Source organism: Indicator indicator, chromosome 14 (assembly GCF_027791375.1).
Source record: "Indicator indicator isolate 239-I01 chromosome 14, UM_Iind_1.1, whole genome shotgun sequence".
NCBI classification, from domain to species: Eukaryota; Metazoa; Chordata; class Aves; order Piciformes; family Indicatoridae; genus Indicator; species Indicator indicator.
This window is the reverse complement of record NC_072023.1, coordinates 3230157-3518514: the sequence shown is the minus strand read 5'-3', so window position 1 is coordinate 3518514 and position 288358 is coordinate 3230157. Positions and strand designations below refer to the sequence as shown.

Here is a 288358-nt window from a genome sequence, read left to right as displayed (position 1 = left end):
TGTCCGAAGATCCTCTCCTCACGATTGCCGTGGTTCATTAAAGCAGGCAATAGCAATGCCAATGCTCAAGGCCTGCTTCTATCCCTGTCTTTTTTTGTGTAGCAAAAGCAAAGGCATTTCAAAGGAATGGTCATTAATAGATCTCCTGATTCATCCTGATTGGCTGTTAGGAGAACCGATACGACAGCCATGGGGACAGACCTGAAGAGCATCGCATGTCCCTAGTCTGTGGCTTTGCCAGAAATCTCAGTTCTCATGACACCTGAGAAGCAAGAAAGAAAATGCAGAAGCTCCTAACATATCAGTATAGGGAAGGAGCTGTCCTTTCCTTCATGTGCTCCAGGTAAATACCTCCACATACAATACCAAGGTCAGGTAGAAAATTACACTGTGAAACTACACGTTACAAAAGTTACTTGATCCTTCCTTCAACCAAAAGCCAAAAGAAGTATCAAAAAAAAAAAATAATCAAAACCCCCGAAAGAAACAAGACAAAGCAAACAAAAAAAAAATCTCCAAAAATCAGAACAAATCTACCTCACCTCACCCCAACAAGCATGATGAACTGCAGATGTATCTTTGAAGCTGTATCCACCACACACCTCTGTCCTCTTTACTTATGATCACTATGTTAATTTGTATTGATCATAATTAATCCTCTGATGGCAAGTCTCACAGCTTTGAACATCAGTACCCATAGGAAAAAAAAAAAAAAAAAGAAAGAATCTCCCAAATTAATCCCCAACCCCTAAAATCTTCAGAAATCATTTTTCTTTTTATTCTCTAGTACACAAAGAACCTTTCAAATTGTATTGCCTTTAGGCTTGGACAGTCAATATCAATTCAAAGTTTTATATCCTATCATTGCATCACAGACAAACATGGGATCTTTCATTCTTTCCTGTGCTCTTCCTGATATTAGATCTAACAGCTCACCAAATTCCAGTCCTGAAATCCTTCCACACTGCATACCTGCAGTTTTGCACTGCCTCTTCAGCAAGCCTTGATTATCAGCTCTCTTCTTGCTCCTAAACTTCATCAAACACTCAACCTAAATAATTCTATTGACTTTTGAGATCGATTTGGGGATTCAATGCATTCCTGGATGAGGGCCCAAGGGACAGAGGGGGAAAGGAGAGGGGTTACAAGGGGATCTGGGAACCACAATAGTCAATACAGCAATAGGGCATCAGAAAGCACCACGAGCAGGAATTCTAAAGCTCTGGGGACCCTTTTTGCACATGTACAAGCAATGTGCTTTAAATAAAAGAAAAGCTGAATGCCAAAATGCCTAGAGGGCCAGACAGGCTCTTTGTGATCTCCTAGACAGAACCAAGACACTGGAAAAAACAGTCAAGTGCCACTGTGGGTCTTGCTGTCAGTTATTAGGCAAAGAAATAATACGACCTGCACAGCAGAAAGGGCCTTGCTTCCAAATGGATAGAGTAGCTCAGAGTATATATAGGTACCCACAGACAAACCATCTCTCAGCTTGTTAACGGAGGGTTATATGTCCTGGCAGGTCTCTGGGGACTGCATTGCACAGACTGAAAACATCTTTGTAGCAGTTTCAAGCTAATAGGCCTTTCTGCTTCCTAATGGCTCCAAATATATCTTTTGTGATACAAGCCTCTGGCTTCTAGCTGGCTGAAGTTTGGTGAGTGACTTATCTCCAAAACATCAGCACAGATTATTTGTACATGCCCAGTTTGGGAAAGCAGTCAATACAGGCTTGCTTAAATCAGAATGGGTCTGGCAAGAAGTTTACATCAAGCTACAGAAGTTCAATACCAAGCTACAGAACAGAAAGCTGGATCCAGTAATCATCTGAACCATTCAACTCCCACTGGCAATTACCAAGGCTAGTTTAGCATACTTGGCATCCTTCATCTCTCATTCAGAAATGACAAAAAGAAGTTAACATTAATCTAAACAACATTACTTCATATTCTCTCAGCAAGCAAGAAGGATAATAATCACAATTAAAAATTAAAAAAAAATTGACCATAATATATAAAAAAAAAAATCCAAAATCCATCCAACCAACCAAAAAAAACCACAGAGAAAAAAACTCCCAAACAAAACCACAATGAAAACAAAAGAACCCACACAAAACCCAACCCAAAACCACTCTACATAGCTCTCTGTGGGAAAGGATTTAGAAAATAAATAAGTAACTCTGCACTTCCACTTATTTTGTCATAAATAGTGGGATCATAGGTACGTCTCTGTTTGCAGTTTAAAAGCCCCAAGAAATTCTTCTCTGCTGGCATTTTGGCTAAAATTGTAGCAGAGTCTCCAGCCTGTCTAATTGCTATGATACCATAAGCAGCCTGCCTCAAAGCACAGAACATATGGCATCCTCAAAGGATTTGATATCATTTTTTTTTTCTTTAAAACGTGCAAGTCATTTGGTCATTGTTACCCCTCTGTGGAATTATTCAAACAGCTGCTACCTTCCCAACTAAGAAGTAAGAAAATCTTTGTCCTTTCGTGGCTGTTAATTTTACTGACACACTTCTGTCATATAATGAGTCAGTAATATGCCTATAATGCATTTTAATGTTGCATATTTGACCGTGGTGTAAACAAGGCTTTGTTGAAGACTGACACCTACGAATGGATGCTCGTCGTGTGGCTTGCAGTTTGCATCCCGAGGAGTGCATTTGGAGTTGCAAGTGGGGCAGATTCAGGCTGTGCCCAGGAAAATTTTCCACAGAGTGAGTGGAAAAGTGGTAGAATGTAAATAAATAAATTGCTATTGGATGTAAAAGGGAAAATAATCACAGAAACATTCAGGCTGGAAGAGACCCTCAGGATCACCAGGTCCAACCATTAACTATACCCTGCAAGGTTCACCCCTAAACCATAGCCCCAGGCACCACATCCAAACCACCATGAAACACATCCAGGCTTGGGCACCCCACCACGTCCCTGGGCAGCACATTCCAATCCCTGATTAGGTTTAAATAATCCCATTGGTCTAATATCTGACATGAAGTTAGTTGTATAAATTAACTCTTCCTCTTTTCAGTTTCCACGCTCTAGCAGGTGCTACCTGGTTGCTTGCTGACCCTGGCTGCATTTCTTCTTATGGCTAAGTACTAACCAGCTACTCCCTGCTTTCCTCCTCTTTCTTTTTCCCTTGTCCAGGGGAGGGGGAGAAGAGGAAGCACTTGGTAACCCCCTGGTTTTATCCAGGGGGTTCTTGTGTTGTGTATAAATTATAAATACATGTAAATATTGCATATTTTGTACATATTGATTACATTTAGAATCATAGAATCAGTCAGGGTTGGAAGGGACCACAAGGATCATCCAGTTCCAACCCCCCCTGCCATGGGCAGGGACACCTCACACTGCATCAGGCTGGCCAGAGCCTCATCCAGCCTGGCTGCAAACACCTCCAGGGATGGGGCCTCAACCACCATCTTTCTAGATTATAGGCTTGCTTGTAAATATAGCTTTTTTTGCTTCCACTGAGCTAGTCTGCCCATTTCATTCTGGGAGATAATTTCAACCCACCACAGCAAGAAATTAATTTAGTATCCAAACCTACCTGAGGAAGGATGCACTGCTGATGTGCACTTCTACAGAACCACAAAGGTGACACCTGGAGCCACTTAGCATGCATAAAAAGCATTGTCTTGAGAAATACTTGATCAAGAGATAGATTCTTTCTTTTAAAACTGTCCTTCACTTACCAAATAATGATTTGCTAAGATGTACTCTGAGCCTGATTGGAAAGCAGATGTGCCTAAGGATACCTTATTCATTCTACATACAGCAGGGTTATGAATTTCATCGTTTTCTGAGTTCTTATCTTCCACGGTTCACGGATCCCATCTCTCCTTGATCATCAGGGTATCTCCCCAAATTGAACCTTTTTTCTTTTCCCTTTCTCCTCTTTCAAACTGACAAATTTTTCATTCTCTATCAGAAGATTAATGAAATAATAACTACAAGGGAGAAAAAGAACACACCACCTAAAGATACAATGATAAATGACTGAAGAACCAAATCTCACAAAGTAAGGAAAAAAACCCCAACAGATAAAGGGAAATGAGAAAGGGAGGTAATTAAATCATGATCATGCACCATAAAGAACCATATATGAGCATCACATTCCCCTACATATGGGAGGGAGGGAAAAAAAAATCCACTTCTTAAATTAAGTCTTAGGGATTATTTTTATAGCCTACAGATTACACTTTTACTGCAGTTTACTAATAAATAATTTATACTATGAGAGAAAAAGTGCATGAAGTCCCTACTGGTACTTCAAAGGCTCATATTAAACCATATTTTCAAAATCTTTATGAATTCTAACACACCCAGATCCAAGAACAACCTCTTCTGAATAAAGGCTTTTATTTTATTATATGTTAAATATCCATAGTACATTGTTGGCCCTGCAAGAGGTGTCAGTAAGCAGGCAATAAATTACTCATGAATATTAACTACATAAGGTACAAAATGATACAATAAAGGAAAAAAAAATATCATAAAGCATCTGATCCACACTATACAGACAGTTGGAATCTTTCCACTAAGGTCAAAGACTTTTAAATAGATCCTAACAGACATAGACCAGCCATGGGTTTGGTTTAATATAATTAATTGCTCACATCCACCCTCTCCAGCTTCAGACGTAAGAGGAGAGGGCAGAGAAAACCCAAGTTAAAAGTGTAACACATTAGAATCTCAACAAACAGAATTGTCAAACATTTCAGAAGAAACAATGACTGGAAGAACTTTTGAGAATTATAATACTCTGGGATCTGTCCTTTCACATTTAGGTCCTACCCAAAACTCAGAAATATAAAACACTAAAAAAAAAAAACCCTAATAAATAACAACAACGACAATAATAATTATTATTATTATACCACCAAAAGTCATTGTGCTCTGGTGCACAATTCTTCCTACACTTTTGTAGTCTCTCTCAGGGAAAAACATCTATAATTTTTTTTTGTTTTGTTTAAATCAAAACTATCTTCTTTTTACCATGGCTTCCTCCCACAAAGTTATTTTTATTAAATACTCCTTTTATTTTCATCAATGCAGGACATCACTAAGAATACCAAAATGTTCTTCATTGGGACCTAAGTTACCTTGAGACCAGGCATGCATTTTTTTTGATGAGACATGAAGTTTCAGGAGTTGTAAGAGCTGACTACATGCACATTCACTATATGCACATTCACATTACATGCATTGTATGGGAAGACTATTCCTGTCTATAAAGCCCATCATCAGCTCCAAAATAAATTACTAGTGAGGTGACACTATCATTCTTATGGCACAGCCAAAAAAAAAAATAAATAAAACCAACCAACCATCCAAATAATTATAATCATTTTACAATTTTCACTGATGGAAGTCAAGAGTTTTCATGGTGCAGAGTGAGAGATTTTTCTTGTCAAATCATTTGGAACATCTGCTTGAAAGAAGCTTTGCTACATGCTTTCCCAAGCATTATTTGCACTTAAGACTGGTAGTGTAGGGAAACCAAAGGCATTTAAACAGTAATACTTGAGGTGGTTTTCCTGCTGATTGGATCATGTAAGTTTAGTTAACTTTTTAAGTTGCCACAGCTGCTGGAATTCAGAGCTGTGGAGCAAACAACGTTTAGCAATTAACTTCAAGGCACTGTGTGAACTGTAAAGCCAAAAAAGAAATCTTACATGTGACACATGGTTACACCTCAAAGCCTGCACAACAATTGAGGGGAAGAAATAAGCAGACGTGTGCATGAACAGCCCTGGCCCCTAAGTGTTCTCTTCTGCTCCAGGAATGGGATCTTGGTTCCTCCTGTCAGAAACCATACTTTTCATTTTCCACCTGCTGTTAAGCAGGGGAAGGAATCCCTACTCAGAAAACACACTTTATGTTTAAGGAAATAAAGCTTTTTTTAAATTTGAAGTCTTTTTACTAATTAACCAGAAAGTCAAAACTAAAAAGCCCTGTGCTCCTCCAGGGGTTGGGACGGGGTGAGAATTGCAAGGCTTCACCACAGTTCAGCAGCCTAATCCCTTGCTACTCCAGTGAGTGATCGGCTTTCATTGCTGATGACACTGTAATGGCCCTTTCACACCTTTGTGAACTTTCTTCATTAAATGCCAGCAACCCGCTAAGCAAATGGATGATCTCCTTCAGTGATTCTTCGAGCAGGGGACAGTCATCTCTTTCAGCAAGGCCAGCTGAAACAGCTGCATCCCCTCCACCATTCTTCTCCCCCTCACACCCCTAAATCTCATTCCCTCTTCTGTATTGCCATCTCAGTTAAAGAAAAACGTCCTTTATTGCTATACCTCCATGCATGATGTTTCATAAGAGAAAGGAACTCTGAAGGACACCTGTTTTGAATCATTACAGATTGATTTCTCAGCCACTCCTGTACTAAGTGAGCACCAAGCAGTTAACATAAGACTGTAGTTCAAGAGAGTTAAATGAACTTAAAATAAATCAACACAACTCCCCTTGAATGTACGAACAATTTCAAAACAGCATTCAGCAAGGAAGATGACAGCAGGCTGGGACTCTTAGCTGGCCATCTACATGGCTGTGAGGTTGCAGCACAGAACATCAGGCTGCTCTGCTCACCCACAGGCTGCAGCGGGTACTCCTCACATGTATGCAAGGCATCACCCACAGCTTCCCAGGTTATGCAGAGAGAACGGGAAAGCTAACACTTCCCTTTCTCACATATGGTGCTAGCATATGCTGAACAGACACCAGAACTGGAGAGCTGCAGACAGGGAAGCAAAATCCTCTGCTTCAATCCATCGAGTGAGCAGGGTCAATTCCAGCAGCTGAATACCAGCACGATGTCAAAATACAGCAGCCTGAGCTCCCAGTGTAAAGTGAGGTGAAGATTTAAGTGGTGATCATCTGGTTGACAGCCTGCCTACTGTTGGAGTAGTTATTGGTAAGATTACACAGTGCTGACAAAACTGGTCTTTTTATTAGAGGAGGGAAATAAAAGGAAAGCTGATGGCAGTTAAGATAAAAACATAACAAAATAAAAATGCTTAAACCTAGATTATAACACTGGAGCATAAGGAAACAAGGGAGTGCTCTGATCCGAATTTCTGAGAAACCAAAAGACAAAATAGAGAGTTACAGACTAGATCAAGAAGCTACAGACTACAAGAAGCAAAACACTTTTCTTTTTTTTTTTTTTTTTTTTTTGGCTTAAAGATTTCAAGTGTTGGCAGCTTCTTTCCCCACCAGGAAGAAGTATTCCATTGCTCACTTAGTGAAATGGCATGTTATTTTTTTACTGGCATGTTACTGAACTCTGGATTTTTTGCTCTGGAGGGTAAAAACTGTTAAAAATCTGCCTAATGCAGTTCAGATTCCTGCCAGTTTTTATTGGCTACTCTCAAAGAAACGCCGTGTTTGCACCCAAAGAATAGATTCTCAATATGCAGGCATAGCACAGCACTCTCAGCTCCAACCCACTGTGTGAGGAGATACTGATTTTCATGTGCTTAAATCACAGCTGTAGGTCTGGCTATCAGCAATCAGAGAAAATCTGGCAGGCAGCAGAGCACTGCAAGTGCTGTGCCAAACCTAAGCACATGATAAATGGGGTTAGCATTGCCCTGGTCCATCTTGACATATCAGCCATCTCAAGGACCTGCTGAGGAGAGACAAGTTTGACTATAATGCTGATCAAATAGCTCATAGTCACAGACAACTCTGCTCCATCCTTCCTTGGCTTCCAGAAATTCAGGATCCCTTCTGGAGCCCAGGTCTCCTCAAGTTAGCTATTCCAGAATGTAGAATCAGGAGAAAGCCATTCATTTCTCCCCTCCCCCTCCCCTTTTCCATAGGTTATTTTTCTACCAGTGCAGTGAACTGAAGTGATTCATCAATGATCAGATGAGCACCGGAGCCAGCAGGGACACAACTCCTGGTAAGAGACCCAGGATGCATGAAAGCCACTCTCAGCAGCAGCAAGCCATTAGATCACTGTGCAATCTCAGCCTGTGTCCAAAGGGTCAGCCATTATGTTGTTAGCTGCAGCCAGAGAGGAGGAGAAATGGCAAAGAAGAAGTAATAGAAGCTTTTTATCCAGCCTTTCACAGCAGTCAGTGAAGTATCAATGCTGGCCATCTTTTGCATAGGCAGGCACAGGAGTGCTTTTTTATAGCTACAGACTAACACTTAAATTTAAAAGCACTACAGAGACATTTTAGTAGAGGGCACTAATTTGACAGCTTCAGAAGCAGCAAGTGGGTTCAGAAGTGGAGAAAGATTTGAGGCTATATTGCTAACTTGACTGAGAAGCTAAAAAAATATTCAAAGGAAGAGCAGTCTGCAAGATGCCAGAAGAGCAATTGATCTAAACTCAAGCTGGAAGTCCCTTCCAGTTGTGCAGAAAACAAAGAGCAATTTTTATCCCAATCCACTGACAGACTCTTCACCCAGAAGAAAGCAGACAGTTTTGAAGCCCTGAGTCAGAGAAACCAGGGGTCCAACCGCTGAGCAGCTTGAAACCCAAAAGGATTAAATGAACTGGCTTCAAAAATCCTAAATTGTGTATTCCAGGCCTCACAAATGCCATGGTCTTTACATCATAAGCAGCGCAGCTTATAAAAAACCACTAGGTTGCTAGCTCACAGCTTTGAGTAAAATAAATAAATAGCTTTTAAAAATAAGAATATCACAATGTAAGATCTCATGGAGTTATAAGTCTTGCCAAAGATCAGCTATTTGGGGGCTTAAATGATAGTTCAAGGGAATATACACTGCTACAGATCTCTGCAGCATGTGCCGCTTTGTCTGTGGTACCACCTCTTGAAGTGTACTTTCTGGATGAATTTGGTAAAACAAGGCACCAAGGGTGGGATTCTGTGTTTAGTGCATCCTAAGGAACCATCATTTCTAAAGGAAAAGACAGTAGTTGTTAAAATGTTTGTCTTGGTAGGGGTTGGGTGGGTTTTTCCTTCAAGAAACTGGAACACAGGGGATTCCACCTCAACATGAAGAACAACTTCTTTAGTGTGAGGGTGACAGAGCACTGGAACAGGCTGCCCGAAGATGTCATGGAGTCTCCTTCTCTGGAGGCTTTCAAGACCTTTCTGGATATGTTCTTGTGCGTCCTGCCCTAGGTAGGTGAATACCACATTCAGCAAAGGGGGTTGGCACTTGATCTTCAGAGGTTCCATCAAACCTCTACCATCCTATGATTCCATGCCAGTGTCAGCTAAAGGAAAAGAAGGACTCCAACAATGACAAAAAGAATTAGAATTCACAGGATGAAGAAAATGGATTGCTCAAAGGTAACTCTTCAAGAGCTGATCTTCACATGGCATTCTCCAGGAAAGAGAGCTAAAACCAAATGAAGGAAGAGAAATGAAATGCACACTTAAACCAGATGGTTGCCTTAAGTAAAAGCATAAACCAGGATGATCCAAATACAGAGCTTTTGTTACCAGAAGTCAAATATTTTGGAAAAAAGAGTATCTTCTTCAGTCAGCTGAATAATAGAAACCTGTGATTAAAGAAGAAACCTTCTTTGACTGCCAAGATAACAGCACTGCCTTGACTCCCATCAGTCTAACTTGCTTTCCCTGATGGGAAAGGGGAATGGCAAAGAATTTATGAAAGCCTCTTGGTACCCCTGGAATTCCCTGGGTTTTCAGGCTGCTTGCTGCATCACAAGGAGACGCAAAGTCTTTGTGAGACTGTAATTAAGATCAAGTGTTGATGACTTTCAAACACTGAGCAAAGTCAAGAAATACCACAGGCCTCATGCTCTGGCAAAAAATCTGTTGAAGCTGAAACAGCTGCACTCCTCTAAGCTTTTATTTTTCAAAGTTAATAAAAAAAAATCCTTCAGCTTTCAGTAGTATTTTAAAATAACAACAATGAGCAGGAAAATGCTAAATTTGAAGTCACTCAAGTGTTTAGTGGAAGGACTAGTAATAAAGCTCTGCAGTCCCAGCCATCTGTAGTTGTGGTCTGACATAACAAAATCCTCCTCCTAAAAATCTCCACCTGCTTCTTCATCCAGCCTCTCATAATTTCTCAGATTTCCATGAGGACACACCAGATTAGGGAGCTAGCCTTGGTGGATGTAAGAAATGGTAAAAGTTTCATTTCACTGCATTGTTTTTCAGCTGGATTCATCCTTTAATTCAGTTCCAACACTAAACACAGAAACACTTCTGCCAAAACAGCTGAATGGTTGACAGTAGGAATGGGCATCAGGGAGCAGAAACATCAATCCAATCCTGCCAGAACGTTTTACAACATCAAACCAGAGTCTTTTCATTAAATTAATTAACCTTTAATTAACAAGTGAATTAAATAACTCCTCATTCAGAGATGGAAGCCATGTTGTCACTAAGATCCCAGGCTCATGGCAAGCTCAGTTCCTAACGTGCTACATCTGCTCTTGAGCAGACACTGTGGGCAAGTGCTAGAAATTTTTAACAAGGTCAGAATCTGTCAGTGTTATGAGGGCTGAGAAACATTCTATGTCTGTATCAAACCCTTCAGAATGTCTGATGGGAAGAAAAATTAAATATATTGGGGGGGGGGGGGGGAAAGCACATCTACATCCTCCTGCTGTAGCTGCACTGGCTGCCAGATCTGGAGCTAAGTGGTTACTGCTAGCTCAGGAGAGACCTGCAGGTGGTTGTGGGGTTGTTTTTAAACCTGCATGACACCAGTCCCTGGGAGCACTGGTCAACAGCTGGCTGAGCATGAGCCAGCAGTGTGCCCAGGTGGCCAAGAAGGCCAATGGCATCCTGAGCTGTATCAGGAATAGCTCCCAGCAGGAGCAGGGAAGTCATTCTGCCCTGTGCTCAGCACTGGTTAGGCAACACCTTGAGTACTGTGTCCAGTTCTGGGCCCCTCAATTTAAGACGTTGAGATGTTCAAACATGTCCAGAGAAGGGCACCAAGGCTGGGGAGGGGTGTGCAGCACAGCCCTATGAGGAGAGGCTGAAGAAGCCTGGATTGTTTAGCCTGGAGAAAAGGAGGCTCAGGGGAGAGGTTATTGCTCTCTACACCTACCTGAAAGGAGGCTGCAACCAGGTCTCTTCTCCCAGACAAACAGGGACAGGAGAGGACACAGTCTCAAGCTGTGTCAGGGGAGGTTTAGGCTGGATGTTAGGAAAAAATTCTTCACAGCAAGAGTGAGTGGCCATTGGAATGTGCTGCCCAGGGAGGTCTTGAAGTCCCTGGAAGTGTTTAAAAACAGATTAGATGCAGCACTTAGTGCCATGGTTTAGTTGATTAGATGGTGTTGGCTAATGGGTTGGGCTTGGTGATCTCAGAGATCCTTTCCAACCTAGTTAATTCTGTGATTCTTTGTCCTCTTGAGCAGGGTATGCCAACTGCAGTCCCAAACAGCTTCAAGTCTGCTTTCTATAGTTAGTCAAGAGGTAGACATATGGGTCAGAAATGTAAACTAATTATTAATACCACCTTTTCTGAGAACAGAAATAGTACACTCAGTGTTAGGCTGAGTAGGTTGCCTCAGGTGAGGGGAAGTGTATATCCATACATTAAGTCTGGATTCTCATTAATATCTTTCCTGTTTATCTTTTACACTATGATTCCTTTTTACTTCTCAGCAATGCTTTGCTTGGGGAACATTACAATACATCACCAAGTACCTTTCAGGCTTGTACAAGTACTCCTAATCCTCAGACTTAACTCTTCATTAAGACAAGTGTCAGCTGTTGCTGGGGGTGGGGGGGAGGCTGGAGTTTTTAAACCAGGCTATCAGAGTGGTGTAAGGAAGGTAGCCAGTTCTCCAATATTCAATTGTACACAAAATCAAGAGTAGGAAACAGCACTCAACAAAAGGATGCAATGCTGATAGATTATGTGTTGATTTACATAAACTTCAGCATATTGGGAAGCATTACAAACCATTTAATCTACCATCAGAGAAGAGAACATTAAGGAATTAAAAAGAGACCAATAATGCCTCATAGACAATTTGGCTTTAGGGACCAGATGTATTATAGCTTCCATATGTCTCAGCCTACTAAATGCATTTTTAATGGCAAGTTCTTGCAGAGCAAAATCTGCACAGTAGCTGGAGTAGTCTGTCAAAATAATTTCATCCAGATTTGCCCTGAACTTTATCTCAATGATGCTTCTGCATGTTCTGGGAGCCCTACAGGGGTCATGGAAGGGACTGAGGCATCAAAGCACTCTATTTCCTAGCACAAACCATAATAAACCTTTTTTGAATATTCCACCCATACGAGGGACACGAAGTATAGACTACAGTTTTTGTGACTCACTATTTTAGACCATACTAACTACACTGAAACTTTCCACAGATACTGATAGATAATTAGTACTGGAGACCAGCTACCCATTTGTGTACCAGAAGATAATTGTCCCTCACACATCAGTTCTCTGCCTTTCAAATACACAACAACCTCTCTTACTTAGTACTGACTCTAAAAGCCCCGGAGATCCCCAGGGGAATCAAAACCAGCAGAGTTCTGTTTCATTGTACAAGCAGAAGGAAGCACAAATGGAAACAAGGCACAGAAAATTCAATACTTGAAAATTACTTTTACAAAGAGGAATGAAGAGCTAAACAAGTTCTACCTGGTGCAGCCCAGCTTGCTATTTGGCACATACTGGTTTTAGGATGTTTCCTCTGGGTTCCCCAGCATCCATTGTTGGTGAGCCAATATATTAAACCACAAGTTTTGTGGGGTAATTATCATTCTTTTAATAAATATTACAACACTTCAAGGATTTAAAGGCCAAACTTTCTAAATAAAAGTCATCTGGATGTATGGAATCTCAACTCTAATTGAAATCTGACAGAATTTATGAGTTGAGAAACACTGCCAAGCAGAACACCTGAATGGGTTATCACCAACCACCTGAGCCAATGTAAAAATCTACACACACAGAGCCATAGCAAGGCAAAGTGCTCCCAAGCACAAATCCAGGCTGGGCAGGGACTGGCTGGAGAGCAGCCCTGAGGAGAGGGACTTGGGGGTGCTGGTGGACGAGAAGCTCAACAGGAGCTGTCAATGTGCACTTGCAGCCCAGAAAGCAAACCAGAGCCTGGGCTGCAGCAAGAGAAGTGTGGCCAGCAGGGCAAGGGAGGTGATTCTCCCCCTCTGGTGAGACCCCACCTGGAGTACTGCATCCAATTCTGGAGCCCCTAGTACAAGACATGCTGGAAGGTGTCCAGAGAAGGGCCACCAGGATGAGCAGAGGGCTGGAGCACCTCTCCTATGAGGAGAGACTGAAAGAGTTGGGGCTGTTCAGTCTGGAGAAGAGAAGGCTCTGAGGTAACCTTCTTGTGGCCTTCCAGTATCTGCAGGGGGCTTCAAGAAAGCTGGGGAGGGACTTTTTAGGATATCAGGTAGTGATAGGAATGGGGGGAAATGGAACAAAGCTGAAAATTGAGAGATTCAAACTGGACATGAGGAAGAAGTTCTTCCCCATGAGAGTGGTGAGAGCCTGGAATGGGTTGTCCAGGGAGGTGGTTGAGGCCCCATCCCTGGAGGTGTTTGCAGCCAGGCTGGATGAGGCTCTGGCCAGCCTGCTGTAGTGTGAGGTGTCCCTGCCCATGGCAGGGGGGTTGGAACTGAATGATCCTTGTGGTCCCTTCCAACCCTGACTGATTCTATGATTATCACAGATATACTACATGCTAATAGTGAAGGCACAACTGGAGCTTGATTTCATACTTGATTCCATCAAGTGATACTTCTACATGCCTAAAAAACGTGGGGTCACAACAGAGGCTGTTGCCACAAGTCATGTCAGAGTGATTTTAAATACAGAGAAAACATTAAGACAGAAGTTTCAATTAACTACTTTTGTTACCAGAAGAACAAAGATTAGGTTAGGATACACAAAGGATTAATTCTGTCATAGCCTGTCAGAGCAAACAGTTCCTTAAAATCATTTCTTTGTAGCCCCTAATATGGTTACCTGCATGGATGAGCTTACAAACGTCAAAGGGAACCTGGGTATGGCTCAAGTCACAGCCTGTAGAGACAGTTTCAGAGAGGGAATATATATTTTTACCTTGTGATGGTCATGGCTTACCAAATAGACCAAATTCCACTACCTGCTTGTGGTGGATTAAACTTACCCCTCAACTCCTTTGGAGACACTACCCCCCAAAATTGCCAGACCAGGTCAGTTTGGGATGGAAACAAATGAAGTTATATTTACAAGCAAACTACAATCTAGAAATATGAAATGCAATGAATATGTACAAAATATACAATATATGTACAACATATAGATATTTACAATTCATAAACAACACAATCTCCTCAGACCCCCCCTGAACCAAGGGACCCATTCACCTCCTTCCCTCCATCAGCCCTGTTACCTCACACAGTAATCAAAACAAAGATCCCCTGGCAAGGCCACAGGAGAGAGAGGAAAGCTGCAAGCAGAAATGACAGAAGAAGAAAAGAAAGAACTCTTTATGCTTCTGCTTTATATTCCCATTAGAAATCCAATGAATTATATAGACCTTATCATTACCTTCCTTTTACATCCAATGGTAATTTATTTTCAGTCTTTGCAGCCAGAGACTAGGCTAACGTTTCCCTTTCCAACTGTAACAATGCTAAAGAAAAAATGCTCTACCTTTTGAATGCTAAAGATGAGTTTTTCCCTCTCCATCATATGCAAGAAAACTCCATTTGAAGTATGTTAAAGAAAGATTTAGCCTCTAATCATTATTTTTCTGCTCTAAGAGTTGTGTAGAGAGCAATCATTGTACTACTGTTAGCAATGGCAAGTTACCAAACAAAAAAAAAAAAAAAGAAAAATCCATATGCATATTTTATACTAAGAAAAAAAAGACCAAACCACAAGCTTCTTCAGACTCACAAGGAGAAATAAAATAGTTCCAGATATGATGTTTAAATCAACTACCAGATTTACAAGATGTTTCACCCAGACTTCCACTGCTAACTACAAGATTTATGGCAAGTGATTTAATGTTGTTAAAAAATGCCTCTTTATTCTGTAGTTTGCTCCATGCTGGAGACATTTCCACCACTTTGGACCTGCAAAGTTCTGTGTTCTGTGCTTGCATAGATCAGATTGAGTGATGGGGATGTCAGTTAGCCAATGATGAGTAAAAAAAATTACATTTATACTGAAGTATAATTTATTTAGTTCCCCTGAGATCAAAATTCAACATTGGATCAATCTTAATCTAAACAGCATAAGGGACATGGTACAAAAATCATGATGAGGGTTTTGGCTGGTGGGGTCTTTTGCTTGGTTTGTTGTAACTTGGGTATTATCCTCCTTTTGTATTGGATTTAAAATAAAAAATTATTATGTATGTTTTATACTAAACAAAAAATATGAAAAACTCCCTGCACGCCCCCTTTGGAGCCAAATAGGTGAAGGCCATGTCTAAAGTGGATATTGCAAGTAGAAAATTTCATGTTAAAGTCTCATTACTCTTCATTTCTGTTCCCTCTGATGAGTCTGTTTCTTGGAATTTACTAAAAGTACAATTTTGATGAAAAAAAAAAATAAACTTCACACCTGACACACTCTTAAAGCATCACATCTGTCAGACAAGTTACTTATTGAAGTGTAATACCAAATGTCTTATCCCAGTAACTAATTGTTGCCTTTCTCACCTCCTCTGTCAGCCCTAGCAGCTTGATTCACTTATTATTAAAACCTCCCCATACATCAGATCTTAAACACTTAAATACACACCTCAAACACTAGGGTCAGTTTTGAGCTCCTTGCTACAAGAAGGACATTGAGGTGCTGAAGTATGTCCAGAAAAGGGCAACTAAACTGCTGAGGAGGCTAGAGAACAAGTCTGGGGGAACTGGGGTTATTTAGAAGAGAAAAGAGGAGGCTGAGAGAAGACCTGATTGTGTTTGACAATAACCTGAAAGGAGGCTGGAGTGAGGTGGGGATTGGTCTCTTCCCCCTAGAAGCAGGTGATAGAAGGAGATGAAATGGCCTCAGGTTGCACCAGGGGTGGTTTAAGTTGGATATTAGGAAAAAATTCTCCTTCTCCTATCTCAGGGCACCATTGAAAAGAGAGTGGCCCCTTCTTCACATCCACCCTTCAAGTCATTTATAAACACCTCACTTATTTCAGTCAGGACATCAGACTTAATGAAGGCTTCTCAGCCTTTTCTCTGATTTCAGATGATATATGTGGTGTTATTTTCAGACTTGTACATTCCTACACACTTCTCTATTTTAAATACTTTCAAAAGAAAAAAAAACAAAGTGGTGAGACTTGCCTTTATTCATAAGGTATCTTTTTTTGTACACAAATTAACTGGAGTGCAGGAAAATTGCTTTCCTGTTGGCATACGTAGGCAGCTCCTCAAAATTTTATTGAGCATCTAACATTTTGTATTGGTATAAATACTGCCATTAAATTACTTTACAATTAATTTTATAGAACAACTTGCACCATTTTGCTTATATACTCTGCAAGTGATCTACTCTTGCCCTCAGCATTTACCCTTCCAACTCTTCCAACCAATTTGAAAAGGAAACAGAACAAACAACAGAAAGGAGCTATATTTTCATGAGTAAATCCTACTTTGTCCTCTCACTTAAAGCAGTGTCTCTGAAGCCAAGTTCTTCAAAGTATGCAAAGCAGAGCAGGGACATTTCACAGAGCTTCCCCAATAAACTGATAATGTGTCTGTTGTTAAAGCACTCAAATGGATTTGGAGAGTTTGGGATAATGCAAGAGGAATTCCAGTTCTGGGCCCTTCAGTTCAACAGGGATCTCAGGGAACTGCTTGAAAGAGTCCAGCACAGAGACACAAAGATACTGAAGGCAATGGAACATCTCCTTGATGAAGAAAGGCTGGTGGAGCTGAAGCTCTTTAGCTTGGAGAACAGGAACCTGAGAGGTGGCCTCACTTATGGTTATAAAGATGTGTAGGGCAGTGTTGGAAGGATGGAGCCAGGCTCTGCTCAGTGATGCCCAATGATAGGGCAAGGGGAAATAGGTGCAAGCTGGAGTAGAGGAGGTTCTACACGAACATAAGGAAAAACTTTGTCACTGTGAGGGTGACAGAGCCCTGGAACAGGCTGCCCAGAGAGGTTGTGGAGATTCCTTCTCCGGAGACATTCAAAACCCACCTGGATGTGTTCCTGTGTGACCTGCCCTGGGTGGGTGTTGGACTGGATGATCTTTCAAGATCCCTTCCAACTCCTAATGTTCTGTGATTCTGTAATTACCACTGAAGTGACTCCCAAGCCATTACATTTTATCAAATGCAGTTTCTTCAATCAGATAGTTCTTGACAGCTGACAAAATGTTAAACTTTAAGAAGACCACCAAGCTTACAACTCCCTCCAGAGAATTTTGATTTTCTTACTACCACCCCTGTAAGGATGGCACTAACATCTCCATGCTGACCATTTTTCTTATTTTCAAGACTATTACTAACAAATAAAGGCATAGGATCTCATGCACTGAGAGTTTCAGAGCGAACAAAATGATCTGGCAAACATTAAAATGCAATTTACCAGATTATCACCACTCTCACACAGTCCCCTGTGTACGTTCCTGCAGAGTAATGACGACTGTCTGAAAGGTAACAGGAGTACAACAGCTTGATAATATTGCAGCAGGATGGCTGTGACAATACTCCTGTGATTGCATTTTGCTTGTCTATTCAGTCAGTCAGGTAGGGTGCTTAAGCAGACTGCTGACATGTGAAAACACTGCTTCTTTCAACATCTTAAGTGAAGCATTCATTCCGCCATCCTCATTGTTATTTTGATGGCTCATAAAACGGTGAAGGGCTAATGGAAGCACCAAGTGAACAGCTCGGCACTCCAAAACAAACAAAAATAAAGGCTCTGAGAGATTTGCCAGTCTTCTCCCGCGTTGTGTTACAGGAGTTGGCAGTACAGCACAATATCCTGTGCCTTACTCCAAGCATCGTGCTAAAATAACAACTCGCTCTGCCTTTCCTCCAGTTTTACTCAGCATACAATAGACTTCTAAAACACAGAACAATCCCTCCTCATAAAATCTTTTTTTAGCAAGACTATGTTCCCTTTCCAAGGGGAAATCAGTTGCAGAGCATCTTCCTCAAGGAAGAAATTTAGCAGGAAGGTTTTCTATTAAAAGTTACACCCTGTGTCCCATGCCAAGGTGCCACACAGCCCTTGCCTTGCCCACACACACCACCAGCCCTATGGGTACAGGCTAGGTCAGAGACCCAGCCCTAGAAGAGGGAAGCCCCCAAGAAATGGCTTCCCTGAGGGCTCCTGCCACAAATAGCAGCTCAGCCCTCATCTTGCTTGTTTGGAGACAGCAAAACCACCCACAGGAAGAGTTGAAAACGACTCATTACCAACCAGCATTGCTCACATTGAATCTAGCAAGCTGTCAGTGATGGGAATTCCTTTGATGACTATCAGCTGAAATAAAATGTTGTCACTTTAATTGGGTGAAGTGACCAAAATAGGTGTTACAGACGGTTTTGCTTGCTTTGGCTGAAAGATTTCCACCAAAACCCTGGGCAAGGATATTTTTCAGACAGCACCAGAGCCTGGACACACATTTCCACTGCCCTGAAGCTGCTGCATGAGAGATGAGGCAGATATTGTTATAAATGGCCACTGGTTTACCAAAGTTGCATTAGGAAGATAAAAATTCTGCACAACCAAATCTAACTTGCAGGTTCTTTGAAAGTGCAGTAGAAAATATTCATTTTAATGCAAAGTTTGGGGTCTGACTTCCTTTAAAATACCATCCTCTGATTTTATAAGATCTACAACCAAACAAATAATGTAACAGATTACCACCTCTCTGACTTAAAGTAGACTGAAAACAGTGACTGGATGCTTTCCAGCAGAAGACCTCCACAACATACTCCATTTCCTGTGGAAAAGTAAAACTTTTTTCTGTCCTATAAAGCACTGGGTGTTTTTTGAGGTAAAATACACAGCCCATGGAAAATTGTTTGCTTTTTTTTTCCCGGTCAAGAAATCCATTGTAGTCCTGACCATATAAACAAAAAAAGAACACCCAGTACACTTAAGCCAGAGACTCAGAAAGAATGAAACTACCAGTTATGAATTCCAATTGCAAAACAGATGAGAATTTACAGCAGTAAAAGAAGGATGACAGAGACTGAGTTTCAGGTTAAGATATGACTAGAAGCATGTGAAAGTAAGCAGGGTAAAAGTAAAAGCAGACCACACAGAAAAAGACAATGTAGAAACATCATAAAAAGCTAATTAGCCTCCCAAACACAGGAAAAACAGGGACTGCAAGAACAGATTGATAATTATAAAATGCATAAAAGAATGTTTGGATTGCAAGAGGATAATGCTGGAGAGATGAAAACTGTTAAAAAACAGCAAGTCAACAAAAAAAGATAGGAAAAAAAACCCCAAACCCAAGATAAAGTAAAAAGAAAACATCTGCAATATGTGACCAACATTTCTGTCTCCAACTGCTCTAGCATTTCTTTCTTCACTTCTAGGTTTACACTTTCTCAAGCCTCCATGTACCACTTACAATCTTTGCTCCAGAAAAGAAAAATAGTGATCATACCATTTTACAATGATTGTGACAGCTGAATTTGGCTTTTTGTCCTAAAAAATAGACACCACCAAACCAGTGGTGTTGATCTCATTCATAACTCCCCACACTAACAAAAAGGTACCAAAGCATGCAGCTTGACACCATTCAGCCAAGCCAGCTGTGGTGGGTTGAAGATTCCCCCTCTCTCAAACATTAACTTTGCCAGACTAGCTCAGTATTTACATTTTTACTACTTTCTGCTCAAGATCTGTGAAAAATGTTAAAGGCATGGTCTAAAATTACCACACCAGTCTAATGATGATGTGCTACCATTGCTCACTGTGCATTCAGCCCTGGCATTTATCTATTCATAGCATGGCAAATTAAGCAGCTTTAAAAGAAACCAAAACAATAAAAATAAAATAAAAAAATTAATGTCACCACTGCCATCCATCCCAAGTTTAGCTCCCTCAAATAGCAAAGTGTACCAGACAAATTAAAATGCTCATTTGGAACGAGACTTGACAGCAGGATAGGAACAGGACTGGCACCCTACCTCAGTGGCAGGTGGTTAAGTTGGATTCATTTAGCTGAGTCATGAAAGCACAGTTGAAAATCTTGGACATTCTCCTTGCCAGATGAAGATCTATCAATGAAACAGTCATAAATAGGAAAAAAAAACAAGAAGAAAATCAGAAGTTTATTAGCTTGCTGTAAAATCTTTCTTAAAAATGCACCCTTCTGGCAGACTCTGAAACACTACTGAGGACCTCGAGGTCCCTTCTGACCTGGCATTCTATGATTCTGTGATTAGTGACTTAGATGCAATAATTTGAAAGCCATTGGACTAAGTGCTAGGTGTATTCCTGATAAGTTTGTCATCATTGAAGTTAACCTGGACTATATCTTACCTCCAGCCTCATTTTCACTACCACCAGCCATCCCACATTAACTTCCCCATCACAATCTGTGTCCTGGAGCAAGCCCAGGGTCACTAACACTCACCTGGAGCTCTTGGCAGATGGCATCTCTGGAAACACTGGACCCTTAAAGGTGACAAATCAGTGCCTCTGCCTTTCAACAGGCATCCAAGAACTTAGTATCCAGCAGGTTACATTCAAAGTCTGTCCAACCTTGCAGTCTCTGCAGGGAAAGGATGAAGCAATTCTATTTAAAGTGGCCAACAGACATCCCATTGGTTATTTTCTCCCCTGGTCAGGAGCAGCTGACAGCAAAATCTCAAAAGCAAGTTTCTCATGGAGCTCCTGTAACATTCTCACACTGAGGGATTGGGGACTTGGCAGACTCTTGCAACAAGCAGTTGTTGTTGGCTTCTTTCATAGATCTGGGCTGCAAATATTCCTCGAGAATCCAGATAACACCAGAGTGCAGTCTGCAGTAGGCTACAGGTATCCACACAGGTGACAAAGAGCAGGCAACAAAAAAAAAATCATATTCTTTCACATGGCAGCCCCTCTAAAAATCAAAACTCTCATGCTTTTCCTATCTGCATCAGGCTGGGCAGACAGAGAGAATGAAAGAATCCAGAGTCCTAGAGAGGCTGTTGACAGATAGTGCCTTTCTGGCAAATGAACCTCTGAAGAACAGTACAAACATTTTGATGCTACCCCAAAATAGCTCAAAGTCTGTCTTCAGAACTATCAATAACAAAAAAGCCTCCAGAACACAAAAGCTGTTGACAAAACCATCAGTGCTGTGCAGCATTTGACAAGGAGTGCAAAAGCCAACCTGGAGCTCAGTAGAAAGAACATGAAATCCACTACTCCAACTGCAGTGATCCAGAGAGCTCTCCCCTTAACCTGTAACCAAGCCTGCTCCTCATCCTCTGGCCTTGTCCATGCACAGGTAGTGAAAAATCAGTTGACACACTACCCAGACAAAATGGTCATCATCACAAGAGTTGGCTATAAAAGCTTTTTAAAAGATTCAGCATTCACTACCATCAATAGTTAGGGAAAACAAAAGCCTAGCATTCTTTCAAGACAAAGCACATTTCCCCCTTGAATGTGAGACTGAAAGAGACATAGAAAGAAATACCACAGTAAGGGAGCACACTTCTTAGGAAACCATTTCTGGTTTGAATCCACATTCATTTCAGAAACATAAAAGAAAAGTTTATTTCATCTTCCTGGTCAATGTGAAAAAGAGAGAGGTGAATAATTGAAACCTTACATTATAACTGTTAACAAAAAAATACTTCCCCCCCTCCACACACACACAATTAATATTAAATAGTGCCAGTTCTTTCTTTGGAGGTCACACTTTTCTCTTTCACATTGAAAAAGTAGAGATAAATTAGGGTGGAAAAAACACGGAAATAAAAAAAAAAAAAAGCTAAATGGAAAAATTTTGGCTATTATCATAAAATGATAAAGAATAGTTTCAAGAAAATGTTGTTAAAGACCACTAGGACATGAAAAATTGCAGCCAATTGTGTACTGAGATCAACTAATCTCTTAAGATTCATAAATTTATTCCACACATTCATTGTCTATTGAATCTATTCCGTTGCTGCATCTTAACTACCATAATAAACATAAGAAATCTAAGCAAATGTGAATAAATGGAAGTAAATGTTCAAGTTTATTGAATATTCAAACTATTTTTAAATTTTTTTATAGAAAGTATTTATGTCCCTTAAAAGATCATCAATAGCAAAGATTTAGGGGTGGAAAAAAACATCTCAAATTGTTCTTTCAGAAATTAAAGCTCTGGGTCATTTGTCTTCCCCACCACCACCCCTCGAGGAGGTCTAACTAGAGGTAAAGCTCCCATTGCTCTGCATGGAAATGGAATATATTGGAAAGCAGATTGAAAATCATTTCTGTGCTACAGGGTGTGGATTATTTCTGGATTGAAGTATTTTATCCCTAGTGGTTTGCTCAGGGAGGTTTCTGACTGCTAGCATTTCTGAAGTTAGGGTTTATTTTGGTTTGCCATTAAGCCAAAGCACAGATTTTGCTTCTGTAGCCTAAACAGCATAGAGTTGAGCTACCAATTGAGCTTCTGTTTGGCTTGCTAGTTGAAAGAAGCTTTGGGAATCTAACTTTTGTGTGTTCTGATGGAGGAGAATAGGGGGAAGGTGTTTGTCATCATTCATGCGACAGACTTCTGCTCTCAAATGACTTCAATTTTGTGTGTCTCCAATACAAATTTCCAATATTATAGTTTACCATTTGGTGTGGATCGCCACACTGAAAGACACAAAGCAGCTGTTTCTGTATAGGAAACAGAATTACAGCCTTCCTAAGAACAAAACCTTTGATCTACTCATGTTCAGCAATGCTGAAATACAATAGGACAAGGGGGAATGGTTTTAAGATGAAGGAGAGTAGGGTTAGACTGGATCTTAGGAAGAAGTTCTTCAGTACAAGGGTGGTGAGAGTCTATGATAGGTTGCCCAGGGAGGTTGTGGATGCCTCCTCCCTGGGAGTGTTCCAGGCCATGCTGACTAAGGCCTTGGGCACCCAAGTCTAGTTGAGAGGCAGCCCTGTCCATGGCAAGATGTTGGAGGTGATGATCTCTAAGGTCCCTTCCAACTTAAGCCATTCTATGATTCTATGTAGACTTTATCCAAACATTAATAACAGACTATTAAAAAACCCCCACAAACCTAATAATATTCTTGAACAAGAACTAAATTTTAAGCCAAGTTGCATGCCACAATTTTCAGCAGCTAAGAAGAAAGCACCACGTGAAACACTTGCTACAAACCTTGGAACATGTATTAACATCCCTAATTTACACATAAGAAAATTATGCACAGATGTTATACCCAGAGAGGAACATGTACTTAACTGAGAATAATCATCCAGAATTAGCATGCTCACCTACAACCAGATATATTGCAGAAGCAGCTCTCAACCCACATCTGTCTAATTACATCAAACAGATATCTTAGGTAACAGGGCTGTTGCTAGGATTCCTAGGGATCTCTCTCTCTCTCAATCAGCTCCTCACTAATTCAAGCCAACAATTTCATTTATGATGCTTTCAGATGCTTTGCCCTGTTTCAGCAGAGGCATTTTTAGCTCACAGAAACGTTTAGAGCAGGCATGTTTGTCTAAACAAAAGGCAGCAGAAATCACAGAATCACACGGTTGGAAAAGACCTTTAGATCAAGCCCAACCATAACCTAACATCTCCCTGTATACAACTGTTGTGCCATGTCCCTAACCTCCTCCTCCAAACATCTCTTCAATATCTCCAGGGATGGTGACTCCACCACTTGCCTGGGCAGTCTGTTCCACTGCCCAATGACCCCTTCAGTAATGAAATTTTTTCCCTGTATCTAATTTAAACCTCTCCTGGTGCAACCTGAGGCCGTTTCTTCTCATTCGATCACTTGTTAGCTGGGAGAAGAGGCCAGCCCCCACCTCTCCACAACCTACTTTCAAATAGTTGTGGAGAGCAATAAGGTATTCCCCTCAGCCTCCTCTTCTCCAGGCTGAACAGCTGTGCCATGACCCATGTTAGCAGAGACATAACACATGGTCAAGGCCAGCCTGGTCGCTGTTCACAAGCCAAGTGAGGAGTTTATTCTCTAGCTAGCACAAAAATAACACAAATGCAACTATACTGGCTAACAAAGGGTCTTCTGCAGCTCTCTAAAGCCACCAACTGCCTATGAATGCTTGCTTTTTTGCATGTGTTGGGAGAAGAGACAGAAATAGCAACATGAGCCACACAAAGTTGGCAGTACCAGCTTACAGAAGAAACCTGGTATTTATAGAAGCCTTCCAGTACCTGAAGATGACCCACAAAAAAGCTGGGGAGAGACTGTTTACAAGGCAATAGGACAAGGGGCAATGGCTTCAAACTAGAGAAGGGTAGATTTAGATTGGACTGTAGGAAGTTCTTTACCATGAGGGTGGTGAAACATTGCAGCAGGTTGCCCAGGCAGGTGCTGGACGTCCCATCGCTGGAGACATTCAAAGTCAGGCTTGATGGGGCTCTGAGCAACCTGAACTAGCTGGGGATATCCCTGCTTACTAAGGGGACAAGATGACCTCTAGAGGTCCCTTCCAACCCAGTGCATCTTGTGCAATCCTATCACTTCAGGCCTTTGCAAACAGTCCTGCTCCAGCCTTCTGCCCCCTTTGAGTACTGGAAGGTGGTGATTAGGTTTCCCCAGAGCCTTCTCTTCTCCAGGCTGAACAACCCCAGCTTCCTCAGCCTGTTCTCATAGTTAGGTACTGTTAAATTCTCCCACAGGTGCACACAGTGAATACCTAACAGTTGCTTTCTCAGTTTAAAATCCAAGCTCAGTATGGAAACTGTATCAGAAGACGACAGTATCTATCAATTTTTCTCCTTGGTACCATATTCTTTCTGCTACCTGCAAACTAATTAACACAATGTAATCACACATTTCCTGTGTAGCAAAGGCACAAGTTTCATGGGAGAAATGAATTTGCATCATGAATTGTTAGGTACTGCTTAATCACAGTTTTTAATGTAGATGAAAGTGGTTTAGGTTGACCTCTGATTCACTACTCCTTGTGTGAAGCAGTAAAAAAAAAAAAAAAAAAAGAATCACACAAGTTATACAAAAACTTGAGGCAATTTAAATTGTTCCTTTAGGTCATTGGAAGTTTGGAGGAGAGTCTTTTGGGTTTTCTTTTGTAGACATTTTCTAAAGTATAATGCTGGTAAATTATAGTTTCAATGATTTAATTTCTTTTTCTCAGAAAGACATACACCATAATAAGATGCAGTTACAAGAATAAACTCGTGGCTAATATCTAGTTACTACATGAAAAAAAAAAATCCATGGACAGCATGAAGTTAAGCAAAAAATGTTTTACTTCAGGCAAGTCAATGCACCTGTGTTTTCATGCTGGTGTTTTGCTTGTGTGTTTAAGAAAACATTAGGTTCCCAGGCAACATGAATTCAGATAGGCCATGAAATACAGTATCCTGACTCCAAAAGTCATTTTTAAACAGAGGCTAACTATAATTAATTGGTTATCACTGAATGCTGAGACTCTGTGCCAAAAAACCAGCACTGCACAAGTTGACAACAAAGCTTACAGCAAAACAACCTGGGAATAAAAAAAACCAATATTCCTCTTCACAGTTCCCTGCTCATAAAAGCATTAACTTTAGAGTACATGTGAAAAGAAGTGAGGACCTCCTGCTGCCTCTCTGATACAGTATTGGTGGCAAATGGGCAATTTCCATATATGTGGCAATTTACTGGTGTTACAACCCATACCCAAATGCCTTGAGGCACTGAAGTGACAGGCAGGAGAGCAGGATCAGCATTAACATATGATTATGAAAGGAACAGCAAGAGAGAAGAAGCAAGAAAACCAACTCAGAGCGAATGCTTCAGTCAAAGTGCCTTTACATCAGTGTTTTTAAAGGTAGGATCTGAACTGTCATGTTCTCAGAGGCACAATGCAATTCACTCTTTTATGAAACACTAAGCCAAGGCAGTAACCCTTCATTTCCCTACAATCACTCTTCCGAGTTTACAAATAGCTGGCTTCATCCAGAATTAAGTCAGCTGGGGCAAAAGTAAATAAACTTGTTATGAAAGAAACTGCCTGTTGTAACAGAAACAACCAAAAAAAGTTTGCAAGACAGGGGGCTGGGCTCAGCCACTACCATGCAAGAGCTGATGAATAATTCAAAACACCCTGTGCTTGCCTTACTGAGGAATACAGCACAGGAAAGAGAGATCAGTTGTCCCCTCTGTTCATTATTTATCATACTGTCATGTCTGGATGCTGTTTACCTTTCTCTTTAAATGCACAACTCCAAGTGATACAAATAAGACACCAAAGGATCTATCCCACTCAAATACACACTCTTGAATTTCAAGAAACACTGTCAAGTTCAAGATCCCTTTGCTTGTGAGCCTAGATTTTTTTTGTATTGACAACTAGCAGTGTTAAAAGCAGCATCTAACATTACTGTAGTAGGTAGGAGAGGAACAGTTAAGACTTTTCAGGTGACTATCTAAACTTTTCAGCTTGCTCACTTCATGTAATTGGTAACTTGACTACAAATAAGTGCATTTTTTTCATTAAAAATCCCTAACCCATTTCTAAAGCTGTTCCCCAAGTCAAAAAGTAATTGAGGGACAAAAAAAAAAAAAAAAACACCAGACAAAAATACAATAAATAAAAAGTAGAAAGGAAAAAAAAAAGATGCAATAGTAACAACTTGTTTCAAGTTACTCTATTTTAAGAGTTTATAGATTTCAAGTTGATTAAACATTTCTTTTGCTCAGAGGCCAAGCAGATTGTTACAAACTGCTAGAATTTTCTTGTCTCTTAAATTATGTATGTTACTTTTATTCTAGTGAAGAGAACAAATGTAGATTCCCTCTGCTTAGAATCACAGAATAGTAGGAGTGGGAATGGACCCCCAGAGATCATCCAGTCCAACCCCCATGCCAAAACAGTATCACCTAGGATGGATCACACAGGAATGCATCCAGATGGGTCTTAAAAGTCTCCAGAGAAGAAGATTTCACAGCCTCTTTGGGCAGCCTGCTCCAGGGCTCTGTCATCATTACTGAGAAAAAGTTTTTTTCTTGTTTGAGGTGGAACTTCTTGTGTTCCAGTTTGCCCCTTGTCATATCACGGGACATGACAAGAGCCTGGCTCCTTCTTCACACTCACCCTTCAGATATTTGTAGACATTAAGATCTCCTCTCAGTCTTCTCTATCCCAGATTAAGCATCTCCAGGTTTCTCAGCCTTTCCTCATAAGACAGAAATTCCTGTTCCTTCATCATCCTCATAGACTCTGTTGGAAACTCTCCAGTATATTCCTGTCCTCTTGAACTGGACACTAATGCAGGTGTGGTCTCACCAGGGCAGAGCAGAGAGGAAAGAGAACCTTCCTCGACCTGCTGACTCACTTATATAGACTCACTTATATGCTTTACTACTCTTTAATGATCACAGAATCACCCAGGTTGGAAAGAACCTTCAAGATCATCAAGCCCAACCTATCACCCAACACCATCTAATCAACTAACCCATGGCACTAAGTGCCTCATTCAGTCTTATTTTAAACTCTTCCAGGGATGGTGACTCCACCACCTCCCCAGGCAGCCCATTCCAATGGCCAATAACTCTTTCTGTGAAGAATTTCTTCCTAACATCCAGCCTAAACCTCCCCTGGCACAGCTCGAGACTGTGTCCTCTCCTTCTGTCACTGGTTGCCTGGGAGAAGAGACCAACCCCCACCTGGCTACAACCACCACTCTCTTCTGAAGTTGTTCAGTCTAAGCTACATAGCTCTCAAACAATGTTTTTTGTGGGACATGTCTGGCTCTGTGCTGTTCAACAGACCCAAACATGCTCCTTGTCACTTTCTGAACAGCTAATACATTTTGCTGGTTAACAAGGGTCTAGAACAGAAACATCTACACACCCAGTGGCTGATGTGTGATACAAAAAGTGAAAGTCTTTCCTCTGAGCTCTCCAAAGCAAATGCCAGGTGGCTTTTGTAGTATGAAGCCTATTGCTTCAGTATGCCAATCCAACTCACACATCTTTCGCAATATTCTTATTCCATCTCTGAAGACTGAGCCTTTTGGATGAAGCTGTGCTAAACAGCCACTTATTCATTAAATTCTTGGTCCATTTGCAAGGGAGACGTGGTTTATGTTCAACATATGCAGCATCCAGCTCTTCAATGTTCCCAAAATTTCCACATATATTTTTCATATGCAAGAGGAGTATCTAAAATGTCTTGGCTCCCTGCCACCCCCCTACTTCCTACCGTGCAGATTTGGGGGAATCAGGTTTTATCCATTAAGACAGAGAAAAAGCAAAAATTTGTGCTCTGAGGAATCTGGCAAATGAGTAGTAAATATTTACCAGCTGCTCAGATCAGCTGGCTGGTTTTGAACTTAATCTAAGTATAATTAAACAAACAAACAAGCTATCAGGATTGTATTTAACAGTCTGGAATGAAAGTCTTTCAAATAGTCTTCTGTTTTAAAGGTATACCAGCATGAATGGGCCATCAGTGAAAAAAAAAAAAAAAAAAATCTTTCTTTCACTGCTAGATAAGTATCAGTTTTTGGTTAACTGATAATTAACACCACCATAGCTTCATAAATCATTGCCAAACATATGATGAGAAGCTCACCTTGAGCTCATAGAGCCCAGAAGGCAAATTGTATCCTAGGCTGCTCAAAGAGAAGTGTGGCCAGAAGGGCAAGAGAGGGCATTCTGCCCCTTGACTCTGCTCTTGTGAGACTCCAGTGAGAGCTGCTGTCCACAACTACCTGAAGGGAGGTTGTAGCCAGGAGGAGGTTGGTCTCTTCTCCCAGGCAACCAGCACCAGAACAAGAGGACACAGTCTCAAGCTGCACCAGGGGAGGTTTAGGCTGGAGGTGAGGAGAAAGTTCTTCACAGAGAGAGTGGTTGGCCATTGGAATGTGCTGCCCAGGGAGGTGGTGGAGTCACCATCCCTGGAGGTGTTCAAGAGGGGATTGGACGTGGCACTTGGTGACATGGTTTAGATAGTCATGAGGTCTTGGGTGGCAGGTTGGACTTGACTGATCCTTGAGCTTTTTTCCAACCTCATTGTTTCTGTGATTCCACCTCAAATAAGGACACAGAGCTTTTGGAGCAAGTCCAGAGGAGGACCACAAAGATGATCCAAGGGATTGAACACCTCCGTTCTGAGGCTAGGTTGAGGGAGATGGGGTTGTTCAGCCTGAAGAAGAGAAAATTCCAGGGAGACCTTAGAGTGGCCTTCCAATACCTGAAGGCATCCTACAGAAACACTGAAGAGGGACTTTTCTTAAGGGTATCGAACAACAGGACAAGGGAGAAAGGTTTGAGGCTGAGGGAACGTAGGTTTAGACTGCATCTTAGAAAGAAATTCTTCAGTATGAGGGTGGTGAGACTCTGGAAAAGGTTGCCAGGCAGGTTCTGTTCAAGGCCAGGTTGGCTGAGGCCTTGAGCAGCTGATGTAATCAAGAGGCATCCCCCTGCCCACAGCAGGGAGGATGGAGTAGGTGATCTCTAAAGTCCCTTCCAACCTAAGCCATTCTATGACACTTATAAGAAAGCCCTCTGAGAAACATTTCACTTTTAAGAAGTTCACTGTTATAACATACAAGTAGTTTGCCAAAGCAAGCTCATTTCCTCCAGAAATGAACATCAATTCTTCATCTAGCAAACATGGAATCATTTATGCTAAAACAATTTGAGAGAGGTAAAAGGCAAAAACCATACCTGCAAATGCAGCAGAAATTCTCAGTGTGTGGTAATATGCAATAGGGATAATACAACTTCCAATTACAATATGAATCTAAGCGCACAGAGGACAAAAGAATGCTAGATTTATCTGGAATGCATGATGCTAGTAAATGCTATATTTAAATAGATGTTTTAGTTGAAGTCTGAGGGAGCCCAAAATAGTTCAAACACCTTACAGCAAAAGTATGAAGTAGTCATCTCTTAGCTAGGGGTATGGCTAGATGCAGCCAGCCAGTGTCACAGTAACAGGGGAAAAGCAAAAAATAAAATCTGATTGGAAACATCAGGACCATTTCTTATTTTAATAAAAGGCCCCCTCTGATCCTTAGTGCCTGCAAACAAACACACACAAAGCATTTTTCTCATTAGAGAAAGGGGGAAAACAGTATCTGAAGTTCTTCCAGAGTAAACTCCACAGTTCTCAGTGAACTCAGTTCCTTGGGAAAATAGATCAAGTTCTCTCTGCTGGTACTGGTGGAAGGGAAAGAAGACAGTCCCATGAGTTTCACAACAAAAGTGCTGCTTCCCACCTGCACTGTACTGAGAGGTGCTCAAAACAAAGCAACCAGGATGACAAGGATGGTACTACTGAGCTTCAGACCAATCTTTTTTGAGAGACACTGTAAATCAAACAGAAAGGATACAGGAAAACACTGATTGCTTTTAGTAGAGGTCAATTTTTGTTGCATTTTGAGAGTCTAGGAAATTCAGTGGCTTGTAAATTTCTAAGCCACATCTTTTGTGAGTTTTCTCACACTGTAACCTGCTGCAGGTTTAAAATCAAGTATTTAAATACTTAGAGCAAGAGAAGCAGTTTTCAGAGCTGCTTGTTAATGCCAGTGCCCATGCAGAGCCAATAAGGCTCTGATCAGGTCTGACACTTCAGTTCAGAGCAAGATGACACAGAAAGTGACTGCTGGGCCATCCCTGTAGCCAGGAATTTCCTGAATGATCCAGCCTCTGGACTGACCCTGAATCCACCTCCACCCTGTCCATAAGTAATATCCTTCAAATTCTTTTTGTACTGGGAGGATATTTTAGTCAAAGGCCTTATTTCTGGAATTTCTCCCAACTCAAAGCTCCAAATCTGATTTTTGTGAGTCAAGGAATCCTGTTAGAATGAGACAAAACAGCTTCTTCCCCACTACCCTGCAGCTGCTGCTGGTATTTTCCATAGACCTTCAGTAAAAACCTCCATCACATGTTTTCAGTGGTGCATCACCTCCTGGCATTGCCTGGAAGCACTGTGAAATCCTTTTCTGCTGAAGGGAGGAGGAATGCAGGACAAAGTAGAGTGCCAAGCTGCAGAAAACGAAAGCATTTTAAAAAAAGATTTAAATCTCTTTAAACTTGAAAGATGCTTGTCAAAAACCTGGAAATATCCTATGATTGGCATGCAGGAGGCATGCATAATGTGTATGCAAAAGATTCAGCACCTTGATTTTTTTATGAAATAAACAAGACTTGTTCCACCCTTTGTGGATGAACCTCCTTTCTGACTCAACTCAAGACTGAACTAGGGAAAACAACACAGCAGTGCTTCATGTAGTCCCACTCACAAGATAAACACAACCTGCCTTAGCAAAGGAAGAACCCATTCACAAGACTTGAGGTTCTCATGCTAGGGCCACCTCAGTTGGTATCTTCACCAAGAATCAAATAATTGAAAAGAAACAAACCTCCATCATCATTAGCAGACAGCTGAACTCCCCCTCAGACCAAATCTCAGCTAGGCTATGCCAGTGCTAAGCAAGTCTGGAAACAGAAATTGGTGCCAGACACTCCATTTCTCTCTCCCCTTATGAAGACAGCCTTGTAGAAAGAGAAACAGCAACCACCACAGCCTGGGAAGAAATAGGACTGTGATTTGGCTTTGGAGTCAAAAGAGTTTGGTTGATTTTTGGTTTAATTTGGGGGGGATGGAGTTTGGTTTGGGGCTTCTTGTTGGTTTGGAGCTTCTTGTTGGTTTGGGCTTTGAGGTTATTTTGTGTTGTTTTGGGATGTTTTTTATTTTTGTGTTCACTTTGTGTGTGTGTATGTTTGCTTGGGATGTGAGGTGTTGATTTTTGTTTGGGTGTTTCATTCCTTTTCTTTTTGTTGTTCAGTTGGTCAGGTTTGCATTTTTGCTGTGGTTTTGGTTTTGTTTGGGTTTGTTTTTTGTTGTCATTGTTGTTATTTTGGGTGTTTTTTTGTTTGTTTGGGTCTTTGTTTGTAACAAAATATCTCAAGTGAAGACAGAACCAGAATATTTGAGCACAAAGAATTATAGCCAGGTATCCCTGAATTTCTCAACAGCAATAAAACAAACAACCCCCCCCGAAACAACAACAATAAAAACCCAAAAAAAATGAAAGAAAAAAAAAACTCAGCAAAGAAACCCCGTACAAAACAGGTCCAGTATAATCTAGACCTGGCAGCATGCAACAGTGCTGCAATGAAAAAATGTTGCTCATCTCAGCTTTTCCAAGCACACATCACAGCTGCCACATGCTCTCATGCTTTCTCATCTTCTGAGTCTTCAAAGAGTGTAATGGAAAAGAAAAACAGAGGCTTCCATTTCCCAGCTGAGTGAACTTGAAGACTTGCAAAGTTTCTGGATAAAATAGAGGTCATTTTTATGAGACAAATACCTGCACCTCTTTTGAGCCACTTAGATTTACTACCAAGGTAGCAAACGTACAACTGAGATCTCGGTGCATCACTTAGAATTAACATGGATCATTCCCACACAACACCTCTAAGTAACCTAACTCCCCCAAATTCATACCAAAGAAAACTTTGAAATTACAGGTGACCTTGTATATTCCATGAATATAGAATCATGGAATGGTTTTGCTTTGGAAGAGACCTTAAAGATCATCTAGTCCCAACCCTCCTGCCATGGGCAGGGACACCTCCCACTAGACCTGGTTACTCAAGACCTCATCCAGCCTGTCCTTGAACACCTCCAGGGAGGGGGCATCCATGACCTCCCTGGGCAACCTGTTCCAGAGTCTCACCACCTTTACTGTGAAGAATATATTATATCAAATTCCCTCATTTTATGTCTGATCTCACTGACAGTAATGAAAGCTAAACATGGCCTCTACTTTCTAAAGAAATTAAACCAACTACAGTAAAACAGAAAACTTGAGTGGGAAGGTTCTGCAAAGACACTTGCCTGAAAAAGCTATCACAGAAGTAAAAAGTGCTGCTGAACAACACAAAACTCAAAATACAGATGAGTATTATCTTTAAAAGAAAAGAAAAACAAAACCAAATCACACATAGAGGATTAAGCCTAATCCCAAAAGAGTGGTGAAAGCTTTATCTAAACTAATCCTAAGTATTTCCTTCTGACACCTCTACATAATAGTTTATGTCCATTAAAGAAAAGTTGAGAGAGTTTATTCCAAATAGGGCTACTGAGGTAGAAACCTCACTCAAAGGTGAAGGTTGAATAAGTGGCAAACACCTACAGATGTGGCAATACACAAACATGAATGCCCTACAGCAGTCAAACAGGCTGGTCCCACCACTTCTCTCTGCCACCTGTGAATTCTAGTTTATTTTAATAAAGACTGCTCTTAATTCTTCCCACCACACTTTCTTCCCTCCCTCTCACCAGTGGGAAAGAAAGAGCAGTGCAGCCAAGAGAAATAGGCTGTTCTGAAGAAGTATTTTGATGACAAATTAGCCTGTGGAGAGAGAGAAATCAAGATCCAAAGAAAAGTGACCTCCCAAAATGTTACCTGTTGAAGAGATTTTCAGGGTGTTGGGTTTTTTTCCCCTGCACCTCCCTTGATTAGGCTCCCAAAGAAATATTACCTCCCATAGACTCAGGGTTTCAGTTTACCCAGTCAGCTCAGATTCCAAAGGTGATGATGTTCGATGCTGGAAATTCAAAACTGTGTTTTGGTAGATGAGATTTCTCAGGCTTTTTGGCCAAGTAATACTGAGGAATAAAAAGTTGAATCAAAAAGAATGTTCCTTGTGAAATCTCATTAACATCTACCTCTGATTCATCAATTAGATGTAGAGCACACAATACTTCTAAATATCTAATATGCTTCTATTTACATTTACTGTTAAGTGGCTAATGAAGAATCCTGGCTTAGTCTTCAGCTTACTAACTGGATGATATTTTCCAATTGTCACTTTTCTACTAGAAGTATTTATTCAATCCTAAGCAGTGCTAATAAACAACATTTGCTGCCACTTTTTTAACCAGAAATGCTACCATCTGTCACCTGGATAACATAGATGCATGCAACTTAGAGACAGAAGAACAGAAAAGGAAACTAATCTAATTTTTTATATTTAAAATCACAACAATATTCATTATTTCTTTTTAAACCAGACCCAACCAAACAAACCCCACAAATAAGTGCTTCTTTGCCTTCTACTTCACTTTTAAAATGTTCTCTGGACTGGTCTTCAAATTTTAAAACACTGACAAGTTCCCTAAGGGGGTTGACCCAAACCCCCCAGCAAGACTTTTGACCCAAAGCCCCCTCAAGAGTTCAGACCATCTATTCAGATGAGTTCAGATCATCTATTTCCAACCCCTCTGCCATGGGCATCTTACATTTGTATCCTACAAATATATTAATATATCAAATGTATAGTAGCACAGACATATTGCATACACAGATGGTTTTAGAAAGAAAAATCTACTTTTAAGATTCAACAGTGAAAACTTTGAAAGTATTTTCTATTGCCCAATCCTCTAGCTTACAAATTGTCAGTAGAACATATTATGAGAATGCCCATTAGATAAATAGAGCAATAAACCACTAAATGCTTTTATACCTAAGCTAGTTGGGGTTTTTTTTGTTTGTTTGCTTGGTTTTTTTCAGTCCCTCAGGACTAGAAAAAGAGAGAAATGTGACATGATTGCTTTGCTGGTCCTTGTTCATAACAAGACACATACCTGCTGTAAAAAAAAAAAAAAAAAACAAACCAAAAAAAAAAAACCAAAAAACCCAACCATTTAATATCCCACATTATCACCCAGTGCTTAAACAGGTTTTTCCTCCAGAAGTATTTCCTGCACATATTAAAGTTGCTGGCTATGAAGTGTCAGCTTTTCCAAAGTTCCCCCTCAAATTCCATCATCACTTTCCTTACCTAAAGTTTCCTAGGCATAAAATTGCATTTAATCCACATCTTCAAAACACAATCAGTAGAACACAGACATCAGGATTTCCCCCCATAATTACATGAAATAATAATATTCTGTACCACTTTCAAGAAAAAAAAAGGTGAAAACTGAGTGGTTAAGAATTAAATGGAATATAAATCGTGCTGCTGAGGTGTGGTTTGCAAATCATTCTTGGGTTTCTTTCAGGTAGTGATATATAGCAGCAGTTTAAACTCCACTTGGAAATACAGACTCATGCATGTTACTCTATTAATAGTGATTAAAAATTAAAAATAAAGGTAACATAGGAAAGGCCTCTTGCCTAGAGACTGACCTTTTCAATCTCACTCCAGCACTTGACTTGGTCTTAATTTATGGCTCAATATTCCTTCCCCAAGAGGACATTAATAACAATAAAAGGAAGCTAACATCCAGGATGGCTGATTTGGAGGTTCAAATCCTTCACTGTAGCAACGAGGTGGTTTTTAAAAAGGCAAAATGCCAGTCATGAGATTCTACCAGACTATTGGTAAACTACTGACAGCAGCACTACAGCAAACCAATCAACAATGCAAACAGCTGACAAAGAAAGAAGAAAAGAAAGGTTTGCACCACTTTGCACTTTACAGGCTTTTGTGGATCAATTGTGCTGCCTAACGACATTTTGTGTTGTGTTACAGGAGAATTCCAGATTTTGGTGCTGGGACAGGTCAACAACAAATCAAATAAACATAAAATCTCAGAAAATATTTTTTTAAAAAATTAAAAATATTCTTTTCAGGCATGCAAGAAGGTAGCATAAAGGCAGCCATAGATCAAACCGGGAATGCTAAAAAGAGCTTTCAAAAAACCAAACATTAAAGAACTCTGGTAATATATTTTTGGGGGTACTATTTTTCCACTTTGCTATTTTTAATTATATTATTTGCATTAAACTTGAAATCCAGTTGGGAGTTAGAAAACTCACAGTTAGGACTACCACATAAAAACTCATTAGATTAAATTACTACCAATCAGGAGTATTTTTCATTTGAAACAGCCCTTAGCGAGCCTCGTTTATAAACAAATAAGAGCCAGCATTATTAATTTATTAATGGACTCAGTGTAGTAGATAATAGCATCATTAATACCAAAGTCACTTCTGCTCATGGAACTAATGAGAGTTCTGGGAAGGGGACAAACAAATGTGACAAATGTTTGGGAGAAAATATGTAAGCATATTTTAAGTGTGCAAATAAGAAGTTTTAAAGTCATAAGTGTGCAAAGGGCAGCTGACAAACTTCTGAAGAGCTAAGGCTGTGCATAGTGGTTGAAAGGGAAAGGTGGAATTCCCCATAAGAACACACAGACATTGGAATCATCTCCCAAAGGAAGCAGTCCTACTTGGGACAGTTTTGAAACTCAGCCTGACAGGACACTGGGCCACCCCTTTTGAACTTCACTGTTGCTTAGGTTGGAGCAGCTGCTCCTTGGGGTTCCTGGCATTCTGGGATTCCATGATCTCAAGTAGCTCTGTACCACAACACTATAACCTGACTGTCATTGACAGTGAGGAGATATACAAAATGTCAGTACTAGGTATTGGTGCTGTTTTGTGTGTGTCAGGACCTTGCTAAGTATCAATAGGTAGGTTTGATTGCCCCGATCATATTTCCCCACCCTGTCCATGGCCAAGGTCCCCATTTCAGCTCAGCCTTGGGACCATCATTTCCTGCCCCAGCAACATCACAGCCCTGCTTCTGGCCTCTCCTCCTGGATAGACCCTGGACCTGGGTCATAGAACTGTGGAGGGAGGAAGAGACCTTTGAGATCATCAAGTCCAACTGTTCACCTTGAGCTACTGCTACACCACTATCACTGAACCATGTTCCTAAGTTCCAAGGCTCCAGCCAGCCTGATCTAGTGACAGGCGTCCCTGCCCATGGCAGGGGGTTTGGAACTGGATGGTCCTTGAGGTCTCTTCCAACCCTGACTGATTCTATGATTCTAAGCACCACATCCACACATATTTTGAAAACCTCCAGGGATGATGGCTCCACCACTTCCCTGAGCAGCCTGTTGCAATGCATGGTAACAGGGAGCATCACTCCCCTGGCCTCTGGCTGTCAATGGAGTCTATCCACAGCAGCCATCTCAGTTAGGTGGGACTGTGAGGGTCACCTCCAACTCCCTATCCCTTAGTGATCAGCCAGCTCTTGCTGGTCCCTGACAATTTTAACTGAAACTGAAGCAAAGCAGCACATTAAAGACAGATGGTGGTGTACTGAAACAAAGGGTTTATGTTTAGAATAAACAGAACTTTCACCTACCTGTGTTGATGCACAGTTAAGTAGCTTAGCTCGGGATGCAGTTTGCTAAGCTATATTGCTAGATTTTCTTCCTTACTTGCAGTACAATCATTTTAGAGGATTTGGCAGAAACTTCACAGACCTTTTAAGCCCATGCTAAACACTGGCTTCAGCACCTCCATTTTAATTCATGGTGGGTTTTTTTTTTTTATATTCATGACAACTATGCTATAGGTACAAATAATTCCTTTAGATGTTGCCTCAGGGTTTGGGGTTTTTTCTTCTCTCAAACTGCATGGGGGGAAAGGGAATGTCCTTCTGTTCTGCTGTCCCTGCCAAACCTATAGCTCCCCAATTCTCAGCTTTCAGAGACAGCAGGAGACACCACAGCAGTATCTCCTGCCAGTACCACACACTCTCTATGTGGCTCCTCAACCACTCACAGAATTACCAGAATAGCTCCTGGACAACACCTTGCTTAGGACCAGCCATCCTTCAGGAGCCTCACTTGGCCCTCTGAGATCCTGGCTGATGGTAATGTACTCACCTAGAAAATATGCTCCAACTGATAGTGAGCCCTGTGTAGCAGGGGTGGAGGACAGGCTCCCCTAGACCTCTTTGATGTGCTACTGTTAATTCACCACTGGTGTTAGGAGAGCACTTGGCAGCTTGAGCCCTGCTTCTCTTGGGCAGACATGAAACAGAAACGTGGAGTTTAAGACCTTGCAGCCTTTCTCTGTGGCAGAAACGAACAAGTGAAAGAAACAGAGGTGTGCAAATAAAAATCCTCTCCACCCAACAGCTTTCCAAGTCACATCTTGTCTCCTGGCTTGAAGTGGCCCATGTCACAGGCAGCACATCAGAGACAACCAGCAGAGAGATGCAGGCTGGGGAGCGAGCGGGTTAGAAGAGATCACAAATTAGACAGTAAGAGGAAACATGAGAGACAAGGAGAAGCCAAGCACTGAAGGGCTAAGAGCACAGGCAAATAGAACAAGTTGTCAATATTGCAAGAGCTTGATAAATTAGGCATTCTCACCTGTTAAAAGTCAATCGACATCCCTCATCTCCAGCCAGTTTAGAGAGGAAAATGTTTCCTCTGCCTCTTGCCCAGGCACATTCTCACTTTTATAGGCAATTTCAGACTCCAGGAACTGTTAATCTTTCTGCTACAAGAAAGCACAGCCCCAGTCCCAGTGACAGAACTCAGCCCATCCACCTTCATCTGCCTCAGCACTCCTGTCCCATTCAAACACCTCCTGGTACCGGTACCATCATCCAGGTCAAGGCACTGATCCATTTTTACTGAAAACACCCAAGGAAACACAGACTTTAAACATTTCAAAACCAACTTCCTCCTTTTAGAGCCAATATATCAAGCTCTTGATTCCAGCATGGAATTGCCTGGTTGGGAAAGACCTTAAGGTCACTGAGTGCAACCATAACCTAACATCTTACTGTTAGAGTTATGCAAAGGTACAGGTAAGGCATAAAAAGCAAAGTGGGGATGTGCATAAAGACAGCAAATGTCTGATGCCACATTTCAGATTAGGAGGTTCCAGAGAAACACAGTGAAAAACATTTTCACTGTGAGAATGCTGGAGCACTGCAATAGATTCCCCAGGGAGGTTGTGGAGTCTCCTTCTCTGGAGACTTTCTGGATGTGTTCCTGTGTGATCTTGCTTTGGCTTGATGATCTTCCAACTCCTAATATTCTGTGATTCTAAGGAAAATTATTCAAGACATGGGATTTTTTTTTTTTTAACTCCCTGTAATGACAGGAGTGGAGAAAGGAGAAATAAAACTGCAAGAACTTTGCTTACTTTATAAAAGTAATTCTAAATTGATTTAACCTAGAAAGTTCAAACCTACTTTGATATGTTGGATTATAATAAGGGCTTGTGTCTCTGATTAGCATTAGGATACTAAAAAAATTGATTAACATTTATATATAAATTATATATATATATATATATGCTGTATAAATTATGACAGTAATTGATTTTTTTCTCCCATCTGCAATTGATCTTAAAGCACATGTGAAAAGCCCACTCCAGAGAAACAGGAAAAATTAGGGTCCCTCACCAAGAACAGGGAAGTCTGAACTAAGCTAGGTCAATCAATTAATGATTTCTCTTCATGTCCATATATGCCTCTCTCGTCATATTTGGAAGAAGATGGGTAAAGAAATGTCAAAAGCAAGAGCAAGCTATACTTGATGAGTAAAAGAGACCTTACAGCAACCTTCCAGTACCTGAAGGGAGCCTACAAGAAAGCTTGGAAAGGACTTTTTACAAGGGCTTGTAATGATGGGGTAAGGAGAAATAGATTTCAGCTGGAAGAGGGTAGGATATCAGCTGGATATTAGGAAGAAATTATGTAAAGGGAGGGTGGTGAGACACTGGAATAGGTTGCCCAGGGAGGTTATGGAGGTGTTCAAGGCCAGGCTGGATGAGACCTTGAGCAACCTGGTCTAGTGGAAGGTGTCCTTGCTCATAGGAATGGGGTTGGAACTGGATGATCTTTAAGGTCCCCTTCCAACCCAAATCATTCTATAAATCTATGTATACTTAACAACTTTTTTTTTTTATGTAAAATGTAAATATGACAAGTTACTAGATAGACAAAGAGTAAGAAAGTAGCAGACATGGATTTTAGAGTAGAATCAAAAGAGATTTTCAATAAAATATGAAGGTTAGTTTTAGTTAAACTGTCCTTTTAATTATTGAAACATCTTTTTCAGTTCCTGAAAAGCCTTCCTAGTTCTGTCATACACATGACAGCTTTAGGAAGCCCACAAGGAATTATACATTCATTGAAGCTCAGTGCCAGCCGCCTTTGCCAGGGAAGGATGTAAAAGAGTGCTTTCATCTCATATACCAGAAGATTAAATTTCAGGTATATTATGGAATTGGAAAAAAGAACCAAAACAATTACCTGAGTTGGTTTTAATGTTTGGTTTTTTTGTTTGGATGGTTTTGGTGAGGTTTTTTTTTTGGTTGGTTGGATTTTTTTCCTCTAGATTAAAGAAAACAAAACCCTTTGAAATAAGCATTCTGTCACTTCAAGTAGAATAACCCTAACAAGGAATTCTCCTCTTAGAGCTGTATCACTTAGACTTAACACAAGGAATTAACAATAAAATTATCAGCAAATCATATGAACCAATTCCTCAACACTCATGAAACATAAACCCATCAGTATGGTTACAAACTGCTGTCTCATGTGGCTTAACTTTGCAACTCCTCAATATTCACCACAACACTAACAAATTAAGACAAGAAGAACACAAACTATGAGAACTCTTCTTCACCAGCACAGATTATGGGGTGAGCTGCTGGTCACCTGTAGTATTGAACATAGATATCAATACAATGAATTAGGTCTCTTTAAGGAGAGGATTTTTTTTCTCCCTCCCCCCAGTTCAACTGTTAGAAAACAAAACAAAATAAAATTCCTTCTATAAAATCCTGCAGAAGCAGCTTTGCTAGAAGTGAAACTACCAGGCTTCCTATCCTCACTTAGGAACTGTGCACTTGATGCAACTGTGAAAATATATCCATGGCTGCAAGCTGCTCTTTTCAGTGAAGTAGAAAATTGTCCAGCTATTTGCAACTATTTGATTAAAAGTGATTCCATACAACACAGTCACCACTAGCACTGAGAGTTAGTGTTCTCCTGATTCCTTTCTGCAAGCTTCAATTACTCCTTTTAACTTCATAGCACAAAGGCAGTCTACAGATAATTTTTTAGGTTACATTATAATGCTTGAGTAGAGCCTGCACACATTTCTTTAAAGTGTCCTTTAAAATGACACTGACAGCTTTAACCTCCAAAGTCTCAAATTTTACCTTTTTTTTTTTTTCCTGTGTCCCTTTCCTTGTAAACTCTGACTTCATTTGCATGTTCCATAAAGTTGCTGCATCCTGTGGAGGGTAAAGCATTTTCTGACAGAGAACAAACACAACCAACTCAGTGAGGGCCACCTGGTGTTTTAAAATATGTAGGGAATCAATAAAAAGTAACTGTCTGGCTTCAGACAGTTTTCAGATGGGAGAAAACGCAAAGCATAAGAACCTGTACTTCATAAAATAGAACTACAAAGCTCTACCATACAACAAGAAGCAGAAATACCTGTTCCCTTGCAGACAAACCCTGTGTTCACAAACTCAGTGGGGGCCTCAAACATCATCCAGAGCTACAAGAGTCTGTAGGAGCTAAAACAGGATTTATTTATATATATACATTTATTTATATATATATCTAAATCTAAAAGGCCCAGATTCAAACACAGCTACAAAAACTTTTGGAGTTGAGCAGTGTCATCAAATACGAAGGGAAGAGTCACAACAAGTCAACTGCGGTTCCAGTTGGATAAAATTCTTCCAGACAGTCTTCTTGTCAAGGCTTTCAGGATTTTAAAAAAATAAATAAATAAATAAATAAAAGGACAAACAATGAGCAACTCAGTAGCAGTTTCTACCCCCTGACACTACCACTGATGGATCTCACAACAGCAGTGTCTATTTTGACACCAAAGAGCAAGAAACTTCCAAATCCATGTTTTTAAGACAGGGCCAAAACTCATTTACTGCAGCCACCCAAAAGTCTCAAAAGCCAATACATTTTCAGTATTCTAATTTGAAGTTTGCTGTTTTCCACCAGTCTTATTTCCCACCTTATGTCTGCTCCTCCTTTAAAATAAAACTAGATTCTGTCACTTAACATGCACAACATTTTCTGTTTTCCTGTCCTATGCAGGACACATTCTCTATTCTAGCTGAAGACCACTCAGCAATATTCCTCTTCCCAGGCACACAAAGCATTGCTTTTCCCCTCACTGTACTGAGGGTCCTGAATCTCCACATCCCATGTTTCTTCCTCCATCCAGTTCATACCATCATCATCCAGTCCTCCAATCCTGTGTGTCAAGGCAGAAGCCAGGCACAGGTTTCCATCCCCTGTGAGAACTTATGTAGACCCAAATCACCTCCTCACAGTGCCAAATCATTCTTCTCTTGCAGACAGAGATAAATTGTAGGAGCTAAAGCTGCAAAACCAAAACTGTGATGGTGATGCTTCTGGGTTGAAAGGTAACCATTCATAGTAGCCACTAACAGGTTTAGGTTCTGCAGATGTAAATAGACAGTGAATCACAGATGGTAGGGGTTGGAAGGCACCTCTGGAGATCAGTCCAACCCCCCTGCCAAGGCAGGGTCACCTAGAGAAGCTCACGCAGGAGCACACCCAGGCAGGGTTTGAATGTCTCCAGAGATGGAGACTTCCATCACCTCTCTGGACAACCTGGGGCTGTTCAGCCTGGAGAAAAAAAGGCTCTGGAGAGATCTCGCAGTCCCTGAAGGAGACCCACAAGATATCCAGGAAAGGACTTTTTACAAGGACTTGTAGTGATAGGATGAGGGGGGATGAAAGACAGCAGATTTAGACTGGCTATTAGAAAGAGTCTTTATGCTGAGGGTGATGAGGTACTGGAAGAGTTGTCCAGGGAGGCTGTGGATGCCTACTCCCTGCTGGTGTTCAAGGCCAGGTTGGATGAAGCCTTGAGCAACCTGGGCTAGTGGGAGGTGTCCCTGCCCATGGCAGGAAGGTTGGAACTGGATGATCTTCCCTTCCAACCCAAACCACTCTATGAATCTATGAACTGATGCAGTGAAAGTCATGTTTCTCCTAATTTCTGCTGTGATTATATGTTAAATTCACTGTGGCTCGTAGTAAAAAAAAAAAAAAAAAAAAAAAAAAAAAAAAAGAGAGAGAGAAGTATGGTAGATGTTTCAAAAGATATTATTCTTTTTCAAATCCTGAGAAATTCAGGAAAACACACGGGGTTATAAATTTGCATCAGCATTTATTTGGGAGAAAAAAAAAAAAACAAACCACAACATATAATTTCCATAACAATGCCTTAATGCTACCTACTTAACTGATGACCAAATCTATCAACACAAAGTTTTAGATAAAAATCAAGCTCCCATTTACAGAATCCACCTACTTCTGAATATTTCTGTGTATATACACATAGCACAAATATTTCATTTTTAAAACTTGACAGGCCAGGAGAGACAAATCAGCAATCCTTCATGAGCCCAGAAGAAAACATCATCCCAGATTTGACAACAGTGTATTTGTGTTTGTGTGGCTGTGCATGCACAACAGCAGAGTAAAATACACAAAGAGAAGTTTCTTACTGGCTTAAATAATAATAATAATAATAATTCATATGACAACTTCATTTCAATAGAGAAAATAAGATAATTGTTTAGAATTATGTGTCTGAAGTCGTAAAAATCCATGACACATTAATGGACAAAATACAGGCAGAAGAGCTGGGAGCTTACAGTAAATGAAGTATATAACACCTCTGACAATTTCTCTATTGACTGTAGCACACACACATATATATACCCATTTACAAAGCCCTAGTGGTTGAATTAAATTAAACCATTTTCCAGCTGCTAAATTGGTCAATTGTAAGAAGCTAGGCTGTCTGATCTATTCTAAAGAAAGACTCATTAAGCAGTAGCCTCCGTTTCTTTTTGTGCAAGACACCGTGAGATGCAGTTAATGATATGAAAAAAGAGTCTGTAGGCTGCAATTAATGATCCATTTGGGTCAGAGGTTCCATTGAGCTTGTATGTTTCCATTTACAGGAGATTTCCATGTGCTGTATGAAAGCCTGTCATATTTCTTGGTCAGTATCTGAAGGATGGGTGTCAGGAGGGAAGGGACAGGCTCTTCTCACTTGCTCCCTGTGATAGAGCAAGGAGCGATGGATGTAAGTTGCAGCACAGGAGGTTCCACCTCAACACAAGGGGGAACCTCTTTACTGTAAGGGTCACAGAGCACTGGAACAGGCTCCCCAGAGAGGCTGTGGAGTCTCCTTCTCTGGAGAATTTCAAGGCCCATCTGGATGCATTCCTCTGTGACCTGAACTAGATTGTATGATCCTGCTCTGGCAGGGGGGTTTGGACTCAATGATCTATTTGGGTCCCTTCCAACCCCTGATATCCTGTGAATATCCTTTCACTCATAGCCCAACTGGATCTTCTGAGACTTCATATCAAATACAATTTGCACATTATGTCCTAATCAAAGACCAACATACCAGAAGTGCTTGAACATCTTAATGTACACCAACAATACATGGCTGTTTGGAAAGTACTCATAAGGAACAGATGTTTCTCAAGTTACTTTGTCTTCTTCATACACAGGATGATTGTAGGACAGCTGTTAGAGATACTGTTTTTGAATAAGGTAACTGCTTCAAGGCAGAGTTGTATTAATCTGATTACATAATAACTAATGAAAAAAAGCCATGATGAGGAGAAAAGGAGCAATTAAGATGGCACAACCAGCCCAGCTGTTAAATGTAAAGCCACAACACAAATGATTTCTAGGTGAAGAACAGGCAGGAAGCAGATACTGAACTTGCATGGGTGGGGATGGGAAGGTAAGGAGAGCCCTACCAGAGCAAGGAACTGGATGGAAAGGAAGGATTGCAACTGTTTTCACTAAGGGCACAACAGGCAATCATTTTCCCATTCATTTCCAAAGCCAGGTGTTCATGAACACTTCTGCTGAGGAAAAGTTTTAGTTTTAAGAAGCCACTAAATCTGCCATATCTAAACACATTGCTCATTATATCTCACATTACTTTTTCACTAGACTCCTTTAACTTGGAGTCTAGCTGTCCTTTCCAGTTTTCTTCAAAGCTGCCTGATGAAGAACCAAAATTCCTTAAAAGCTGAGTTTTTGTATTCATTGATGCTGCCATCAGATGTCACACACACACATGTTCATGATAAAAGTTCAATCCTGATGCCAACATTTCAACCCTAAAGGACTTTTCCTCAATACTGCTAAATATTTTTCTTCATGGAATCCAGAAATCAGTCAAAGCAACAATTGTAAAAAATAACAGAGATGAGTCTGGAAGTAATTTCTTGAAAGCCAGCATCTACTTTGATGGGTAGGTTTCCTATCAGAGTGCTATGAAAAACCTCCTGTAAAACAGGGCTGAGAGAACTCAGTTTACTCAGCCTTGAGAAGAGCAGGCTTAGGGGAGACCTTAGTACCATGTATAAAAGGTGGCACGTCATGACACAGTCAAAGTGGTGGTGTTAGGTCATAGGCTGGACTTGATCTCAGAAGTCTCTTCCAGCCTCAATAATTCTGTGATTTAGTGAAGATGGAGACTCCTTTTTTACAAGGAGCCACATGGAGAAGACAAGAGGTACAAGTTACTCCTAGGGAGATTCTGATTGGACTCCAGAAGAAAATTTGTCACCATGAGAACAGTTAGACATTGGAATCATCTCCCAAGAGAGGTAGTGGATTTCCCTACACTGATCAGTTTTGAGACTCAGCTTGACAGGGTGCTGGGCCAGCTCATTTCAACTCCACTATCACCTGGAAATGTTGGACCAGATGATCCTTGGCATCCCTTCCAACTTGGCATTCTATGATTCTATAGTTCTGTTTTGTTTTTAAAGAGGGTAGAGCTCTGTTATTTTCATTTGTTATTTCTTGCCAAAAACCTGTCCTTTCAAATTTTCAAAGCTTCCTTCCTAACTCCTCAACCCAAACCAGCAGCTTATTCTGCTCCAGAAAAAAAAAAAAATGACTGTGAGGAGCAGTTAATTACTGTATCAGATGAGAAGCAAATGTGCATACTAAGGAGTCTTTACTAAGTAGGTAGTTTTCTTCCCTGAGGATAACTGGTTAAAAATTAAAACAAACCAGACAAAACCAAACAAAACCAAACAAAACCAAACCAAGCCCCACCACTGGCACTAGTGGAGCCTCTTGTTTACCAAGTAGACAGAGCTGAGTCAAAAAGATGGCAACTCTGTTAAATCACAATAGGACATCCTAACTGGAAGGAAAAGTAAGGTGGAAGTTAAATGTTTGCCTTCCATTTTTCCTCATTTTGTTACATGCCAGCTGAAAAAGAAATCCTGGCTGGAATACACTGCCTCATTATCAATTAGGATTGGTATCCTTTTCCTCCACTCTTTTTTTTCCTCTCTACATTATCATTCCCTCAGTTTCTGATAACCACCAAATAATCTAGTTGTTCTTAAAAAAAAATAGCCAGGTCAGTCAACTCACTATGTTTCAAGAAATTGAAGGATTATGGAGTGGGCTCCTGACAAAATTGTTGATTGCCCTCCTATTAAGATTCTCATTTGATATAAATGATCCTAAATTTCATATCTCAACTTGCATTGGATTTCAGTGTACTTACAGTCTGCTTCCTCTGGGAGGCTGTTAGCCATCATTACAAACAACTTCTCAACAGGAACATAACATATCCTAATACTCTGGAGCACTGTATCTGCATGTTGGAGGTACCTCTACTCTAAATTATCCTCCCACTCCATTATTACCTCACCTCCTACTCTGCAATAAAAACAAGATTTGCCTGATTTATAAAGGAAGTAAACATACTGCTTCTGTAGTTTATAACTGCATAAAATGGACTGAATATGGTCCAAAGATATCAACACAAATGCTTGATCTATAATTTAAGCATATGCTATTATTTCAGCTCTACACTTTAATTGGTTTCAAAGGAAAGATAGAGAAACTGTCGTCTTTCTTTTTTTATTTTAAAGGCAGTTGATCCAAGATGGATTCTTGATGTTTTCTAACACATAAAATTACATTTGCAATAGTAAACCAAAGTCTTGGAGGACACAAAATGATTGAAGACTGGCACTACTCCAGCTCAACAGGAATGCATTGTCTTCTAAAGATCTGCATGAATAAAGATCTCTGATACACCCATCACCTTGTATTACTTCTTTTAGTACACATGCAGTAAAAAAATATCACAAATTTCCCCATTCAGTTAGTTCCCTTGCACATTTTGGAAGTTCAGAGAAGTTGTCTCAGAAGAGGAAAAAACCAACCAAACAAAAAAAGCCTACACCAAACCCAAACAATCCACCCAACCCATCCAATGATGCTACACAATGGTCAGTGCATTCCCCCTGATGGAATTGGGAGGTAGAGAGGAAGGGAAACAAACCAAGGAAAAAAAAAAAAAAGAAGAAAATAAAAAAAGCAAAGAGGAAACAGGCAAGGCCAAGAGGAAAGCAAAGAGGAAACAGGCAAGGCCAAGAGGAAAGCAAAGAGGAAACAGGCAAGGCCAAGAGGAAAGCAAAGAGGAAACAGGCAAGGCCAAGAGGAAAGCAAAGAGGAAACAGGCAAGCCCAAAAGGAAAGAGGAAACAAACAACAACTAAAAAAACAACAAAAAGAGGAAACAAATTAAAAAAAAAAAAAGGAAAGCAAAAAGAAATAAACAGGAAAGCAAGCAGTAGCACTGTTGTGCTTTTGGTGGCAGTGCCAGCTCAGGACCATGAGGAGCTCACAGAATTAGCTTCAGGCCAGTGCTTATTTGTAGCCCTTGTCCCAGCTGTTTAAGGCATGTTTTGGTGAAGAATTACACTTCCAGTACAAAGAGTCTCTGGGACTGGGTGCTCAGTGTCTGAGTAATCCTTCCCAAATCATAGCATACTTCGAGTTAGAAGGGAGCCTGTGGAGGTCATCTTGACCAAGTCCTTGCTCAGTCAAGCCGATTCTTATGGTCACTTAGGGCCATGTTCAATCAAGTTTTGAATGTCTCTAAAGAGCCAAAAGAAAGATTTAGACTGTGCATCTGTAGTTTAAGACAATACATGGTGCATGGCAACTGCAGGCTAACTATTTCCACCAATTTTTTTACTATTTTTATTTCTGCTCACTTATTTGAAGAGTCAGAAGCAGCATCAATTTCTGCTTCTTATCACCATTGATGAAGAACCAAAAATCAGAGAGGAAAAACAGGAAATCACCACCTGAGCTCAGGAAAACAACCATGTTAAGGGAAACAACATTCTTGCAACATTTTGCCTCACTTCTCCTTCTGACAATGGCAAGTGTCATAGCTTCACTGGAAAAGCAAACTCCAGGAGAACCATTATTATGGATGCTAAACTCCACCTGGCTTTCAGAGTAAGCCAGACAGATACTTGTCTGCAAAATGGCTCAGCTAGTCAAGCTGGGTGCAGGCACATCTCACCAGTCTAAAGACATCTTAAGACAGGGAATTTGAGGAAGCTGATGGAGTAACTCCTGTGACAGTAGAGGAAAGATGAAGAATAGTGGAATGAGGTTGCTTTGTCTCCTTCTCTCCTGTTTCCTTCCAGCTCCTGCCTACAAAAGCAAGGAGGGGGAAAAAATGAAGTGGCAGCGACAGCGCCAGCATCAATAGCAAGAAAGAGGAATTTAGCACCTGAGAGCAGAAAAACCTCATGTGTCCCACTGATACTGATTACCTTTCTCCTACTGCTGCCCCTAAGAGACAGAAGAAAACATTTGGTTTATTTATAATGCTGTGTATGTTGAAACCACCTTTGTTGACTTGTGCTCAACATATTTATAGCTTATTAAGTAAACGGGGTGGCTCTAACAAAGAGCAAGCCACTGGGACAGATTCCAAAGGAGAAAAATACATAAAAACAGATGCTTACAATCAATTTAGTTTGTTTTCAGAACTACATAGTAACTGCACCGTTATGGCAACCTTGCTTTCATTGATTTATTTCACCTTTAAGAAACATTTCAGGGAGACTAAAGCATTTGACATGTAGTTAATGGGATAAAACAGCCTTCTCACCTGTACTTCAAAGCATCCAATCCCTAGTCTGCATTGCTAGGGACTAAAAGACATCACCACTTAACAGCTTCTCACTGACTTATGTAGTAGAGTACAGCAGGGTGTCCTGAGCAAAATCATGCTAAGAGCTCTTCCAGACACCTCTCCATTCCAAAGGGTACACTTCATTACCACTCTAAAGAAGTACAAGACAAAAAATTTAAGACACTGACTTGGGAAAAAGAAAAAAAGCCAGGAATAATTGATAGATCCTCCCTGCTAGTCACACATACAAACCTGCATTACTTGCAAGTTGGATACCTAAGTAAGACTATTTAAGACATATTTATCATGATTTTTAGGCAGGTTCATATTACTTTGATCAAAATGTGCTCAGACAACATGGCACAGCTCACACCTGCAATAAGCTTTCACATTAGCCTCCCTCCAACCTTCCCTGATGGCATGTTTGCCAATATTACTGGGCCAGTTCAGCACATAAATAAGCAGAGCATGCTTGCAGACTCATGATTCATGAATATATAAGCCTACTCTCCACCCACTACTCTGCCCTTCACTTCCACTGATGTAAAATTCCCATTTATCCATTCATTCTACTCAAAAGCACACAATTGCTCTGCTCCTGAAGATGTTATGTATTGCAACCATTCCTCCTTACCCCTACTCATTTTGTGTCAGATATATCATAACTGGTGAAATGTTAGAACAAAACAATCTTAGGTCATGTATTGGATTACAGCATCACAGAACATCAGAGGTTGGAAGGGACCTCAAGAGATCATCAGGTCCAACCCCCCTGCCAAAAGCAGGATCACTTAGGGTAGTCTGCACAGGAATGCATCCAGGTGGGTTTTGAATGTGTCCAGAGGAGACTCCACAACCTCTCTGGGTAGCCAGCTCCAGGGCTCCACCACCCTCACTGTAAAGAAGTTTCTCCTAGTGTTGAGGTAAAATCTCTTTTCAAGCTTGTACCTGTTGTTCCTTATCTTATTATTGTGCACCACCAAAAAGAGATTTCCCTTCCCTCCACTTGACACCCACCCCTCAGACATTTAGAGACCTTGGATTTGTTAAGGTTTTCTGTTGTTCATGTCCTACACTACTGCTACTTTATACAGTTAAAGAGTTAATAAGAACACCATAACCACAGATTTAGTTCTCCTGACTACTGGCAAAACTCAAAACCAACAAGGACAATCAGAAAATGAAAAGCCAAGAACCAGTGGTCCTTCTAAGGCTCCCCACTTGAAACAAACCAAATAGTGCAAATTTCCTGGTTTGGTCACTCATTTTTCAGTACTGTTTGCTAATATTTGTGGCTGTAGACTGCCACAATGGCCTCTCTCCTTCCTCATCAGTAAACATCTTCAGCCACTATAACAGTCAGCATCTCTATTGTGCTTTGCTTCCTATAACCCAGTATGGCAAAGTAGTTGTCCTCTTCCCTTTATGTTTTGGAAAAGCACAAACAGGCTTGCAAGGTCCATGCAGAAGCTACACCCAGAAGTGATTTAAAGTCCTTAAAGGATTTTCCTGCATCACTTGGAACCACAATCATTGCTTTTCAGTGCAACCCCAGGAAAGCAATGTTCCTCCTCTTGTCTTTTGTATTGAGCTATGAAAGATTTCATGATTAGTAGGAGAGAATATTTTAGAACATCACAAATATTAAAATGTCTCCAGTGCCTGGAGGAAAGCTGAAGACTTGTGCATCCCTTCTACGTGGGTGTCAGCACAGCAAATGGCAGTCAGTGCTCAGATGTTCCACGAAGGAAAACGACCTGAAACATTAAAATGGGCAAATTTCTGGACTCTAATAAATAGCCAGCATCACAAAAGGGCACAGTCCTTTATAAAACAGTCTCTGGGAATACTTTTTCAAAACAACTTTTTACTGAGATAGAGAAAGGGGGGAGGGGGGGAAGAAAAAAAAAAAAAAAAGCCTGCACACTAGGGTAGCTGATATACTTGTGGAATTTATTAAGTTCAGCATAAATGCTAAGACTAAATGAGCTTCTTTAATTTCCATAATGAAATTGTTTTTGTAAAGTTAAAAACACTGTAAATGAGGCCCAAACGGTGTGCTTTAGGAGACTCCCAGGGTGAAACAAATGAGATTTTAGCTTCTCTAATTGGGCATACTGCAAGCTGGGCTTGATGCTGTCCTCAGCACAGGGTGTTTGTTATCCCTAACAAAAAGAGGTCTACAGCTGTCAGCATAATGCCATATAGCTTCTCTGAAGCCAAGCCATCAGGAGGAAGGCTGCTGCTCCCTGACTGGGACCACCCAAAGGGAGAGATCAAGTAGAGCACAGCTCTACCCTTCCCTGATTAAGAAGTTATTCGTAAGGTAATTTGTTTACAGCCATCACAGAGAAGCTTTTGAAGCAAGGATTGAGTATTCCCAGAATCCTCTAAGACAATTTCATTCGATTAAATAATGAATATGGATATTCCCTTATTCTTTCATTCCCACCCACCCCTTTTCCCCTTGCTTATTAGATCTCATTACCTGTCAACCCAGGCCTTCAGAGCCTGCCTATTCAAGCAGGAAAAAGAAAAATGTTAAGAGGAATCATGTGGGGTTTGCATTGCCAAAAATCTGCTGGTTTGCTGCCTTGTGCAACACCACAGAGCTGACCTCCAAGCCTTTAAAGAACTTAAAACTAAAATTTCAATATTATTTTAATTTTTCCCCTACAGGTGCAAGCAACAGGGAAAAAAAAATTTGCAGCAGTTAAAAAAAAAGAAAAAAAGAAAGAAAGAAAATTTCTTTCACAGCAAAACCATGACACATTCAAAGCAAGAATAATAATTCTATAAAGGGAGAGAGCTGAATAATATTCAGGGCTGAAGCAGAGAATGTGACCACACATACTTTAAAAAGCTAAACACAAGGTGTTTAATTCTAATTAGATACACAAAGAAGAGTTCTCTGTAAACTGACTGATGGAGTTTATTACTCCTTTGCTCTACACCTAAGCCATCATTGGAAGATCAAACCATTTAACCAGCACCAGAATATTTTACCAGACTAAAAATGCCAAGCTATAACTTTAAAGCTACTTCCTTCCTTACTATTTTAATTTTACTATCATGATTCTCTTGTTTCATTGTCACTTTCAAAATGTTTATGTATTTTATACCCAGGCTTTCATTACTTCCTTGATTTCTGCTCTGCTTTCATTCCTCAAACACTCAATTGTTAACCTGCTCCAAACAAAAAAATGCTTTGTTTGGGGTTTGTTTGTTTTTTTTGGGGGGGGAATTTGGAGGGATTTTTTATTATATTTTGTGTGTGTGTGTTTGTTTTGGATTGAGTTTTGTTTCATTGGGATTTTTGTTTAAGTTGCTGTTGGTTTGTTTTTTGTTGTGTTCAGTGTTTGGTTTTTTGTTTGGTTGTTTGTTTTTTTTTTCCCTTTCTTTTTGTGTGTGGTTTGTTTGGGTTTTTTTTTTTTTTCCTCTAAAGAAATGCTTTGAAAATCTTGATAGCTATCACACATTCCACAGTTCACCCCTCAGTTTATGTACACGTAGGGAATATATCCTTTATAACAACAGAACAAAACATTATGATGAGCAAAAACCAGAAGTGGATTAAAAATTCAAGAGAGATTAGAAGAAAAAAAAAAAAAAAAAGACAACACCAAAAGATGAAATCACTGGGGGGAAAAAAAATAGCAGCATTGTAAGGTTTGGTTAGGTTGGATAAGGGCTTGAGCCACCTGGTCTAGTGGAAGGTGTCCCCACCTATGGCAGAGGGATTGGAATTAGATGATCTTTAAGATCCCTTTCAACCCAAACCATTCTATTATAGGCAAAATTTTAAACCATTCAAATCAATCAATTTTTTTTTTAATGGTTTTCACCTTTTTCCTCAAGTTTTGGAGTGTGTGAAGGGATGTAAGCAAAAGTGCACAGAAGGAATTAGGAATAAGGTTGACCATCAGCAGTCAGAACGTTGCCAGAATTCTATTAGCCATCAATTTCAAAATGTATCTCAGCAGGTAAGTGTTTAAAAACTCTTATGAAATTATGCTCTTCAACCTATTGCCAAGTCCCTGGGTCCTGCATTACTGTTTTGTAAGGGAATGTAGGGAAATATTAGCAGGAGGAAGGAAATGGTTAAGTTTCTTCATTTTAATTTAAACTTTATCCATTAAAGCCTCCCAGACAACATCTACATTAGGTGAATCGGATCTAAGTAATGAGACATTTTAATTAATTTGAACTTGGAACTCCACTTTGGATCACAGAAACCTTCTTCAAGGATGCTCAGAAGACCAGCATGGGGTAAAAGCAAAATATCACATTACTAGAAGTTCAAAGGAAACAGATCTTGAGAGCCTCCTACAAAGATAAAGACGATTCCAAGGAAGAATAAAGAGCGGGAAATTTATGGCAAGCTTTTGGACAACTGATTTTAAGAGTATTCAGGAGTACCTGTCTTTGTGTCTACTATGTCACAGTAGGCTAGACAGAAATTATAAACTTATTGCAAAGAGTTTATTAGTGTGTGCAGTGGATTAATGCAAGTGTATCCCTTTAGCTTTTGAAAGAGCATAGAAAGTCTGAACAATTCCTCCCTGCATACCTACAGAACATTGTAAAAGAGGTTTTTATGCTGTATATCCCCATTAGTTGAAACAAGGCTCTAGATTATACACAGCCTAAGGGACAAAAATAAAAACCTTAAAAACGTAACTGCCTCCTGGAACAGGCATAAAGTAGATTGTAACTGGCAACTGGCTGTCAGTTTTCAGAAGCAACAATACCAAGTGATGCTGGATTGAAAAGAATTGAAAATATTAACATGCAGAAATATTCATCATCTCACTGTTAATTATTCTAAACCATTTTTTAACTCCTAGACCATTTGCAACTAAATATTTAATTTGGATCTCCCCAATCTAGTTTTCTTTTCCAGTAACTTGTTTTCATTAAAACAATCAGGTAGCTTCTAAAAATTCCCCTTTGTGCTTGCATTAGAAAAAGGGAAAATATTTAAGTGCAAAATTTCTTTGTTGCATGGTTTTCCTTTTACACACTGTGCTACTACAATGCACAAGTTACATTGTCCCATCTATGGGCACATCTCAACCAGATCTGTCCTGACACAAAGCAAATAATAAATCTCCCCCTGCCCTGTAAGGAGTTCTGCTTCCTAATGAATTCACCCATTATTTTAGTCCAGAATATTAAATGCTAAGGAAAAAAAAATATTATAGAAAGCACACAGAAAGCATACATACATATATACAGAGCAACTTGGGAGTTAAACCACATTTTGGTAGCCACATGATTCCACAAATAACGTGTCACCTTTATTTAAGCTGATGGGACCAGCAGTTCTTTTCTATCAACTGGAACAGCTAATTTACTTTCACTGCCCATCCAACAGTACAATGCACCACCTGCTTATTGTGCTTCTCTCTGGCTAGACATGAAAAAACAACAACAGTACACCCACCCCTCCCCACCTACCCCCCCCCCCCCCAAAAAAAAAACAAAACCAAACCAAAACAAACCCAAACCTTTTCCTTACCCCTTCTGTAAGCTAACTTGCTACAGATGTAATCTCAAAGTCTTCAACTCTGAGGCATTCTGTGAGTGGCAATGGGGGGATTTTTACAGCATCACATCTGGGCATGCACATTGTTGATTAATAAGACAAACCCCTTCAAGCACATTGCAACTGATGCAGCAAAGCTGAACTTATTTGAAGCACTGCAGAATTATCTGGGGTTTTCACCTTCTAATTTACAACCAGAAAGATAAAGATTAAGCACTTTTTTTTTTTCATTGCTGTATGGAAGTAGAAGGTTCACATATGGTGCTAGGAGGACAGAAAACACTGTTATAATAGATTCTAATACTCTGGAAATCATTTGCTTTCCAGTTCAGTTCAATATTTTCAACAACTTAATATCTTTGAGGAAGTCTAAGCCACAATGGGATGAGGAATCCCATCTTGTCCTGTTTTCTTTGCTATTTTTGTCCCCCATCTAAGGCAATTTCTATTGCTCTGTAAACATTCACAACCCCACCAAATGCTAGCTCATATTTAGTGCTGGAAAACAGCAAAAGGAGACAGAAACCTGTTATGTTCAGTCTGCTACTTCATTTTGGGTTAAGAGACTACAGTTTTGACAGCAGGGCCATCTGCTGTTAACTTTCCTTCTCATCATAATACCAGTCCAGTCAAAAGCAATTAAGTGTGTTTTGCCATCATAATATGGAGATAATTATGATGAATTACAGTTTTTAAATCAGCCTCAAATTATGCATGTGGTAGACATTTTCCTTGCAGTTACTGAGGTAAAATACATATTCTCCTGCATTTGCAAAATATTTCAGCTATTTTATTGATGAGGGTAGTTCTGTAATGAGATATCTACAAGGAAATTTCTTAGGCACAGAGCCTGACAGTCATTAGAAATCTATTTATATCCCAGCAAGACATTTTGCCAAGCAGATAGAGTCATACCATTCTGCAGTGTCATTACACAAAATCCTTCGAAAATGGTCTGTTTTACTGTGTCACAGCAATCAAAACCAGTCCCAAACACACTAACAAGTAGCCAGAAGAACACTTTAGGGTTTGTTACAACACAGAATTGTTCAAGAATCTCACACAGGCTAAAACACCTGATAAAAGCCATCACTTGAAGAACTACACAGTAAAGCCTCCTTTTTGTCAAGCTCCTGTTGGCATTGCTCAAGCCCTCCCCAGGATTAGCCAGGCATAAATAACTAACAATTCAAAGTGGAGTCAATAAAATTCCTCCTCTGCTGTAACACGGGATTTATCTTGAGCATTTTTTTTTTTTTTTTTGATGAGGAGGTCACACTGTCATACTTCCACTGAAGTTTAACTGAAAAATCACTGTTGTTAATACTTGATATAGATATAATCATTTTTCCTCACAGTATCTCCTGGCTAGGGAATGGATGTCTTGAGAAATAATCAGTCCCTACAATGCACCCACATGCTTTTCATGTCCACACCAGCACTGAGTGATAATCCAGGAACCTTCAAACATCTAATTTTTGCCAGGAATGTGCTACTTGCCATGAAAGCCAGCTCATAAATCCTGACCACTAACAGCAACACCTGAGTCATGGCAGGCCACAGGGGGACGATGAGGAAGAGAAGGTGGCCAAAAAAAATGACACAATAAAGCCAGCAGCAGCAGAATTGAGTCTCAGTTCAGTTGAATGCACTGAGGCAGTGTTTGTCAAGCAATAGCCATGTTACCTATTCCTCATGACAGCCACACCATGTTCAAATACAAACAAGAGAGAGAAAAGTCATCGAGAGGTAACTAGCAATTCATTTGACTTCTAAAACTTGCAAAGACATGAATGGTATGAATTGATATTTTGATTGTTTCCCCCCTCAGACAGCACAGCAGAGCAATATTTCTATGCAGCAGTGATAGAGAAGGAAAACCAGCGGTCAGGCTCTGCTCAAATATCAGCTAGCTTGCTCTTCAGCTGTGCTGCTGTAACCACACAGATTCAGATACAGCAGATATCAACAAAAGGAAAATGCCCCAAAATATTCCTATCTATGTCTTCTGAGCACTTCAAGACTTCTGAGCACTTCAAGACAGGATAGGATAAGATCTCTAAGTAAAAGGAAAGGAGCCTTGATATAATTTTGCTCATAGAATGGATATGTTTTCTCTCCATATCTCTCTGCTAGCTGAGTCACCACTGTTAACAGCTGCCAGTGCATCACCATACTTTCTCTCTCCTTGGTAGGACAGGCAAATTGCTCCACAGAGAGCAGATGCCAGTCAACGTGGCACAAGGAACTGTGCTGAGCATAATTTCTCTTCCCACAACACTAAGCTGTTCTCAAAACGCTTGGTTTCTATCAGACCACTGCTTGGGGTGAGCTGTTGCTTCTAAGACTTGTTTGCTTTCAAGCATAACATTAAGTTGCACTCAATTTCCATAATCAATTAAAAAATATCCACTGTGCTTTGTTATTTCACAACTGCTACAAAATTGAACAAAGCACTCAGCTGAAAAAGCCCCTGTTGAAAAGGCTCATGATGAAAAGGCTCTTGAAAACTTAATGTTTAGTCAATTTGTTTACAAGATTAGCTTTGCAAAGTATCACCAAAAAAACCCCAAACAAACCCAAACAACTACTACTCAACACAGTTCTGTACCAAGGATTTCAGAAGAGGATATTTGGACTGCAAGGCTTCTTGTCTAACACAACAAGACTTCATCATTTTGAGTAGAGAGAGCTGCATGTAGCTCTCTCTGTGGTATACAAACACTGCAGTGTATAAATATACACACATAAAAAGTCTACCCACACCTCCACTGCTGCTTCAAAAGCAAATTTTTGCCCTTGGTTTTTATTCAGAAAATGCTATTTTTTTTTTTTTTTTTTTTTTTTTTTACAAGAACTGTAGCCTTAACTTGACTAACTTGAATTCATGACTTCAACCATTAGTGCAGGTGTCTTCAGAAACATGAAAAATTACAAAAACATTCACTGAAACCTTTATTTTGGAGACAGCAATGCTGATTTCTACCTCCTTAAAAACATCTGTCAAGATCCAGAACAGCTAAACAGAAATGCAAATAAAACTCAGCAAGAAAAGTCCTTTTTAAGCAGAGGAGTTCTTGGCATACTTCTACAGCAAACCTGCTCTTGGAAACAAAATGTAATTGGCACCACAGCTAGGGCTAATAATCAGTTAAAGGGAAATTCACTTAACCAGTACAACATACTTGGAACAGAGCTGGGGAGACTGTCCCTGGGAGGGTGTTTCAGTTTGGAATACTCTCATGCAAGGCTGAAAACACACAGACAATGCTGTAACCAGTTAAACACTAGCCCCAGACTAAAGCTCATGCAACTTTGCTATCTCCATTTGGCAGGCAAAACGTTCATTTTCATGTACTTGGTATTCCAGTTGTGAGCCAAAAGGATGTCAAGTTAGGAAGCCTATGCACAAGCACTTACAAGAGGGAATACAATTTGAGGAGACCATGGCACTTCAGTAATTTCATAGTACAGCATCAGGTGCCAGCATATACAAAGCTAGGATGAAACCCAACCAACCTAACCCAAAACAATCCTTGCACTGCTGTCCTCTAAAATAGGTATATTTAAGAAGCAAGAATATGTATTATTAAATCAGGAAACAGACAAAGGACAACATATGCCAAATATTTTTCATCCTTAATGCCTATATGACCAGTTCTGGCAGCTAAGCAGAGAAGGGACTGGTGAGGGACTTTTTAGGGTATCAGGTACTGATAGGACTAGGGGGAACGGAGCAAAACTAGAAATGGGTAGATTCAGGTTGGATGTTAGGAAGAAATTCTTCCCCATGAGGGTGATGAGACACTGGAACAGGTTGCCCAGGGAGGTGGTGGAAACCTCATCCCTGGAGGTTTTTGCAGCCAGGCTGGGTGTGGCTGTGAGCAACCTGATCTAGTGTCAGGTGTCCCTGCCCATGGCAGGGGGGTTGGAACTGGATGATCCTTGAGGTCCCTTCCAACCCTGACAATTCTATGTGAAAACAAGTTCTGCTGCCTAGGAAGCAGTGCCTCAGTGCTTTGTTACATCAGAACATGAGCCTGCATCTTTGTGAATGCCTCAAGCTTATATCTGATCTTCAGCAACCAGTCAAGGAAGTGATTCTATTTTTTTTTTTAATAAGAAGAAAAGCAGAGGATGTTTGAGTTAACCTCTATTTGGCACTAATCTCCTTTTCAATCCAAATAGTGAGATGCAAACAAAGTAGAAAACGTTAATTCTCTGGGACTAAACTTCAGAGACCAACCTTCAACCACCTTCACTTGCACCACTAGGTTTTAAACTTTTGTCAGATCACCTATTCGTCTCACTTCCATGGCATTCCAAACATTTGCCACAAAGCTCTGCTGCAGGTTATGGTGTTCATTAACGACTGAAATACTGTTATTTTTTATTTTTAAAAAATGCTTAAAAAATATCAATTTCCTGATTTTATTCAGTGTTGAATCATGGATTGTTAGGGATTTGAAGGGACCTTGAAAGACAATCCAGTCCAACCCCCCTGCCAGAGCAGGATCACCTAGAGCAGATCACACAGGAACACATCCAGGCAGGGTTTGAATATCTCCAGAGAGGGAGACTCTACAATCCCCCTAGGCAGCCTGTTCCAGTGTTCTGTATCAAAGCAGCTGTGGTGCAACACTCTGCAAACTCTCAGAAGAAAATACTAGCAGTTAATAACCATATTGACCTCTCTTCTGTAATTACTCCCTCTCTTTTGGTCTGTTAGCCCTCACCTGCCTGCAATCATCTTTCTACTACCAGCCTGGCACCAAAAACTCCTGCAGCACTAGGGGAAGTACAAAGGAGGCTGGAGAAACTCATTCAAAATGGTACAGCATCAACCTTCCCAGCACTGTCAAAGATGCCAGCTAACACAGGGACAGGGATGTCTAAGCACACAGAACAGTGCTGGAGTGGAAGAAACCCTGAGGTGAAAAGAAAAAGACAAACCAACCAACCAAAACAAAAGAAAAAAAGACACAGCACAAACCCCAACAACATAACCCAAACATGCTACATTCACATTTGGTGTACATAAAAAGGAAACCAACTCAGCATCACCTAAATGCCACTAGACTTGTATTGTTATCATCCATTCTCACCCTCTGCTGAGCCAGTTATCTGCATTCCCAGGCAGGCACAAAGACCTTGAAGCCTTCAGTGATATTCTAACAGTGCAGTGAGCACCTCACAGGCAGCAGGCTCCCACCTTTACAGATGGGCATCTGTGATAGCTAAAAACCACACAAAGTGTGCTCACCACACAGCATGCTTTGGCACAAGACCTGTCAATTTTTGCACTGTGTATGCCTGAGTTGCTTTGAGATAGAGCAGGAATCACAGTGCTGTCAGAAGAAATACTGAGAGTGCTTTGTTGTCCTAAATCTATCAACTGTCAGGACTTACACCAAAAAAAAAAACAAAACAAAACAAAAACAAACACCCAAACCAAACCTACCTTAAAACACACCTTGTTCAGTAGATCTTAGCATAGGCAATAGTAAAAGTAGGGTGTCTACCTCATTCTCTTTTCAAACCTGCCCAGGTAACAGATGAAGGAAGAAGATAATTGCCCAGAATCAATTTTGAGGACTACAGATTTAATTATTTTTCTTTTTTTCCCCATAATGCAAATATGTAGAATAAAAAAGTAGAACTAAAAGATTTCTGTGCAGGTCCTCTCACCTGCTTATTTAATGATTGTCTTTAGACACACAGGCATACAATACAGCACCTCAAATATCTTCAAAATGCAGGCTCTGCCTGCAAGTTCTTGCTCTGAAGCTGAATGTCTTTTTGAAGAGGATACCATCATTACTTTTGGATGCCGGTTATGCAGTGTCAGAAAATCCTAAGTCTTTAAAGCAATGCAGGAATGAGCAATAAATTGGCTCAGAACATTGTCCTTCAGCTTCAATTCAACACTAGCTCTGGCTGTGCCCACTTCCAGTACATGCTAATATGCCAGCACAAGAGAAATTTAAATTCTCTCTGCTCCTTTTCCAATCTTTATAACTTTGATTCAGATCCTCAGCAAAAGCAGCAGAAGCAGGAAAAGTCAAAATATTCACCCAGACTATCTGAAAAAGATAAATTTCAAAACGCCTTATTCACGCTTTAAAGTAAAAATCTGCTGACATCTGGTATGGATCAGCTGGCTGAATTGCTTTGATTACTCATCCACAGCCAAGTCTTTGTTTTATTTATTCATTTATGCATTTATTTCATGGTTATAAAAACATGTTTCATAATAAATATGGAGAGTGACAACACAATGCTGATTACCGAATACGATGTTCTCAATCCCTTCAACAGATTCCAGTTTTTAAAAGGAAATGGGTCTGCAAAAATGTCAGTCCTAAGTTTTACCCATAGCCTTTGCTGTCACAACTTGTTTTTGCCTTTCTTGGAGTATGCTAAATTTGTAGGTGTTGACAAAGTATTAAGAACTACGAGAAGGAAGTGTCTGCATAAAGCACTCCTATGAAATTCTGTTATAAAGACTCATTCTCCTCTAGCACAGCCCTGAGCTGCAAATCACAGAAGGCTAAGAGACTCTCCTGGGGAAGCACAAACACAACCAGCATGGATTCACTTTGCTCTAAGCACCTGCTGTAGGCCACCAACAGACTCAGCTTGTCCCATCTCAGAAAGCCAACCAGAGCCTGGGCTGCATCAGGAGAAGTGTGGCCAGCAGGTCAAGGGAGGTGATTCTCCCCCTCTGCTCAGCTCTGCTGAGACCCCACCTGGAGTACTGTGTCCAGTTCTGGAGCCCCTATTACAAGAGGGATCTGGACATGCTGGAAGGTGTCCAGAGAAGGGCCACCAGGATGAGCAGAGGGCTGGAGCACCTCTCCTGTGAGGACAGACTGAAAGAGTTGGGGCTATTCAGTCTGGAGAAGAGAAGGCTCTGAGGTGACCTTCTTGTGGCCTTCCAGTATCTGCAGAGGGCTCCAAGAAAGCTGGGGAGGGACTTTCTAGGCCACCAGGTAGTGATAGGACTAGGGGGAATGGAATAAAGCTGGAAATGGGGAGATTCAGACTGGATGTGAGGAAGAAGTTCTTCCCCATGAGAGTGGTGAGAGCCTGGAATGGGTTGTGCAGGGAGGTGGTTGAGGCTCCATCCCTGGAGGTGTTTGCAGCCAGGCTGGATGAGGCTGTGGCCAGCCTGATGTAGTGTGAGGTGTCCCTGGCTATGGCAGGGGGGTTGGAGCTAGATGATCCTTGTGGTCCCTTCCACCCTGGCTGATTCTATGAGTCTATCTCTGATCTGACCAAATGCAATTTTATCTGAATGAACCAATTGCCCAAAAGAAGCAGAAAGGCAAATAAAAGTCCAACTCTATGACTTTAGCCAACGCAAATCTACAGGCTTGGGGCAGAGTGCCTGAAACCTGCCCAACACAAAACTTCCTAGAGGTGCTGGTTGACAGCAGCTGAGCATGAGCCAGCAGTGTGCTGAGGTGGCCAAGAAGGCCAACAGCATCTCGGTCTGGATCAGGAACAGTGTGGCCAGCAGCAGGGAAGTGATTGTGCCCCTGTGCTGGGCACTGGTGAGGCCACGTCTCAAATCCTGGGTTCAATTTTGGGACCCTCACTGGAAGAGGGACATTGAGGTGGTGGAGCTTGTCCAGAGAAGTACAAAGCTGGTGAAGGGTCTAGAGAACAAGTCTCATGAGGAGCAGTTGAGAGAACTAGGATTGTTTAGTCTGAAGAGGAGGCTGAGGGGAGACTTTATAGCTCTCTACACATCCCTGAAAGGAGGTTGGACTGAGGTGGGGATTGATCTCTTCTCCCTAGTATTAGGTGATAGAACAATAGGGAATGGCCTGAAATTGTACCAGGGGAGATTTAGGTTGCATATTAGGAAAATATTCCTTTATTGGAAGAGTGGTCAGGGATTGGAACAGGCTGCCCAGGGAGGCAGTGAAGTCACCAACCCTGGAGGTGTTCAAGACATGGCACTTCAAGACAAGTTTCAATGGCCATGGTGGTTTTAGGTTGATTGTGGGACTCAATGGTCTTCAGGAAGGTACAAGTCCTCAGTCCAAAAAGAGCCAATTCTGATGCTAGATCCACTTTGAGGCTCTTACTGAGCTTTTAACATCTACAGAGTGCAGGTACCATAACCTAAAAGCCTTTTCCAACATTGAACAGCATAATTCTTATTTTATTTTTCCTGACTGAACTTCCATTGCTGCAGTTTTTTGTTGTTTGCTCTTCTTTTAATAAGTACCTCCAAGAAGTGTCTTGCTCCAACTTCAGTATTATCTCCCCTAGGGCAATTGGAGACAAAGTGGAGTTGCCTCTCAGACTTCTCCTTCAGTCTTCTGTTTTCCATACTGAGCCGATCAAGCCCTCAGCTTTTTATGCTTCAGCTCCCTTTTAATCTTGGTGTTCTGCAAAGCTGCTTTGTAGCCAGGCAGTCCCCAGCATGTAGTGTTGCATGGGGTTGTTCCATCCTAACTGCAAGGATTTGCATTTGCCTTTGCTGAAGGCAAGGTTCCTCTGAGCCCATTTCTTCAGCTTGTTGAAAGCACTCTGAATAGCAGCTCTGTGCTCCACTTGCCTTCAAAAGAGCAGCAAAAGGCAAACTTATTGAGATTGCAGGCCACAGAATTGTACAAGCTATCAGGAAGATGTTAGACAACACTGGCTCCAGCACTGAGCCCTGTGGAATTTCCAGGTCACCAGTAACTGGCAGCCAGCTTAGACTTCCCACCACTGATTCTAATCCTTTGAGTCCAACAGTCAATCTAGTTTGCTACCTACCTTTAGTCTGCCTAATCAGTATCTCAGCAGTCTAGCCCCTATAATACTACTGAATCCTGAAGTCTAGGGTTCTGATCTTGCTGTTCACCTTACTCACTTCCCTCATGATCTTAAATTCCATCATTTAATGGTGTGTAGCCAGAGCTACCACAGTCCTTCACACTTTGCTCATGAGCAACAGATCCAGCATACCACCTTATTTGCTTAATGGGGCCAGCATCTGCATTGAGAAACATCCTCAACATCCCAGAGATTTCCTGGATTGCTTGTGCCACACCATGCTACCCTTCCAGCAGAGGCTGAAAGGTCAAGGTCACTGGCAAGAAATGCTGTTTTCAATCAAGTTTCCCCCAGTTCTCTAAAGAAGGCTTCATAACACATTGCCCTCAGTCAGGCAGTCTGCAGCCAGTGCTGAGACACATTCATGTTGGACTGTTTTGATCCCAGCCACCTTGTTACTCCTCCCAATCTCCCTGCAAATTCAAGCCACTACTCAGTGTGGAGCACAAGCCTTATTCCATCTTAGCAGTCACTACTTCCAAAAGAGCCTGTAGTAAACCACTGCATGCCATGGGTGTGTGCTACCCCATACCACATTCCTGTGCCCCTGCAAAGGCACTGTGATGGTACACAGACTTCTCATTCCTCATTTTTGCTTCCTATGCACTGTATTCCTACATAAGTACTTGAGATGGGCCACCAGGCAAAGTGTGAAGGGCTTGTTTGTAGCTCTGCCACTTCAGTATTTCTCTGGCCCTCATTCCTTCACTTGTCTTTGGGCTTCAGTCTCCATTTCCTGGTAAGTTAAGGTTAAAGCTCTTCTCCTTAAATGAGCAAAAGCAGTCACCCATGAGAGAGAGAGCGCAACAACTCTATCTTCAAGCCAGGCTGCTCACTTCCACTCTCTTACAGTCATAAAGGGTACTTTGGGCAATATGAATCTAGCACACATTGATGCAATGCTGACTTAAAATCATAGAATGCACGGGTTGGAAGGGACCTTTAAAGGTCATCTGGTAGAACCTCCCTGAAGTAAGGAGGGACATCAACCACCAGATCAGGTTGCTCAGAGCCCCATCAAGCCTGACCTTGATTTGAAGCTGCAAACTACCTAAAGGAACAGTTCTCAAAGATAATAGCACCCATGCAGCTTACTCACAGCTTTTCAGACAGCTGTTCAAACTTATATGTGAAGCATTCTTCCCTGAGGATGATCCTCACATTAGGAGGACATCAATTCGTGTTCATACTGTGGCAGAACTGATCAATAAAAATCACAGAACTATGAGCTGTCACAAGATGCATGGCTGCTTTTGGGGTGAATTACTCAAGTCACAGGAAGACAATAACTACAGCTGCCTTGGTTATGCAAAGAGACAAGAAGGCTGTACATTTCCCTTTCACCACGTGCTCTGACAATACTTTTTTTCTACATCTTCATATCCACATGAAAGGCAGAATTTTCTGGAAGAGCTGCTAGATGCAGCAACCTGCTGAGTACTGAGAATGAGCACTGCTCCTAAACAGATTTCTGACTCCAAGCAGGCTCATCTATCTCATTAACAAGAAGTACTATTAGGGGAAAGACAGAAACCTTTGAATTTAATTAAAATTCAAGTACATTTTTTATCTGAATGCAAGTTTTTGTGTACATTGTTACCTACAGAAGGAAGAAGATTATGAAGTTGTATCTACCTGTCCGTTTACAGAGAAACACTCAGCTGGTATTTTGAGAAAATGCCATGGAAATACTCCAGTGGGTAGGAAAAAAGGTACCAACTCTGAAAGTTTGCAAGCTATTGCTTACAGCTTTTCTTTGCATGCCACATCCTACTCCAGAAGTTACCCAGTGGAAAAAAGATGCATCTTGATACCACAACTTCAGAGTGATCTTCAAATATGTTAGGCTGAAAATAAAAAGTTGAGATGTAGAGGAGCATGGAAATCCATGGATGAATCTCAATTCCTGTTTCCATTATCATTTGTGATTAGGAAGCTGCAGCAGTTGAAAATTTTTACTCACACAAACACATTTTTTAAGTAACCTTTTTTTAATCTCTTGGAGGAATACTTCCCAGTTGCCTTAGCTAAGTGGTGATCTTTGTAGTCTGCTTGCATAAACACAAAGCTTAGCCACTGTAGGTTAATCGTGTGCTCAAGTCAGCATCACCAAACCTCTGATCCCATTTCAAAAGAAAAACCAACAAAAACATGTCTTACCAAGAAAATACCCAGGAGGAGAGAGGAGACTCATGAAGCTGTTGGGGAGAGGAGAGCAGGGGAAAGCTTAAAGATTCCTTTTGCTCCAGAAGATAAAGCAGAAAATCAAACATAGAAGAAATAAGCATAGAGATAAGCCAGGATGAGCCTCAATTGTTCATCTAAATGCTGAAATATCTCTCCAGACATCACTGGAAGCATGCTTATTTTTCTTCCCCACAGCCAGGAAGGAGAAGGATCATCTGGGGGAGGTTCACTGCACTTAAGACAGTTAATGAAAGAGTCTTCCCTCATGCTCAGGATAGTACATTCTGTTTTGCACTGTAACTGACAAACACAACAAGATTCAGATAAATAACATCTTAGCTACACATTCTCTGCTCCTACAAAAAAAGAAAAAAGACAATCAAACCAAAATCAGCAATAAAAACTTCAGTGTCATAAGAACCCTCCCCCCAACTTCAGGAGTCAAACCCATCTGAAGAAGCCCATGCAGGTTATGATGGGGGTCAGTCTCTTCTCACATGCATCAAGTGGCAGAAATGACTTCAGGTTTTGTCAAGGAGGTTCAGGTTGGCTATTAGGAAAAAGTTTCTTCACAGAAAGAGCTATCAAACATTGCAACACACTGCCCAGGGAGGTGGTGGAGTCACTATCCCTGGAGGTGTTTGAAAGATATGTAGGTGTGGTGCTGAGTAGTAGTAGCTTAGCAGTAGTGATAAGATTGAGAAATGCAGGTTGAACTTAATGATCTCAAAGGCCTCTTCCAGCCTCAACAGTTCTATGACTGGTCTCTTCTAGAGTCCAGGTATTACATACTGTATTTGGAGATGGAGTTATGAACCAACATTCTAAGGTCACGCTCCACTTACTTTTACTGCTTGTTTGGTGAAACAGTACTGAAAGGGGAGACATTTGTCTTGCTCCTGTTTTGGAACCAATTTTTTCAAATACTTTCTGTGCTATCCAATCTCCCAAGTGAGAAGTTACTAAGGAAACCCTCTGATCACTCCAGCACACCTGGCATGGAACAACTGCAAATTCTAAGAGCCACAGCTACCAAAGATGCCCCATGGCAGCTTCTGGAAGCACAGCTTCTCCAGTCATTCATTTGACAACTTAGGTGCTTCCACATATTATACAGAGGCTGATATGAACCTGGGGTACCTGGCATTCCAGACAGGACACCTTATTTCTGGAAAGCCATCAGTCTTTTAAATGAAAAGTGTTTTGCCTGAAAGTTTCCTTACACAAGAGCTATACCCCACAATGGAGCACTCTCCATTTTCAGAAGCAGCAGGATTCTGAAAGAAAAGCAAACCAACTAACCCAAACAACAACAACAACAACCCAAACAGCATACTGTGCACACCCAAAAACCAAACCAAAGAAAACTCTACACACAAACACCAAGCTGTTTGCACTGCTTAACTCATGTGTGAAGCAGAAGGCAGGGTGGGGAAAGAACTGAAACAGACAAAACTTCATGGAGGCTTGGTCCCTCAAGTCAAGCTCCCAGAAATTTGCTTAACTTCTACTTGCAAACTTTAGAATTCAGAAATATTGGAGGTTTTCCACTGCAGCAAAAGGCAGAGCTTTAAAAAAGCAGCCTACAGGACTTTAATTAGACATTAAGTAAGGTAGCCTTTTCCCAGCTCCATCCCTTAGGATATGTTCAAAGGAAGCTGCAGTTCACACGCTGAAAACAATAACAATTTTCAGCACTTGTAAACAGCAGGCTGGGGAAAGAAAGGAAGAGAGCATTAACTTTCAAGACTTTGCTTTGACAACCTGACAGAATCAGGCAGGCTGGAAAACTCCCCCAAACTCTCTCTGAAATACACCATGAGATTTTAATTTCAACAGTTTTGTGCTCATATCTTTGATCTAGGATGAAAGTGATCCCTCCATATAAGGCTGAATGAGGACTCAGGTATTTCAAATGCTGCATGATGGGCCAGCTGAGGATTAAAGGTCAGGCCAACAGTCTGACATGTAGTAAAACCAGGCAAGAAGCTCAACATGAGCTGTCAGTGAGCACTTGCAGCCCAGAAAGCCAACCAGATCCTGGGCTGCATCAGGAGAAGTGCGGCCAGCAGGTCAAGGGAGGTGATTCTCCCCCTCTGCTCAGCTCTGCTGAGACTCCACCTGGAGTACTGCATCCAGTTCTGGATTACAAGAGGGATCTGGACATGCTGGAAGGTGTCCAGAGAAGGACCACCAGGATGATCAGAGGGCTGGAGCACCTCTCCTATGAGGACAGACTGAGAGAGTTAGGGCTGTTCAGTCTGGAGAAGAGAAGGCTCTGAGGTGACCTTCTTGTGGCCTTCCAGTATCTGAAGGGGGCTACGAGAAAGCTGGGGAGGGACTTTTTAGGCTATCAGTTAGTGACAGGACTGGGGGGAATGGAATAAAGCTGGAAGTGGGGAGATTCAGACTGGACATGAGGAAGAAGTTCTTGCCCATGAGAGTGGTGAGAGCCTGGAATGGGTTGTCCAGGGAGGTGGTTGAGGTCCCATCCCTGGAGGTGTTTGCAGCCAGGCTGGATGAGGCTCTGGCCAGCCTGCTGTAGTGTGAGGTGTCCCTGGCCATGGCAGGGGGGTTGGAACTGGATGAGCCTTGTGGTCCCTTCCAACCCTGACTGATTCTATGATTCAATGCCAAAGAACACTCAGGTCTTCACAAAACACAAATAGCCTTCAGGCTTGCTCCAAAGTTTACTAAAAGTGAGAGAGCATGATCAGTGCAAGTCCTGATCCAGGCTGGATGCTTAAAGAGCAGGTTTTGCTCATGACTATGGCATCAGTTTCCTACATGACCTATTCTTTTGGCTTCACCTACATTTCCCTACTGACAAGGCAGATTTATTCTCCCAGTTTTAAATGATTATCATGGGTCCAATTCCCTATGGGATGTATATCATTTTACTGTAAGCCTCTTGTTATCTGTCCAAAATACTTTTGCCTGCTAGTTTGTCACACAGATGGAAATGAAGCTGAGGTCTCCTCAACAATCATGGCTCCTCAGGGACTATATATGAAATTGTTATTGCTCACATAAAAAATTCCCCCAGCACAGCATATCGATGAAGCCAAGAATGCTCTCTCCCATGATATATTTAGTTGTTGACTTGAAGTTTCCCTTCCACATAAGACCTTTTGGGCTTTTTTTTTTTTTTATTTTTCCAAATCAGAGATAAGCAAGTCCCTGAAAAGTTCTTCTAGTTTTATAGTGGGTTACCCGAGAGTCAAAATATTAACAATAATTAAGGACCACTTATGGTCTTAATTACTAGGTTTTGACTGAGTTTATGACAACCACCATAGCCTTTACCACAGGTGTATTGGAACAACTAAACCTGAACAGTATCTCTGCTTGCATGTCCTGAATCTCTTTTCTACCAATGCTTTTTGCATCATCTCCTACCTGTGGTTTGCATGCTCTGTCTGCAACAAACCTCACTCAGCCACATGCTACAAATATTTCTCAGTATAAAAAATAATTAACAGTACTTCTGGCATCAAGTTGACACTACAGTACTGCTGTGAAGATACTGCTTCAAAACAGGAGGTTAACAACAATCACACAGAGAAAAAGGTGGGGAGCAGGCATAACAAGTGATTAGTGCAAAAATCCCCTCTTTAAAAACTGACTTTTATTTGTTTTTCAGAAAGGATGAACATTCACACAAATGAAGCTTTGGTGCTTACATGGGCAGCTAACTTCCTGTGGCTCCTCAATATTCAGAGAGAGAAAGGCTTCTCCGGGAATAAATTCAGAGCAGAGACCCAGAATAAGCACTTCAGAGAAACAATTTCTTCTAGAAGTGATGAAAACATAAAAGGAGCCCAAGAGTAACTAGCTGACTGAAGCTGGGTGGTTCACACTGCAACACAGAAAAATAGAAAAAAGTCCTTATTATATCATACCATCTCTTCATGCTGGCAGGGTTCAATGAATCAGACATCTGATGTGACTGGATTACTGCCGTGTATTTTTTGAGCTATGTTGCTCTTGCAATTCAAAATGATGGCCACAGGAAATAGATTTCACAGATATCTTGATAAGGTAAACAGAGGTCACCTCCTCCCAGTGTCAAAATGATAACATTTGTCTAGCATTTGGCTTCACTGGCTCTACAATCTAATTAACCTTACAGTTAATCAGCATCATCTGTGGTAGAATAAAAGAGGAGGCTTCATTGGTTTCACTAATTTTGATTTTATTGTGAAGTTGCAAAGCAGTGGTTGCGAAAGTTGAGCACAGAAAGTTCACAGAATCACAGACAACATCCGCTTGGAAGAGACCCCTCCAAGGTCTGGCTTTTAATTGGTCCTAAAGGTCCATAAGGTATGAGAGCACAGAGATGAAGTAATGCCTCATTTGCTTCAGCAAGCAGGCAACAAGCTTGAGAGAAGGATGCATTTTACAGAAAAACATTCATGTCATTGCTGTGTGCCATCTAACAGTTTTTAATCCTTATTCATAGATTCACAGCATGGTTTGGGTTGGAGGGGACCTTAATGATCATCTAATTCCAAACCCCCTGCCATGGGCAGGGACACCTCCCACTGGCCTGGGTTGCTCAAGGCTTCACCCACCCTGGTTTTAAACCTCTCCAGGCAGAAGGCATCCACAGCCTCCCTGGGCAACCTGTTCCAGCATCTCACTACCCTCAGTGTAAAGAATTTCTTTCTAACACCCAGGCTAAATCTGCCCTCCTCAAGCTTTAATCCATTCCCCCTTGCCTTGTTACTACAAGCCCCTTGTGAGAAGTAAAACCATTGCAACTTTTGTCCTCTAATGCAGTGAGGAAAAGGCAGACAAAGGAAGAACGTCAATATAAAAATACCCCAAAACATTTCTTAAGCGCATAGTGATGCAGATGCCAAGAATAGGAGGCTAGTTAAAATAAATAAATATCAGTAATATTTAGCTAGCTAACAACAATAGCTAGCAGTGAGACACTTGGCTGCCTTGCCAGTAACTCAACATAAAAGATTAAAATATGTTTACTGTCATGTAAATGAGCTAAAAAGCTGCTTCCTGAATAACAAAAATATTTGGCTCATGCCATGCTCCAGCAAGTGCCTATAATAGAAGATGCAGCTAACAATAGAGCTAATGGAAAACTGACACCTCATACACTTGATGTGGCACTGCTTTCTGTATGACATACTGCAGAGCAGACTGAGAAAAGGACTCAGCAATTACCTTTCCCAAATGGGTGACATTTTTGACATTTCTCTTCCCTTAAGAAACTTTATGACATAGGGTGGAGTTTTGGTCTAGTTTTTCCCTAGGAGAAAAAAAACAGTCAAGATCATGATAGTAATCTGTAAACAGATGAGTGAGAAGCCCCAGAAGCAATCTCACTTAAAGGCCACGCTGGATATTACTGAGCAGCACTGCTCTATAACGTCTGTGGTTGACTCAGAGATGTTTACTTTGCCTTTTTCTCTTTCCTTTAAAGAAAAACTTTCCCCCAAAACAAGGTGACATTAAGAGCATCTCATAAAGTCATTTAATTCAGCCCCATGCCCTAAGCAGGCTAAATCACTTCCCCTCCAGATGTCCACATAACTTGACCAGCTAAGACTTCCAGCAGCAGAGACCTCAGTGCCCTGCCAAGGTGTTAGATGAGGTTACCTTTGTCCCTCACTTTCACAGAAGTCCTTTCCTAACATAGAAACATAGAATCAACCAGGTTGGAAGAGACCTCCAAGATGATTCAGTCTAACCCATCACCCAGCCCTAAGCAATCAACCAGACCATGGCACTAAGTGCCTCATCCAGGCTTTTCTTGAATATCTCCAGGGACAGCAACTCCACCTCCTCCCTGGGCAGCACATCCCAATGGCAAATCTCTCTGTGAAGAACTTCCTCCTAACATCCAGCCTATACCTTCCCTGGCACAATCTGTCTCCCCTCATTCTGCTGCTGGTTGCTTGGAAGAGCCCAACCCCCACCTGGCTACAACCTCCCTTCAGGTAGTTGTAGACAACACTGAGGTCTCCCCTGAGCCTCCTCTTCTCCAGGCTAGACACCCCCAGGTCCCTCAGCCTCTCCTCATAGGGCTTGTGTTCTAGGCCCATCATGAGCTTCACTGCCCTTCTCTGACCTGAATGTTTCTCACTGCAATTTAGCTGACAGTTCCTCCTAATCTCAAAGGGCCTTGTAACTTCTCTTTTCTCTCCTATCATACTTACCTTCACAGTTCTGTTGTCTCAACTTTCTTGAAATTCATTGCCCCAAACCTGACAACCATTCAGCCAAGACTCTCTGACACAAAACTAATCAAAATGCTGTTCACAATTTGTTTTTTCAAAGCAGCAGAATACTCCTGATTCACACTTACTGTATTATTCAGTACAGTTATTAGAACCCTTTCTTTACTTTTGTCTGAACAACTGCTCTTCCACTTTGGATTTGTGCAGGTAAGCATTCCAAAGTGTAGCACACTGCAATAGTCCTTATTAAATTTCATCCAAATTTTTATAGACTATTGCTCCAGCTTCTTTATCCTAAAATCCTACCCTCCAAAGTTGTTCTTGTTGCCTCCTCCTCACAGCCACCTGAAAATAACCAAGGATTGAGTAAATTCAACTAAATCCTCCAGAAACAGAGTCAACAGCAACAGCAGATGCTCCACACAGACTTGCACAGTTTCCTAACTCCTTGTTGATTCAGCTTGCAGCTGCTTCATCTAGTGGGTATTTCTTTTGCTGGATTCTAAGTGCAGCATGCAAAAAAACTCCAGGTGCTTAAGGCAACAGGCATCTCATCCACAGCTTCTCTGACATCTACAAGACTTGCTACTTTTGAAAAACTAGACTAGTTTGACAAGAGTTGCTCTCCATAAAGACTCCTGTGTTTATTCTTTCAAAGCATTTGCCAAAGATTGTGAGTTCCAGTGCTTTCCCTTGAGTTTGTTACATTGTCTGCAATTCTCCAATTCTCCTCTTGCATTTCCATGCTCTTACTTTTTCCTCATCTCCCTGAAGAAAATTCACCCTCCCTCAATGCTTTCTCAAAAATTACTATTTCATCCATTTCCCTAAATGCTTGTGGAGGACGTTCACCAGGATCAGCCAATATAACAGCAATCTTCCTTTTTCTACCCCTCTGTCATTTGCAATCATCATGCTAGCTACCAGGGAGGACTACCATTAAACCCCCTTTTTTTTTCCCCCCCTTCAGTCATTTTCCACACTCAAATTCAGCTGCAGTCTGAACCCCAGAGCAAGAAACTACAACCAATGTCACTCCTATTAAGGCAATATAAACACCTGAGCCACTGAATCACTTCAAGTTTGTTATAGCATGTAGCTTTGACTACCTAAAGAGGAAACATGGAAAACTATTATTTCTTGCATACCTTGTTTTGCATTCTGAAACTTAAGATGGGCAGTGCTGCTTTTTCTTCTCTCCTCTCCCCCGTGAGCTAGATATGAAGGTATTTTGAAGTTCAGAATGAGAAGCCCTACTTTGAGATCACGATGCTGTTGTCACAACAATTCCTTGACTGATGATCAAGTTCTCCAGAAAAATATAAAAGCCACATTCCCATCCTAACAACCAATAACACAAACTAATTCACTACCAGAATCATTCTTGCTCACCTACCAAATCAGCCCTTAACAACAGAAACCCCAGAAGCCAAAAGTGAAGTCCCTCAGGGGGTCTGCCTTTGGTAAACCACAGGTCATCACCTCCAAGAAAGAACACACACACACAAAAACTGTAGCTGTGGCTGTTTCACCCTGACATACAGCAAGTCCACTTTTCTCTTAGGGCTCCCAGGCCAACAGATTACATTTGGAGTGTGCTGTAAAATGTAAGTGGACAGAAATATTTTCCATTGCAAGTGGAACAGAGCAAAAGTAGTCATTTTGCAAAGAGCATTGAGAAATCCAAAGCTCAAGATAATTCTAGTAGTAAATCTCTCTCAAGAATACAATCATAGAAAGGTTTAGGTTGGAAGGGACCTTTAAGATCATCTAGTTGAAGCAGCCTGCCATGGGCAGGAACATCTCCCACTAGACAAGGTTGATGAAGACGTTGCCCAGCCTGGTCTTGGAGGTCTCATCCAACACCTCCAGGGAGGGAGCATCCACAACCTGTTCCGGTGTCTCACCCCCCTCACTATCAAGAATCTCTTCCTAATATCCAATCTAAACCTCCTTGAAGCCATTCCCTCTCATCCTATCACTACAAACCCTTGTATCAATTGTATTTCAATTGTGAGTCCTGGCAAAAACTAAACCATCTGTCTTCTGGTTTTGCCATTAAAGAAAAATAAATCAAGAAAGCTCTATCAGCTTTTTTTTTTAACCTTGACACTTGCAAGGAGCCAGATTCCAAGGGACCTTACACAAATTACTTTAAACCTGTCCAAAAACAAACAAAAAAAATAATCACAGCCTCAGATTTTACTGTTCCTACTGACTTTTAGAAACATGTACAACTTACACTAGCTGAACTTAATTACAGCTTGGTGCTGTTTCCCTGTACTACATCACACAGCAGATTTTCAGAATAAATTACAACTAATTCTCCTAAGATGCGAAACCAATATATACACAGTGAGGAGAAAAAAAAAAAAAAAAACAACCTGTAAGCAGTGGGAGAGATCAAAGAAACTTTTTTCTACCAGAAAAAAAAAAAGGCACAGATGTGTTTTACAAGTATCTACAAAACCCACACCAACTAAAAGGAGTGAGAGCATGCACATGGCCATGCATACAGAGCCTCCTCTTCTTTAAAGTCATAGAATGGATCTAAAGTCAGTCGGAAAGGATCTTTGAGGTCATCTCCTCCAACCTCCCCACCATGGGCAACTAGACTCAGCTGCCCAAGGCTTCATCCAACCTGGTCTGGAACACACACAAGAAGGACGTATCTACAGCCACCCTGGGCAACCTATTCCAGAGTCTAACCACTCCCCTGCTGAAGAGCTTCTTCCTTAGATCCAGTCTAAACCTACTCTCCCTCAGTTTAAAACCATCCCCTCTTGTCCCATTGCTAGACACCCTTATGAAAAGTCCCTGCTGTGTATGTTTAGAGTATGTCCAAGCTCATCTTTCTGTGAACTTGTACTAGATCACTGTCCCTGCAGAAAATGTGTTGTTTTGAATAAAGAATGTTTTGGTTAGAGAGTAGGAAAGAAGCTTCTGTAGTGGCTGTTTACCCCAGGCTCAGAATATCACAAGTCCATAAAGATGCACATGGTCTAAGTTTAGCTACTTACCTCCATTTCCAGAGATGCTATGATGTACAACTTCAGTGGAATATGGGATGGTCAGTATCATAAGCACTGCTAAAACATGGATCTTCAGGAGCCATACTAACTTTGAATGCCCAGTATTGGCAAGGTTTAGATTTATTAGCTGAAGGACACAGGAGATTCAACAGAAAAATTAATTTCTTTTCGTCTTTCCCTTCCTCTTCTCCCCCAACAGCAGATACTAAATCAAGTTTACATTTGAAGATAGTGATTTTTAAAAGTTCTTTGGGAAGGGAGGAAGTGCTCCCCCTTGTTTTCATTCAAACACTAATATAGAAATAAAAGCACAACAGCTTACACAATAGATGCCAAGCAAGCAATGTCAATAACTTTCAAGGAATTACTAACAGTCAGATCCTTCCCCCCTCCAAGAGCAGGACATATGTGAATTGCTTCTTTAATTCAAGTAGTAATTAATTATATAAGCCTGCTCTGTGCAAACCTTCCAGAAGGATTCTAGCACACATGCCCCATTCTCAAGCACTGCTTTATGCCTGCTCCCAAAAATGAACAAAATTTCATCAGAACTTAACATGGAAAATGCAACTGACAGTAAGCAACATCATTTCACTCTTCATAATCTCTTCATCTCCTTGAATCTCAAAGCTAGGTAAAAGATAAGCCTTTTTTTTTTTTTTTTTTTTTTGCAAATTGCTATCCTTTCAGTCTTTTATTTTGTCACTGCCTCAAAATCACTACTGGGGTTGAAATTTTGGGGGTGTTTCGTGAGGTTTGTTTTTTTTTTTTGTGAGTTTTGGGTTGGGGGTTGTGTGCTTAGTTTGTTTATTTTATTTGTTTGGGGGTTTTGGTTTGGGTTTGTAGGGGATTTTTAGGTTTGTTTTTTGGGGTTTTTTTTGGGGGGGTTGTGTGTGTGGTTTTTTTTGTTTAGTTTTTATTTGGTTACTTGTTTGGTTTGGGTTTGGTTTTTTGGGGGTTGTTTGTTTGGGTTTTTACTCAATCCTTTTTTTACATATATAAAAATGTTTGGCAAAATCCAGTATTATTCACAACATCCCAAACCCATCAATATGAAAATAAAAAAAACCTAAATTACGTGGAGTATTCTATACTATCAGCAAGCCTCTTTCTTCCTGCTATGGAGCCTTTTATTAAAATCCAATAGTAGCACCAGATTAATGCGACAGCCACAAATATACAAACCAAGTTACAACAGAAATAAGCTTTTATTACTTTTCCAAAGACACAGCTAGCTTAAAAGTAACAGAAGGATGATGAAAATCTCTAAGCGGGGGCGGGGGGAAAGAAGGAAATAAGAGTGTTGCTGGAAAATATTTAAATTGTTAAACAGTTAACTGAATTGCAGCGTTAGAGCTACTACAATCCTCCCTACACAAAGTCTTGACTTCAGCTGTGCATTTCCCCATATATAAACCAAGTAGAAGAGAATTTAAATAAAACTTTTCCTTAGCATTTGGGATGTTTCAGTTGCTCTGATGGAGCTAGACAGCAGCACACAGTACCACTGCAGACAATAATCAAGACCAGTACCAAAACATAGAATTAGACAAATATCAAAAATATGTTTGACAATCTGCCTCAAAAAAAAAAAAAAAAAAAGTAGATTTTTATCCTGCTGAAATTCTCTAGGAGTGTTATAACTTAGAGTGTAACTGTTGCTCAGAGCTCCAGCTGGATAGAGGCCTTCTCCAAAAAGTCATTATGTATGAGTCACTCTTTAGTGAACATTAATGATAAAAGTTTCAGTGCCATTAGTGAAGCTGAACGTTGAACTTCTTCTAAACCATTAAACAGATGTTCCAGCCTTTATGCTAGCATGACTTTTGTCTTAATTGCCTCAATTACATCCTACCAGGAGCCTGTTGTTCCTGCAACTCTGCACAGGATTCCAACTGAAACCCAAACTTTTCTCATCTCTTTCCACCTCTGCAGTTCCTTTTGTTGATTCCCTTGTAGAGGGCAACAGCACCTAACAGCTAGGCTGCTAACGAAGAGGAATCTCACACAGAGATGGAGAGACCAGGCTGTAGAATTGATGGCAGCAGAGCAAGAGGGTTTGTGTTTCACAGGTGGGTCTGAGCACCAGGAAATCACAGTGGTGGGATGGGAAGCAGCACATCACAGAAATCACAGAATCAGCCAGATTGGAAGAGACCTCCAAGCTCATCAAGTCCAACCAATCACCCAACCCTATCTAATCAACTGGCCCATGGCACTAAGTGCCTCATCCAGTCTTTTCTTAAAGACCTCCATGGATGCTGCCCTCACCACCTGCCTGGGCGGCCCATTCCAATGGCCAATCTCTCTTTCTTTGAAGCACTTTTTTCCTAAGATCAAGCTTAAACTTCCCCTTGCACAGTTTGAGACTGCGTCCTCTTGTTCTGTCACTGGTTGCCCAGGAGAAGAGACCAACCCCCACCTGGCTACAACTACCCTTCAGGTGTTTGTAGAGCCAGACATCTCCAGCTGAACTATTTACATTTAGTCCCATAACAAACATGACCCTGAGAAGGAACTGCTCAGTGGCATAGGCTAATAGCTTACTAATCACAGAAGGGAAGTAGAGGATTCCCCTCCATTGGGCAGTTTTAAGACTCAGCTTGGCAGCATGCTGGGCTATCTCCTTTGAAAGTTCGACCAAATGATCCTTGGGGCCCCTTCCAACCTGGCATTCCAGGATTCTGTGCAAAGTCACTTGATACGACTCATTTGCTCATGTCATAAGCCTGTGGCACAAAACATCTTTGGAAAGATAGTTTTGTCTAACTGCTTATTAAAGAGAGGCAATTTTTATATTACTATGTTTCTGTTTTCCTTCTGTATCACAAATAATCTAATTTCTCAACAGTTAAGCAGTTTGTTTTAATGTACTCCTGCTGATATAAATAGGAAACAACACAAGCAAAAGGCTATCATCTCTATTAGCTGAAAGATACTTTCAGTAGGTTGCAGTAAATTAAAAATTTCATTACATGCAATTAAGCAACTTCATTAATACCACTGCTATTTCCCTCAGTCTTTCTGCTTAGTATATGCAAAGTATATTGTGATATAAACACAGAATCACTAAGGCTGGAAACAACCTTTAAGGTCAAGTCCAGCTGTAACCAACTACCACAACCACTAACCTATATCCTGAAGCACCACACCTACAGCTTCTTGAACACCTCCAGGGATGGGGACTCCACCACCTCCCTGGGCAGCCTGTTCCAATGCCTGACCACTCTCGCAGCAAAGAGATTTTTCCTAATACCCAATCTAAACCTCCCCTGCCACGACTTAAAATCAACTTACATATGCTTTCCACCTGCTATCCCTACATTACTTGTAGGTAGAAATTAGATGGTTTTCAGAAGCCCATTACTAAGAAACTACACCTAAAAAAACCAGCACCCCACCAATTAAAGTTGCCCATCATAGGGAAGAGTGTAAGAACCACCCTCACAGCTGTGTGAGTAAAACACACAGGAGCATAGACAGGCCATACAGACTCAATACTTACTCATTCTCTTAATAAAGCAGAGTCTATTTGTTTTCTAGTTGCAGATGCTGGACAAGGGCCATAATGGAGGGACTGAAATCTGACATGCTATGTCACAGCACAATGCCACTCCATTCATCTGTGATGAAGTTTTACTTTGCAAAAGAGGGAGTTGTTATGGAACTAGTGAAAAAGTACCCAAAAATGTGTTGCAGAAGGGAAGCAATTTTCAGCCAAGTAATTGGTACACTTGCTTGGTGCATTATGTTTCTCAAAACATGTTACTGTGGGTGGGGATTAGCATCCCTTTTCTTCTAGAGGAAAATAACTTGTCTTCTATAGTGACTGGAGCTGTCACTCCAAGAGCTGACAAATGTTAACAATCTCTGGAGGTGCTCTTTACAGTCACCCAGTATGAATAAATACATCCAGATCAAGGAGCCACTGACCAAAGAAAGGTTATAAATAGAAAGAAAATACCACAGTTTGAATATTCATACAGACCAGAACCATCCAGGCCAGCATAAGTAAAACTGTTTCAAACTAGCTTAGTTATCACAATAACAACTGATATTGAACTTGGCCAGAGAAAGGGCACAGAAGTGATATTAACAAGAAGTTTGCTGTACCTTCCATTTGATAGATGACATCACATAAGAAACAAAACTAGACAATAGTTCCTTTCCAGCCATCCAATCTATTCATCTGTGCAGACAGATTTAGCAGAACACAGATCAGCATTTAGAAATCTGTACAGATCTTGTTTCATTACATTATGGTTTTGAGGTTCATGTCATTCTTCCTGCTGTTTCTTGGAAGTGTTTCCAAATGCTTGTAACCTAGTCTCAGGTGACAGAACAAGAGACAATGACCTCAAGTTGTGCCAGGGGAGGTTTAGATTGGACATTTGGGAAAAAAAAAAAAAAAAAAAAAAAAGTCTTTCCTGAATTAGTGGTCAGCCATTGGAACAGGCTGCCCAGGGAGTTGGAGTCACCATCCCTAGAGGGGTTCAAGAAGCATGTTCACATGATATTTTGTGTCATGGCTTAATGGCCAGGGTGGTGCTAGGTAACAGTTGGACTCAGAGGTCTTCTCCAACTGAGACAATTCTGTGATTCTGTGAAAAAGGAAACGGGAAGCTGCTGTGCATTGTTGCATGTGCAGAAAGCAGGTCCAAAGGCCAAACCCATCTTCTCAAATTAACTAAACCACAATAGCTACCATAGCTTGTTTAAACTGGTGAGAACATCCCAAATCACTCTCTAGCAGTCCAACACTGTAAATGTTTAACATTTTATCAATAGAACTTATCTTTATTTAAGCATTTTGAGCACTGCACTACTATACAGAACATCAGACAATTCTCATTCTTCTTTGCAAGAAACATTCAATCACAAGGTGCTGCACTGAGATTTTGACTCTATTAGAAGGCCTGAGTTCCCCCACCAGATGCAATGTCTGATTTCTTTATTTTCCTTTAGTTACAGTAGATACAGAGGAAGATTGGGTCCCCTCATTCCACAGGTGGAAGGGACTCAAGAAGCTCCCAGTGTAGGAGCTACACTTGCCCCACCTAACAAGAATGTCCTGTGTGTTCTCCCACATTTATCCAATCATCCAAATCCTGCAGAGTCTAAGAAACAGAATTATTGAGCAGGATCAGACTTCTAGCAGAAAGGTGAAGACAAAATTTTCTTCTGCTGATTGGATGAAAATTGGAGAACAACCTAGACCACTTAAGCCTCTGAAGGGCTTAAATGAAAGACTAATTCTCATTTACTTCAGTTCATCACAAAAATCATAGAATGGGGAAAGGAAGGAAGCTGTGATAACTTATCAATGAAAGCTGATTATTTTCCAAAGTAACTCATTAAAGGGTGGATATGTATAGCAGAAAATGAGTAATGTTCAGTATTATAGAGAGAACACATACTCAGCTAAGAACATGAGAAAAATATTGACCCTTTCTCCTGAAGACAGAATGTCACAACCATAGTGCCAAAACTATTGCTTAATTCTTGCATCTTTCAGTAGGATTGGAATTGGTCATTAGCTGAGTGAAGCCTGCACTACATCACAGGCACTGATCTGGTGTAATGCCTGTTCCTAGTGACTTTTTTTTGCTCATATAAAACTTCCTTGTTTGCAAATAGGAGCAGCTGTTTATCATTCTTCACAGTGAGGTGCCAATTTAACTTATACTGGAACAAGGAAGATGCAGGAGTAAGGCAAATTTAAAACTTTTTGATACTGAACAGCAGGTTGCCTGATGTCTTCAGCATTAGCATTTAAGTTCACTGCAGCTCAACTCATTTTGTATCAGAGAAGATTTATATCAAGCAGTGGGAAGGCACATCGTCTTCTGGTTCTGTCTAACAGGATTACCATCAAGAATGGTTTATAATAAGCAACAAATAAAAGTGTAGGTAGGAGAATCTCTCAAAACTTGCAAAGGTTACTCTGGTGCTAGAAATATTTTCTAAGCATCCCACTCTTTGAGGTACTTTGGGAAATGAAGCATTTTCTTTTCTCTTATAATTGATGCATATAGTGTAATGGAAATTTATATAGAATCACAGAATGCTTTTGGTTGGAAAAGACCTCTAAGTTCATCAAGTCCAACAATCAACCTAACACCACCATGGCCATTAAACCATGTCCCCAGGTGCCATGTTCACATGTTTCTTGAACACCTCCATGGATGGTGATTCCACCACCTCCCTGGACAATCCATTTCAGTGCCTGACCACCCTTGCAGCAAAGAAATTTTCCCTAATCTCCAGCCTAAACCTCCCCTAGTACAATTTTAGGCCATTTCCCCTTGTCCTATCACCTGATCCTAGAGAGAAGAGATCAATCCTCACTTCACTCCAGCCTCCTTTCAGGGAGTTGCAGAGAGCAATGAGGTCTCCCCTCAGCTTCTTCTTCTCCAGACTAAACAATGCCAGTTCCTTCAGCTGGTGCACATAAGAATTGTTCTCTAGACTCTTCAGCAGTTTTGTTGCCTTTCTCTGTACACACTCCAGCACCTCAATGTCCTCCCTTCTAGTGAGAGTTCCTTCCAAACCTTAACATTCTGTGATTTTTCTAACTCAGTAACAACAACAACAACAAAAAACCTCACGTAAAGGTATTTCCTCTCAGAATATGACATGATAAATATCAAGTCTCAGGGAACAAAAATATTTCCAGTAGCACTGAAGTATGTGACTAGAGAAGCATACAGAAAAAAAAAGAAATCTCCAAATTCTCTCTTTGTTCAAATCATGGCAGTGAAGTTATCTTTTCAAATGCAGCATGATTTCTCAAAAGCAAGGAAACATCACTGTGTTAAGACAGAACTTCACTGGAAAATGTGTGACACTACCAAGTCAAAAAGAGTCCACATCCTAAAAAATAAAATCCCTCCCTATTGTTCTACTGCATTCCATTCCTGTTACATCAACCCAATATCTGTGACAAATTAACTCTGCCCGGCAGGCCAGGGAATTTCTATTAACAACTTATTACGGAGGGGAAGTGAAAACAGCACAGTCAAGAGCCCTACCCGTCAGACAAAGCAAGCTGTCAGCCTGCTTAACTTCTACAACAAACGTCCTCAGCCCCACATGAGAGGAGAGAAACAGCATTTGGCATTTAAACTCGAGGTGCCAGGATGCATTAAAGCAGAAAATAAGCTTGGATTGATTACTCCGATTTTAAAAGGTCAAGAATTGCTAAGGTTTTGTTGTTTGCTTTTAATGCAGATTTAGGTGATTTACAATGCATTGGGTTTAAACTGTAAATTATAACCCTGCATAATGGGTATTGCCTTAATTAGGTTTTAACTATATGCTAATGGGAAAGTGGAGGGGGTTGTTTCATGCTTTCTCGAGGAGGTCTGCTGATAAAGGCAGCATAACCCATAAAAACACACCACCAGTATAAATAACATTTGTAATTGAGTAAATCCTTTTAATGTGAAGTGCAGAGACTCCACAGACAATGACCATTCTGAATCATTGAAATTTCTTTTGAAAAATGCCATTTTTGCTTCCCTCTTCTGACCCACTGGTGATTTATATCCACCATTCCCCAAATGGACAAGGAAAGAGGAAGAGGGAAGAGATGAAGAGGACTATAGCAAAATAAGCAGACCAGCTCCTAAAGGCTTCAGCTGTGCTGTGTGGTTTGAAGATGCATCACTAAAATCAAAGTCTAGCTTGGTATTAAAATCAAACCAAAGATCTTCTAGAATTACCAATACAAAACACTCACTTTCAACATTTCACTCAGACTTTGCTCATAAACTCAAACGAACCCATAACTGTCTCTTATTTCTTTAACAGATTGTATTGATTATTTTTAAATCCTATTTACCACAGACATGACCAGGGAAAAGATTAAAAAGAAAAAGATGTATCAGTATCATCAGTGGTAAAATAGCTGCAGTGCTATTCTCACTCATGATCTCACCTCTCAAAACCAAACTTTATGAAGAACATGTCTCCTTAAAGAAAATAAACATTTTTCAGATAGCAATGTCAAAATTCAAGCACTGGAAATAGAAGAGGAATAAGCCCAGGGACACCTGATGCATGTACACTGACACACAACCTAGGAGATTAATAACACCTAAATCAGCCTCACCTTTCCCTGTCCAGGTTTGGGGTGTCAGAACCCAAAACCAGAGGAGCATTCAGTCAGAGGAGCAGAGAGGACATCTGCACAGCCAACGGGATGCACACCTCCAGCAACCAGCCCCAATGCAGGAATCAGATTATGTGCAGCCACCACTGAAGAACTGCTTTCATTTGGCAGCTATCACCTATCTCTCTGTCTTGGTAACAGGAAGAAATACAAATATGTGCTTAAATGTGCTGCTGACATCATACACAAGTTAAAGGCTAACCTCACTTCCTTCACATCAATTACTCCAATGGAAAACAGGCCTGGAGACTGTTGTGTTGAACCTGACCTTCACAGCTGCATCACTGTCTGTGACCACTGACCAAAATCACTGCATACAGACTGTGCCTCCTCTTCCCACATCTCTACTTTCCATGCAGAGACATCAAACTTCACCTTTAGAATTCTGATTAATAGAAATAGCATCACCTGGATTAAAATACATTTAAGGAAATTAGTTTAGACTCAACTGTTTCAGGAAGGCTTCATATTAGAGTTTGGATAGCAACTTCTTCACAGGTGGAGCTGTCACTATATGGCATACACAGAGCCTATGAACAATTCCTAGTTTCTCTTCATTCTTCCAAAACAACCACAGAGCAAAGATCTAATGAGAACCAAAAGTAATGCCCATACTTGGCCTTGTTATACATCACTTCAGAAGTTCTCTCTGAAACAAAGTGCAGCTGAAGTTATTCTAGAGGTTATAGAATCACAGAAATGTGTTGATTGGAAAAAAAAAAAAAGTCTAAGATCAATGAGTCCAACCATCAACCTAAGACTACCATGGCCATGAAACCATGTCCCAAACTGCCCTGACCACATGCTTGTTGATCACCACCTCGCTGGGCAGCCTGTTCCAATCCCTGACCACTCTTTCAGTAAAGAAATTTTTCTTAATATCCAACCTAAACTTCCCCTGGAAAAACTTCAGGTTATTTCAGAAGACCAGAAGCAGATCCAGCAAAATGCTCAAGCAATCACAATGTGCTATAAAATTGGAGCAAGAATGCATAAAAAGTCATAACCCAGAGTGCAATGAGATGTGGGAAGCAAAATTAATCTTGATTTGCCAAAACTGTCTACCTGGAGCTGTTAGTCACTTTTACATTCACATAGAATTGTTTTGGCTGGAAGAGATCTTTGAAATGAAGCCCAACCTTCAGCCTGACACCACCATGGCCATTAAACCATGTCCCAGAGTGCCACATCCACAAGTTCCATGAACACCTCCAAGGACAGTGAGTCCATCCCCTCCCTGGGCACCTTCAAAGAGTGCTATAGTGAAAAATATATTCTCCTTGAAGCTACCTAACTTCCACCTTAGCAAAAAGTGACTAAATTTCTGATTTGGCTTTTGTTTCATTGTGGTTTATTTTGCTGTGTGTTTGGTTCCTCTTAAACTTGAAGGCACTTTATTCTAACCTTACATAAGCAAATTGCTCCTTTCCACAGTGTGCTGTCAATGACAATCCTGCATAATAAATTGGTGCTAACACTTCACAATGACATTTTCTGTTGGTGCCTAGAAACACATCTGCAAGGAAGGGTTTATTGAGGACTAGGGTTGTATGCTAAAATAACAATGTTTGTATCCCCTCTCCCTCACAGCTGCTGATGATTACAGGCTCGAGATGAAACATATGCAGAGAGGCTTGTTCTGAAAATACAGCCCTTAAATATTGGCCTTTTATTTTACTGCTTACCTTTTGATCTGGCTCTCGACACCAACAGTTCATAATCAACAAACATTTGCCAAAGCTTTCACGTTTTCATTAAAGACCCAGGTAGAAACAGCTCAGCAGAACAGAAGAAAAGATCTTCAGTCCCATCTTGGGGCTGGCTGTCTCCAAAACCTTCCCTGCCTGCTTCACCCAGCCCTTTTAGGAATCAAAGGACCTTGAAGTCTAAGCACAGGATGGAAATTCATTTTGGAAAGAGGCATTTGTTTAATGCACATGCTTGTCTTTAAACATGACCTCTGCACACTGGTCTTAACAGGAGCCAGGATCAGTTCATTAACACAAAAGAAACTCTGATGCTTTGACAGGATGAAAGGGTAAACAACTGATAGGAATAATTACCAATTTCTTTCTGACTAATTTAACAACATCCTGTTGTTGGATGAACCTCTGAGGGTCACTTCATCTATAATTCCTGCTCAACGCAGGGTCAACTACAGCACATTGTTCAGGGCTGCAGCCAGTCAGGTTTTCAATATCTCCAGGGATGGAGACACTGGGCAGCCTAGTTCAGTGCTCAATCACCCTTAAAGAATGAATTTTTATTGCATTCAAACAATTTCCCTTATTTGTCATCATCTATTGCCTCTCATGCTGTCACTGAACACCACTGAGAAGAGCCTGGCTCCATCTTTTTCACTCCTCCTCCATCAGGTGGTTACACAACTGTGTAAGATCCCTCTGAGTTTCTCTTGCCCAGGCTGAAAACTCAAGTTTTTACACTCCCCTTGTATATCTGTGCTCCAGGCCCTCTCATCATCTTCATTACCCTTTATTGGACTCACTCCAGCAAGTCCATATCTTGTTTTAAGACAGCACTAGATCCAACCCTCCAGCTGACTCCCACCAGGGCCAAGTAGGGGGGAGTAGGACAAGGGTGTAATTTTAACTGGATTCACTGTTGCACACCCATTCCCCACATGACCAAGAAGGAATAACCCATCTAAAAAAAGTGAGAGCAATGCTTTCTCATATTCCTGAACTACAGGGTTTGAATTTATGCTCCAAAATGCCATTTTTAAAGTTCATATTCCTGTGGAAGTAAAACCACTTTTATCACAAGGCATAGATCTGAAAGTTAAATAAATCTTTGAGCTTGTTTCCATGCAACCCATAAAGTATAGTACAAAGTACAAGGCAATCAAAACTGGTCTTCAAGCCTATCATAGATTCAGTCTCAGAATGGTTTGGGTTGCAAGCAGCTGTAAAGGTCATCTAGGTCCAACCCTCCTTCCACAACCCCAGGTTGCTCAAGGTCTTGTCCTACCTGGCCCCTCCAGTGAGGGGGCATCCACAACCTCCCTGGGCAACCTGTTCCAGTGTCTCACCACCCTCACTGTCAAGAATTTCTTTCTAAACACCAGTCTCAATCTCCCCTCTTCCAGCTTCAATCCATCCCCCCTCATGCTAACACTACAAGCCCTTGTAAAAAGTCTCTTCCCAGTTCTCTTTTAGGCCCCTTTCAGGTACTGGAGTTACGGTAATGCCAAAAGCAGTATACCTGAACAAAAATATTTCAACAGTATCACAATAACAAAATGAAATAATAATAAAAGAAGAATCATAATTCATATAAAACTATTATAACCTCCAGCCTTCAGAACTGCCAAACCAAGAACACGAGATTTACCCTTACAGCCATATTAATAGCTAGCCTTGGCCATATGAAATCTTGAGGACTCTGTTTTTATATTTGTGTATGTATATAAATTACATACCCACACACATGATCCTAAAAAGAAAAGACACACTTCATCTTAGATCATGGATCTTGTAAAAACTTCTGAGCAAGCACAAAAGTAAATATAGCTCGAGTTTGAAACTCTTCCTGCAGTGATTCATTTGTTTTTGCCATGTGCAACAGGATCTCTACATTAGGGCAATGAAACTGCCTTCCTCTGCGTGGGCAGGACCTAGAGGGCTGTCAAAGCTACTGAAACCTGAACAGGGACAATAAGTTCAGTTTTTGAACACTAGATGTTTAGACCTAATTTTAAAAAAAAAAAATTAATTTCCTGCCCTTCTGTTGGAAGTTGAATTTCACCTTCCCAAATCACACAGTTCAACTCTTTGTGCCAGAAATTTAGCTAAGACCCTGCATTACAAAACCAATTGACATAAAAAGCATTTTTTAAAGGAGCAGCAAAGTAGTTATCAGATCAAGCTACTCACACCTTAATACAGGTTCAGGCTGCCTTTCAAAACAAAAGAGCTGCTCTTCTAGCTCCACATAACTTTTAATTTGCTAGTGCTTAGCTTTTTTAGAACAGAACTGATAGAATGAAGGCATGAGCACATTCCATTTTTCTATCATGAGAAGTCTTTCTCAAGTAAAGTGATCCCATGACTCAAAATGATGCCCAAACCTTCTCTACTTTCAGAACTGTAATACCATATGAATGGATGTCTAGAATATCCTCAACTTAGCATATACTGGAGTGTCATGCCTTAGCCAGCAGACAATCTGTAATCTAAATATAACCATCTGGTTAACTTCAACTGCGAGCTCACCCTGGCCATGCATTAGGAAAACAATTCTTAGTGGAATACAATTGGTTTACACACAGCATCATACAGACCACAATCCCACTGCCTTTCTGGCTTGGTTTTGGCTGCTGTTGTGCACCAGAAGACTGTTTAGGTACTTACTATGCCCTGTTTAGGTATTTTGCTCCTTTTCTAGTTCTAGTTGTAAAATACTAGTCAGTCATTTTCTATTCATGAAGTTGGACTTTAGAGAACCAAAAGCACACAGAAGCCTTTACGCCTCCTTTCAAAAACCTCCTACAGTCCCAGTGTTAAGTGCTTGTGATTCAGCAGAAGGTTGCATCTATACTAAGGGAAATTTCAAGTTAAAATAAAGATCTACCAAAGGGGTCCAGCCAAAGCAGAAGATATTTTCAGGGCCAGTCCTACCTGTATTTTTTCTTATCTCACATGTTCCTAGTTCTCAGCTCAGTCCCTGGATGGAACTGATCCTCTAGGTCAGTGACAAACTTTCCCAAAAAGTGATTAACTCCTCAACAGTTAATTACTCCAAAACATTCACTCAATGAGCTGTCACTAGCATAAGAATATTATTTTATTGTACACACCACTGATATCCTTCCTTTGTGTTACAGGAGCCTTAGGTACAAATTTAACTTCTCATTGCTTTGCACAAAGCAGCAATGCAAACGATGTCAAATCTCTTTCTGTTCAGGTATAAAACTTGCTGCTAGAGACTAAACACTGAAGTTGGAAGGCACAGCCTTATTAAATATTAATATCCTGCTAGATTTTTATATTCCATTTCAATATATTTGTGGCCAATAACCATCCATTTTCCCCTCACTTGCAGAAGCCGAGCAGGTGTGCAGGTAGCTGGTTACCAAGACAACACACTGGCAAGGGATTAGAGCAGACACTTGTATGTGTATAACTCTGAATAATGCAAACACTGTAAAGTGATACATTTTTCATTATCCCAACATCACATGATGTTTTATGTCATTTACTTTCTTTTTTTCCTTCTCCTTTTTTTGCCTGTTGAACATGCTTGTGTTAAGAACCCGACTCAAACCTCACAAGCAAATGCAATGATAGTTTTCATTATAACAATGAAAATACAGCTCTTCTATGGGCTTGATAGGTAGTTATCCAAACATCTGTTCCATTTCCTGCATCTCACATTTAGAAGAGCTAAGCAGCAAGACACAGACCTTTATAAAACCAAAAGTAAGGTGAAGAAATGTACAACTTCATCTAACATATGGACACTTCATCAAGAAGGCTGAAGGCTGGGTACTTTGAAGAGATACATCTCTGCAGTTTCTCACCTAGTTGCTCTAGAGATCACAGGATCACAGTCTCACAGTATATCAGAGGCTGGAAGGGACCTCAAGAGATCATCAGGTCCAACCCCCCTGCCAGAGCAGCATCACTTAGGGTAGTCTGCACAGGAACGCATCCAGGTGGGTTTGGGAAGTCTCCAGAGAAGGAGACTCCATAACCTCCCTGGGCAGCCTGTTCCAGGGCTCTGTCACCCTCACTGTAAAGAAGTTTCTCCTCATGTTGAGGTGAAATTTTTCTCTGTTCTAGTTTGAACCCATTGTTCCTTGTCTTATCACTGTGAACCACCCAAAAGAGCCTGGCCCCCTCACTTGACACCCACCCCTCAGATATTGATAGACATTGACAGGTAGATTCTAGTCCTTCAGCAAAGTCTTAGATTGTGGTGTTAAACTGTGGAAAGCACTGCAGAACACTTGACACTGCTATCTCCATGAATGATAAATTACAATGTTAGGCAATAACCTGTCAATAAAATTTCAAAGAAAAATCACCACAGGATCACCTAGGACAGGCCACACAAGAATGTATCCAGATAGGCTTTGAAAGCCTCCAGAGAAGGAGACCACAACTTCTCCAGGCAGCCTGCTCCAATACTCTGTCATTCTCACAGGAAAGAGGTTTCTCCTCATGTTGAGGTTGAACTTCCTATGTTCTCATCTGTATCCCTTCCTGCTCATCCTGTCACAGGACACCATTGAAAAGAGCCTGGCCCCTTCTTCTTGGCAGCCAATCCTCAGATATTTGTAGACATTAATAGGATCTCCTCTCAGTCTTCTCTAGGCTACACAGCCCCAGATCTTTCCTTTCCATTCCTTATAAGAGAGATGTTCCAGTCCCTTAATCACCCTCCAGTATATCCTTTCCCTCTGGCCACACTCCTCTTAATGCACCCCAGGATACCATTTGCCTTCTTCACCACAGGACCACATTGCTGTCCCATGAATAAATTACTGTCCACCAGGACTTCAGGGTCCTCCTTCATGGACATGCTTTCCCAGCAAGTCAACCTCTGATCCACTAGAAATCAGATCAACAAACTCCTACAGGATCCAGTTGCAATGTTTTATGCTTCAGCAAACCTCAGTCTCCACTTTATTCGTTATGATCATCGCCAAGGCAAGAAACTCTGCTGTTTCCTCACATGGATGTAAGATGTTGGTATTGTCATTCTGTCACCAGCAACACAAAGAAGAAAGAGCTACAAGTGCATGGTCTGTTAAACAAAGAGTTCTAAAACCAGGAGCAAAAGGTTTAAGTGTTGCTACTTGAAATGTGCAGATTTCCAAATGAGGAAGATGAAATCTGATGGATACACCTATGCTTTTCAGAGGCAAAGATGAAGAGGAAAGGCAAACCCATGTGCTTGTCAGCCCTTTTCCACACCAGAACTTCTTCCTCCTCTTAGCAAACCACTTTCCCTTGCCCAAAACCAAAGCAACATTTCTTCAAACCTCAACAAACATTTTCAAAGATGTTTCAAAACTCTTTTCCAAAGACAAATCTCCTCCAAGCACTGGGATTCATCTGAGATTAATCTCATGTCAAACTTGTCAACGAGCTCAGAGCACACAGAGGCACATGGTGGGAAAATCAGAGCACTTTTATTAACTGAAGCTATCCTTCTTTCAAGTACCTGATCATTAGATAACTCACCTGTCCTGACGCCTCTATAAATCCTGCTAGAAACAAAAATACTTTTGAGAACCCTGAACATCCAGCAGTTAAGGGTAGAGCCTCAACTGCTGACTGCTTAAAATTGGGCTTGGGCTGCTGAAGTTTATGGAGGTGAAGTAAGCACCTGCGTATTTCTCAGACCACTGCAGCTCCCCACCCTCAAAACTCTTCAGGGCCACATAGTGCAATGCTGAACAGCATCCAGGTGTAACACCACTAAGTTTTTTTGCAAAAAACAAACTGAAGAGCACACTTGGAGTTTCAAAGTTAGGTAAAAAGCATCATGACATCACCCATGAGGCATTACAGATTAGAGTGGAGCAAGAGAAAGAAAAGAAAAAAAAAAACGCAGACCTTTGCATTGCTCTTGCAAGGATGTTCAGGAGGAGCAGAACAGAATTTGCTCTCTCAAAACAGGAGCAGTAAGAACACCACTTTGTTTTAGCTCTTATGGATAGGGGGATGGCTTACTGAACTTAAGACCTGGTGACCTTCACAATGTAACCACAATTTCTCCAAGCACATTTGCAGCAGTAAGACTGCAAAAGGCTAAGCAATGGTGACCTCAGTGGCAGCACAGAACAGAGTTTGTGCTTGAGAGGTCACAGGCATCTGAATAATTATCCACTCTGCTCCACACACAACCCCTTTCCCTCCAGCCACTTCAGAGCTTTTGGCTGATGAGATTTTGTGCTTCTTAGCCTTTTTATTTTTTATTATTGTGTTCATGTAGTGATCAATTATATAGATTTTAGGCTGGTGCATTTGCCAAAGCAGTTGTCATTTCGGATATCTCTGCTGTTGTCAAGCTTCGGTCTCTAAGCTTTCTTCATTAAAAACCATATGCTTGTGTTAATATCTACTGCATTTGCCTTCAGGATTTGCTTTGCTGAAGGGGGCTTTCATAGAGGGACTTTTAAAGATGTAACAAACACACCCCTGTTGAATTTTAATTACAATGGAAAGAGATATTCCCTGTGGTACCTGGCAATCCAAACATTACAGAGCAGAGACTACAACTAAGCTTTTTTAAAAGCTGATCAGCTCTCATCTGCAAACACAGCTTTCATTTCAGGATCCATAGGATATCTTACAAAATATTTTGTTTCCTTGAGGTCTATTTAAATGAGAATCTAATTTTACATGATTAATAAGAAACCTAAAGCATTTAGACTAACAGCTTTGAGAGATTCAACATACATAAGTTAGCCATTATCACATGTGAATAACTGCTTGGACAAACTGTACTGGCCTCCAGTAACCAAATCTGGAAGAGAAATAAAATGCCCACACTCAGATACCACTCAGCAGCTTCCCATTCATAAATTAGATCATTTATGTACCAAGGAGACACTTTCAAAGGCAGTTATAGTATCCCACAGTGCCATTTTTCCATGTTTTGGATGGGTTTGATTTTTTTGTTGTTTTTGTTTTGGGGGAGTTTTGTGGGCTGATTGTTGTTGGGTTTGTTGTTTTGTTGGGGTTTTTTTTGTGGCTTGGGCTTTTTTTATTTGATTTTTTTGGTGGATGATTGATTGGTTTTGTTGGGCTTTTGGGGGTTTTGGTTTTTTTGTTTGTTTCTTTTGGTTGGTTGGTTTAGATTGGAGTTTTGGGGTTTTCTGGTTGAGGTTTTTTTTGTTGTTGCTCTTTGGAAAAAAAACAAAAACAAAAAAAAAACTCAAACCACACACACACACATACATACACAAAGTACTGCTGTCATTTGACCTTCTAATTTGCTACCACAGCCTGACACTTCCAAATTGGTAAACACTAAGTTCTGCATCCAGCTGTTGATTCTTCTCTCATTAAAGAGAGCAAGCATTGCTCTGGTCATCCTCTCCATCCTTTTAAATATCATTTATGCAATGAGCCTCATAGCTCTGTTGAATCTGGTAGTTGAAATGAAGGATTTCAGATAAGGTTTTTATCTCCAGTGCTATTCCAGCAACTGAGCATTAGTAATGTTTACTAAACTGTTCCACCATTCCCACCAGGAAGGAAAATAAAATTAAACCACAAAAGCCAACTATACAGATTATAAAAATCTAGTAGCTGTCCTCCCTGCTTTAAGCCTCTAAAATTGACAGAGCTGCAGCTGCTTCACTGCTCTCTTCACAGCAAGAGACAGCTACTGGCACCTGTATAGGAAACATTTTCAGCTGAGAGCTCTTACAGGGAGAGTTATTCTTGGACATTCATTCCTGTCAATGCATACACAAAGATGATGTGCACTACAACACCCTGAGTGGTAATTTCCCCATCATCATCTCCTACATGCCTGACCATCCAGAGGAACAGCTAATTGATTTTCTAGTTTTGGCTAAGCACAGCAGTTAAAATTCAGTCCCCATGAAGCTGAGGCAACATGGACAGAAGGAAGTTAATGTAAAAAAATCAGCAAGGACTTCAACTGTGGTATGCCTCCAGTGTGCATTACAGCAGCTGCATTCTTTCTGCATCTACAAATCATCTATTCTTCACACTCATGTTTGCCACAGATGTAAAAGTTCCTAACACCCTACAGCCTCCAGCTGTGCAGAAGAGAACAACAGAAGTTGCACACCTTGTGTGAAACAGGGAGTCAGAGATCAAGAGAACTGTCAAAGGACAGTGGGCAACCTGTAATAGTAGGAAGCTATTTCCATTTGCTTGCACAGGTGATCATGAATGTAGAAAACACAAAGTGAAAAGGTGAAATCTCATCAAGTCCTGCTGGCTCTCAGTACAAGCAAGCAGCAGAACACTTGAAGCCTCACCTAGCATTTGTAGAAAATTATCCTGGTACCAATATACAAAACATTTACTCTTTTACTAAATACTAATTAAACAAAGAGCTAAAAACATGTGAGCGTATAGCAAGTTGCCTCTGTCAGAAGACTTATTCCATCAGCATACTGAATGTCATCTGAAAAAAAACCATCACATCAGCACACACCAGCCTCAGGAAGATGAAACAGCCATCTCCTGCAGATGCAGCTCCAGCTAATCCAACTTGCCTTTGTTTGCTCTCAGAAAACTGCTTTCCCCAGCCAGATACTTTTGGAACTAAAGTCCATTTTCTCTAATAAATCTGAGGTTAGGGTAGCTGAACCTTCATGGAAAACAAAAGCTGTGGCTTACTTAGAAAAGCCACAATCATGTGGAGTGAGCTCAGGTTCCCAGGGACTGGCTCTGCTGCCCTGCTTTAGTCCTAACAAACCTGGTACTGATAAATGAAAGACACAGGTGGATTTGCACTGAATCCTTTCAGCACTCTAATTCTGGGAAGGCTGGCTAAATCAGCATTGGCACAGCATAAAATCTGAACTCATTTCAGGTCTAGTGCTCCTTATAAACTCCATAGAAACTCCAATAGCCCTTCACTGACCTGACCTGGTTCTACCAAGGCTCACAAGCTCAGGCAATTCCAGAAACAGCAGTAATATTGAGATGGCTCAGGAACAGCACAGCTCAGTCTTAATCTCACAGCAGCAGAGCTTCCAAACCTTGACAGAACTAAACAGGTTCTTCACAAGGCCAGCTCTGCCATCCTCTTTTGCAGTCTGATCTTGCACTGACAGCTGGAATCTGGTTGTATTCCTGTACCAGGACACGAGATGTGGGCATCTCCTCCCTCCACCCAGCACAATCCTCTTCTTACTTTCCCAACTTCTTCTCACAATGATCCTCCTGTGGAGGAGGAGAAAGGGCAAGTGGCAGATGCTACATAATGCCAAAACCATCAAACCAGGCTGGAGAGCTGTCTTATGATCAGTCTAGTACAGTAAAACCCTCATCTTCTTCCTCCAGTCAAAATGCTGTCAGATTTTGGAAGGTGGATGGTTCACAGTGAATACATTTTAGAGAAGGCAGTAAACATTACAGCCCATGGCTGGTCTAGGATTGTGACCCAGAGAACCCAGGACAAGTTCTTAACTGGAGTAGGATAGACCTCACCTGAAATGCACACATGGCTCCCCAAAGAAATTGCTTTCTCCACCCATTTTCAAACAAACAAACTGATGCTGAGCAGTGAACCAGACACGACAGCTAATAAGGAGGAGTTCTCAGAGACAGAAATTACTGAGATGGAAGCAAAATCCAAAGAGCTTATTGCTGTCAGGGCTGGGTGGCAGAACAATCTTAATCACAGAACAACGAAAGAACTGGTACATGAAATTGCAAGTCTGATAGCATGGATATTAAATAAATCCATCAAATAAAGGAGGACCACATGACTGAAGAAAACCAAGTATGGTGCCTGTACTGGAAAGGAAAGACAGAGGAAAAAAAAGTCATTTTGGTAGTACAGTCAGATTAGTCATCTACAGATAGCACACAAAAAGAATGGAAAACAAAGGAAATCAAATGAATTACAGAAGGCAGGTCATGTCACATTAGTCCAAAATCTTTCCTTTCTATTTCATTCCCACCAAAAAAAAAAAAAATACATATATATATGTTGTGAATGTAATCTATCTGGATTTTAATAAATCATTTCTCAAAACACTACATAAGCTAACCTGGAAAAAGTGGGAAAAGCCAGCAGAAGTATAAGATGTATAAATCAGGTAAACTACTTAAAGGAGAAACTAAAGTGAAAAGTACCAGGCAGAAATCTCCTTACTAGAGAAATTCTTTCAGACTGCTTTGCAAGGAGCATGAAAAATGGAGAGAAGACAAGATTTAGCAGTGCAAGATACAGGAAGAATTGCTACAGTGCAGGAGGATTCCAGACTATCACCATTCTGAGACCATGAGAACAGGGCAGTGCAACTACTGATGCTTTCAGAACTGTTTTGTAGAAGGTCCCTAAGGCTGACCAGAACTTTGAGGTAGATTACTCTATACTGAGCCTTCTAAAGCAAGCCATAAGTTTTCTGCAGCAGACTTAGGTGTTCAAGCTCAAGAAAGGTAGATTCTATTGGAAAAAAAGCCTAGAATGCTCAAACTGAGTAGGGAAGACAACAGGAGTCAGAAGGAACTATACTCTGGGCTCCTCTTCCTCACTGAACCCCTCCAAAGTCAGGTCTCTATTTCCCAACTTGACTGTTTGGCAGCTTGCTGAATTGCAACAAACTCCACACAGTCTTCCTGTAGGCCACTACTCTCCACATTCCCTATTACAGTCTTTCTCTTTCAGACTCCCCTCCCTGCTCACAGAAGCAGCCTCACCCTCTCTTCTGAGAGCTGACATCTTTGTCCTTGCTTCTTAAAAAACATTTACAAAACAACAAAGGAGACAACAAACACCATACATCACTGGCAGCAACAGGATGCCATCAACAACCTCATCCAAGCACATGGAGTGCTTTAATTAGGAACAGAACAAACATTCTAGTCAGCCCACCATGGAAAAACAAAGTCAGGCAAGTGCAGAGAACCCACTAGGATATTCACACAAGCATGGGGGGTGTTTGGGGAAGCAGGGGAGACTAAAAGAATACAGTTTCTTCATCCTCCTCAAAATCCTAGGTGCAGCTAGCAGCATGGCACACAGAGCAAAGCCCACCCAAGAAACTTCTTGAGCATGAACCTGCTTACCTGCTGCTTCCACACCACAGCGGCTGCGCTGCTACATCTGCCAACTGGTGAGCTCAGAGCTATCTCAGGTGTGTCTGCAGAGGCACAACTGCAGCAACAATACTAAAGCAAGCTGAGAAGGTAAAAGCCACCATGGTCTGTCTCAGCCAAAATGAGAAAGACCAGTCCTGCAGAGGACAAAGAGCAAAACAGAGGCACAAACAAACTCACATTAGAGAGGTCTGACTGCTAAAGAGGCTGGTTCAAGAGCAGAAGGAAATCATCTGGCTGATGAGGGGGTGGATCTGAAATTTATTTCTGAGAAGCTTCACCTGTAGAAGGTAATATGTTGCACCTGGTGGTGTTAGCAGAGACTGAACCCGGAAACTGGCTGGTGCTGACCAACAACTTCAACACCAAAGCAAGCCACATCTGACCATCCCATTCTCACCTTTCTTTCCCTCTGTTTGTGGGTGTCACTTACGTCCTGTGCCTTTCTCAATTCAGATGGCAAACCCTCCAGGACCTTTCATAGGTATAAACATGGTTCCTCCTAGAAGCCTCAGCAAAGCCTCAAGGCTTTACCAAACACACTATGGAACGATGCAGCTGTGGCTAAAGCAGTGGAGCTTAACAAGCCAGCAGGATCCAGGAGCACAGCTGGTGAAACTGGTGTCTAATGTGGCAGTTCAGAAGGAATTTAGACTGGCTAAGCTGTTAGATCCCACCATTTGTATTTGCTGCCTCTTGTAGGGAAGTGGCAAAACCCACGCTACAAATTCAATCACACAGAATGTTAATCAAAACCCTTTGAAGACATAGCAAATAAACCCCTCAAGGCAATTCTTGTTTTGGATAACTTTCATCCTGTTTAAATCACATCTCAGGTGCAGGCCTACTAATAACATGTTTTCCCCAAACAATGCAAGAATAGAGTAAAACCAGATATATAATCAGAGCTCAAACAAGATACACATGAACATCTTACCAGACAAAAAGTATAAACACTCTCTCCACCTCGGTGCCAACAGACACTTATCTCTGCGTGAAAGAACTCCAAGTGCAAATGCAGTGGCAGTGCTTGCATTAAGCAGAGGCAGAAATCAATGTGCTAAGCCTGGTACCCATGCCCTGCTCCAAAGACAGCATTTAGGCTCTCACGTGGATCCTTTTCTCATGCCTGTGTAGCTCCTTCCAGAAAACAAAGAGGGATGAAGGTAAAGGACCTAAAACCAAGTTCAAAGACACATCTCTGAACATGAGTATTGTGTCCAGTTCTGGTCTTCCCAGTTCAAAAGAGAAAGAGGAACTACTGGAAAGAGTCCAATGGAGGGCTACAAGGGTGACTGAGGGAATAGAACACCTCTCTTGTGAGGAAAGGCTGAGAGACCTGGGGCTGTTTAGCCTGGAGAAGAGAAGATTGAGAGGGAATCTGATCAGTGTTTACAAATACCTTAAGGGTGAGTGTCAAGAAGGTGCCAGGCTCTTTGCAGTGGTACCCAGTAACAGAACAAGGAACAACGGTTAAAAACTGGAACACAGCAAATTCCACCTCAACACGAGGAAAAAATTATTTCCTGTGTGACAGAGCCCTGGAGCTGGCTGCCCATAGAGGAGTCTCCTTTTCTGGAGACTTTCAAGACCTACCTGGATGGGTTCCTATGTGGCCTGCTCAAGGTAATCCTGCTTGGCAGGGGGGTTGGACTAGATGATCTCCAGAGGTCCCTTCCAATCCCTACCATTCTGTGATTCTATGATCTCTGAGTAGCCACAGCACCTTTGAGTAGAGTTCCTGTCTTTCAAGGCAATCTCTCTCCCTTTCCCACCCTGAGACCCCAGGGCCCATGTCCAAATTCTTACTGTCTCATTCCTTCCCTCTTCCCACGTCCTGACACTGCCTGGTTTGTTTCCTTCTTCACTTAAATGCTTTTTCTGGTCAGTTGGTGCTTGGAAACAGAAGCTCCCTATTCTGCTTTGGGATGCAATTTAACTTCAGCCTGCAGCAACAGGGAGCTGCTTTTGAGCTCCTAATAACCCTGAGAGGCAACATTCTTGCTTGCTCAGCAAGGATGGGACCTCCTCTGTTTAATGCACAGTGATGACAGGTAAGCTTTCAGAATTTTATTACTTGCACATATTTTTCAGGGAATTCTAAACTTGGCATGAATTAAATAGAAGAACCAGAAGAAACATTTTCCTCTAAAAATAGCAGACTTCTGCCAAACCTCCCCTGCAAAGTGCTTGACACTGTGGTTGAAGCAGCTTTTGCAAGTGACAAAAGAAATTCCTTCTCAAAAAGAACCCTAAATATTTTGATGAGGCAACAAACAAACAAAAAGGCAGCTGGTATGCAAATTTTCAATCCTAATCCTTCAGTTTACTGCAGCTAACTGGGAGGGAGCTTGCAGACCTGATAGAAAAAGAGTATTCCCACCTACAATTCAATGTGTCAAATGTTTTTGATGCCTTGAGTCCCATAGTAAACACACTCCAAAAAGTGGACTATGTGTGGAGCAAAAGATGTTTATTGGAGCAAAAGATGTCTACTGTAGCAGAAATACCAGAGACCGTTTAGAACTATGAAAACTTCACAGACAGAGTTTTCTTTTTAATTTCAGAAAGGAGTAGATAAACTCAAGAAGGGTTATCAGGTACAGATTAAATTGGGATGAAATTTTAGGCCAGAATTAAAAAAAAAAAAATATCAGCACTGAGAACTACATTCAACTTTATGGAAAACACAAACTGGAGGCTTACGGAACAGAAATACCAGCTCAATCAGCTCCAGTGGGAGCTGCAGTCAGCAGAAATGCTAACACCATTGTATTAGGGAAAAGGGGGGGGGAAAAAAGGCACATTGACTAAGATGTAAACATAAGGCTTAACACACAATTGTGTTCAGAAAACTCAATAAATGCCAGCCTGGTACCCAGCAGACTGGTTCTCTCTGTATACTCCATTTAAATCCCAACAGCATGCTGAACACGTTGCCTTAACCAAACTGTGGCACTGGAAAGCCCATGCATTTCAGAAGGAGCAATGCAGACCTCTCCAGCTTATACTGGAATTTCACAGAATCATAGATTCCAATCCTCCCAGGCCAACCTTCAACCTAAGACCACCATGACAAGTACACAATGTCCTAAAGTGCTATATCCACACATCTCTTGAACATCTCCAGGGATGGAGATTCCAACACCTCCCTGGGCAGCTTGTTCCAGTGCCTGCCACTCTTTCAGGAGAGAAATTTTTCCTAATCTCCAGCCTAAACTTCCCCTGGCACAATTTCAGGCCATTTCCTCTCATTCTATCACCTGGTACTAGGGAGAAATATCCTTTAATTTATGAAGGGATAAATTTCACCTATTTGACCAGGGTTAGGCAGTGATAACTAACCTAGGCAAGTCCTTCCACTGAAGTGAAGGAGCATTAGAGGAAGCAGGGTAAGAAGCCCTAATGATAGGTAGCAATGCCTGTACCTTACAGGAGAGGGAATCCAGACAAATCTTTATTGCTGCTGATGTTTGCACACTATGAAGAGTTTATCCATAACCTACCAAGTTATCCAGAACTAACCTTTCTCCTAGATTAGTCCAGAGGGTTGACAACAATACTATGCAGTGTGACATTTTAGGCTCCTCTAATAAATTCTGAGCCTGACAGAGTTCCAACCATCTACAGCACAGGGCTCAAAGCATACAAGGCAGAAGAGCCAGAGTACCATTCACTGTTTTCAGAGATGTCTGGGGAGACCACAAGTCAAAGTGGAGCACTGGCAAAAAAATGAGAAGTGATGAAGCATAAGAGCAACTGGAGAGCAGAGAATGATTGGTCTCAGCTTGGGTGGATAGCTCAAGGGAGAGCAACACCAGAGGAAACCAGAGTTTTTTGACTTGGTTATTCACAAATCATTGTTTCTTCATTTGTTGTGGTTATGCCCCATCCAGTTCAAACTCATCATGGTGAGGGATATAGCAAGAGGGAATGAAGAGCTATAATACAGCACTCAGTGTCTTACTCTGAAAGCCTGTGCTCCCAAGCCCTACTACACATGCAGTCTTTCCCACCTTTCACTCCTCTCCATGATGTGGTTTTATATGACTGTGAGGCTTCTGGAGCACACAGGTGAAACTTTCACATCTAAAAACTTCTCAAATATTACTGCAGATCCCTCACTATTCTCTCCAGAGGTACCTTACTCCACTCACTGCCTCATATCTTGTTTGTTCCACTCTGAGTTTCCTTTTATTTAATTTCATGCAGCTTGGCAGGCTAGCATCAAACAATTATAACAAGGCACATACAGCATGTGCAAAAATACTGCCAAAGTGTCCAGTGTTCTCCACACTGTTCACATTAATTCATGTTTCACAGGTACAGGCCTGCAATGCTTCTTTCGCTCTGCACTTCACTCCCATTTGTGGATATTACAATTAAATTATATAATTGAATCAATAATCATCAGTAAAACATCTAATTACCCAGCAGTTTTATACCTTCAGTGGATCTCATGTTAGAGTCAGCCCAGAGGTGACACACGTCCCAAGGCAGGAGAGCTTCAGCAACTGGAATGCAAGCATCAGTCTTGGCACACAACCACGTATTAGGCTTTGGTGGAGAGTTTGCTGGAGAAATGACTCTTGAGTGTGGGATCTCACCAAAACATAGCCTTTAACTGGAAAAACAAAACACATCCCCAGTTCCCACAGTTGTGAAATCACCAACATAAACCAAATCAAATCCAGTGCAGTATCATCTTCCTTACCCTGGAGACAGCCTGAGCAAACCTGAAAAGTTAAGAACAGAGTTGTTCATCTAATCAAGCTGATTCTGAAACCTAAACTGGAGAGAAGGGGGGAAAGAAGGAAGGTCTTAATCAATTTTGTGTCCCTGATGAGCTTCTCAGGAACATCCAGTTAAAATTTTCAATCTAAATTGCAAACTGCTGAAGTGCTCCCTGTGCTTTTTTTAAGCTGTAAAAAGTACAAACCCTTTCCAGCTCCTCTTCCAAAACTCAGCGAGGTAGCAAAGCAGTATCAGTATAAAAGCCTAGCAATCTGAAAACAGAATATGCAGAAGAGAAGGCTTAGGGGAGGCCTTATTACCACGTAACAGTTCATAACGGGTGGCTGCCAGGAGGATGGAGACTCCCTTTTTACAAGGAATCACATAGAAAATACAAAGGGGTACTGGGGACAAGTTACTGCTGGGGAGATTCTAGATGGAAGCCAGAAGAAAATTTTCCCCCTTGAGGTCAGATGTTGGAATCATCTCCCAAGGGAAGTGATGGATTGCCTTGCATTGGACAGTTTTGAGACTCATCTTGACAGGGTGCTGGGCCAGCTCATTTCAACTACACTATCATCTAGAAAGGTTGGACTAGATGATCCCTGGGATTCTCTGAACTATATGAGATGCAACTCGCTTTGTAAGTTTCAGGCATCTGTTTATATGCTGCAATCCTTTTTCCAACTATCCATCTTTCTTTTCCATTAGAAGCTGCTAAATGGTTTCTAGGCTACCACAGAGCAGGATATATATTGGACCTTCTCTTACATCTTTGCAACCCTGTCTTAGTGCTCTGAAAAGATTAGCACAGGAGCCTGCAAGGGAATTTCCACTGCAACTCCCATTTGCCCAGCCATCGTGTAACACAGAATCATCTCTCTGAACTCTGTGTTTCAAAGTATGACACATTTATTCACTCAGGCCTTACAGAAGCACAGCTAAACCAAGGATGAGGGGGTTAATTTCTGAAGTCACCGATAAACATGATGACCTGTAACTCCAAATCACAGGGGGGCACCACATGCACCACCTTATTTCAGTGCCAATTAGCACATTGTTTTGGAACCAGCTCTCACAACAGCCACTGCATTATGTTATGGAAATAACAGATTCCCAGTTGTTTTATTGAATACAGAACAGGAAACCTGAAGAACAAATCCACCCCTGATATAGATCCATCTACTTCAGCTGAGCTTTGTTAGAAGTAGTTGCAGCTTTATTACATGGAAATTATGCAAGGAAATTAACTAATCCATTTGAAATTAAAATGCTCGAGTGCTTTGTGTGGATCACCACATGACTAGCAAGACATCAAAATTAATCATGGGTTTTCTGTCTCAGACTTGGTGGTTTTCATAGCTTCCACCTGAAAGGGGACTACAAGAAAGCTAGGAAGGGACTTTTTACAAGGGTTTGTAGCAATTGCATGAGAGGGAAAGGATGGAAACTTGAGGAGGGCAGATTTAGACTGGAGATTATGAAGAAATTCTTCACAGTGAGACACTGGAACAGGTTGCCAAGGGAGGTTGTGGATGTTCCCTCCTTGGAGGTGTTCAAGGCCAGGATGGATGTGGCCTTGAGCAACCTATGCTAGTAGAGGGTATCCCCACTCATGGCAGGGGGGTTGGAACTAGATGATCTTCGTGGTCCCTTCCAACCCAAACCATTCTTTGAATTCATGAATCTATGCTTCTCTGAGAAAACACTGTCTGGAAGTTAAAGCAGTTTCCTGACTATTTCCATTGTGACACTCATTCCCAAACTCATACACCTTGCACAAGTTGGGTTATGTCTCTCCTCTAATTTCAAGACAACCAGATAACTTCACATAACGAAGCTTTACAATCGCCAAGAGCAAAATCCAGACATTTGTCTTCAGCCAAGCAATCAAGAAATAAAGTGAACATAACCATTTTCACTTTTAAAAGCAGCTTGTTCCTTAACCAAGACAGCATCTTAACTTGTTTCAAATTTATTTACAAGTTGTTTATCTCATGCAGCCTAAGGAACTCAGAGGTTCATTATTTTGCCCTGCCTCAGCCAAGTTTTAGGTGCTTTATTTTCAACTGTAACCGCAGGTTCCTCTCTGATGTTTTCATAATGCATCTCAAAACAAATAACCATCAACCTTCACATATGGGCTTCTGTTTTCCTCGGTTTTAACACCCCCTCAGATTACTCAGCTTAATTCTCTGATACCAAAGACCCATCAGCATTCAGTCTTGTTGTATTCACTACCTTCTCCTGGGTTTCACTCACTTAAGATGTCCCTTATGGTTCTTCAAACCTGAAGCTGTATAGCACTGAGTACATGGTACCTGTTTTTCCCTGTGCTACAAATTCATGCTACAAGCATCAGTGTGACTCAACTCCAAATAAGCATGAGAGCAGCACTTGCATTAATTGTTAGTTGTTTCTGACAGCCCTGGAGAATCTTCACCTTAAGAAATGGTCTCTTGAAACCATTTTCATCTTCCTCCCCCATTAGATGGAAATGAAAAGTCAACATGAAAGAAATAAGAGGGCTTACACTAGAAATATACATTTTAAAAAGCAATGGAGAAGGTAAAGAAGTCACTCTGCTGTTTTAAGAGAAAATACACAAAATGAAACTACCACCAACTGAGAAGATCCTGTTTTAAGGGGAAAAATTAAAATATCACCTAACTTGACTGGAACATCTCTCCTATGACAAAAGACTGAGAGAATTGGGACTATTTAGTCTGGGGAAGAGAAAACTGAGAGGGGATCTTATTAATGTCTATAAATATCCAAGGGATGAGTGTCAAGATGGAGGTGACAGTCTCTTCGATAGTGCCCAGTAATAGGACAAGGAACAAAGAGTATAATCTGGAACACAGGAGGTTCCACCTCAACATGAGGAGACACTTCTTCCCTGTAAGGGTGACAGAGCTCTGGAACCAGCTGCCCAGGAAGGTTGTGGAGTCTCCTTCTCTGGAAACATTCAAGACATTCTTTGTGGCCTGCTCTAGGTGGTCCTCCTTTGGATTAGATGATCTCTAGGGTCTCCTTCCAATCCCTAACATTGTGATTCTATGAACTCCTAACTAATTGCCATGAAACACAATGTCCCTATGGGCTACTGTTAAGAATAAAACCAGGGAGTCATTTACATTGGATGTGAAACATTCCCCATTACACTGTAGAAGATAAATTTAAATAATTAGATAGATAGATGGATGGATAGAGACAGAAAGAAAGAAAGAAAGAAAGAAAGAAAGAAAGAAAGAAAGAAAGAAAGAAAGAAAGAAAGAAAGAAAGAAAGAAAGAAAGAAAGAAAGAAAGAAAGAAAGAAAGAAAGAAATGAAGAAAGAAAGAAAGAAAGAAAGAAAGAAAGAAAGAAAGAAAGAAAGAAAGAAAGAAAGAAAGAAAGAAAGAAAGAAAGAAAGAAAGAAAGAAAGAAAGAAAGAAAGAAAGAAAGAAAGAAAGAAAGAAAGAAAGAAAGAAAGAAAGAAAGAAAGAAAGAAAGAAAGAAAGAAAGAAAGAAAGAAAGAAAGAAAGAAAGAAAGAAAGAAAGAAAGAAAGAAAGAAAGAAAGAAAGAAAGAAAGAAAGAAAGAAAGAAAGAAAGAAAGAAAGAGTAGATAGATAGAGACTCAAAGTAAATATTTTCCTGACAGCACCAAGAAAAACCTACACCATGTCTCACACCTTCCTGAGCCATCAGATTCTAGGTAACATCAGAAACAAACCACAATGCTTAAGCCAGGTCTTACCCCTAACAATTCACAAACATGGAGTAAAGCAGCAGTACCTCTTTCCCAAGCTGAGAAACTTTGTTTTTATGAACAGTCTTAGCATTGTTCTTTATTGCTGTATTTCAGCCTATTAGTCAGAGAGATGCTGGTTTTCTCCAAGTAAACAGACCAGCACTCTACTAGATTTTCTAGAAATAAAAGCAGCAGCTCAACATCAGTGCAGTAATAGAAGAAGAATAAATAAAAGCTATTGTAAAGTGGCTAGGATGAAGAAAAATGTTTCAGAAATAAATATTCATAATAGCTTATAAAGAAATATGCACATACACTGCTTTAAACAACATTATTAAAATACATGAACCCTGAATCATTGCTTTTGCTTAATGTCATATGAAATGTGGGTGTTCTCTTGCTTCTGTTTTAAATGCCAATGGCCACCTCCATCAGTAAACAAATGAAAGACAAAAACAGTCCATAGACTTTAGGGAAGAGTCAGAAAAAAAGAAAGGAAAAGGTCTTTCAGTCATGTGAAAATTACTTCATGCCTTTAGAGGCACTTTGCTCATTCAGGACAACAAACCCGAAACAGCCAGAACACAACTGCCAATGGAGGAAGGAGAGGATGTCTATGTACTCCCCAACTTTGTGCTCTTACATCATCTACCCAGCTTTCCAGTCATACCCTCAGTGGAGAGATATTCCTTCAGGGAATCACACTCCCATCTGTCCCCACAGAAGCAGTCATAGAATCGTAGAATCATAGAATCACAGAAAGGTAAAAGTTGGAAGAGGCCTTTGGAAATCCAGTCCAAACCCCCTGCCAAAACAGGATCACCAAGGGCAGACCACATGGGAACCCATCCAGATAGGTCTTGAAAGTCTCTAGAGAAAGAGACTCCACTACCATCTGGGCAGATTGTTCCAGGGCTATCTCACCCTTGCAGGAAAGGAAAACTTTCTGTTTGTATCCATTGCTCCTCATCCAACCAGAGGACACTGCTGAAAAGAGACTAGCCTCTTCTTGACATCCACCCTTAAGGATTAAACATCAGTAACATCTCCTCTCAGTCTTCCCTTTCCAGACTAAACAGCCCTAGGTCTCTCAGCCTTTCCTCATAGGACAGATGTTCCAGTCCCTTCATCATCTTCCTAGCCTTCTGTTGGACACTCTGGTATATTCCTGTGCTTCTTGAACTGGAGAGCTCAGAATTGGACACAATACTCCAGATGTGATCTCATCAGGGCAGAGCAGAACAGGAGGAGAACCTCCCTTGACCTGCTGACCACATTCTTTTTTAATGTATCCCAGGCTGGAGTGGGAGCCCAGCAAGGCTAGCCTGCCAAGTTCAGCGTCCACCCCCTTCTCCAAGTGTCAAGGACACTTTCTTAAGCCAGCCACACTAGGAAGTTATCCAAATAAAGTCTCAAATGCTAGAAACTGACAACTGGATGTAAGGTGCCCCTCCAGCCAGTTACAGCACATGAGAAAGTACACATCACCTTATCTCTGACCAGTGAACCCTTCTGCATACAAATGGAGGATGCACACATTTCCATTTCTCTTGGCCTCTCATCCATAGCATCTAGAAGCACCAACCATCAAACTTGTGTCACAAGTAAACTGCCTTGTGTTGTACCTATTCTACCATGGACATCTCCAATCATCTTCTCCTACCAAGAGTGCTGTTAGAGGACATCAACCCAAAGGCTTGCCAGTAAAGATGCTCTTGAATGTGCTACCCAGCTACATCGCTTTCCCCCCTACCTCTCAGCACTTCACTGAACACAAAGCTCAGTTTCATGTCTCTCTTTTGATAGAAAACAGAGGAACAAAGACCTTTGCAACACCTATACCACCTGCTGAGACTATTTTCACCTTAGGACTCCAGCTTCTGTCACAGCTGTATGCTATCAAAACTAAAAGACTACCCCAGGAGAAGCCAGTCCCCGCTATAGCATCCACAAAGACATGCAGCTCGCTCCTAAGAAGGGTGTGAAAGACAACAGAACCCTCAGTCTTCAGAAACAAACACAAATTCCTCTCCCTTCCTGAATTACAGCCATTTCACACATAAACAGAGTCTCAGAAGAAAACTCCTGTCAAGCTGAAACTGCTGCAAAGCAAGAAAAAGGTGATTCAACTCCGAGGACATGCTCTGCTGTGCTCTAATAAGCACTGAAGCCTGAAAGAGTGGGAACTAGTGAGACAGAGGCTTTAAAACCTCACTGTTGCCATCACTTCTATTTCCTCTCCTACTGACCAGAGGCTGACAGGAGATTTTGTTATTGTTAAAAGATAAAAATAAGACAGTCAAAATAGCTCAGAGCGCAATCGATACCTTAAATTGTGGCCACAAACAACAATTCCGGTCACAATTTCTCACCCTGCACAACGAGCTTTAAGGTCATCTGGCTTTATTCTGCATATCATCACCTCTGTAGATAGTTTTTCCCTATTGTATTGATAACTCATTTAATGCTTCTAGAAGAGCCTGACCTGAATGTCCAGTAAGTGAAAATGAGTGCATGAATCTGTGCAAAAGCTCCGAGACTGTTTTGGTACTTAAATGCTCCTTCAAGTGCCTATGTCCAAGAGGTAAGTGCCAAAATTGTCACTCAGCCCCCATAAGCATGTGAAAGACCCACACTCTCTGCTGCAGGGTACACAAAGAACTACTAAAATCTTGATAACCATGAGCAACCTTACATGAGAGTTTCCATCCATGCTCTAGAAGTCACTAAATAAGACTGTCCATAACCATTTACAGGACCAGAACCAGCATAAAGGCAATACACACATGGTGGTCATCAAGAGAGCACAGCTTCTGTGAGTAAGATTCCTCCTTTTGCAGTTGAAAGATGTTGTCTTGCCCTTCAAAACCCATATCAAAGGGGAGAAGATGAGACCGTACATTTCCACTCCTTTAAAAGCAACGACTGAGCTGTACAGAGCCCTGTTTCCACCAGAGTCTGCACTCCCATGCATGCTGATGCAGCTCAGCCAACCTGGAGTCACTTCTAGAACTTTCTCTTGGTTATCTCACACAGATGTGGCATTAGCAACTACAGCTGTTCTCTGACAGCTGTCAGACCTCACTTTAAGCAGGGAATAGTTCATAGAATAGAATCATAGAATCAGTCAGGGTTGGAAGGGCCCACAAGGATCATCTAGTTCCAACCCCCCTGCCATGGGCAGGGACACCTCACACTAGATCAGTTTTCCCATCCTGTGACTATGTCAAGATTTATGGTAACTTTTCTGGGCAATGAGAGTGAACTCCACAATCACCAAAATCCTACACTGAAGGAGGCATGTTCTTAGGGTGCTTCTCATGAATGAGGAGAGTTTTACATTTAGTCCCTGCTCTGCCTAAATTGAAACAGAAATACTAATTCTATTCTAATCTGTCTGACCCATTTGAGCTCCACTATGTAACTGCTCACTGCAACCAAGAGCTGAAACAAGGCTGAAGACCTCCACAATGTTGAAAATCACCCAGATCTTTGACTACAGGATTGTGAGCAGTCATACTCTACTTTTAGAGCTGCCTAAACACACAATTCTGGGTTAAAGAAGGTTTGCTTCTCTATAAGAAATGTTAAAAAGACTCACAAAATAGTTCAACTACTTTTTCACTTGCACTTAGCTTTAGGAAGTTTACTCTTTTCACAGTGAAAGCAAATGAGCCAAGGCAAATTGAGATCACCTGGCAGCATCCTATTTCTTCTTCCACTTCTTCCTTCCTTCCCTAGAAAATAACATACATCCCCGTGGATATGCCAGATACTCATTACCAAGATTGATTTTTAAAAAGAATCATTTAACACCACAATACCCCTTTCACATAACCCTAAACCAAAATCTAAATGACTTTGCATCCCCTCAACGTAAAGTGTTGAAATGAAAATTTATTGAAGATGCATCTTCAGATTGGACTTAACCTGCCGCACCGAGTCAGTGCCGTGACTTTGCCCGTTTCGGAAGGAGAGAACCACCTGCCCCGCATTTCGGCCGGCGGTGGCTGCGGCTCACGCTCATCCATCACTTACCGGCAGCGGCAGACGCCGCTCCCCCGCGCCCAGCCACCGCGACGCCTTCCCCGCACAGCTTTGTAAACCCGCTCTCCCGCAGCCAGGGTTCAGGGCAGAATTCACACACCGGCCCGGCGTGAGGCGGGGAGGACACGGGAGCCGCCGCACCCACCCGTGGGGCTGCAGCCGCCGAGCGGCGAGCTCGGACGCGCGGAGCGGCGACGGCGGCGGCGGCGCCGAGGCGTGGGGCGGCTCTGCCCTCTGCGGGGTCCGGGAGGTACTGCCCGTCCGCCTCAGGTACCGCCTGTCTGCTTCAGGTACTGCCTGCCTGAGGTACCACCTGTCCGCTTGTGTGCTGTAAAATCACAAAATCACTGCATGGTGGCATTTGGAAGGGATCGTTAAGTTTGGAAAAGACCTCTAAGACATCAAGTCCAATCTTCTACCTGACATCTCCGTGACCACTAGACCATGTCCTGAAGTGCCACATTTACTTGTTTTCTGAACACCTCCAGGGATGGTGGCTCCACCACCTCCCTTGGCAGATCACATGTCCTTGAGAGGGAAGGAGAAGCAAGTCCAAGCACATCTCAGCTTCTCACCCAACCAGCGAGCATGCCCCAGCTCTCCATCCCACGGCTGCCACACACACAGCAATGTGGCTGCAAAAATCACCCCCACAGGGCTGCTCCCAGGGCCACCTCCTGCCCTCGCTGCCAGCTCCATGGACCGTCCTGGTGTGCCACCTTTATGCCCGACTACAACCAGTGTCCCCTGTCCTGGCATCCCCTGCTACCACCTTGTCCCTTCCTGCTCCATGCTCACTGGTGGGAGTCTTCCACCTGCCCCGCTGGTAGATCATCACCAGTGGAAACAGAGACTCTACCTTGGTGGGGCAAAGTAGGCCTTGCCCGATAGAGAGTGGGGGCTACAAGCAAAGAATGTTCTGAAACCAGGTGTAGACCTGAGGTGTGGCAGCACCTGAGTCTCACATCTGCTGCCTCCCCCATGGCCACAGCCTGGCTGCCTGAAGCTGAGCAAAGGTCTCACTCATTCCCACCTGGCACATTTAAGTCAGTCCTTTCGTCCACCTCTACCACATAACTCCACCTGGTACGAATTAGTTTTTTTTTTTAAAAGGTCTCAGACAAGCCCTCTGAAGTCAAATCCCTTTAAGGTATCACACCCTCAGGATCATTGATTTGACCCCCAATGCTGACACAGTACCAGGAGTAGCTGACTGCAGTGCTTTCTGCTCTGGAGCTTGCCACGGCATTGTCAGGAAAACCCAATAGGTGGCTGAGGTAAGTGTATGGATGGAAATTTGTTTACGCTCAACCTTGGTGTGATGGAGTGGATGCTCATTGAAAGAAGCATTTCAAGGACCTGGAGGGCTCCTGTTATTGAATCCTCAGTGCTGTGACTCAATGTTTGGCAAGGGCTGTAAATCGTCTGAGAATTGTTTTCATTCCTAGATGCTCTTAACACGCAGCAGCAGTGACAAGAAACATCTCCATCTTTTCCTCTGCAGCTGGAGCTGGCTTCTGTTAGCTGAGCTTTGTCATCCCTAGGTTGGGTTACCACCTAGCAATGTAATAGGAAGAGTGAAGGCCATAAAAACAGCTTCAGTGTAGAAAAACATGAAACAGATCTGCTCTGTAAAGGAGACATTAGGGGGAAATTTTTTTTTAGCATTTCAGTTGACAGGAACCCTCACACCAGTTGTGGCAGGTCAGCTTGGAGAACCCCATCCTTCACAGGAGAGTAACAGGTGAACAAGGTTAATTGGTGAGTCATCATTCTGTCTGTCTCTTCTTCTCCCTCCTTCCTAGGGATGCTACCTGTGATCAACAGAGGCAGTGAAGTTTTCTGAGCCCAGTGTGGATTCCTGGGGAAGGTGGTCAAGACATATACAAGGTAGTGCCTTGCACTGAGTGAGACCTCTTGACAAAGATGGTTGTGAGGTGGTGAAGAGACTTCTACTCACAGGTGGATATACCTAACAGTCACACCAATGATACTGTTTGCTTAATAGCTGATGTAGAAAGTAACTTTAACAAATCAAATAGCAAAACCAACAACGGGCTTGACAACTACAGAAACTGTAGTACTGTTGCTGGAGAACACTTGCCTGTCACAGGTTTTGTGTCACTTCAGAACAGCAAAGGGCAACTCAATCATGTCACTGAAGTGCTGTTACCTCCCTGCATGGCTCCTGTTGTTCCTGGCTTTTTTTGTCTTTTCCATTCTGGAGCATCAATGTTACTATGGAAACAGGCAATGGAATTCCTGTAGGTATTCATGAACCCCACCCATACATGCCATCTGAAGTGAGTCCCTATTACTGGTGTGACCTACATCTGGTGGAGCACATCTGTGTGGAAGGAAGCCCTGCAGCAGGGCAGAGTTGTGGATACTCACAGAATGAGACTTTACTATGCACCACCCCAAGGAGGATACTTAGGAGTGGGGCCAAATGCTTCTGAAGGGTGGGGTGTCACGAAGAAGACACCAGGCTCTTTTCAATGATGTCCCGTGATAGGATGAGCAGCAAGGGACACAAACTGGAACACAGAAAGTTCCACCTAACATGAGCAACTTCTTTCCTGTAAGGGTGACAGAGCACTGGAACAGGCTGCCCAGAGAGGTTGTGGAGTCTCCTTTTCTGCAGACTTTCCAAACCCATCTGGATGTGTTCGTATTTAGCCTGTCCCAGGTGATCCTGATTTGGCAGGGGGGTTGGACTTGATGATCTCTGGAGGTCATTCCAAACCACTAACATTCTACGACTCTATGACAGCAAGCAGCAGACAAAAGCACTGTGCCTGTTAGAGCATTTTTTCAGCTAGACTTGGATAATAAATTGTTTCAGTGTTTTGAGTGATATGAAAGTTCAGTGATGAGAATTGGAACAACATAAAGCCAGAACTGTTCGAGATCAGGAGCTATGAAATTAGGGGAAGAATTCCATCTACTCAGCCCAAAACTTTCAACAAATGATTAACTGGCTTTGTTTGCCCCAGTTTTTGACTGGCCAGTCTGAGACCTTACAAAAATATGAAGAGCTTACTCTTCAGAAAACAGCAGCTTGGTAATTTTAAAAAGTATCTCCAGTTGGACACCTCTGGGTATTCAGCCTTTCTGGTAAACAGTACTACAGTGTAATGCCCATCACAGGCCTTGTCCTGGGGCAGTTGCAGTGGTTTAGAGAAATCAACTCAAGCAACAGACAGAATTGCATCTAGCAGAACTTACCTCTTCCTATTGCTAATCCCACCGCCAGGAATACATTGAGCCTGTAGCTCCAGAAAGGAGGCTATTGAGGGCCATCCACAGCCACTGAGACTTCCTAGTTCTAGGCAGGCCCTTTCTATTCAGGTCTTTATTACTGCATATTGTTTGAGAGGAACAAAGTCTGGCTGTCACAGATCTTCAAAGGCAGGTGGTCTGAGTGTTTTAAATACCAACAAAGCTAAAGAATAGGTATCATCCCTTGTTTTAGGCACCACTTGTCTAAATCCAGGTGAAGACAAAATAACCTAGAAGCTTCTGCAGAGAAAGCAGGAGAGGTTTCTAAACTTGCTATCAAACCTGAGGTGCCTTCCAGACCAAGAGTAATTTTTCTTTGTGTGATCATCCCCTGTCTCATAACAGCACTCTTGAAAACCCACAGTTTATTATATGCACTGCCACAGAACAGCTCCTGCCGGGTTATTTTGCAAACATTAGGTATGCATTCCAGCCATAGGCTGGCTTTCCACAGGGAGAAATGAAAACATCTGCACTGTCTCTACTTTGTCTGCAGCGAGACATCCGGGCTCACAGGTAATTTCATACTGTACGTTGAAAACAGTTCACAATTTTTTATTCTTGTCCTTCTAGCCTCATCTTCTATCTTTGTCAATGCCTAGCAGAGGATGTTTAAGGAGGAGTATGAGATCTTTTCTATACTTTGCTCTTAAGAGACTGCATTTACCAGTGTTCCCAGATGCACTGCAAGAGGCAGCATGAAAATGGCCGTCCTGGCCCAGAGCAGGTGGTGTAGCTTCTGACACATGCCAGTAAGGACCACACAGACACAAGCATGCTGGTGAGCAAGCAAACATCAGGTCATCTGTCAGTCTTCAGCATCCAACAGTATCAGATCTGGTATCTGCCACTTGATGGCCAGCTGAATATGAGCCAGCAGTGTGCTCAGCTTGCCAAGACCAATGGGATCGTGGCCTATACCAGGAACACTGTGGCCAACACATCTAGGGATGTAATATCCCTCTCTATTCAGAATTAGTGAGGCTGTACTGGGTTCAATTTTGGGGCCCTCACCGCGAGGCCATTGAGGTGCTGAAGCATGGCCAAAGAAGAGAAACAAAGCTGGTGAAGGGTCCTGAACATCTGTTAGGAGGAACAACTGAGGGAACTGGGAATGTTTAATCTTCAGAAGAAAAGGCTGAGGGGAGACATTATCACCCTCTACAACTCCCTGAAAGGAGGCTGGAGTGAGGTGGGGGTTGCTCTCAAATGACAGAACAGGAAGAAGTGGCCTCAGGTTATGCCAGGGTAGGGTCAGGTTGGCTGTTAGGAAGAATTTCTTCACAGAAAAGGTTCTCAAGCATCGACAGAGGCTGCCCAGGGAAGGGGTGGAGTCACCATCTCTGCAGGGATTTAAAAGACACATGGACATGGTGCTGAGGGACATTGTTGAGTGGTAGCAGCACAGCTCTAGGGCAGCAGGTGGCTCCATGATCTCAAAGGTCTCTTTCCAACCTCAACAGTTCAACAATTCTGTAATCTTTCTATCCAAATAATCTGAGACAGTTTTGCATCTTAGATTTTAGTATCCAGGGTATCTGCTAGCAAGGAACTCAAGTTTGGCAATGCAGTCTGTACTACATTGTCTTCATTTCCATGGGTCTTGTGCCTTGCATAGAAGGGGCAGTGAGCACCTTCCAAATTCAGCATTGCTGTGGTGTTTATGAACAGCACACTCTGTGAAATGGAATATTAAGAACATGCAGGGCATCCAGCTTATCATGAGCTTAGGTGAGAAGACTATATCCCCACCCAAAACATCTGCCTGAACATTGTTTTTAACTGTGAACATGATCTGTCATGACTAAGTTTCAAAGTTGGAAGGGATAACTACACAGCATAGGGAAATACAAATCTTTGATGGTCTGTGTGAAGTCACAGAGGCAAAAAAAGATGACTGAAGCATTTCAGATAGATCTCTACACATTATTTGGATTAGGCTCCTGCTTGCTAAGGTAGAACAATTACAACAGATTATTCTCATCAATAAGTAGGTCACCACAGCACATTTTTTCTCCAAAAGATTAAAACAGGCTTTATTTTAACATAAAAGTGATATTTCTGTACAAGGCAAAATGTACCCCTGTAGTGGTAGGCGTATGGGGTCTCCACACAGTAGATGTAGCTACTTGTGCTACAGCAGTCCTGAGATATGGAAAAAAAGCCCTAAAGATCTTCCAAAAAAAAAATTGAAAGCCAAAATATCGTTTTGCTATAATCATCTCCATTTGGGAGTTAAGAAAAACAGTAACAGTTTTAAGCTAAGAAAACAAATTCTCTATAAGCCACATACCCAAGATGCTTGTCTAATTCTCTGCTGTCATTTGGGTATAACCAGCAAGAGCACTTGGGGAAGAAATCAGGAGATGCAAAATAATAGGTTACTTAATTAACACTGCAAAGCATCCAGAAGAACAGCAAAATACTTTTGCTACCTCCACCTACTATTGTCTTTATGAACTGTGGCCAATGTGTCAAGCTTACACATCCTGTAGAACTTTAACAAAACAAACAAGACCAAAAAACCTCTACATTGTGTGTTAAGTTAGTAAAAAAAAGAAAATTAACTTACTTTGCTGCCATTCACCCTGAAGTTAGAGAGTAATATAGAAATATTTTAAAAAGCTGATAAAAGCAGTACAACTGCTAAACCCCTAAAATCCTGTCCTTAATGTTAAAGACAACTTCAACACTTTCATTTTGCTGCAGGATTTTGTCATTAACTGACTTGAAAAAAAGGGAGTAACTTTGTTGTTGTTAAAAAAGACTACAGATAGGGAAAAGGTATAGGTAAGGGTGGGGGTTTTGTTCAGTTCTACAACATATAAAAATAAGTTACACTATATATTATGGCTTTCTCCTTTAGCAGGAGAGTGCCATGATGGATTTAAACACTACATGTAACTAATTCATCTCCTCAGACTTTTCTTGTTGAGTCTGAATGATTGCTTCTTTTTTAAACAATCTAGTAGGAAAGCTAAGAAGCCTCCAGAAAAATTTAAATAACAAGGAGCACTTGTAGAACATTTTTTAACTTAAGAATTTTAATTGTTGTTTTTAATTAATTTAAAATTGAACTTTTCGTTTAAATCTCTTGGCACAAATAAAGGCCAAGCCATGAACTTCAGCAGCCAGGACTTTGTGCTGAGCTTCATTTCAGACAAATATGACACCCACTGCACTCCTGAAGTGATGAGCTCTCTTTAATATTTGTTATGTTAATAACACAACAAAGATACTAGTTAGGTTTGGTATGCAGCTATCTCAAAGAGGCTACAATCAGGCTAAACTGACAAGATGCAAACCTACAACACAAATGCTCAATATTAAGTGTTGTCCACTAAGAATTAAAAAGAGAGGTGCTCAAAAGATGCTCCAAGACAGAAAAACGACACTTACACAACACTGCATTATTAAAGGCTGAGTATATACTTACATTTTGAAGTCTACAGCTGCATTCATGTTGGAAAAGCTATGACAAACAGCTTGTATATAAAAAGACCTCTAGTTTCATAGCTAAACTTGCAACAAAGATCTCATTGTGCAGCTGAAGTAGCATTTGAAACAAAAGTTTATGGCTGATAAGCACAAACTTCAGACTCAGGAACAGAGTAAGAAAGACCATGGCACTGAATTTGGAAATATTTTCAAGCTCTGGTTTTACTCAGGACAGAAGAGTTGTCAGCTGAATGAAGTTAACTCAGCACTGCACTTTCCAATCCTGTTAAACAAGAGTCCACATCATGCAGAAGAGCTTTCTCCCCCCTTTTTCTCCAAGGAAAGTATCTGAAAGGCAAGCTACAATGATTGTTTCTGACAGCAGTAGAAGAAATCGGCAGATAGAAAAAGCAGGTGTATCAAAAAATTCTTCTAGGAAAGGCAATTGTTCTGGCTGGGTTTTGTTTATGAAAAGGCACTTCACATATTGCTAAAAAACCTCTGATAATGTACTTTTTTTTTAGCTTTTCTAGTAGAAAGATGCATTTCAAGGTGGTTAGCATGAGCATACAAATGCTTTTATGCAGTGTTTATCTGTTCCAAATTTTATAATTACACATATTATCTTACACCATTTATTTAGAAGAAGATTCATGTCCAAACTAATAGCAGGTCTTCATACAATACTTGAGTGAGGAAGGATGAGCTGTCATAAGCAAGACACCACCTGTAGTGAGTTCAGGGTAAGAAAAAAATAGCAGTGGGAACTTTTCAAAAGTGAGTCCTCAGTCTTTTGTTTTCTTCTCGTAGTCTCTCGATCTCAGCCACTAAGCTTTCATTTACAGAGTATCTTTCCAGTAAAGCATGCATTTCATTCTAGAGAAAAAGAAGAGTCTCAATCAGTAGCTATAAAGTTAATTATTCCAGTTTTATCCTACCCATTTTCATATCCCTTTTTGAAAATTAAATAACCTAGGTAATACTGGTTTTAAAGAAACCCTTTTGATATGAAAACTAAGATTAGGTTTTTTTTTTATGCTGACATACAGTATTTTGATCATTAATACATTAGGGAATATTTTATCAAAAGCTATTTTGCACTTCTTCAGGATGAGAATCTACTAATGCAGGTTCCATTAAGATGTTCAGTACTGAGACAAGGTTTTTTTAAAGCAGATCAAAAGAACAAAGATTCATAAAAAGCTGAAGTTAAACACAGGACACTGCACACTATGCATCCAGTACCTATACGCGAACCTCTTTACTCCAATTTCATCTATCTCCTCCCTACTCCAAGTCTGGGTCCTTTCCAAAGGACAGCTGAATGTTTCCCTTTGTCTTTTTACAACTCCCCATACATGGAATTCATGATTACAGAATCCCAGAATGGCCGATTGGAAGGGATCCCAAGGATCATCTGGTCCAACCTTTCCAGGTGGTAGTGTAGCTGAAATGAGCTGGCCCAGCACACTGTCAGGTTGAGCCTTGCTGCTGACCAATGCAGAGGATTCCACTACTTCAATACCTACCCAATGCATGTGATCCCTTTATTTATCAAGCATAAAACACCTCAACAAATTCCAATTCATAGTTTCTCCCTCCTTCACACCCAGTCCTCCCTTTTGCCCTTAATAAGCAAAATTGGTTCTTCAGTTTTAAGAGCAGTTGGCAATGTCTTGGTATCACTAAAAATGAAAAACTCTTTCCCATCAAACTCTTAGTACATACCAACTGCATATGGAACTGCTTGATCATCTCCACTTGCAAATTCACAATATCCCGATGGCACGCTTCTCTGGGGGCAGGATTGCAACAGGACAATGCTTAGGTTTAATTCAGGAAAGCAGTAATACTCTCCAACCCTCAGCACACACAACTCCACACCTTCATGACATTGTGAAACACACATCTAAAAACCCTTAAGACATTAAAAACTTACTCCTCTACCATTTATTTTTGGGAATACTTTTATGCTGGCATTGACTTTTGTAAGCACAATGATTTCAAAACACCAGTAGAAGCACACACTATGTAACCTTCTATGTGCCAAGCTAACAATCAAACCCAAAAGGAGGCAACTGTTTAGATCAAATTCTCCACAACATCAACTACAAGAGAAATTTCTCCTGCTGGGACAAAGGATGAGCAGGAAGGGAAAGAAATCAGCATAAGACTTCATGAAAGCAGTTGACTGTTATGCAGATAAATTTACCATACAAGAAGCATTCAAACTCTCTGAAAACACATTAGCAAAGCCATGCTTTAACATCCCCTCGAGAGATCAGGCTAATTAGTCATCAGAGCTATGAAATGAAAGCTTCATACCTAGATTTCCAAGATCAGGGCTATTAGTGGTGTCATTTTCTAACACAAGTGGAAATTTGTTAAAGCTGATACTAAACCATCTTACTAAGAAAACATGCAATTGAAAATGTTCCATTACCTGAAGTCATCCATTGTTTCCTGTATCATATTCTGAATGAAGCTGATTTGGACTGACGTCAGAGGTGCATTTGGTATGCTGCTCCCAATGTTTTCTGCTATTTTTTCTGACAATGAACAGGCAACTGCAGCAGTGACAGGTGTTGTTATCTTTGGACCTTCACAATTAAAACAAATAAATAAATGTCTCAAAGCTTGGCAATATTTGATCTCAAATATTAACTAGCAAATACTTACTAGTCTTAGAATGAGTCTTCTCAGAGGCAATTAGAAATGATCTAGGAGGACTAACTCATCAACATCAAGATTGGATGCTCTGCTTCAATGCCAAAGCCATTTTATCAGATTCCCTATCAGTTCACAATCAACTACCCCTAAATCTGAGTCCAAATGATCAACTTACTTGAGGTAATACCATTTATTGGCAGGTCATATGCAGGATGGGCCTGTGCATTCTTCATTAGCCTCTCATTCGTATCAGGAACCTTTACAGAGGCAGATAATGGTGGATGATTTAAAATTACAGATTCCACACTTGATGAGTTTGATTTTGAAAACTGAAAACAAAATTAAAAAGGAAAAGGACAAACTTGAAAATTGAAAATGAACTCTACTTATTTCAATTATCTAATTGCATTTGAGGACTAAAGTTTTCAGGAATGTACTTTCTAATATTTCTGGTTTTAAGATTCTCCTAAATGTATGCTGTTCATGGGTCTAGCAAGACAACTCAAAAAACTGAGTGGTGAAGTATTCAGAATTGTCTCAAGTGAGCATACAGAAAAGAGTGCAAAAGGCAGGTGCCTATTAATTTTCACATCAAACAGAATCATAAAATCATGGTTTGGATTGGAAGGGATCTTAAAGATCATCCAGTTCCAACTCCCATGCCATGGGTGGAGACATCTCCCACCAGCCCAGGTTGCTCAAGGCCTCATGCAACCTGGCCTTGAATATCTCCAGGGAAGGGGCATCTACAACCTCCTTGGGCAATTGTTCCAGTGTCTCACCATCCTCACTGAAAACAATTTTTTTCTAAGCTCCAGTCTAAAAATCTCCCTTCTTCCAACTTCGATCCATTCCCCCTCATCCTATCACTACAAGCCCTTGTAAAAAGTCCCTCTCCAGCTTTCTTGCAGTTTGATTACTGGAAAACAAAAAAATCCTCATGCAATTTTAATGTATCAGTCCACATCTGGAGGCGAAGTTATAAACATCATTCCTAGCAAACTCAGCCTTCTCAAAAGTAATACAAAAGGAGCTATGGTTTCAGCAGAAGATCATAAATATTTCAAGAAAGAAGAAGAGGAAGGAGGAGAACAAGAAGAATGTGGAACTGACCTAATAAACAAGAAACAGTCATAATGGTGTAACCAACTAATGATCATTCTTCATTCACTAGAAGAGATCAAAATATTCCTCAGGCTAGCCCAGATTCATTTAATGTAAACTTCTCTAACTTTAAAAGAAACATACATTTAATCGTGGATTGCTGGAGGCAAACACTTAAACTAGTGTGTGGTGTCCCTGCCCATGGCAGGGGGGTTCGAACTAGATGATCCTTCTGGTCCCTTCCAACCCTGACTGATTCTATGATTCCATGAAACTGAAAAGCATTTTACAGATTCGTGTCAATAGTGTGAACAGAGTTGCAGAATAAGATCATTTGAGAAGCTCTCAAGTGTTTTTCCTTCAAGTAGTAGCATATTCTGTCAAGATTCTAAAAAGACCACTCAAAACAAGAGTTAGCAGAGTATACCTGCTTTAAGGCTTCTTTAGATTCTTGCTTTCCAAGATTTATCTTCTTAGTGTCAGTCTCTGGATGTTGCTCCTCTTCTTTAACTGGGGATCCCAAAAGTGCACTACATAATAGGCTGGATCGTACCCCTTGTGCACTGCTGCCCACTGGTGGTTTTTTTACTGGAAAGCCAGCAGGGAGCTGTGGGAGAAGATCCAAACCCATAACATAGGACTGAAAATCCAGACCTAAAATGAAAAGGGAAAGGTGAAACATACAGATTAAAAAAAAAATAAAAAAAACCCAAAACACAAACAACTCCACACAAATCACACAGAAAAATTAAAGTACCTGAACACTCCCATGAAACAAACAAAAAACCCTCACCTAAAAATGGACCTCATAAAAGCTAAACCCTTCAACTTACACTATCACTGTCTTTATGAAAGTAATAAAGCATGAAAAGCCTCTAAGTATCACCATAAACTGCAAGAAGGAAAACCCAAAATCACTTGGATTTCATGTTATCATGTTATGGTGAGACCACACCTGGAATACTGTAGCCAGTTTGGGGCTCCTCAGTTTAAAAGACAGGGGTCTACTGGAGAGAGTCCAACAGAGAGCTCTCAGGATAATGAAGGGACTTAAACATTAACTTTCTCCTATGGGGCTGTTTAGTCTGGAGAAGAGAAGGCCAAGAGGGGATTTTATGAATGTCTATTAATACCTAAGGGGTGGGTGCCAAGGTAAAGGGCCCAGGCTCTTTTCAGTGGTGCCCAGCGATAGGATGAGGGGCAACAGACAAACTGAACACAGCAAGTTCCACCCCAACATGAGGAAAAACTTCTTTCTTGTGAGGGAGAGGGAGCCCTGGAGCAGACTGCCCAGAGAGGTTGTGGAGTCTCCTTTTCTGGAGACATTCAAAATCTGCACAGATGCATTCCTGTGTGACCTACTCAAGGTGGGTCCTGTTCTGGCAGGAGGATTGGATTCAACCTCTACAGGTCACTTCCAACCCCTACCATTCCATGATTCCATCTTATGTCTTAGCAACTTAATGTGTGAGACAAATTCATCTGATTTGGTGTCTGTTTTCATCATTTACTTTTAATGGAGCAATAAAAATAAAAATCAGCATGCAAGAACTAGCCCAGGCTTCCAGAGGCCTATCACTGAAAAACAAATGTCCTGAAATTACCCTCTCCTTTTGCTTGAGGAGAATCTTCATTCACTTGGCCTGCAATGATATCTACGAAATACCAGAACACAGACAAATTGTTTATTAAATGAACACAAGTTCATAATCAAAGACAAATTAAAACATCAAGTGGGCACAGCAGTCAACAACACACAAATGTCAACATTCCATGCTACAAGCAGATGAATGATGCTTTAAAGAGTGCAGTATTAGCAACTTACCATCTCTGATTGGAGAAAATATATCTCCTAAACTAAAATTACTCAAATCAGCAACTTCCCCATGATCTGTTTCTTTAGAGGGAATCACATCCAAGCTGCAGCTATGGGCAAGGCCTTAAAAGGAAAATAAAATTCAGTTAGTAACTGACTTTCGCCAAAAAATAACATGTTGTCCCTAAACAATCTCCCAACAAGCATGATGCCTGCTAAGTCCAGCAAGCACTGTGGAACCTTCTACAGATTGCAGTGGTCAACTTTTTGGGCTCATTTGGGCTGTCAATGTAACACAACTAAAAGCTAAGATACTTATTAACAAAAGTAAGACACAAATGGATTCCTTCCCTCTTTTTCAAAAGGTCCAGTGTCAAACTGGACAAGGCACTCATTTGCAGACAGGTGATGGATGTATCTACAGCTACAAGATGGATGCAACAAATGTATGGTGTATCAGGTGAAATAAAAACTAGTGAATGCACCTGCTGCTAAGAAGCTAACCACATTCAGATGACCATTATTCTGCAAGAGAAATCAGCCTCACTGGAGCCATCAAGCTTTCCGAAGGAAATCCTATCTATTCTAAAGCTGACCCCATGTCAGGATATTCTCTGCTTATTTGTAATATTAGGAGATGAGAGTGGGGCTACAGCTGCAGCCAGCTGCATCCTCAGTTTGTTTGCAGATGACACTACATTGGGTGGGAGTGATGACCTGCTGGAGGGTAGCAATGCTCTGCAAGGAGACCTGGACAGGCTACGCTGTTGGGCTGAGGTCACCTGTATGAGGTTGAACATGGCCAAGTGATGGAGTTTTCCTCATGCTGAGGTGGAACTTCCTGTACCCCAGTTTATATCCATTGCTCCTCAAACTATCACAGGACACCACTGAAAAGAACCTCCACAACTGCTGTTTTGTAGCCTCTTGTCCACTCCCATTTTTAAATTTAAAGACCACATCTTGTCAAGTACAGAAAGGTCTTCATTTCTAAAGTGAACATTCAGTTTATATGAAAAATATTTGATTTACTTGGTAAGCCTTTATTTTCTTGAAACATCTATTTATTATGCATGTTGAATGGCTGTTACCCCTTACATCTTCAAATAAAGATAGTATTTCATTTTTTTAACTGAAATCAAAAATTTCCACACCAGTCTATAATGTTGGTTAGCAACACTTCAACACTTCTTGCATACAGAGGAAGCATTCTGCTTCACCTTGTACTTCACTGCATACCCAAGGGAGATCATTAATACAGCTCTCTATGAACTGCAGTGGCTTATTGCCTAATTACTGCTGCTAAATGTATTTCTCTATTTAAAAAAGGAGGGGAAAAGTGCTGTTGCATTAAAACTGCTTGAGGATTGTTTTTTTTCCAATAATCAAACTACAATAAAGCTGGGGAGGGACTTTTTCCAAGGGTTTGCAGTGATAGGATGAGAGGGAATGGATTGAAGCTTGAAGAGGGGAGATTTCAACTGGAGATGAAGAAATTCTTTCTAGTGAAGGTGGTGAAACACTGGAACAGGTTGCCCAGGGAGGTTTTGGATGCCCCCTCCTTGGAGGTGTTCAAGGCCAGGCTGGATGAAGCCTTGAGCAACCTGGGCTGGTGGGCGGCTTCCCTGCCCATGGCAGGGGCATTGGAACTAGATGATCTTGAAGGTCCCTTCCCACCCAAATCATTCTATGATCTACGAACAGTGTTACTGATTTGACCCGAAATTTTGAATTCAATAAAATTTTAAGACTACATTTCACATTGTGGTAGAACATTAGAATGAGGCTCAGAATTCTTCTAACAACTTGTTAATTTCAGAAGCATAAATAGCAAGTACAGTTATACAACTAATCACACTTAGCAACTATATTTAACATCTTTCCTACCATGTGATGTTGGAATCATGCCTCACAAAAATACAGTTCAGTTCTCACTTGGGGTTCAGGAATGAATTTTTTTTCCTGTGTTTTGTTGGGTTTTATTTTAGATAAGGTTTGTTACTCCTGTTTATTGATAGAATTATCAACCATTATCTCGGCATTCCATTCTACAGAAAATACCTTATGTACACAAGCATCACCTAGAGGAAGTCAGAGTGCAAGAGAGAGCTCCAGAGCATCACCATCATTTTCTCCTTTAAATGTTTAAATACATTTGTACTTCAAGCCCAGCATTTGGGACTTTATCTGTCCCAAAGCTTCCAGTAGGGCCCAATTCACTTCCCCCAGTCTTGCAGTGTCTCTTATGCAGGGAAAAGGTGCAGGTGTGCATCCAGATACACAGAGTTCTTCCAAACAAATGCCCTCTCCTCAGGGCATTTTTTATACTGTAACTGTCCAGGCATGAAATACTCCTTTTCTCTTCCACATTATATCAATTGTGATTGTAAGAGAAGAAGAAAGACACTACCTGTTTTCTCCTGAAGTAGCTCTCCTCCCTTATTCTCATTCGGCAATATTGCTGATGCCTGAGAAGAAACATTTTTTATGCCAGTAGTTGGAATTCCTCCAGGACTATTACCAGCTTTGACTTCTACTCTTTTGGATACAGGTTTATTTGAAGAACCTGTAATGTTAGACTGAAGAAAAAAAAATAATAACTTCTCTTAATCTGTTCATCTTAAAGTAAAAATATAAACCAACATTCTGTTTCAAAAATACAAAACAGTAATAATAATTCAGCTCAAGATGCAAAGACTGCCTGGGAGATAGGGCCATTACAAACATTAAAATAAAAAACTCCATCTACTTCAAAGACCATGGGAAGCATCTAGATTATTATAGGAATACTGTGTGGACCTACAAAAGAATAGCAACAGAACTTAAGTTGAGAACGGAGTCGTGTGGCATGAGTCAATTTTGATCCTAGGCTTAGGAAAAGGAAAAAAGAAAAGAGATCTGGGACTCCAGATTGTAAAAGAATAGTAAACTACTTGTAGCAAGCATGCTAGAAGAGGAAGAAAGTCTCAGAGTGGTAAAGAATCCACTTCAAAGGCTCTCTCCACCTCTCCAGGTGTTTCTGGATAGACTAAAGCCTCATCAAGTCTTGGAATAATCTCCTAAGCCTTCTCTGTTATTTAATCAGCTTCTCCCCCATTTACATAAGGTGTTTTGCAGGCACACCAAATATCTCAAGAGGAGCAGCTCTGGTGTCCTCCCCTTCAATGGAAGGGCCATGGCAGACCTTTCTGCTACTGTCTGCAAATCAATCTAATACACCACAACCCGATCTGCCATCTTCATACCAGACAATTTAAGACTAAAGCTTTACTCATTTCCACAGAGGCTAAGAGTGGGGGGAATTCCACATTAAACCCCCCTAAAATAGCACTTAAGGCTGAGCAGCTTCTCATTTCTCTGTTGGCATGAATCACTTTTGTTGGCATCTCTAATGCTGAGAAATTGAAATCTTTTTTTTTTTTTTTTGTTAGAACTTACACTTTGCTTTAATCAATCTGCACTGAAACAAGCAAGGAAAGAAGAGGGTTTTTTACCTTGGAAAAAGTGCTGCTGAACTGAACCCTTATGCACTTCACACAGCCTTTGTGAGCAGGAACTGTTTTCACTGGTGATGTCAGCTGTCTTAAGTCATACTGGCAGATTTTGCCCCGGGAACATCCTATAGTCAAAGTAGTACCATCAGGCATGAAGTCTACTGTTGTCAGAGGAAAATCAGCTACTATTGTTGTCAGTAACCTTTCAAACAGGACAGAATAAAGAAGCTTTTAGAGTTTCAAAGTCAGACTTTTCAAAGCAATTAGCTAAAATAAGTAAAATCAGCTACAGGTTAGTAGTTGCACTTCACTAACGTCAAGAAAATTCAAGAAAATTATCTTATGGAATAGAATCACAGAATCATTTAGGGAAAGACCTTCAAGATCATTGAGTCTAACCATTAACTTACTCTACCAGTTCACCACTAAGCCATATTGCCAAGCACATCTACATAGCTTTTAAACATATCCAGGGATGGTGACTCAACCACCTCCCTGGGCAGCCTGTTGCAAGGCCTGATAACCCTTTCCATGAAAAATGTTTTCCTGATGTCCAGCCTAAGCCTCTCCTGATGCAGCTTGGGGCCATTCCCTCTTGTTCTATCACTAATTACTTGGGAGAAGAGACCAACACCCACCTCACTCCAACCTCCTTTCAGGAGTTGTATAAAGTGATAAGGTCTCCCCTCAGCCTCCTTTTCTTCAGACTAAACAACCCCAGCTCCATCAGCTGCTCCTCAGAAGACTTGTTCTCCAGACCCTTCACCAGCCTAGTTGCTCTTCTCTGGACCTTCTCCAGCAACTCAGTGTCTTTTTTGTATTGAGGTGCCCAAAACTGAACACAGCATTCAAGGTGTGGCCTCACCAATGCACAGTACAGAGGGATGATCTGTCCAGTCACACTGGCCACACTCCAGGCCAGGATGCTGTTGGCCTTCTTGGCCACACTGCTGGCTCATGTTCAGCTGCTTGTCAATCCTACCCCAGGTCCCTGGATTACCCTTACACTCAGTGTTCAATGCTTAGCAAACTGAAGTCTGCAGGTGACCCCAAAGATTTCACAAGGGCAGGATCAAACTGCCTTTGTCACAGCAGGTCTGACACCAACGTTGTTTACTGGTCTCACCAACACCAGCAGCTACCATACTGCATATCCTCCAGCTTCACAAGCCTACCAACTCTAATCTTCCCACAATTCCAGGAAGAGTTTCAGGTCCCAGTTTGCAGCCTTCTCCATCTCTCCACACTAGAGCTAGACACTTGCTAGTGAGAAAGCACAACCCACCTTAGCACCGAAGCCCCAGGACACCATTGCCCATCCTACCCTCTTCCTACACAGCCCTATCACCCATGCTCCATACTTCCTGCTTTTTCAACCACTCCTCTCCCATATTTAAGGCTCACTCTGTGCACCACAGATTTGTCTTCTATCTTGAAGCAGGCAAGCTAAGCTCAGATGGCTGCAGGTCCTCAGAGGCTGCACTACCCCTCACAGAAGCTCACTGCTCTGTATCAACAAAAAAAGCTCATGCACAGGCACTTGAGAGAGGTTACTCTTATGCAGCACCACAGTTCCCACCTGCCTTGGATTTTCTGATTGTTTGTTCAGGTTCTTGAATTTGTTTGTTTTCTAAATAAAGTAAAATGAACTATGGGACAGGGTCTCCAGTAGAAAGATTCACTTCAACCACTCTGAATGTGGCCCTAGCCTTTTCTGTTTATAAAGCCCAGCTAAGCATCCTATAAAAATCAAAGGCCTTTAGCATACTCACTTTTTACTTGAAGTGTCATAGAGAATAATTCTTTTATCCAAACCTACAGTAACAAGCAGCAGTTTATTGACTGGAGAAAAGCAGATTTCTGAAGCTGGTGCTTTATGAGTATTTTCAAAATTATGGTATGGGTTCTGGCTATTTACATCCCACAGAGTTACATTGCCACTGTCAGAAACACTGCCCAGCAAGGATTTCTTAAAGGATGAATATTTCAAGTGTCGAACAGGCTGTGAAAGAGATGTAAAAGAAGTGAATTGTAGTATCACTGTTAGACAACATGTTAAACTACTTTATAAACACACACAATATTAAGTTTTAACCCCAAAGAATCAGAGAATGGCTTAGGTTGAAACAGACCTTAAAGCTGATCTACTCCAACCTCCTTACCATGGGCAGGGAAGCCTCTCAACTAGACTCAGCTGCTCAAGGCCTCACCCAACCTGGCCTTGAACACCCCCAGGGAGGAGCCATCCACAACCCCCCTAGGCAACCTAATCCACAGTTCTCATCACCCTGGTACTGAAGAACTTCTTCCTAAGATCCAGTTTGAACCTACTCCCCCTCAGCTGAAAACCGTTCTCCCTTGTCCTACTGTTACACACTTTTATGAAAAGTCCCTCTGGAGCCTCCCTGTAGGATCCCTTCAGGTATTGGAAGGCAGCTCTAAGACCCTCCCAGAGTCTTCCCTTCTCCAGGCTGAACAACCCCAGCTCCCTCAGCCTATCCTCATAGCAGAGATTGTTCCAGTCCTTGCATCATCCTTGTGACCCCTCTCTGGACTTGCTCCAACAGCTCAGTGTCCTTCTTGTGATGGGGACAGCAGAACTTGATACAGTATTCAAGGTGGGGTCTCATAAGAGCAAAGTGAAGGGACAAAATCACCCCTCTGGATGTGCTGGCCACACTCCTATGTGTGAAGCTGAACTTCATTTATCACCTCCTATCCCTTTCCTCAAGTTATGGTTTAGAAACAAGAGTTCTATGACTCTGATTTTGAACACTAGAGTCTCCAGCTCAACCTAGATAAAAAAAGCCCCAGAGCAGCTGCTTGACCTTTGTACTGCTAGCCATAGGAAACCCATATGGTTTAAATGCAAGGTTTACTAGGTAGAAGAATAAAAAAGAAGTATCAGCTCAGTATGTGAGAGACAATTTAAACACTGGCAGTCTTTCTGAAAAGAAGCCAGAACAGATGATACTTTTATCCACAGAATCAAATGGCCTAAGATTTGGGATAAGTTTCATTAGGAAAAATTGAACTAGGCAAGCTCAAGTAATTTACCTGAATTGGACTAGGGGAGGTATTTAAGACACTTGCTTTATTTTGAGTCAGCAGAGCTGCTCAGTAGGTCAAATATGCCTAAGTAAACGTCTGAGTAGAAGTGGGAAGAGGTCAACTGGCTCCTAAATAGCCATTCACTAATAATTTTAAGACTGTTAGGAATGATGCAATTATTTGTAAAGAGATGCTCTAATGTTTTGGAAACAACCAAACAAAACCCCAGCCAAACAAAGAACCCACAACCCAAACAAAAGCAAAAATGCAAACCCATACATGAAACAAGTTTCTCTGCATCTTAACTACAACTTCTGACAATCTCTGGAGATCCTGCACATGCAGAACTACCACAAACATCTTTAGTGCTGAACGCACAAAGAGAAACTGAAGTCCTCTTTGGAGCATTTTACCAGTCAAATTAACACAAAAAGCATCATTTTAGCCTTAGCTGTGATTGAAGTAGATTTCCTTTGGAAAATAGAAGTTAATTTCCTCTTTTCGCTTCGCTGTAAGACAGCCTAAGATAGAATATTGCACTTGAGAAAGTGCTTGGCCCATTGCTAAGAAGGGCCAGTTACACTGAGAGTTTTTCACTGCTGGGAAACAAGTGAAAAGCCTAAAACTAAACCAAAAGTAGTCTAGTGTCATCCATTACCTTATTTAAAGACAGCAGAGTTCCTTAATCTCTTTTATACCTTAGTGAGCCTTACAAATGAGAAGGACATAACACAGTTGATAGCTTTAAAAGCTGAAGACTAGTTCACTAGATGGAATGACCAGAACTCATCACAGTTCTTTACAAAGCAGCCAGCTGTTCAAACAACTCAACTAAATCCTGTTGCTATGAGAATATCACCAGGCAGTGAAGACTTGAGCAAACATTAGGCTTTAAAACAAACCTTAATTCATCATCACAACAGCAAGAGGATAAGAATCTGGTGGTCTAAATGAACACCAACAGCAAAGACAAATGATGGGATCTGCAAACAACTCTGTGCAAGAGCTCAACTCTAATAAAGCACAAAGGTGTTTCTAAATCAAAAAAAAAAAAAAAAATCAATTAATAGAACATTGGCCAAAACTCATATGAAAAGAAAATTGTTAAATGTCACAGAAAGCACTGCAAATTTAGGGCTATTCTACTACTTGTAGAGTCCATACAACGTAAGAAATTAACTGGCAAGAAAACTAAATTCCATCATGCTGAATCAAACAGAAACAAGCTAAATTTTATGAGGTTAGTTGGACCTCACTTTCCCTAATTCTAAAAAAAGGTACCAGGGAGTGGTGACTCTTACTAAGCCTGACAGCTACTGCCAGGATCAAGCAGGACAACACAATGCATTCATGCTTGATGTTAGAAAACTGGGCCTTTAAACTATGTAAACCAAGGAAAGGCTTTTTACATTCAACAGAATTACAGAAGTGCTTCACTGCAATTCTCTACAAGACCCAAACCCATAACTGAAGTTATTTTGCATATCACAGTCTTCACATTATATCAGAGGTTGGAAGGGACCTCAAGAGATCATCAGGTCCAACCCCCCTGCAGGATCACTTCGGGTAGTCTGCACAGGAATGCATCCAGGTGGGTTTGGAAAGTCTCCAGAGGAGACTCCACAACCCCCCTGGGCAGCCTGTTCCAGGGCTCTGTCACCCTCACTATAAAGAAGTTTCTCCTCATGTTGAGGTGAAATCTTCTGTGTTCTAGTTTGAACCCATTGTTCCTTGTCTTATCACTGTGAACCACTGAAAAGAGCCTGGCCCCCTCCCCTTGACACCCACCCCTCAGATATCAATAGACATTGATCAGATCCCCTCTCAGTCTTCTCTTCTCCAGACTAAACAGCCCCAGGGCTCTCAGTGTCTCTTCATAGGGGAGATGCTCAAGTCCCCTAAGCATCCTTATGGCCCTCCGTTGGATTCTCTGTTGGATTCTCTCTCTTTGTACATATAAGCACAAAGATATTTTTTAGGATATAAGCTGATAAACTGGGACCGAGTAGCCATCTCATTACACAACTGTAGTCTAATTCCATTTTAAATTAAAGCTGCAATCATATAACTGGACCCCCTTTAAAAAAAAAATCATAAATGCTTTAGAATGTGAAAAGCAGCTCTGTTTGCAATTATTTTGATTCAACACTTCAAATATCTTTATCCATCTTAAAGGTCACTCAGCTTTGCAGTAGGCCTCTTGATTTCATCTGCAAAAATAGCTGTTCACTGCATCAGTTACTCCTAATCACTTTTTGGGGCAAAGCACTGAATATATCAAACAGGATGATGCAAATCATCCTCATGAAGAATTTTTTCATCTCCCAATTAACTAATAACACTTGGGATATTCAGAGACTCACAGAACGGTTTAGGTTGGAAGTGACCTCCAAGATCATCCAGTTCCAACCCCCCTGCCGTGGGCAGAGACACCTTTCACTAGCCCAGGTTGCTCAAACCCTCATCCAACCTGGCCTTGAACACCTCCAGGGAGGGGGCACCCAAAACCTCCCTGGGCAACCTGTTCCAGTGTCTCACTATCCCCGCCGGAAAGAATTTCTTCCTAATATCTATTCAGCTTCACCTCAGCTGTGTAATCCAGCAATGGATAACCCTTTAGCTCCTGCCTCAACCACATTTTTCATAAGACCATACCAATCAAATCAGAAAAATGAACTGACTGTATAGATGGGGTTTTAAGATCAAACCAAGTACGAAGCACAATTTTGCTTCAATATAAGTACAAGGCTATGGTGATGGATCAAAGACACTGCAGCACCTAAGAGCAGAGACAGTTTAAATTTAATGGAGATTTTTCAACAGACAGTATACCACAATCCCTGTGATGCTATAAAGCTGTAAGAGATTCTTCATCAAGTTATATGTTCATGCTAGACAGGAACAAAACATAACTTCACACTCTATCTGCAACCTAGGACTGAAAAAGCTGTTGTAGTAACAGGAAAGACACAACTTCAGTATTCCCTGAGACATTAAAGGTCAAGTTTAGGATCAAAGCAAAGCTTCTGCATCCCCTAGGCAGCTCCTAGCTCTGTAAAAATTACTCAGTAAAGAGAATACCTAAAACACAAACACTTGGTTGTGCAAAAAGCACTGGCACCAAGAATGCACCCTGGAACTTCTGATGGGACACACAGCTCATCTGCTGCTGCCCTTAGAGCAAGGGAATTCCCTTACTGATACCCAGTGATTCTCCAAAGCTTTGGAGTCTGTAGAAATGAATGCTGCAGAAAACCCAACCAGGGCCCTTAGGTAGTAGACATGCTTTGTGTTTGTCTTCTGCAGTTTGCCTTCAAATTAGTTACCTAAAACTTTACTTAAACACTTCAACAGGTAATACAGAGTCTCAGCACTTTGGGGAGCAGCTGTGCAATTTTAATCTCCAGATTAAATAAATCTATTACTTCCAAATGCAGGCTTACATTCACCTCCCCTGTACAGATGGCTTGTTCAGCTGTAAATCTGATTACTTCAGACAACTCAGAACCCAGGCTACCTGGTGTTTGTCCTTGACAACAATACACATTAGGTCATGCCTTGAAATCCCGCTTTATTTTGTAAAGCCAACTGGTTTTTGTTGGGTTCTAAGATAAGCAGAAGTCTGATCTTGGGGAACCAGAGTTCTCAAAGTACAATTTGATGTGACCTGTAAATGTTACTAAGAAACTTGTATTTCAAATGTTACCCAGCTATTATTTAAGACTAGAATGCAAACAATGGTCTGGTTTTGCTTTACACTCTTTAAAAAAAAAAAGAGGAAACAGATGAACAAAATTTTCAAGCTCTTGAGATGTACTTTCAATTTCCAAACACTGTGAATGAAAGCTTCAGACTGGAAAAACAACTTTAATACAGACAGCCTACCTGAGAGCTGCCATAGCCAAAGGGAGTACTTGATAAATTGGTGGTAACACTGTGCAGGATAATTTCACCACTCAAAGATCCTGAAGCAATGTAGCAATCATTCTTATTATAGGTAATACATGTGATTTCATCTTTGTGATCCTGTTGGAGAAAGGGCAGAGAGAGAGAGTTAAAGACATTCAGGCTAACCATATTCCTTCCTATTCTGGCCTTCTGCAGAAAAAACTTCTGTTTCATGTTTTTTTTTCTGACCATCTGTAACATTTGAAAAGAGTTACAATGGAATACCCCCCAGAAAATAGCAGCAGAGCATACTGAAGATCAGCCAACATATTTTAATCACTGATTGCTTTCAGAAGATTGTTTTAATAACTTAGTAAGGATTATTCTGTAATGATATACAGCATTTTAATAATGTAGATATTTAACAGAGGTGTCTTTAATGTTATTCTAAAAAGTCTTCCAGAAACCAGGGATATCTTCCCCTTCTGCACTTGTATCATTAAGATGTGTATTTTACTAAACAGCTTCTCAGTAATTTGCAATGATGAAATTGTGTTTACTAAACATATAGAGGGAAGACAATCAAGTACTTCCAGTCCAAAAAGGAGAAAAAGATTTAAAGTATTGTACTTAGTAATTTTGTTTCAAACTGTAACTATAAAAAAAATAGAAGAAAAACAATAAATCCAAGCTGAAGTTCTATTGCCTCTTGAACACTGGTCCTAGACAAAGGTAAATCACCTACTGACCACAGCATGGAAATATACTACACCATTATTACTATGCTGTGGATATGCTAAAAGCAAAATCTGCCTATTTGGGGTTAAAAATTCAGCTTTGAGTCGAATTTCTCCTGTTTCCTTTGTATTTTTGTTAACATTTGACACATCCCTGGAGGTGTTCATGAAATGTGTAGCCATGGCACTTGAGGACATCGTTTAATGGCCATGGTGGTACTGGGTTGATGGGTGGACTTCATGATCTTGGAGGTCTTTTCTAAGCCAATCAACTCTATAGCACATTTCATAACAAGGTTTTAGACAACTCCTACTGAATGAGTTACAAGATGACAACCACATCCCATGTTTTGTGTAACAATTGTTTTACTACAGCATCCTATAAAGATGAAAGTGTTTTCTTGCTTGAGATACTGGAAGCAGCAATTATCTGAAATGCTGCCCTTGGAAATTCCATTTCCCCATTAGAGATTAGTGATAGAAATTCACAAAATAAGAAGCCTGTTCTGAAAGCTTAAGCATACAACTATTACAGAACTGTAGTCTGGAGGCATCAAGTTAAGCACGCCTGTTAAATTAACTTTGCTATTCACAGCACATAAAGAACACAAGCTTAAACAAGAGACACGTGTCTGCTAGCTCCTGTCTGTGAACTTGATACCACAGCTACATGACTTCAAGCATATTTTTTTTTTTCCAGTTGGTAGCAAAATCTGTCAGTCAAAGCTACAGTTCGTCCTCAGCCAAACTTACCTTAAGGCTACGGTAAAGCTTTCTGGATTTCAGATCCCAGATATTAACTGTGTTATCAAGGCCTCCACTCACAGCATATGAAGAGCTAGAATTCAAGCTCACACATGTTTGTTTTGCCTGATGGAAAAGGGGAACAAAAAGCATATTAAAAATAATTAAGGGATTTATTCATATCTACTTAAAAACGTATTGATGTGTGAAATGAAAGAGAAATTAAAAAGACAGTCTTAAAACCATCACAGTGATCCTTAACACAATGGTCCCACTGAATGATGGAACTACTGATACACTACACAGCCATTGCCCATCAAAAGGCATTCAAAAATCCACTCCAGTTTGGACTTACACTTAATATACCTCTTAAGATCTAAATTAATTAATAAACACTCAAATGTCCACACTTTCCCATTCCTATTTCAAATTGGTTCAGGATTTTTTCCTTCAACATGCATTTTCCCTTTAAAATATAGCTCCCCAAAGTGCAATCAGTCTTCTATTCAGGCAGTTTTAAAAAGGAAATGCTAGAATTTAGGAAAACAAAACAAAACTTAAAAGAAAAATCAGGAAGTTGGCTAAGTCATGCACCTCACATTCCCTAAACATGACAAGGAATATTATAGCTACAAACCTCTTAACACACTGAAGTAATTCTTTTTAAAATAATCACTGAAGTACCAGCTTTGGGAAAATAAATAAATAAATGTCAATCTTAATGATGGACCTACATCAAGGACAAATGATTCTTCAGTTCTACCCTGCTGAAAATTCACTTTTAAGTTTCTGAGAGTTGAAGGAAAAAAAAAAACAAAAAACAAAAAACAGAAAACCCTAACAAGTCCATCTAATTATTGACATGGTAGAATTGGAAATGATTGCATTAGTGGTAGACCAGATTTAGTCAAATCTGCAGGACAAACACTCTGACCTTTCAAAGTATTTGCTTCAGCAATCTAAAAGCCAGGCTTGAACACCTTTTCAGGCAAATTCTAGTTCAAATTAGCATTACAATAGCTATGTAGGGAATAATTAGAGTGGTTTAGAACACTAACAAGCCATTCAAGTAACCATGTCAAGAGCCTCTTCTAAAAATTCCAGCTTTTTGAAGAGTTTATAGTCCTACACTTCTATTTAACAGGGGGGAAAAAAAGCAAGCAACCTTAACAGAAGTTCTCCTATCATCTATTTCCAGCAGCCAGGGCACGTTCACTCCAAGAACAACCTTAACACAGGCTCTCAGGTTTTAATATGTGGAGTTCACAGGCATGCATTAATACTGACAGCACAAGCTGGAAAATGAAGTTCAGTCTGGAGCTTTGCTCCATCACCCACACGTGAGATCAAGCTGGAACCACTGATTGCCTCAGGCTACCACACTGAGGCTCCCTGAGCAGAACACCAGCAGCATCAGATGCCAGTATAACCATATCTGTACTTTCTTACTGGTAGCACTACTTCAGGACTACTCCCCTGACTCTTCATATGCATTTAACGATACACAAGGAAATATTTTTCACAAGGAAATATTTTTCACATACAGGTCATAGCTCTAGCAATACTAAAATTAAATTGATCCCAATACACAGAGCAGATGTGATACAAACAGTATACAAGGTGTAATGGGGAAAAACCAACAGAGAGCAGCATTACTCATACTTACTCCTTCAGCTACTTCACAGAGTGGAACAGGTTTGCTTTTACAGCTTGAAATAACTATTTTATCACCAGCAGCAGAAGCAGTGGCCAGGTATCTATCTTAGTCACAGGTTATGGACCATAACTGTATTACACTCATGATTAATAAAAGCAACAGTAAGTTTCCCTTAGTGAACAGAAGACAGATTGGCTAAACAGCTTAAAGTGCTATAACTCAAAGGCACCAAAAACAGAACCATAAGGCTATTTCCCATGCTTTCATTAAGAAGCTCTTGCATTAACTACAGCTTTTGGTTGCCAATACAAGGCAGAGCAATCTTTTTCAGAGAGGAGAAATACCTAGCAGGTACCATTTAAGAGCTCTTTACCACTAAGGCAGTCTACAATCTTGTTTCTTTAGCACCACCCCCACCCCATTTATCACCAGCATTCAGAGGAATGAATGAATGAATGAATGTCTGGTTGCTGTTAGCAGAGCACAGATTTAAACAACACTCCTGTGTTAAAGTACTTCATCATACAGTTTCTAGAGTACCACAAACATTTGCTAATTTCTCTCACTCTGTTGTACCAGGGGAAGGTAAACAAAAACTCAAAAAGAACCTTTCATGACACCAAGCACAAAGTAGTACAAAAAGCCTTCAGTACAGAACTACAGAGCAGGGAAACCACCTCTGCACCCCCTATAAGTAAGTAATCATGTTGGCCTGTGTCCCACATGTCTTCAAGCCAATGAGCATGGTGAGACACTGGGACAGGTTGCCCAGGGAGGCTGTGGATGTTCCCCCCCTGGCGGTGTTCAAGGCCAGGTTGGATGACGCTTTGAGCAACCTGGGCTGGTGGGAGGTGTCCCTGCCCATGGCAGAGGGGTTGGAACTGGATGGTCTTTAAGGTCCCTTCCAACCTAAACCAATCTATGAATCTATGAATTTGGCATTGGCCTAATTTAAGGCTACAGTTAACTGGCTGGATTTAACACCAAAGAACTGGTATGCAGATCAATGCTTGCTATTTCCTTCATTATTTTAAGGCACCATTTTTGCTTATAGAATAAGGCAGAACCAAAAAATCAGTGCTTTACCCCTAACAAACATTGAAAAGATCATACATTGGTTCGGTTCTGAGGGATGAAGAAGGGACTAGGTGGAAGACAGCATGACAAGACACGAAGGCCAAAATTTACTAAAAAACACCTAAGTGTATACATATGAAGGGTCCAGAGAACAAGTCTTACTGAGGAGCAGCTGAGGGAACTGGAGAAGCTGAGGGGAGACCTCACTGCTCTCTACAACTCCCTGAAAGGAAGTAGCAGTGAAGTGGGGGGTTGGTTACTTCTCTCTAGTCTCAGGTGATAGGAGAGGAAACGGCCTGATGTTGTGCCAGGGGAGGTTTGGGTTGGGCATAAGGAAAAATTTCTTTGCTGCAAGAGTGGTCAGGCATTGGAACAAGCTGCCCAGGGAGGTGGTGGAGTCATCATTCCTGGAGGTGTTCAAGGAGTGTGTGGACATGGCACTTGGGGATAGTGTTTAATGGCCATGGTGGTGTTAGGTTGATGGTTAGATCCTAGAGGTCTCTTCCAACCAAGGCAATTATGTGATACATGAAATATCTATGCTTCAATTTCAGTAGAAGCCCTATAGCTAAAACATTCATTAGTGCTCTGTTTCAACTCTTCTCTCATACATTCACTCATTTATAGACTTAGGGAACAGACATTCAGAACTTTTAGGACTTGCTAAGTGCTAGCAACCTGTCTTTCTTCTACATCAAGACACCACAAGCTGTTCATGAGATTTTCCATATCACTCTAATAGGCTTCCAAATCAGAGCTGGAAGGGCCAAAGGGGGTAGATCAATTTTCATGCAGAAATAATCACCATATTCTGCAACTTTTCCTTCACATCTAACAGATTTGTGCTTCCTCTGTAAATGCCACAAACAGTGCAAAAAAAGCCCAGTCCCTACAAAGGAAGAGGTTAAGTGTACAATATCAAAGACTACCAGAATCAATGAGAAGCTGCACAGGAAATCACAAAAACCAAACAAAGAAGCCATGCAAAAATGATTTTCATTACCATTTTCCTCTCTACACTAGGCACAGAACTTTACACCACAGTAGCAATTCCCTTGGTCAGCATTGTCAGAAAATGAAGCACTGTCTTGAAAGTGAATATTGCAATCATCTGCTGAAGAAACAACTAAGCAAGCTTTACAGTTGGTAAGCAATTCAAGCATATCATCATCATTTAAAAAGTGTTAGCCTCCTAAAGGAAGGGAAACTTCTTCAGAAGCATTTACCAGCATGAATTTATTTTCTAAATCACTCCAACACAGAGAAGTACACAAATCTTTTCATACAAGACTTTGAAACTGCATCACGCCTTTACCCTTATAGAAATGGTAATAAAAAAAAATTAAAAATAACCAAAACCACACCAACCAACCAACCAGAATACTGAATTTTTTTCACACCACCTGTAAAAACTATGGCTGAAACTGTAAAGGATACTATTGCTGGCCCAACATATTGAGCTGACAGGATGTGAGGGGCTATGTGGGTTGAACTGCTCCACCACAGTTAGAGATGAGGAATCCCATATTTTAACATCATCTCCTGACGAAGCAAAGCGTGTGCCTTCTTGCATGGCTGCACCTGGTTTTGCAAAAAAAATAAAGAAGTGATACAGACATACAGAAAGTAAAAATATACAACAGGCCACTTCCAAAGTCAAAACCAATTCATCTCTACGTAGCATTTAATACTCCTAACGATGGGAAGAGTGGAGAGTTACACAATTAGTACAGTTTAATTGATTACAGTACTGAGAGTAGCAGACACTGCACACTTTTGTTCCTTGCACTCTCGCAGGAAACCTATGATTTCCTTCTCGCAAAGGAGAAGCAATCCCCTCTATGGTATCAAGAGACTACAGCAACGCTTCTCTCTCCACAGAGTTTACAGCTGCCTAAGATGAAGCCGCGAGTACTTCAAAGGCTCATTTCCCACCAGTAGATGGAGATATGCAAGCTAGAATCAAACCAACTGTTGCAAGGGAAAACTGGAAGTTTAGATCTAAAGGACTCACTTCACAGTTCATCTCATCACCCTAAAGGAAACATCCGAGAATCCTTAAAACCAAACCTTTAGCAGTGGAACAGAAGCAACGATGAGTCACATCTCAACGCAGCATACTCAGAACTAAGAGCCAAAAAGAGCCCCCACCAGCACCAATGCACTACTATTTCTTTTGACTGCCATCGTGTGAAGAGTTAAAGCCTGGCTAACCAGCTCCAGGCTTGTAGTTTACCAGCTTTTCACTCTGGGTAATCCTGAACTAGCGCCAAACAAGGCCTCAAAAGAGAACCACCCTTTAGTCAAAAGTTTCCCGGTCGTTTCTACATAGCTTTAGGCCACGAATTCTCACTGCCAAGAGGAGAGGTCCATAACACTGATGGCATTATTCAGGAAACTCAAGGCCCACGGGGCATCGGCCCGCGGAACCACTCCCAGCTCCCACCCTGCTCCTCCCGCCTCGCGCAGGGTTTCTCTTCCTGCTCCGCACCTTTCAGCGCCAGAGGCCGCGGGACGAGCGGCGTATCCGCCGCCACCACCCAGCCCCGGCCAAGCCCCAGCCCTGCTCCCGCCAAGGCGGGGCCTCGCTGAGGGCCACCCTCCCGTCCCGCGCTCTCGTCGAGACGCTCATCTCCCCGTTGCGCACCTGGCAAGGCAGGTACTGGACCGAGCCCGCCGAGCCCCTTTCCCTTTATGCCCGGCCCGGCGCCTCCTCCGGGACCGGGCCCAGCACCAGGCGCCGGCCGCCCCGATTGGCTCAGGCCCTCCTGCTGCCAGTTCTCTACGGGGTCCGTTCCCACTCGCGACCAATGAGCGCCGCCCTCCCAGGCCGACTTTCCGCGCCGCATCCAACTTAACCGCCCGTCCCAACAGCCCCCGCGGCCTCCGCAGCCCCCGGTGCCTACGGTGGCCCGGAAGGGGCGAAGCGGAGGTCCGGTGCGCGCACGCACCAGTGGCACTCGTCGGGTCCTTCCCTGCGGGGGAAGGGGATACCCGCCGCCCTGAACACATCCGGTAGGGCCGGGCAGAGACCCTGCAGAGTTTTTGCCTTGCCAGGGCACCCGAGCGAGTCCGCCTGGGTATCTGAGGGGGCCCGAAGCGCCGAGCCGCGGCGGGACTGGAGGTTTGACAGGTCACCGTGTCCAGGCAAGGCAGAGGAGCCCCCGGGTTCGGGCCTCTGGAAGACGGGGCCGTTTCGAGGTGGTGACGGGTCACCCACCTGCGAGCGGCACGGAGCCTCTCCCTGCAAACTGCTGAAGGAAGCTGGTGCCAGCCACATGCTAAGCAATAAATTCTCCTCTCTGCAGCAGATTCGTATTGAGTGGCACCAAATCCAATATTTGCCACTTTTTAAATTGTAAACCTGGAGGAAGGGCTGTGTCTTCAGTAGTGAGTGAAAAGCATCTGAGGTGGGGCCTTGAGCAGTCTCATCTGGTGGAAAGCGTTCCTGCCTATGGTGAGGACAGTTGAAATTAGATGATCTTTAAGGCCCCTTCCAACCCAAATCATTCTATGATCTTTACTGAGATACCGTAGGGTCAGATCATAATAAATAATAAATCACAGTAATAAATACATTCTGAAGGGAGGAAATCCTGATGATCAGTTCTGTCAGCTCTGGTGGAGTCACCGTCCCCGGAGGTGTTCAAGAAACACGTGCACAGAGCACTTTGGAACATGGTTTAATGTCGTGGTGTGTTAGGATGATGGTTGGACTCAAAGGTCTTTGCCAACCAAAGCAAGGCCTTGATTCTGTGAACTCACGTCCCTTTTTAATTACAAACCTATTTGTATCCCACGCCGTTACACCCTTTGTGTTTCCTTTCAATAACATCAAGTAACTGAGAACTGTTGCATCTTTCTCCTGACTTAGAATATGAATTTAATAGAAGGAGGGTTTTTTTTATTTTCCTCTGATAAAATAAAAGCTAATACTCAAAGGCAATACATGTTTTCCCAGCCTCTGCTTTTTAAACATAAGTAGAAAGTTATTCAGAAAAAGTTGTCTTTAAAGGGATATTAGTCATGAAAACTGTAGCAAAACTGAAGTGTTTCTGTAGAGCTCTGGTTTCAAATGAGTCTTTATCTTGCGTACCCTCAGACTCATTAGCTCTGAAATGCCTCATTTACCTTCCTTTGCTAATGGAGTTCTGATTTTCCAAGATCATTTAATTTCCAGTCTCTGTACAGGAACTCAGAAGAAGGAAAGAAACTCATGTCACTATTGTACAAAATGCCATTGTTATTTCCCTACAGTCACGAGGATCATGTTTTTATTGCATCTATTCATCCTCATTAACTAATCATTAGTCATATTTTATATTAATCATCTGTCAGATATCTGACTGTTAGGGGATCCAGAGCATTCCTACAAGTCTCCTACTCCTCTTCCACTTTATGGTCCTGATTTGCTTTTAAACCACTCATCTTTCACTTCTAAGGCTGGTACTTACTCTGATCTGTCTTTAATACATAGAATCAAAAGCTTTTTTTTCCCCCAGAAAAATACTCTTTGCCTTTTTTCCCCCCTTTATCTCCTCACTATGGGGTATAACTGTGTTTACAGCCAGATAAGTGATCCTGAAATGAGAGAGAAGGAAACATCAACATCATGATCTTCTTAGCCCATTGCTCCTGATCTGCTAACTTGCCTTAACAGCTCCTCACACACACTAGCACAAACCCCCTGACCTCCAGAACCAGGAGAGCAGCAGAAGTGTGAGCAGCACACAGGGGAAGAGGGGTAAAAATAGTAACAGTTTGTATAGTAATTTTAACTATCTTATTACAATTCTTACTCTTTAAACTTTTTCTGCATAGAATATTCCCTTCTTTTTTTTTCATAATAATTAGACCTAAATTAGTCTTGAGTTAGTTAATCCAGTTATTGAATTGAATTGATCCAATTCTTGGATTTAGCTAAAATTTCAAGGATACATTTTTGGCTTTGACCATACATATAGTGTCCTGTTTGCCCATAAACAAGGTTCTCAGTGTAGCAGCAGTGACATTAATCTCTGAAAGATGAGTGGCAGAGTTCCTGGGGAATAAAACCAGTCAAGAGACTGGGGGAAAAAAGCATCCTGGGTTTCTTCATGGTTCTTTAAAGTAGTTTTCAAATAGTTGGTATTATTCCATGTGGTTGTGGAATCCTAGCACATTAGTACAAAACTACGTGTTGTATGACCAATTCTGTGATTCTACAACTCTTGATAGAGCTTCACCCTCCACCCAGCTGTCCTGAAACAGCCCAGGTAGACAGTAGAGCCAGGTCCATCACCCTGTGATGATCTGTGTAGCATGTTCTGGTTTTCCAGTGTGTAACACAAAGATTTTTGGTGTAATTCAATTCTCCTACCTCTTTCTCTTTGCACATTAAGTAGAATCCTAAATCATGCTGACATGGGAGACAAATGAGAATAACTCTAATTATCTCTTGGGTTTCAAAGTGGAAAATTTAATTGCAGTGGTAAATATTTGACTTCAGCACTTGCCTCTAGACCCTTTCACCCACTCTATTTTAAAGATTAACCTATGCTTCATATTTCCACTTCTGTCATTTGATGATGTACTCAGTATCTTTAACTCAAAAGATTATCTTTGGCAAACACAAATGGAATTCTTTGCTGGCTTAATTAGCTCACCACATTAGCCTGTAATGCCAACAATTAATTCTAGTTCCATCATTATTCTTTTTAAAAAAGTCTTTCTTCTTGGATTCCAGTGAAAAATGGATATGGAAGGAAATTACTGCCCCTTTTTACATTGTGTTTCAGTGCAATAATAACTTCAATTCTCTGCTGCTTTCATCCAAGGATCTGAAAATCTTTCCCAAGTGTTGATGCAGAAAACTTCAAATCCCTTGCTGATGAAGGGATTACTGTTGTCTTCAGATAAAAAAACCTGAAGTTAATTACTAGGATTGCTTTGTTAGATAGATTTCATCAAAAAAAAAAAAAAAGGATAAATAGGGCAACAAAAATGAGGGTGCATTGGAGCTGCAGTGGAATTTAAAACCAGTAGCAAGCCATTGAACTAATTGAGTGAAATTACTCATTTCCACATCATAAAGTTAATTCCACCAGAAATGATGTCAGGCTGGTAGATATTTGCATTCACTGATATTTTGTATTCACAAATCCTGTGAATGCCTTGAATACACAACTCTTGTCGAGGCAGCAGTATAACGTGAAACTGTATTAAAAAAGGAGTTGAAAAATGAAGTATTCTGCACCCATTTAGACCTGTCAAAGCTCAGCTCTCTGTCCAGGAAGCCAGAAGCTGGTTTTATTCTCAGGATTCTGTCTTCCTTCAGTTCACAGAACAGACAAAACCAAAGGAATTTAAAAATCAGCACCTCTTTTCACTGCTCTTTAGTTCCCTTAAGATCCTTCTAGTCCCTTTCCCAGGGAACACACTGCAGATAAAATGTGATTTTGTTTTGGAATCCTTTCAGTTTGTCCCCACACTGCTCTCTCTCTCTGTTTCCTTGCCTTATCCCACAACTTGTCAGGCAGGGAAACACTACCCATTGCTTTCACAGATGTGGAATGCAGAAATATTCCAGTAAAAAATTGAAAAGAATTGGTAAACAAACTGTTGGGTCAAAGCTGTGGAGGGCAGCAAGCAGCACTTCAGTGGTGGTGTACAGGGCAGATCACAGAGCAGAGCTTCACATAGCCCTGCCTTACATTTCAGACTCTGAAATCAAAGAAGATGACTCCCTTCTTCCTTTTTAATTTTGTAGAGAGTGACACAGGCAAGCATCCCATAGAAATTTCACTGAGCATGGTGCTGACACAAATTTATTCTAGTCTCACAAATTGAAAGCTTTACTCTGCATTCATCAGTAAGAAAAAAAAACAGCCAAACTACTCTAATACATAAAATGGGAAGCAATTTACTTTGCAGTTAGCTTTATACTTTTTTTTTCTTTCCTGTTCAATTACTGGAGACTTTAGATATGAGCTTTCTTCCTTTCAAGCAGATTTTTAACTGAAGAGTTTAATTACATGCAAAATGAAAAATGTTTTCTCCAATGTTTTCTTCTGAAACCTGCATTGAATACTGGATCCTGTGTTCCTGAGAGTAAAATCTGCTGCTATGGATACAATGAGGTCAAGAGTTTCCATGTTATTATTTTACTGTGATGTGTTAGAGGAGATTGGAGAATCGTATTTTGGTTTTGTGGCAGTTTGGGCTGGGTGCTCCCTGCCACTGCCACATGAGATACACCTCTGGTGTCCTGGGTGCCCACCCACAGGGGTGGACACAGGAAATGGCGTATTTCTATCCATAAATCCTGCGCCCTATCAAGCCATCTGCAGAGTCATCCTCTTCCTCTTTCTTCCCTCTCTGTTCCCCTGGGAAATGTCCTCTTTTATCGGGTAATGCCGGGGGAGTATCCTCAAGGCCTCTTAGGCCTGTCTAGGCCTAATGCCAGGAGGAGAATGGAGGGGGGGGGCAGTCTCAGACCTGGCCAGCCTGAGACTTGCCTAGCAGCGGGAGGGGGAAGAAAGAGCCCTGGGGGGTTTGGGTTTACCCTCAGGTGGGAAGAAGGGAAGGATTGGGAAGCTTTGGGAATTCTGTGAGGGGTTCTGTACGCTTTGGGATACTCTTTGTCACTATGCTTTGTAGTTTGTAGTTCTCTGTAGCTTCACCAATTGCTTTTCCATTTAAACTTTCCATCACTCTCCAATCCATTTGTGTGAGTCTCATTCTTTTGTCCCTTTCGGGGCAAGAGACAATCTGTCTGGCCCCAAACCAGCACAGATTTTTGGTAGCAGAGGATGGTTCCTGTGCTGAACTCTGCAAATTGGATTGGAGAAGAGCAGGGGTGGAAAAGTTAAAATGGTATCTGGGCGTTGTTGGTTTTTGGTGGCTGGGCTCAAGGCTTTGTGCTGGGGCGACCAGGGTCGGCTTGTCCCGCGGCGGTGGGGGCTAGCCGCAGCGGGGCGGTGAGCGGTGGCTCCCGCAACTCAAGAAGGCGAGCGGTGGCTCCAGTTCAAAAGCTGCTTCCTAGGGCCCAGCTCAGGATGAGGGAGAAGGAGAATCCAGTCAATTCGCAGAGGTAAAAGCTGTCCAGCTAGCTCTTAACGTAGCTGAACGTGAGAGATGGCCAAAGCTTTATCTCTACACTGACTCGTGGATGGTAGCCAATGCCTTGTGGTGTTGGCTGAAAGACTGGAAGAAGAATGGCTGGCAGAGGAAAGGAAAGCCTATCTGGGCTGCAGATCTGTGGCAAGACATTGCTGCTCGCATTGAGAGAATCCCTTCCAACCCTGACAATTCTATGATTCTATGTTTCTATGTTCCCAGCACACAAGTAAGTCTGAAAAGCTTCTCCCCCACCCCCCAAGGAAAAAAAAACCAAAAAAAAACCCAAACTGCAATTTTCTACTTGTTCCTTGCAAAACAAGAAAGGGGAAATGTCAGTTTTTACCTTGCCCCTTTTTTTTTTAAGGACTGCAGAAAAATAAATTCATTTAACAGAAAAGATAACAGTAAGGAATATCTCTGCCAAACTGGCTGCTAGGTAGTTGAGTTAAATAACTGTTCCCACTCAGTTCTTCAGCTGGCTCACAGAAATTGCTTCCTTTCAAAACTACTCAGTTTTTACTTTCTTTTGTTGTTGTATCATAATACTTCTAATTTTCCTACTTTCTACGGCATTCCAGAAAAGGCAACACAAAAATAGCACAACTTTTTTAAAAGCTGCACAAACACATTCAGTCTTCTTTCTTCTGTAGGAGTAAAGGAAAATAGCAGAAAAGCTCACCCTGGTTCTTCCTGCTACTGATCACAAAAGACTTTTGAAAAGCCTGAAATACCAATTGCCAAACAGAAGTGGAAAAGAATAAAATCAGTGATGATTTTAGGTTGAAGCAACAATTCTTGACCCGAGAAATAAAATCAACTTTTGATAACTGCCAAAGCAATTAAAAATCACTGATGAGAACAGAATCGTAGAATTGTCAGGGCTGGCAGGGATCTCAAGGATCATCCAGTTCCAACCCCCCTGCCATGGACAGGGACACCTCACACTAGAGCAGGTTGCTCAGAGCCACATGAACCTGGCCTTAAAAACCTCCAGGGATGAGGCTTCCACCACCTCCCTGGGCAACCTGTGCCAGTGTCTCACCACCCTCATGGGAAAGAATTTCTTCCTAACATACAATCTGAATCTCCCCATTTCTAGCTTTGCTCTATTCCCCCCAGTCCTATCACTACCTGACACCCTAAAAAGTTCCTCCCCAGCTTTCTTGTAGCCCCCTTCACATACTGGAAGGCCACAATAAGGTCTCCTTGGAGCCTTCTCTTCAGTACCTGTTGGTGGATGCTAGGAGTTAAAAGCCTATTCAGCTCTTTTCAACAGTAAGAAATTCTTGAAAAGCTAGAAACCCCCCTCCCATAAACTAATTATAGATCCCCCAACAAACTAATCATAGATGATTTAACAAATGAAATTTTAAATCCTCTTGTTAAAACCCAACTTTTAATAATTTAATTGCTAAAAAAAATGCATTTTACTTTTGAAAACTATTAATTTTCAAACAGCTAGAAATAAGCTGAAATTGAAAATTATAAAAACGAATTAGAAAGACAAATCCTGGTGTGATTCCTGAGGCTGTTCCATTAACATAAGAACTCAATTCTAAATCAGATTTCTCTGTTTAGTCAAACTGAGAAACAATCCAACTGAAAAAGCTTTCTTCAGGTGTGATACATCCATTGGCAGGAGCAAATGTATCTTCCAACCTTGCAAAGTAATGTCACAGGACATGTGAAAAACAAGCAAACAAACAAAACAACCCAAGGAAAAAACCCAAATAAATAACTTTGTTAAACTTAGAGGAACTAAGAAATACTTAAATACAAGCAGCTCCTTATTCCTGACCTACAAGCAATGAATGAGTTAGAAATACTCATTGCCTCGAGACAAATTGGTGGTTAATTGTAGAATGGCCTCAGTTGGAAGGGACCTCAGAGGTCATCTACTCCAACCTCCCTGCCATGGACAAGGATACCTCTCAACTAGACTCAGCTGCTCAAGCCTTCCTCCAGCTTGGCCTTCAACACCCACAGGGAGGAGGCATCCACAGCCCCCTGGACAGCCTGTTCCAGAATCTCACCACCCTTGTACTGAAGATTCAGTCTAAACCTACTCTCCCTCAGCTTACAACCATTCCCCCTTGTCCTGCCCCTAAACACCCTTATGAAAAGTCCCTCTGCAGCCTTCCTGGAGGGGTCACTTCAGGTACTGGAATGCAGCTCTGAAGTCTCCCTGGAATCTTCTCCTCTCCAGGCTGAGCTCCAAGCCCAGCTCCTTCAGCTGTCCTCATAGCAGAGATGCTTCAGCCCTTGGATCATCTTTGTGATGCCTCTCTGCACTTGCTCCAACAGCTCTGTGTCCTTCTTATGCTGGGGACACCAGCACTGGAGGCAGTATTTGAGGTGGGGTCTCACCAAAACAGAATAAAGGGACAGAATTCCCTCTCTTGCCCTGCTGGCCACACTCCTCTGGATGCAGCCCAGCACACAGCTGCCTTCTGGGCTGCATGAGGGCACTGCTGGCTCCTGTTGAGCTTCTCCTCAACCAATACACTCAAGTCTCTTTCTTCAGAGCTAGTCTTAACCCATTGACATCTCTTGCAGGAAACTACTAAAACAGGAATAAGTGAACAGTCTTGTTCACAGAGTTTATCCTGATCATCTGTTGGTAAAATGAAGATGTCAGGCAAGAGGAGCAAAACCAATTAGTAATTTGGGAGGCTTTTCCCAAGATGAGAAGTTGAAAGAATGAGGTGAAAGAGAGGGCAATGTTAAGCTGATTTGAATGTTCAATGGAGAAGAACTACTTAGCTGGTTAAGAAAAACTAACTAAAGCAAGAGATGCCTGGAACAGGCTATCTAGGGAGGTTAATTTTTAATGCAATTATCTTATTCATACATTTATTCTTAACATTTAAGACTGGAACTCCCAAACCCTTTGCTTTATCAACTCCCTCAGGAAGACAGCTATTCATTAAATAGCCTTAAAACAAAGCCAGCTGATCAATTTTTATTCTTAAAACATGAGCAGCCAAATAAATTTAAATGAATAATTCAATAAAAACACAATTCCCCCCCTCCACTTAGAGATATAATTCAGTGCTGAATAAAAAGCACCATAAGGCACATCAACAGGAAAAGCAGAAAATCAAAGAAGAGAAGCTGGAAACATGGTAGGAGTTAAAGTTTGACAGCTCAGAGAAGGAGAAAAATACCACAAATTAGAATTGACTTTGTCCAATTAATTCACAAGAAGAGGAGCAACAACAGAAGTGTGGGGGGTGGAAAAACTGATGTAAAACTACATGTAAATAATGTATCTGCTGCCTTCTCCTGCATGCTTGAAAACACAGGGAGTGGACTGCCCTATGGAATACATAATCCTGCTTGGAGCTTTCCTCTTCTAGCCAAGAAGTCTGGATCATGCACACCTACAACTTGTTTGGAAATACTGCTCAGAAATATTCTAGCAATAATGAAGTACAACACTCTACAAGTCCTGTTGGCTTCAGAGAAGAATCACAGAACGGTAGAGGTTGGAGGGGACCTCTGGAGATCATCAAGTCCAACCCCCCTGCCAAGGCAGGTTCACCTAGAGAAGAAGGTCAAAGAGGAATGCAGATAGTCAGCATCTTGAAGGACTAGGCTTCACTTGCTTAGCTGAATCTGTCATATGTAACAGGATCTTAGTGTGAGGTCTCTGTCCAATTGTTGATGAAAATCCCATTGTTCCACTGGTTAAAACATTTTAGCTTGTATTTGATTTGTAAGGATAAAAAAAACAAAAACAAAAACAAAAACAAAAAAAAAAAAACCCAAACAGGAAGTCCCAACAACATATGAGAAGAAAAAAAAAAACAACAAACAAAGCTACTTAGTGGTATAATCCCTGTATTGGACTATTTGTACTATAAATACAGTTGTTTAAATATAAATCTGTTGTAAATGTAGATGTGTTTAAATATAGACGTGTTTAAACATAAATGAATCATTGTTTTAGTTTAGAAAACAGATTCATAGACTCACAGAATGTTAGGGGTTGGAAGGAACCTCCAGAGAACATCAAGCCCAGGGTGTTTTTTGCTGTTAATAAGAAGAGCATATCTCAGTTAATGGCAAGGACAAGTCTGGAACAAGCCTGCTGTCAAAAAGCTTCAACTTCAGATAAACACCTTTCCTAATGGTATAAACCAAGAAAAAGAAGGGGAAAAAAAACAATGCTGGACTATCAGTCTCCTCTGATAAGCTAACAGATGGCTTAGCTTTACCAAATTTTTCAGAGCAATCAAGTTTTAGGTTGTTCTAATTGAATTCACAGCAAAACAGACCTTAGCTGATGAATATACATTTTCTGCCACACAAATAAGTGGTGTTTGCTATACAAACACAAGAGGCCAAACCTTGCAGTCCCTCCTGAGGCAAAATGGCCTCTGGCTCAGGTACTAAATCCACTGAGCAGACATCCTTTTGCTACCTGTTTACTGAAGACATTCTAAACAAACACTCTGACAAGGTGATATTTAAACACCTCTAATGCATGGCATGTTAATCTTTCCCAATATTCTAAAGGCTGTTTTCCCAATTACTGACATATATTAATGAAAGTTTGAGCAAAATCCTGCAGCTAATCAGCAATACCCACGGAAAGACAGAGCTCTGCCTACCCTCCTGCAGACACTGATTGGCCAAAGCATCATTTGCTCTCCAAGCTGGTCAAAAATGCAGCCTTGTAATAATGGCAGAGTGCACAATTGTCACTGCTTTGCAGCATCCATCAGGCAAAATGACAGCCCCTACACCATTAATCATTCCATATAATAGATATAAAGAGAATCCTGTCACTTGATAAATGTCTCCCACTTGGAAAATAAACGTCTATTTTGCCTTGGCATTTATCAGGCAGCAGTTATGCTGGGGCATGGTTCTGTTCCAATGACATTATCTCAAACAGACCACATGGAAAATTCTGAAATTACCTCTTTTGTGTGTGGATGTGAGGGGAGTTATTTGGTTGCAGACCGTATCCAGCCTTGCTAATGAAAAGAAAAGAGGAAGGTGGCATAGAGAAAATGAAAACAAATTCACTGCCAGTTTTAGTTCTCTCTCCATAACATTATTAGAAGGTTCTCATTTCAGAGACCTTCAGTGCCCATTTTGCCTTGCAGAGGTGTAGCTGGTTTGTAAAATGCACTTTTTTGGGTTGCTCACTGTGCTGGTTTAACAGTTTGCTGAACATTTTCAGAAGTATAGATTATTATTACATTCTATGTGTCTAGATTACTATAAATGTGGCTTCCATTTTCAGAATCTGTGTACCTGAAGCTGCAGCCTCTGTTTTTAAGTGAAAGGCTGAAGATGCCTGACAGTTTTGTGAAGTGGCAAACAATATGTAAGGAAAAAGTTAATTATTAAGTGAAAAGTGAAAACATTTCCACATTTCTTGAAAGGGGCAAGGAAGCTTTAGTCTTTTATGTCTGTCTTCCAAGCTTCCTGTCATTTATTTCCACAAAGCACATATCTTAAATAAAGTCAGACAGATTGAAGAGCAGAACTGTTCACGTTTACTTCTGGTTTTTTTTTCATCAAGATGGAGTTTTTTCAAACATTCATTTGGGACTTTTTTGAAGCAATTGTTTTCAAGCAGTCACTTTCTTCAAGAAAACTCATAGCTTCTGAAGCTGAAGCCAAACTTTTAGGACTTTGCATCAACTTTTCAACTTGCTGCTTCAGATGGATAAGTTCTTCCATAAAGAAATCATTCTGAAAGAGCCAAGGCTTTTCACTATTGCTGTTATAAACCAATAATATTTGTTATTCCCAGGTTATCATTAAACTGACCTGGCTTTTATTACATATTGATTTGGCTCTACATTTTCTTTCCCTTCAAGACTGATCTCATAATTTTGCCAATAGAAGTTTTCCATGGAAATATGGAAGGCATTAGGATTTTGCATTAAAAATGGTAAGAAGTATTTTATATATGCCTCTCTAAGACAAGATTTTCTCATTCAACTAGCACAAGGGTGGCCAGAGCTGCAACCCTTCTTGGCCCATTATTCCTTCCCTTACATCTGCTCAGAAGTTCCCAAAATATCTGAGGCTAGATGAATCACTGGTGAGGCCACACCTCAAGTATGGTGTTCAGTTCTGGTCCCCTCACTGTAAGAAGGACATTGAGGTGCTGGAGTATGTCCAGAGAAGGACAACGAGGCTGCTGAGGGGCCTGGAGCATCTGAGGGAGCTGGGGTTCTTCAGTCTGGAGAAGAGGAAGCTGGTGGGGAACCTCATTCTCTCTATAACTCCCTGAAAGGAGGTTGGATCAAGGAGTGGGCAGCCTCTTCTCCTTGGTGGCAAGCAACAGGACCAGAGGAAACAGTTTCAAGCTGTGCCAGAGGAGGTGTAGGCTGGATATTAGGAAATATTTCTTCACTGAAAGGGTTCTCAAACGCTGGAATGGTCTGCCCAGGGCAGTGGTGGAGTCACCATCCCTGGAGATGTTCAAGCAGTGTGTGGATCTGGCTCTTAGGGACATGGTTTAGTGTTGACCCTTCAGTGCTGGGTCGAGGGTTGGACTGGGTGATCTTGGAGGTCTCTTCCAGTCAGATATATTCTGTGAATGACAAGGAAGAAGTAAAGAAATACATCATAGGGCTGAGTCTGAGGCTACAACTGAGAGAAGTTCTTGCATGCTCAGAGTTGTATTAGGGGATGGAGAAAGCAGCTGATTCAGTGAAAGAATGGGAATAGCTGCTGGGACTGCCTCTTGGATTTGCTGATGCTTTCTTGCATAGCTATGCCAGTGTCATATAATTAGTAAGTGTTACTCAGATCTTGAAGGATCAAAACTAAAATACTAACAGAGTGAAGAGGCATCTGTTTGGATGACTGCAATGCTGTGTGCAGTATCTTACAGTTTTTATAGTGGAAAAGAAAGCAAAAATGAATGCTTTTAAAGATTTTTACAGCTCTTAGATATTCTGTACTTTATTTTCTCTCACCCTAAATGGTTGAGTGATCTTTAATACAGCATGAAATAACAGGATAAAGTCAGTGATTATTCACCTAGCCAACAGAATCCACAAGTGGCTTGAAAACACAATCATGGAACTGAAAACCTTGATGCTGCTAATCTTGGCAGGCTTTGTGTTATAAGCATAAAGCAGCAAAACCTGCAGAAGAGAAGGAATGGGTGAGCCATAATGCAGCATGGTATAGCAGAACTGAGCTGTTTCAGTGATACAGGATCACAATAACTATCAAATAAAATCTACTAATGAGTCACAGAATGGCTTAGGGTGGAAGGGTTGAAGACTTAGCTGACTTTCAAAACAGGGAGGGAGTGTGGCCTCATGTGAATTTGTACTCTTCTCATTTTTTATAGGTTTTAAAGCAACTCAGTTGTGGATATAATTTATATGGGTGTGAAAACTAATTACAACCTATAGAGTCACCATCAAAATCCCAGTGTTCTTCTGACCCTGGTCAATCAATCCCACTTTATGCTCATATCCACAGTTCCAGTCTCAGGTAGGCTGAACAGAGAGCTTTCACAGAATTTCCTCTGTAATTAGTTACATTTGCTGTATGGCCTCATGCATGGCTGTCATCATACTTGGTTTAAATCCATGAAGTGCAGCTAACTCACTGATCTAATAAAACTTTATCAATATAAAAGCACAACTAAACACAAAAGAATGTTCACATCTTGCACTGAAATCATTTGCTGTTCTGACAGAAAATACGTTTCCTACTGGTAGCTGGAAATTTTAACTATGGAGAATGTCAAGAATATTGCATTCCTGTTTTAGTTGTTTTCAAGAGCTGTCTCTGGATCCCTAATGATCTGTAAGGTAAGGCAAAAGTCACCTGCAAGAGTATCACAGTATCACAGAGATTTGAAGGAATCTCAAGAGATCATCAGGTCCAACCCCCCTGCCAGAGCAGCATCACTTAGGGTAGTCTGCACAGGAATGCATCCAGGTGGGTTTGGAAAGTCTCCAGAGAAGGAGACTCCACAACCCTCCTGGGCAGCCTGCTCCAGGGCTCTGTCACCTGCACTGGAAAGAAGTTTCTCCTCATGTTGAGCTGAAATCTTCTATGTTCAAGTTTGAAGCCATTGTTCCTTGTCTTATCACTGTGCACCACCCAAAAGAGCCTGGCCCCCTCCCCTTGACACCCACCCCTCAGCTATTGATAGACATTGATCAGATCCCCTCTCAGCCTTCTCTTCTCCACACTAAACAGCCCCAGGGCTCTCAGTCTCTCTTCACAGGGGAGATGCTCAAATCCCCTGAGCATCCTCGTGGCTCTCTGTTGGACTCTCTCCAGCAGGTCTCTGTCTCTTTTGAACTGGGGAGCCCAAAACTGGACACAGTATTCCAGGTGTGGTCTCAGCAGGGCAGAGTAGAGAGGCAGAACTTCCCTAGCCCAGCTGGACACCTTTCTTGCTGCACCCCAGGATGCCATTGGCTCTCTTGGCCACAAGAGCACGTTGTTGTTCCATGGAGAACTTGCTGCCCACCAGCACTCCAAGGTCTTTCTCTGTGGAGCTGCTTTCCATCAGGGCAGCCTCTAACCTGTCCTGGTGCCTGTTGTTGTTTCTCCCCAGATGCAGGACCTTGCACTTGTCCTTATTAAACTTGATGAGGTTTGCCTGTACCCAGCTCTCAGCCTGTCCAGGTCACGTTGGATACTGCACAGCCTGAGGTGTCAGCCAACCCCCCCAGCTTTGTATCATCAGGAACTTGCTGAGGGTATTCTCAATGCCCTCAGTCAGGTGGTTGATAAAGATATTGAACAAAACTGGACCCAGTACTGATCCCTGGGGGACACCACTGGCCCCAGGCCTCCAAGTTGACTCTTAGACTGTTGTGAGACAGGTTAGTATATTGTAAAGGACATTGTTAGCACTGGCTTCACAGCAGTTCTGTCAAGTTTATTTATGGAGATGAAAAGGGCCTAGGTAGAAATTTTGACACATCTGCTAGGCTAAAAAGTTTGGAGATCATGGATTGCTCTTGCAGTAGCAGAAATTTTACCTGCACGTTGTTCCCTTCTTTAAAAATACAACCAATTCCACCTCCTGGTCTTTTGCTTTCTTGCAGCCCTCCAGTTTCTGTCTCCTTTCATGCTTAGTCTGATTTCTTAGGGAACTGAGATTTACAAAACCTCATTTTCCCTGCATATCTATCTTAGCTTTCCCAACAGCATCCCACCAGCCAGTATGGTTTGAATGTATTGGCCAGCTCTAACCAAACTTAATGGAGCAGAAGTCTTAAAGACATCAAAGAGCCCCTATGTGTCTGTCTGTGGATGTGCTTGTTCCACTTGACATGCTGGAGGGAAGGGATGCCATCCAGAAGGACCTGGAGAGGCTGGAGAGGTGAGCCCATGCCAACCACATGAAGTTCAGCAAGGCCAAGTCCAAGGTCCTGCACCTGGGTCGGGGCAATCCCCAGCACAAATCCAGGCTGGGTGAGGAATGGCTTGAAAGCAGTACTGAGGGGAAGGACATGGAGGGGTTGGTTGATGAGGCAGCAGTGGTCACTGCAGCCCAGCAGGCAGCTGTGTGCTGGGCTGCATCCAAAGCAAGGAGTGCAGCAGGACAAGAGAGCTGATTCTGCCCCTGTGCTCTGCTGAGACCCCTCCTGGAGTACTGCATCCAGTCTGGTGCCCTCAACACAAGGAGGATGTCAGAATGCTGGAGTGGGTCCAGAAGAAGTCCACAAAGCCAATCAGAGGGCTGCAGCACCTCCCTTATGGGGACAGGCTGACAGAGTTTGGGTTATTCAGCCTGGGGAAGAGAATGCTCCAGGGAGACCTTAGAGCAGCATTCCAATACAGCATTGCAACATGAAGGGGCCTACAAGAAAGCTGGAGAGGGACTTTTTACAAGGATTTGTAGTGATAGGATTAAGGGGAATGGATTGAAGCTTGAAGAGGGGAGATTTAGACTGGAGATTAGGAAGAAATTCTTGACAGTGAGGGTGGTGAGACACTGGAACAGGTTGCCCAGGGAGGTTGTGGATGCCTCTTCCCTGGAGGTGTTCAAGGCCAGGCTGGAGGATGTCTTGAGCAACCTGGGCTAGAGCAAGGTGTCCCTGTCCATGGCAGAGGGATTGGAACAAGATGATCTTCAAGATCCTTTCCAACCCTAAACCATTCTGTGATTCTATGACCTGCAACAGACATGAAAACAACATGGCCTGGAAGCTCCACATGGTCAACAAAGTATTTCTCTGACCTGCTCCCAAAAAACTGTCAGTGCATTGTTTGTCCTGCACAGAGTAACTCCCAGCTGTCCATCTCAGCATAGGAGTAATTCAGTCAAAAAAGCTGATCAGTCACAAGGGAAATATTCATTGGAAATGAGAATGAATTCATTCCAGTAACTAAGGAACTGCTTTGGTGTAGTTTTACCTTGGTGTCTGAATGTTCAATGGCTTTTCCAGAGAAGGGACCCACCACTGAATGTCAATTTCCTTACATGAAGCATTTGCTGCCCTGCTCTCTGTCTGCCTGTCTGCTTCTGTGGTGTCAGAAACCAAAGAAGCTATTCTCACCTGTGGCATCTTTGATGTGATTCCAGCAATTTCAAGAGATATCTGAAACAAAGAAGAAGAGTTTTCAGTTGTGGTTTTTTTGCTGGTGGAACACACAGAGTCTGTTACAATCAAGTGTCCACTAGAATCAGCATGGTTTCCACTCCTGCACAAACCTATGCTTGTGAAAAGAAATGGTTTCTTTTAAAAGGTATTTATTTTATCAAGTTAAGGCTGTTGCCCCTTCACATGATAAGACATTTCTAAACAGAAGGCAAAGGACCTCTGATCTAACTTGGAGAGACCTACAGGAATGATGGTTGTTACCTTCCACACAGTTCACCATGAGCCACCAATGTGCCCTGGTGGCCAAAAAGGCCAAGAGTACTCTGGGGTGCAGTAAGAAGAGTGTGGTCAGTGGGTCGAGGAAGGTTCTCCTCCCCTCCCCTCTACTCTGCTCTGGTGAAACCACATCTGGAGTCAATACTCTCAGCTCTCTCCTGTACATGTGTTTTCTTTCTCACTAAACTGCATCTTTTGTTATTTTCATCATATTGATTTTTTTTGTGTGTGAGCGTGTGTGAAAGGCTGTTACAACTGTTGTTGTCAAACTGGAGGGTTGCTGAATTACAATTAGAAATATTTATCCATTTGACTTTCTCAAAAGCCTGAAAACAACCAACTGGCCTATTTAAGTGCTTTTAGTTCTACATATTATTTATGGAGTAGAATGAAATAGAAGCACACAAAAATGTAACAGGGGGACACCATTTTAATTATGGCCTCCTCGATGTAATTCGGATTCGTTGCTCAGCAGAGCGAAAAACAAAACTTCTAGAGCCAAAAGCAGAACTGTCGAGACACAAGTAAGCAAAACAACCTTGGACATCAAAAAAGAATGCTTTCCAAAATTGTCTCCATTTGTACTGCTAAAAATCCCCCTATCAAATTACACTAACAGCTTAAAAATAACTTGTACAGCCTCCTCAACACTTAAAGCTTCTAAAAATGTTGTGATAAAAATCAATGAAGCTTAGAATTAGAAGAAGTAAGAGCTTTGTGCTTGTTAGCTGTCTACAACAGTGAAGCTAACACATGATTATGCAGCTTGCACCTGTCAGGAACATGACAGTAAGCTCTGAAGCTTATTATTCTAGGACAGTGTAATACTAATTATGTCAAAAAAGGAGCAGACAGAGTAAAATATTTTTTGATATACAGTGGCTGTTATAAATGTCACATACCATATATTTACAATTTATTCAGTGGCTCAGTCAGCTCTCTGTTGGGAAATGAGTAATGATATGCTGTCCAACACTGCAGAAAGTTCCTAACTTGGGAAGAGCTACTTTCACAGAAGTATTTTAATTCATTCTTAGAAGAGAACAAGTTCTCCCTCCTCAAGGGTCCTCTGTCTCCGTCTCACACTGAGCATAATAGGTATAAAATAAACCAGAAGAGGCTCACCTGTCATTTAATTTATTTATTTATTTTTTTAGTATTAGGATATTTAGTATTAGGATCTTTAGTATTAGGATCATTATTAATTATAATTATTAAATAAACTATAAGAGACTCACCTGTCATTTATTTTATTTTTTTTTTTTTAGTATTAGGATAATTATTAATGCGAAGGGACATTGTAGCCAGGTGGGGGTTGGTCTCTTCTCCCAAGCAACCAGCAGCAGAAGAAGAGGACACAGTCTCAAGTTGTGCCAGGGGAGATATAGGCTGGATGTTAGGAGGAAGTTCTTCACAGAGAGAGAGATTGCCCATTGGAATGGGCTGCCCAGGGAGGTGCTGGAGTCATTGTCTCTGGAGATATTCAAGAGAAGCCTGGATGAGGCACTGTGTGCCATGGTCTGGTTGATTGCTTAGGGCTGGGTGACAGGTTGGACTGGATGATCTTGGAGGTCTTTTCCAACCTGGTTGATTCTATGATTGATTCTATGGAGAAACACTGAAGACAATTATTTTTACATTGAATTTTCAAAGACTTTTACCATTCAGTATTCAATACTGGTCAGCACAGACTCCAGCATTCCCATTCAAGATTCCTCTCAGTGATGTAGGCTAAGCTGCCTGCATTTGAAAGCTCAGATAGGCTGTTGACAAACCAGGGATCTGAGAAGACTGATAATCAGGGGGAAAAAAGATTCACACACAAGGCCTTCAATTACTTTTGAGAAGATGGAAATTAGTGAAAACTTTCACACACAAGGCCTTCAATGACTTCTGAGAAAATAGAAATCACTGAAAAAAAATTCACCCATGAGGCCTTCGATGAGTTTTGAGAAAATGTAAATTGGGGGGGGGGGGGGGGTGCGTGTGGTAATCACACACAGGGTGTTCAATGACTCCTGAGAAAATCTAAATTATATTTTTTTTTAAATCATGTTTTTATTATAGACCAAATTAATAATATGGAGGCTTGTATGCACTAAATACAATTTTTTTGTAAGAACCATGGAGCTCCAGAGGATGAAAAGCCTCAGTCCTACCAAATACCAAATAACACAGCCAGCTTAATTAGCTAATAATAAAATCATATTCATTATCATTTTGCTTAATCTCACAGTACATCAGAAGTTGGAAGGGACCTCAAGAGATCATCAGGTCCAACCCCCTTGCTAAAGCAGGGTAGTCAGGGTCCTAGGGTCTAAACACACAGGGCATGGGACAGAGAATGTTATTGCAGGAATGAATAACACAAAGATCTCCATTACTGCTGCTATTTTATTGTCAGTTGTGAAAAACAGGATTTAGTTTCCATGGCCATCTTTTTAATAGATTAAACTTCATGTGTTTCACTACTGGTTTTACAGGGAAGATTTCGGATGCTCTGCTGGTCATTTCTATTTCAATTTCCCTTTCTGTTATTTTGGCCTCTTATTGCTTTTCTACATTTCCTATTCTTCTTTGCATGGCCTAACAGAACTATCAAGAGAAACACCTGCTGCTTTTGCTAAAAGAGAAAAAAAAAAAAAAAAAAGAAAAAGCTCTGTAATTCTAAGCAAATGGAGCTAGTACAAAACAATCAGATTGATGGAAAGTCTTAGTGTACAACACTTGTTTTCATACAGCAATCAAAACACATATGGTTAAACACTGTACAGCATGCAGACATTGCCCAGCTTTGCCAGCAACTGCCAGGCAGAGCAATTCAATCTTTGTCAGTCACTTGGGATGATTGAAATTAAGGCACTGAAGCAAAGCTTTATCACTAAATTGTTGTTTCCCAGTGTTTATGTGGTAGATATTTTTGCCTCTATGTGTTTATATAGTGTCTGGCAACCATTATTCCAGGATTCCTAGTTTCACTGTGGGTTATTTCAATTAAAAAAAAAAAAAAAAAAAGAAAATAAATCCATTTCATTAACTCCATTAGCTGTAAAATAAATGCAGAAGTCAGAAGTAAATGAGGCAAAGTTCTACCAAGCTAAAGGAAACATCTCTAAATAATAAACCACTGGACTGGAAAGACAGTGAAAAATCTTTCTGTTACTTTGAACTTTAGAATACAGTACTCAGGCAGACAAATTTGCAAGAGTTTGGGTTTGTTGGGTTTGGGGTTTGTTGTTTTGGGGCAGGGAAAGGCAAGTTACTCAAGATGGACTTGTCTTTGCAAAAGCAAAGAAAAAATGGGGATCTCCAAGGAAAAGCTCATATGCCTAGGGAAAACAATTGTGTTCTAAGTCAGTGTTTGAAAAAAGAAAGCAGTGATGGCTGATAGGGGTTCAAGAGCTACCTGAGGAGTCTGGGGAAGCCCTGTAATGAAGGTCCATCTATTTTTCCTAAAGTATGGCAGTGTTTATGCTCTTTCTTTCTGAGCCACTGTAGGCAAACAATGCAATTTTTCTTGAGCTATTGACTACATGCACAGGCTGATATTTAAAGACCCATTAGGCCTACTCAATATTTTGTACTGCTATGCAGGACAAGGATTTGGGGTAAATTTTCCAAATCTGACTTAACTGTTTTTCAGAACTGAAAATGAGATATTAAATGTATCACTACATTACATGGCACACATAGTTTTTTGGTTACTTAATGTTCTAATATTATTAGCTATAAAGAGACAAGAAATCTCTTATTATTAGCTCTTATTATTATTATCATTAGCTATAGAGATAAGAAATCTGTGTGAAACAAGAAGATCCATGGAAGCAAACTGTGGGATTTTCTGTTGCACTGCATCATTCATGCTCTGGTTTTTAACACTCTTCATGGCAATTAATAAGCTGAGAAGCAAGCACAGCTTCACTGACCTAAAAATAATATTTACTCACTCTAAAATTTCTATAATTTTAAAATCTGAGAGCAGCAAGATGATGACAAAAAAAAATTAATTACTCCACCTACTATATTTTTTACAGCCAGGAAAATATTCTGTTCCTCTCTGACATATGGTACATGCTATAGGTAAATAAATCCTTACTGCTGACAGGTTAATTGCTACATAAGTGATTTCAAATCAGATATCCTCACCTGGATGCCAGTGATGTCTACCCACATGTCAAATGCATGTGCACACATATCAAGCAGTATGCCATTTTATTTGCACTGAATCAAACTTGAGGTAGACAAAGCCAGATCTGTCCAAGAGAGATTAAATGTGCTACTCAGTGTCCATTTTAATTTCCTCACATAAGGCCCACGCCAGAAATTTCAGGAAACCTTAATTATTGTCTTGTTAGCAATGTCTTGCTTGCTTGTGTAAGAAGCACAAGATGAAATGTAAAAGAAACAATAAAAACTGAATCTTCAGAGTATTGCATCAACCTCTGTGGCTGCTCTTACTGCAATCCAGGCTTGTGCTTTGCAGCCTTCTGATTTCAAAGCCTCCTCAGAAAGTTTTCCAGAAGAGATCTAAAATATTACACCAGTTCATAATTAGGATTCTAGATGTATTATGCTAGATTATATTTTACTTTTAGGAAACACTCCTCTAACAGTCCTCTGTACTTACAGAATTATTGTTTTATTTGTAAGTTGTAAAAATCAGCCTGCCCCAGGTGATCCTGCTTTGGCAGGGGGAGTTGGACTCCATGATCTCTGGAGGTCCCTTCCATCCTCTAACATTCTGTGACTGCAAATCCATGGATTAATTACCAAAACTGGGGGGAGGAAGGTATCCAGAGCATACTAATTGGCTACTCCTGTAAAACTTCTCTCAGAGGAGCTCATACTATGCTCTCTACTGTATAAAGTTTTGCTACCATTTTCTGGAATCTTCATTTTCTCTTTTCTCTTGTCTTACACATTACACTTTCAATCTGTGGCTGTAGCCACTTTAATATGGTTGAAGTCTTTTGTATTTCTCACACTGTCACTCACATTTGTAATGAAAAATGGGGGTGTTGATAGATGAGAAGCTCAACAGGAGCCAGCAGTGCCCTCGTGCAGCCCAGAAGGCAGCTGTGTGCTGGGCTGCATCCAGAGGAGTGTGGCCAGCAGGGCAAGAGAGGAGATTCTGTCCTTGACTCTGCTCTGGTGAGACCCCACCTCCAATCCTGCCTCCAGCACTGGTGTCCCCAGCAGAAGGACACAGAGCTGTTGGAGTGAGTCCAGAGGAGGCCACAAAGCTGATCCAAGGGCTGGAGCATCTCTGCTATGAGGAGAGGCTGAGGGAGCTGGGCTTGTTCAGCCGGGAGAAGAGAAAACTCCAGGGGGACCTTCTAGCTGCCTTCCAGTACCAGAAGGGAACTTCCAGAAAGGCTGCAGAGGGACTTTTCGTAAGCGTGTCTAGCAATAGGACAAGGGGGAATGGTTTTAAGCTGAGGGAGAGTAGCTTGGATATGGGTCGTCAGTCAATCTCTTCCAAGAACCAGCAAAAATACTCACAGTGACCAGAACAGTCTTGCATTCCTTCCTTGGGCTCAGCTGAGGGACCTGCTCAGTTCTAGGTTCTGCACCATCATCCGCCACATCTTCAGGCAGGCTGTGGTCAGCAGTTCCTGTTCTCCTCCTGCATTTGCTTCTGCTTCCAGTTATTTGTACAGTAGTATTACGAAGCAGGCAAACACCAGAGAACAGTAGAATCATAGAGCAGTTTGGTTTGGAAGGGACCTGTAAAGGCCACCAAGACTGCTTTTTGAGCCCCACATTGGGACACCAAATCAGGACTGTGCTGGGTTAACACAACCTGCTCTCACAAGCCCCCCTCTCTCCCCATACAGATTGGAGGGAAAGTAACACAAAAAAACTCTGGGTTGTGATAAAGAGAGTTTAATGAGATGATAAGTTGCACAATTACCCCAGCCTGTTTGCAAAAACCACAGTAAAAGGTAGAAGCAGCAGCAGAAGTCAGAGACCTCCCCCCCACCCCCTGACCCACAGCCCACCCAGCAGAAGGAGACCAACACCCCAAACCTGGAAACTGGAAGCAGCAACCAGAACAGGAAGCCTCTCATGTTCCAATCTGAACCTCAAGCCTCAAGATGTTTTGCTCCAGCCTGCACTCTCGTTTTGAAGCTGGCCTGATGGCAGCGTGGTGTTGAATATACGCAACAGATTCAACTCGACCCAAGAAACAACTTTACTTAAACAACCCCACAGATATCAGAGGGCTTGCTTAAAGGAGATCTGGATGTTGAGTTCTCTAAAATAAGAAAGCCAAGGTCCACTGATATATCTGTACACTCTTTTAGAAAGATGGCAGCAAATTAAGCAAGTGTAGCAAATTAAACTTGCAAGACATCAGCACAGTCCATTTCTGCTCTACCTTCCATCATGCTGACTGCTCGCAGGGGTTTATTACTATGCTACTGCTTCTGTGTTCCGAGTTCTGGTTCATTAACTAAAGTAGCAGAATACCCAAACAACCAAGGTAAATTGCTGCCTTTACACTGTCTGTAACCAGACATGGCACACTATTCATTAAGACTGGTCAAGAAACTGGAAAAAAAACCAACCAACCAAACAAACAAACATTCAAGTCCAATGTATCAGAGTTGCTTGACAGTATTTATTGGCTGGCTTGGCTCAGCTCTTCAGGCATCTCCTATGCTGATAAATAATGCCAAAGTCCCTGTCCTGATATCTGTTACAAGCACATTTCCTATGCTCCTTCTGCCTCTGTTCTGACTGTTTCTGGCTGCTAACCTTTTCAAGTTGGATTTCTATTATCTGGAAGGGGGCAGACCACAGCTCATCCTCTGAAATATGAATATAACCCCTGTTTAATTGAAGGCTCTATTCCAGGTGTTAACAGGGAGGCTACAGATTTGGAAGCAGAACAGAAAGCTGTAACTCTGGATCTCTAAAATATGCTTTTAATGTTCTCAGCATTAGTTTTCAATAAGAGACTAAACATACAGTAGCTCTTCCATACTGCAATAGAAGACAACTCTCCAAAATATAAAATTTCATAACAGAAATTCCACACCAAACATCAGAAAACTCTTTTAAAACTGTATCTCTGTGTGATTACAATTATTTTATAAGTTATATAGTTAGTTCCTCACTCAAAATTTTGATCATGTTGCTGGCTGAGTTGCTCAGGTTCCATCAGAGTTTCAACAGCTTGAGATGACTTCTTATTGCCTGCTTCAGTTATCTGGTGTTCTACCTTACCTAAGAAAGAAATAGAGAAAGCAGGTTTGCAAGACTTATGTGTTTGTTGGCTTTTTTCTTTTCCTGAAAGACTGAAACTGATTTTCCCTCCAAGAAAGTTGGACAACCTCTGCTTTGGACTCTGTGATCTCCAGAGGTCCCTTCCAACCCCTACCATTCAATGATTCTATGAATCTTTCTGCTCAGCAAAGTCTTTTCCAGTTTGCTTAAACTGCCTAGCAAAACACTTCAGAGTAGCTAAAACAATCAAACTTTAGATTCATCCTGCCCTTATAAAAAGTCCCTCCCCAACTTTCTTGTAGCCCTCTTCAGATACTGGAAGCCTACCATAAGGTCTCCCTAGAGCCTTCTCTTCTCCAGGCTGAACAGCCCCAACTACCTCAGCCTGTCCTCACAGGAGAGGTGTTTCAGCTCTCTGACCATCTTTGTGGCCCTCCTCTGGACCCTCTCCAACAGATCCATGTGATATAAATATTTTTCAGCCCCTGATCTTCTTTATTTCAGACTGATGCAAAGAAGCTAATTAACTTTCTAGTGTCCTTAATCTCATTGGCTGCAATTTTTGATCCCTAATAACATACAGGCAGGAGAAGTTCTCCTTCAGTTTTGAAATCATTTGTTGTGTAATGCATCCTGAACTGTGCTGGTGTGATACTAAACACAGGAAAGCTGCAGCTGGATAGGGTGAGAGTTATCCAGATCTGTTCTATTTTTACAGCAAAACATCTCCACTTTAAGAAAGGACACATAACATTGCCTAGGAAGGAAATCATGATGCTCAAACAGGGTTTGCTTTACCTATCTGAAGAAGTAGTTCCTCTTCCATATCCAAGTTTTTTGTTGCAGATGCTCTGCAAAGCTTCAGTGCTAATTCTAAATGTTTGAGAGCACATAGTGGATCTTCTCCTTTTTCAGCTAATGCATGTCCTAAAGAAAAACAAAAGAGACAGTCCTTAGCACATTAATTAACACAAAAATTACTGGTGCAAAAAAAGAAGCAACTTCCTTTGAAAAAATGCTGTTAAAATCCAATTCTCAAAAGTCTAAGTGATTAATGGATATAAATAAAGAACTATAATAGTATTTCACTGCTTTATGATGCCATTGAGATTTATGTAAGCCATCCAAAAGAAGCTCAAGCTACCCAAATCAACCCTTTCACAAATAATCTGGATGAAGGGACAGAGAGTACCCTCAGCAGAAGGTTGTGCTGCCATGCAGCGTGACCTGGACAGGCTGGAGAGTTGGGCAGGGAGAAACCTAATGAAATTCAACAAGGGCAAGTGTAGAGTCTTGCATCTGGGGAAGAACAATCCCATGGACCAGTACAGGTTGGGGGCTGCCCTGCTGGAGAGCAGCTGTAGGGAAAAGGACCTGGGAGTCCTGGTGGACAGCAGGCTGACCATCAGCCAACAATTTGCCCTTGTGGCCAAGAAGGCCAATGGCATCCTGGGATGAATTAAGAGTGTGTCTAGTAGGTCAGGGGAGGTTCTCATCTCCCTCTACTCTGCACTGGTGAGGCCTCATCTGGTATATTGCATCCAGTTCTGGTCTCCCCAGAACTAGTGGAGGGAGTGTAGTATAGGGATGATTAGGGAACATCTACCTAAGGAAGAAAAGCTGAGAGCTGGGGCTGTTGAGCCTGAAGAAAATGAGACTGAGGGGAGGTGTCTCATTAATGCTTCTAAATATTTAAAGGGCAAGTGTCAGGAGGATGGAACCAGACTCTTCTCAGTGGTGTCCAGTGACAGGACAAGAGTCAATGGACACAAACTGGAACACAGGAAGTTACCTGCAAACATACAGAAAGAATTCTTCACTTTGAGGATGGCAGAGCAGTTTTCTTACCAATTCTCATTTTGACTTGGGCTAGCAAGTTGATCTGTGGCAAGTAGATGTTTTTTGTAGGTAGGACCAGGCAAGTCAGTGTGCTGTCTTCTATTTGCTGTTCAATGGGTTCTCCACAAACAAAAATCTGTGGAAAGAGTAGCGTTTGTAAAACCAAGTTGCAGACAGCAAATTAAATGGCAGTTTGAAGAAGCCAGTTAGATGTCAGAAAACACTGGAAATCAAATATGTCTCATAAAAATAGCACTAGGAAAGGGCTTGATCACAGGATCACATGATATTAGGGGGTGGAAGGGACCTCTGGAGATCATCCAGTCAAACTCCCTTGCCAGAGCAGGATTTTTGTGATGCTCACAAAATCTTTACTTCAGTTTCTACTTGTCTTCTTTGCAGAGGAGTTTGGTGCCAAATGAACAGTTTCAATGAACTCACTCAAATTAATAAATGTTAGCCTTTGATTTCTAAAAGCAAACTACTTCAAATTAGGCTTTAAGAGATCTCCTAAGTAACCTGAGCCCTAGAAAGAAACTGCCCTTTCTACAACGAAATCAGACACCCACCAAAGGCCAGAAACAAACCAACCCACCATATATGGACCAGGCAAACTAGGGGCAAAAAGTGTTAAATCTGTTGAAGGCTAGCAAATCTCACAAATGGAAAGCTGAGGTGATTCATATGATTCCTTACTACTTGGTGGAACAGATTCTGGGTGCCACAGTACAGGAAAGACATTGAGGTCCTGGAGCATCTCCAGAGAAGAGCAACAAGGCTGGTGAGGGGTTTGGAGGATGTCATATGGGGAGCTGCTGGGGGAGCTGGGGTTGTTTAGTCTGGAGAAGAGGAGGTTGAGGAGAGACCTCCTTTGCTCTCTACAACTAGCTGAAAGGAGGTTGTAATGAGGCTGGTGTTGGTCTCTTCTCCCAAGTTACTAGTGACAGGACAAGAGGAAATGGGTTTAAGTTGTGCCACAGGAGGTTTAAATTGGACATCAGGAGAGATTACTTTACTGAGAGAGTCAGGCATTGGAACAGGCTGCCCAGGGAGGTGGTGAAGTCACCATTCCTGGAGGTATTCAAGAAGCTGTAGATGTGGTCATGGTAGCTTGGTTACAATTGGAGCCTGTTCCAGGGCTCCAGCACCTTCACAGAATAGAAGTTTCTCCTCATGCAAAGGTGGAACTTCCTGTGCTCTAGCTTATACCCATTGTTCCTTGTCCTGTCACTGGCTAGAGCCTGGTTCCAAACTCCTGACACTGCCCTGCACATCTTTATAAACATGAACGAGGTCACCCCTCAGCCTCCTCTTCTCCAAGCTGAAGAGCTGCAGCTCCCTCAGCCCTTCCTCAGCAGGATGTTCCACTCCATCATCTTTGCAGCTCTGCACTGGATTCTTTCAAGCAGTTTTCTGAGGTCCTTCTGCAATTGAATGGCTCAGAACTGGACTCAATATTCCAGATGTGGCCTCACCAGGGCAGAGTAGCAGGGGAGGAGAACCTCTCTCAACCTACTAACCACAGCCCTTCTAATACACCCCAGGATGCCATTGGCTGTCTTGGCCACAAGGCACTTTGCTGGCTCATGGACACCCTGTTGGAAAGCTTCCAGGATACATAATGAAGATTGTTGAAAGGATTTGCAAATGCTTAGTAAACCATACACTCACTGCTTTAATGGTAAGCTCATGTGCCCAGATCAGTAAGTTGTTTGGTTCCACAGTAGAAGAGCAACGTTCTGTATCCTGTGCTGCTTGCAGTGTTGGTAACTCTGCCAGAAGCAGCATACTTTTCACAAGAGTCAAAGAAGCTGGAGGGGAAATGAATGTATCTTCTTGGAGTAAACTGATGACACTCTGTTTGGACACAGACAATACAAACCGAAGCAGTTACTACTTTCGCTGTCTATTTAGGAGGACAAATCACACAAAGTGAAGAAAGAAAATCTATTTCCGAGGCACTGTTTCAAACTTAGTTAGTGCTAGCATCAGCTATTTCTGACTACATGAAAAATGTATGGAAGCAAAAAGAACAGTTTCTCCTTTGTGCTCGGACCTGCAAGAGAAGTTTAATGCCTGCCATGGGATGTTCTTCTTGCAGGTAAAGAATAGCAGCTTGCAGCATCATTTCAGCCTGAGTCTCAATATCACCAAAGGCTTCTGCCTCTAATGTTACTTCTTTTATCACACTTCTGCGTTCAGCCACAGCATATTCTGAAAGAAGAGAATACATCAGCAGTAAAAGCACTATAGAAAAGACTCTATGGTGTCTCCTATTCTTAAGAAGTCACTTCCACACTAAAAAGTTACAGAAAATCTAATGTTAGACATTCAGCATTCACCATTTCATTTCATTTCAGAATTATTTTTTTTTTAATTTATGAATAAGAATTGTGTCTGAATAGGCCCAGCTGCCTGTTACAATCACAGTATATCAGAGGTTGGAAGGGACCTCAAGAGATCATCAGGACCAACCCCCCTGCCAGAGCAGCATCACTTAGGGTAGTCTGCACAGGAATGCATCCAGGTGGGTTTGGAAAGTCTCCAGAGAAAGAGACTCCTCAACTCCCCTGGGCAGCCTGTTCCAGGGCTTCATCACCCTCACTGTAAAGAAGTTTCTCCTCATGTTGAGGTGAAATCTTCTGTGTTGTAGTTTGAACCCATTGTTCCTTGTCTGATCACTGTGAACCACCCAAAAGAGCCTGCCCCCCTCCACTTGACACCCACCCCTCACGTATTTATAGACATTGATCAGATCCCCTCTCAGTCTTCTCTTCTCCAGACTAAACAGCCCCAGGGCTCTCAGTCTCTCCTCACAGGGGAGATGCTCAAGTCCCCTAATCATCCTCACGGCTCTCTGTTGGATTCTCTCCAGCAGTTCTCTACCTTTCTTAAACTGGGGAGCCCAAAACTGGACACAGTATTCCAGGTGTGGCCTCACCAGGGCAAAACTGAGAGGTAGAAGAACTTCCCTAGACCTGCTGGACACACCCTTCTTGATGCATCCCAAAGTAGAGACCAAAACAGGGTAATACCTTCCATACAACCAGCACCAGGTGTCACCAGCGCCGTCACCAAGGCTGCACGACACCTTAGCCACAGCCGCGCATTGATTCGGTCTCGTGCTGTCACACTGGCAGGCAGCCCAGCATCTTCAACACAGGAGTCCTCAGCAGTTCCAAAAGCAAAAGAAATGTTACTCTGAGTCAACTGCTTTACTACAAACAAAGCAACGGTGCAGCATCAAGTCTAAATTAAATCAAATTAGTGAGGTGGGGGTTGGCCTCTTCTCCCTAGTATCAGATAATTACAGAATCACAGAATCAAAAAGGTTGGAAAAGACCTCAAGGATCATCAAAGTCCAACCTGCCACCCAAGACCTCATGACTACTAAACCATGTCACCAAGTGCCACATCCAATCCCTGCTTGAACACCGCCAGGGATGGTGACTCCACCACCTCCCTGGGCAGCACATTCCAACGTCTAACAACTCTCTCCATGAAGAACTTTCTCCTCACCTCGAGCCTAAGCTTCCTCTGGCACAGCTTGAGACTGTGTCCTCTTGTTCTGGTGCTAGTTGCCTGGGAGAAGAGACCAACCCCCTCCTGGCTACAACCTCCCTTCAGGGAGACAGCAATGATAGAACAAGAGGGAACAGCCTCAAGCTGTGACTGGGTAGGTTTAGACTGGGCATTGAGGAATGTTTTTTCATGGAAAGAGCGGTCAGGCATTGGAATGGGCTGCCCAGAGTGGTGGTTGAGTCACCACCCTTGGATGTGTTCAAAGGTGGTTTGGATGTGGTGCTTGGGGATATGGTTTAAGGGTGAACCCTGTAGAGTAGGGTTCTCAGTTGGACTTGACGATGCCGAGGGTCTTTTCCAACCTGAATGTTTCTGTGATTCTGTGAACCATGTACTAGAGATGGCTGCTATGTTCTGGTGTGCTAAAGAATCGCTCAGCACTTACTACAAGCCTTCATCTTTTAAGACAGCACAGTTTAAAAGAAATTTCCACACATACGTACCAAGCGCTCCCTTTCTTTCCTTTTCTCTTGAGCAGGTGTCGTTTCACTTCTAAAAATGCTTGCATCTTGGAGAAGTTGAATTGCAGAGAAAGCCAAAGCAACACTGTGATAAGATTATATTTAAAAAAACACACTAATTATATTTGGTATTTTAGGCTTTTATTAGAATGGATACCTCATTTCTGACCAAAAAGAATTGCACTCAGACTGTAGGCAATGCAGTCTGAATGTCACAGAACAACAGTGAGAGAAAAAAGTTTTGCCAGTAACAGACATGGTAATAATGGATAAACCAAGAGATGTCATATTCTGTTGAAGCAATCAAATCAGAACTCCTCTGACTTTCAGCTATGCATATTTGTCTTCAGGCATGGGTTTTTAGAAACTAGAAGATGTAAAAATACTGAAGATCACAAAATATGTTAGCAGAGTTCCATATCTCATCCACAGCTAGAGGTAAGAAAACATCTTTCTCCTAAACATCTTTCTCCTTAAAGCCCTTCCAGGCTGTATGTTAATCCTTCTGCTAAATCCACATGACCAAATACTCAGAGTGTCTTCACAAACACCATCAAATTCAAACTGTGCCAGGTGCCATCGTGGCAGAACTTCATCAGTAAGCAATCATCTGATGCTGCATCTACCTCCCCTTCACCTGCAATTATAAATCCTTCTCTAGAGTTGTCACAGATTCATGAATGGTTTGGGTTGGAAGGGACCTTAAAGATCATCTAGTTCCAACCCCCCTGCCATGACCAGGGACACTCTCCACTAGCCCAGGTTGCTCAAGGCCTCATCCAACCTGGCCTTGAACACCTTTAAGGAGGGGACATCCACAACCTCCCTGGGCAACCTGTTCCAGTGTCTCTGCACCCTCACCGTAAAGACTTTCTTCCTAATCTCCAGTCTAAATCTTCCTTCCTCAAGCTTCAATCCCTCCCCTCTTGTCTTGTCACTACAAGTTCATTACAAACTGCATCTAAACAGGTACAGACACTGTTAGGATTGGTGTAGGATTCAACTTGACATTTCAAAAAAATTGCAAGTTGGGATCTTAAAATAGTGTCAGGTTTCTTAAAACCTTAACTCTTAGAGTTTTTCCTTTTTTATGCTGTCTTTTAAAACTTTCAGCTAGACTGTTCCATGTTCATGACACCTATACAAATGTGTATCTCTAACAGCAGACTCTCTGAACACAATCATTGTCATGCTACGAAGACACTTGCAAAACCAACACAGAGAGACCTTTTTCACAACAGGATTTGGTGCCACAAGAACTTGCTCCTCAAACTACTCTGAGAACTGCCAAACCCAACGTCTCAAGCTATTAGTTTTACAACTCTAATTGCACATTTTCCCCTATCTCTGTAATATCTACTTTGTTACTTCTTCTACAAAAGATTGTTGGGGTTTGGTTGTTTAGGTTTTTTACAATTCCAATCCTTCTCTACCCACCGATGTGCATTTTCATAATGATGCAAGAGTATCTGCATGTATCCCTGGCTGACCTCTTAGAAGGTTTTTCAGCAGGTTAGTGGTTAAAAATGTATAATCAAAATCCTCATCTATGCTGCCTTTATGAACACCCTCTCTTCACACGTGGCTGCTATGAAGGGGGAAAAAAAAACCCACAAAAATTATTAATATCTTAAATGATTTTTACACCACCAAAATGCTGTAAAGAGTTTTTCATGCAAGTGAGATTCAGCCTCTGAATGAATTTACTACTTTTGAGAAGTTTTAAACTAATTGCTGTAAAGACAAAGTTCTTGATTCATGTGCAAAGTCAGAACAGAGGCTGCACTACTCTGAAATTACTCACATCATTCTGCCAACCTGTAGCTAACCACAGGATGAATAACCTCCAGAGATAAGAGGGTAGTTAAATGTCTTCCTGTCATTTCTAATTCTATCCTGCTTGCTGCTTTTGTGATGCAGACCTAGATGGATTACACCAATTCAGTGCAAACAGACCCCAGAGTAATAAGAAGCCAAACTGTTAGTATCTCGACTTTCAGCTCTCAGGATACAGAATGAATCTCCATCATCCCTTCACCTCAGGTTTATTCCACAAAAGGAAATCAGAATAAATCCATGTTGGATTTGATGATAACCTTCTCTCTAACCACAGAAAGGATGAAACAGAATTTGCTTATAAAAGCAAAACAGACAGTAAGGATAAAGCAGTGAAATATCCCAAATGCTTCTCTTCCTTTTTATTAAGAAGAGTTTTCCCCTGAAACCAGACATTGAAGTTAAAATACAGCAAAATCTGATGTTTGTCCAAATATTGCCTGAGATGCTGTGGCTAACATTTCTCAGATAAGCTGGAGCACCCAAGAGTACACCCAGGCTTTTAAGAAATATGAACCTAACTTCCTGAGCACCATCACTTCCAATTAACTGCTGTTGGCAACACTTAGCAGCTGGGAAAATGAGGCCATTTTTACCTTGATGCTTACATATAAATTTCACAAGATCAAAGATTCATAAATCACAGAATCACAGAATGGTTTGGGTGGGAAGGGACCACAATGATCATCTAGTTCCAAGCTCCCTGCCATGGGCAGGGACACCTCCCACTAAAGCAGGATCATAGTATCACAGTACATTTCTGGAAGCAAATGAAAAGCTGTATTTACAAGCAGATGAAATGCAATGAATATGTACAAATATAAAAAATTCACAACATTCACAAATATATACAATCAACAGAAAAAGCACAACCGATCTCCCTTTGCTTCCCCCCAAGGGGACCCTCCCAAAGGGGCCTCCCTCTCCCAGGAGCTTCCCCCCCAGACCCCCCTGGACAGAGAAGCAGAGTTAGTTAATCAGAAAGTTGTTAACTTAGCTGCCAAGGTCAGTACGTGTTATCTTCAGCCAGAAGAGAAGAAGAAACAGCAGCCAGACAGCCCAGCAACTGCCCCCACTGCCGAACGCAGAATGTGCAGAGTGCCTACTTTGTTTTGGGTAATAGTTCTTAAACATTTCTATCTATCCAATGGAAGTGTTTAGAACAATTGTTATTTTGCTTTCTTACACCCAATAGTGACTTATTTACATTCTTTCACTTTCTCTGTTCTGAACTTTGCAAGGAAAAATTAAAAAGACAGTTTCAAACCATCACAACATTAGAGGTTGGAAGGGACCTCAAGAGATTATCAGGTCCAACCCCACTGCCAGAGTAGGATCACTTAGGATAGTCTGCATAGGAATGCATCAAGGAAGGTTTTGAAAGTCTCCAGAGAAGGAGACTCCACAACCCCCCTGGGCAGCCTGCTCCAGTGCTCCATTACCCTCACTGTAAAGATTCTCCTCATGTTGAGGTGAAATCTTCTGTGTTCAAGCTTGAACCTGTTGTTCCTTGTCTTATTAGTGTGCACCACCCAAAAGAGCCTGGCCCCCTCCACTTGACACCCACCCCTCAGCTATTTATACACATTGATGAGATCCCCTCTCAGTCTTCTCTTCTCAAGACTAAACAGGTTGCTCAAGGCTTCATCCAACCTGGCCTTGAACATCTCCAGGGAGGGAACATCCGTGACCTCCTTAGGCAGCCTGTTCCAGTGTCTCACCACCCTCACTGTAAAGAATGTCCTCCTAAACTCCAGTCTAAATGTGCTGTTTTAAGCAGGAATATGTTCACATAAGCACATCTCTGAGTAACTGGAAAGCTCACATCCTTAGGAGGAACACCATGCAAGTACTCTCCCAGAGATGGAATTAGTCCTACACAGAAATTTCTTCTGAGGGTCATTTCTCTTTTTGCAAGACAGAAGCTGGAAGGTAGAAGCTTGCCTTGATGAAATTTTTGTGACCCTCTTCTGCTGTCAACAAGAGTGATGTGTCTATATATTTCCCCTGACAAAATACACACCCTTTGATCAGCTGAATTGGGAAGTGCCAAGATGATCAAAATAGGAAAGTACAGCTGACTATAACAATTTCACCACTAAGTCATTTTGCCAAAGGAAAAAAAAATGATGAATTTCTGTAATATCATGCAAAGTTTGATTTCTAGGCTGGCAGGCAGGAAACATTCAGCCTGTCTGAAGGAATGTTTCATTTGTATCTGAGGCAGATATATCAGCAGTTTCCATGGATGGCAGTGCAATAAAATTGTAAAGTAGGTTAAAAAAACCCAAACCCTTGCTTTGTTTTGTGGTGGGTTCTTGTTTTTTTGTGTTTTTGGTTTTTTTTCCCTGCTATCTGACCACTAGCAATATATGAGGCCCATTAAACAACCATCAAAAATTTGAGATCCAAAACAAACAATCTATAAAATGGTTGACATCCATTTGAGCCCTGGATAGTCTAAAAAAGTTTCTCCAATCTGAGACAAGTTGTAAGGCAAGAGATAAACTACACCTTAGAATATAATTGCATGTCAAAAAGAAGGGTCCTGCACTGGAAATGGTGTGCATACTGGAACCAGCTTAGCAAAGTGAGAAAGTTCAGGTCAAAACTCTATTACTACAGGTTGTATCAAGCCTGGTATCACACTAAACCAGGTTTATGCACAGGGAATGTCATAAGTCTGCATACTGCTCCTTAGGTACAAGTATGATAAGTGTCTAAAATCCACTGGCATTCAAAAGCACAATGAGGTCACTGTCCAGTGACTTGTTGGTTTAGACACTGGAATCATCTCCCAAGGGAAGTGGTGGATTCCTCTGCACTGGACAGTTTTGAGACTCAGCTTGATGGGTGCTGGGCAAGCTCATTTCAACTTTACTGTTACCTGGAAAGCTTGGATCAGATGATCCTTGAAATCCCTTCCAGCTTGACATTGTATGATTCTCTTCAATTTACCATAAATTGATCTAGTTCAAAAGGTACTGCAATGGATTAATATTTCATGATGGTAAATACCCCAAAAGACCTAGAAAGCTTGGATCAGATGATCCTTGAGGTCCCTTCTAACCTGTCATTCTGTGATTCTCTTTGACTAAATTATGGCAAATTGAGCTAGTTCAAAAGGTACTAAAATGGATTAATATTTCATGATAGCAAATGCCCCCAAAAAGCCTAAAGGTTCTTACTTCATATCTTCACTAATGACATTACCAGCAAATTATTACAGCCCTAATAGCTGAACATGTGGGAAACTTTGGCCTTTTAAAAGACCAGAAACAAAACCCAGGTGGAAAACCACGCTGCAGTACTCTTAATGTTTTCAGCTCTGCAGTTTATGCAATGCTGTGAAGCTCCTGTCCTTGCTAATTTTAGGTTGTTCTTTCTGTACCATAGACAGCTAAAATAGGAATTGTGCTATTTAAAGGAGGTTTGTTTATTCACCTAAGACAGATGGGAGAAGGAAGCTGGTTTACATTTAATCTTTGTTAATTGGGTTAAAAGCAGAGGGGGGGTGGAAACCCCAAACCAACCAAACACAGACACTAACTTACCTGCTGGCCTGCTAAACCCCCTACCCCTTCAACAGTAAGACTGGTACAGAAAGGATTGAAATTTAAAAAAGTGCTGGAGTTTTCTTTTTTCTTTTTTTTAACTTCTGCAGTCGAGGCTGTGCAACCCAAGGTTGTCCATAGCATTACTTACCTGGAAGCTGCTTGATGTCTTTGGTGAGAAATAGCAGCAAGCTGAAGTTTGGCCTCAATAAGAGCCTCTAAATCTTCAGCAGAACACCGAGAGGTCTCCCCATGATATTTGTTCTGTAAGTTCTGCACCAGGCAGCTAAGGATTTCTTCAGCTTCTGTCAATAAAATCCCCTAGAGAAGAGGAGAGCATTGTCTGATTTCACAAAAGGCCACCCTCTGTAAACTTTGATGACAGCTGGATGCCTGGGAACTCAAGGAAAGCAAATATCACTCCTGTTATCAATAAAGGCAAGAAGGAGGACTCAAGGAACTACAGGTGGGTCAGGCTCCCTTCAGTCTTTGGTGATGGAGCAGCTGCTCATGGGAAAAGAAAGCAATCAGGAGTAATCAGCATGGCTTCAACAAGGGGAATATCTGCTTGACCAACCTGACAACCTTCTGTGATGAAATGATTGGCTTGGTAGATGAGGAGTGGCCAGCGGCTACTGGACTTCAGTAAGGCTTTCATCATGGCCTCCCGTGAGATCCTCATGGAGAAGCTAATGTAGTATGGGCTAGATGAGCAGACAGTGGATTTAGAACTGGCTCAATAGCCAGGCCTTAGAGGGTGGTGATCAGTGGCATGAAGCGTAGCTGGTTGCCAGTAACTAGTGGTGTACCCCAGGGGTCCAACCCTGTTCAAGATCTTCATTAATGACCCAGATGATGGGGCAGAGTGTACCCTCAGCAAGTTCACAGAGGACAGAAGACTGAGAGGAGGTGACACCAGTGAGGCCATGCCTGGAGTCCTGTGTTCAGTTATGGGCTCTCCAGTACAAGAGAGAAATGGACAAACTGGAGTCCAATGAAGGGCAACAAAGGAAGATGCCTCTGAAGGAAGCTCTCAGTCTTGGTCTTTTTGTGATGTGAACTTGCCAAGCATGAAGTATACAATTAAACAAAACAAAACTAAAACCAAATCCAACCAAAAAAGTAAAAAAACCACCACCTCTTCAAAGAAGGTAATTAAAGGTGTGGCATGCTTTCTCCAAAATCAGGTATCATGAAAAATCTGAGACATAACACATATGGTAGAAAATAGTTTTCCATTTGTAGAGGATGGTTCCCCATCAAAGAGTCTTTGACATAGGCACCCCTCTTGGAAAGGAGAAGATTTTATCCTTGAAATCCCATTCAGGCTTACCCTCATTGCTGAAACAGTCCTGCTGAGATCTGCTTGTGACAACATTTCCCATGAAGACCCTTTGAGGAACTGCACCAAAACACCAAGACTTGGTGTATAGTTAGCAAGATTCCAATCAGATTAGACAGAAATTTCTGGCCCCTTTATTCATGCCATGCTCCCACATGGTTTCTGTTAGACTGAATGCATTAGCAATGGTTTTGGAACAAACTGCTGTATCTTAAAAGCCTTTTTTTTTTTTCTTAAAAATCCAAAATTACCTTCAGCATGGCCATATTTAATTCAACTTTACAGTCGACAAGCTGCACCATTGGGCCTCTTTGCTCCCCTTGTCTTGAATTCTTATCAGCATCACCTGTCAAATACATTTCAGGTGAAATTTCAGAGGTTAACACTTAGACTCTATGATCTTAAAGGTCTTGTCCAACCTCAGTAATTCAGATTCTACAATAACAAATACAGAACCAAAGCATTCTCAGCAATTTGAAGAATATGCTCCTTGTTGTTTTTTTCCCCCCCTGTATTTATGATTGGGATTTGGCAATATCAAAGAAGTGAGGAAGACAGCTGTAATAAAATTAGAGATATTAAGCTGAGAAAACCTTGGGAAAAACTTAATGCTTATTATTTCAGCAATGAGATCTTTCCAGCAGCATTTAATATGCATAGTGTTTATACTATGTCTTGTTTATAATCTGACATGTTAATGCAGATACAGGTAAAAATAAGTTATCCTCAGAAAAAGTTGCAGAATAAATGCACTTTCCCACCACCCTTGTAATTACCTTTGACTTTTGCTGCTGTAATTCTGCTTGGCTCCTTCAAGCTGCTGTGCTCAACTGAATAGATGTGTTTTTCCACTTTCTCAGGTGTATCATGTATTGTGGCAGAAAGGCAAATGATGAAATGCATTTTGGCTAAGGCTAATTTATTGATCATTTGCTGGCTGCACAGTGGCACCATTGGTAAAGGCAGACTCCGATTAAATACATCTTCCAGTACCTACAAGAAAGTTAAGGCTCAGGACTATTTGAAATGACAAATTTTACATTTTTCTTTTCAAGGCATAATCTGCTTCCACTAATAATAATGCTTATCAGCAATTAACACGAATAATATTAGTAATATCCTCTTAGTAATTATGGATGAGCTGCTCTTTCCCCAACTTAATTCATCCCTTAGTAGAACTTGCTACAGTCTCAGTCATCAATATTCAAGGTTCATCTACAAAGTTCTAGCTGGGTGAGTTTTAGTTTTCTGCATTGTCCATAGCACTCCTTGAGCTAAGGTGCTCACAAAAATATGTAAGTCAATCTGTAGCTCAGAAATATCAACTTAAATTCACCCTAACTAGAAAGATTAAGCAAGGTGGGGGTGGAAAAGTAATACTTGTATCAGACCACTCTAGCATATTTCATAGAATCTTTTTGTTATTCATTATAGCATCCTTATTTTGTCTTGAGTCTGATATTCTCACTTTAGATTAATACATTTAGAAGTTAAAAGTCTACACAGCTTTGCATAACCATAAGGAGACCAATAAGAGCTCCATGTAGACTGTGAAGTGTTCAAATGAAAAGCTTAAGATAAAGGACAAGCTCAAAATGAATGTGAAACCAGTGAGGTCAAAAGCTGTCAAGACAGACATCTCATTTCTCTCCTCTACTATTGACTAGCAGGAGACACTCAAGCTTACTGCAAACAAAAGAGAGAAAAGTTGAGGGGGAAAGTGGTTTCTTTATCATTTTGTTTTTATGGTACAGTTCCTTTCCCCCCCTACTGGCTCAATGGATCTGTGACAAGGCAAACGAAAGAAAAATACTAAAATTGAAAACAAAACAAAACAAAAGTTTAGAATTAAAGTGATTTTAATTAAAATGAGAAATGGTTGTTCATGACTTGGTTTACAGATTCACCTTTGTTGGTTTTTGTTCCCTAAAAATAGATTTCAACCCCAACTAGGACAAATCCATGAAGAGAGCTCTAACTGACAGAAATTATCAGGCTAGATGAGTGGTGTTTTCAGTATTTTAACAGAGAAACACCAGACCCTATATCTCATGATAAAAGCTGACTACTTCTACTAGTGTGCTTTGCACAGACAAGTCACAGATTTGCAGATGTTAGGTCTCCCATCTGAAAAATTATGACAATGGTGCTTGCCCCTCCCTCCAGAAGCCAGCCATCAAAATCAAAATTCATCAAATGGTGAAGTGTTGAGGAGAACGTTTCCTATTTACTGGCTTTTCCTACTCTGTTTTCTGAGCTAAATCTTCTCTAACCAATGCCACAGGAATAAATATTTCAGTCAAGCATAAAATTTTTAATCTCTTTTGGAATTTTTTTTTTTTTTTACCTGTAGATTTGTAGCAGTCAAAAGAGATTTTGAGGAGTCAAATTTCTGTAAGGCCTGAAAAATGGACAAACAAAACAAAACAAAAAAAGTGTTACAATAGGAGTATAACATAAGTGCCTCAGTGGACAAGTGTAATGCATTTCCAACTATATTTGAGGGCTCTGGAAATATCAGCAATTGTTTGGCTTTACATTTCTGAACCATAACCCAAGACCTAAAATTATTCCTGCATCTTCCATCCCAGTTACCAGGATTGCTTCAACTTGAAGCAAGGGGAGAAAAAGGCATACACCAACAAAAATCCTTGTCCAGATTTTAGGAGCTCTCTACACACCATCCAGCAGCTGCCTTTAAGCTCTTTACCTTTCTGGATCCCAAACCTCACGTCAGACTTGACACATGCCTCCTCTGCTCTTCAGCAGAATGGAATGAAAACAAGAGCTACTACTTAAAATTAGCTTGAGGGCTCTTAAAATGACTATTTCTGTCTTTGTATGTGCTCCAGTTGTCTGAACCCTAACCCTAAGTCTAAGCCTTGCTCCAAAACTCTTTACCTTTTCACCAGGACTAAAATCAGTCTACCGAGGGGAAGAGAAAGGCAGAGAGGTAAAGATCATTTTTAGCCTTTGTAACTGATAGCTCTGCACAAAGCTAGCACTTGGGTTCTGTGTAGGTTTTGTTAACTCTGCTTCAGGTGTAGCCTTCTATCAACTCTGTTGTTCCCCTAAATGTGGATCCTTCTTATTCTGAGAGCTGTGCAGCAAGCACTTGGCTTCTACATTTGTCACACCATAACCAGAGACCTAATGCTGAACCTCCTTCTGCTGTTCACCTGTGAAGCCAGTTAGAAAAAGACAATCACCCAGACCTGATCCTAACTCTGTGAGCTCTTAAGACATTATACAAATTAAGGAAAGGATATAAAGATGTATTTTATTTTGACTAGCATCAGTAAAGAGTAAATGCATCCTACTGTAGCCATGAACAGCCTTGGCCTGTCCCCAGCCCCACAGGGACACCCAATGCTCTGGGCTAGGGGCTGCTCTGGCTGTCCCTCAGTTTCCTTCCTCCTGGCTGAGGCAGGGGGAGTTTTGCCATTAAGGGGGCAAGAACTCTATCCCTATCTTTGATGTCTGCACATGAAATCACAGGTTTTGGCAACAGCAATTTACATTACTCACTGTAAAAAAAACAAACAGACAACAGTTTTGTTCCTGCTGTTCAGTGAGAGAAATTAATGTCACTCCATGTCCACTATTTGACCTGCCTATTGAGAGACATTTCAGAGTTATTTTAGGAATGGGTAATGACTTGCAGACATGGAGCATGTGCAGCTGCATGAAGAGAATGCAGTGTTGGAGTTTGATGTTACACTTCACTGCTGTTTACCTTGGTTACTTCAGTTTTTCTGTATCCTGCAGGGATTTTCCATGGAATTCTCTCTCCATAGTTAAGCAAAGAGAGTTCCTGAAAGGCCTCTGTAAAAAAGCCTATATCTGTAAGTACTTTCATCTGTGGAAAAGAGAAAAATAACAGAGCCTTTGATTTAAATAATTTTCAGCCTTTTTTTTTTTTCCCTCAAAATGTAGTCAATTTTCAAGTAGATTTGGCTACTGGAATGATAAATTAATGAAGAATGTTCTTCAGTGGAAAGAAATTTTTTGACATTTTATAATAAATAAGTGAAATCTCAGAGCAGAGTTTTTCACTTTCAAAAACCAAAAATAAAACCCAAACCCATCCTCTTCAAAAACTTGCTCCTAACAAAGGAAAAGAACTGAATTCATCTGGCTAGAGCTTTGAGGGTCTGCTCAAGATCAGTCCCTAATCAAAATCTATTTTCATAGATTTTACTCATCTTAATCTTGTAGTACTCAGCTACTGCCCCAAATCATATCAGCATTTCCTATAAATATATAAAGTCAGCAATAAGTCAGCTCTTACTACAAGTTAGATTCCTTTTCTTTTTTTTTTAATCTTTTTCTATTAATAAAAAAGGATTTAAAACCAAAACAAAAGCCCAAACAAAGTCTGTTCCCAAAAGTTTGACAGCTTGGTTCCACTATGATACACATAACAGATCCAGAAGTGAATAATGCAAACTAAAAAAAAAAAAAAAAAAAAAAAAAATTGTGTTTTGCACTTAAGAAAACATTTAAAAGAACAAAAATACTGAGTAAAAGGTTTGGATCCTAGAGGGAAACATCTCCTGATCATATCTTTAAGGAGAATGTTTGTTAAATGGAGAGTAGAAGGAAATGATGGAAGTACTTAACTGACTCTGTAGGACATTAACCATAATACTGTACAAATGACTCTACCTCCCACTAAAACTGAGAATATAAATAATAACTGCATTTATTAAGCAGCTCTGGTTTACAATCTGTTGTGCTAAGAAACACTAAGCAACAGCTGAACTTCAAAGCATTACTTTTTATAGCAGTGATCTATGAAGAAGTATTAAATCGACTACGTTTAACGAAGAGGAGGAAGTTTCTTCAAAACACAATGTGCTGTGATGAAAAAGACACTTTGTTTGATTACCTTGAGGATTCTTCCTTCAATACACCTGGCTGGGTCCTTGCAAATCTCAGAAACAATGTATTGGTATAATGTGAAGAGTGGTAAAATCTGTAGAGAGATATTAGGGCATCTGGTTACAAATGATGTAAAGGGTGCAGTTACAGAAATGTGCGTTGCAATTCTGTATCACAAATACCGAGATAGGAAAGGAGGACTGCTTTGCACTCTCTGAAGGATGACTGTGTTCCAAAGTTCCTCAGTTGGCAAAAGCCAACCCCTTAGACTACCTAAGGGGTGTGGAGAGTAGGTCAAAGAGGTTCTCCTTGCCCTCTACTCTGCCCCGGTGAGGCTCCATATGGAATACTGTGTCCAGTTCTGGACCCATCGGCTCAAGAAGGACCTCAGGGAACTGCTTGGAAGAGTCCAGTGCAGAGCCACAAAAATGCTGAAGGCTAATGGAGCTGAGGCTCTTTAGCTCAGAGAAGAGGAGCCTGAGGGATGACCTCATTCATGTTTATTAAGATGTGCAGGGCAGTGTCAGGAGTTTGGAGCCAGGCTCTGCTCAGTGATGCCTAATGATAGGACAAGGAGCAATGGGTGCAAGATGGAGCAGAGGAGGTTCCACATGAACATAAGGAAAAACCTTTTCACTGTGAGGGTGCTGGATCAGGCTGCCCAGAGAGGTTCTAGAGTCTCCTTCACTGGAAGCATCCAAAACCCATCTGGACTTGTTCCTGTGTGACCTGCCCTAGGTGATCCTGCTCTGGCAGGGAGGGTTGGACTGGATGATCTTTTCAAGGTCCCTTCCAACCCCTAACACTCTGTGATTCTGTCTTCTGAAATGTTAGTCACAGTGCAGAAAGTTCAGTTTCCCAAATTACTCTCTGTGTTCAAGGTGAGTGTTTTTACTCTACTGTTAGTGAGCAAACCTACTGGCAAGATGTTGATATAAAAGATTTCTAACACCCTCTGCATTTTGATGCCACCATTTTTTTAGTGCAAGTAACAGATTCTGTGGGCTTAATAAAATCAGCATGATGATACCAAGTGTAAAATAAACTGGATGCTGATCAGGCTTCTTAACAAATTTATCTGCATTCATTTTAAATTGCAAGGTTTGGTAGGGGCAACTAAGAGGAAAAAAAAAAAACAAAAACATTTTAAAACTGAGTTTTGGCAGAATAGGCAAACATTGTATTTATTATTATGTAATATTTCAGGAAAAAGAACTTCTTTGCTAACAGATGTATTTGTTCCTTGAAAATGAAAGGCAAACTTCCAAAATTTAATTACTGTTCAGCCTCTGCATTTTTCTCCACTTTCAAATGTCCCTGAGCTTGGAAAATGCTAACAGCATTGTTACTGTTTTGTCAGATGCACCTCTAATTTTCATAAAGAAGCTTAATACTTCTGAATTTGGATTCCAGATGCTTCAAGGCAAATGCTTTAATTGTGCCCAAACAGCTTCCAACTGATATTTGAAGTTGTTCAACAAAATTAGTCTTTGAAGTTTTATTTTTTAATAAAACTTAAATCTTGATGTATTTTAAGTGTTAAATCAACTTAGTGCCCACCACCCAAAACATTCCCACACATTAAGCATTCAGTGGAAGGGAAGCTCTCATCCTGCTGACACTGCAATTGCTTTGACCACCATCTATGACCTGGATCTATATTCTCCCAGTACAAGTGCAGAAAGAATAAAAAAATGTGAGGCCAGAAGTCAAACTAAATGTCCCTGCCTCCAACTCACTAACTGTTTGCTCCTTGATCTCACTTGATCTCCCACAGTGAAGCCAGTTAGACAAAGCTTAATAACAAAAAAGCTCCAGTTCAAGCAGGGTGGGAAGAAGCAACAGGAGGTAAGAGAGGCACTTAGCCTGAAGTTCCAGAAGAAATCAATCCAGCAAATGGCTTGCTGACAACAAAAAGAGTAACTTCTTTCTGCCGCCTCCTCCTCTTTAACTCCTCTTCCACCTCTACCCCCTAACCCTTCCTTACTCCCCCTGCCACCAGTGATCCTTTCCCCTCCCCTTGCACTGGCTCTGCCACTTGCAGGACCTTTCCATAAGTGGATTCATCTCATCAGAACAGAGTTGATTTATACAGGTATTAAGTAATTGCCTGACATGAAATCTGTTAAAGCACCCAGGACCAAACAGGAACAAAGGTAGAATTGCACCTTTTCCAGTGCCAGTAAGCAATTCAATCCATTTATTCCAATGTACAGCACTGCAGCTTTGAAAGAAGTTGGAATAAAGTGGAAGTGGTCAGGAAATAATCACATGACCAACATAAGAGAGAAGCTGTAAAAGCACTACATAGAGAGGAATGAGAGAACATGAGAAAGGCAGAAGGGAGGTTGTAGCCAGGTGGGGGTTGGTCTCTTCTCCCAGGCAACCAGCACCAGAACAAGAGGACACAGTCTCAAGCTGCGCCAGGGGAGGTTTAGGCTGGAGGTGAGGAGAAAGTTCTTCACAGAGAGAGTGATTGGCCATGGAATGTGCTGCCCAGGGAGGTGGTGGAGTCATCATCCCTGGAGGTGTTCAAGGGGGGATTGGACGTGGCACTTGGTGCCATGGTTTAGATAGTCATGAGGTGTAGGGTGACATGTTGGACTCGATCTTTGAGGTCCCTTCCAACCTTCTCGATTCTATGATTCTATTTACTGACTGTGAAAGTAAAATTATGGAAAGCACTGTGGACAGCCTGCATTTAAAGCAATTCTCAGTACAGTGTATTTCAAATAGGAAATCTCCTCCAAAATACCTAACTAAGTGGACCACGTATTGTTTTCTTCCTGAGTAAACAAGTATCACAGCCTCACAGTAGATCAGAGGTTGGAAGGGACCTCAAGAGATCGTCAGGTCCAACCCCCCTGCCCGAACAGGATCACTTAGGGTAGTCCACACAAGAATGCATCCAGGTGGGTTTGGAAAGGCTCCAGAGAAGGAGACTCCACAACCTCCCTGGGCAGCCTGTTCCAGTGCTCTGTCACCCTCACTGTAAAATTTCTCCTCATGTTGAGATGAAATCTTCTATGTTCAAGTTTGAACCCATTGTTGCTTCTTCTATCACTGTGTACCACCGAAAAGAGCCTGGCCCTCTCCTCCTGACACCCACCCCTCACATACTGATAGACATTGATCAGATCCCCTCTCAGTCTTCTCTTCTCCAGACTAAACAGCCCCAGGGCTCTCAGTCTCTCTTCACAGGGCAGACGTTCAAGTCCCCTGAGCATCCTCATGGCTCTGAGTAGCACTGGACATTCTAGAAGCTGTAGGCAGCAAGTTAGACATTGCCTCCCTCTTAGTGCCACAGAACCATGAAGGTATAGAAGAACACCTTCACCAAAAACAAACAAAAAAATTAAAAATTAACATTTGATGTCTTAAATTTTGTTGCCAGGGTATAAGCATAGCACTTACTATTAAATTCTGGTTTGCAGAGTGCAGCTCATACATAAGGAAATTCAGGCTTGCAAGTACAGTAGAGATGTCAGCTCTGTAGCGATCAGAGAACAAATCAATCCCAGGAACAAGCATGTTTGTTTCATACTGTGCAAAGTCACAGTCAGATGTTGGATGTGGAAGAGAAGCTCCAAACAGGCTCTGAAAGTAATAATAATGAAGCACTTGTAAAAAGATGGATAGGCATTAGTGAAACACTGTCACACTCCAACCCTTGAGACTCATAAACGAGTTCTGAAATGAAACTCAATTACTTCAGTGTCCAGCTGATTCCAGAGAAAACCATGAAAAATCTTGGAAGGAAAAATTGTTTTATGTGTGAACTTGATGGAGCAAAAAAAACCCCACAAACATACAAACTGTAAATAGTCTAAGGATAGAACAAGCAAAAGAGAAAAACTAACTTATGTGCAGAAAAATAATAATGAAAATTCCTTAGCAAGCACTCCCCCAAGTAATGAAAAAATGTTCCTAAAGAGTCAATGGTGCTTCTCTGAGATTCCAAGTCAAAGAATCCCAAACAAATCTCTGGAAGCTCTGGGAAAAAGGTAATAAATCACCAAGGGCTCTCACAAAGACTTCTCAGAACAAGCCTCTGATCAGCAAACAGAAAGAACTTATTCAAACATTTCTATCATCAAGGAAAATGCAGAGGAAAAAAATTTGTTGAGATGATTCTGGAGATGTGCTCAACCATTTCCTTACCAGTCTGAAGATGTTTCATGGAAAATGTCTTCCATCAGGAGGAAAATCTTCTTCTTTTCCTCACAAGCTAGGAAAGCTAGTCTGATTTTACTTAGCCTTCAGTCCTTGTCCTGCTATCACTTCAATCATTTCTGGGAGAGTTGCTGACTTTAAGGCCAGTTAAAAGATAATTCCCTCCTATTTCCACCTTTAACCAGGTCAGCTTGTGCAGCTTAAATCATCTAAGTTAAAACTGATAAGGAAGTAACTTAAATGTTCTTCCTTTAAAAAGGGAGGAGTGCTGTCTCTGGCACTGAGTATTCCTTCCCATTTGTGTTTCTCTCATTGTAATTAGCAATGATCTGCTGGAGGAATATCCATTTACATACTCAAATCTGAGATATTAACAAGCCTGAAGCTTATACCAGAGATGGAGTTAAAAAACAATGTTATGGAAGCTTTCTGAATCAAGGAACAAATTATGAGCTTGAACTTCACAAGGTACAGTGACAGTAATTGATTATATTTTCCAAGACATTTCACCCTGCAAGCTGCTCCTATCCCAATTAATATCAGACCCACTTCAGTCAAGTCACAATTATCCCTATCACTACAAAACTGGAACAAATGCTTACTACTATTTCTCTCAAAAGGAGGAATCAGAATTGATCAGCTTTGCACCACCAGCAATTCCAGTGCTAGAAGCTAGTCACAATGCTCCTTTACCATTGTTTCTTCAACTCATTCTCCCTTTGCTGAACTTAGTGAGGTTTTAAACATAGCTTAGCACAGGTCACAGTCACAACCATGGGTGCCACAAGTGGCATTGGTTTGTACTGGAAGAAGTCAGGTAACTTCTTGGTGCTGCTCTGGAACATCCCAGTGGGGTATGACTGGCAGAACATTTGCAGTTCTTTTTCCTACATCACTTTTGTCACTGGTATCTTCAAACTTCCTTCTAAAAGTAAACTGAAAGGGTAGTGCCAAGAGGATGGGAGCCAGGCTCTTCTCAGTGATAATCAGTGACAGGACAAGGGGCAATAGGTGGAAGTTGAGGTATAGGAAGTTCCATGGAAACATGAGGGAAACTTTCTTCACTGTGGGGGTGATGGAACACTGGATCAGGCTGCCCAGGGGGATTGTGGAGTCTCCCTCCCTGGAGATACTCAAAATCCACCTGGATGCATTCCTGTGTGACCTGCCCTAGGTGATCCTGCTCTGGCAGGGGGGTTGGACTGGATGATCTTTCAAGCTCCCTTCCAACCCCTAACATTCTGTGATTCTTTGGTCCTCTATAGTTGGTTTCTGAAAGTTTGCAAACAATCTTCTTGTTCTTATTTTCTTGGTAAATGAAACACTCATTTTGCTGTTCTCTATTTTTACAGTAGATATCTCACAGAGTTGAGATTTTCGTACTAGAAACCAACAGCTTTCAATTCTAAAAAAGAAAAGATTCAAAACAATCTTCTTTGAAAAGTTTTGTTCTCCTGGTTGAAAATTTATGACAATCTGTATGGACTCCTTACAGATCTGACAGCACTCAGCTATCGTTGCTGTCATCCATCCCTTCCTGAGCAGAACACTTCAAGAGAAGTAAAATATCTTTTGACTGCCAAATATTTTAGCCATCTTCTCTGTTCAGTGGTTCATTATTTCTCTGAGACTCTAGCTTCTCATTGAAGTGATAATTTTTAGGCTAGAATACAGGAATAATGTTTAAAAACAGAGAATAAAAACATCTGATCTAATGTGCATAAACTGTCAGCTCCCTCTGATCTGCAGTTTTCCTTCACAATCCAAATGAAAATAGAAATATTGTAATAGAGGGTTATTGAAATTCAAATTTTAGAAGCAATTTGTCAAACTTCATTAATTCTAACTGAAACAACATTCTTACCTTAAAAAGGATGGCAGAAAAATAGCAGTATTTAGTTCTTAATCTCATCTCTGCTGTTGTTATATACCTAAAGTACAACAAACAAGAAGAAATATGAATGTGCCTATTCATAAATTATTCAGACTCTTTTGAAAAAAGATCTTGCATAATAATAATAATAGTACAACAATCTGGATGTTTTCCATATTGGAAAACAGTTCCCTATTCTGCAGATCGGTGTTCAACCACACCATGCAAAGAAAGAAGCATTTGACTGCAGAGGGATTGGACTAGATGACCTTTAAAGGTCCATTCCAACCCAAACTGTTCCATGATTCCATGACCAAAAACATACCCAGATAAAGGGTGTTGTGTAGATACTCTTGAAAGTTTAAGGTGAGAAGTGCAAAATTCATCTAATACAAAACCAGAAAGATAAAGCAGGTCAAGCAACTAAGACCTTCAAGTGTATTTCTTACCATCAAGGAAGCCTAAGGTAACTGGCAGGTGTCTAGCTAGATTAAATGAATCCCATACAGCACTTCATCAGGGCTTCAAACCATCCTGGTAGCAGGGTAGTCCTCTTATCTACAATATCAGAACTCTTTAATACAATATTGTCATCTCTTCATCTCAATTTTACAGCCTGAGACTAAGTTGCTCTGCAAAGAGCAACTTAAGGGAAAGGTGTTTAACAGCCCAAGCAAGGTCTAACTGGAGGGAGAAGCCAGGAGGAGAGCTCCCTCCAGATCCTGAAAGGATTTGGAATGGCTATATTGGCTGTAAAGGGAGAACACACAGTGCAGCAAAAGTGTGCCACAAAGACAGGTGGGGATTTGGTCTTGCCTAACTGGACCTGAGACTGCACCACAGCTCAGAATTAGAAGAGATGTCATTCAGAATCAACTTAAAGTCACTCCTTTTCCCGTTGGGTGCTAATTCCAAACGCACCAATGGCATTTGATCCTAAAATACCCATGGCTGATACTTTCAAAGCTGCCTGGGCTCAGGTATTTTACAGTGAGGTTCCTGTGGCCTGCTTCTCAGGTAAAACAGTTTACTCAGTTTAAGCTCTGCCCTTTCATGGGTATAATCACAGAACCATAGAAATGCCAGGTTGGAAGGGACCCCAGGGATCATCTAGTCGAACCTTTCTAGGTGATGGTGTAGTTGCAATGGGCTGGCCCAGCACCCTGTCAAGCTGAGTCTTAAAACTGTCCAGTGTAGAGGAATCCACTATTTCCCCTGGGAGATGATTCCAATAATGCTTCTAACATCATTTAGATGTTTCTAAATTTTATATTTTGTCCATTTTTATGGACATTGAGGAACAATTCAGAACTATATCCATGGAGTTTTACAAGCACTTAAAGAGTACTGGACGGAAATACTTATTGATGGTAGACTTTAATAGAGTAATTCAAATTTCATTCAGTTGTAATTCACCAGAAAATGAGCACTTTAGGCAGTAAATCTCCCCTCAAGATATATTAATATTTAATATGTGCAATGATTTGGGAGATGTGGTATTTCAATTGAAAATCAATATGACTGCAAAATCCTTGCACTTAGGACTTTTCATCATTTTGTTTTATATCAATGATCTCTCCATATAATATACAGCTGCAATTATGATCAAAGGTAAGCATTCAAGAAAAGGGAACAACAGTATTCTCCACAAGAGCAACTTTCTTCCTGAAAGGAAAAAAAAAATTCCTCTGCGTTTGATGAATCTTTTTTATAGCAATTTGTTAGTGTTTTAAAATGAATTTCAACTTGCCTGCTGTCCTGGATGAGCAATTTGTTTAAAATATAAAAGAAATGCATATACAGATAAAATACTTACTGAGCTATCTTAGCAACTAAGACTGCTGCATGCAAACATCCCCAAACTCCAGCCTGAGAAAGAAATTTCTGAGTAATATCAGTCCATCTTCCAACTGCAAAGCAGTCTGTAGCATCTTTTGGAACACACAACTCTTGCCAGTTGTTAAGAGCATCAGCAATATTGAGTGTTTCATCAAGGGCTTGACACCAACATTTAAAAGCAGCTCTGTAACACGTCAAAATAGAATGTTCTCATCATATTGCTGACATTTTCTGAAGTGGAAGATAAGACTCACTTCGTTTTAGCTTTATTGCCTGAGATATAGCTAATTCTGAATTAGGTCAAATACAGTTTCTACAACACAAGATACCATTCCTGGGCAACAGAATTATTGGGATTTCTACTAAAATTAAACTGTCAAGCAATTGATACTGCATCTTAAAACCACATAGACTTGCTTAATTACAATTATCTGGCTAAGGTAAACAATCAATTTTTGCCTGTCAAAATAAAGCTAATAGTGAGTTAGATGAAAGAAGTTACATAGCCTTGAGGACAGCATAAGGAGCAGAGAATGCATCAGGTTGGAAGGAACCCTTGAAGGTCATCTTGTCCAAGCTCCCTGCAGTGAGCAGGGACAGATCCAACTAGATGAGAACTTACAAGACAGTTCAAGGGTATATGAATGCTAATTTAAAAAAAATTTTGAAATAATGCTCTTTTTTAAATCCAATAACTACATACTTTTTTTTTCCAGCATAAAAGTGAAGATTTCCAAGTTCATGTAAAGCTTGAACCTTGAGGTCTCTCTGTTTGTTTATTTCAAGGATTCCTGTTATTTATTTTTTAATTAAAAAAAAAAATGGTGCATCAGTAAATCAGTTACTGAATCTAAAACAAATTTTGCATGATGCAAATTCAGTGCATGAGTATTTTTTGCAATGTTTCTTAGGCATATATATTTTTACTTTCAAATGTACATCAGATATCTACTCCCACCTCCCCACCATGGGCAGGGACAGCTCTCAGCTAGACTCAGCTGCTCACAGCCTCATCAAAGCTGGCAGGAGGCATCCACAGCCTCCCTGGACAACCTCTTCCAGAGTCTCACCACCCTCATACTGAAGAACTTCTTCCTAAAATCCAATCTAAACCTACTCTCCCTCAGCTTAGAACCATTCCCCTTTGTCCTGTCTCTAGACACCCTTATGAAAAGTCCCTCTACAGCCTTCCTGTAGGATCCCTTCAGGTGCTGGAAGGCAGCTAGAAGGTCCTCCTAGAGTCCATCTGAGGTCCTACTGCCTTATAGCAAATCCATGGCTTTGGAGGAGCTTTCCACTGGGTCCACTAGAATAACACTGGAATAACCATATTTCAACACAGACAGGCAGCATACTTATACATTTTTGTTTACAGCCAAAATGTACATAAAACAGAAAGAAACCATTACCAATTGTTTGTTCATAGGAAGTGATAATTTCTGGAAGGCAAGACTTTGGGATCGGTTTTCTCTCGATGATACTGGAGGAATTAAATTTTTCTTCAGAAAGGTCCCGAGGAGTTGGTACAACTATCAGTTCAGCTCCCACATTAAATTCCAGCCTTCTCTTTGGAGAGGTGTGACTCCTGAGTGCTCTCCCAGCATTTTCTAAGCCAGAGAAATTATTTCCGTGATCAGGTTGGATACTATTTTCAGCACCACAAATATTTCCATACCACGTTACTTGGACAAATGTGCAGCTCCTGTGTGCCCTGTTTCTGACTTCTTTCCTAGACTATGATTCTGTCTGTGTATCTTAATTAATCTCACTGGACATAACTCATTGGTCAGAGCAACCAAATGCAAGCATGTGCTCTGTTAGAGAAAATAAACTTGGGAAGATCTGCCCAGGCAGTCCTCTGGCAGAGGTTTGGCTGCAGACAGACAAGAGACAGCTGCAGAAAAAAATAATATCATCCAACCATGAGACATAAATCACAGGAAAACAGGTTTAAAGTTTGTGCTTACAGAGCTTCAGCTATGCCTTTATATTTTATGGGGCTTTTTTTCTAATTATCAGTAACATAGATTCATAGATTGGTTTAGGTTGGAAGGGACCTTACAGATTGTCTAGTTCCAATTCCATGCCATAGGCAGGGACACCTCCCACCAGCCCAGGTTGCTCAGGGCCTCATCCAATCTGGCCTTGAACACCTCCAGGGAGGGGACATCCACAGCCTCCCTGGGCAACCTGTTCCAGTGTTTCATGACCCTCAAATTAAAAAAAAAAAAAACCAAACAATAAATCAACTCCTTTCACTCTTTCCTATTTTAGCTGCATTTACACTTTAAGTGAGAAACATTTCAACAGGTAACTCACCTTGTATGTGAGCAAGAAATAATGCAAGCAGTTTTCTGCTGTGTCTCAGTGCTCTGCTGTGGTATTTAGACTTGTGTAGAGTTTCTCTGAAACACTTGAGTGTATCATCCACATCAAGAGGTACAGCAACAAGGGCTTTGGCTCGGCTGTGATCTAAAAGGGATTAATAATTATGCAGAATAACTTTGAATTACACAAATACCTGTTTTCAGTAAATCACTCTGCAGTACATATTTCTGAACAATTCCACAGCTTCAAAACTAAAACATGTTGTCATTGTCACCTCTGGTTCCTGTTGCAGCTTGAATTAAAGCAAAATTATTAACCACCAGGAACGCTGCTGAGCTTTTAAAGCTTTTTCTGAGTTACATTTTCGTTGTCACATAACTTCAATGCTCACCGAATTCCACCTGCCATGGGCATGCCTCAGCTCTCTGCTCTGAGTTCTGGTGTCCGAAGTTTGGGAGCAAATCTTTTACTACAGCTGTTGATGCTATTTACTACAGTGTCTGTGGTTTCTCTGTACCAAAGCTGTCAGCTGGCATGCTGTCTCCACTGTGTGAATAATTTTATCTGCTCTTCTTACATACAGCATTAATCATTGCTTGATGACTTTCCTCAGCTGAATTCAACACAAAGCCTCCTATGCAATGCATTGACAAATCTGTGGTATGAGGAACTATGCCTTACAAACTTTTATTAGTGACTACAACAGTTTAATCCTGACTGAAAAAAACCAAACAACTTTGGTCAAAAGAGGGGTTTGTCACTTTATAGTTCAGTTTTTCTCTTGATTCTGTCAATAACAGCACAGGTTCACATTCACTTGGAATCATAGAATGGTTTCAGTTGGAAAGTTGGAAGGGACCACCAAAGGTCATCTAGTCCAACCCTCTTGCAGTGAGCAGGGATATTCTCCACTAGATCAGGTTGTCGAGAACCCTGGCAAGCCTGACCCTGAACATCCTCCAAGGATAGGGCCTCAACTACCTCCCTCCTGGGCACCCTGTTCCACTGTTCTACCAACAAGTAAAGAACTTGTACCTAACATCCAATCTAAATCTCCTTGTCTCTAATTCCAAATCATTGCCCCTTGTCCTATCACTGCAGACCTTTGCAAACAGTCCCTCTGCAGCCTTCTTGTAGCCCTCTTCAGATATTGGAAAGCTGCTGTTAGGTCTCCCCACAGCCTTCTCTTCTCCAGGCTGAACAACCCAAGCCTCCTCAGCCTGTCCTTGTAGGAGAGGTGTTCCTGATCATTTTTGTGGGCTTCCTCTGGACCAGTTCCATCAGGTCCATCTCCTTCTTGTGTGCTGGATATCCAACAATACCAAGAGAAAATTGGACAAAGACCACCAAGCTCACTCAACATGCTGTAGGTCAGGTTGTACCAAGATGACAACTGCTTTTCTCTGCCTTCAGATATAGTCTGGATACATTTGGAAAGGTCTTGACAGCATTACCATACATCCAAAATACCCAGAATTATAATTTGAAGGCAAAAAATGAGATAAAATATTAAACAAACTGATTATAGGAGCAGTGGAAAACCTACAATAAGGAGGAAAACAACCAAATAAAACAGGCAATGGGAAAAAAAAGGAAAGGGTTTGGGGAAAAAAGAGAAATGATACTGAACTGTGCTCTGACCTGTATAATCATTTATCATCTCAGGAGAGATAAAGCATCCACTAGCAGAATGGGCAACAGGCAGCTGTAATTTGTGCCTTATGTAGTGTCTGCAACTCATCTGAAAAGCAAGTTTTGTTTCATGATAATAATGAATAATATTCAGGGGGAAAAAAAGAATGTTTGATGCTTAAAGATGAGTTTCTAAATATTGAGTCATGACAAAATAAAAGAGGAATATTTGCAAAGACTCAACAATTGGTACCCTTGTGGGAGAGAGGTGAAACATTCACACCACCTAACTGTTGGATATAACATCTAAGTGTTTAGATGTTAATGAAATAAACTTGTTTCTTATTTGGTATTTGCCATAATCAAGAGCAACTCATTGATGCTCAGCAGACATTCCACCTTTTTTTATCTGGATAAATGCATTCTTTCAAAGAACCAGTCAGTGTAAGGATGTCTGAAGAGCACACTGCCTATAAAACACAATCCAAAGCTGCTAACAAGTTTAAGTTTCAGTTCAGTTCAAGGAAAATCCTATTTTTTAATAGCTGATTCCATGAAAGATTTCCAAGTGGCAATGTCAGTTTATTAAATATACAGAGCTATGTTTTTTAGGGAGGAACTTGTTGAGCAGCTTAGCTTTTTTTTTTTTTTTTTTTCACAGAATGTTAGAGGTTGGAAAGGACCTCTAGAGATCATCAAGTCCAAGCCCCCTGCCAAAACAGGATCACCCAGGGCAGGCCACACAGGAATGCATCCAGGTAGGTCTTTAAAGTCTCCAGAGAAGGCGACTCCACAACCTCTCCAGGAAGCCTCTTCCACTGTTTGCTGGTGATCCATTTCTTTCCCAAGTTTTTTATTGGTGTTGCCAGTGTTTGAGTTAACTCAATTTGATTAATTTTGGTCTTTAGGAGAAGTGCTCTTTAAAATAAGACTGGATGAGGAACTTAGTTTAGTTGATTAGATGGTGTTGGGTGATAGATTGGACATAATGATCTCAAAGGCCTTTTCCAACCTGGTTAATTCTGTGATTGCATCAAGTGCTCCAATGCAGGAAAAAAAAAAAACAAAACAACAATCTCTTTATATTTAATTTTAATTAATCACAAATATTGCATAACATCCAACTAAATATTTTGGGGTTAAAAGGGCAGCATCAAGAACTAACATGAAATTAGATTTAGGCTTATAATGCGGAATGGGCACAATATGCATGGAAGAAACATTCTCTGGGTCAACAAATCTAGACCTCTGCTGCTACTGGAACCGTGTCATATAAACCTTTTCCATGCACTTCAATCAATTATGTCCATTAATTTATTGTAATTTGCTATTTGTGAGCATTATGAAAAGCCATATTAATTCTAATCAGCAAAAGCCGTTCTCCATATTTAGCTCACACTAAGTGTCAGCCCCCAAAAGAGAAATCTGTGGTTCACCTTCTGTGCATGATCAGACAGATATTTTATGAAAGGAGATTCCTGGCTGCCTGGGCCACTGAATTCCTTTATCCTTTCCAGCAGCTGCCTCTGAGCATACACCAGCAGTGGACTCACTTGTCTTGTGTATGACTCACTGGGAGAAAAAAAAAAGTGTAATAATTAAGCCAAACTACACTCTATTTAACTGCAAAATGTTCCTCTTTATTTCTTATTAGAATTGATGTAACTTACTGTGTAAATATGTTGAATTGTACAGCTATGTGTACCAGTGCTTCCCACTTCTTCAACCGATATAACAACTCTATTGTTTTAAGAATCAGGTTACATATCCACCTCAAGTCAACCACATTCACATCATCCAGGGGAGGCTGAGGAAGGAGATAAGAACCACCATTCTCATCCATAATACCTCCTAAACAACTGGGGATGCAGAAGTCTCCTTCAGGATCCATAATCTGCAGTGAAGAAACATTATTCTACCTGTTATTTTCAAACTTGCTTTTTAAGACAAATCAAATTATAAAGCTTAGAAAATACTATAACCCTCTAAAACCTTGGTACAGAGAGTAACTCAGAGGTATCAGAATGTAATGCAAGAGAAAGGAAACTCTCTCCTGAGGATTCATAGATACATAGAATAAGTCAGGGTTGGAAGGGACCACAAGCATCATCCAGTTCCAACCCCCCTGCCATGGGCAGGGACACCTCACACTACATCAGGCTGGCCAGAGCCTCATCCAGCCTGGCTGCAAACACCTCCAGGGATGGGACCTCTACCACCTCATGGAACGATTTGGGTTGGAAGGGACCTTAGAGATCATCTAGTTCTGATTCCCTGCCATAGGCAGGGACACCTTCCACTAGCCCAGGCTGCTGAAGGCCTGACCTTGAACACCTCCAGGGAGGAGGCATCCACAACCTCCCTGGGCAACCTGTTCCAGTGTCTCACCACCCTCACTGGAAAGAATTTCTGCCTAATCTCCAGTCTAAATCTGCCCTCCTCGAGGTTCAATTCATTTCCTCTCATCCTATCACTTCAAGCCTTTGCGTAATAAAGAGCTGGGAAAGTAAAAAGCACAACATCTAATTAAAAAACATTGTTACCTTAAGAGACCTGCTTGCTTGGAGTTCAATTATCATATCAATGAGCATGTCTGCTGCCAGATAAAATGGCAACCAGATGGTGTTTCTCAGTAAATCCCTGGTAATGGGAAGTGCCTCCATATGGAAATGTGAACAGTCAGCCAGCAGTTGGAATTCTTGAGCATAGTTCCAAAGTTCTCGACAAGCATTTTGGAGCAACGTCCAGTAGCCACCACGGTGAGCAAGAACCTGTGCAGACCATTCCAAACATCACAGTATCACAGTCTCACAGTGTATCAGAGGTTGGAAGGGACCTCAAGGGATCATCAGGTCCAGCCCCCCTGCCAGAGCAGCATCACTTAGGGTAGTCCACATAGGAATGCATCCAGGTGGGTTTGGAAAGTCTCCAGAGAAGGAGACTCCTCAACTCCCCTGGGGAGCCTGCTCCAGGGTTCTGTCACCCTCACTGTAAAGAAGTTTCTCCTCATGTTGAGGTGAAATCTTCTGTGTTGTAGTTTGAACCCATTGTTCCTTGTCTGATCACTGTGAACCACCCAAAAGAGCCTGGCCCCCTCCCCTTGACACCCACTCCTCAGCTATTGATAGACATTGATCAGATCCCCTCTCAGTTTTCTCTTCTCCAGACTAAATATCCCCAGGGATCTCAGTCTCTCTTCACAGGAGATGCTCAAGTCCCCTCATCATCCTCATGGCTCTCCATTGGATTCTCCCCCACAATTATCTGTCTCTCTTCTAATATATACATTATAATATAATTATACTTTGAAAATACAGAAATTAAAAGCCTCATGGTTTCACTGCAAAGCTTAGGTCTAAGTGGTCCTTCAAAATTACACCTAATGATCATCCTTCATAACAGATCGTTCCATATTTCCATTTATACAAAGCATTACATAAGCTTAATTTGAGCATGATCATGGAAACACTAATTGATAATTGAATGTAATTGCTTTTGGAATCCTTGTGGTTTTCCTTGGTTTTAGAAGGGTTTGTGGGAAGAGGACTCAGTCTTTCAATCACAGGTCCTTCAGTTTATACTACCAAAGCATTCACTAAGACCTGTCAAAGGAAAAATAAGCCTGCAAGTATCTTCAAAAAGATTTAACAGACCTGAGGAGATACAAAGGCTAAATGAAAGAGAAATGTTTATCTAAATCACTATAGGTGTGACAGGTCTGACATTTCATGCACTGTCCTTGGACATTTTAGAGAAGGTGAGAAGAGAAATCGTTGCTTTTTCCCCACTCCAGTTTAAGTTTCTGAAGTGTGGGGGCTTATTTAATGTAGAAAGTAGCAAATCATAGATTTGTTAGGGTTGGAAGGGAATTCAAAGATCATTCAGTTCCAACCCCCTGCCATGGACAGGGACACCTCACACCACAGCAGGTTGCTCACAGCCACATCCAGCCTGGCCTTAAACACCTCCAGGGATGAGGCTTCCACCACCTCCCTGGGCAACCTGTGCCAGTGTCTCACCACTCTCATGGGGAAGAATTTCTTCCTAACATCCAATCTGAATCTCCCCATTTCTAGCTTTGCTCTATTCCCCCCAGTCCTATCACTACCTGATACCCTAAAAAGCCCCTCCCCAGCTTTCTTGTAGCACCCTGGGTACTGGAAGGCCACAAGAAGGTCTCCTTGGAGCCTTCTCTTCTCCAGACTGAACAACCCCAACCCTCTCAATCTCTCTTCACAGGAGAGCTGCTCCAGCCCTCTGCTCATCCTTGTGGCCCTTATTGTAATGCAATGCTTACTAATAAAGGGATGAATAGGAATGCATTTCTTACCACTGCTCTTCTTAAATGCAAGAATATCCTTGTAAAATGCTCCAATAGACTATTATTTGACAGAAACCTGTTAGGCTTGGTGGAGAACCCAGAGAATTCTGTATCTGTTTTTGAAGTTTTCCTCAGCTTACCAGGAGATTTAGCTGAATAGAAAAAAAAAATTCACTGGTTAAAAAGGAGTTCTCAAAAAAATTAAATTATCAGTCAGCTAGGATTTTCCTGTGGCAGCTATATACTTAAATGTTAGGAAATGCCAATGTTTAAGGTTATCATATTTATCAGGTTGTGATATTTAACATATAAGATGCTTTTATTTAAGCATATTGGGAGTAGCAGGGATGTAAAAGAAGAAATGTTTGAGCAAAATAATCACATGTTCCAAAGAGTTTTCAGCCTCAAAGCTGAAACACAACCCTCATAGAAGTGAAGTTTTTGGAAGAAATTGCCATGTGGTAAGCTCCCAGGAATCATTCTGAAACTGAGGCCTCTTGAAAGGAGAAGTTAGGAAGCAGAGAAGACTTCTAGAAAATGTTGTGTTATGTGTAGAATTGCTTCATTGTTTTATTCAACACGAAATATCACAGAAGCAGTCAAGGCTGGAAAAGACCTCAGAGATGCAACCTATTACCTAACTCCTCCTGACAGCTAAACCATGGCTCCAAGTTCCATATCCAAGCTTTTTTTGAACACCTCCAGGAATGGTGACTCCACTACCTCCCTGGGCAGCACATTCCATGCCCAATTACTCTTTCTGTGAAGAACTTTCTCCTCACCTCCAGCCTAAACTTCCCCTGGCACAGCTTGAGACTGTGTCCTCTTGATCTGGTGCTGGTTGCCTGGGAGAAGAGCCCAACCCCCACCTGGCTACAACCTCCCTTCAGGTAATTGTAGACAGCAATGAGGTCTCCCCTGAGCCTCCTCTTCTCCAGGCTAAACACCCCCAGCTCCCTCAACCTCTCTTCATAGGGAACCCTCTCCCCTCCAAAGGGAAACACAAATGTTCATGGTAGTGGGATACAGCAATACCTGAGCTGTAGGTTTCAGGAAGAGGCTATTTTGAAGCTGAACAATATTTGAACTCAACGGCAAACTGCACCATTCATGACATTTTCATTCAATATTGCTAAGTGAGGAAGCAGTAAACAAGACTTTCATTAGTTTTGAGTAACTTCCAGTGGCTTGGTTCTCAGTGACTTGTAAGGCAAAAGAGTATAACTGAAAGTAAGCTGCTGCAAAGAGAATCGGTAAATTCAACTGCTAGGTTTTTTATGATAGCTTGGTGGAAAAGGCAAAAAGGGTGGTTGAATCCTATCTAAGGATGACCTACATGGAGTGAAAGGAGAGTTCTGCTCTCCACAGTTGAAGTGCTATTGAAAAGCCCAAACTTCTTATTTCTTCTTGGACTTAAGGTGGCTATGCAGACTACTTTGGGTTGACTTTTATATTATCACCAATGCCTGAGATATCCAAGTCCTGTATTTTACAATTACTTACAGACCTGTTGAACCCTCAAAGGATGTTACTGAAAATAGCTGAGCTAAGAGTCTAATGTGAAAGACAGAAAACTGAAGTACAAGTGGGAGGAGATAAAAAAAATAGATCCTGAGGTATTCTCTGCCACAGGAAAACACTGGAGAGCAAGCAACAGAGAAGCAGATCTCAATTATGCTACTTAAAATTTGAAAGACAACAATAAACTTCAGTATATCATTTGAAGAAAGACTTATTGACCTGTTAGAAAATGTAAAGGAAACCACAGACCAAACAACAACCAGGAAGCTGAGAAAAATAATTGCATTTAGAATAACCTGGAATGTTATCAGTTTAATAAGTCTAAGTAGTGTAGTTTCTGCAAATAAAAAAAAAAAAAAGCTAATATCTCTGGTTTATTAGAATATATAAACTTGTGACTAGAGTGTAGGATAAAGAATAGCCACTTGATTAAAAGCAACATATTTTGCAACACAATAAACAAAATGCTCAGAGTTATTATAAATGACCCATGATTGACTATGACTTCTTTTACACTTAGTATGCCAAAAAAGAGAACACTTTTGATACCCAGATGAATGCCAAGATAAAAATTCAGAGAAAGAAAAAGTTGAAAGTGATTGGAGCTGTGTACACATCAAAAGTTCTTACAAGTTTCTTTTTTGGTCACTCTTGACATTTTAAAGGCAGGAGGAGTTGGTGTTGTCATGTTACTCTCTATAGCTTCGCTCACCAAGAGAATGCCAGAATTATTTAATGAGAATATATCAGGATCCAGAATATTGTAACTGCAGGATGGAAGAAAAAGTACAAAGCATAAAAAAAAAAAACCTTCATAAATAATATTTAAAAGGCTTTTGATACACATACACAAAAATCAGTTTCTCAAAAGTGAGTTTTGATTATTTTACAGCAGCTTTAGGAATCAGAAACAATGAATGATAGCCAAAAGTTACAAGGAAGCAAAAAACAGCACAGTATAGTACAGAGCAAAACTTTTATCTGACCAGCCAAGTGGGCAACTGAAAATGTGCATGTCACCAGCTAGATAGAATCATAGCATGGTCTGGGCTGGAAGGGACATCCAAAGCTCATCTAGTCCAACCCCCCTGCAGTCAGCAGGGACATCCTCAACTAGATCAAGTTGCCCAGGTCCTCGTTGAGACTCACCTTGAATATCTCCAGGGATGAGGCCCCAACCACCTCCCTGGGCAACCTGTTCCAGTGTTCCATCACTTCATAGTAAAGAACTTGTTCCTAACATCCAATCTAAATCTGCCCTTCTCTAGTTTGAAGCCATTGCCCCTTGTCCTATCAGGCCTTTGTAAACAGTCTCTCTCCATCCTTCCTGTAGCCCCTTTAAGGTACTGGAAGGTTGCCATTAGGTCTCCTTGGAGCCTCCTCTTCTCCAGGCTGAACACCCCCATTCCCTCAGCCTATCCTCATAGAAGAGGTGCTCCAAGCTTCGTGGCCCTCCTCTGAACCCAGTCCATCAGGACAGAAAAGCAAAGCTTGTTCCAATCTGTGTTTGGAAGCTGAACTGTTCATGTGATAAACTGACTTATCTGTTGGCATTAAAGGCAACGACACCAGAAGCTATGTTAACAGCAGTCACCAGCAATTCAGGAAGATGTACCTGTTCAGGTGCTGTGAATCACAAATCCCAATGCTATATTGCTCATCCAGTTTCTTTTTAAATAAGTTGTAGTGTGCAATTGCCAGGTAGATATTCATCTGAGATCTCCAGGGCATCTCTTCAAGATATATTTGCTTAAATATCTTTCGGTTTAAGTAGTTCCTCACGAGTGGTTTCAGCAGCACCACTAAGTTGTGACGAGCTATTGTTAGCAACTCTTCCTCACTTTTCCTAAAAGAAAAATATGTGAAGTAGGCAAAACATGAAACTGTGCTTTTGTGAAGCTCAAGAAAAGAAGATAATGATAAAGCTACACAAAAGTATCCCCCTGCATGTCACGGATTTACAGATTCACAGATTGCATTGGGTTTGAAGGGGCCCTCAAAGGTCATCTTGACCAACACCCCTGCAGTTACCAGGGACACCTCCAATCAGATCAGGCTGCCCAGGGCCACATCAGGTCTGATCTTGAATGTCTCCTGGGATAGGGCCTCAACCACATCCCTGGGCAACTTGTTTCAGTATTTCACCACTCTCATTGTGAAGAACTTCCTCCTGATGTCCAGCCTAAACTTACCCTGCTCCAGTTTCAAACCATTGTCCCTTGCCCTATCAGCACAAGCCCTTCTAAACAGTCTCTCCTGAGCCTTCCTGTAGGTCCCCTTCAGAGGCTGAGATGCAGTTACAAGGTCTCGCTGGAGCCTTCTCTTCCCCAAGATGAACAGTGCCAGTTCTTTCGGCCTGTCTTCACAGGAGAGGTCCTCCAGCTCTCCGACCATCTTCACAGCCCTCCTCTGAACCCACTCCAGCAGGTCTATGTCTCTCTTGTGTTCGTGGTCCCATAGCTGGACACAGTGCTCCAAGTGAGGTCTCACCAGAACAGAGCAGAGTGGTAGAATCACCTCTCTCCATCTGCTGGCCATGCAGGCTTGTATTAACTCAGAAGCTGTGGTAGTTTTAGACTATGCCTTTAAATTTTTCCACAGATGTCAAGCAGAAAGCAGTAAAAATGTAAATAAATCACTATTGGATGTAAAAAGGAAAATAATGATTATTCTAAACAATTCCATTGGAGGGGTATCTCCCATAAGATTTGGTTCCCAAAACATTTTTGACTCTTCTCTCTTCTCTTGTTGCTTCTTCACTCAGGGAGATACTCACTGGCTTTACTGACCTTGGTTGAATTGTTTTGTCTGGTATTATTTTTTTCCCTGCTTCTCTCTCTTCCCTTTGTACACGATGATAAGAGGAAGGCAGGGAGGGAGAAGCTGTTTGCATCTTCCCTGGTCTTTTGGCCAGGGGTGGAGGTGGGGTCCTTGTGCTGTTTGATAATTGTAAATCCCTGTAAATATTGTAAATCCTGCATATTTGTACATATTCCTTGCATTTCATTGTAGATTGTGGCTTGGCTTGTAAATGCAGCTTTCATTTGCTTCCACCTGAGCTGGTCTGGCAAAGTTAACATTGGAGGGGAATTTTCAACCCACCACAGAAGCATAGGACATATTTAGTGCAAAAGGAATTGTGCTGCAGACAGGAAAAGCAATTGTGCTTCCTCTCTTTAAGCACACTAAATCCTATTTAAGATTTTTATCAACTTCCAGAGGATATTTCTCATCCTACTCACAAAAAGTTTAGCTCTCTATTTGAAGTTATTTGGCCTTGAATCATCCAAACAGATGATTACACAGCCAATAGAGTGTGCTTCACATAGGCTGGTCAGGAGAGGGAGGGTCTACTACTACAATACCATAAACTGGGATCTTTGTTTTTATTGCTGTGTTTTGGTAGCTAATAATCCTCACTGTGAAGCAAACTATTTCACATTTGGTTGCCTGGCTTTAATTTCTAGCCAGAGATATTTTTTTTTAATGTTTCTCTGCCAGATCAAACAATTCTGTGTTACCTGCACACACAAAATGCTGAGATCAAATCAAACCTCACTTTTTATTTTTTCATAAACTGATCCCTTTATCAGTCTAAGTTATTTGCCTGTTTTCTTGCTTTCCACCTTTAAAATGATGGCAGATCACCTTATACAGCAATATTACTGTGCAAGACATGAAAGAGTAGCTGAAAAAGCAAAAAAGCCCATGATAAGATAAACTTCTCCTCTTCCACTGAAGGCCAGCAAAATCAGTTAAATCAGGTGGGTTCTTTCTGTCACAGGAGAAATGGATGGTTAAGCAAATCCCTGAAGGGTAATTGAAGGCGGGAGAGGGACTTTTCATAAGGTTGTCCTAGCAGTAGGACAAGGGAGAATGGTTTGAAGCTGAGGGAGAGGAGATTTAGATTGGATCTTAGGAAGAAGTTCTTCAGTACAAGGGTGGTGAGACTCTGGAACAGGTTGCTCGGGGAGGCTGTGGATGCCTTCTCCCTGGGGGTGTTCAAGGCCAGGTTGGATGAGGCCTTGAGCAGCTGAGTCTAGTTGAGAGGTGTCCCTGCCCATGGCTGGGAGGTTGGAGTAGATGAGCTCTGAAGTCCCTTCCAACCTAAGTTGTTCTGTGATTCTACCAAACAAAATGGGGTGGGTGAACCAAACAAAATGGGGTGGGTGAACCAAACAAAATGGGGTGGGTGAACCAAACAAAATGGGGTGGGTGAACCAAACAAATGGAATTATTTGCCAAGAGAAGATGTAAATTAATTTTGATTCGCTTCTATCAAGAAACAGTTTTCCAAAAGGTACAGAGCAACTAATCCAAAAAGACTAACAAAAGGATGCCAAAAGTCACTCTGAAACCAGCTGAACATGAGGAACAAGTTAACATTCTTTATTAAATTCCTAACAGGTAAGCTCCCCAGCCCAGTTTGGAGAGCATTATAGGATGCAAACTAATATAGCTTTTCCACCATGATGAATAAACATTCTCAAGTTAAGAGAAATTAAATGCAGTCTTTGATTATTAATCCAAAGACTTCAAAATCTTCAACAGTTATCCTCTGAAATTGAAACTGAAGTAGAAGCTATTGTCATATCAAACTAAAACAGAAAAGTAAGTGGACTGTTCAAAAATTCATCCATTTGATAGGAAAAAAGAGTTTTTAAATACAATAAACTAAATTTCAGTCAAAATATGTGGCTCTTTATAGGAAGCTGACAACTTGTGTTCATTTACCTTTGTGCTTCTGGAGACTTTGTTAAGCTTGGTTGGTTCATGAATTGATGTTTACGTTGAATAGGACTCAAGGCTTCTTTCCTTGGCTTCTTCAGAGTTGAATCCTCTGATTTCTTTAAAGGTGAGGTCGCTGTACCCTTTAAAAGAAATCTTCCATGAAAATCTTTAATGTACTTAAAATACCTACATTATCAATTGCTTGAGGTACACAGCAGATTGACTTCTGCAGAAGCAGAACAGTAAGTAAATCCTGGAACTGTTTGTCAAAGTAAGACAGAAAAATAAAGATTTAATATTCCAGGAGCTTCACCATTTTTCTGGAAGGTAAATGTCAAATGACACGAAGAAGCCAGCCAGGTTCCCAAATGTCTTTCATTTATCACTAGTTTTCATCTCAAAAAGAAAGATAGTTCTTTTCCTATTATTATGAAGAGCAAAACTGCAATGCAAAACCTGAGACAAAAAAGCCTTCCCCTAAGAAAAGGAGACTGAGGGGAGACCTAATTGTTCCCTACAACTACCCAAAGGGAGGTTGTTGTGAGGTGGGTGTTGGTCTTTTCTCCCTAGTGACTAGTGATAGGACAAGAGGGAATGGCCTCAAAAGCTGGACCAGAGGAGGTTTAAGCTGGACATTAGGAAAAAATTTTTCCCTGAAAAGGTTGTCAGGCATTGGAACAGGCTGCCCAAGGAGGTGGCTGAATCACCATCCCTGGAGGTGTCTAAAGGCTGTGTAGATGTGGTGCTTGGGGATATGGCTTGGTGTGGACTTGCTAGAGTTGGTTGGACTTGATGATCTAAAAGGTCTCATTCACTTCCAAACTGAGTTAGCCTGGTTATTGTCTGTGTAGGAGGGATGTTTCTTAACCCACCACAAGGTCTTTTCCAACCTAAATGATTCTCTGATTCCATGACTTCTATGCTTCTAATCTGTCTCAGACGATAGCAGTGTTGCACCATTAATAGTGGGTTATGAGGGAGAAAACTATTCCTCCAAAACAATACAAATCCATTAATCCAATAAAGGCAAACATTTATTTTATAAGAATTATGAGCAAAGAACTTTGTTGTGCAATAAAATGTCTGTATAAGGAGTTAATCAAGAACTACGCACAAAGAGTGCAAGTACAAGTCCTAAACTGATCTCCTTAATGTAATAGTACACAAGGTGCTCCCTATTAACATGTTGAGTTTTTTAAAGGGAGCTGATGAAAGCCAAATCTTCACTGATTCTGGAAAATATTAGCCTGCCTCATCTCAAATTCCTCCCAATTGTTGGTCTTTCAGAGAAATCCCATGCCAGCTTTTCTTCCTGGTTTTAGGAGTGCAGAGATGAGCTGAGGACTGGAGTTTTGTCCTCCAAACTTCAGTTTCTAGCTGAGGTTTTCATGAGACAGCTGCTAAAAATCATTTTTGTTCTTATGGTGTTCCTGCCCAGACAAGACATAAATGACTTCTTAAAAATCAGACTCACTTTCTGAAACTTCCCAGCTCCTGCAGTGTGTCTCTCCATGCTTTCTGACAGAGTGGGAGAGCTTATGATCGGTGTTGAAATTCCACTGCTGCCGAGAAAGTGATTGTTCCTCCTGAGAAACAAAGGATGCTACAGTCACTATGATTGCCATCACCCATGCTGAGCTCCTTCCAGAGTTAAACGGTTATCTTTGGGAACAGGTAAAGCACATGCAATTCCTACTTCACTAGGAGTTTTAAATTCAGAAGGTATTCCTTCTTTCTTCCCCTTGGGAAAATAAAAAATTATAGATCTCTCAATTTCTAGGTAACAATTATCTCACCTTCCTAACTCCTAGTGAAACAAAACAGTTTGCTTCATTATCCAAATTCTACTCTGGAATTCTGGAAAGAACTTCATGTCCATTTTTTTTTCTTTTTTTACTTGTTCCCTATAATATTTCTCCTTTTCATGGACTATTTTTAAATTTTAGAAACACTGGTGAGCATTTTTAAGTATCACAAAGTCAGAGTTAAATTTCTTTGGGATCTTTTGAGCTAAATGTCTACAATTAGGTTCCTTTTCAGTATCCTTTGGTATCTTTCCAGTATAGGATTTTATTTTGGACCCTACACTGATAAGTTTGTTTCTCACTTAACTCAACATTCTTATTATTATCCCACTGCCTCACAACAATGAGGCAAATAGGTGATGAAACACTGGAACAGGTTGGCCAGGGAGGCTGTGGATGTTCCCCTCCCTGGAGGTGTTCAGGGTCAGGTTGGATGAGGCCATGAACAACCTGGGCTGGTGGGAGGTGTCCCTGTCCATAGTAGAGGGATTGGAACAAGATGATCTTCAAGATCCCTTCCAACCCAAACCGTTCTATGATTCTATGAACTGTGAAACTGATGAACCTAAGCAGAAATTTTTCACTACTACCATAAGAGAGCTTTACCTTTTCAAGTAAACTTGCACATCTCCTGCCCATTCCAGAACAGATTGGAACTTCTCTTCATTCAGGGTTTTTTGCAAAACTTGAACAAAAAACTCAAGAAAACGTGATTTGTTTCTGAATTTCATCACTGCAACAAAGTAAATCATTAACAGGGCTTGTATTTATGGTGTAAAAGGTTCTGAATTGAGCTATAATTACAGCTATGCCTACATCTAAAAATCATTTGTTGGCAAGTGTTTCATGCACTAACTGTGACTGTATTAAAAGCTTTCTTAATCTGTGTTTTACTGGATTCTGTATATTTGAAAACAAAATGAAAAGAAAGTTTCCAGGAGTTTAATCCAAGCAAGAAGTAGAGAGCTAATGAAGAGAGTTTCCAGTTTATTCCAAGCAAGAAGTAGAGAGCTAATGAACTAATGAAAACAGTTTCCAGTTTATTCCAAGCAAGAATTAGAGAGATTTATTGACAACTTTCTGCAGCAAAGAAGACTTTACAACTAAAACAAACACCAACTATCCTACCTTCTCGATAAGCATTGCTTGATGTCCAGCATGACACCACAGGGTAAAGGAAAAAAGGATCTTCATGTCCTGTGAGCTCTGATCCTTGAGCTAAATCAACAACCAAATCAAATCCATTATGACAGTGATAGTGTGTAACAGAAACTCTACCTGGAATCATAACTGATGACTAGAAAAACTCTGCTTTAGCATGGAGTCTGCTTTGACATTTCTCACTGTCATCCTGAGAGAAATTCAAAAGCTTGCCCTTTTCTACCAAAAGTGGCTGTGCTACTTCATGAACATCTTATGGGCATGACTGATGAACTTCCAGGCACTAAACTAATGGGCAGGATGCCTGGAGTTCAGCAGAGGTCTAACAAAAGTCCAAAGGAAAAGGTAAGGAGTGTTCTGAGAGCACACCCACCTGGTTTTGTCAGTTTGAGGAGGTTTGATTCAAGAGCATTTAGATTCTCTGTTGCTTTTTCCATGGCAGCTAAGTCAGATGTCTTTGAAGAAATGGGCTGGAACAGTGAATACTTAGTTAGGGAAAATCAGCTTTCATAGAATGTTAGAGGTTGGAAGGGACCTCCAGAGATCAAGTCCAAGCCCCCTGGCCAAAGCAGGATCACCTAGGATAGTCCACAGGAATGCATCCAGGCAGGTTTGGAAAGTCTTCAGAGAAGGAGACTCCAAAACCTCTCTGGGTTAGTTTTCACCTAACTAAAACCAAAAAGTCAACAGTGAAGACCAGATTAGATCCCAACTCTTCTAATTCTGTGTCTGATCATTTCACCAATATTGTCTTCCTTTTTTTATTATTATCTAAGTGAAACAAAATTAATGTTCATCATTTTTTTCAGTACAGCTTCAAAAACTTGGCCATCATTCATTCTCCACTGATCTCCTAGGGAGTCAGTAGAGATGCTCTGCCACCAAATAAATTTTTAGGGAAGTCCCATGTGCTACTACCACAACATCTTGGAATAGATTGTTTGATAAAATGTGTTGTTTTCCAGAAAAGAAAAAAAAAATCATAGTTTGTAGATTATTTACTGCCCACAGAAATAAAAATATTTCTCTGGAAAGAAAGTTCTTTCTTTGTTTTTTCACTTTGGTGAAAAAGTAATTTTCAGTCAGTTCTACTTGGCTCAAGATATTATATTGTTCTTATGATCTTTGATCCCTTTCTGGCTTTTTTGTTATGAACCTGGGGGCAGCTAAATTCACCAATAAACAATGGGCAATTTTTTTTCCTGGATCCTATCAGTGTCCTTCAAATTTTCATACCTAAATCCTTCCCTGTGAGCTGATTGACTTTTTGTCCCTCTCTTGAATATATCTTCATTTTATGCTCACACTGCTTCCTTTCTTCCTCTCTCATTATTCCTACTTCTTACCTCTGTTTCAAAATTCCTCTCCAGTATAATCTCCTCTAAAACTTATTTCAAGAAAAACCCAGGCAGAACAGTATGGAGAATCAACACTTGAGTCCAAGCTGCAGGAAATCCTCACAACCTGTTGCATCTCTTTTTAAGTATTAAGCACTCTGAAGTGGAAAGCTCTTCCTCCAGTGAGAAATAATTTTCAGTCTACAGCACTGACAGCAGTACACAGCAGCTGCTAGCCATAATAGGAAGCTAAGCTTCTACATTGCACAGGACATTTTTACTCTTCTTTACTCATTGTTTTTTTCTGTCTAAGAAAGCATTCCTGGCATTTGTGAAGATCAGTTCAGGATTCTCATATAAGTATCTTCAGAATCCTCATGGCTCTGAACCATAATATTGCTAACCCCTCACCAGCTCAACATGATCAGATCCTGCACCCACTGCAGTCTGCAACTGCTCTTAACAAAGATGATTACAATTAAACAGAAGCCCTTCAGCTGCCCTCTGGGAACTCTTATTCTGCAGAGAAACTCTTCATCTACACAAACACTTCTAAAACAAAAAGGGAGTAAATGTAGCCCTCAAAATTATAGAATACAGTATTTAGAGAAAAGAAAAAGTAAAAATTGGAGCAATTACTTTGACTTCTTTGTGTGTTTCTTCAGTTTTCAGAGCTTGTGGCAGGCAGGGTGAGCCTGCTAGTGAGGAATCCAACAAATTTTTCCCATAGTTAACAATAATTACTGCCAGTTCATATTCTTTCCATGAACGTAGAACCTATTAAAGAGTCATCTGTTACATATTTTTTTTTCGTATGACATGCAATGTTTCATTATTGTCTCATGCAATGTTTCATTATTGTCTACTTACAATTGTCAAAATGCGTGAATACTATGAATAGAAATTAATTACACAGTACTTAAGCTTAAAAACAAAACAAAAAAAATAACCACAGAAAAAAACCCACCAAAACCCACCCAGGACTATAGACCTGCACAATAATTGGAATTTCAATATGCATCTATGTGTCCTGCCTAACCTATCCCTCAGAGAACAGAAGGCTGTAACCAGAAGTATCTATTTCTGTGACTGCCATTCTCCCTCTTCTCAGTGCTGCTATCAAAGAATTTAAAGGGTAACTAAATGATGCTCCTTTGCTTCTCTTGCACCTTGGAAAATCCCAGGAGAGGGGAAATTCATTTTTTCAAGTATGAAACTTCTAAGTGAACAGTGTAGGGAATGCTTTTAGATGGCTTTGTCTTCTTTAGATGGAGCTCTCAAAAGCCAAAGTGCTCTGTGAAAGGTAACTTTGAGTTAGGATGTTTGTCTTTGGGATACACAAAGTAAGGGCACAGCTTACTTTAGGATAATTACAGTACATGGCCTGACTGTAACTCAACAGACAATCATACACCATGGATTCATCAGAAGCATTTGCAATTCACTCATTCTGTTTGTTTTTCTGTTGAAAAGCTGTCTCTAAAAGAAAAAGAAAACAGCCAGCAGTGCAATCAGCCAGCCATTCAGCTGGGGAATCCAACAAACACTGTGTACCAAGGGTCCTGATAGGCTTTATTGACCTTGATAGCTCCACCTTCAGCTCAGGCTTGAGCCTGCAGACCCTGCCAGCTCCTATGTGGCAGGAGTGCTGGTCTCCAGCATGCTCCAAGTCCTGCCTGGGTCTAGCAAAAGGATGCACTGGTCTGGATACCTGATGCATGGCCTGACTCCACAGCTTGACCTCAAAATGCTCCCATCATGATGGAGCAGCCTGCTGGGCTGTGTGTGAACAGAGCTCCCCTCACCAGACCTGATCCTAACCTGGGAATTGACTTCCCAGCTTCACCTCAGACCTGTATTCTGAGTAAACCAAGGTGTCAGTGTTCCTGCCAGCACATGGGACCAAATGGTACAAATCTCTTGTCTCTAATTCACAAACAAGCCAAACAAGCTAATCTGATTAAAACTACAAATATGACTTATCTGCAGTAAATAAACTCATAAATTTCTATATTAGATATAGGCCTTATTGAAAACAGTACTACCTTCAATGTAAAAATACACACAATGATAGAAAATACAGATTTCATGTCAGGGACTAATAGTTACAGTCTAGTTTCTGAGCAAATGAAAATTCTCAATTCTATTAAACAGCCCAAATGTCATTATCCTAGAAAATGCACTGATACAAAGATAGTAATAAATATTTCTCTACCCTGACCATTTAAGAGTGTCAGTTCTCTATGATATCACTCTGAAGGCCAGCTTATTAAAGCTTTTTTCTTTTTCCCCTGAATGACAAGAGATCATAGAATCACAGAATGGTTTGGGTTGGAAGGGACCTTGAAGACCATCTAGTTCCAACTCCCCTGCCACGGACAGGGACATATTCCACCAGTCCAGAATTTCTTCCTAATATAACTTAAACTAAGCTGTAAGCACAATCATACAGACCATACCTTTGCTGTATAAAATGAAGTGCAAGCTATCATATGCTGAATGCTCTCATAGCACCCTGACTGCTTCCTCTGCAAAGCAGCACTTGGAATTTCTTGAAGGACAGCCAAGCACTTAATGAGGATCTGCGAAAAACAAAACAAACAAAACATTCAAAAACAACCAACCAAACCAACCAACCAACCCAACCCACCCAACCCAACCCAACCAAACAAACAATCCAAGGGTTAAAACAAAGTTTGGAGTCTTCAACACAGGTAGAAGCTTGTACCTCTCTGCAGCCTATTGTATTTGATGGTAAACATTAAAAGTACTTTGCAATCTAACAGACAGGATGATATGCTAGGTCTTCAAAAGCCGGGACTAAAATTTCCATTGAATGGACAGTGTTGAGATTTCAAGCACAGCCCTTTGGAATAAATGAGATGCTGACAGAAAATCTCAGCTGTTAAGTTACAGGTGCATCATGGATTTTTATTTTTTGCTGATTTGATTAACATGAAATCAAAGAATGCTTCATTCAGTGGGATGATGTACTCCTAGCAAAAGACTGCTTAAAAGCACATTGAGGTGGTCTTCATTTTATACAAAATAAAAATGTTTCCAGTGTGCTCTAAGAATAAAAGATATCTTTCCCCCTTTTTTTTTTTTTAATCTATCATGCAAGGAAAGAACAAGTGGTGGAAAGAGGGTGGTGGAACCCTGGAACAGGTTGCCCAAGGAGGTGGTTGAGGCTTCTTCCCTGAAGATATTCAAGGTAAGGCTCGCGAGGCCCTGGGAAACCTGATCTAGTTGGGGATGTCCCTGCTGGCTGTTTGGAGGTTGGACTGGATGAGCTTTGGAGGTCCTTTCCAGCTTGGACTGTTCTGATTCTATGACTAAACTACTTGTCCTTTTAATTATGAAATCTAAACCAGAAGCCCTTTCCAGGGACTAGCTGAGCCTTCAGCAAGTCATCACATTCACCAAACATCAATGCACTGCAAACACACAAACCCATGAAAGCCTTTTCTTTCAGCACCTATTAAGAAATCAAAGCTCTCCCATTCTCCACTCCATTTCAAGTTTAATTTGAATCACTGCAAGAGCAGAACTTAAATGCCAGCTGCTTTGTCTTAAAATGCTTTCACCTGAATTATTGGTACTGAAGAAATCTTGTGATAAATCATGGGAGCAAGAAGCCCATAACATTGTACAACAGACTGCAGGCTGTAGCTTCTATCATTCAACCAATTGCTAAGATCAATGGCCACAGCCATTCTTTCACATTCTGCTAATCTGGCAACCTGTGGGAAAAACAAAACAAAACATAACAAAACCAAACAAAAAAGGCATCAAAACCAAACAAACAGAAAAATAAAAACAACCAAACAAAACCCACCAAAAAAAAAAAAAAAGCCCAAAACAAAACACATTTTGATTCAAATATCAACTCTGTTGTTTAAAATCAGTTGGGAGTAAAGGAAGACAGATGTTACTGCAGTGCAAAAGAGCAGTGCAAGCAGCAAGCAAGGTAAAAGTTTAGTAATGAATTTACGTTGACCTTTGTCAGAAGCACATAAATGCAACATCATTCATGATTTTAAAGGAAATGATTGTTCTTAAGCTAATTGTGCCCTCTGAAATTGCCTATACAATTTCAAAAGCCTGGTTAACAACCTCAGCCTGTGTGGAGTGGAAATTTCACTCTCAGAGGAGGCTAAGGGGAGGGTGACAATTCTTTCCCTTCCAGTTCCCTGCTGCAGTCGCTGCATGTGTGAGCAGACCCAGTAAAGTCACTGAGTAATCAACTGCTCATATTTTTCTGTGACAAGTACTTCAGCAAAGAAGGAGCAAATGGGAAGGCATTAAAACAGGAGGCCAAGCTTGACTATCCAAATAAATAAGTTTTCTGTGTCATTAACATGCCACTATACTACAAGAAAGCCTGAAATAAGAGACATTTACTGTATTAAACCTATGAAACCTGGTAAAAGTTCAATATTAATGCAAATATATAAATGAAAAAGCAGAAGTGTTTCAAATTAAAAATCTAAGGAGCATCTCAGTAAGACAAAAATAACAATGGTTAGACTTGGGTCTTAAATTACAGCCTACCACCACTTCAAGAAAGGGAAATCCTTCCTCAGTTGGAATCAGTGGGCTTTGGATTATGCAATACTTGATTTGGAAATCCTCTTTCCACCAGGGTAGAAAATAATCAACAGCTACTAAAACACTTCAGAAAGTAAGAGCAGATAATAATTACTCTGCAAATAGGATTAGTAAATGGCAACATTCATCTTGCAGTTCTGAAATGAAGAAATTAAAAAAGTAAAAATCAAAGTAAGTATATTACTTTAAGCCACACATACTTGTTCCTTATAAAGCATTTCATGGGAACGGATGGAATCACAGAAGAGTGCTTTTTCCCTGACACTGATGTCACAGACAGCAAATATATTCCTGAGAAAAAGCTGCAGGGTAATAGGAGAAGTCCGAGACAGAGCATCAAAACGTAACCTACAAGACATAAAACAATAAAAGCAAGTGAATGATGATTCACATATCACAGGCCTGAAATCCTGCATCATACTAAAATGCAGTCTGGAATTTTAAGCTGATGGGGAAAAAAAAAAAATATTACTGTAGCTACTTCTTGGAAATAAAGTTTATACATAAACCTGAAAAAAAATGCTCAACTTTTCTAATACCTGAGAAAGGAAGAGGAAGAAGAGGAAGAGAACAAGAAGAGGAAGAACAAGAAGAGGAAGAACAAGAAGAGGAAGAACAAGAAGAGGAAGAACAAGAAGAGGACGAGCAAGAAGAGGAAGAGAACAAGAAGAGGAAGAACAAGAAGAGGAAGAACAAGAAGAGGAAGAACAAGAAGAGGAAGAACAAGAAGAGGAAGAACAAGAAGAGGAAGAACAAGAAGAGGAAGAACAAGAAGAGGAAGAACAAGAAGAGGAAGAACAAGAAGAGGAAGAACAAGAAGAGGAAGAACAAGAAGAGGAAGAACAAGAAGAGGAAGAACAAGAAGAGGAAGAACAAGAAGAGGAAGAACAAGAAGAGGAAGAACAAGAAGAGGAAGAACAAGAAGAGGAAGAACAAGAAGAGGAAGAACAAGAAGAGGAAGAACAAGAAGAGGAAGAACAAGAAGAGGAAGAACAAGAAGAGGAAGAACAAGAAGAGGAAGAACAAGAAGAGGAAGAACAAGAAGAGGAAGAACAAGAAGAGGAAGAACAAGAAGAGGAAGAACAAGAAGAGGAAGAACAAGAAGAGGAAGAACAAGAAGAGGAAGAACAAGAAGAGGAAGAACAAGAAGAGGAAGAACAAGAAGAGGAAGAACAAGAAGAGGAAGAACAAGAAGAGGAAGAACAAGAAGAGGAAGAACAAGAAGAGGAAGAACAAGAAGAGGAAGAACAAGAAGAGGAAGAACAAGAAGAGGAAGAACAAGAAGAGGAAGAACAAGAAGAGGAAGAACAAGAAGAGGAAGAACAAGAAGAGGAAGAACAAGAAGAGGAAGAACAAGAAGAGGAAGAACAAGAAGAGGAAGAACAAGAAGAGGAAGAACAAGAAGAGGAAGAACAAGAAGAGGAAGAACAAGAAGAGGAAGAACAAGAAGAGGAAGAACAAGAAGAGGAAGAACAAGAAGAGGAAGAACAAGAAGAGGAAGAACAAGAAGAGGAAGAACAAGAAGAGGAAGAACAAGAAGAGAAAAAGAAAAGAAATATCATAATTATGAAAAGAATCTCTTCTCTTCTGCATGCTTTCTTGTTGTTGCTACTTGGGTTTTGTTTTTTTTTTTTCTTCCTTGGCAGTAGAGGGCATTTGTGTTTGTGATATATTTTTTACACATTTTAGCTACAGGAAATATCCTGTGATTTTGAAGTATAAGAAAGAAATTCCTCCTTTTTTCCTCGATTGTATTTCCTTAAAGAGGCTTTAACTCAAGAAGGACGCTCAAGTAGACACACACGGTTGACATTCCCGAGGTATCAACAGGGCTTCTGGCTGGCAACAAGAGCTTTCCTTTTCTTTCAGCTCCCTCTACTGTTTCTCTAAATCCTATCTACTTTCAAGCGAGCCTGTTAATTGCTTGGCTACTGATCAGCAAAACTTAAACGGCCTCAATTCATGTTTGATACTGCAGCTTTGAGGATCTTACATATTCAGTGAATAAACAGATAAATAAATAGGTTTTAAAAATAATTTCAGCATGGACAGAACTGCCAGAAAAGTAAAATCCCTGAAATTGCTTTGCACAGCTACTCTAAGTTTTTCTCTTGTCATTTGATTTGTCTGGAAGTAGCTTCATACAAATGAAGCTGTAGAGCTGTGTGTGTTTAAAAATGAGAGGGGAGAGGGGAGAATAGGGAAGAAGGTGGGAAGGGATTTAAGTGAATGTAACTGCAAAATTTCTAGCTGGGCTTTGTCACCATTGAATATCTATGATGTTATTGTTGAACATTTGAAATTAATTTCTAAATTATTTCATTTGAAATATCTGTTCTAAATCACTTCAGCATATGCAAAGATTAGCAGCAGATTTATCAAGCCACCTCAAAACAAACTTCACAACCTCTGAATTCGACTGCCCCCTTAATTAGAAAGTGAAGAACTTAGTGCCTATTACACATTCTGCATATGAAAATGCATCCCCCAAAATTAATAGCCACTTCATAAATGTTTCCCAATTATCTTTAGAAAACAATCATTACAGAGAATTGTAAATGCTAGCAGCTCCATAAATAACACAGATCCTCTGCTAATTAGAACAGACTATTTTTGCAATATGTTTCACACCCTTTTTTATTCAGAGTGCTTTTTCATACTGCAAGCCTAAACTACATTTCACAACCTGCTACTCTTTGATAGAAAATGTGCACACCTATAATTAACTGAATTTTCAAAAATTTCTTTTTTCCATTTACCTTTTTTCAGATATAGTCAAATTGCTGCGTGCAGAAATAACAGCTGCATCGGCAGGCACTGGAGAGGAAGTTGAAACAAAATAATCCCACAGTGGTGAAAATGATTCTCTGGCTAAGGAATAGTTGCCAGTCTGATAGGCTACCTACAAGAAAAATAAACCAAATCACAAAAGCTAGGGACTTTCCATGCTCAGCAAATAACTGAGCCAAATATGATACATACTGCATGAAGTCCAACAAGGTCAAGTGCCAGGTCCTCCACCTGGGTCCACACAACCCCATGGTAAGCTACAGACTTGGAAAGATAAGACTTGGAGAGGGACCCGGGAGTATTAGGTGACAGTCATAGAATCATGGAATCAACAAGGTTGGAAAAGACCTCAGAGATCATCAAGTCCAACCTATCACCCAACACCTCATGACTAACTAAACCATGGCTCCAAGTGCCACGTCCAATCCTTTTTTGAACACCTCCAGGGAGGGTGACTCCACCACCTCCCTGGGCAGCACATTCCATGCCCAATTACTTTTCCTGTGAAGAACTTTCTCCTCACCTAACCCTAAACTTCCCCTGGCACAGCTTGAGACTGTGTCCTCTTGTTCTGGTGCTGGTTGCCTGGGAGAAGAGACCAACCCCCACCTGACTACAACCTCCTTTCAGGTAGTTGTAGAGAGCACTAAGGTCTCCCCTGAGCCTTAGTGTTGACCCTTCAGTGCTGGGTCAAAGGCTGGACTGGACAGTCTTGAAGGTCTCTTTCAACTGGATGGATTCTATGATATTATGAAGACAGATTTTAAATCCCCCACCCTAAACAGGTACATTTACAGCTTATGCAGGAACATTCTGACCTATTTGAATAAAACATATGTACTAGCAATCTGGTTCTACTAATAGTTTGCCTTCAGAATTAGCATCAGAGAAGGTAAAAGTTTGTTGATGGTTAGCCAAGGCTCTAACAGCTCTCTGTGGAATACCTCATGGGTATTCTGCTACAGTTTTTGAAGAGCTATTATTTCATCTAGGTTCATTTTACTTTTGCTAATATTGCAGAATGCTCTGCTGCTCTGAGATGTAAAGAAGAAGGTACAAAGTCATGTGGATACCTCTTGCTCTGGAATATTTTAGGAAATCTTCTAACTGTTCCCCATAAGGATGATTAAGAGATTTGAACATCTCTCCTGTGAAGAAAAACTGAGAGACTTGGGGCTGTTTAGTCTGGAGAAGAGAAGGCTGAGAGGGGATCTGATTCATGTCTATAAGTACCTAAGGGGTGGGTGTCAAGAAGAAGGTGCCTGGCTCTTTTTGGTGGTGCCCAGTGATAGCACAAGGAAAAAAGGGTACAAATTGAAACACAGGAAGTTCCACCTCAACATGAGGAGACACTTCTTTACTTTCAGGGTGCTGGAGCCCTGGAACAGGCTGGCCAGGGAGGTTGTGGAGCTCCTTCACTGCAGACTTTCCAAACCTGCCTGGATGCATTTCTGTGTGGTCTGCCCTAGATGCCCCTACTTTGGCAGGGGGGTTGGACTTGATGATCTCTTAAGATCCCTTCCAACCCCTACCATTCTCTGATTCTATGATCTGATCTATAGGGCTGGACAATTTCACTGTTCTCCACAATGTGTTCTAAGTTTTCTTCACTGAGAATATAGAAAATTATTTTAAAGGTTTGACAGAGCCTTTGTGGTCTTCCACAAGGCACTACAAAAATTATTTCAATATGAAAATAGTTGGATTTGATACCTGGTATGTTCAATCACATTTTTCATCCCTTATTGTAATGATTAATAAGCTGATTCTTAGTACTCAGTTTCAATCACAAACATAGAATTCACAGAATTAATACCAGGTTGCAAGGGATCTCAAGCATTATCTAGTCAAAAAAAAAAACAAATTATAAAAAAAGAAGAAAGAAGTTGAATGCAGGCTGAAAAACAGGAACAGGGGTAATAAAACCAAGAGACATCTATCCCCTTAAGTGAAAATTCCCAATCATTTTGGATAATAACTTTGAATTAAGACCTGACCTACTCAAATGTACCATTCATTAAAATTGTGATTTGTCCCTAATCAAGCTTCTGGCAAGAAAGTTTAGACTTTTTACCTGAAGAAGTTTTAGAGCTACAAGTGAAAATAAGTAAACCACAAGCAAATTAAATTATCATAGAAACAGTCAGGGTTGGAAGGGACCACAAGGATCATCCAGTTCCAACCCCCCTGCCATGGGCAGGGACACCTCACACTAGGTCAGGCTGGCCAGAGCCTCATCCAGCCTGGCCTTAAACACCTCCAGGGATGGGACCTCAACCACCTCCCTGGACAACCCATTCCAGGCTCTCACCACTCTCATGGGGAAGAACTTCTTCCTCACATCCAGCCTGAATCTCCCCACTTCCAGCTTTATTCCATTACCCCCAGTCCTGTCACTACCTGATAGCCTAAAAAGTCCCTCCCCAGCTTTCTTGTAGCCCCCTGCAGATACTGGAAGGCCACAAGAAGGTCAGCTCAGAGCCTTCTCTTCTCCAGACTGAACAGCCCCAACTCTCTCAGTCTCTCCTCACAGGAGAGGTGCTCCAGCCCTCTGCTCATCCTGGTGGCCCTTCTCTGGACACCTTCCAGCATGTCCAGATCCCTCTTGTAATAGAGGCTCCAGAACTGGATGCAGTATTCTAGGTGGGGTCTCAGCAGAGCTGAGCAGAGGGGGAGAATCACCTCCCTTGACCTGCTGGCCACACTTCTCTTGATGCAGCCCAGGCTCTGCTTGGCTTTCTGTGCTGCAAGTGCACATTGACAGCTCCTGTTGAGCTTCTCATCCACTAGCACCCCCAAGTCCCTCTCCTCAGGGCTGCTCTCCAGCCAGTCCCTGCCCAGCCTGGATTTGTGCTTGGGATTGCCTTGACCCAGCTGCAGGACCCTGCACGTTGTCTTGTTGAACCTCATGAGGTTGACTTGTGCCCAGCTCTCCAGCCTGTCCAGGTCCCTCTGGATGGCATCCCTTCCCTCCAGGAAGCAAAATTAGAAGCAAATTAAAGTGTTTATTATTAAAGACTCTAAAAACCCTACCTGAGTGAGGTAGGCTCGAATGGTAGTAGCAGAAAGAGGGGGATAAGCAAGGATTGGTTTAGTTGTTTCCCCAATGGCATCACCAATAAGTTTTCCATCAGAAGAATATGCTGCCACTGCAAAAACATACTTCTCATTGGGATCTAAACCTTGGATTTCCAGGAGGCTCTTCCCATCAGCTGGTACCTAGCAAGACATTATTTGTTTTTTTCTGGTTATACCCACTGCACACATGAAAAGCAAATCTCAAATTCTAAACTTTTATCGTTAGGTAAATTGCTTGATGGTCTTGAATGCAATCAAAGCACAACCTAGATGAAGAGACTTGTCATGTTTCCATGTAATAACAAGTTCCTGAAAACAATGAAATGACAGGGAGGGAGAGCATCAGCTTTCTCTGGAATGCTTGTGAGCAGACACAGCACATAAACTAAGAAAACAGTTAAGTACTGGCACCTGGAGTTACTCCAAGGCATTTTTGTCCATTTGCACATTCCTGCTGTGCATTCTTGCAGTCACCAAGCTGGAAGCATTCTAGCCAGACAAAGAGCCTATGGCCCTCCCCTGTACATGCCACCTGTGTGTGTTAGATATGGGCAGAGGAAGTCTCAGGTCCTCTCACCATCATGACTTTGGAGTTTATGAAACAAACAACATGTTTTCAAGAGCTTCCCTTCATTTTCCCCTGTATTCATTGTCTGCTTGCACTTTTAATGGCATGGCTCCTTCCTAACTGGCTTTTTCCACCTTCTCCTCCATAACCAGGACAACTTACACAAATGAAACCTTTAGGATTTTGAAGCAACAAATAGCTGACACAGTGCCTGAAGCACAACATGAGCAATGAGATCATCATAATGTAGAGCAACACAACACAGCATTCAACTCTTGTCTGCCTTTCATAGGGAGGCCTCTGAACAAGAGAAATCCCTGCACCTTCTGGGACTGAATCCCAAACCAACAGACCAGAAACTAGTGTGAGAGAGTCTGTAGCATCCTTTTAGAGGAAGCTTTTCTGATGGTGGTAACTTGATAAATCATCCCACTGCCAAGAATTCTAGACCTTTCCCATGGAGCAGGCAGATAGTGACTTGGCAGATCAGCATGCTGCAAAAGGATATCCTAAAGCAACCAGGAGCTCCATTGCTAAGGCAGCCTCAGGCCTGTGCATCTCTAGTGCCTGCCAGAGCAAAGTGGCCAGGATGCATTGCAGCAACTTCACAGAAAGAACAGCTAGCAGTGGGGTGGAAGTCTCCAATGAAACAGTTCACATGGAGCAGGACAGTGCATTCAAACTAGCTCACTGGACACCACAGGAAGCTTGATTCTCTGGATTTGATAATAACAGTACCAAGAGTAACATCAAAGCCTCTATCACCAGTAGCTACACACAACTTCTCTTCTTAAACACCTTCCTTTTTGGGAAGGAGGTAGGTGGAACAAGACAAAGGGAAAGATTTCATCTCTGTTACCAAGTCTATCAGTATTAGCATAAAGCTTGCTCACACAAGAGCTTGAAACATTGGGCAAAAGAGGTTGAGATCATTCCTCTGAGGCAATGCAAAACAGACACCTGCCCCAAAAAGAACAGAACTCTTCACAAAGAGGATTTCCAGATGCAGAAATGATCTCTCACATCTGACACTACAGGAAATTTTGCAGAAGAGGATGTGAAGAAGTTTTTTCTGCCCCTTTCTTGAAACCCAAAATGCAGAGCATTTGGATGGAACACAGCGATCAGTTAGGTGGACAATACAACAGCAAGCATAAGTGAGTGAAAAACAGAACTTTCTCAGACTGGACAGGGACATCAGAGCGTTAGCCAAAGGAAAAAAAAACTACACAAACACAAAGCAAAAAGCTTAAAGCAAACTCAGAAAACAGAACATTGAATTGTAACAAAGAAATAACATCAAAGAGTATCAAAAGAGTCATAAGTAATCAAAGATGTGTGGGATGGTTTGTTCTACCACATGGTGACAGCATGAAAGGGAAAGAGCATGAAGCTAGAAGTCAATCATGTCTGAACATGAAGGTTATTGAAGGAGTTTTATTACCATGTTGCCAGAACAAAATAAGGTGAGGTCTTGTTAAGAGGAAATAGCTGATACAAGTTATGCAATTAAGAAAAATATTACATCTTATAGCTGTTTAGAATTTTTTGGATCCCTGGAAAGAGCAGTGTCTGGGGCACTCTATCAAGACATCATATAGTTTGCCCTTTGTATTTCTCAGACGTTGCTCAGAAAACAGTTACAACAGAAGGGACAGAAACTTGCCTAACATGAAGCTTTTTCAAATCATTTCATTCATTATTCAAAAAAGGTTTCCAGAACTTTTTTCTAGTTTTTTTTTTTGGGGGGGGGGGATGCTTTCAGCCTAGCAAAATTTCAATTGCTTAAAATAAAGACCAAAAGGTTTTTCAAAGGCTGGGCCAGTTACCTGTTTTGAAAAATACATGTATCAGATGTATACATTTGGAAAGTTGGAGGTTTTTAAAGGAAGAGACAACAACCTAAAGGAGTTTTATCTCTGTCTTACCTCTTCTCCTGCATTGGGAAGTTTATTGTTATTTAACTTCACTTTCATACTGCTTCCTCCTGCTACAGAGCCCAAAATACTGTACCAGGAAACCTTTGAAGAAAATGAGAAGAAAATTAATTGATAGAAAATAGGGGGTTTTTCCAACATTTGCCTGATGTAGAATGCACTCATTTTGTGGGGAAAAAAAAAAAAGTCTGTGGAAAAAAAACAAACCAAACCAAACCATGTAGAGTTCCATGTAGAGTTGAATAGTCCAACTGCATTGGAAACAGGAATTAACTGATGTAGCTGGAGAACTAGATATACAATGGCAAAAAACAGTTGAATCCCCATTATCCCCTATCCTGAGCTACTCTATCCCTAAAGCTATCCCAAAGCACAAACTCTGTAGGTCTTCCTGTAGATTTCAAGTCATCGGGATCCAGTATATGAGCCCTACAATGGTATCCCTCTAAAGCTGACATCAGGTTCTGATTCAGCAGACTGCCTGAGGGCAGACTCTTAAAAAGAGGCAACAGAAGTGCAAATGTGAAGGGAGGAAGTTTTGTTTTCTAAACAAGCCATGTTCTTAGCTTCTGTTGGAACCACTATTTTCTCAGTGCCATTGAGGTGCTGATAATCTCATTGGGCATCTCAGCTACAGGTTTCAGTATCTTTGTCCAAGGAAGAATCATAGAATCAGTCAGGGTTGGAAGGGACCACAAGGATCATCCAGTTCCAACCCCCCTGCCATGCCCAGGGACACCTCACACTACATCAGGCTGGCCAGAGCCTCATCCAGCCTGGCCTTAAACACCTCCAGGGACAGGGCCTCAACCACCTCCCTGCACAACCCATTCCAGGCTCTCACCACTCTCATGGGGAAGAACTTCTTCCTTACATCCAGTCTGAATCTCCCCACTTCCAGCTTTATTCCATTCCCCCCACTCCTGTCACTACCTGATAGCCTAAAAAGTCCCTCCCCAGCTGTCTTGTCACCCCCTGCAGATACTGGAAGGCCACAAGAAGGTCACCTCAGAGCCTTCTCTTCTCCAGACTGAACAGCCCCAACTCTCTCAGTCTCTCCTCATAGGAGAGGTGCTCCAGCCCTCTGCTCATCCTGGTGGCCCTTCTCTGGACACCTTCCACCATGTCCATATCCCTCTTGTAATAGGGGCTCCAGAACTGGACAAATGATTCCTGGGTCAGTACTCAGTCATGTGTGCAGTGAGATCAAACATGGAAACTAATTTTGATTTCACCTCTGTAGAACTGGGGGAGATGGCTTTCAGGAAGTTGTGCATCTGATTAAGTTTTCTTGTATTAAACTCCTTCCACTAAAAAACCTGCACTAAGTCTATTTGCTTTCAGTAGACATTTAAGAAGACCTGAGGTTTGGCAGGTGAGGTCACTTTTCAACATCTCAAGTTCTCTATGGCTTTTATGTTCATTTTCCTCCTAACAGACATGATTTTCTTGTAATGAATCCTGCTTGTTTTTCAGAAGGAGATATTGAAACAGAAGAGATTGTTTTCAGCAAACGAACAACTTCCAGATCAGGAAATTGTAGAGCTGCTTTGATTTTGAGTACAAGAGCTCTAGACGCATAATTAAATCCTAAATATCCATTTCCAGTGAATAAGTTCTTGATAAAAAAAAAAAATACCTTTTATGTCTGCACAACAGCCATCTGTATCTTTAGAGGAAAAAAAAATAACTATTCTAGAAGATCCTGGCTCACATAAGAATAATAATCACATTGCACCATCTAGTGACCCAGTGCGTTACAGTCTCTCTCCTGTATTGAACAAAATGAAGTAAAATAAGCAGATGAACTACTGGACTTTAAAGAACTTTATTTTGGGGTGTGGGGGTGTGTTCTTTTTTTCTGTTCATTAGAGATAAAAAGGAAGAACTGTTCCCTAGTTAATGTCTTTGAAACTTACTAATGAAACTGCAAGTTATAAAGCAGCTGCTCACAGACACAGTATTACAGTACAGTAGAGGTTGGAAGGGACCTCCAGAGATCATCAAGTCTAACCACCCTGCCCAAAGCAGGCTCACATAGGGCAGGTCACACAGGAACAAATCCAGGTGGGTTTGGAATGTGTCCAGAGGAGAGCCCACAACCTCTCTGGGCAGCCTGCTCCAGTGCTCCATCACCCTCACTGTAAAGAAGTGCTGAGGTCAAATCTTCTATTCTTACAGAAGGTTGGACCTGATGATCTTAAAGGTCCTTCCCAACCTTAATGATTCTCTGATTACCACTATTAGCAAGATTTGGGTTTCTGTTGGTTTCCTGTCTCATCACATGATGAAACAGCCAGGCATCCCTTCAGACAGTAACTAGCAGTACTTTAGCTCCTAAGAGATAGAACAAGCTTTCAACAAATGGAATAAGTGTTCTGCAACAGAAACACCATGGAATATGATGAAGAAAGTCTCATGCAAACTTTAAGATGAAAATAGTGAGTCACAGAGCAAGGGGAAAAGGAATCATTAAGCCAGAAGAGCATAAACTTCTCAAGAACAGCAGAGAAAACTGTGCTAGCATAACACTGTTGAAACAACTTTTGCTCTCTTGTGTATTGTTTTGTTATTTCTTATGCAGTCATCATCAAAAAAAAACATTACCTGAATGTCTGAAAAGAATGGGGCTGGTTTAAAAGTCATGGAGCAATGTGATCTAGAAAGCAACAGAGGAGGAGGAGGAGTCTTCCTTTTTTCCTTGTTGTTGATAGCTTCTCTGTAACTCTGATACAGTGTTTTTTGCTCAGCTTCAACTTGCTCAATTAAAGTCAGTGCTTCCTAGGATTTAAGACAAAAGAGAAAAAAAAACCCAAAACTATTAAAGCATCTCAGACAGACTTAACTTATAAATGGGTTTCAAAATGGTCTAACAAAAATTCACTGCAATGGAGATGACTTTCATAGATTTCCATAGCATCTTCCATTGTAAATCAAGATGGATGGCACTTTGTTGCAAGTCTTACATATGCAGATTAGTTTCACAGAATACAATAAAGAGAATGCAGGGTTGCACACAAAGAGAGTCAGTGCTGAGGCATAGCCAATTTTGGAAGAACCTATGACAAAAGGAGAGTGATCACAATAATGTTGATTAGCAATTAGTGTCAACCAGTGATTAGCACCAAGAAGAAACAAAACCAAAATACCAGAGAGAGATGGAGAGCTAATCTGTGGAATTTCTGAAGGAGTCATGGAAGCTTCAATCCATTCCCCTCTCACCCTGTCACAACAAGCCCCTGCAAAAAGTCCCTCCCCAGCTTTCTTGTAGAGACTTTTCTTGTAGCTTTCATTCCCCTCTTCTCCTGAGGACATACTTTTTATTAGTGCAAGGATGGAATTGCTCTCAGGTTGGATAAAGATGTTGTTGTGACTGAGAGTGGCACTACCTGACCTGTTCTTCATTAATTGTGGAACTTGGAAGATAAACATGGCAGTGTGGCAGAAGGAGAAAGAGTAATCTTATGGATGAGGAAGCCAAATGTCACTATAAACCTCCACATTTTATCCTTACTTCTGCCACAGACTTGCCCTGTAATAAAACACATTTTATCCCTGCCTGTGCCATAGGCTTGTTCTGTGGTATTAGCTTGATCATATTGATTCAGTTTTCCAGCTAGCCAACAGGAATTACCAGTGTACCCAGGTCTGTAAAGACAGGCAAGGAGACATGTTACATAAAGACATTTTATGCCCCACCAATGAGAAGGCAATTTTCCTGGGCAGATGCTGGTACAAAACTCACTAGAAAGACTCATTGATTTAAACAAAGAAACAAACTTCAGAATGAGCCCATGAAGACTCTTTCTTCAGCCTCAATAAATTCCAAAATCTCCAATTTCTACATTTAATAAGAATAAAAATAAAGTCCATGTCAGCAGCAGCAGCCAAGGTAATCCAAGACAGACCTTGGAAAAAGAAAGGTGTTGAAGGTTGCAATGGGGAGAAGGAAACCTGCATGACATTTTGGCAAGGCATAGGTTCATCGTTTCAGTCTAGTTGAGTAAGTGTAGAAAGAAAGATCACATCTTCTGTCAGCTCTCCTGCAATCCGCATGTGTGCACACAACTTGGTGATGTGCTCTTTTGTGGTGGTTTGAAACTGTCTTTTTAATTTTTCCTTACAAAGTTCAGAACAGAGAGTTGCAGAAGCGAGAGATGGAGAAGGAGAATCCAGTCAATTTGCAGAGGTAAAAGCTGTCCAGCTAGCTCTTAACGTAGCTGAACGTGAGAGATGGCCAAAGCTTTATCTCTACACCGACTCGTGGATGGTAGCCAGTGCCTTGTGGGGTTGGCTGAAAGACTGGAAGAAGAATGGCTGGAAGAGGAAAGGAAAGCCAATCTGGGCTGCAGATCTGTGGCAAGACATTGCTGCTCGCATTGAGAGAATCCCAGTGAAAGTGAGACACATCGATGCTCACATTCCTAAGAGCAAAGCTACAGAGGAACAACAACACAACCATCAGGCAGATCTAGCTGCAAGAGTTTCCTAGGTGGATACAAACTCTGATCCTGATCCTGATCTTGACTGGAAACACCGAGGTGAGCTGTTCTTAGCCCGGTGGGCCCATGACTCGTCAGGACATCAAGGCAGAGATGCAACCTACCGATGGGCTCGTGACAGATCCATTGACATTTCCATGGATGCTATCACACAAGTCATCCATGACTGTGACACCTGTGCTGCTATTAAGCAGGCAAAGCGGATCAAGCCCTTGTGGTACGGTGACCGATGGTCCAAGTACAAGTATGGTGAAGCCTGGCAGATTGACTACATCACTCTACCTCGTTCTCCATCTGGTAAGCAGTATGTGCTGACTATGGTAGAGGCAAGCACTGGATGGCTGGAAACTTATCCAGTTCCTCATGCAACTGCACGTAACACCATTCTTGGTCTGGAAAGACAAATCCTGTGGAGACACGGAACTCCAGAGAGGATTGAGTCAGACAATGGAACTCATTTCAAGAACAATCTTGTAAAAAACTGGGCCAAAGAGCACGGCATCGAGTGGATATTCCACATTCCCTACTATGCACCAGCTGCAGGGAAGATCGAACGCTACAACGGTTTGCTGAAAACCACTCTCAAAGCCATGGGGGGTGAATCTTTGAAAAACTGGGAGAAACATTTAGCACAAGCAACCTGGTTGGTGAATAGTAGAGGTTCAGTGAATCGAGCTGGACCTGCCCAATCAGATTTGTTGCAAAAGGAAGAAGGTGATAGAGTTCCTGTTATCAGAGAAAAGAATCTGTTAGGCAAAACTGTTTGGGTATTTTCTCCTTCTGGAGAGGCCAAACCTGTCCAAGGGGTGGTTTCTGCTGAAGGTCCTGGTCACACCTATTGGGTAATGCAAGAAAATGGTGAAATTCAGTGTATTCCACAAAGAAATCTAACTTTGGCTGAGAGAGGTTAAATTCAGAGTGTTGCGCAGACACAGCATCGCGCCCAAGAGGAGAGTCCATGAGATCTATGGTGCACGAACCCTGAGAGCCCTGAGTCACCTGAGAGTCCCTGTTCCTTCCTTCGCTCCATCTGCGAGGAAACAAGCTGTTTGCTGTTTTTCCTGTGATTTGACTCTTTTGAATCATCTACATCTGAGATAGCCGGAATGGACTATGGTCTTTATTCACCTAGTGTTGTAGATATTATTTTAGATTAGATAAATGATAGTAGCAGCCAACGGAATTGTTTAGAAGGGGTGGACTGTGATGGTTTGAAACTGTCTTTTTAATTTTTCCTTGCAAAGTTCAGAACAAAGTGAAAGAATGTAAATAAGTCACTATTGGGTGTAAGAAAGCAAAATAACGATTGTTCTAAACACTTCCATTGGATAGATAGAAATGTTTAAGAACTATTACCCAAAACAAAGTGGGCACTCTGCACATTCTGCGTTCTGCAGTGGGGGCAGTTGCTGGGCTGTCTGGCTGCTGTTTCTTCTTCTCTTCTGGCTGAAGATAACACGTACTGACCTTGGCAGCTAAGTTAACAACTTTCTGATTAACAAACTCTGCTTCTCTGTCCAGGGGGGTCTGGGGAGAAGCTCCTGGGAGAGAGAGAGGCCCCTTTGGGAGGGTCCCCTTGCGGGGAAGCAAAGGGAGATCAGTTGTGCTTTTCTGTTGATTGTATATATTTGTGAATGTTGTGAATTTTGTATATTTGTACATATTCATTGCATTTCATCGTAGATTTTAGACTCTGCTTGTAAATACAGTCTTCATTTGCTTCCAGACTGAGCTAGCCTGGTTATTGTTGGTGGGGGGGGAATTTCAGCTCACACCGACACATCTTTCCATGGCTTAAGTCACTTCATTCTTTCAGAATAATGAAAATTCTCAGGGGCAATTTAACATCTGTTAAAAACGTCAAAAGTCCCTCAAGTTCCTTCCATTTTCTGCCTTTTGCAAGAAGAAGTATTCCAGAACATGAAAAACTGTGATAAGGACAAAGAACTTCTACCCTTTCTAGTTTTCTTTTATTACCTTCAGCAGCTGCCTTTGGGAAGCAGTGGTTAAGTCTTCAGGGTACTTCTGTGCAGCCTTCTGCATCAAAAAGACTGCTCTGGAGAGTTTGTTCTTCTTGATTTTTCTCATGATAAATCCCTCTGTAAAAGAGCAGTAGTAAATTTTAAGCCAAAAGAGCAGTAATAAATTGTTATACTTCTAAAATGTTGATTACCAAGCCTTACCTGTCAAATAAGGGGAATCTTTGACATTCACATGAGACTTGCCAGACTTAGGGCACGTGTTTTCCTTTTGAGCACCTATATGGGAAGGAAATCCTGGGTTATTTATTCTGATAGTGATATTGAGAGAAAAGCTCTGCTCCAGCTCATGTTCTTTTATTTCACTAAGATCACAGGAAGAAGGACCTTGCTTTTTCACAGGGTTGCATATGGAATCATAGAATCAACAAGGTTGGAAAAGACCTCAGAGATCATCAAGTCCATCACTCAACACCTCAGGACTAACTAAACCATGGCACCAAGTTCCATATCCAATCCTTTTTTGAACACCTCCAGGGAGGGTGACTCCACCACCTCCCTGGGCAGCACATTCCATGCCCAATTACTCTTTCTGTGAGGAACTTTCTCCTCACCTAACCCTAAACCTCCCCTGGTGCAGCTTGAGACTGTGTCCTCTTGTTCTGGTGCTGGTTGCCTGGGAGAAGAGCCCAACCCCCACCTGGCTACAACCTCCCTTCAGGTAGTTGTAGACAGCAATGAGGTCTGCCCTGAGCCTCCTCTTCTCCAAGCTAAACACCCCCAGCTCCCTCAGCCTCTCCTCACAGGGCTGTGCTCCAGACCTCTCCCCAGCCTTGTTGCCCTTCTCTGGACATGTTCAAGTATCTCAATGTGCTTCTTAAACTGAGGAGCCCAGAACTGGACACAACATTCACGGTATGACCTAACCAGAGCTGAGCACACAGGGCAGAATGACTTCCCTGCTCCTGCTGGCCACACTATTCCTGATGCAGGCCAGGATGCCATTGGCCTTCTTGGCCACCTGGGCACACTGCTGGCAAATACAATATAATACAAGCCTTTAATTTATTAACAAAGCCAAACAAACTAACCACAAACAAGCAAAAAAAAAAAAAAAAAAACCAAAACCACCAAGCAAACAAAATGCACCAGGAATAGGAGACCAAGCAAAGCTTTTTCAGCAGGCGTTTGACAAGAATGGAATAACTGCTGACTGGGAAGAGATAAGGACAACTTCAGTAGAGTTGTCAAGGAGTAGAAATTCAGGTTACAAACAGCAGTGAATAAAATACTCAAGTCATTCTCTAGAGAAAAAAATTATATTGCAGGGAAGAAAAAAATCTGCAGAGCATCCCTCAAGTCTCCCCCACTGGCACTGTTACAGTTAATATTGTAACCGAAATCCCACAACAAACTGCCTAGGAACCAAATCCAGTAGCTCTTAGCAAAGTTGAACTCCCATTGATTGAGCAGAGGTGTGGTAAATCTGAATTCTGTAGATTCAGTGCATTACTTCTCTCTGCATGTGGCATACACACTGCCCTCACATCAGCTCCTCTTGAGAAGGAAGAGGAGCTCCTTTATTTCTTGGCATTACAAAATGCATTACTAAAGGACTCAAATTTTCTTCTAGAGTCTTCATAACTTGATTAATCACCACAAGTACGGTCAGACATTGGAATCATCTCTCAAGAGAAGTGGTGGATTGCCCTACATTGGTCAGTTTTAAGACTCAGCTTGACAGGGTGCTGGGTCATTTCATTTCAACTGCACTATCATGTAGAAAGGCTGGACCAGATGATCCTTGGGGTCCCTTCCAACCTGATATTCTATGATTTAGTTTTACTGAAACCTACCTTGTGTCACTTTAAGAAGTTTCACAGCTACTCGATGTTGGGCTTGAATGAGCTCCAAGTGTAAATCCATTGCAAACCCATTGTCTGTCTCTGTCTTATCATCACCACATCCCAAACCAGAGTTCCAATTCTGATCATTTGAGTCTACCTAATGAACAGGAAGTAACAATTAAGCCAACAGAGACTTTTATTAGGATGTTGAAGAACACTGACATTTGCTGTGTCTGTGCAATATGCAGTCACTCGAGAAAGCATGGAGTAAAGGAGAGTGACTAGACAGAGAAAGCATGGATAATGGACAAAGAAAACTAGACAAATCAGTGGGAAAATGTCAAACTGATTAAAAAAACCCACCCTGGCTTATTGTGTTACCAGTGCACAAACCAAAGATCACATTGGTATAGAATAAGATTTAGAAAATCTGAACTCCTCTCAATAGTAAGAAAATCATTTTCATAGTAAACTATTCAAAGCTATAATTGTGAATAGGATTTCTGCTTTTATTTCACAGGAGAATGCATAAATTATAATTATTTCCAAATGAAAAGACCAAAGAGAACCTAAGAGAGTTTATGATGGAAAGAGAAAAGCACTGTTTCTACTACACAGAGATTTTTTTTCCCTATTCTCTTCTTACATGGGGCAGGAAGAGGAAGTGCTGGTGGACAACAAGTTATCCATGGGACAGCAATGTGCCCTTGTGGCCAAGAGGGCCAATGGTATCCTGGGGTGCTTTCAGAGGAGTGTGCACAGCAGACCAAGGGAGGTTCTCCTCCCCCTCTACTCTGCCCTAATGAGACTTCACCTGAAATATTGCATCCAGTTCTGGGCTCCTCAGTTCAAGAGGGACAGGGATCTGCTGGAGAGAGTCCAATGAAGGGCTACAGGGATGCTGAAGGGGCTGGAGCACTGCCCTATGGTGAGAGGCTGAGAGACCAGGGGCTGGTTAGTCTGGAGAAGACTGAGAGGGGATTTAATCAATGTCTGTAAGTATCTGAAGGCTGGGGGTCAAGAGGGAGGGGACAGGCTCTGTGCAGTTGCACCCTGGAACAGGACAAGGGGCAATGGATAGAAACTCCAGCACAGGAGGTTCCACCTCAACATGAGGGTCCCAGAGCACTGGAACAGGCTGCCCAGAGAGGTTGTGGAGTCTCTTTCTCTGGAGACTATCCAGACCCATCTGAATGTGTTCCTGTGTGACCTGTGCTGGATTCTGTGGTCCTGCTCTGGCAGGGGGTTGGTCCCTTCCAACCCCTGACATCCTGTGATCCTGGGCATTTGATAGTGCTAAGATTTCTAAGTCTAAGGAAAACAGGAGTTTTGTATTACCATTATTTAAAGATTTTATAACAGTTCAGCTTTTTGTAGACTTTACCTTTGTACAGCAGCTGTCAAATGCTGACTTCTCCCCTGGCAGAAGGGTCATTAAGCAAGATGTGTTCATTACATTAATTGCTCTTTCCAGGCTCTCATAAGCAATTTGCAATTGTTCTGGAGGACTTTTCTGAAATGCAAATGCAGAGACCCCCATTTTATTAGAACCATTTTATTCAAAACCATCACAGGGACTATCAAAAACAAAGTGCTGTTGTTTGTAGGTGTTGCAGGTTCACCTCTGTCAAATAATCTTCACTCTGCTCCCCATGCTTTCATAGAACAAATGCTTTAAATGTCAAGTCATCTTCATTAAACAAGGACTGATTTTATTTAGCTCTCAAAAAAACGATTTACTAACTCAAAGAGTTCACTTAGAGCAGGATGGAGCTGAACTCTTGTAGAATTAAGTTGACAGAGCCTTCTCCACAAGCAGTTTTCTTTAAGCTCCATAAGAAGTTGTTAAGAAAACACAGATATTTTTTTTTTCTGAAAAGACCATATTGAAGAAGAATGCCACTGAGTTAAAGCCTCTCCACAGTGTGAGCACTGCCAAAATTGCTGAATCCACAGACTCAGGTATGTCTTTTCTTCTCAATGAAGTAGTTTTGACCTATTTGACTGTTCCATCTAATACACATGGCCCTTACAAAAACAAAGGAGTGAAAAACACAACTCGACGTTCCTGTGGCAGCCACTCCTCTGAGGGCAGCTGCCAGACTCTGTGCAGAGCACAGGATTCCTTAACTGACCAACTGCACACTGCCAAAAACAAAACAAGAACATGCCATGGGTGCCAAGAACAACATCCTCACATTGGCACCCTTGGATTGGAACATGCTGCAGAAGCCACCTCCTTGGCATGCTGGCACCACTTAGTGGGAAAAGATTCTAGCTGATAGATGTGGTTGGGTTTTACCAGTTAAGGGATTGATAACAAAGAGTATAGCACAAGAGTTACTGGGGTTAGGAAGGGCTTGGGCTTAGGGGTCAGGAAGGGCTTGGGCTTAGGGGTCAGGAAGGGCTTGGGCTTAGGGGTCAGGGCTGCTAGGGACTTCTGCTTCTGTTAGCTACTTCTTCTGGCAAGGACTCTGGTTTAGGGATGCTGTTAGGGATATGCTCAGGACTTCTGTTAGGTGCTTCATCTGTTAAGGGCTTCCAGGACTACTTTTGTTAAGGGTGCTCTAAGACTCTGTAATACAAGGGATTCTACAACGAAGCAATAAAGGACTTCTGGGAAGGCTTCTGAGATTCTCTGCTCTCTGCATTTCTGGAATCTCATTGCTATACGGCAACAGGGTTCCTGCCTTCATTTGTCACCCAGTGGCCCCTAAAGCAAGAGGAACAACATGTTCCTACATAAAGCAAGAACTAAAGTTTGCATGAACTCTTGAAAATGTTCTCTGAAACCATTTGTATTTCATTGGAAGAAAATATCTTTCCTTTTCCCCTCTGCAGTAGCATGACTCTGAAATGCCAGCTTTATAAAACCAAATACAAAATGGCACTAAAACTTCCAGAAGAAATAAATGCCCTTAGGCTATTAAAAAATGCTCTGTTTATGAAAACAAATCAGACATTACCATCAGTATTTCAGGCATATCACAGGTTTCATCTTGCAAGACAAAGGCACTTCTTTTTCCTTTTTTATAGGAAGAAAATGAGAAAGTGAAAATGAAATATACTCAGAAAATCTTAGTACTATCTGATTATCTCTACTACTAACTTAAGACCTTGGCAATAACTCAGTTCTTCATTACTCAACTAGGAGAGGTAATTACATGGTTTCATCAGAAGCTTTTGGGGGTTTAAACACAAAAGCTGCATGTATACAATTATAATAATCCAGAATATGATTCTCTAATAACACAGTATTTTTAAATATACCTTATACTTCATAGCAGCATTATGTCCAGCCAATGAATCATAGAATTATCAGGGTTGGAAGGGAACTCAAGGATCATCTAGAGCCAACCCCCCAGCCATGGGCAGGGACACCACACACCAGAGCAGGTTGCTCAGAGCCACATCCAGCCTGGCCTTAAACACCTCCAGGGATGAGGCTTCCACCACCTCCCTGAGCAACCTGTTCCAGTGTCTCATCACCCTCATGGTGAGGAACTTCTTCCTAACATCCAATCTGAATCTACCCACTTCTAGTTTTGCTCCATTCCTCCCAGTCCTATCACTCCCTGACACCTTGAAAAGTCCCTCCCCAGCTTTCCTGTAGCACCCTTCAAATCCTGGAAGGCCACAGAAAGGTCTCATTGTTGTAGCATTCATATCCATTTTCCATTTTAAAATCAATTCAAATTTATTGTTATCAAATCCACAGTGGTTTAAAGGCTAATTAAAATTATAGGAGGGTTTTTAAATACATAAGGTCATCTTTTTCTGATTTCAATTTAGTGTTCCTTGAAGGGATATTATCACCCTTCTAATGTTCATCTGGATTGTTAAATTTCTTCTCATCTCTAAAGAATGCATCTAGAACTGTGGTTTCCTTTCCAAATGAAGAGAAAGCATTTTTTTTTGCTCTTCATTAGAGCCCTTGAGCCTCTCAACATTTTATTCCTTCACTGAAATAAATTCCTTTTGTTTTGCTTTTTCAGAGGGACAACCTTCTAGCCATTCCTGTACTCTGTGTGACTTTTGCTGTCTATTTCTGCTTCTTCACTGTCTCTTTCTCATAAATAAGAAAATCTGTGTTCACACAGCAAAGAGACTCCTCTCAGCATAAACATATGCTTGTCTGGTGGTTTATCAGTGTGTGTTGATCAATGGCTCCTATTTACTCAGCTGCTTTTCCTCCTAAAAGAAATATTTAAACTGAATAAAAAAGAATAGCAGTGATGCCACAGCAAAGATTCATCTAATCTCCACTCATTCGACTTCCACAATATCCCTAAAAATACCTACTCTGCCTTTATAAAAAACAGCAGTGTTCCAAGGTTTCTGCTTTCAAAAGAGCAAAAGGTGTTGTCATTCCCTTCTATTCCTAGATATGCTCTTAAAAGGCCCTTAAAATCTACCCTCTAGTTACTGTAAAACATTGATGACAACTATGATCCATATTCCAAGATCCTACATCCACACCAACAGAGAACTTTTTAAAGTATGCCTAAATATTCACATTTTACAGTATTAGTCAGGTACTGGAAGGAAAATCTTTTAATGGGATTGTGGTTGCATTATATCCCAACAACAGCAGCCAGTTCAAGCTCAAAGATAATTGAATTCCTAACACAAACCTCAAGACTTGTGCAGACAATAGATCCAAATTAATGGCCCAATAAAGCAAAAGCTTCAGTATGACCTCAGTATTTCCCTCTTTTGTTTGGTCTGCCACTAATCACTCAGCACTTGAATGCTCCTAATGAGCTGCAGCTATACAGTCTTCTGCCCAGCCAGGATTCAGCAGCTCAGCTGCTCTCGATGGGCTGAGACCTGCAGAAGAATTGTGGGGAGGGCAAGCCATAAGAGGTGTGATTCCAAACGAGTTACTTCAGCTGACATGGAACTAAGACATAAAACCTTTGAAAACCAAGGGGGTTTAGCTCCAATTATGGATAAAATACCAATACCTGAAGGGATCTCCTGCAGGAAGGCTGCAGAAGGACTTTTCATAAGGGTGTCTAGCAATAGGACGAGTGGGAAATGGTTTTAAACTGAGGGGGAGTAGGTTTAGACCGGATCATAGAAAGTTCTTCAGTAAGAGGGTGGTGAGACTCTGGAGGTTGTGGATGCCTCCTCCCTGGGGGATGTTCAAGGCCAGGTTGGATGAGACCTTGAACAACCAAGTGTAGTTGAGAGGCATCCCTGCCCATGGCAGGAAGGTTGGAGCAGATGATCTCTAAGGTCCCTTCCAACCTGAGCCATTCTAAGAATTTGTGTGAGGAAAAACATAATTCTGCTCTCAACAATCTCTTTACAACAGTTTTTGAATATGCATATTTGTCAATGTTTTCAGCTCAGAAAAGGTCTGCTCTTGAAAGTGATTCTTGTGAGATAACTAAAGTTTTGTTGAAAGCTTTACCTGCTTTTGCCTTAGGTTTACTTGTTGAATCAGCAACGTTTTCCAATATTGCAGTTAGACAAAAGGTTACCTCTGCAAGCATTACAGCATCAGTGCCTCCTATGCTGCTCCTCTGAATTGCTTCATTTATTATCCAGAGTACCTGAACCCACTAAAAATGGGAGGAGAGAAGAGGGGAAAAAAAAAAAAAAAGGAGAGAGGAAAAAAAAAATAATCAGTACAGAGTTAAAAGAGATTTTTGCAAGACATTTCTGCATTACAGAGGTAAATAGAGTTTTGCACTCAAAATTGTTTACAACTCCTCATAAACCTGTACACAACTCCTTTCTTGGATCTGGCTTCCTTTTTGGCATGCCACCAGAGTAAGCCGAATTTCATCTCCATTTCTTCAGAGAGCAGATTTTTCCTTTTTTTTTTTTGTTTTAGAACATTATTGTAATTATTTTTTTTAAGGGTTTATGAATGTTCTCTGAACAGAACTTTTGTACTTTGTCATAGTATAGTAAGCCTTCCACAGATTTGAACCTTTGCCTCTCTTTTATCTCTTATCTTCCCACTTCAACAGTATAGAAGAGACCAGAGGTCTCAACAGTTTTACTTATAGAGATCAGGGCCACAAATTAATTCCTCCAGAAAGGGTTTGGTTAGCATCAAATGGCAGCCCAGAAAAAGTAGCTTGCCAGGACTCTGGGCAATCTGATCTAGTTGAGGATGCTCCTGCTTACTGCAGAGGGGGTTGGACTAGATGACCTTTGGAGGTCCCTTCCAATCCAGACCAAAATTCTATGATTCTCATTATCCTTCAGAAGACTGCATTTCCCCAGGAGCCTTTCAGTCTTAGGAAAGGTTCAAGGCAAGGCTGAGAGTCTGTCCAGTGTGTCAAATACTACTGAGCCTCATCTCTCTTATGCTGTAAGGCTTTGGCCATTTTCTTCAGCTGATCTAGGAAACTTTCTGGAAAGATGCTGATATTTTCTACCAGCTGCTGCTTATTACATCATGCTCAAATGCTTTCACTATTTCAGCTTCTTTCCACCACAGTTCACTAGCAGAGAATGGATTCTTTCATTATAAAAGGTTAAGAGATATTTTGATACTGGCATAGGAGAGCTTAAATTGCAGGTACAATTCACATTTTCACTGAAGAAGACTTATCTGCATTTTCCCATAAAAAATACACTTAGCCTGAACACCACTATTTTATCTTGGCTTTACTCTAACAGACTGCATTCACATTAAGAGAAAGACATTAGAATAAAAAGGTACTTGGTAAGCTTTGTATTTGTGGATATATTTCAAGCAGTCGCTTCCACTCATTGGGATATTCTGAAGTCCTTTCTTACACTTCTGCCACAAAAACATTATGACATCAACAAGAATTTCTTTGTCAGGTTGGATGTCCTGGGAAGAAAAGAATGTGTCATTGTAGAAACAGGTGTGTGTGTATATAAAGACTCTCAATACATTCAGTACATAAAGAGTCTCAAAACAAATAAACCCTCATGTTTAGCTTTCTTATTGGTATCCTTGTTTCTGCTGCTTGCTTGCAGGGAGAAATTTACCCTAAATTGCAGGCATAGTGCTGTTCAAAAGGCATTTTCATTCCTTAGGGTAAGAGCTCCCACTTCTGTAAATACTGCAGAAGTCTTTGCTACAGCTGAGGATATCTGCCCACCTAAATCTGATACACTTGAAGACATTTGATCTCTGCTTGATTAGCTGAAATGTGCAATTAGCCCTGTGGTTTTTGCAAATAGATTTCATATCTATTTAAAAATATTTAAAGAGGGCTGACCACACAATTCAAACCAAACCAAAGCAACACATGCAACTGATTCCTTTGGTCTTCAGTTCTATGAGTTCATCACAGATTAAATGATTGAAAAGGAATGTCTCAAATTCTATTACCTCCTCAGGTGTGGAGACACAGGAAAGCACTGTGGTTGCCAAAACAATAAGATCATGAGAAGGCTCTCCATGCCTTAAGGAATCCTCTACATTCAATAGATATCAAAAAAGAAAGAAAAGACAAAAGACATTATTTCTTGTTGCAAACTTGTTGAAAACATCTGAGTAGATTTATCCACCTGTTTATGCCAGCAGATAATATGGTCCAAGAAACAGTGAATACAAGGGGAACAGATATTCCCAAATTTATTCACTTCTGTGAAAAGGTAGCATTTCTGGTTGGCGAAACAGAAGGTATTCTGTTCTCAAGGTATTCTCAAGGTATTTAGAGATTTGGGGAATGTCATAGCTTGGGAATGAGAGTTCCCTCAATAGGTTTTTCTCGATTCAGTGCCAAGAAATGTTATACAAATTAAGAACAGACAAAAGCAGGTTTGTTTCATTTGTTCATTTTCCATGCTTCCATACAATTTTTTGAGATCCCAGCTCAAATAGTGCCTCCAGTTCTGGGGTCCTCAGCATAAGAAGGACACACAGCTGTTGGAGAGAATCAAGAAGAGGACCACAAAGGTGGTCCAAAGGCTGGAACACCTCTGCTATGAGAACAGGCTGAGGAAGCTGGGGTGGTTCAACTTGGAGAAGACTCCAGGGGGACCTTAGAGCTGCCTTGCAATACCTGAAAGGATCCTACAGGAAGGCTGCAGAGGGACTTTTCCTGAGGGTATCTAGAGACAGGACAAGGGGGAATGGTTTGGAGCTGAGGGAGAGTAGGTTTAGACTGAATCTTAGGAAGAAGTTCTTCAGTAGGAGGGTGGTGAGAGTCTGGAATAGGCTGCCCAGGGTGGCTGTGGATGCCTCTTCCCTGGGAATGTTCAAGGCCAGGTTAAATGAAGCCTTGAGCAACCTGATCTAGTTCAGAATTGTTCCTGCCCATGGTGAGGAGGTTGGAGTAGATGATCTCTGATGTCACTTCCAACTTCAGCCATTCTATGATTCCATGAGCTTGATGTATGTCTAACACACACCTTGCATTGTCACACTTGAGGGAAATGGTATGGAGTCATCCTTTGGCAAATGAAAAATGGACAACATTCAGTAGGTGGCAGTTTACCCATTGCTAGTTTCACTCCCATAATGCTCCATATACCAGATTAGAGTTTTAAAACAATAAACACATTTTCTTTCTGCAAAAATAACTGAAATACAAAGACAGCCCTAGCTGACCAACACTCACCATGAAGCAACTTAGCTTCTTTGCTACTCTTTTCACTAATAGCAAAATTCTGTTTAAATATTCTTGGAAGTAGTAAAGGTTGCATCAGTTTAAGAAGTTTGAGCTCCATTTCAGCTTTCTTCCATATTGGATCATCTTGAGCCTAGTTGTGATTAAAAAAAAAAATAAACTATGAGAAAATCATCTTTAAAATATGTACCGTGATTAATATTCCTTAGAAAAGACTACATGAAGAATGTTTAAATAGCATCCAGCTTACCTGAAGAAAAATATCCACAAATTCAAGAGCAGAATCAAATACATCCCACTCTTCATAACTGAAAGCTAATTTTAGGAATTTCACAGCAGCATCTCCAGACACTTCCTCTTCTCCTGCAGTGATGACAAAAATATTTGATCTCTTTGATATATATATACACACACACATAAAGATTAACTTAATTTCAGTATTGATAAATAGATAAAACTCCACAACTGTTTATGAACAGGCAGCGTATTATTGAAGGATGTTTTAAGAGCCCCAGAATATATGAAAGCTTTATTGTTTTGCTGTAATACCTGGGGTTACATAATATTTTAATGATGCATCTGCAATGTCCTGTTTCAGTCCAAAGAGGCTGTGCTAGTACTGATATTAAAGCAGAGAATATCAAGGATCTAGTACTTTCTGCTTGCATAAGCAAAGCTGGAATCTGGGTATCACCCCATAATAACCCTTCTCACCAGAAATTTAATTTTAAAAATTGCATAGCAGCATGAACAATTTCTTGCAAGATTCATAGGCTCTTAGATTCATAGAATGGTTTGGGTTAGATGGGACCTTGAAGATCATCTAGTTCCAACCTCCCTGCTGTGGGCAAGAACACCTTCCACTAGCCCAGGTTGCTCAAAGTCTCATCCAACCTGGCCTTGGACACCTCCCATCAGTGGGTTTCCACAACCTCCCTGGGCAACCTGTTCCAGTGTCTCATCACCCTTACTGTCAAGAATTTCTTTCTAATACCTAGTCTAAATCTGCCCCACTCAGAAGATATGAATGTACACATAGTGATTCTATTTTCTCAATCTTCAAGTTAGTCCAAACCACAGTAAGGCAGATTTCTGAGTCCTTAGCTAGTCCTCAGATTTCTGAGGTGTCTTAGCTAATATATTTAGCAGCATTCTGCAGTCCCAAGAATATACCACAGTCATTGAACTCCCTGATTCAAGAGAGAACAGGGATCTGCTGGAGAGTATCCAAGGAAGAGCTATGAAAATGATTGCAGGACTTGGATATCTCTCCTGTGAAGAAAGACTGAGAGCCCTGGGGCTGTTTAGCCTGGAGAAGAGAAGGCTGAGAGGGGATCTGAGCAATGTCTATAAATATCTGAGAGATAGGTGTCAAGATCAAGGTGCCAGGCTCTCTTAGGTGGTACCCAGTAACAAGGCAAGATAAAAAGGGTACAAGCTAGAACACAGAAGGTTCCACCTCAATATGAGGAGACACTTCTTTACTCTGAGGGTGCTGGAGCCCTGGAGCAGGCTGCCCAGAGAGGTTGTAGAGTCTCCTTCTCTGGAGACTTTCAAAACTCACCTGGATGTGTTCCTGTGTGACCTGCCCTAGGTGATCCTGCTCTGGCAGGGGGGTTGGCCTCGATGATCTCTGAAGATCCCTTCCAACCCCTAGCATTCTGTGATTCTGAGATATCACCTGGGCACTCAGCTAAAAACATCAGCAATGTTGACTTAGACTATTGTAATTTCCTAAAGCAGCATAAGGATTGTTCCAAGGACCACAACAAGCTTCTGACAGTCCTTATGTTATTCTATCTCACTTCTCTTCCACAAGAACGTACCAGGACATCATTGCAGAATTTGACCTTTCAATGATTGTTCAGGGATATTAACACCCCTAGATGAACTACTACACTGAACAGCATGTGATTAGAATGCCTACATATTCCTACATGATATTTAAATCATAGTTCTGTTCAGAGAATCATCACCATGATGTCTGTGCATAATGCCTCCTGACTGCCTTAACGTTACACATCTAAACAAGCAAATCACACAGAGGGCAGCAGTTTGCAATCCCTTTCTGAACAGAACTGCTGCAAGCATGAACATAGATTCTGCTCAACAAACATTTGCACCACTTGGTAGAGAATCTCTGGAAAATTCAAAGATGGTTTACCTTTTAGTATCAACTGTAGAAGGGTTAAGGATGGATTAATTACACAGGAGAAAGTGATGCAATGACTTCCTTGGACACCTGCACTGCTCACTCCACCTTTAATGCAGACAATTTCTTCAATCAGTTTATATTCAGACAATCATAGAATCAGTCAGGGTTGGAAGGGACCACAAGGATCATCCAGTTCCAACCCCCCTGCCATGGGCAGGGACACCTCACACTACATCAGGCTGGCCAGAGCCTCATCCAGCCTGGCTGCAAACACCTCCAGGCATGGGGCCTCAACCACCTCCCTGGACAACCCATTCCAGGCTCTCACCACTCTCATGGGGAAGAACTTCTTCCTCACATCCAATCTGAATCTCCCCTCTTCCAGCTTTATTCCATTCCCCTTAGTCCTGTCACTACCTGGTAGCCTAAAAAGTCCCTCCCCAGCTTTCTTGTAGCCCCCTTCAGACACTGGAAGGCCATAAGAAGGTCACCTCTGAGGACTGCTTTCTAGCCAGTCACTGCCCAGCCTGGATTTGTGCTTGGGATTGCCTCAACCCAGCTGCAGGACCTTGCACTTTGTCTTGTTGAACCTCATGAGGTTGGCTTGTGCCCACCTCTCCAGCCTGTCCAGGTCCCTCTGGATGGATCCCTTCCCTCCAGCATGACTGCTGCACTACACAGCTTGGTGTCATCAGCAAACTTGCTGAGGGTGCACTCAATGCCACTGCCCATGGCACCAACAAAGATGTTGAACAAGACTGGTCCCAGGACTGAGCCCTGAGGGACTCCACTTGTATTTGACTTGTTATGTTCCAATCAGTCAGTAATGTTTTCAAGAAAATATAACTCTGAACTGTGTTAATGAAATAATCTATAGGAATTAAGCAAATTGTCTCCTTATCTCTGACTATAAGCAGACCAGAGCCCAAAAAAAAAAAAAAAAATCTGGTTACCTGAGAGGATTTCCAGGCCTGCAGAAAAAAGTTCTGAAAGGACATCACGAATTTCAGGTTCATCAGGAAGAGTTGAGGGAGAGTTCCACAGACGCCTGCTGCTATCAGACAGAGCTTCCAGGATGGCAAGGAACTGAGCTGCCACACCATCAAACATTTCTGTCAGCAGCCGTTTGGTCACAGTGTGAGGCTGGGGCAGCTAAGTAAGAAAGGGTAAGGTTAAGCCTTGTCATATCTGAACCCAGTGACAACACTGCAAGATTCCTTTCAAAGCAGTTCTCCGTCACCAAGTGCACATTTCAAACCCAACACCCTGGAAAAGGTATTGTTGTTATCAAGGCCATGCTTCAAAGGCCTCATGCTAACTGGCTGCAGTACTGAGGAAGTGTCATAATCTCACAGCAACCAGATGCACTGCTGCATGGTGTTGTACCTAGCACACAATGCAACAGAAATTGGGTGAGTGGTGTGGTGTGGTGTGGTGGGCTGAGATTCCCCTCCCACATTAACACCACCAGACTGGCTCAGCTTGGAAGCAAATGTAGCTGTATTTACAAGCAAAAACTACAGTCTGCAATGGAATGCAATGAAGATATACAAAATATACACTATTTACACTATTAACAAATAGGTACAATTAACAGAAACAGCACAAAACCCTCCTGGCCAAAGCTGCCCCTCTGCCTCCCCCTCCCTGCCTTCCCCAGACCCCCCTGGCAGAAGGAAGAAAGACAAGAAGCAGAGAGGTTGTTAGAACTCAGCTTTCAAGGTATGTGTAAGTATGTTATCTTCAAAGATAAGCACAGAAGAATCAGTTAGACTGCCCAACCAGACAGACTGAATGGACAGACTGAACTTTGTTTTGAGTACTGACTCTTAAATATTTCTCTCTCTCCAATTAAAGTGTTTAGAATAATCATTATTTTGCTTCCTTACACCCAGTTGTGATTTATTTACTTTCTTTTACTTTTCTGCTCCAGCTCTGTGAAAAGAAATTAAAGGCATAGCTTTAAAACCATCACAGTGAGGGTGTTAGGTCTATACAGGTCAAAGCCACTCAGATTTCTCCTTGACCACAAGAAGCTAAGTTCTACACACTCTGCAGAAAATCAGAGAAAGATCTGTCAGCACTGCAGTGAAACCAAACACTGCTACATCCTCTCACTTGCACATCTTGAACAGCAGAACATAAAAATACAAGGCAGAAAACACACACACAAGATATTTGCACTATTGACAGCTAAGAAATCAGAGATCTAGACAAGAAAATACTTTAAAATTTTATTTGGTTACTAAACCCCTACTAGACATAAAGTGAATGTGAGATACAGCACTTGGAAGCGCTGCTTATAATCATCAACATTCCAGGTAGCCAAAAGAGGTTGTGGAGTCTCCATCTTTAGAGATATTCAAAAGCCAACTGCACATGGTCCTGGACAGCCAGCACTATGTGGCTTTGCCTGAGGAGGAGGATTGAACCAGATGACCTCCTTTCTAATTTGTTCTGAGGTTTGATAATGTTATATTAACCGTGAAACTGAAAGAGTAAAAATTCCTCCTGGTGAACAGTACCATGTGTATTAAGCAGAATTATATCACACACCCAAGGAGCAAGCAAAGAAAAGCACTGCACAAAATGCTAGACTTACATTTTGTGGGTCTTTCAGGGTAACTCTTAACTTAGGCTGCAGGTTGGTTTTTGGCTTTCTTCTAGATTCAAATACTGCTCTCTTGAAAATCATTACTGACATCTGACGTGGAGAAAAAAAAAGCAAGTAACTAACTGTGGTCACCTGTTCTGTTCATAAAGATTGTAAACTGTTTATAATTAATTGCAGAATGGTACCTTTAGGGTTGCCTCTCTAAAAATCTTTCTGGTCTCCGAATTTATCATTGAAGAACTCATGCTTTCCAGTTGGTTCAGTTCATCAATTTTAAGCAGACCACGGCGAGCAAATGCCTGTCCAAAGCATTAAAAAAAAAAAAATTATGTGTGTATATATTTTTTTTCCTGGGTTTTGGTATTTAAACATTTAAAAATTAAATATTTCTATTTAAAAATAAAAACAAATTAAAAAAAATATATATAGGGGGTTGCTATTTGATTTTAGAATCCTATCATCCTTTTAATTCAGACAACTGCAAAGAGCTGCAGTGAAAACTGGGTCATAAACAAAAGTTGAAATGGATGAGAAAACCTTTGCAAAATACCTTTTGTATATATGCATGGGGGCTGACCACTGCTTAATGCTACAAGTCTGTGATTGTGATTCTATAACAAGGTACTGTTGCATTTAGCTTTGAACTGGTTACTCATTTGTCTGTTTAGCCTGGAGAAGAGAAGGCTGAGAGGGGATCTTACTGATGTTTATAAATACCTGAGGGGTGAGTATCAAGAAGAGGAAGCCAGGCTCTTCTCAGTGGTGCCCAGTGATAGGACAAGGAACAACGGGTATAAGCTGGAACACAGAAGGTTCCACCTCAACATGGGGAGAAACTTCTTTGCTGTGAGGGTGCTGGAGCCCTGGAGCAGGCTGCCCAGAGAGGTGGTGGAGTCTCCTTCTCTGGAGACTTTCAAGAGCCATCTGAGTGCATTCCTGTGTGACCTGCCCTCAGTGATCTGCTTTGGCAGGGGGCTTGGACTCTATGACCTCTAGAGGTCCCTTCCAACCCCTACCATTCTGTGATTCTATGTAGGAACACATCCCCACTTGGCAGTTAAATTTTGGAATGTGGGCAGAGCTCACATACAATCTGATATTAAGCAGTAGTAAATCTGTGTGGTAAATCAGAATACCTCTCCATGAATGCTGGCTTGACAGTCAAAATAACACTGAGAAACTGCAGCATATAGGGTGGCTCTCCAGGTCAAATAGTGTACAGATAAGAGTGGGATAGATGATTCCATGCACATACTGGCCCACAGTAAGTATTCCAGCACCTGTATTGAAGAAATCCAGTTTCAAAGTGATTGCATTTTAACTTCTATAAATATGCTTCCTATTACTAAAGGACACGAAGATTGCTTCTCCTTTGGTAGGACAAATATAAAAAGGTTTTTGAACATAAATCATAGAAATTGTATTTATTTTTAGCATGTTTTTTTAACTATCAAGCATTCCTCTTGCATATGATTGGGGTTTTCCTATCTGAAATCATTCTCAGGTCCCTTTCAGCCTCAAAGTTATCTTAACTACTGCAGTTTACTATAGCCTTGTCACTGTGACAGAGGCCCTTCCAGGGGAGTTTTAGGTTGGAGATGAGGAAACATTTCTTTGCTGCAAGAGTGTCAGGGATTAGAACAGGCTGCCCAGGGAGGTGGTGGAGTCCCCATCCCTGGAGGTGTTCAAGAAACGCAGTCTGGGACATGGTTTAATGGCCATAGTGGTGTTGGATTGATGGTTGGACTCTATTATTTTAGAGGTCTGTTCCAACCAAAACAACTCTATCATTCTATGATGCTATCTGCTCTTTGTACCAGCTCTAGTGATCGTTTTTCTCTGAGCTAGCTTTCAACTAGATTAGGGATTTATTTGGGATGCAATGAAGTCTACCTTCCTTGGTGAAGGTCTGCTCTTAAATTAATTTCCAACCATGGAACAATTCTGCTTAGCTCTTAACTTTAGGGCCAGTGTAACTTTAGGAACAGGCTGCCCAGAGATGTGGTTGAGGCCCCATCCCTTGAGACGTTCAGGGTCAGACTTGATGGGGCCCTGGGCAGCCTGATCTAGTTGGAGATGTCCCTGCTCACTGCAGAGGAGGTGACCTTGGAGGATCACTGCCAAAACTCTGCATTCTGTGATAGTCATTGCAGCAGTCTGATTTTAAAAATTAACCCAACTAAACTGATTGAACAACATCTTCCCCTTGTATTTTCTTTGAATCAGCTCTTCCCTGAGGTACACAAAATATGCACAACTTCATTCCTAAATTAAGTCAATATACAGATTTACTTTCTGTCTGCATTTAAAGAATCTGAAATACTTACAACCAGTTCTTCTGTTTCCTGCAAAGTAAAAGCCTGAACATGTTAAAGGATTTCAATAAAAGATGTTCAGAGAGAGGAAAAAAAAAAAAAATATATATATATACATAAAAAAATTCCTGCTCAATGAAAGGTTAAAATAACCAACAGAAAAGAAACTCTACTGGATTAAAGCTGAGTCAGACTCTGTCCAAGTTGTAGAAGAGAAAAAAAATAAAGCTAAGACAAACAAATATTACATTTCTCTTCCAAAAGAGGAGGGCAGGGAGTAAAGGTTAGCTCATTTTTATCAAGTATTACAACTAAAAGCCTATCCACCAGGTGTCAGTGTATTTCCACTTTAAGAAATAAAATAAAAACAAACAAACAATTCTTGATACAACTGTCCAAAAAAAAAAAAAAAAAAGCCAAAACAAATCAGGGTCCTTCTAAACATATCCCATCTCAAAGACCAGCAAGACATTATGCTGGCTTCCATTCCAGGACTGAGGAAGGAGCAGACTCAAAGGTGTGAGGGTTAGTTAAAAATCAGCTCTTTGCCTATCTAGACATTTTATTGCCCTGTGGCAAGGAAACAGAAAAATCAGGGTTCAGTGTTACACACAAAGGAAGGAGAATTTTCCAACCTTCTATAAATTTGTCAAAGGTTTCTATTTATTTTGCCATACCTTAGCAGATTGACCTCTCGTCATCAAATGCCTGCATATGGTGTAAATATAAATAGTACCTGCAAAAAAAATAAAATAAATAAAATAAAATAAAATAAAATAAAATAAAATAAAATAAAATAAAATAAACAACAGGTAAATTCTATAATCGTACCGCAAAACTGCTACGCTAAACCAGCTGAAACTTCTTGTTAATATCTGGGTTGGCATTTCCAGAGGCGGAAGAGGAAATAAAAATAGAGGAAATGAACAACCAAAAATAGAATAGAACAACCAAAAATAGAATAGAACAACCAAAAATAGAATAGAACAACCAAAAATAGAATAGAACAACCAAAAATAGAATAGAACAACCAAAAATAGAATAGAACAACCAAAATAGAATAGAACAACCAAAATAGAATAGAACAACCAAATAGAATAGAACAACCAAATAGAATAGAAAAACCAAATAGAATAGAAAAACCAAATAGAATAGAAAAACCAAATAGATTTTTTTTTTCTCCTTTGAAATTAGAGAAGATGAAGCCATCAAATTCTTGGGCAATATTAGCTTCAAAAATACAATGAAGTAGTATCATTAAAGAATGAAATATTAAAGGTGGATTATATCTAACTAGAGATAGTCATGACCCTTAGGCTGACCTTAGAAAACTATACATAGTTTCTCTCCATAGATTTGCTTAGCAAAGAGATGTAAATGGCAAAGAAATGCAAATGGAAAGCCTGAGGTACCATTGTAGATGAGCCAACACAATTTCTCCCGAGGTAGTGCCACTTGCATAGCAAGTCGTAATGAGGACAAGATAGTGAAACAAGTCTGCAGGGACTCCTGACTCTGGAGATTTCTGTCACTGCTGCAAACCATCTGATAAATGCAAATGTTTCTCTCTTGCAAAGCGTGGAACTAAAACAGGTGGAAACATACATAACATTAACATACATGGTTCAAAGAGAGGCACAGCTCCTTTTCATAGCAGCAAAGCACAAAGTGATCAGACATACCCAGGGAAAAAAAAAATAAATCAGTGTGACAGTGAAATGAGTATAGGGATATGGAGAAAGTGCTAAAGCTTTAAGGTTGCTGTACCATCACCCTCAGTCCATTTCCACTAGGGCTGCTGAACGGGGGTGTGGGGAGAAAGGATGAATAAGGCATGAAACTGATATTCAAATAATCTACCTTGAATTCCTGGCTTCTCCAGAATCATAGAATTGTTCTGGTTGGAAAAGACCTTTAAGATCAAGTACAACCATTATTTAAATATCAAGTCTGGTGCTAAACCATGTCCCTTAGCACCACATTTCTGCATCTTTTAAACACCTCCAGGGATGGAGATTCAACCACTTACCTGAGGAGACTGTGTTTGAGAACCCTTTCAGTGAGGAAGTTTCTTACAATATCAAATGAAAACCACCCCTGGTGCAACTTGAGCTCTTTTCTTCTTGTCTTATCACTTGATAATAGGGAGAAGAGACCCACGCCCACCTTGCTACAATCTCCTTTAGGTAGTGAGAGTGAGAAGTTGCCCTCTCAGCCTCATTTCTTCACCCTAAACAAGCCCAGTTCCCTCAGGTGCTCCTCATAACGTTTATTTCTCACTCACACATATGTTACTTTTCTCTTCTAGAGATACAACTGTTCCTTCTCTTCCTTGTAATAGCTAACACAGCTGTGATCTCAGTCCTGTCTGGAGTTCCTTGTCCTCTGAACAAACTAGGATGTGAGAAAACTAACCAAGTGGGACACAGCCAGTCAGTCCCTCTCAGAGGCCTATTAACCTGATAATATTTGATTTCTAATTTTTTTTTCAGTTAATTCACTGAAACTGGAAGTTTCATGCCTTGGAACTCCATTTCTGTGATTTCCTTAGTATTCCATTTTAAAAACCCCAAAGTTAACCATATATACTTATAAAGCCTTCAGATGTAATTACTTGACACATTATCATTAATGGTTCCCAGCTGTACAGATCACTGCCAAACTAAGGTTCTATATCTGGAAATTTAGGGATACATCAGTGTCTAAAGGCTAAGCTACAGAACAAGCACTTTAGCAGAGACTTATGATGACATCTGGCACTAGGATTTCTTCAAAGTCTAGGCAGACATATAGAAAACAGGAGAAACCACCTCTGGAACTTCAAATTTATTTAGGAAGCAATTCTAAAAATAAACAAACTAAAATGTATTAATGTAGTCTTTGGTCAAATTCTCTCTAAGAAGCTGAACTGTTTGAAAAAGAGAGGAAAAAAAACCCTGGAGTATATATAAACAGAATATTTCTTCTATCATGACATCTGCTTCAAGCTTTTAAGCAAGCTGTCCTCTTTTTTTCTATTCATCGAACACCTATTTACAATCTAACCCTGACAAGAGGAATATAAATTTGCTTGGCTTAATACACAGGAGATGCCTACAGTTTCCTTCTGCTGTTCTTGATCACAGGGCAACTTGCATTAATTCATTTTGAAATATCCCCCACGTGCTGAAAATAGATCTCCTCTGCAAAGAACTGCTTCAGGTAAAATCTGACATGCTTCTAGCATCCCATCTACACTGAAACACTTTCTGCCATGGGTCTAAGTCCCAAGACCCTACCTGGATAAGCAATTAACACGAAAGGATGCAAACACATTCAAGGTCACTTCGCTTCCCTGGGCTTAAGGTATTTACAAAACTATTCAGCATTCTCTTCTGCTAATAGTGAGCAAATCAGCTATTGATGATAATGCCTTTTGACTGTGTCATGAACTTTTTGCACATGCTGTAATTTTGCATGTTGGTGTTACAAATGACTGTGAAATGTTTCAATTCTCCTGCACTCTGCCCAGTTCTTCCATCACACCCTAAAGAAACTTCTAAAACAACTGCAGGACTGTTATCAACTTTTTTCCCCATATCCTGACTCTGACAGTGGTTAATGGCAACTATTTCAGAGCAGACGTTGCTGTAGACTCTTATAGAATAACCTATTCAGAGAAAATTGGCTTCTTAAAATTGAGTTGACAGTGGTTGCCTTATGCCCCAAGAGCACAAGCACTTACGTCCTGTTAAAAAGGTACACCAGCTCTGGAGGTTTGTATCATACAGAAAACTCTTAAATCTCAACACAATCTCTATCAACAAACTACCAAAGACAATGAAATACTGGAACAGCTTGCCCAGAGACATGGTTGAGGCTCCAGCCAGACTTGATGGGGCCCTGAGCAACCTGATCCAGTTAGAGATGTCCCTGAACACTGCAGGGATGTTGGACAAGAAGAACTTTGAGGATCTCTTCCAGCCCAATGCATTGCATGATTAGTTAATATTAACATGTAAATAATATGAAGCACACTTGTGGAGGAGAAAACAGATTTTTTTTGAAGCAATTCATGTCTTTGACCAAAAGAAACCCCCAAAACCCCAAACAACAACCTACCGTAAGTGCTGCATTATTGTCTCTGAACCCATTGGGGAAAAAGGTGGATTTAAATCGATGCACATCACCCAGGACATCATCAGGCTTTACTGAAACAAACTGCTGAAGGTATCTTCCATAGCACTGTGAAACTGCCAACTTGTATTCCTGGAGAACAAATAAAACACAGCTGCTGAGGTTTGTGTACTACATTTCTCTTTCTACAAAACATGGATTATTTGTTAGTGTTGTTATGGAACGACAAAAGTATCAATGTGAAAGAGCAGCTGGAAGTAAACCACTCAAGTTTCATCCAAACATTCAGCAATGTAACTTCTAATAGGAACATTTAGGTTGTGTGGCCTGGTTTTAAGTCTGCTGGCAGCTGAGTCCCAGCAGTCCAGTTACAACAGAAGGGTTTTCTCCTTCCCAGCCAACCCCATCTCCTCTGGGTGGGCAAGCAGGAAAGGAGCCTGGAAAGCAGACATGTCAGTTGAGATAAGGCCAAAGAGAGAAGGGAAAACTTTACTGTGAGGGTGACAGAGCACTGGAATAAGCTGCCCAGAGAGGTGGTGGAGTCTCCTTCTCTGGAGACTTTCGAGACCTGTCTGGATGCATTCTTGTGTGGCCTGCCCCAGGGGATCCTGCTTTGGTAGGGGGGCTGGACTCAATGATCTCCAGTGGTCCCTTCCAACCCCTACCATTCTGATTTTATGAGATATCAGAGGACAGTTGTCAAGTATGATCTTGGGCTACTGTAGTAAACTCAAAGACTTCCTGGAATGTCCTGCAGCTTTACAACAGTGAAGACAATGATACTACACTTTCAGAAAAGCAGTTCATCATGTAGAACTTTATAAACCATATACAGACATCAACATTTCTCTCTGCTCTGTTTCCCTGATGTGAAGATGCTTCGTTCTTATAAAAGCAGAAAGGAAGAGAAGGAGAAAAAGAAGCAGATGCACTGAAGAGAATGAAACAAGTGACAACTGGAACTTCCATCTGGTCAAGAAGTCAGCATTAACAGACCAGAAATTGCCACCAGCTCTTTAAGAAGAGTTAACAAACAAGATGTTGAGCTTCATGTTTCATTCAAAATAGAGTTCCTTAGCAGCATGATGATCCACTCTAACATCATGCTGAGAGTGTGCTTCAGCTCTGACTCAGATGTGGAAGTTCCTCTTACTGAATCACTTCTTCCTGCAGCGAAGGTTATACAGAGTTTTCTCTACCACCTCCACCACTTCTAATACACAGACAGCCCAGTCATAATAATTTGGGGACTGAGGGGAGAAAAAAATAATTTGTACCCATAAAAATGATCCTTTAATGTTTAATCACAGCAAATTCCAAAGTATTTCCTTGCACTCACTTTTTTTCTATATGAATTCATAGAACCATAGAATTGTTAGGCTTGGAAGGGACCTCAAGGCTCAGCCAGTTCCAACCCCCCTGCATTGGGCAGGGACACCTCACACCACAGCAGGTTGCTCACAGCCACATCCAGCCTGGCTGCAAAAACCTCCAGGAATGAGGCTTCCACCACCTCCCTGGGCAACCTGTGCCAGTGTCTCACCACCCTCATGGGGAAAAACTTCTTCCTAACATCCATTCTGAATCTACCTATTCCTATTTCTTTCCCATTCCCCCCAGTCCTATCATTACCTAACACCCTAAAAAGTCCCTCCCCAGCTTTCTTGTAGGCTCCCTTCAGATACTGAAGCTGGTGAGTGGCTTCCTACCTCCGTGGTAGCAATTACCTTCAGTTTTTAATCACCTGAGGAGCCTAACACAGATGGCCCTACTGTCCTCTTTGCTGTGTGAAAGCAGCACCCAGACACAGAAACTTTTGCTTTCCATGGACAGTTATGGGCAGTTGGTCACTTGTGTGATCTAATGTACAGCCCCAGGCTGTGATAACTCTTAGAACCCCAAGTCATGGATCAGAATATCATTAGATCAGCACACCATGGATCAGAATAGCAACTACCCCTGCTGATATGTAACAAAGAGACAATTTCTCTCCCAGGATGTTTAAAATATATGACCAGAGATAAAAGGCAGAAAGGGAGGGGATAAAAATGAGTCAGTGCTGATCTGTATGATGACTAATGGGCTAACTGACTTCCAGATATGTGACATAATGAATTTGGGTGTGTCCTAAAAGATACATAGCAGATGTATAATAGGAAGGAATCCAAAGTAAGAAGTCATGAAAAAAAAAAAACAACCCAAAACCCACCAGGAGGACAGAAAGTGAAGTTGGTGCTTACCCACTGACTACTAATAACTCATTTTTAAGGACTATGCATTGTTAAGTAATATGTAACATAAAGGCAGATTAAAATTCAAAATAATCTCCATTAGTTTTCAGCTGGGAAACAAGAGGGGTGCTAATGGAACAGGCTCTGCTCCATCTGTCACAGAACCTAGTGTATTACCCCACATTCGTCTTTCCAGGAATTCATTACAATTTGTAATGCACATCCATCTCACAGGGTTTTTTATTTCCTTTTTTTTTTTTTCCTTTTTCCACCAAGGAAAGAAATGTATAAAATGAAAGCTAAGTTTGCAAAGCCAAAGAAATCCAGTTAAAACTGGGAGTTCCTCTGTACTTGGCACTGGTGAGGCCACAACTTGAATCCTGGGTTCAGTTTTGGGCCCCTCATTGCAAGAAGGACACTGAGTTGCTGGAGTGTGTCCAGAAAAGGACAAGAAAGCTGCTGTAAGGTCTGGAGAACAGAGCTGGTGAGGAGCAGCTGAGGGAATTGGGGGTGTTTAGCCTGGAGAAGAGGAGGCTGAGGGGAGACCTCATTGCTCTCTACAGCTCCCTGAAAGGAGGCTGGACTGAGGTGGGGGTCAGTCTCTTCTCCCTAGTATTGGGTGATAGGAGGAGAGGAAATGGACTGAAATTGTGCCAGGGGAGGGTTAGGTTGGAGATCAGGAAAATTTTCTTTACTGAAAAATGGTCAGGCTTTGAAACAGGCTGCCCAGGGAGGTGGAGGAGTCACCATTCATGTTTGACTAACTGAGCACTGAGTTGATATTTCAGTGGAACAAGCCACCACTGCTCTATCATTGTCGTGAATTCATAGAATGGCTGAGGCTGGAAGGGACCTCAGAGGTCATCTACTCCAATTCCCTTGCCATGGGCAGGAACACCTCCCAGTGAGACTCAGCTGCTCAAGGCCTCATCCAGTCTGGCCTTGAACATCCACAGGGAGGAGGCATCCACAAGCCACCTGGACAATCTGTTCCAGAGCCTCACCACCCTCCTACTGAAGAACTTCTTCCTAAGATCCAGTCTAAACCTACTCTCCCTCAGCCTCAAACCATTCTCCCTTGTCTTCTCTCTAGACACCCTTATGAAAAATCCCTCTGCAGCCTTCCTATAGGATCCCTTCAGGTATTGGAAGGCAGCTCTAAGGTCCCCCCAGAGTCTTCTCTTCTCCAGGCTGAACTTAAGCAGTATCTACAAACACAGATATTATATTCTAGAGTGTTGAAACATTAAACAAATATTAAAGAAAGAGTTTTGGTGGGGTTTTTTGGTGTTCAAAAAGGCAATCACAGAATATCAGAATATTAGGGGCTGGAAGGGACCTCGAGAGATCATCCAGTCCAACCCCCCTTCCAAAGCAGGATCACCTAGAGCAGGTCACACAGGAACTCATCCAGGCAGGTCTTGAACATCTCCAGAGAGGGAGACTCCACACACCCCCAGGCAGCAGATATAGAAAATATATCAAGAAAAATCAAGGCCATTTTACAATAACAAGCGAGAGATACAAACCACCAACTTGCAATGGAGTTTCATTATTTTTCTTTAAGTTTTTGCTAATTACTAAATAACTTCCAGCAAAATATGACTAAAAAATTAAAGCAGTATAGAAACATAATGAAACAAAGACTGTGACTGAGTATATTTTTTTGTTTGTTTCCACATGACTTACCTTGATCTGAGCAAGGGAATCACCAACTTTCACAAGTTTGTCATTGTAATACCACTCTGGCAGTCGAGGCTTGTATTTGACCCAAATATTAAACAAAGCATTTGCTCTGGGGGAAAAAAAAAAAAAATACAGGAGAAAAGGTTTCAGATTAAACTGGCAGCAGACTTGTCATAGCAAGTCAACAAATCAAGAGAACTTCCAATTGTGAAAACTCCTTTCTTCCAAATCTCTCTGAACTTCTGCATATTTCAAAAGAAGTTATCATTAAACCTGGATTTAACAGGCAGCCCAGGATGTTTCTGGGTTTCATTTCTGTCACCAGTTTTTCTCATGCGTTTGAAAGAAGATGCATTTTCTCCTGTGTAAATGAATCCCCGTGCACTGGTCAGACATAGTCACAAGAGGAAAATCTCTCCCAGCTTTCAGCTTGTGTTTGAGAGGTTCTGTTTGAAGAAAGAAGTTGATATTTTAAAGGAACTCACAGAATTCACCAGGTTGGAAAAGACCTTCACGATCATCAAGTCCAACCTATCACCCAACACCATCTAATCAACTAACCCATGGCACTAAGAGCCTCATCCAGGCTTATTTTAAATACCTCCAGGGATGGTGACTCCACCACCTCCCTGGGAAGTCCATTCCAATGGGCAATCACTCTGTGGAGAATTTCTTCCTAATTTCTTCCTAACACGATGAATTACAGCTCAGAGCAATTATTGGATTGAGAACTACAAATGCTAAGAACAGCAAAAAGGATCCCAAAATAACAGTACATGTCAGGTAGCAGCAAACTTGGGAACTAGTAGCCATGGAATGAATCATGGAGCTACAGAGTATATCAAGCTATGGTATACAGACCTATAGAGCTTATGGTGTATGTAGAACTATACCATGCACCCCAGGCTGTGCAAGGCTCAAGAGCAGTCTTGGGCTGAAGGACTTGGGGGTGTCAGTTGATGGAAAACTCAACAAGAGCCAGCAGTGTGCACTTGCAGCCCAGCAGGCAGCTGTGTCCTGGGCTGCATCAAAAGCAGTGTGAACAGCAGGGCAAGGGAGGTGACTTTGCCCTTCTGCTCTGCACTTGTGAGACCACACCTGGAGTCCAGTTCTGGGGTCCCCAGCTTAAGAAAGGACATTGAACTGCTGGAGCAAGTCCAGAGAAGGGCCACAAAGATGATCAGAGGGCTGGAGCACCTCCTTTATGGGGACAGATTGGGAGGATTGGATCTGTTCAGCCTGAAGAAGAGAAAGCTCTGGGGAGACCCTATAGTGTCTTTTCAGTACCTGAATCTGGAGAGGGACTTTTTACAAGGGCTTGTAGTGATAGGACAAGGAGCAATTGATTGAAGCTTGAGGAGGGGAGATTTAGACCGAAGATTAGAAAAAATTCTCTCCAGTGAGGGTGGTGAGACACTGGAACAGGTTGCCCAGGGAGGTTGTGGATACCCCCTCTTGAGAGGTGTTCAAGGCCAGGTTGCATTTGGCATGAAGGGATCAGGAATTTTAATTCATAAAGGGTGGGATTCAGAGAGGAGCAAATGACACATTGGTTAAAACAGAAATAATTTTAGAGCAGCATGGTGGTGGCAGTGCTTTGCTGTTGTCCCTGCCTTTTACTCTAGCCACAGCTGTCATCGAGGATTACTTGGTGTAACAAATTACTCACTTGGCTGAAGCAGCAAGCCTCCCATAAACAGTAACTAGCTCCAAGCAGTTTGCCTCCTCTACAGAGGAACTGACTGCTCCACACCAGTACTGCAGTCCCTGATCCCTGATGTTTGATGAGCCAGTGCCTTCATGTGTACAAGTTTCCCATCCTAGGTATAGAAAGCTATATTTAAACTGGAAAACAATAACTGATCAGACAGACTGATGATAATAAGCACAGGGATTTTCCAGAAAAGACTCCTGTTACCAAATTATTAATAGTATTGACAGTGCTCACAGTGCCAGGCAGCTCTTACATCTATTCTCTTAACAAATCACTTGTAGAGAAAGCTCAGCAAAGAGTGCTTTGTGAAACCACAACAGCTAAATTATTCATGGGCAGCAATTTATGAGGAAGGAAAACAACTGAAGAGAGGAGAATTAATGTTTGAAAATCGCCTCCTGTTCTCACATGTAAACCTCCTGCTTACGGCTGTGGGGTAGCTGGAGCTTTTCTATTTCTCAGGATGCTGAAGGCAAGACATTTTCTTAAACTGTTGCCTGGCATTCAGGAACTTGGAATCCATTCTCAATCTCACAGACAGTTCTTCATTTCATTTCACAAGACTCCCAGTTAAAAAAAAAAAAAAATAAGTAGCATCTTTTTTTTTTTCCACACAAAAAGCTGTGAGCTTTCCACCTTTCATTTCAAGGTGAACCAGATGGCTCTATGAGAAACCTGTCAAACTGATCTTTATGCCAAAAAATCACAACAATCATAATCCTTTTTTGTTTGTGTTTTTTTTTTTTTTCTGAAAGTATCATCTCAGCACAATTCTCAGTTTTTGAAAGTAAGTAGCAGAGAAGTAAGTAGGACATTCTAGAGGTGTATCCTCAAGGAAAATTGCAGCAACAGCACAAACTAGGCCAAAAGCAACAACCTCAGTCAAATGTTCTAAGGCATTATATTTTTAAAGGAAACCATAGCCCAGTTTAATGAAGGCCACCTTCCAAATGGGGAATTTGTCCCTCCTAGTCCATCCACAGCAATTAACAGCTTGGGTGGTTACTGGCTTCTTATACTGAGAGAGGTATTTCGCTCCAGTTAGTAGGGATAAGCCTGCAAAGAGACTCCAAAGAGAAGGAAGCTGTCAGGCATCTGGGAAGAGCTCCCTTGGACTATCAAAGGAAGCTTAGGAAAAGAAGTGTCCTTTGTCAATGGCAGGGGGGTTGGAACTAGATGATCCTTGAGGTCCCTTCCAACCCTAACAATTCTATGATTCTAATTCCAGAGTCTAAGAGGTTTGATGGAGGGCTGTGTGTGTGTGTGGAGAGAGGATGGGGTAAAAAACCATAATTACCAAGCTGTAAGGCTGTAAAGTGAGTGATAGTAAGAATGGCTGTGGGTCAAGCTCTGGCAGGTGAGACTAACACATTTCTTTAAGACTGATCAGCCAGAAGGTCCACAGCAAGGTTTAGTGTTGACCCTTCAGTGCTGGGTCAGGGGTTGGATTGGAGGATGTTTGAAGTCTCTTCCAACCAGATACATTCTGTGACTCTGTGAATGCTCACATTATCACATGAGTGCCTCAGATGTAATAAGGAAGTTAAGAAATCTGTGATAGATTAGTTTAGTAAAGTCCTGACCAACCTGGCTAGACTTTCTGCTTGGATGGGGAGATTCAGGTAAGGTGTATCTGCTACAATGCCATGACTAACCACCAGTGAATTCATGACACAGGAATGTTTCTCTTGACACAGACAAAGGAGGAGAGTGAGACACTTCCCAAACAGCTCATCAGCCTTTCCTTTAAACAAGCTGTAGGACACCAGAATAACAAGCTAAACAAGTGAATCCTCAGAAAAAAAAAAATTAAAAAAAAAAAAAAAAAACACAACCAAAACTGAGCTGTTGGAGCTCAGAGGTAAAGTTGCTTTATTTCCAACCATTTTAAGAATAACAACAACAACAAAATTCCCTCAGGTCAACCCATAAAAGTGCAAGGCCCACATGGTTATACTTCTGTGCCAAAAGTCTTTACCACAGGGAGTAAAGGATTCTCTGATATTGATCAAAAGAAGCCTTATTAAATAAGAGTGGCTAAACCACACAACATGAGATCAAATCAACAGTTCAAGGTAATCCTTCAATGGCCTCCTAGCAAAGAGAAATGGGGTGAAACAACTTCTCATTTAGTTGAGGGAAAATCATTTTGATTGCTACTTCTTCTGATTGAAAAGGTTCATAATTCCTTCCAGTACAGGACAAGCCCCCAGTAATTTTTGTTTCTTGTATTAGAACATTGCAAGTGTCTAAATTATGGCCTTACTGTTGACTTATCAACAGCAAAGGCATTGGAGGAATGAAGCTGACAGCTTTATTTTTCTAAACTCTACATCCTTGTCATGTGGAAGCTGGTTTACTTACTCCTTGAATAACAGGAACACTTTGATCTCAGCCTATGCCAAGAAAAGTAGCTTGGCAAATGACACAGCAAGAAGTCTTCAGAGCATTTAGGAAAGCACATGTAAGAGCCATTACCTTCAGAAATTCTTAGGAACAACCAGACTGAGGCTAGTTCTGCAAGTAGCACACACCTCAATTTTGATCTATCAAATGAGAGTCAAAGGAGAAACAACCCTGAAACTTCAGCGTCACAAATAAATACTGATGACTTTTCTAGCTGCCTGAACACATGCTAATAATCAGAATTCCAGTCTTCTACCTCTGTAGTGCCCCCATACAAATGAAGAATGACAGAGGATGCAGAGCTACTGGCAGCTTCATGCTACACAACCTTCTCAACACCCTGGAATTTTGTGACTTCTGGGATCAAGACCCAGGTTGAGTTAGTTCTCACCTCCATGATGAGCACTGCAGGATTCTTTGGATAAGGAAATGCTACCATGCCAACTGAGTAATGTGTGGACATGAGTCACACCTACAAACTACCAGCTGGAGTAAGACTGAGCCTGCTCAGGTCAAAAGGAAGGCTTGGAGGCACTGCTCACAAAAATTGGTAACTTGGGATGATATTGCAAACTGATCGGATTCAGCATGCCCAACATCCAACTACAGGGTACAATGAATGTGTAGAAGGTAAAATGAATGTGTAGAAGGTAAAATGAATGTGTAGAAAATAAAATGAATGTGTAGAAGATAAAATGAATGTGTTAATTGCCAGAAATTTGATCATGTCTGAAGGAGCTGAATGGAGTTCCTTCCTCTAAGGATGACTTTCAAAGTAGGAATACAGAGGAGCTAAAGTGAAAAAAAACAAAACACAAAAAAAAAGGTTTGAAGCCACAGAAAGGACAGAAAGGCTTAAAAATAGCAAAGCACTGAAATCAGATGCTGAGGTAACATTAAAAAGCCAACATAGTGAAATTCAAAATACCCAGGCAAAAGCCTGAGGACTTATATCTGCATGACAGATCCAAGCCTAGACCTGACAGTGAACATGCCACATAAACAAACTGGAAATCCAGATAGCTTAGAAAAGGAAAGATCTCCAGTGGAGACAAATACCAGGCTGCAGAATTTCATAGCTCCTGAAAATGTATACAGCTCCTGTAGAGAAGAGTCCTTTGTGGACTACATCGAGGAAAGTACCCAGTGACACACAGAAGGGTAGAAGCTCCACCCAACTGACAAGACAACCACCCTGTAACCTAACTCCTGTGTTGTGCTTGTATTATATCTTGATAATCTGAGAAAGTTTCAATTTTTTATCTTAAAAACCTGGACATGAGCCAGCAATGCTCACCTGCAGACCAGAAGGCAAATTGCATCCTGGGCTGCATCAGAAGAAACATGGCCAGCAGATTGAGAGAGGTGATTCTGCCACTCTGCTCTGGTGAGACCTCACCTGGGGTGCTGTGTCCAGCTATGGGACCCCCAACACAATAAGGACATGGACCTGATGGAGCAGGTCCATAGGAGGGCCACAAAGGTGATCAGAGGGCTGGAGCACCTCTCCTATAAAGACAGACTGAAAGAATTGGGCCTGTTCAGCCTGGAGAAGAGTCCATGGAGACCTTGCAGACATCTGCAAGTTTGATATCTGAAGGGGACCTACAGGAAGGCTGAAGAGGGACTGTTTAGAAGGGCTTGTAGCAACAGGATGAGAGGTAGTGGCTTGAAACTGGAGCACGGTAGATTTAGGTTGGACATAAGGAGGAGGTTCTTCACAGTGAGAGTGGTGAGAGACTGGAACAGGTCGCCCAGGGATGTGTTTGAGGCCCCATGACTGGAGACATTCAAGATCAGACTTGATGTGACCCCAGCCAGACTGGTCTAGTTGGAGATGTCCCTGCTCATTGCAGGGGCTTTGGGCAAGGTGACCTTTGAGGGTCCCTTCCAATACAATGCATTCTGTGAATCTGTAAATTTAGAATAGAACACTGCTCAGGTAATTATGATAGAAAAACAACTATTTACCTTAAAGCAAGCAGAGGAACTCTTATCTCATTATGTATTTAAATGCACTATGGAGAGCTCCATGAGAAATGCCCAGTCTACAGAAGACATATGCATGCACTATGATTCACACTGTGATTCCAGTTGCTCTCTCAGCTGCATTACAAAACCTAGATGTATGCATGCCAATAGATCTGCCTGTATATAAGCAAATAAGCACAGTCACACTTGCCATATACTCTGGCTGCATCTATGTATATAAACATAGCCACATGCACAAAAAGAGCTGTCTGGTGCTTTCCCCTGCAGCCCTGCTGCCAGTGCATCTCTGAGAGGCACGTACGTGCCACCAATATTCACCCTGGCACGCAGCAGCAGCGTGCTGGTGGGCTGCCAGTTTCTCCAGTACTGTGAAGGGATTTTCCTAACAGAAAGCTCAAGCAGCTCTGATGCAGCCAACTGTGGTGTTTGCCAGCTTTCACAACACCTTGTGCTTGTTCCCTAAAGCATTAACTTCTAGGAAGTGCTGGGGGGGAAATGTTCAGATTTTAGAAGGGTTTTAATTAAAAGAATGGAAAACGGATCGATGGTGTTTTGGCACACCGCTAGAGAAACTGGCCCAGATTAACAGCCTCCCTGGCTGCTATCTCCCAGGCCAGGGGCATTGATGGGAAGAGCATCTCTGGCTTCTGGGAGCCAGGAGGGGCGAGGCAGGCTCCATGGCAGTGCTCGGCGGGCCGCGGAGCGCAGCCGAGAGCGGCGTGTATAGACCCCCTAGGGCGGCTGCGGGGAAGGGACTGGAGCAGGAGGGCACAGAAAGACGGGAGCGGTCGAGAAAGGGGGGACTGAAGCAGGGACTAGCGGGAAGGACAAGCGGCTCTCGGAGCGGCAAGTGGGGTCGACAAGGGGGCGGCGGCACAGCCCCTACCCGCGGCGGTGGTTCTCGTGTTGCTGCCCCTCGGGCTTCCCCGCTGCTCCCAGGCGCCGCAGGAAGCCCAGGACGTTCCGCAGCTCGGCCTCGAAGCTGTCCACTACCGGGTTGCCCGGTGCCACGGCCCCGAAGGAAGAAGCCGGTGGGGGCTGCGGGACCAAGGCGAAGTGCGGCGCGGTGCCCTCCGCCATCCTGCCGGCCCGGTACGGAGGAGACGCGGCGGCGTCGCCAGACAACGGCCCCGGCAACGGCCCCCGGCAACGGCTCCCCGCAACGGCCGGCAGGAACGGCGGCGGCTGCCGTGGGGGCCCCTGGGGCTGAACCCTGAGGCGGCCGAGGAACGAAACCTGCCTTCGTCCCCCGGGGAAGGGGCCTTCGGCTCGGCGGTCGGGGGGTGAGCGCGGGGTCTCGCACAGAAGTGAGGGTACAAGGCAGAGTTCTTCACCTGTCTCCAGCAGCTGGGAGCAGTGCCCAGTGGCCTGGGGTGCATTAAGAGTGTGAGGGAGGTGCTTCTGCCCCTCTGCTCTGCCCTGGTGAGACCACACCTGGAGTGTTGCGTCCAGTTCTGGGCTCTCCAGTTGAAGAGAGACAGGGAACTAGAGAGAGTCCAACAGAGGGCTGCGAGGATGATTAAGGGAATAGAGCATCTCTCTTGTGAGGAAAGGCTGAGAGACCTGGGGCTGTTTAGCCTGGAGAAGAGCAGGCTGAGAGGGAATCCTATTAGCGTCTAGAAATATCTGAAGGGTGGGTGTAAAGAAGAAGGGGCCAGTCTCTTTTCAGTGGTGCCAAGTGGTAGGATGAGGGGCAATGGATACAAACTGGAATACAGGAAATTCCACTTCAACATGAAGAAAAACATTTTTCCTGTAAGGGTTTAGGAGCACTGGAGAGGCTGCCCAGAGATGTGGAGTCTCCTTCTCTGGAGACTTTCCAAACCCACCTGGACGCTTTCCTGTGTGGACTGTCCTAGGTGAACCTGCTTTGTCAGGGGGGGTTGGACTAGATGAGATCTCCAGAGGACACTTCCAACCCCTGCCATTGTGTGTCTGTGAAAGAGCCTTTTGTCTTTCTCCGTGCACCCTGGCAGCAGCTATCCAAAGGCATTGCAATATCGAGGTTGTTTGCTGTGTGGAGGCATTACAGAGAGAAGTGTGATAACCCTCTACAGGATATATTTGCCTATTAATAAAAAAAGGTGGTGAACTAGGAGATGTATTTGTTCATGTTACTATAAGTGGCCATAGCAACCTGTGTTTTCAAGTTCTTTATAGGCATTATGGTAAGGCAGTTTGGGAGGGATGTGAAGGAAACCAGCTATGCTGCACTGTTCACTGTCATGATGAGCATAAGCAGCAGCTTAATCGAGAACATGGAAGAGAAAGCTTAGAAATGTGGTGAGTGAGCAATGAAGCCTGGCAGCCAGGGCCAGCTGGAGGGCGTTTATTGACAGTGAATGGAAAAGGATCAATGGAGAGAGGTAAAGTGATGAAGTAGCTGAAAAGTGCATCCACAGATGACAGGAAAGGAACCTTACTTTAAATGACCTGAGAGATGTATCATCAGCATGCAGAATGAGGGGAACCAGAAAACACTGCGTTAGCCAGGCCAGAGAAATGACATGAGAATCATACTGTGGGGAACATTCAAAAAATATATATATATTTAATTCATTTATGACTAAGGTGTCTGACTCATTTTACACACTGATTTTGCACCAGCTGGGAACTGTGTGGATCCATCGCTTATCAGGTACTGTGTGATTATGGGAAGGTGTTAGCAGTGACGATGGCAGGCCATTGATATGCACGGCGTTCGATCCAGCGACGATGGCTGTGCATTTAGGTGGGATTGCGGGAGGGAACGAATTCCTCAGATTTCTCTGGAGGCAGTAGAAAACAAAGCCTGCAACGGGGAAAAAAAAAAAAAAAAAAAAAAAAAAAAGGCACACGGCACAAAGGTGATGATTCTGGGATTTAGAAACCACTGGGTACCGAGACAAATTTTGCGAGACAACCGTAATATGAGAACTTGGCTCGGACAGCAGCTACTGCTGCATTCAAAGGCTTTGCCTGTTCTTTGCCACGCTAACCAACGAGCTTCCTGTGATGGATTCCAGATGACTAGCAAACACTGGCCTCTTGTGAAAAGCGGCTTGTGCCACTCCAAGTAGCTCTGGTGTCATCCCTTTCAACTGCCTATGATAATCCGAGCTTGCCTCACTAGATGGTGCTGCATCCCAAAGGGCTGATCATAGCCATGGGGACTCAGAGACGTGCCCTGAACAAAGCAGCAGCGCCTAGAAGCTTCAAGGGGCACTTGAGAGACTGGAAATGAGACTGTTGAGTAAAACTTTGCATATGTCTAATATTTGGCTAGCAGATGGTGGACTGGATGTAAGGTTAGTGTTTCAGCCATAGAAACAAAGTGAATCAAAGAAAATAGTAAAAGAAAGGGAGTAGAGCCAGCAGAAGATCACAAAATTATGTAAAGATAAAGCTTTAACCACTGGGAAGTTACCCAGGGCATAGCTGAAGAACATTCAGTCTCAAATTCCTGGGTCGGATCTCGACAGGGCTCAGGTGAGTACTCCCTGCTAGGTGGAGGTTTACACAGTCTCACAGTATATCAGAAGTTGGAAGGGACTTCAAGAGATTATCAGGTCCAACTCTCCTGCCAGAGCAGGATCACTTAGGATAGTTGCACAGGAATGCATCCAGGTGGGTCTGGAAAGTCTCCAGAGAAGGAGACTCCACAACCCCCCTGGGCAGCCTGTTCCAGGGCTCTGTCCAAGTCCAACCCCCCTGCCAGAGCAGGACCACAGCACAGGTCACACAGGAACACATCCAGATGGATCTTGAAAGTCTCCAGAGAAGGAGACTCCACAACCTCTCTGGGCAGCCTGTTCCAGTGCTCTGTGACCCTCACAGTGAAGAAGTTTCTCCTCATGCTGAGGTGGAACCTCCTGTGCTGGAGTTTCTATCCATTGCCCCTTGTCCTATCCCAGGGTGCAAGTGAGCAGAGCCTGTCCCCTCCCTCTTGACCCCCAGCTCTCAGATATTTATAAACACTTATTAGATCCCCTCTCAGTCTTCTCCAGACTAAGCACCCCCAGGGCTCTCAGCCTCTCCTCATAGGGCAGTGCTCCAGTCCCTTCAGCATGGTGTTGTCTGCTGGTATCCAGGGAGAAAATAAATTCACACTTGGAGAACTTTGTTGTTGTTGTTAAAACTTCTTGTTTTGATCTGGAAAGCACAGCAAAATGACACTTATGGAAAGCTTTCATTGTAGTAGCCACCATTGTGCTGTATTTGATGAAGTATTGATGGGGTTGTTCTTTTTTGAACATGGAGGCAAAGCAAACCATCAACTGCAGTTGTGCATTAGGAAAGATTGTTGGAAAATAAAATTATTTTAAAATCCCCTTCTTTCACCACCACCACCACCTCCCCTTTCCCACCATACCTGCCCCTTTTCCATCTCACACTGTTCCCCCTCCCCCCCCCCCTATTTTCCCCTTCAAACCCCAGAGCACCTGGGCTCTGTTGGAGTCTCCTCCCACCCCAGGTGTGGCCACTTTGCCCTCCCCACCCACTCCCTCGTTTAATTCCCCCCAGGACAGGCAGGAGCCCTAAGCTGAGCCCATCTGGGCTGAGGAGTCCTCCTCTCATCACTGGTGAGTCCTTGTAGTGTCCACTGGGTGATTGGTGATGGAGAACAAAGGCTGGAGGGCCTGGTGGCCCCCCCAGTTCAGATAGCAATAGGGTCAATGCCTACTCCAATATCATCCTGCTCCTTACTGGGGCTGAGCTCCTCGATGTGGTATCTTGGCTGGCTGAGAGTCATGCCCCTGGCTCTGGGATGGGTGCACTAATGGTGGTGGTGGAGGAGTTGCTGTTTAGGCAGGGGGGAGGATGGTGCAGAGGGAGCAGGAGCTGCTTTGGGAAGATGAAGAAGGGTGGTAGGTGAGGCAGGGGGGTAAACTGGATGACCTTTAGAGGGTCCTTCTAACTCTGGTGATTCTATGACTCTATGATCTAGTTCCAGCCCCCCTGCCATGGGCAGGAACACCTTCCACTAGACCAAGTCAGCATCTTTAAGGACTTTTTTTTTTTTTTAACATAGAAATCAAAACATAAGATGGTAGCTATGATGAACTGATTGAATTTGGGGTTTGAAGCTACCTTATTTTGAAAATAAGGTCTTCTGTATACTGACAGAAGAAATGAAATGATTCCATGAAACTGAAGTGTGGAAAAAAATTATTGGCATAAGAACCATTTAAAATCCCACTGAATTTGTGGAAAGGGTTTGGCTATTTCAATAGTATTGCTCAGCTGAAGTTAGTCTTTGTCTGAAGTGTAGGTAGTAGAAACACTGAAGTAAATTCATAAGTCAAAGACAAGTTGTCTCACAAATATATTAAATTATGTCATTCTAGAAGGAAAATTCCATAATCCATGCCTAATTTTGCAGCCCGACTCAATAAATTTTGATTCCAAAAAAGGGTAGGAAGGATGCTTCAGGAGAGTTGGGCTGGGTGATCTTCAGAGGTCCTTTCCAACCCCTACCACTCCTTGATTCTGTGATAGGCATTTGTTAATAGCTATCTTTGCTTCCAAACACACTGAAATATATGGAAATAAATACTCTTGTGTCTACTGATGGATTTTTTTTTTTCTCCAGAAATATGTTAATTTAAAGTTGATTATCCCAGCAACTAACCTCAAAATTTTCCGAGTCTTATATTTAAACAGATTTCCTTTGCAAGCCTTCATAGCACCTCAAAAATCAAGTTTGGCTTCTGAGCTAGAGGAATGGTAACTGCCTTAAGAAATGAACAACTTGTTGGCATTCTGCTGTGCCTCTGTAAGAAAGAAATGTAAATAGGTAAAAAAGGACAATTCCTTAATTTACTTCCTTTTTAGCAGCTCTTCTCAGCAAGGTCAAAATGAAACATGCATTGTGATAAAAGAAATATTTTATCACTACAAATTTGTGTTTCAAGGCTTTCTGCAGCTGCAGTTGAGTGTACACAGGTGGAAGGATTGGGGGTTTGTATTCTAGCACCTCTTTAAAGTGTGACGGCTGAGATTTTCAGGCTCAAATCTCCTTGTAGAGCCCAAGCTGCTCTCTTTTTATTTCAAACATTTTATTCATGCTTCCTGCATAGCTTGGAGATCGATAATTTGGGACAGAATAGTTTGAGTTATGGATGTAGACTGCAGCACAGGTGGTTCCATCTCAACATGGGGAAGATTTTTTTTTCCTTGTGGGGGTCAGAGCACTGGCGCAGGCTCCCTGGAGAGGTTTTGGACCCTCCTTCTCTGGAGGCTTTGAAGACCCATCTGGATGCATTCCTGTGTGACCTGTGCTGGGTTTTGTGGCCCTGCTCTGGCAGGGGGGTTGGACTCTCTGGAGGTCTCTTTCAGCTCCTATCATCCTGTGAGCCTCCAATCTGAATCTACATGTTTCTAGTTTTGCTCCATTCCCCCTAGTCCCATCACTACCTGATACCCTAAAAAGTTCTTCAAAAGCTTTCTTGTAGGCCTCCTTCAGATACTGGAAAGCCACAAGGGGGTCTCCTTGGAGCCTTCTCCTCTCCAGGCTGCACGGCTCCAGCTCTGTTTGTCCTCACAGGAGAGGAGCTCCAGCCCACCGCTCATCCTCATGTCCGTTCTCTGGACATGTCCTGGCACATCTGGATCCTTCTTGTAATAGGGTCTCCAGAACTGGATGCAGTGCAGTACTGCAGGTGGGGTCTCACCAGAGTGGAGTAGAGGGGAAGAATCACCTCTTTCGACCTGCTGGCCACACTTCTCCTGCTGCAGCCCAGGCTCTGCTTGGCTCTCTGGGCTGCAAGTGCTCACTGCTGGATGATGTTGAGCTTCTCATACCTCAGCACACCCAGGTCCTTTTCTTCAGGGCTGTTCTCCAGCCAGTCCCTGCCCAGCCTATATCAGTGCTTGGGATTGCCCTGACCTATAACGTCATAACTGAACAGTAACTGTTACTATGGTCTTGTACTTGCTCATGAAAGGACATTGTCAACCATAAACTGTATTTTTAACTTTCTAGCTGCTAAACAGAAAGCCCTTCTTCCTTTTTTTTTTTTTTTTGTGTGTGTGGAAATGTGTTCTGTCTCTTGATGGATATTGTTAACTTGATTTTTTAAGGCTGTAGTAGTTCCAGAATTGATGAATGTATTTGCATAAAAATTCAGTCTTGTGCCTGTCATGGATGGACTGTGTTCACTATTAAAATAATGAGTTCTGGAGGAACCGCTCTGTGTTAAGAAGCTCTTCCTGTGCAATTGTTATTTATTTGTATTCCAGTGGCAGACACAAGAAGCTAGATGCTGGCTATGTGCTCAGATGAGCCTGTCTGTAAAGGAACAGAGCTCTCAATCAGACTTCCACTTCCCTAGCACAGAGAATTTCAAGTGGTTGGACACTGATTTCAGAGTCCATGTTTTGGTGTAAAATGCCAAGCTAGCAAAATGCTCTTTGGAAGAGAAGGTGATCAACATATTCATAGAATCACAGGATTGTCAGGGTTGGAAGGGACCTCAAGGGTCATTTAATTCCAACCCCTCTGCCATGGGCAGTGACACATCACACTAGATCAGGTTACTCAGAGCTACATCCAGCCTGGCCTTAAAAGCATCCTGGATGGGGCTTGCACCATCTCCCTGGGCAACCTGTGCCAGTGTCTTGTAGCCCCCTTCAGATACTGGAAGGCCACAAGAAGGTTTCCTCAGAGCCTTCTGTTCTCCAGACCGAACAGCCTAAAGTCTTTCAGCCTGTCACCGTAGGAGAGGAGCTCCAGCCCTCTGGTCATCCTTGTGGCCCTTCTTTGGACACATTCTAACACTCCTACTTAGTTGGGAGAGGTAACCAGCTCTAAAACCATTTGAGATTTATTTCTCATGTCTAACACTTTGGCTTCTGCCCAAGAGCAATAGCAAGCTGGTGTGGACTTCAAGGAAATGATGGAGTTGCTTCATGCTGCTGCTTCTATACCAGGGCCCAATCTGACAGCCCTCCTCCCTGCATGCCCACAGCTGGCAGTGCAAGTATCACTGCTGGGGGCACCCCGAATTGCAGGCTCCTAAAATAATCTAAATAATGACAATTACAGTAAAATTAAGGGAGAAAGTAGATGAGCTTATGGAGAGCTGGCACAGACAGGGTCCCAGGAAATAGAATTTAGGTCAATGTACTGTACAATGACCCAAACAGAGAGGTCATATTGACCTCTGATTTAATATCACCAAACCAGGTAGGAGTAAGCTGCCTCAGAAACAGAAGGATCCACAAAGAGTTAACTTCATAGAAACCCACATAGGAAGTGTCTGCTTGAGTCAGAAAGGGCAAAAACTTCACTGCTAACTCATCAAACTGCCTGCTTACTTTTCATGTGCCAGTTCCACTTGCATGAACAGCAGTGGCTGCTAAGAGCAAAGAAAGAGGGGAAACACTGTATGATCACAGAAGAGATGGGCAGGAGGAGTGTGCAGTGGTATAAGGGTACAGGTGCTGAATGTAAGGCATTCAGGCCCCATTTAGTTTGTTTCCTAGGAGTAATTCTGAGATGCATGTTCAGATCCCCTCCTAGATGCTTGTAGCAAATGTGCACCTGAATTATGGTGCCTGTAGATGTTGCTGTTTGATACTCAGAGACAAGGAGCATTCATTGATGCTGTGTAATCAGACTTCTGCAGGGTAACTTGATAGCATCCAAAGATGAAAGAGAGAAATTTATGTCATCTTTTCTTTGTTACTTTTAGGACAAAAAAAAAATACATGTGAGTTGCAGTGATTCTGGGCCATGACCTTAGTCTTCAGACTGATGGGCTAATGAAGACCTAGGACTTTAAAAGAATGCTTAACAGATTTGTGGACTAGCATTATCAGAAGTGGTATCTGCATTTACTTGGTCAGAAGTGCCACTGAGAATCCCCAGATCTCCCCCTTTGAATGAGAAGCTCCTGGCTGGATTTAAAATGCAGAAGTCACTCTAGAGAAAGATGTGGTGGCAGGTATGTGCTGATTCTTATGGAGAAATTCAGTTTGTGAGTTAAGCAATGAAAATAAAGGCCAAGGAAACTAAATGTCTTGTAGGACTACAGCATTTGTTATTCACATGGTTTAGGGGAATTCAGATATCATACAAAAGAGTAGCTGTAAGCTGCCTGATGAATGATGAAGTTGTCCAATGGGAGGAGAAAAAAAGGAAGAATGTGTGCTGAGCCTGTAAGAGGCAAACCACTTGCTGGGATCGTTGTACCTTTCAAATAACTAAAATCACAGGAAGCAGAGAGGTGCAACAGATGGGAAAGTAAATTACTATTGCAATCTGTGGCACTTTTGATACTTACACCTGATGAGAGATATGAGAATACAGGGCTTTTATGGATAACTATGAGGGATTATGCTGTCATCATTTCCTTCCTGTCCTTCTCACCTTTGTGGTTTAGGGCTGTTTGGTAGAGCTGCTTGTGGCTTACCGATAGCATCTTTGGATGCCTTATGTTCAAACAGAGTTTGTGGATTCCCAGCCGTATCTAAGGGCTACCTTCCGCCTTTCAGTGGAAGATTGGTAAGGAGATGAGAGACCTGCTGTCATGTTCTGATAGCATTCGTAACTTTTGCTGTCCCAGGAAGAGACATGTCCTGGCTTAGGGAAGTACATGCCTGACTGCAAGGGCAAGGACATCTGAAAAGATGTTGGAAATGGCTGATTTAGGACTCAGTCATAGAATCATAGAATGGTTTGGGTTGGAGGGGATCTAATTCCAATCCCCCTGCTATGGACAGGGACACCTTTCCACTTGACCAGGTTGCTCAGGGCCCTGTCCAATGTGGCCTTGAAGAGCTCCAGGGAGGGGTTATCCAAAACTTCCCTGGGCAACCTGTTCCGGTATCTCACTCCCCTTACCCTAAAGAACTTCATTCTGTTATCCAGTCTAAACCTACCCTCCTCAAACCTAGCAGCAAATTGAGTCCTTTACTGAGATAGTGACATATTGGTAAAGCATTCCAGCTATTCCTGTCACTGTGCAGTACACAAAACACTCAAACAATGGAATGGTCTCTGAACTCTGGAACATAATTTAACAACGTAGCTAAGACTGAGAATCTTTAGGCAAGCAATTGCTGGTCCTTTAGGATATGCTGAATGCAGACCCGTGACAGCTTTATTGCAAATGAATGCTAAGAGAAGGGAAATGCTAAGTTTTCACTTAAGGCAGTTCTTGGCTTCCTTTCTGATCTAGTATGTTAGTGTAGGAAAAGTTAGTGCAGGGAAAGAGCGATCCACACGAGCAAGAACTGCGAGGACTGAGAGCTGTGCAATTGCCAGCTTCTTCCAGAGCTGTGTTCCAGTTTGGGGTGACAGTTGTCACCGTGTTTTGGCTGTATCATAGGAAAGGTTTCAGAGCCAAATTGTGAAGACAAAGTGTAAGCTTTCAGGATGACAATGTGGAAGTAAATTTTTCTTCTACATTGAGTGTAAATGCAGACAAAAAAGTGTTTCTCTGGTCCTTTTTTTTATCATTAGAGAAATAATCTTAGGCATCTAGATGAATTTCAGTTGATTTGCAGAAAATATGTCATATGGGAGAAGTGATCCTCTTCAGCTGATTTTTTTTTATCATTAATTTTTTTCCCCAAAGAAAGTGTAGGAATGTGTAATATTTCTGTGAACAATCTGTGAGCTTTGAGTCACCCACTCAGGCTGTATTGTTATGCATTGAGTGGGTTAAGCAGGCTCTGGGGAGGGAGATGCAGCAGGGATTTTTTAATAGAATAAACCCCTGGAAGAGGTTCAAGTTAAAAACCAACAAATTCTCAGACCTGCTTTAAGGATTGAAGAACCTGAGGTAGCAGTTGAACACACTCAAGTCCATTAGTGACTTTGCAAAAGATGGAACTATTTATGATATGAGGCAGTTTGACTAAAATTCCTCTAACTTTCTTTATTTGGTTAAGCTTTGCTTTATTCCACTTCACAAATAGCCCTCAACTGATGTAGCTTATTTTGGAAAGATTTTCAGGGAGCTGCAAATGTTTCTTCTGGAGATGTACTAATTATGGTTGATTAGACAGACCATGGAGGAAAAGTTGTCTTGCTCAAAGGTCTTGTCTGAAATCTCAGGAAGCTGTGGGGGTTCCTCTAATGAGGAAGCTATGCCTAAAGACAGTTTAGAGCATTAGTAAAGAAGTCTTGTAGAAAAGCCTTATAAATCCCTTCCAGCCGTGAAAAAGTGAAAATCTGTACAAGATTTTTAGTGATGTGCATGAAAGCTGCATCTGAGAAACACACTAGAAATGCAAACCACTTAGCTGTATGTATAAAAGGCTAGAGAGGGGGCTGAGCTAAAAACAATCTCCAATTTATTGAGGCAGGCAAGATGGTTGTATTTCCTATGGAATGCGAGGAAAGAAGTAGCAGAGATGGAGCATGGAAATGAATTCTCTTTTAGCTGCATTCAGCTTAAACTGATTGCTAGGCATCTAGCATTTAAGATTTGATTCTGGGGAGGGGGGGGGAAGTAATATCTTTTACTTAAAACCATCTTGCATTTTCTTAATTTCATAAAGATTCTCAAGACAGACTTTAAGACAGAAGAATGGTAGCCCATTCCAGAAATAAATTAGTTCTGAAGACCTTTCCAGATCTCTCCTGAAGACAAACAGGACAACACATTTTTATTCATATGCTCCTGATGCACATTTGTGCTGTTATAATTCTGAGCTGCTGCAAATGCTGCAGATAGAAATCATCTTGGGGCAATAACACTACTGCCTATCCAACTCCTGAGTAGCCAAATGCATCCTTATCACAACACTTTCTCTGTCGTGCATTTGGTCTGGGAGTGCTCACAGGATCAAAATAGACTCTTCTAGGAATTAAGCATTGGCAACAAACAAAGGGACACCTAAAATAACCTGATGATGACCTCCAATATTTTTAGATCAATGCATTTCTGCTCAGGCCATTCCTTATTGCATTACAGTATGATTTTTGAAACTTTGGGGCACGGTTGCTTCTATTTTCCATTCTCACTGGTTTCTCACTCACTTGCCAGAGTATTTTGCTCCAAATTCTAAGTATGTGCTGACTGAGGTTTGTTTAGGCAGCTGACAGAAATTGTTTTGAGCAATAGCCTGACCTTGGACTAGGAGATTCAGCAGCTTGGAAGTCAGCAGCAGCAAATTACACAGTGTGGAAGAATAGCTATTTGTTGGGTTTTAAGCCTTGCTTATTCAAGGAAGCAGAAAACATATCACACAGTTATTTGAATGGTTTGTATTTTTCAACAATACTGTTAATTTATTATTCTGTGTAATTATATTTTCTAGGTTATTCTTTCTGGTAATGGATACCATTCTCAGCTTTTTAGTATATACTATTATGCTGCCTCATTATATTATTTGTAATAATATTATTTCCACTAATTATGTTTGTAATCATACCACTGTGAGCTTTTATCTCTGTATTTTAGATTTTTTTTTTTAAATGAGTGTTTCAGAAGAAGTAATTGTTTTACATTCCACATCTCTGTGGAAGCTTATTTGTCTAGTTTCTAGAATACTGGAACATAGAATCATAGAATCACCTGGTTGGGAAAGACCCAAAGATCATCAAGTCCAACCATAACCTAACATCTCCCTGTACACAGCTGCTAGACCATGTCCCTAAGCTCCTCATCCAGATGTCTTTTAAACACCTCCAACCATGGGGACTCCACCACCCCCCTGGGCAGCCTGTTCCAGTGCCAAATGAAGAAATTTTTCCTAATATCCAATCTAAACCTCCCTTGGTGCAACTTAAGGCCATTTGCTCTCATCCTACCACTGGTTACCTGGGAGAAGAGGCCAGCCCCCACCTTCCTATAACCAGGGCAAGTTGGCTCTATTTCAGTTTGAGTAAATATTAGAATAGTTTCTTTTTTTAGAGCAGTTGGCACTGTTGCCTGATTAATTTTGTATGAAATTAAAACTGTCCAGAAACAGGACTATATGTTGATCAGCACACCTCTGGAAATGCAGATACTGGATCATTAAAACCCTAGCAGGGCTGCAGGAAAACACAATGCTGAAAAGTATAGTGACATTAAAGAAGAGTAAATGGTTTGCTAGAAGGAAAACTAAAATCCCAGGCTTGCAACCAGCTGCTAACAAGAATGGGTAGAAGTGCAGGTGTTTCCTGCAGGGATTCTGACTTCCTTTGGTGGTAAACCACTGATTGCCACTGATACATAAGCCTGCAGTAATCAAGCTGGAGAGCAGAAATAGAACTGTTAGAGCTCATATGGATGAAGTAAGCCTTCCCTTAGCTTTTTATTTTATTAACACTTTAAAGGGCCTCAACACTTTAAAGTATTAGTATCTTTATTTAAAGCTTCCTCAACACTTTATTAGTATCTTTATTTAAAGCTTCCTTAACACTTTAAAATATTAGTTTCCAAGGGAATAATAGTCTGCAAATACTTAATGAGAGTGGAGCACCTTTAATGAATAACAGAAAAATAAAATTACTCTTCCTGGTGTTTGGTCCTGAATCTCATAATCAGTGTGCAAGGGATTTCTAGGTTGGAAATAGCTGATACTTTTATATCTCTCTCTTATTTTTCTGAGCCACCCTTGTTTGCTATACATTTTTATTATTATTTCTATTTCATGCCTAGGATTTTCTTTTTTTTTTCTGTTTTAATGTTAGTCAGGTTGTCTTTTGGCAAGGTAAAAGTTGTGTCAATCCTGAGGTTTGGCTAGGGTTTATACTGAACAACATTTAGTCTACTTTAAAAATACTTCAGGATTTTATAACACTTTATTAAAATTATATTAAATGTCAACTTGGAAACACTGTTTTATCAGACAGAATGAGATGATTTAATCCTTATTCCTCAGATTGAAAGACCTTCCCCAAAACTGTACACATACCTCTCTTAATAGAATCATAGAATCAGTCAGGGTTGGAAGGGACCACAAGGATCATCTAGTTCCAAACCCCCTGCAGGCTAAGTGATGCTTCCTAGCTGTACATTTGAATTTCTCTCTGAGGCAGAGAGAACTCAGATGGAATAGTGTTCCAGGACAGAAACATGAGGCTCACAACTCTTTAATTTGAGATGAGCAAACAAGGAATGCAGAGAAAGGGAAGCAATGGAAGATGCATACCTATAAAAAATACCCAAACAATAATGGAATACTCAAATTTGTAATTCAGTAAGTCTGGCTCATGTGCCTTAACATTCACTTTTATCTAGCACCAAAGTGTAACAAAGAAGAAAATCTAGTAAAAGAGCACTGGCAAATAATCTGTGATATATATTGTCTGTTGGGAATCCCTCTTTAAGCAAGAGTGATGGGATTTTTGGAAAGTTACATGAGTGAAGAATCCTTCAATCATCTTATTGATGTTTTCCATGTCTGTTTTCAATATCCCTATTATGGGATCTGTAGAGGAAAAAAGGCATTAGGTCCTAATTCTTGAATTTTTATCATTTTGTCAAAGTTTTAAACTGCCAAGCTCATGTGCCTTAACGTTCACAACTCTTGCAGTATGCATTTTCTAGTGAGCAAGAGACTTTTACTTCCCATTATGCTGCAAAGATTACTCTGAACCCATGCAATTAGACCCTTACAAATGCATCAGTGGTATCATCCATGTTTTTAAGATGAGGGGGACTAGGTTCAGACTGGATCTTATGAAGAAGTTTTTCAGTACAAGGGTGGTGAGACTTTGGAAAAGGTTGCCCAGGGAGGCTGTGGCTGCCCCTTCCCTGGAGGTACACAAGACCAGATTGGATGGGACCTTGAACAACCAAGTCTAGTTGAGAGGTGTCCCTGCCCACGGCAGCAGGTTGGAGCAGATGATCTCTAGGGTTCTTTCCAATCTTAAGCTAGTCCATGATTCCATGACCCCTTTAGCATAGCAATTTGTGTTGCCATTTTGTAGAACACAAGAGAATTCTATACATGGTATATACAACTCCATAGAGTTCTGGTCTGCACACTATCAGTCTGTTCTTTACATTTTTTGTTTTCATCCAGAAGATATGCTAAATAAAATTATAACCTTCACCCCTTTCTACCTCAGAATTTGAGATTAGAAAGATTGACTGTTGGGGGGGTTTGTTTGTTTACATTATGGTGCCTTAGGAAAAATAGAAATTCACAGTATCACAAAATGTCAGGGGCTGGAAGGGACCTCAAAAGATCATCCAGTCCAATCCCCCTGCCAGAGCAGGATTACCTATACAGATCATACAGGAACACATCCAGGTGGGTTTTGAATATCTCCAGAGGAGACTCCACAACCCCCTGGGCAGCCTGCTCCAGTGTTCCATCACCCCCACAGTGAAAAAAAATTTCCTTGTGTTTCCATGGAATTTCCTATGCCTCAACTTCCACCCCATTGCCCCTTGTTCTGCTGTCAGGACTTTACCATGTTGGATGGAATCACACAGAATCAGGTTGGAAGGGATCCTAAGGATCATCTGATCCTTGAAGCAATAATAAAAAGTGTGTAGACCTTGGCCACACAAATTAGATTTGGGCAGGAAGTTTGAAAATGTTGCTAAAATGCTTTCAGCTGGACATAATGTCTCTTCATCTCTTCACTATGGATATATTAAAATGGCTGGGGTTTAGTCAATGGATCTACTCTGTATACTCTGGCATATCTCTTCCATTCAGAGGCAAAGGCATGGTGTTTACCTTTACAGAATCAAAATAAGTGAGTCAGGTTTTATTCTTCCTTCTCTTAATAAATTATCCTTAAAGGAGCAAATGTTGTTATGTTGTACCTGTATAATTCCATTATAAGACTGATCAAATGATATCTTAGAGAAGGTAGACAGAGCTCCACTGAGAGAAAGCATTATACATCCTTCTAGGGTAGCACCAAGGTAACTTAAATACAATTTAGTCACAGAAACATAATTACTAGGTACCAAACAAATACAAAAAAAACCCCAAGCTAATTTGGAGATCTAAGCTTACAGGTACTTCTACATTAGCAACTGTGTTGTTGTGGTGGGCTGAAAGTCCCTTCCCACATTAACACCACCAGACTGGCTCAGTTTGGAAGAAAATGTAGCTGTATTTACAAGCAAAAACTACAGTCTGCAATGGAATGCAATAAATATGTACAAATACACACTACTGACAAATATGTACAATTAATAGAAACAGCACAAAACCCTCCTGGCCAAGGCCAGGAAAGCTGCCCCTCTGCCTCCCCCCTCCCTGCCTTCTCCAGCCCCCTCTGGCAAAAGGATGACAGACAAGAAGCAGAGAGTTTGTTAGTACTTAGTGTTCAGGGTCAATAGCTGGTAAGTTATCTCCAAAGCAAAGCCAGAAGAGAGAGCAGAAACACCCTGCTAGAATGCTGCAGAGAGAACTGAACTTTGTTTTGAGAACTGAATCTTAAAGGTTTCTCTCTCTCCAACGGAATCCTTTAGAATAATCATTATTTTTCTTTTTTTTTACACCCAATAGTGATTTATTTACATTCTTACTACCTTCTGCTCAAGCTCTGTGAAAAATCTTAAAGGCATAGCCCTAAAACCATCACAGTTGTGATCAAGACTGCTCTCCTGAAGCATCCCCATCTCCTGCGCTCATTTCTTGCATGGGCTGAACTACTTCTAACTGCAACTAAGCTGAAATGTGCCCTCCACGAGCACACCTGACATCCTCCAACTGGTAGTGGAGCATAGGGAATGTGAAAATTAGTGTGTTTTCAGGGAAGCACGAAAGGAAAAGGCAATGAGTTGACCAGTGCCATAAGGGCCAAATCCCAATTTCAGTGAGAGGTCCGACGGCTCCGTTGCCAGTCCTGATCCAACATCGGATGCAGCAGCTGAGCCAGATCTAAACAGGCTTAGCCACTTGGCATAGCACTCTGCTGTGTGGAAATATCAAACCAATGCAATTACAGCAGAAGGACGTACCAGAACAGTCTGTCTCTGAAGTTAGTGTATCTGGGATCATGCTGTGTCTTTCTAATAGGGTGCTACTTAGCATAGTGTGGGTGCACAGTTAATAGCCAGTATTTATAGCACCACAGGTGCACAAAGTGAACGATCTGGCAACATAAAGATATGGAGATGACATGATGAGGGAGACTTTTTATAGTGGGATGCAGTAGGAGATGGCAAGATGGGAGAGATTGTTGATAGTGGCATGCAGTAAGAGACTGCAATTTGACTTCGAAAGCTCAGGGACTGTAAGATGTGGCATCTGGGGTACAGGGAGAAGGAACTGTAGGAGATGATAGTACAACTACTGTTGTACAGAATGGAAAAGACCATGTGAGTGGCATACTTTTAGGGGGGGGAAAGGAGAGAGCCCAGAGAGAGTATAAGAATCCACAGAAAGCACTGGGCAAGGAGGCAAAGACAGAACAGAGGGGTGAAGGAGAGAAGTCACAAGGAACAGCAGATGCAAGGGCTGCAGCACCCTAAGTGCCTAAGATGTTAAAGAGTAGGTCTCAGGTGGAGAGAATTCCCTTCAGAGAAAAGAAGTCACTCCTAGAACACTGAGGGAATTATGTCTCTCAAGTACAGCCACAGAGGCTGCTCAGGGTGGTCGTGAGAAACACCTTGGACAGAAGAGGGAAATGCATAAAAAGGAAAAAAATGCTGCTTAAGAATTTATTGTCTTTGGAAAAGCTTTGGCACCATTTAAATGTAAAAATGAAGGCTTTCAGCAGAAGCGAAGGTGGGGACTAATGTGTCCAGTATCTAAGAAGTTTTTTGGAGAAGCAGTTGGAGTAGAAGGCAAAGTGGGAGTGCTGAATGGGAAGGTGAGGGGGTCTGACAGATCTCCACAGAGCAGGTGGAGCAGGTGGCATTCCCTCAGGCCTCTGACTTCACATTTTCTGAGTCAGAAAATTCAGAGTTGATAGTGGTGGCAATTACACAGGCTGGGTACAGCAGAGATCTGGGGTAATCAGATAATGGCCTTCCTTAGGAGAAGAGAAAGGCAATAGCTGAGATCAATAGAAGAAGAAAGTAAGAAGAAAGGAAAAACATGAAGTGGGAATAGGTCAAGGCATATGTTTTAGCAATGCTGCTGGAATTTCAAGTCTTTAAGCCTCTTCAGTAAGTGATATTTCCTCTCTGGGGCTCTGCAGCTATTAATATGGAAGAGACATTTTAATGCAGAGAGACAGTCTGGCGCTTAGTCCCTGAGAAGTTTGCAGACAGACACCTGTGGGAAACTTCCTCAAGTGTTTTCCCCTGAGGGTATAAAAGGTGGAGCATTTCTTCAGGGTTATTCCTAAGCAAAGGGAGCTAAGAAGGTTCAAGCAAAGATGATCTTCACTTCATTAGTGAGCTGCAGGAGGTCCCTGTGTGTTTTGGAAGGCTTGAAGAGATTGCTGTTCATAAGTGTCATGGGCTGACTTTTCAGGTTCACCCTGTTGTAGCCTGAAGGATTTGATAATGCTTTGTCTACAGTACCCTTCTCTTACAGTCTAGGCATGTCTCTATATTTAATTTTCTTGTTAATGTGTTTGTTACTCAGCTTTGGTCTTAATTTTGTGATTTTTTTTTACCTCTGTTTGAAGTGCACAGTAACTGTTCAGAGGAAGGGAGGTTTTTGCATTTACAGATGCATATGAATTCAGTAAAGTAGTTTCCAGCAACTGATGAGTAAAATTCCAGTTCTCCAGATCTTTTCCACCTCAGTGGGACCTGCAGAGCTTAGAAACACACAGATTTCTGAATCCTTTTCTAAGATTCACTCTGATAGTGAAGATGTAAGGCCAATGGCATCCTAGGCTGCATCAAAAGAAGCATGGCCAGCAGATCCAGAGAAGGGATGCTGCCACTGTGCTCTGGTGAGACCTCACCTGGAGTGCTGTATACAGCTCTGGTGCCCTCAGCACAAGTAGGACATGGACCTGATGCAGCAGGTCCAGAGGAGGGCCATGAAAATGGTTGGGGGCTGGAAGAAGGATGGGCTGAGGGAGCTGGAGAAGAGAATGCACTGGGGAGACCTAGTAGCAGCCTTCCAGTACCTGAAGAGGGCTACAAGGAGGCTGCAGAGGGACTGTTTGCAAAGGCCTGCAGTGATAGGATGAGGGACAATGGTTTGAAATTAGAGAAGAGCAGATTTAGGTTGGATGTTAGGAGGAAGTTCTTTACCATGAGGGTAGTAGAATACTGGAACAGATTGCCCAGGGAGGTAGTTGAGGCCCCATCCTGGGAGATATTCAAGCTCAGGCTCAGCAGGGCTCTGCGCAACCTGATGGAGGATGTCCCTGCTCACTGCAGGGGGGTTGGACTAGATGACCTTTGCAGGTCCCATCCAATCCCTATGTTTTTTATCTCAACTCTCCCTGGTCAGCACTTCTGCCATCATGTTCTAGAGCAGATCATTGTGAGGAATGCTTGTATCAGTCCAGAACATGTTATGAGTTTAAAGACTGGACCTAGTACGAAACAGGAATGCTGCTTCACTGTATGCAGAAGGAGGGTTAGATTTGTAAGTGGAGAATCAAGCTCTGCAATCAAGCTGTTTCCTGGTAGGTGTCTCTTCATTGTGCATGTCACATGAGCATGATTTAACAGGATAAACTGAAGTAAGAAAATCAAAGGTCTTAACTGTACTTCCCTGGGCTTTGAGAGGAACAGGAAATACAAAAGGAAAATAATACACCCAGCACTCTTGGGCAATAATTACCATAGGTGCTTGAAAAACAGTCACACAGAGAATATATTCAGAGCCTACAGTGACCTCCTACACTGTGAAGTTCTTTAGAATCACTGCAATGATAAACAAAGTAAAAGCTCTTCTTCCCCAGACACCCGCCCCGATGTCACTTGTTTCCACATTCTGGCTTCTGTGGCTGCATCCCACACTCTCTCTGTTGCTAAGTGCTCTAGGCTTCTGCAATATGTTCCAGCAGCTCCCTGTTTCTCTCAGATCTCCAAATGTGCTATCATCTGAGAGCAGAACATCTAGGTTTATCTTACAGGGTAAGGAAAAAAAAAGAAAAGAAAAGAAAAAGATTAAACTGTAGAAATTACAGCTTCCTAAAGAACTTGAGACATTTCCATGTGAAAATAAAAATCTTTCTAATCTTGCATGCCCTTTCATAACATTTTGTTAGAACGTGGTTGCAGTTCACAGTAAGATATGTGAGGGATGGGGGCACGTTATGGCTCCTGGGAGCAGCTATAACTAAACCTTATAAAGCTAAACTATAACTAAATATAACTAAATGTAAGCGACAGCAGCATCACAAAAGCACAGAGTACTTGCAGACGCTTAGAGAAGTGCTGTAGCTGAGCTATGCAAAGAAAGCAGCTCATAAATACATGGAAATCACAAGTGGATAAAAAAGAAAGACAATGCAACAGTTAAGAATTGATACCATTTCATAATGATATTTGTAAGTTAGTGTTTATTCATCATTCTGCCTTAAAGGATGTTTGGCTGCTTCTACCCTCATAGCAGGCACGTATTGGCTTCCACTTAGGAGTGAATGATATTGTCACAGTTATTCACCCAGCCATGCCTGTCTTTTTTTTTCTTCATGGTGGATAAGCATTTTACTAAGTGCAGTTTTCAACCCATGCTCCTTTACACATCCTGGGGTACAATTCCACAGCTCTCCCTGCACAGCTACAGTACCAGCATACACAGAAACATTCAGGTTGGGAAAGACCCTCAGGATCACCAAGTCCCACCGATAACCTTACTCTAAAAGGGTCACCCCTAAACCATATCCCCAAGCACCACATCCAAGCCACCTTTAAACACATCCAAGGTTGGTGACTCCACCACCTCCCTGGGCAGCACATTCCAATGCCTGACCACTCTTTCTGTGAAAAAAAAAAAAAAAAAGCTAATGTCCAGTCTAAACCTACCCAGTCGTAGCTTGGGGCCATTCCCTCTTTTTCTATGTCTAATTACCTGTGAGAAGAGACCAGCACCAGCCTCTCTACAATGTCCTTTCAGGTAGTTGTAGACAGCAAGGAGGTCTTCCCTCAGCCTCCTCTTTTTCAAACTAAACAGCCTCAGCTCCTTCAGTCCTACTACTGTGAATGCTGACAGCTTTTCCTTCCATCCATGTTAAGATGAACAACATTAATAGTGATTAAAGAGCTGGTTTAAAAGCTGACTTAATTAAACTGGGTGCACATCTGGAGTTAGATTCTATCTCCTATCAGATACAGGAACAAAACAATTGCTACTGAGGCACTGCATTTTTCCATTATGTGTGTTTGAGGGGTTTATTATGGATTATATTTAGCCTGGTCCCCCGAGCCAAACACCTCCCCTACACATGTATTTCAAAGCTTTCTGAGGAGAAGTGTTAGGTATGTGCTAGAGGACCTCGTGATAATGCAGCTCACAGGCTGTTTTGGAACCCACTCTCCCCATTAGCACCAGGGTGCATGTGGAGCAGATTTGAAGCAGAGCTTCTGTTTTCTTTTCCTCCTTAAGGAATTTACTTTGTATGCACCAAAACCACTCCGAGAGCTGAAACACCACATGGTAAGTGGAGACAATGACAGCATTTTCATCCAAACTGCACTATTGCTTTGAAACAAATTGCTAATGTAGACACAGCCTTTGACAGCTGCTGAGGGCAGCAATCTGCCAGTTCTACTAGGGCCTAGGAGAGGGGATCAGCTGCTTTAGCTGAATCTCTTTCCTCCATACAGACTACCACCCAACAGCACTGCAGGTCTTCCTACTCTCCTGCTGGTGCTCTGTCCTCTTCTTTTTCCCACATCCCTTCTCACCACCAGGAAAAGGTCCCTGGCCTGTCCTATCACCATCCACATGGAAGGTAAAGGAAACAACCTGTGGCTGCTGAAAGATGATGCAGGCTGCAGAGTCAGCTGTGTGAGACCTGAGTGTGGAGATGTTATAGCCAAAGGGAACCATGGGAAGAGGGTCTCAAAGGTGGAATGGTTTGTGGGAGAGGACAGGTTGTGAGAGAAGAGTGTAAAAGCCCTCATGGCTTCTAAAAGCTCTTCCTTCTTTTCACACCTCAGCTTCCTTTCATTCTCACTCAAGCCTCCTAAAACATCACTGGCAGTTCATAGTACCCTAACATTCCTCAGACCCCTCCCAGTCTCCCCATTTCTTACTCTTTAAATCACTTGCCTGCGAGTGCTGCAAATTTTGATTACTACACAGATACAGAATTTTCAAAACCATGTTTCAGCAGATGCTTGCTCTCTGCCTCATTCTCCCCGTGCAGAGGGACAGAGAGTTTCTTTTTAAATCTGTCTGGTTTCTCCTCTTTGCCTGCAGACACATTCTTTTAATAACTGTGTGTGCTGAGACATCTTCACTCCCTCAGTTAGTCTGGGCCTGAAACCAAACCATTCTTTACCTTAATCAAAACTAGGGACAGGATGGTCTGTTGCTTGACAAAGATGTGGAGAGCAGGAGTTAGGACACCATCTTCTCTACAGCAGTGTTAAATGGCCTGGGTTATTTTGAATCAGAGAAGAATACCAGCCAAGGCAGACATTATTCTCAGCTGGGGTGAAGCAATTAATAACTAAAAAGCAGTCTAAGAGCCAGCTGAAAAGCATATCTTGTCCCTTTCTCACTGGAAAGAATGTCAGCACAGCTCTCACCCAGGCCAAATGTGTGAGGTACACCCAGCCCCTGCACCACTCCTTATTGCCTGCTTCTCTCCCCCTGAAGCACTGGCTAAACTACATAGGTTTTACAGTGTAGTTATATGCTTACCTTGCTAATGATCAGCTCACTGTAAGTACTGACATGGTGCTGCAGAGTAACTCAAATGTCATCATAATTGTTCCCCTGGATCAAGAGAGAGTGGTGTGCATGGAAGGAACGGAGAGAACAAAGTGAGGTGCCAGGGGACAAGCAGGTGCCCTGCAGCAGCAGTGGGAGAGAGAAAAACGAAGAGGGGGAAACAGTAAGGTAAAGCTAGGGTCATCTGGACTCATCCATCTGGACTTGACATGGTGGACAAGGAGTGCCCAGCAGAACAACTACAAATCTGCAACAAGGCAACACCAGCGATAAGATTTGCAAGATGCTTCTATGTGGAAAGACTATGAAAAAAAGCAGGCAATAGCCATAAAGGTTTTGAATTCAGTTGACAATAGCCAAAAAAAGCATTTGTGTAGTTCATTGCCTAGCATCCAATTAAAACAAAGCCAAAAAAAAAGAAAACCTTAGCTGTACTGGGCAGCAGCTGGACATCTTTGCTGATATGCTCCTACAAAGGCCAAGGAAGATGTTTGTATCTCACACATAAGGAGATCAACCTTGGAAGCATCAAGATGTGATGTGCTGTCTACAACTGGGCAAAGACAACTCATATTCCCTTTCCCAGCTACAATGTCTCTTTAAGGGTACTACACACAGATGCAGTGTATTCCCTGAGCTCTGCTCTTGGTATGTTACTAAGATACGACTGTTTCTATGGAGAGCTTATTGGTGGGCAAAATAAACTGTTTTGATGAATTATAAAAAAGGTAAATTAATTTTTAAAAGAAAGCATTGCAAGAGAATGCTAATGATGTGAAATCACACTGATCTCAGATTTCAAGTGCATCCCTCCCTCCCCTTTATTGTTTTTCTTTTTCATCTCAAGACATGGCACCTCAAATCTGCAGTGTCTCAACGCAGTGATATAAATTAACATATTTCCTGCAAAAAGGCTTAGCTGTAACAGCCACCTATGCAGCGGCTACAAAAGCTCCAACTGAACATTTGTTTGTTTTTAAAAGCTAAGTGTAATTGTACAGCAATTTACTGTGGATTAGAAGTGTTTACACGACCATGCATATGCCATGTTGTGAAATGAACAAAAAGAGCTTTGAAACAAGAACGGTAAAGGCGAAGAAGGAGAGAACAAATAAGGCCCTTAAATAAAGCTCAGCATTTAATTTTAACAATCTTCTGTGGTAACAGCTAGACTCTGCAGATGACAAGTAATAGATATGTGGGGGTTTGTGGCATTCCTGCTTCTTTCTTGTTTATAGCTCTAATTATTTTAGAAACAGACCTTGAAAAATGCTGTGCTCGACTTAGAGAACAGTTTAGCTGATCAGCCAACAGTTTGGCAAAGTAACAAGAAGGTACAGGAAAAGAAATCAGCAAGGAATTCCACAATTCAACCAAGAGGAATTTGTGAGTGACCCTTTTTATATCTATCTATCTATCTATCTATCTATCTATCTATCTATCTATCTATCTATCTATCTATCTCTCTCTCTTTGCATCTGTAGAAATTCATCTACAAAGGGCTACCAAGATGCTGAGGGGACAGGAACATCTCTCTTATGAGAAAAGACACAGAATTGGGTTTTTTTTAGTCTGCAAAAGAGAAGACTGAGGGGAGGATCTCATCAATGCTGATCAATACTTAAAAGGCTAGGTGTCAGAAGGATGGGACCAGGCTTTTTTTCAGGGCACAAATGTGATAATAAGAAGCTCCATCTTACCATGAGGAGGAACTTCTTTAATTTAAGAGCGACAGAACACTGGAACAGGCTACCCAGAGAGGTGCTGGAGTCTCCATTTCTGAAGACATTCAAAACCCGCCTGGATGTGTTCTTGTGTGACCTTCTTTAAGTGACCCTGCCTTGGTGGGGTGTTCGACTTGATGATCTCCAGAGGTCCCTTCCAAACTCTACCATTCTGTGATTTCATGTGAAGATCCACTTTGATATTTTCTGTGTCAGCAGTATTCCATATGTTACAGACTAATTTAATCAATTGTCCTTTTTTGTTGTTGTTGTTCTTCTTCTTAAGAAAGCTAGACCAGGACCAAAATTCAACCTTGAGTGCACATGCAGAAATAGAAAGTGTCTCAGTGGCACTTATGGGGAAGCTTTTTCTTTCCATGGGCAGATAGGAGCTGCCATCTATACCCTTCTACTTTCCTGCCACTTTTTTCTCTCTCACTTGGTTGTGGTCTTCCTAATCTGGCACCAACATATGAATAGACCCACAGGTGCCTAAAGCAGGAGGATTCATAGGACAGCAAAAATGAGTTAAGAGATTCTGACTGATCTGGCTGTGATGATTTAAAAAAAGTTACAGGCCACACCACTTCGTCCCTCTCATCTGCCAGAGGGTACTGTCCTTGTAGGAGGTGTGGCAGAATAAACTATAAGCATCTGACTCACCTGCCTTAATGTCCTCACTTGTGGTTAAAGCTAATTGCCACACTATACAGGGAAATAGGTATGGTTCCCATCTCTTCTCCCTCAGGGTGTAACAACTTTCATCAGAATGGTAGGGGAGCTAGGTGGAGCAGTAATGCATCAAAAAATTAACCTCTTAATTCTACCTATCTATCCTACATAGGCTTGATAAGATCACAAGTAAAAGTCTTTGGCCTAGACTGCCAGGTAAAGCCCTACATCTGCTTACCTCCTGAGTTCCTGCACTCTTTTTCTGGTATCTCCTCTCCTGCATTCTCTTCCCTGATCTCCTCCTGTCCCCCTTATCTTAGGGCTTGTTATGCATAGACTTTCTCCCACTGACATTTCAAAAGCTACCATTATACATTTGAAAGCAGTTCTGGCAGCCTGCTGCCAATGCAAAAAACCCTCCAAAATGTAGCTGATCTGAGCCTGAGGGATCTCTAGAATACAGAAGGAATTCACCAACAACATATCATATACCCTCGACTTGGGGTGCATGAAACAACACATGCAGTGCTCAGTTCTCCCTGCAATAGCCTGTTCCCCCAAAGCACTTCACTCTGTCCCCAGATTTCCTGTACTTCATTCTATCTCCAACACTACTTGTACTGCTTTCATTTTCATGTGTCTTTTCTCATACTCCCTATATTCTCTACATCAGATTTTAGCTCAGCTCTCACTTCTTTTACTCCTGTGTCTCTCCAAACCTTCCTGTCCAGCCTTAAAAACATGAATTTGAAAATGATCTGTTTTCATTTTTGCTGGACCAGATACCCTCTTTGCTAAACCAAACTTCATTTTTATGTAACAGGATTACAGTAAAGTAGGCAGCAGTCATGACTGAAAGCAATTCTGCTTAAGTCCTAAAACTCTCCAGAGAGAGCAACCATTACAATAAGGAAAAACCCAGAAGTTTGACACCTATAATCTTGTAACTGCAGGAGACTCTCTGCATTCTGTGCTTCATTTTCAAATCCCACTAAGTACTCTGAATTGGCACCAGTACAAGTGTTCTGAGCCTCGCTGATGGCATTGCTAATCAATTCAGTGAGTAATGACTGCAAATTTCTATGAAGCAATTAACTTGCAATGAAGAAGAGATGCTTGGTATTCTGTCCAAGACACTGAACCTGCATGAAAGAAACAGAAGAACAGGAGCTTCTTCCCTGCCATTTCAGATTTCTGTTTCATAAAGGGGGAAGTGTATCCCCGAATAGTACTTGCAAAAGGGAAGCAGCAGAGGTGTGCACACACAAGTGACCATCTTTCATTACCTGCAGATCTTTGTTGCTTCCCTCAGTTTCTCTTCAGTGTTTTTAGTCTCCAACACAAAATTTAAACAAAATATTAAAGAAGGTCTTTGTTTCACTAGGCTGGAGTTCCATAGCTACTGCAGAAACCTCATTTTTTGAAAATCTACAAAAAATACCACACCATTTCCTATCTTAAGTATGATAATTGTACCAGTTGGGGTAGACCTAATATCTTTGGGTTTGAAAAGCAGGATGTCCTGTCTTTCAGAGCGGCAGCAGCAGAGAAATAAAGGAGCCTCCAGCCATTTGTTTGCAAACCAGGGCAGAAATATGCAGAGTCTCTCTCCATTCTGTTAATGTTCTTCTTTTAGAAGAAGGCATTAACCTGACTCCTGCTCAAGTCAATGGAAAGACTTAATTCATATTAGTTGGAAGAATCTCCAAAGAGAGAAAAAAAAGCAAGTAAAAGCAAGCAATGAAACTAGATTTCCCACTAGAACACCACCCCATAACCCCAAAATATGCACAAGCAGAAGTCATTTTGTATGCCCAAGCTGTAGAAATGCCATAAGTAAATAAATAAATCATCTACTCAGATAAAGACATCATTTACCATCTGCAGGAATGATAAATAACCTTCAAAATTTAGGCGTGCAATGTGTAAAGTAATGAGAATATTTAAGTAGCATTCTGATAGGATGTGACATTAGATATAGGAACCATAATGTTAAACAATGCAAAGGAATAGGAAGAAGAGTGACAGTGGTTTGTCATCTGGATATGTCATGTCATATAGAATAATTATTGATATGCTGTAAAATGACAAAGAGATGAGGGATAAGCACAGGATGACACAGACCTTCCAGGAGTTTCTCCAGCTGCTGATCAGTCTCCAAACAGCAGGATAGCTACACAGATGCAAATCTCAGGTGTCAGTAACAAACACCTCACTATTTGCACTTGGGCAACTCTTTCTTGTATTTGCCAAACAAACAAGGTTTACAAGAACAGATTGTAGCTTTCCCTGTTTCCATCTGAAATACACAGTGCAACTGTTAATGACCAGCTGTGGGTTACTCAAGTCATGGTAAAAATGGATGCAGTTCTTGTTAGCTTCTTGTTTCTTGTTGCTACTTCCTGCTTCTGTTCATGCAGAGGAAGGGGTTTGGTCTTGTAGTGATATTAGAGACAAGGGTTTGTTGTTTTTTTTTCACCCTAGAGGCATGCAAACATTACTTTGTACTAAACCCAAGTAACCTGGAAAGTGCTTTACATGAAGGACTTACTTTCTTACACCAGCTTGGTATAAGAAACCATCTTAATTTGATTATTTTAAATGGATTGGAGTTTTGCATAGGTGGAAAGATAACCATTACAGAAAGGAGTGTTACACAGCCATGTATATATATATATAGCTTGTGCTGTGAGCAGAACAATAGTTCTGTTTCTTCTCTCACAACACAGATCCTATTAGTTAGAGGATACTGCATTCTTCAGAAATATTTGGCATCAAATAGAAAAAACCCAATTGTATTTCAAAACCAAATACTGCACTTGAGAATCATTTCCCCTTTTAATTACCTGCCAAGACTTTCAGTCTTTCCCCAGCAAATGAACACATCCCTTGTAGCTGAGCACAATGCTTTCCCACACTGCTGGCTGGTTGTGAGGTCGCTGACTCCTACTGCTGCTCCACAGAACCCTGAACTCGGCTCTTGGCAGGACAATAACTGCTTTCCACATACACTGTGTGAAAAATACATACATTTCTGTAAGGATTCCATGTCCCCTTATGTGAACTTCACTGATTTAACTCCTATACATTCTTTTTAATGTTTTTGTTGGTTTTTTCACTGCCACAAAATAGCTACATCTTTCTGTTCAGTAAATGCAGAGGTAAATGCAGTATATTTATATTCAAAGCAGGAAATCTTGGCTCCCTGACAGCATAGTATTCCTACAGCTGGATTTATATTCTAATGGCTGATGTAGGTTTCATCAGATTGTCTGGTGGCAATAACTCATTTCATGTAACCTGGGCATACTCTGTTCTTGCTGGCTTAGAGAGCAGACGTATTGCACTCACCAGCCAATCCATCTTAAAACTAGTTTAAAATATTAATAATCATGGGTGGCTAGATGGAAATATGATTGATTGCTACATATTCCACTAAATAATAAAACAAATCAATAGCTATAGTTATAAAACCAGACTCCTGGGATAAATTAATCAAAATCAGTGCCTACATTTCAAACTTATGCCTGTCACCCTATCTTGCAGCTGTACTCTCTTCTGTGAAACTGTCTGAGAGCACCAGGTAGTGGTAGATACAAAGGCCAAATGGATATCAAGTGCTACCACTGTTACAGACTCATTATTCTCATTTACAAGTGGAAAACCTTAAATACTCTCATTGCATTGCAGTCAGCTTTGACCCCTTATTTCTTGGGTGACTCATCCTAACTGCTCCATTCTGGTGTCCCCAGCATAAGAAGGACACAGAGATGTTGGAGCAAGTCCAGAGGAGGGCCACAAGGACGATCTAAGGGCTGGAACACCTCTGCTCTGAGGATAGGCTGAGGGAACTGGGGGTGTTCAGCCTAGAGAAGAGAAGACTCCACAGGAACCTTATAGCTGCCTTCCAATACCAGAAGGGAACCTACAGGAAGGCTGCAGAGAGACTTTTCATAAGGGTGTCTAGCAACAGGACAAAGGGGGGATGGTTTTAAGCTGAGGGAGAGTAGGTTTAGACTGGATTTTAGGATGAAGTTGTTCAGTATGAGGGTGGTGAGGCTCCGGAACAGGTTGCCCAGAGATGCTGTGGATGCCTTCTCCCTGGAGGTGTTCAGGGCTAGGTTGGATGAGCCCTTGAGCAACGAAGCCTAGTTGAGAGGTATCCCTGCCCATGGGAGGAGGTTTAGAGTAGATGATCCCTAAGGTCCCTTCCAATCTAAGCCATTCTTTGATTCTATGTTTTTTTAGTTTCTCCTCTTGTCATAATTAAGTGTCCTGTCATAAGAGAGGTATCAATGGCAGGCATGAGTATGTACAAAGCTAAACAATCATATTTTACTGGTATATCTAACATTTGAAAATAAAACCACAGCTTCTTTCACTTCCAACCCACCTTCTCCTTGTACCTCACTTACGGAGCATAACGTACCTGGATGTGCTGCAATAACTGCACTCATAGCTGCCCTGTCTCAAGGACTTGTTTTACAAATCATGGCTATAATAATGAACTTGCACACAATCATTTACAATTATATTACTTACCCAAAATAGCCTTCAAATTGAATAAGATAAAACAAAACAGACATCATCTTGTTAGCATTCAAAGATCAGGAGAACTGGTAGGTCTAGCAAGAACTGGTAGGTCCTGAGCTTTAGAAGAGATCTGTAGGGGATATCTTTGCATTACTAGGAAGTTCAAAGCTTGCATGTCTGCTTTGTCTGTGTTATTAAAAATCCCACAAGTTTTGCAAAGGTAAGGCAGCTATCCTACATCTTGAAGACATTCAGCAAAACCCTCAGTAATCATGTCTTGTCTCTGTAAACAGGAAGGTTGTTCCTGAGTCGCATTTACTGCTTTTTATCCTAAGCTGGCTTCACCAAAAGTCTTCACTGGCACAAGCAAAGTGAATTCCTGTGCATGTAAGAAGTGGTTTCAGGCTTGCACTCCTTTTTTAGGCAACAGCAAGGGAACTTCTGTTTACTGGGAAACATAGTGATCTGTACTCTGGTTTGCTTGTGCTGCTGGAAGGGTGAAGTGGAGCTAGAAGCAGGGGAATTTTCAGCTGGCACCACTCCTGTGAAGGCAGCTCCTACTTCGCCCTGCTGTGGAAAAGGACTGCCTAGAACGAGCTGCTCATAGAGTTCCTCAAGATCAGGAGCTTGCTGCTGCTGCACAATAAAATACAATCTGATCTCTGCACAAATCCAGGCTGGGCAGTGACCAGCTGGAAAGCAGCCCTGAGGAGAGGGACTTGGGGGTGCTGGTGGACAAGAAGCTCAACATGAGCTGTCAGTGAGCACTTGCAGCCCAGAAAGCCAACCAGAGCCTGGGCTGCATCAGGAGAAGTGTGGCCAGCAGGTCAAGGGAGGTGATTCTCCCCCTCTGGTGAGACCCCACCTGGAGTACTGCATCCAGTTCTGGAGCCTCTATTACAAGAGGGATATGGACATGGTGGAAGGTGTCCAGAGAAGGGCCATGAGGATGAGCAGAGGCTGTTGAGTCTGGAGAAGAGAAGGCTCTGAGGTGACCTTCTTGTGGCCTTCCAGTATCTGCAGGGGGCTACAAGAAAGCTGGGGAGGGACTTTTTAGGCTATCAGGTAGTGATAGGACTGGGGGGGAATGGAATAAAGCTGGAAGTGGGGAGATTCAGGCTGGATGTGAGGAAGAAGTTCTTCACCATGAGGGAGGTGAGAGCCTGGAATGGGTTGTCCAGGGAGGTGGTTGAGGTCCCATCCCTGGAGGTGTTTAAGGCCAGGCTGGATGAGGCTCTGGCCAGCCTGATCTAGTGTGGGGTGTCCCTTCCCAATGGCAGGGGGTTTGGAATGAGACGATCCTTGCGGTCCCTTCCAACCCTGACTGATTCTATGATTCTGTGATTCTATGATTCTGTCTTCATCCAGACACAGCATAGCACAGACTTGCCTGCAGAATGATGGAGCTTTGGCCTGGTATTTTCAGTCTGTAGCTCTGGTCTGCACCACAGCAGAAGACCATTTTTGAGAAAACTGTGGTCATGACACAGAACTTGGGCTAACAAAATAAGAAAGAGTAAGCAGGCAGGCAGTGAGGATCAGCGGATGTCTAAAAGGGAAAAAAAAAACCTAGTTCAAATTCTGCCCTAAGTGACCTACTACTTGAAGTTCAAATCCATGTCATTAAAATCACTTAAGATGTGACTTTCCTGTTATATTTTGTTCTTTGCATGGTGGAAATGTGAAAACAACAGAGTGTGGAGAATTAAGTGGCTCATGAACCTAGTTTTCAGCATTTAGGTCTTGCAGTGTAACACACAAGCATGGAGGTGGAAAAGGCTAAGAAGTGAGGGAATGCAAACGACTGCTTTGAAGGGAAATACTCTAATCACAGGGAGCAAGTGCTGCTGGTGCTGGCAGAGTGACCACAAGGAAGATGAGAGGGATGGTAGCGGGACTGTGAATGTAGGAGAGAAATAAAAGGCCACGAGAATAAATAAGGATGAGATAGAAATCTATCTAAAACGCCACATGCCTTCCCTTAACTTCAGTTACTGCCTTGGCAGCTGGGAAGGGGATGCGGGGGGGGTGGGGGGTGGGGTGTGCCTCCTGCCTCAGAGACGTGATAAATCACCTCAAGAGGAAGCACTACCAGGAGATGCAAAACGTGCTGCAAGCCACTGTCCCCTCCCACTCTGCCCTCCC

The 288358-nt window shown here is 41.5% G+C and overlaps 2 protein-coding genes across 2 annotated transcripts; both read right to left on the bottom strand.

The window, feature by feature from the left end:
• Positions 1-115532: 115532 nt before the first annotated feature.
• Positions 115533-136706, bottom strand: NEDD1 (NEDD1 gamma-tubulin ring complex targeting factor). Its single transcript, XM_054386806.1, has 14 exons — positions 136568-136706; positions 134063-134157; positions 132406-132522; positions 130913-131053; positions 125749-125978; positions 123977-124178; positions 122893-123061; positions 120492-120605; positions 120271-120321; positions 119094-119320; positions 117738-117891; positions 117336-117492; positions 116621-116687; positions 115533-115768 (listed from the first exon to the last, which is right to left on the bottom strand). Exons 1-14 carry the CDS (start codon positions 136701-136703, stop codon positions 115664-115666), a joined length of 1965 nt encoding a protein of 654 aa, XP_054242781.1. The 5' UTR covers positions 136704-136706; the 3' UTR covers positions 115533-115663.
• An 8098-nt stretch (positions 136707-144804) lies between these two features.
• On the bottom strand, positions 144805-257708 carry CFAP54 (cilia and flagella associated protein 54). The gene is given in 71 exon segments (XM_054386770.1): positions 144805-144889; positions 148202-148215; positions 148787-148929; positions 148932-148942; positions 150245-150351; positions 153602-153615; positions 153618-153786; positions 157847-157963; positions 157965-157991; positions 158506-158592; positions 160828-160900; positions 161190-161298; positions 162097-162225; positions 163147-163273; positions 164809-164994; positions 165194-165351; positions 166173-166305; positions 167163-167265; positions 172722-172891; positions 174164-174258; positions 174689-174905; positions 176260-176313; positions 177649-177771; positions 178804-178890; positions 182211-182393; positions 184834-184900; positions 186659-186865; positions 187385-187472; positions 188091-188288; positions 189001-189153; positions 190651-190750; positions 192078-192213; positions 192312-192535; positions 193185-193412; positions 194972-195114; positions 196876-196881; positions 197114-197250; positions 198099-198329; positions 201218-201354; positions 202689-202800; positions 203626-203752; positions 204148-204237; positions 204554-204650; positions 206157-206294; positions 207977-208099; positions 209105-209260; positions 210329-210476; positions 212888-213030; positions 215952-216137; positions 218493-218585; positions 221109-221282; positions 224981-225102; positions 225187-225261; positions 226839-226986; positions 228214-228342; positions 229796-229854; positions 232249-232399; positions 233515-233649; positions 234157-234240; positions 235362-235532; positions 235650-235762; positions 237564-237659; positions 238508-238706; positions 240157-240258; positions 240354-240467; positions 241305-241448; positions 243161-243219; positions 243896-244067; positions 246585-246731; positions 250520-250625; positions 257515-257708. Coding segments are annotated over 71 exon segments (8883 nt in total).
• Between the last annotated feature and the right edge of the window lie 30650 nt (positions 257709-288358).

Coding starts and splice junctions, on each gene's coding strand:
- NEDD1 (XM_054386806.1), bottom strand. CDS start 136,703: ATGCAAGAAGGCACACGCTTTGCTTCGTCAGGAGATGATGTTAAAATA. Junction 131,054..132,405: donor AGCTTTACCGTAGCCTTAAG/GTAAGTTTGGCT, acceptor TTTCTCCAACAG/GATCACAAAGATGAAATCAC. Junction 125,979..130,912: donor TTGGCTATGGCAGCTCTCAG/GTAGGCTGTCTG, acceptor TCTCTTTCACAG/CCTGTTCGACACTTGAAATA.